Source organism: Cheilinus undulatus, linkage group 5 (genome assembly GCF_018320785.1).
Source record: "Cheilinus undulatus linkage group 5, ASM1832078v1, whole genome shotgun sequence".
Taxonomy (NCBI): Eukaryota; Metazoa; Chordata; class Actinopteri; order Labriformes; family Labridae; genus Cheilinus; species Cheilinus undulatus.
In genome coordinates, this window is record NC_054869.1 from 23,332,208 (window position 1) to 23,541,191 (window position 208,984).

Below are 208,984 nucleotides of genomic sequence, written 5' to 3' on the forward strand. Positions count from 1 at the left end.
AATTCAGACCCATTCTTTTTCAGAAATCTTATGCCTCATTGATGGGTTCTGACAGGTATTAGGTGGGGGGACTGAAGTTTGGACAAATATAAATAAATCCTAAGACAGACACACAGAAGTCTTTGGCCTACTCTGTAATCTACAATCATACCTCACGTCAACTGACTATTTTACTTTATACGTCCACTTTACTTTCCAATTTAAGCTTTATGATTGAAGAACTGTCTTCTTCTATCAATAATCAATAAGCGGTCATCCTGCTGAGAGTCGGCCTACTCGAGTCGGCCTACTTAGAGCAGCATAAGAAGAAATCCGTCATTTAGACGTCGTCTGCTGCTATGTTTTTTTCTGTGTTTAAATCACATTCATCATACCATCCGCTGCCAGCATGGATGGTTGCCGCAGCAACAGGGATTCAGCTCCAGACCCTTGTGTGGTTGCCACGGAAACAAGCATCCCCACCCCCTAAGCCCCCTTCTCTTCCGACATATGACTTATAATTATCACTTTTACCCTCGTACTGGCCTTTTCCGGCACACATGCTGAACCTGAAGAGTTGAGTGAAGAGGGTCCAGACCTGGGTCCACATGATCCAGATAGGTTTCAGACTCTGACCAACAGTCACACTGCTTCTGAATTAGCTCTTCTGCCTATTAGACATTATGAGCATCTTCTTGTTCTAAGTTGCTATCTTGTTAGCCTTTTGTTAACAATCTGTTTGCAGCTTTGTCTGTTTGTTGCTCCAAACTGTTCTTCTGTTAGTTTTTCTCTGTTAAGATCCTTTTACACACAGTCATACACATTGCAGTCCTGAAACTTTTCTGACATGGCCCAATTGGGTTTTATGAGTTTGATTGCAAACAGTCAAACTTCATGTGTACCTTTCCTGCTAGCACTGGCCCCCTTGTAAAAATTTGAAATGCTGGATAGGTCAGGGTGAGCTGACATATTAAAGTAGCAGGTCTGAAGCACCACAACTGGTGCAGGTTGGGAGGTGAGCGACATTTAAAGTTATTAGAAGTCAAGGGTTACTTTTAACATACAGTATTTAACTTTAGCCATGCAGGCCATGCAGCTATTATAAGGGCCTGTGTCCACAGCCGCAGTTTTATTTCTTTGGAGAACTCATTTTCAGTACAAAACCGATTTAGTCAAGTGTTTTCAGGGCTCAGCATCCCAAGCACAAAATATCCTCACATCAGCTGTTTTATTTATTAAGTCATTTTTGCCACAGTTCCCACAGGGCTCTCAGCTTAAAAATAATTTCACTTACTGAGCATGTCGGGGCTCGTCAATGTCACCCTCTCTCAATCAAAATCGAGAGGGAAAGGATTTCTGATATCAACTTTGTCAACAACAATGGCAAAGGAAATACCAATTCATAAGCAAAGTCTGTCAGTTACATTCATGAAATAACCACATTTCAAACATTTCAGACAAAGCAATATTTCATAAATAAGTTCGAGAAAAAGGTATGGATAGACCCATTTTAGAAGTAGTTACACGAGCAGTGGCTCGCTTTAGCTTTGTTTGCTTTAGCTAAAGCCTGCATAGCTACTTTAGCCAGGTAATAAATGTTACTACATAAGACAATGTGGCTAAGTTAGCCTTAGCAACATGAGCTTTAGCAAACGTAGGTAAATCTAACAGAGCTACATTGATAATGTAGCTATGTAGCTTGCATAATTGCCTTGTTAGCTTAGTTTAAGCTACAGTGCTTAACAAATTTATTAGACCACCACCCAAAGTGAGGTTTATGCCACAGCTGCCCTAAATTAACAACATTGTTTATGCAATGGTTAATACACCGATATGTAGAAGCTCTTTAACCCAAATGATATTTTTAATGCTAAAATATAATTATTATTGTTATCCATGAATTTTCCAATTTACTGATTTACAAAAAAACTGAAAAAATAGTAAAGCACATTAATATTTCTTGATTAATATGTCAAATTATAGTTATTTACTTGCATTTCTGAACAGAAAAATGAGTTTTAGTGGTTGAATGTTATGCTTGATTCATTTCTGACTTCTCAGAGAAGCCCAGTGAGCCGGCTCAAATTTGGGTATAAAAAGGTGAATTCAGTTTGAAATTCCTCATTCCTGTTCAAAATGGTAAAACATGGAGAGCTCACTGAAAATGAAAGAGTCCACATTAAAGCACTTTATGATGCTGGGTGGTCTCTGAGACAAATATGACAGGTGGTCTAATAAATTTGTTAAGCACTGTATGTTAGCTACATAAGCTGCGTATCAGCTAAAGGGGCCGCGTAAGCTACATTAGCTGTGTTAAAACATTTTCATGGAGGACAGGCTTTTTTCCTATAAGCAGACTGTTTACTTGGTTTCATCAAATGTTTTTAAATCAAGTTTTGCTGGTCAGGTTTTAACTTATCCTAACCCTTAGCTTAACCCTTATCCTAACCCTAAACAGAAGTTTAATACAATTTTATTTCAAAAGTTGCAGCTTTTATTTCCATGAACGGAGCTATCAGAGATGTACAAACTGCAGACCTCTCTCTGCTGTATAGCCTAGCTTCACCAAGCTGTTCTAAGGGGCAATGCTCAGTGAAATCACTGGAGGCTAATGTCATTTCTATCATCAAATACCTTATACAACCCAACTTCATAAATAACAATATATCCCTCTTAGACCTGCATCAGCATTGCCTGGTGCTAGGCTGACCACAAGTTGGTTTGGGACAGAATTTTCACTGTGATAACCACCATCAACAATCTTCAAAGTCCCCTTCAGTAACCAATTGGTGACATCACTGAGACTTCATCTGTGTTTATAGCTTGCAGTCTGTCAGTTCCAGGGGTTATTTCCAGAGTCCATGTAATGGCATTTGTCTTTTCAGCTTTTAACTCAATCCATTAGTTTCTTTTTCGTCTAAGTTTCTAAGTCTTTTAGTGACAATAACATTCTGCTTGTGTATTTCTGTTTGGCTGGGTGTACGCTGTGCAATTTCAAATAATACTAACCTCTCTAGGAAGTCCGCCCAAATTTCAGCTTGATCATGTGTCACTTGTCCAGTGTTCAGGGGCACATAACGGCCAATTGCGGCCAGGAAAAGCAGAGCCACAAGCCGATTACCTAACTTTAGGGTTCTTTTCCAGATTGCACCAATGCAAACGTTCAGAGAGCATCATACACTGCCATGGTGTAATCCATCATGTCTGTTTGATGTTTCATTCCCCTCCTATCATGCAAAAATACAACTGAGCAGTCCATACGAGTGTATTGATTGTGCCTCAGCTAACAGGGGATATTTCAATGATATGATAAATATGTTTGTGATGTTATGTGTTTGTGTGCGTGACAGTGAGATGGAAAGAGCTGTTTTATTCATTTGAATTTGAGCCACTCAAAAGAGACAACTGAAATACTTAAGTGAAACAGGCTGATGATCTGCCAGCTGGGCATTGCTGCCTGACGCACCTCCACCGGTGCCTTGTGCAGGTGTAAACCACTATGGGCCAAAAAGGGTTATCCGCTGGGGACCTCTGGTCATTAATGTTTCGCTCCTTTAACCCCAGTACATCTCACGGAGGCAGAGCGATGGCAGGGGTATTTCCCTGCCACCCCTTGCTGATGCCCTAGGTGTTATTTGGCCCCCAACTCCCATGCTTCCTCCTTAGCCACAGCCAGAAACTGCCTCTTTCTGACTCTTCTGCCAGTCCTTTGATGGCATTGCGAAGCCCCACTCCACTGCATCCCAAGTCGTGGAGGAGTCGAGCAGTTGAGGAACCTACAAAGCCCCTACACCCCACTTCGACAGGGCATGTGATAGTTCTCCAGCCAGCCTCCCTGCACTCTGCCACCAGGTCTGCGTACTTGGAGAGCTTCCGCTCATGGGCAGCCTCCAGCCCCTCCTCCCATGGGACAGTAAGCTACACGAGCAGGACTGTTTTGCGAGCTTCAGACCACAGTACCAGGTCTGGCCAGAGCCATGTTTCTGTGATCTCCCTCGGGAACTGGAGTTGTTTTCCGAGGTTGACCCTCATGGTCCACTGGCTGCCAGATGAGAGGATTCTCACCGCAACTCAAGAAGCTGGGCCTGGCTTGGGGATCCTCCACAGATCAGACCATGACAGGGGCCTGTCCGTGACTCCTGCATGTTGTCCAACCTCCTTGCCGGCTCTGAGATACCGCCTTGATGTTGAGGCATTCCTGTTCGCTTCTTGCCATTTCGGCCACCACCATGGCTTTCTGCTCTCTCTTGGAGGCCTTTGACCAGAACAGGGGTGTCCCGCCCCTCCCAAAGCCTGCTCGCCCCTCCTGGACTCTGCCGATTACCTCGCAGTGTTTCAGCCTGCTGTTTGCCATGTTGACCTCTTCCTGGGCATTCCACTTCCTTCCCAATCTTGTTTGGGTGTCAGCTGCTCTCACCAGCTGGTCAGTGGATTCTCTCAGCTCCAGCACCCTCCGGGCCTTCTCCTGCTTCAAGCCCAAGCTGATGGATTGCAGTGGTAGCTGCAGTTTGTTTCTGCTGAAGAGACCTACTTCTGAGAGGCATCTCGGTAGCCCTAGCCACTTCCTGATGAATGAGTTTGCTAGCCCATCCATCTTGCTCACCACTGAGGAGGGGATATCGCTCATTTTCAGAGGCCACATCACCCGTTGGTACAGTACAGCCTGGTAAAACCATACTTTGTCCTTGCTGGGGAGCTGGCTTTTTTTGATCCTGGCTAGGCCATCTGCAAGCTGCTTCCTCACCGTGTTCCCCATCTGCCTGTCAGAGAGCTCAGCTGTGTAGGTTCGGCCAACGCTGTGGATGGGTTGACTTGCAAGCAATGGGATCTCCTCACCTCCTGCGACAAAGATGGTCTGGTCGCTTCTGACATCTTTCCTGATGGACAGACTGCGCAATTTGATCTTCATCCTCACCCATCCCACAAGCTCGTCAATCCTCTTCAGCAGTCTTGTTGCACATGCTGCTGTCTGGAGAATGGTGGTGATGTTGTCCATGTAGCCTCTCACTGGCGGCAGCCTTTGGCCAGATGGTAACCTCACTCCTCCGACCATCTTCCTTGCCCCTATGAGGATGATCTCAAAGGCTGCAACAAACAGGATGGGAGAGATCGAGCATCCCATTGCAATGCCTACATCCAGCCGTTGCCAGCCAGTTGTGAAGTTCTGGTGGGTGCAGCACATCTGGAGGTCTTTAAAGTACCTGGCTACCAGGGCTCTGATGCAAACAGGGATGTAGAAAAAGTTGAATGCAAACTCAGTGAGCTGGTGGGGGACAAACCCGTATGTGTTGGCTAGGTCCAGCCACACAACATGCAGGTGGCCTCTTTCTCTTTTCGCCCTCTGGATCTACTCTCATATTACTGGTGATTGTTCCACACACCCTGGGAAGCATAAGTTCAGCTCACAGCGGCTACTTCATGTTCATGTTGCTAATCTGTCTGCAGTCTTCCAGGTTTCAGCTTCATTATATCCACCATCGCTGGTTTAATCAAAAGATCACCAAAGATATTTTGCATGATGTCCTCAGTCTCTTTATTAGCCATGTGCTAGCTTACCTGTCATTAGGTATTTAGCCGAATGCTAAAATATCTGCTCATACTCTGTCAGCAAATGATATCTTGAATGCAGCTTTCACAAGTGCGTTGTGGATGTTTCTGTCTCCTATGATATTTTTGAATACTTTCGCTACAAATTTGATAGTATTTCCTTCAGAATGCCCCTACTTAGACTGTTGAAAACTAAGTTGTCAGCATGACAGATGTGAAAGCTTAGCAAAGCAACAGTAACCAAGGGGGCAGGGGCTTATTGAAGGGTCAGTTGGAGCAATGGTGTGGCATGCAAATCAAGACAGACACACCACCAATAGCAGTGAGATATTACAGTGCAAAAATTATATATATTGTATATTTGACTTATGATAATAGCTTCTGTCTGAAAGGCCTTGTCCCCTTTGTATCTATTAGCCTCTGTTTTTTTCAGATTCTGTTATTTACTAGATGTTTGCTTTTGTCTGATTACTCCTGTCAGTTAGCTTATGCCTGTTAGCTTCTGTTAGGTCTGTTAGCTTCTGCCTGTTAGCTTGCCTCCCAGTTGCAGTCACCTGATGACATCACTGTCTCATCCTGATCTCAGCTGTGAACATGAAGTAGGACACAGCAGTATGACCTCACTGCTTTATTTCTCTGGTGTCATGAGTAGAAGGTTTCCTTCAGCTTCCAGGCCAGTGAATTTACACACACACACACACACACACACGAAATGATGCTCTTTTTGTTTCCAGTTGAGCGTGTTGTAAAGCGAACACAGAAATGCATGCTGGGACGCCTTTGTAGCCTGCTGAGTACCTTGGGGGGCAGTGTCAGTGTGCGTGTGATTGTGCGTACATGTGTATGTGTGGGGCTGGTTACACTGTCAGAAGTGTCGGACGGTATCACAGTCACAGCCCAGCCTGGAGCCATCATAGCAAACACACAATTTGAATGTAGAGAAGACTCTGTACCCGTTTACTGAGGAAAAACCAGATGAGACCGTGTTCCTTCTTCTTCTACGGTTGGTGCAATCCCTCAGTGGACAACTAAAGCAACACTGGTTACCCATCAGCTACATATGTGAAACCAGCTTTAAAAATGGTCCAAGAGAAGTAACACCAAGATCAAGAGATGTTAGATTAAACCCTTTGAAGATGCCACATGATGCAACTGTCAGCTCCAGCTGACCCAGACTGAGACAGATCTCTAGATCTCTAACAGTATCTCATCAGTCTTTACACATCAGACTCATCTTCTTTTCACAGACACAGTCCTGATTTATTGCATATTGTTGTCAGCGTTCAGCACAAGTTTCCTGCTCCTCCTTCTGTAAACTGATCTGCAGTCTGTTTTAACGTTCACTAAATATTACATTCTTATGCAATTATACAGTGAATCACGATTGGATGGCTCTGGTTGTTTCCCTGTGGGTTCAATGAACACACACGTCTGTTTAATCATGGTTGTCCCTGTAATTACGTAGATATGCAAGTGTGTGCCTGTGTGTGTTAATGGATGACCTGAGGCTCACTGTTGAACACAGAAACTTAGCATAATTAAAACGACACACATGCACATACACACTCAGAGTCTGAGGGTCATAAAATAAAAATGTTATCAACCTCTTATAAACCAGCATGTAGGATGCCGATGAAGCTCAGATGTTAAAGTAGATGCACACATACAGAAGCTACAGACTTCACTGTAGTAGTCACAGGTTTAAATCCTGATCCTGGTGCTATTTGGGGCATGTGTCCCCAACTATCTCCCCATATTTGATGTCTCTCTGTGGCGATTCTATCAACAAAGGCATAAGTCCCACTATCATCATAGGAAGTTTTGAGTAAAAGTGGCAAATTTTAAATAGGTTAATTTTGGTTGGTTTCTGTTTAAATAAGTTACATGTTTAGTTTATTGTCACTTTAGTTCCCCCTTGTTTGTGTTGGACTAGTCCATTTTGTGAATATAATCCCTCATGTAGTGATTGTCGGGTCTGTTTAGTTATGTCTTGTTAGGTTGAAGCTTCAGTTGTTTTTGCTTAGTTGACCTCATTTTGAGTTTGGGCCCTAGTTTGCATTTTTTTTTCCCACTTATGTCCAATTTTTGTGAACAAATTATTCCTTAATTAAAAACATTTTCTATTTTTACACCTAGTCCTTTAGCCTTGATTGCTTGGTCCCTGACAGTCCTCATAAATGTTTGTTTTTTAAAGGTGTAACAGTATTTTAAATATCAAAGTATGGCAGAGACATAAGCGCCTTGGTGTCGATGTAGACATGTGACAGTTTCAAACAGAAGGTCTCAAGGGCAAAAGTGCAGTTTTTAGGCCTCCCATCTGCTCTTGCATACCCATCATCCTTTGTGTTCCATTCGCTGGCTTGATCTAACAGTGCAAAAATATGCTGAATTTTCTGAGTGCTGCAGGAGAATCCCAGTCTATGGTGAAACCCGAGTGACCAAAGTTTTTGAGATCGGCAAGGCTCCAGCGACTTTTAAATATGACGTGTGGAAGCATGTGTCAAGAAATGAGAAAGGAGAAAAGATGACAGACAAAAACTATATGCAGACACAGTCAGACTGCAGTGACACATTTGTTGGGGAATAGCAGTAGCATGAGGAGCCACTTGGTAAATCATCAGCCCGAAAAGATTCAAGGAGAAACAAGGAGCAGAAACAGGCCCAGCCAAAAGACTCGTAGGGAAGCGTTCACAATCCCACTTCCCCACAACAGTTCAAGGGCTCAACAGATCTCAAGCTGTATCAGTGAATAAATCTCCAAATACCAACAGCTATTTTCAGTAGAGGACAACAAAGGTTTTAGAAGGTTAAACATGCTGGAGCCAAAGCATTAGTATATACACTGCTCAAAAAATAAAGGGAACACATAGTCGTTACAGTGTAACTCCAAGTCAATCACACTCCTGGGATATCAACCTGTCCTGTTAGGAAGCAACAACGTGAATCAGTTTCACCTGCTGTTTTGCAAACAGGACAGACAACAGGTGGAAAGGAGAGGCAATTAGCAAGACAACCCCTACAAAGGAATGGTTTTGCAGGTAGTGGCCATGGACCAATTCCCTCTCCTCATCCTTTCTGGATGATTTTTCGTTGCTTTTGCGTTTTTCAGTGCCCTCACCACTAGTGGTAGCAGCAGGCGGTATTTGCGTCTCACAGAAGTTGCTCAGGTAGTGCAGCTCATCAAGGATGGTACATCCATGCGCACCATGGCAAGAAGGTTTGCTGTGTCTGCCAGCAGGCTGTCAAGAGTGTGGATATCAGATATCAGGAGTCAGGGCAGATGGGCTGTAGGAGGGCAACAATCCAGCAGCAGGATCGCTATCTGCTCCTTTGTGCAAGGAGGAACAGGAGGAGGACTGCCAGTGCCCTGCAAAATGACATCCAGCAGGCCACTAATGTGCATGTTTCTGCTCAAACTGTCAGGAACAGACTCCATGAGGGTGGTAAGAGGGCCCAGCATCCACACGTGGGACCTGTTCTCACAGCCTAGCACCGTGCAGCCCGACTGGCATAGAACACCAGAGCTGGCAGATTCACCATTGGTGCCCTTTTCACAGATGAGAGCAGGTTCACACTGAGCACATGTGACAGACGTGAGAGAGTCTGGAGACGCCGTAGAGAACTCTCTGCTGCCTGAGGGCTGCATAGACCTCCATGTGCTAGCCAGAGGTACCTCAACTTCAGTTAGGTACCAGGATGTGGTCCTCAGACCATATGCTGGTGCAGTGGGCCCTGGGTTTCTTCTGATGCATGACAATTCTTGGCCTCATGCAGCTGGAGTATGTCAGCAGTTCCTGCATGATGAAGGCATTGATGCTATGGACTGGCTTTCCCCAGACCTGAATCCAATTGAGCACCTCTGGGACATCATGTCTTATTCCATCCACCGCCACCACATCGCATCACAGACCGTCGAGGAGCTGACTGATGCCCTGATCCAGGTCTGGAGAGCCCTTAGGAGACCATCCACCATCTCATCAGGAGCATACCCAGACATTGTAGGGAGTACATTCAGGCATGTGGAGGCCATACACACTACTGAGCCTCATTTTGAGTTTTCTTGAGGAATTTCAAAGAAGTTGGATCAGCTTGTGATCGGATTTTTCCACTTTTGTTTTGAGTATGATCCTGAATCCAGGCCTCTATGGGTTTCCATTGATCGTTGTTATGTTATTATCATGTTATTTTGTTCCCAACTCATTCCACTATGAAAAAAGATTTTCAACTGGACTATTTCATTCATCGAGATATGGGATGTGTTATTTAAGTGTTCCCTTTAATTTTTTGAGCAGTATATTTTGTACATAATCCACACCTACAGCACTTCATGGCCATTTTATAATTAAAGTGCAACTGTTCTTTAATAACTGCTGATGTCGCTTTTTTCTAAGTCTTTATTTATTGTTTTGTTTTTTTGTTTTTTTTATACTGCAATAAATACCTTACCATGGACCTGTTATGTAGGTATAACACACCGTATAATGTTACCGTGAGATAACATACCATTACATCCCTACTATTTTTTCATCATGTCAACTGATATTCATTGGACATGTATTTAATGAAAAGCTGCACTTACACAAATACCAACACAAACACTTGACTCTCACTGGTCACTAGTTTGCATAGTCACTTGTTAAACTATAAAACAAATCTTGTTTTCATTGTTTTTACAGGTTTAAACTCATACAATGAAATGTATCTGTCTACAGCCAGTTTGGCAAGAATGTCTGTGACAATGTAAACGATGTAGATTACTGTGGACTTGTTTTATCAGTTTGTTTTTGAAACTTTCAGCCCTTGTTTCTACTACTGTGGTGGGAGTCACACCTCCTCCGCCTCTACTCTGCCTCCACCAGTCATGCCTATACTCATAGTTCCTATTGTGGCAGAGCTAGGGGGAGCCCGGCTCCCCTGAAAGCCTAGAATGAGACGTTTAGGGGGAGCTCTAAAAGTTGTCAACATGTAGGTAATTATTTCATGTAATGTACGTTAAGTTTTCTAAAATATAAAACCAATAGTATAAATACCTCAAAGTTAACTTGTTCATTGATGAAAAATTAACATTTTTGTCAGTCATGTGTGGCAGCGCTGCATTAAATTAAGGCCCAGAATTACTTAGGTTTCTGAACTTTTCAGTGAGCTGGCATTTTTTTTTCAAGGATTTTGTGAGTATAATGTGTGTCCTGTGATTGGCTGTTTTTATGTATTCTTTGCTCTGATTTTCTCTGATTAAACTTGTTGCACAACACTTAAGTAGTTGTATTGTGCCTAAACAGCAGGTTACTGATATCATTAACTTCCTACTGCTGAATGAGTGTTACACCTGATGTTGACCAGCACTTAAATATGTACATGTGGTGCATGTAAAAAAAGGGGGGGGTTCCTGAAAGCAACTGTGCATGTACACTGCATATACTGCATCCTACGTGTTGAGGCAGTACATTCACAGCCAACATATCAAAAGAATGCAGGATACACATAGTAGCCATGATGCATATGCTTACCGTTCATTAAGAGTAAGTATCTCTCTAACCCAAAACTCCTGAGAATTTCCTGAATTAACCTTGGTGAGCGGAGAAAGTGAACGCAAACAGCTTATTAATTTTTCACTTAGACTTCACCCTGCATTCCATCCCCCAACTCTCCTTTGCCTGACATGCAAACAGCAGGAAAACTTCCTGCTGTGAGGGACAAGTGTGAAAAAGCAAATCAGAAAATGTTCAGGGTCAGTTACTAGAAAGAATCAACAGATAGAAGGTCATATGTTCGATTGTAGCGGCCTGGTTTTCATATTTACTGGGGTGGGTATTTCTATTGCTAAACGTGAAGCCTAAAGTTTCTCCTCTGACTGTTTTCCACCACTGCAGGAAATCCAACCTTGAAATGGCATCCAAACCTCATCAGTCAGTCAGATCTTTCCCAAAACATCCCTGACACAAAAATCAAATAGAAATCATACAGTAGACTGAATCAGATCTGTTGGTTTGATGGGTGTATCACTTGTAAGTGAAAATTAATCAGATTAAAACTGAAAAAAAAAAAAACAGATGGGAATTAATTCAGGATCTCTACCCAATTTACACAGCATTTTATTCAGAAAATATCTGTACATAAAGGCAACACATATCCTAATCATTTAATACATTCTTGACAATAAAAGTTGACGATTTGATTAGTATATTTCAACAAAGTTTAGGCCTCAAAGGTCTGACACAAAGATAACATCCAGAGAAGAATCAGCAGACCTTGTGAGCTTTGCTGCCCTCTGCAGAATGTTTTCTGTCACTGCTGCAGCCCTGAGGACAGATTGATCAGCTACATCATAAAACTAAACTAAGCCAAACCTAAATAAAAACGTTCATTTACGCCCCTTATTCATAATATAAACATGATAAACATATCAATAAATAATTGTGCCTTAATGGGCAGAGACCACAGTAGTGGTTTAAAGATGCTTAGAAATGGACGATCATTCAGTTTACAGTTCCAGAGCTTTTACTTTTACCTCTGCTCAGAATCTGTAGATCATGTTCACAATTTGCAGTACAATGATTGTTGCGATCACTTGTTCCTGACTGTGACATTGTGTTGCCCTGTGTATGAAATATGCTATATAAATAAAGTTTGATTTGATATATTAAATGATTAAACTAAATAAGAGAAAAAGAGATGCTGGGACTCTATGTTCTACTGAGACATTACAGGCTAATCAGCTGCTTATTTATATATATATATATATATATATATATATATATATATACATTTTTTTTTTTTTTTTTTTTTTTTTAAAGGTCTTATATGAATCAAAATGTTTTGGAACCACTTTTATAAATTGATATGGCCATAAGTTGTAAAAAGGATGCAGTGACTGCAAGATCATACCAGCAATGCATTTGAACAAAGTACGTCCATTACTAGTTACTGCAATAGAAGTTGCTGAGCCACTGAAAGGCTCTAGATGTTATTCAAAACATTTGTTAAAGAAAGGGTTACAGTAAGACCTTTGTAAAAAAAAATAAATAAATAAAAATAAAAAAGTTAAATATAAGTAGCTTCTTTAGAGCTTCATAGCCACTAGAATTTTTTTTGCAAAATCATTTAAGTTTAACTTAACCCTTTATGGGGTGAAGAATCCTCTGTTCACAGGAATTACCCACAATCCAATGTGCTGTTGTTTTCCTTCTCTTAAAATATATGTTGTCATCATTATTTCGTATCATCAAAGTAAAGCTGGATGGGTAAAAGTAGCGCCGTATATTATGATTAGATTATATAATTATATTAAATGATCAATATGATTATATGATCATATTATTATATATATTATGATTAGGGGTGTAACGGTATTTGCATTCCTCCCGTACCGTCACGGTTTGGTGCACACAGCAATACGACGAATACAGAGTATTAAAAAAAATATCGAGTTCTCACTTCAATCTAGTTGACGGCAATGAGCCTAAAAGCTGCCAGCACCCGTCATTACAGAAAAAGGAGCGGTTACAAAAACAAACGAAGAAGAGTGATGGCGCATGTGGCGTTAAAAGAGCCGCCGGCTTCATTTAAATCACCCCCATAGCAATGGTGCTCTGGCTCTGTGAATCATATTAACTTTACCTTCAGCCTGGGAGGAGTGAGACAGGAACTCTAAAGCTGTGTCATCGGTGAAGTTATCCTCCGATTTCACACGGCTTTAACCTCTTAATCCTCCAAGATGGGCTGTGAAAAGTTCTTCCAAACTTTGTAGTAGGTCCCATTGGTTAAAAAAGTAGTCCAGTGCTGAAGTCCGTGTTGAAATCGGCAGAAAAAGACGCCAATTTCCATCCTTAACAAGCTAACTTGCGGTTGTGTGATGATGCGTTCAAGTTAGCTGGGAAATGTTAGCGTTTAAGGTATGGGTATAAATATGTCAATATATCAATGAAAATAACCTAGTTATTAAAAAATGTATTTATTTATTTATTTATATTTTTAATCATTGAAGAACTTTTGGAGGGAGGTGGCAGCATTATTTATAATTTAAATGTAATTTATTCAGCCTATTTATTTTAATACCATTTAATTAAAGAATTAAAATTAAATTTCAATCACCTTACCAAAAACGTACCGAACCGTGACTTCAAAACCGAGGTACGTACCGAACCGAAATTTCTCTGTACCGTTACACCCCTAATTATGATTAATATAAATGTTATGATTATATGATGATGTGATAGCTTATTAGACGGCACAGGGTAAAACTTGTGAAAGTTGTTGTTAGTTCCCCTCCCCTTTTGATTTCTGCTGCCGCCGCTTACATAGGCACGATCCTTTCTATGACGTAATCACGCACACTCGCTAGCCTGTTCCAAATGTGTGTTCAAGAGTTGCCAGGGAGAACTCTGGCCTCACCTCTAAGGATTCTGACTTGGGAGGATCCTTCCCACAGAGGAAGGATCCTGGACTTTGAAAAAACAGCTTCTGTGATACAGTCGAACCAGGATGATTTTTCTAAGCCAACCAGGGGAGATCAGTCAATCTCACGGAAAGTGACATCACAGCATCTTACCAATCAGCAATGGCCGAGAGTGTCCCAAACATCCAGTTTTCTCCAGAACTCGAAAAATGCTGTTTAACATCTCTTTTGGTCCCAAACAAATTTCCCTTAAATCATAATTAACCTTGATAAGGTTACGCTTACACTTACACATTGTAGGAGTGAATAGTTCTGCTAAATGTCATGATAGATTTTTTTGCAACTACTGAAATTTTAGAGGGAAAAATGGAAGAACCATATTTGGACATACGTCTGTTTAGAAGTGTAAATGGAGTCTATATTAAGATGTATGGCCAACTCATCTAGCAACCATACTGAGGGTATTTTCTTGACAAATAACTCCTCATAATGTAGAAGAACAGTGCTCTATAGTGTAGTTTGATGTTACCACAGGTTTGTAAAAGACTAAAGAATGATTCAGTGGTAAATTTGACTAATTTACCAAAATTTTCAAGGTATAAATAGTAAAAGAAGCTTGATTTTTAGTCCGTTTTATAATCTATTTCAGTTTTATTATGCCTATGTTGATTATTTGAGTTATATTTACTGTGAGCATTATTTTTAATCAAATTAATTATGATATGTAAGATTTACAATGTTGCTTAAGTAAGAAAGATTCTGAAATTTTCAAATCTGCCTTTAAACCCAAGTTGCTGAAGTGCTAAAAAAATAAAACTTTTGAGAGCTGAGCAGAGGTTGTTGCAATCTGAACTATGAACTGTTTTTAAGTACAGAAGCCAGCCATGACAGTCCTGGTGCCACAGAGAGGAGACAAAAGTCTCCTTAAAATGTTCATCACTGATTATTAATGAAAGATTAAAATCATTGATCTGAACCATGCTAATTCTCTTCTATGCCATCTTTACGCTCACATTATCATAAGGTGAATCTTGTTGATTTCTTCTCTCCTCCTCCTCTTCCTCTTGTGGCTCCATCTCCTTTTCGTCTTCTTCTGTGGTGCTTTGCATGACAGGACATGCTCTCTGTGGTCTTTTGGGTACAGCATAGTCGTCCACACGGGGGTTATATGGATATTCGTGGCCTTTAGGGTCAGCAGGAGTACCCATAATTCTCCAGGCGTCTCCTCTCATTTCCTCTGGGTCGTCGTACACAGAGGTGGGAGGTTTCTGTACAGCTGGGGCGACGCAGCCTTCAGGCTCGTCATAAATGTGTTCCACCTTTCCATATGTCGCTCCCTGAGCTTCAGCCTTGCTCAGGAAGATGTTTCTGATCTTCATCTCATCGATGCTGTCATATAGCGGGTCAGCACCAGATTCAGCTCCACATGCCTGATGCGACTTCAGGATGTCACTCATGACTTTGACTGCAATGGTGTCAAAGGGGAGGGAGTACTCTGGCTCTGGGGGAATAAGAGGGGGGGTGCAGGGTTGAGCCAAACTGCCGCCTCTCTTCTCTCTCCTGGTGGCTTTGTCTGAGGATGGCAGGCTGATCTTGGAGTACATCTGGTCTGGGTTGGGACTCACTTTAGAGCTCAGTGTGGAGTTAAGGTTGGTGCTGGAGCCCTGGGCCAGGTTGGTATCAGATTCAGGGTCAACGCTAGGCAGAGGGCAGCTGGAGATCATCTTTACCTGGCTCTTTCTGTGGATGGGGAGGCCCCGATTGTCCAGAGTCAAACTCTTCACCCCAGTCAGCGTTTTGTCTACTGGAGGCTCGAGACGATTCTGCAGGCAGAACAGTAAGAAATGTAACCAGTCAGAGTCTGTTATTCTTTGGGTCATCTCTCATTGTCCCGATGAGGAAAGTAATGGTTAAAAATGTCCCACTAACAAAGGAGCTTAGTAACGGGGTTAGTCTCTTTTTGATTTGTGGTGTGAACACCCTTGATTTCTTTCTTTGTATTGTAACATATATATCCCTCCCACCATACACATAGGAGGACAGCGAGGTGAAATTGTTTCCTCCTCTCTGGAAAGTTTGTGTGTCATAAAAACTGCAGCGCACTCCCACCAGCTCTCCAAGACAGTGGACTAATTTTTACTCTATTAACGCTGTGCTGTTACCAGCCTCATCATAAGATGCTTAATGTAATAAGGACTGTTTGTATGGAAAGGGGTGTTTTTTCCCTAAACGACTGCATAATGGCTGGGATAGTGGAGCAGGTGTACAATCACATCCAGGCATGCAAAGTAAGTTTCCTTGTGGGCGTGTTTTAACAAAGTCCTATCATGAAAGTGTATCTGTGATTTTTCAGTTTGAGATTCATACCAGCAGGGTTCGATGCTGTTGTTGCTGTGGTGAAGAGGAGAAGCTGTCTTCATCTTTGTGATGATTCACCTGACGACCTGTAGGTTCAGTCACCATGCTGTACACACCATCAGCTACCTGTGGACCAAAGTCATGCAGACAGTTAGACTTATTTAATCTAAGAAGGGTTGCACCAAACGATCAGCATCATACAGGTTTCAGCAGATATGAAAATTCTGCCAATATTTACAACTAATATTTGGACATAAAAATGCCTACATTAGCTGCAAATATTAGCCATTCAAACAAATAAGTTAGTGAAGTTTTAGGCTGGACAAACAGCTGTATTTCAGCTGAAATCTTTTTCTTTATTCATCATCATTCCTTACCCTTAAAAGTCTGATTAAAGGACTGAAATTTGTTCATTTGTTCATCCTCCAACTTTAAATTGTGTTTTTCTTAAAGACTGAAGTTTTAGGCTTGAATTACATTTAAATATCTGTATCAATATCAGCCAAATTTATTTCACAAATATTAGCATTTTAGATGTCAGCAAAAATTCAATGTCCTACATCTGTAAACATAAACATATCACATTATCTACACCAGCCCTGAAATTATTGGGGAAATCAAGATTTGTATGCTATATCATATCATGTGCTTTAAAACCGGAAAATAAAAAAAGTAACTGTCAGCTTCGCTTTTAAAAAGTCTGGACATTATGCAGAAACATTTGTAAGTATGAGGGGCTTTTTCCAGAAAATGTGAATTAGTCAGAAAAATATGGACATCATTCATAAATAGTTTTTGGACTAATTCTTATTTTACTTTGAAATAACTCTCTTTATTTTGAAACCATTGACCAATCTCACTTTGGTAACAAAAAGTGGCATGCTCCAGAACAGCCTTACTAAATTTTAAAAGTCAGACTTTATTTTTAAAAGCTGTGATGTTAATTTAAATTCATATGATGATCTGTAAATTTGGGATAATTAAAATGCTTTTTTCTTCTAACCTTAGCTATATTCTGATAGCTCTGCTCTTAAATATAACCATTTTAAAAGGTTGGGGTTTTTAGATTTATATGGGGCTTTTATGTCTTTATTAGAGAGATAGGAGTGTGAATATAGCTAGAAACAGGGATGAGAGAGTGGGGAATAATATCCTGTGAAAGAACCACCACTGGAGTTGAAGCCATTCTTGAAATCCTTACTTTTTCATGAAAATTTTGACTTTCTCCTGAAATTATTACATTTTGATATTATTATTCCCCATTAAAAGTTATTCTTACTTAAATTTTAAATTTCTACCCAACCTTAAAGGTCTGATTTTATTTTGAAGCCCTGCACAGGTGGCCTGTGAGCTCACCTGAGCAGCAGGGTGCTGTGGAACATGGCTTCGAGGCTGAGGCAGTGGTGGCATCCTGCTTTGAAAGAGGGTCGGGTTGGAGGGAAGCTGGGGCAAGTTCAGGTCCTGGGGGGTCTCTGGACTCACCAGCCCCCCTCCTGAAGCCTGTCTGTGGGGGAGGGAGATCCGCTGCAGGTTGATGGCAGCTTCCACAGCCTGAAACAGGAGGTTTCCCTGTTTGGTGTCGAACTCAAAACTCCCCTCGCCAGAGTCACACCTGCGACCAGCCTCAAAGGAGAAGGTTGTCTGAAAGAGAGACATCAGACTAAGAATCAAACCAAACAAATATCCTCAGTTGACCCTGGATTAACACTGACAGTGTCTGTTAATGTGTGATTGTGTCACCTTGTCTCGTCCAAAGCGACGCAGGAATCTGTAAGGCCAGGTGTACAAAACGTCTCCTGTCTTATCCAGGAAGAGGAGAGCATCTATGTCGGCTCGCAGGACACCGTCTCCTTTTAGTCTGCAGCGATCGGACGCCTCCGTCCTCCGAACACTCACTTTGAAGTCACGCACTACCACAGACACAAAAAAGACCCATATTACACATATTTACACATTTCACAAAGAAATTATCTTATTAAACTAAATGGTGACCATCTCACTGTGTTGCATCCAGGTCTTATTTTCAAGCCCAATCATTAACAGGTGATGGCAGTTTGTATGTACTAGTAGTCTGTGAGGTAAAACCCGCATAAAGAGAAAGAACAAGGAAGAGGGTCTAAGTTCAACGTGCACATTTATGTCAAACCAGTCTTTGCCTTTTATGGTCAAAATATAAGGAAAAATGCAAACAATGTCTGTTGCTAACATTGTGGGATTATATTGTCCATCAATGCAGTATAAAAAAGTGGTTCTTAGACAGTCGGACCGGCATAAAGATGTAAGTTACTGTATATAAATATACTTCATGTTTTTACCTGTTATATACATGTCTTATCGCTGAGATTTACTCAGTGGGTTTCAATGTGTTCAACGAAACACATTCGATGTGAATGTGTTTCAAGACGTTTTGTGTGTCTTTTAAACAAGAGAGGACAGTAAAGAGAAGATGGGGAAGGAGTTTTATGCTTTTTCTATTCTTTAAGTCAGATGTGTGTCACTGAGAAAACCACACAGGAACATACACGCAAACCTGCATGCATAGACGCACAGAGTCAGACAGGTGTGTGTGACGCAGGTGTTGGAGGATGTGGGGAAACAGTAGCAGCTACAGGAGCTTAAGATCAGGACCCCAAGTACACTTAATTTACTAGCATGGTTCCACAACATCATTATGGTATAATACTAATGTCAATAAACACAATAATTATACACAACCTGGCTGTGTTTTTAAACTTATTTCATATTTGTGTCCTTTAATTTCTTTAATTTATTTACTTAGTATATATTTGACATGGACACCCAGTAACATTGATGCTGTGACATTTAATCATACACAGGTCCCAGATGCACTGCTGTAAGTTTTAATAACATTTTCTTAAGATATTTGCCCTTTTTAGTCTTTTTTTTCAATTATTTGATAAAACTGTTTGGTTGTTGTAAGGGAAATAAATAGATAAAATGATGCACATTAGAATATTTCTAACGATACTTCAGCCTGTTTAAGCGTCAGACTTTTTTAAGAATCTTTAGTGTCAGTACAAATACAGCAGCAGGTACTTTGACCTGTCAGCACTTTCTGGTGGAAACCTTGTATTAAATGATTATTTTAGCTCAGTCAGTAGTAACAGTAAACTGTAAATCTGCAATCAGAGTTGAATTACTCTGCAGTGTTTGTTTTCTCAGCACAGCAATATTAATGTGTTTGTGTCTATATTAAAGTGGGGTTTTATATAGAAGTGAGTACAGAGCTTTGGTTGACCTCAATACTTCACAGTCACCACCAGCTAAATATAAAGAAGACAGTCACAACCTGGAAACCACTGAATGGGTGCAGCAACAGAGTGTCTACGCACAGGTTGCTAAATTTTCATTAAGTTTCTGTTCATTCGAGTAATTTGGAAAATATTTTCTTCAGTTTAATTAACAAGTTTAAGAGTTAATAGAGTCGTAAGATGGGGTGAGAAAGACTGGGGAACAACAGGCAGAGAAGGAGCCACAGCCTCTGCTCATGGGGCCCCACTGGTGCTCCTATCTTACAAACTGTAAACATATTGTTGTACTAATGCGCTCCTTTTTACAAATTGTAAACATGTAAAATCTAACAAACTATCATTTCCCCTTTCCCAAACTAATAAGAAAGTGAGAGGAACATCCTGAGGGAAATGAAAATGAACTTATTCATGAATCAATAATTACAATCAAAAAGTTTAATACATAACACTAGGTTTTTTTTTTTTTTACTTCAATGGAAAATGTGGCTATTTTGGTTGAGCAGCTTCCTGCCAAGATAGAGGAAGTTTGTCCTGTGAAGATAAAAGTTGAAGTTGTTGCATCGGCTGGCCACTGCAGCTCAGCAACACCCTACGACAGAGTCTGCGATACACTCCACACACATCTACACACACCACAGCAGAAACTTAAGTTTCCACTACTCAAAGTTCACATTAACAAATGTGCTGAGTGTTAAAATGCAGAAATACACGATGTCAGCAAAAGAAAGAAACAAAGAAAGGTGACTTCAGTGGAAACATCTATCACTGAATTTTAACTGAAATCAACAGCTAAAATTTGCAAAAATAAAAAGGCAGAGATAAATCAGGTAGATTGTAAACATACAGGAGAGTCTGAGTAGGGCTGCTGCATCTTGTTATAACTCATGTAATAGTCAAACATTCATCACCCCAGGGGGCGTGAGGTTATGATGGGGTGGGGAGGGGGGTGCAGCAAGGCAAGGCTAAGCAGCACAAGCTTGGGACTTTTCCACCATGGCTTTGGCTGTGCCGAGCCAAACCAAGCCGTGCTAATTTGCTTTTCCATCACCACTTTGGCTGAGATCTTAAGTTTGTATTTTCATCAAACTGTTCATCTTCAGAGAGCTAGAATTTTAAAACTCCAAATCAGGGATGCACGATATTATCAGTCTGGTATCAGTATCGGCAGCTATTAGCTTATAAAGGTAAATATCGGCATCGGCAGTTATCAAAAATTCTGCCAATATTTACATCCAATATTTTACCTGTGTATTTCAGCATACATCATATAAATTTGTCCATATATACTAATAAATAAGTGGAGTTTTAGGCCGAACAAACAGACCTATGTCAGTTGAGGTTTGTTTCTTCATTCATCCTCATTCTTTAAACTTTGAAGTGTTTTTTAAGGACTAAAGTTTCCTTGGTCATCCTCAAACCTCTAAGTATGTCCAAAAGGACCGAAAGTTCTTGTCCAAAAAGCATATTTAACTAGAAAAGCACTCAGAGGGCGCAGACCTCCACCATTAGCCCTATCTCCCAATAGTACAGAATCCTTTAAAAAATTCCTGGATCCAGACAGTGATTTGGACATTTCCTTAAAATTTCATCAAAATCTGTCCATAACTTTTTGAGTTATGTTGCTAACAAACTAACTAAATAACTAACAAACAAACCCTCCCGATTACATAACCTCCTTGGCAGAGGTAAATATCAGTATCAATATCAGTATGAATCTGTAAATATTGGCATATCGGATATCAGCAAAAATTCAATATCGTGCAACCCTACTCCAAACATTAAGGTGTTATCTTGTGGTAAATTCTAAAAAATAATTGTATGCAAAAGTTGGGAATACTGGTGTGTTTGTTGTACATTTACTTGTTTTTACATGTTGATATGTACGGTGCGGGTTAGGCGGGCCTGAAAACATTTCCACATGCCAAAGGGGGGCCCGACAAAAAAGGTTTGGGAACCACTATGTTAGCGCCACTAGCATGGTCAGTATTCTGTAGTGAACACGTGGCGGTTTGAATGTTGAAAGAGTAAAGGCATCAAAGTACTCGTCTGTTGCTCAAATTTAAGAGTCACATTGTTTTTAGGCACAGACATTATTTTTGCAGAGACTGGGGATCTTAAATGCTCACTAACTGCCATGTTCACTGGTCTACATTTTCCCATTTGGTGCTGTCAAAACCCCTCCTATTGGTTTTTGACAGTGGTCAAATCACTGAACAACACAATTTCCATAAGACAAGACCAAATACCTGTGTTGATATGTAACATTTGGCTGAACTGTTAAACCAGGACAAGAAAAAGAGTTACTTAAAACAGACTGTGTGTTATGAACAATCTCCACCAAATGACTGAGATCACAGGAGCTAAGCCAAGTCCAACCAAACACACAGGATTTTATTCAGGGTTTGGTAAATTTGTCTGTGACTTTGAAATCCAATGAAAAGTTATTTGGTCTTAAGCAAGCATTAGAGAGATAAAGTCGGCACGTGTAAAGAAGTTTGCTTTCCAGTGATGTGGGCTGACTGTTTTGATTGGGGTGACTCAACTGCGGCAGTGACTTATGTAGGGGTGACTTGAAGTAAGCACTCACATAAAGGTATCTCCTTTATCTGATTTCACTTTTCTAATTAAAGAGCTTACACAAAAGTACAGCACCAATGAAAGTATTTACCTCCTTGGATGTTTTACCCTTTTATTTATTTCTTAAATCAATCATGGTTTCAATAATTTGCCTTTTTTGATGAAGAAAATTACAAAAAAAGGGCTAATGTAAAAGTGAAAACAGATTTCAACAAAGCATTGCCAGTTAAAAAAATGGAATGTAAAATAAGTAACTACATAAATATTCATCCTTTCTTAGTCAGTATTTAGTAGATGCTCATTTTTCTGCACAGCACTGAGTCTGTGTGGATAGGTCACAGTCAGGCTTGCACATCTGGAAACTGAAATTTGACCCTTTCAAGCCTAGCCACAAATACTTTATTGGATTGAGGTCTGGGCTTTGACTTGGTCACTGCTTGTTGCCTTTATCCATTTCTGTGTAGCTTTCGCTGTATAATTCAGGTCATTGGTTTCCTGGAAAACACATCATCTCTCAAGCCATGGTCCTCTTGCAGACCGAATAAGGTCATCCTCCAGGATTTTCCTATATTTTGCCGCATTCATGATACCCTCTACAGTATCTTTACAAGCCTTCCAGTCCCAGCTGCTGAGAAGCATTGCCACAGCATGATGATTCATGCTGTGGCAATGCTTCTCAGCATGATGCTGCCACAGCATGATGGCAGCATCATGCTGTGGCAATGCTTCTCAGCATGATGCTGCCATCACCATGCTTCCCATTGGGGATGGTGTGTTTGTGGTGATGTGCAGTGTTTGTTGTCAGACAAGCACAGGGTCTTGTTTGGTGGCCAGAAAGCACCATTTGGGTCTCATCAGACCATTCAACCATTGAGTCTCCCGTAGAGTTTAGGGGAAATCACTTTGACTGGTACGGAAGCCAGTCAACAGTTGTTGTATGCAGAGTCTCGCCCATCTCATTTGCTGAAGCTTGTAACTCCGTCAGAGTAGGAACTGGTGACTTGGTGGCCTCTCTCACTAGCCTCCTTCTTGCAAAATCACTCAGTTTTTGAGGACAGCATGATCTAGGCTGATCACACATGTGAGATATTCCTTCTATCTTTTGATGATGGATTTAACTGAACTCCAGGGGATGTTCAGTGCCTTAGAATTTTCTTTGAATGCATCTCTGGACTTACACTTTCCAATAAACTTTTCTCTGAGTTGCTTGGAGTGTTCTTTTGTCTTCACAGAGTAATGGTAGTCAGGAATACTGATGAACCAGCGACTGGACCTTCCAGACACAGATGTCTTTATAGTACAATCATTCGAGAAAGATTCACTGCACTCAGGTGATCCTCATTTCACTAATTATGAGAATACTAGTACCAACTGGCTGGACCTCTGTCGAATTAGGTCAGTCACTTTAAAGGTCTGTGTCCAAAGACTGGTCTGAAGAATTTTAAAAATCTAAAAGAATCGAGTATCTATTTTAAGCTGATTCCTAAAAAGAAACCGAGTTTCCAATATGAAACACACTGATGTTTAAAGTACTTTGTCTTAAACAAAAACTGCCGTTTTTTTCTATGTGTGTGTGTGAGTGTGTGTGTGTGTGTGTGTTGCAACATGATGCATCATTTTGGCCGCAGGCTGCTAAATTTAGCTGCGCTGGGAAAAGAGTGAGAGAGGAAGTGAAGTTTGGTCGGAGATGAGACAGGAAGCAGTGACTAAAGGTTGAAATGGCAACTGCTGCACAAACAGAACGGCACATAGCGAGTTTGGTAGAAATGTTGACAAGTTTTTAAGACCTAAGACCTAAGACCTAAACAGAAGACCTCAATTTGAATCTTTTACCCGAGTCAAGTCCACAGATATAAAAATGCAAAATTTAAATGTTACTGTTGATAAAAAATGAGAGTCTGACAGCTTGATCTTAATATGTTTGAAAAAGAAAGAAAAACAAGTCCACAAAAAAGCCACACACTTTTATTGTATTTCCAGCTAAAACCACCAGAAGTGTCTTTGCTATAGATTTGATTGCACAATCAGTATGATGACAGAGGTGGAAAGTTTTTAAGTGTACATACCGAAACTGCACAGGCCCAACTCAGGAACCTATACTTTAATTGAGTTATCTTGTTATTCTCAAGAATGTCTTTTAAATTTTAAAGGCACCATTTAATGCACTTCATTCAACAACTTTTTAACCATGGTTTGGCGATAGAAGTGGCCTATTTTTATTTAACCTTTATTTAACCAGGTTAGTCCCATTAAGATCAAAGATCTCTTTTTCAAGGGAGACCTGGCCACATAAAAAGTATACACCCTTGGATGTTTTACCTTTCATTGATTTTATAAACCAATCACGGTCAATATAATTTTTTGACAGAAAAAAACTATTTAATATCAAAGTGAGAACAGATTTCTACAAAGTAATTTCAATAAAAAAAAAATCTGCAATGTAAATAAAGTGACTGCATAAATAACTAGAAAAGCACTCGGAGAGCGCAGACCTCCACCATTAGCCCTATCTCCCAATAGTAAAGAATCCTTTAAAAAATTCCTGGATCCAGAAGGTGATCTGGATCACTCCCAAAATCTAATCAGTTCTTCTTTATGCCATTTCTGACATTTCCTGAAAATGTCATCAAAATCCGTCCATAACTTTTTGAGTTATGTTGCTAACAAACAAACTAACAAACTTACTAACAAACCCTGCCAATCACATAACCTCTTGGCGGAGGTTAATACCTCCTCTTAAGTGACTGACTTAATTTAACAGAGGTCCAGCTAGTTGGTGAAATGGGGATCACCTGGTCTGGAAGGTCCAGTCACTGGTTCATCAGTATTCCTGGCCACCATTACACCATGAAGACAAAAGAGCAGCCCAAGCAACTCAGAGAGAGGGTTATTGAAAAGTTTATGTCAGGGGATGGATACAAAAACAATTCCAAGGTACTAAATATCCCCTGGGTGAGTGGGAAAAAAACAACTGTTGAAGAAAACTCATACAAAATCTTGACTGTAGTTTCCCAAAAGGCATGTGGGTGACTCTATGACAGAAGATGTTACTCTGTGTAACATATATGCGCCTCCTGGTAGCGCCATTGCTTTTTTCAGGGAGATATTCAACCTCATTGCTGCAGAAACACAAGGGACCTGTATTTGTGCAGGGGATTTCAATATACTCCTTAACCCTAGATTAAACACGACTGATCAAGTGAGAAGAAGGAGCCTCCTAGAAAAACAAATGAATAAAATCCTGCAATCATTGGGACTAACTGATGTTTGGAGATTTCTGCATAAATCTGAGGGGAATTCACATTTTATTCAGCAAGGCACAATATTCTCTCTAGAGTTGATTACTTTTTCATGTTTAGCAGAGATCTCCATAAAGTAAAGGACAGAGAGACCTCTCTAATCACTCTGGATTAACTATGAAATTCAACCTTGATAGAAGTCCCAAAAACACCTTATGGAGGCTGAATACTGGATATTAAATAGTAATACATTTAAAACTGAAATGACCAGGGAATTAAAAATGTACAAGGAACACAATGATAATGGAACAGTTGGCACTGCAATTTTATGGGATGTAGCAAAAGTATTTCTTAGAGGCAAAATTATTGCTAAGAGTACTATGCTAAAGAAGATGAGAGCTAAAAGGCGATCAGACTTGCAGGAACAGTTAAAGAACCTAGAGCAACTTCATCCTATGAGCAACAACTCTTCCACACATGAACAAATGAGGCCTGTTAAACACGAGATTGATAAAATTCTTACACTGCTTTCCACATTATCAAGCAAATGACATTTTTCTCTTATTTTCCAAAATATTACTGCTAACGACAGTCAGAGTATTTTTCAAGTCATCAGCCGTTAGAGCATAATTCAAATGTTTTTGAACAAACTTCATAATGACAACCATTATTTTTTTTAAAAATAAAAACCTCAAAATGCACTTTTCCACATATTCCACATTATTAAGCAGGCCACAGGTTTCAGCAATATGGGAAAGAAAAAGGATCTCTGCTGCCGAGAAGTGTCAAATAGTGCAATGCCTTGGACAAGGAATTAAAACATTAAATATTTCATGAAAAATTAATCGTGATCATCATACTGTGAAGAAATTTGTGGCTGATTCAGAGCACAGATGGGTCCCTGCAGATAAAGGCATAATGAGGAAGGTTTCTGATGGACAAATTCATCAGATTAAGAGAGCAGCTACTAAAATGCCATTACAAAGCAGCAAACAGGTATTTGAAGCTGCTAGTGACCCTGGAGTACCACCAGCCTCAAGGTGTAGGATCCTCCAGAGGCTTGCAGTCATGCATAAATCAACTATTTGGCCGCCCGATCCAATGCTCACAAGCAGAAACGGTTGCAGTGGACCCAGAAATACATGAAGACTCATTTTCAAACAGTCTTGTTGACTGATGAGTGCCGTGCAACCCTGGATGGATTTTTATTTTTAAAAAAATAATGGTTGTCATTATGAAGTTTGTTCAAAAACATCTGAATTATGCTCTAAGGGCTGATGACTTGAAAAATACCCTGACTGTCATTTGCTTTAATATTTAGGAAAACAAGAGAAAAGTGTAATTTACTTAATAATGTGGAAAGCGGTGTAGTGAAGAAACTGGAAAAAAAAGCTGAGATTCACGAAACAATGATACTATGAGGCAGGGCCTAAAGCATCCAAGTTGCTTGCAACCTGGGAAACAGCAGGCTGAAAATATAATCCATAAAATGAAGGATCCAATAACAAACAAGATGACCACGAAGGAAGAGGAAATCCAGAATGCATTTGAATAAACTACACATTTTCATATACACAACCAGGAAAAGCAGACAGACTAACAATTCAAAAGTTTCTCTCTTCATTAGACCTTCCCTCTACAGGTAAAGACCAAAATGACAAACTAATCTGTGAAATCTCAACTGAAGAGATTGATCGTGAAATTTCAAATCTCATTGCCAATAAATCACCAAGCTGTGATGGATTCCCTCCAGAATGGTATAAGTGCATCAGAGAATCCCTGAGGGAAATTGTATGCAGCCATATTAGCCAAACAATTGAGTACAATAATGCCTTTCTTGATAGATGAGAATCAGACGGGTTTTATAAGCAACAGGCATGATAACATAAGAAGCGCCATCCATATAATAGATCACATTTCTAAAGAAGCATCAAGGGCAGTCCTTCTCAGCCTTGACGCTGAGAAGGGCTTTGATTGTTTTGGATGGGATTTCTTATTTCAAGTTCTGGAAAGATTTGGGTTTAGTGATGTATTTATACAATGTATAAGAATGCTCTACTCCTCTCCAACAGCGAGGATAAAAATTAATGGATGTCTTACAGACAGAATAATGCTACAATGAAGATGTAGACAGGGCTGCCCGCTGAGCCCGCTACTTTTCAATTTCTTTATTGAACCAAAGGTAGGCATGTATATATTCAAAATAATAGCACAATAAAAGAGTTTTAAAGTTGACAGAGAAACATGAAAGGAAAAGAGGAACAGACAGACTCTAAACTAAAACACTTAGGCATACTTGTCTCTCTGCCGCTGTACAGTGAGTTGTCCTCCATTCCTTCATCTTCATCCACTCTGTTTCCTCTGTGTAGGCTGCCTCTCCTCATGCTGTGCTCTGTCCAGCTCATCTGAACACACAATCACATACATATGTAAACATAGTTTAAGTGGACCTATGTTGAGTTAAATCCCTAACCTGGACAGTTCATTGCTTAAAGTGTTCCTCTGCAGGAGGAGCTAAAGCCCCATGAGGTAGACTGTCAGTCTTCACCGTTAAATGTGATGATTAACATTACAACACAGATGGAAACAAAGGGAGCAGAAGGAGTCGAATGCAGAAATGACAGAGCAACTGACCAAGTTTAGAGATTTATTCAAGCAAACATACACAAGAGACTGGAAGGTTATGGTCCAGGATTTTGTCATGTTATTGAGCTGCAAACAATCTGGCATGAACTGGCATAGCAAGCTCAGGAATTGGTCCATGAGGCAGAGGAGGGGATTATTCATAGACAGCCAGGAGGGCAGGAAAGAACCAAAAACTGCAGGGTTGAGAGAAGAAGTAGGGAGTGTGAAAAGGAGCAGGCATAGTCTCAGTAATTTCACCCATTGGTTTCTAAAGAGGCATTATAAAGCCTAACAATGGTGGTCACCAAACTGGGAATGCTAACCTAACTTTCATCAGTTTCAGTTAAACTTTATCTATATAGCACCTTTCAAACAAATTCAATTGCAGTTCAAAGTGCTTTCCAGGATTGTACAAAAGTGATTGACAAAAAGGTATCATGGTGAAAAGGTTTAGAGACTAATGCACACACAAGTAGTTTACTAAAACAATTAAAAACATGAAAGATAAGAAAAGAGACAGAGATAAAAGACAAATCAGAAAAGGGAGGAATTTATGAAATACGAAACATTAAAATTTGAATAAAAACAGTAAAGGTTGAAATAAAATAATGATAAAAGATTTAACATCCCAAATAATTCAAAGCCTATAAAACTGGAAAATAAAACATAGATGGTCACAACTAGAGTTAAATAAAAGCCTAAAACCTCTAAAATTAAGATTTAAAATTTCTATAAAAATATGATAAACAGAAACAATGATTGTAATAATCTGTATAGTTATAAAAATTATATAGTACTACATAAAAGCCAGACTGAATAAGTGTGTTTTTAGCTTGCATTTTTAAAATCTCAATATTCTCAGCTCCTCTCAGATCCTCTGGCAGGCTGTTCCACCGTCTTGGAGCAAAAAAACTGAAAGAAGAATCACCGTACTTTCTAGTTCTGCTCTGTGGAACAGCCAAGAGAGAAGTGCCAGAGGATCAGTTTAGAAACAAGAACAGCAGAGCTGAAGATTCTTATTTTCAGCTACAACATGAGTACAAGTCAGCCATCCCAGCTGTGCCACTAATTAGGCATATATAAGGATAACTCCCAGGATTCATATACTTACAAAAGATTTGATTTTTTCCAAATACAGTACTGCATAGTGTTAACTTATAAAAAATGAGGTATTTAAACCAGATGGGGTTTCTGAACCCACCTTTGGTTTCTCCAATGTAGTGGGAAAACAAGTTGGATTTTGGGCTTATCAACAAAATGGTTTAAAATTAAGTCTTACATTCCATATTGAATCACAATTTAAACCATGTAAAAAATCAGTAAGACTTTGGGATTTTGCTCAGAGACTATTTTAATCACATGCTCTGTAACTGTGACAATGCTTCACGGCTTGTTTAGATGAGACAGATGAGCCAACTGACTGACTAACTATTTTTGTTTGCATGCCTTTCACAGAAAAATAAAGAGGATGTGGTGCTACGGACTGTCAGCTGTCATTACACTTCTAATAATAACAACACAAACAGAATCTGTCTACTTCCCACTTCAACTATTACCCTTTTAGACATTCAATCTATTTGGGAATCAAGTCAGCTGATTTGTAATTCATTATACCTTAAATGTGTTTTCATGTTGTATAGATTTGTGTGAACCTAACACATGTTCATAAACTAAAGCTGACCAAGATCAATGCTATTTCTATGACAACAAACTTATTTTAAACCAGGGGCAAAAGTACAAAACATGACAAACCAGCCAGGTCTGTTGGCTGGTTTCCTCTTCTGTCATCTCACAGAGTGTAGTGTTAAAGTCACCATCCTGTTAGCACAGCACACTGTGTTACATTTCAGAGAGTGTGGGTAAAGTCCATGCAAAGCAATGAAAAGATGTATTTCAGGTTTGTTGTACAACAGAAGATAGAGTTGTTAACCTCCTGTTTAAATAGGATTTTTTTACGTCTAGGTTTATAAAAATGTTTCATATTAAGAATTTCTCTCTGCTCTTGAATGCTGAGTGGGTCTGCATACCTCTCTCATCTGTTAGAAACTGTTAATTCTTCAAACCTTGGAAATGCACTTTCAGAATCAAGGCATAGCTAGCTAGAGAATCTGTGGACTGGAATGTTAAAACTTAAAGTAACTTGCAAAGCTACAGTCATACATAGTTTTCAGATTTTTAACTGTTTTTCCAACAATGCCTTTAAAAGTTGTCACCCCCTTGGATGTTTAACAATTTTATTGATTGCATATTTTTATTCAATTGAGAATACTCACTTTGACATTTAAGGTGTTTTTTTTTTGTTGTTGTTTTTTAAACAAATTATATTTTCCATGATTAACTTATAAACTCAGTAAGAGGGTAAAACACACAAGGTGGTAAATACTTTTATAAGCACTGCAGACATATCAGTGCACTCCAAAAGATATTAAGCACATTTGTTTTTTTTACCTAAAGTATGGGCTAGGAGACATTTGCATTGTGAAGTGATGTTGTGGGATGTTTTAGGAAAGCAGGGCAACAAACATGAATGTCGTAACCTGACACCAGTTTAACCTCTTCCTGGATATGTTATTAACCCCTGCTGACCTTTCACTTCAGATCTTAAATTTTTCACAAAATGAATACTGACGGGCGCTCAGATGGCCTAGCGGTCTAAGGCACCACCCATGTAAGCGGGTGGCCCGGGTTCAAATCCAGCCTGTAATTCTTTGCCGCATATCTCTGCCCACTCTCATCCCATTTCCAACTCTATCCACTGTCCTCCTCTGTCAAAAATAAAGGCACTAAAAAGCCAAAAAAATACATCTTTAAAAAAAAGTAAATACCGATAAATAAGCTTCCTGCTGGTCTGTTGTTTAAAGTTCCTTTACGAACTAAAAGTCACATGTTTATTGTGAAAACCATGCTGACCTACATTACCACTCAAAAGTTTGGGATCACTGGCAAATTTCTTAGTTTTCCAAAGAAAAAACATTTTCATGCAGTTCACAAACAGTTACCAGCAACTGTCAGTCCTCTGCATCAAGCTCCTATTACGTCTGCTAATCCAAGTCATCATGAAAACCATTTTACTAATAAGGGAGCAAAAACACTGGACACTGGAAGACCAGAAGAAGGTGTTGTGCATGGATGAGTCCAAGTTCAAGGTCTTTGGATCAAACAGAAGAACATTTGTGAGATAGAGAACAAATGAAAAGATGCAAGAACAGTGCTTAAAACCATCAGTCAAGCAAGGTGGAGGCAGTGAGATGGTCTGGGATGCTTTGGAGGTGGTAGAACAGGAGATAGTAAAGAGTGGAAGGGACCTTGGGAAGGGCGAGCTTTCACAAGATGTTGCAACGCCATGATACCCTGTGGACAGCACTTGCTTGTGGCCAGTTTCATCCTACAACAGGATAATGACCCAAACACACCTCCAGAATGTCTACGAAATATTTACAGAATAAGCAGTAACCAGGATTCTGACTGTAATGGAGTGGCCAGCACAGTCTTTGGAGCTGTTGTGGGAGCAGCTTAACCGTATGGTACGAAGGAAGACTCCATCAAGCCAATCCATCTTGTGGGAGATGCTCCAGGAAGCATGTGGTGAAATCCCATCAGATCACCTTGAAAAATTGACAGCTAGAATGCCTAAGGTCTGTACGGCTGTAATTGCTACAAAATTTGTTTTTTTTCAATGAAGGCAAAGTTTAAAGAACATCTTTCTTCAAAATCATTATTTCTAACTCTGACAATGTCAGCAAGTCCAGTTCATTTGCTGTATTTCAGACAAATTTCATGACTTTTTCCATGGAAAACAAGAAAAATTCCAAATGATCCCAAGTAGTGCATGTTGAATAGACAGATAGCAGAAGCACTGTGACTCTACACATACAAACATGGGTATTTTCTTTCTTGACTTACACTTCATTAATTTATAGCCACTATTTCTTGCACATTGGATGGATGTTGTTTATAATATATTTCTTAGGTTTGTTAAGTTTGACAGAGGTCACATGATGATCTGAGGAAGTTATTAAACATTTAAGCAGGGAAAGGTTAATGTTATAGCTATACACATTAGATTAAAGGCAGTTTCTGCCTCCTGTACTCACTTTACTCTATCATAGGAGCATTATCTGATAAATAAAATTAGAAACAATAGCAGAAACAATAACATAGAGGTCAGCCTCTAACTATCCTGTTCTTAGATGGCAGATTTTACTAACTTTGACCCTCTGACCTGAATGAATCATTGCTAATGTTCATAGCAGTTCTTTTCTCTATTCTGTCCATTAACATTGCTTCCCCTCAAAATAATGTTAATTTAAAACTATTTAATTTGAAGATATCAACAGCATAAACAGAAATTCACATTAGCATCCCAAACTGGTATAACATCTAAAATTGCAGCTTCACTAGCTTAAAGTTATGTATCTCTGTGGAAGTTAAAAGTACTTCAATTTCTGATGAAAGCTGCAGAAATCTGTGAACTTTACAATTAGTTTTAATACAGTTTGAGGGAAAGTCTAAAAACTGCAAAGCCAACTGAATTCATTAATTCTTTCAGCTGTGATGTGCGTGTATGTGAGGACACTAGGGGTTTACATAACCACACAACGGGACTCATTTCACATCTGAGGACATAACAGAGGCTCACAATTAGTGCAAGGCATTTTTAAAGATGTGTGAGAGTATGACTGCATTTTTTTGTAGTTGTGCTGATGTTGCGAGAGCATGTACATGTTTACAAAGTCACATTTGAGGGCTTTATCTTCCAACAAAAGTTCCAACAGATAATTAGTGTAAGAACTTTTTAAGGCATGTGCATGTGTGCAAGGCTGCATTTGAGTGTACCTACAGGAAATGCTATCTCGCACAGTTTGTGTGTCCAGTCATCCAGGTGTTGTCTCTCTGAGGCAAAAATGTAGATCTTCTCTGTGGTCTCGATCAGAAAGGGTCCTGTGTCTCTGGGACAGCCGTCCATCTCCACCTCTGACACCCGAATACAGTCAGCCAGACGGATCACCTGTGAGATACAAAGATTACTGTTATTATTGTTACGCTGTGTTCTTATCAAAGATTGTAGACAACCTGCAGAAGGTAACCCCACTCCACTTTTATGAGTCTGTAAAAATACAAACTAATTCCATGCTTAACTATTTAACTCATTCTCAATTTTCTTATGAACTTATAGCCTCAAACACAAGTTTTAAGTCTTCTTCAATACAGTATGATGTTCATTTTAGTAGAATATATTCAGGCTGACTACTCCTTAAAACTCTTAACTGATTTAAAAAACATGGGAGACCACACACACAACATAGATGTGTTTACAAAGACAAACATGTGCAAACATGAATGAGATTGCAGCTGAAATAAGAAAAGCTCTGTAGAAAAAATTCTACCTTCTTGTGTTCCTGCTGTTTGCGCAGACTTTTGTCGTTCTTTTCCACACTTCCTCCATCTTTACACTCAAAGAACTCCAGCCTGGATATTGAGCAGGAGCTTTCTCTGAACAGGACACACCAGACACGCTTCCACTTCTTCACACAAAAAACAAACAAATATGCACACGTCAAGGTTGTGGTTTCTCTTGTGTTCATTTTCAAGATTGTTTTTTGTTTCCTTGGTTCCTTGTGTTTGTTTTAACCTCCCATGTCCCCATGTTCTTGTGTGTTTCCCAGTTTAGTTTCTACTTCTGTTATCTTGTTCTTTTTTTTATGTTTATTTTGGGCATTTTTGTGCCTTTATTTGATAGAGGAGGATAGTGGATAGAGTTGGAAACAGGGACAAGAGCAAGGAAGAGACATGCGGTAAAGGGCCCCAGGCCAGATTTGAACCCATGCCGTCCACATACATGGAATGCGCCTTAACCACTCGGCCACCTGCACCCCATCTTGTTCTTTCTTTACATGTTTTTCATTCTCTAGTTTACCCTTGATTGTTTCCTGTTTTATTTTGTAATTTTCCCTCTTTGTGTGTGATTTCTGGTTCTCCTCCTTCCCTTATGTTTTTCCCTCCACCTTGATTTGCCCTCACCTATTTCACCTGTCTCGTTTGGCCTCACCTGTGTCTCATTGGCCTCACCTGTCTCCCTGTGTCTAATCGGTCCCTGTCTATTTAGTTTCTGTCTTTCTATGTCTTGGCCAGTTTGTCTGTGAATCTCCAACTTGTGTGTTTTAGTCATCCCTGCCTCCTGACTCCCAGAGTCTCCAGTTATTATTTTTGGTGAGGTTTTTGTGTTGGAACTTTTTGACTTTTGAGCTCTTAAGTGTATTAGTTAAACTGTTACTTTTGCCTTTCTTGGTTTTTACATTATTTACATCTGCGCCATTGCATTTGGGTCTTCTTTTGTCTCATTTGTTACTGAAACGTCACAACATATCTTCAATTGGCAGCGTTATTATAGCTTCTACGAAATAGTAAATATTGAATACAAAAAGACAAAACAATAAGAATACTTAAAGTATGTGGAAAGTGTGAGAAATCATGCTGAATAAACTGTAGATTTTTTTTTTTCTAAGAATTTCCCCGAAGTCTGAGTGCCGTACCCCCGAGATTGTATAGGATAACAGCTTGTGTAGTGCAGAGAAGCTGAAAATTATCTACAAAAATGAACCCCTTGAACCCCTCAGCATTCATCTAATGAAGATTTAGCTTGAATTAAGTTTTGTGAACAGACATCTAAATGCCATTACTCATGATGCTCGTCTGTCTGCAAACAAAGGGAATGCATGAAAAAGGAAGCCTTTGTTACTAAACTTTAACTACACTAGAAGCCTTGAAATTCAAGCCATCAAGAAGCTATATGGACATTAGATGATACCTAAAAGGTTTTGATAATGATGTTTGGATAGACATCAGTGTTTTCCACACATGCACAACACTTGGGAGGGCCAACCAGGTATATCTGCAGAGCTTTTTTTTTTTTTTTTTTTTTTTGAAAGTTCATAAATATTCATCAGTGCATGTAAGAAACACTCTGGTACCACTGATGAAGGTGTGCTTTTTTCATGCTAAAAATAAAGCACCATATGCCTTTGATATAAAATCACTCTGCAGCCTCTTGCAGCTGATATTATCATGTACTTCTGCAGACAATGATGATGGTTGTGATACACTACCTGATCAAAAACAAGCCTTTACACTTGCAGCTCACCTGCTACGATTGCAGAATATCCATTTACATTTTTTTAAAGCAAATTATATTTGAGCATGATTATACAACATAATGCTGATGAATACTGTCAAAAACGCAGAAACAAATAAAAAAAACATATATGAAGAGCTCATTTGCAAAAACAGTTAACTCCGTTTTTATAAATTGTCATAAAATGTATTTTTTCATTGTAATATCAATCAGACTGTAGTTGATTAAGTATAATTATAATAAGTATAATTAATTAATAATTTTTTAAAGATTTTAGTTCAGATGATAGCTCAATTGAAAGTGTTAATTTTATTATTTTTTTCATTATTTACCAGAATGGCGCTTAACTGTTTTTGCAAATGAACTCTTCATATATACAGATTGAACCAACCAACTTCTTCTGTCCAAGTAAAATGTTATTTTATGGGAAACACTGAATATTGTGGTTTACTTTTTTCCGTTTTCCTACTAGGCTCCATAAGTTTATTATGTTTTGCACACAAGTGACATTTTGCACAAAACACGGAATAAAGCAATGTTGGCTTTTGTGAGACTTGACCACTAGCCTTTTTGGGTTGGTAGTGTTGTTTTGTTTGTCTGTTTGTTTGTGTTTGTTTGTTTGTTTGTTTGTTTAACTCCTTCATTGGATGTGGATATTATTTCCACCAGAAATACAATGTTTAATCTGTCGGCAATTTCAGTTGATTTCCCCTTGTCTCCTGTCTTGAATCTATAATTAAATATAATATGAATACAATACAATATTTCACAAATTATGTTAAAAAAAAAACATTAAAAATTATAATCATCTTTTAGGTTTTTCACCAGAATGCCCAAAAGGACAGAAGCATAGCACAAAAGTGTGTCTTTTTTAATGTTTTAATGCTACGGCTTCAATAGCAGGGAGCCGTCACTCAAACTTCTCACGACAACTTTTAAAGACTGTTGATCTGTTTCCTGTAGTAGTATCCCTACCAATGGCATGAAGGCCTACACTTTTGTATAGGAAAAACATATGGTGAAAGTTGTAAACAGCTGTAGGACTGCATCAAAAAATTATAGGGACAAAAATAAACTTTGGTAAAGGGGTGTTATTTTGATTATAAGTACACTAGCTATGTTTAGCGATTCCAGTGTTGCTGACATTATGTGCATTATGTACTGAATGTATGTTACAAAATAAGATTAAAATGTAATTTGGAAACCTGGAGAGAGGTACAAGGTAACAGACAGCTATGCTAGACGGCATTTTAAATATGGCATCCTCCAATGTTTGGCTTCTAAACTCCACTTCTGAATCCAATGAGTGATGATACTGAGACAATGTCCACATCTTAGACTGTTTCTGTTAACTTTATCCTTCACTTGGGAATTAAGTAGCAGCTTTCTGGTGAAAGTTTTGGCACATCTGCCTTTACCGAGTGTGCCTTCAGACTGGTAGAAACTGGTCTTGTAGTTGAGGAACTACATAAATAAGAACAGTAAGGAAGTAGTTCACATTCTTGTGTTGTGTAAAAGCTCTGATGTTTGAGTACTAAAAGTATTTTCAGTCAAACTCTCGCATGGATTAAGTTTGTAACTCCTGCGAGACAAGAACCAGAGCCCATCACCCTCCTTCTAAAGCCACTGTTGTTCTTTACGCTGCTAATGCAGTAACATTACACAGACCTGCGTGTTAAAATAGCGTCAACTTAGTGTGGGTGTTTGTACCTTTCCAAACCTCTGCTGCTGCAGGTAAAGCATCCCCTGTTTCCTGATGTCCTCCTCCATGATGACGCTACAGGCCCTCCTCTCCTCTTATCTTTCTTTCTCCTCACCGCTTCTCTCTCTGTTTCACTTTTTCGATGCCTCTTCTGTTTTTACCCTCCTCTCTGACTTTCTGCTTCCTCCGGCCTCCTCTTCGCCTTCTTGTCCACTTCTCTCCTCTTCCCTCCTCCTTCTCTTCTGTGCCCTCTCTGCTCTGCACCTCCTTGACTTCTTTGATAGTTTGACTCCTTCCGTTGCACTTGTCTTCATGAGATTTTTTGCTCACCTTTCGCTTGCTTTTGTGTTGTATCCCTCTTTCTCGTCTTTCTCAGTTTCCTCTTTCTCTTAAGTCTCGTACTGTGTGGTTCACCTCCTCTTTTCTGTCCTCTGTCTCTGGTGGTGTGAGTGTGAAGTAGAGAACAAATGAGTGTGTCATCTCTGTTTCCTGCCTCACACTCTGTTGCAACGTGTTATGAAGAACTAATCGAAATTTCCATTTCCAGTATCGTCTCTCCTTCCTCCATGTCAAACTTTTAGATTTTGTAATCACATTCCTCTTCGTTTCTACTCAGAATACACTTCAGATTTTTATTTTCATCGATGTTTGCACAAACCACCTGTTTCCCCAATACAGAAACATTATAAAACGTGAATTGGACATGTGCTGCCATCTGGTGGCCATGTTTAAGACTTGCAGATGACTGAAAATATCTTGCATTGATTCTCTGTATCTTGCCTTACAAATGCAAAATCCGTTATTCACCACTTAATTTCGGGGACTTTCTGGTAAAGCAGTTAAAAGAAAAAACATTTTGAGAGATGAAGCTCTTTTAACTAACCAAAAGGCCAATTTTCTCTTGTATTTTCAGTTGTCATTTTCTGAGCCTATTAATGGAAAAAGGATTTTCAGAGAGCATATTGTACTCGATCAAAAACAACCCCCTCAAAGGACTGCATTGCTGCCATTGCATTAGTCTGACAGTCTTCTCGCTATTTTTTCCACGGAGACTGGCAAAGCTGTCTTCTGTGGGTTTTTTAATACATTTGTTCACTTATTTATCATGAGACACCAAAATGTTGACAAATCTGACCCAGGTTAAAAATTCTGTTAATCATCATCCACAGAAGATGATATACCTTAAACTGTTCCCCCATGTAGAGATTGGTATATCATCTATAAAGAAAGAAAGTAAGAGAGAAAGAATAGAGAGTAAAGTGATGCATTTGTTTACTCAGACTGACTCTCGTTTAATTTTTCTCATGTATTTTATTCCCTCATTTTCAATAACCCTCAGTAGTTTTCCTCTTCCTTCCCTTCTCTCTTGATGGTTGGGAATGAGTTGTAGGTTTCAGTCCAGTATTTGACGTAGTATGATCTCAGGTCAAAGCTAAAGAGACGACACACAAATGTTACAATCAAAAAGTTTGAATGATGAAGGCAAAAATCAAATGGCAGGTTGAGTGACTTCATAAATCTTTGTTGTTTTTTTCTGTGGTCTACTGCATGAATTTTTGCTGCTGTGTTGGTTGGATCCAAAAATTGTCTGATCAATAGAAATAAAGCCTTCTAGCAATGCATGGCATGAAAAACACTTAAACACAGCAGTAAAAACAGCAGAAAAAATAAAAGAAAACACATTCTTCCATTTACATACAAAATGTTTCTGATGATGACTAGATTGTAAATTTTTACTTAGAAAGTAAAATTTAGGGGGGGGGCAGCTCTATGTAAAGAAGTGAGTCTATGAGCTCTGCATGGATTAAAATTTGAATATTGTCTTTTGCTCTCACTCTATCTCAAAGTCAAGAAAGGACATAGTACAACGTGTTAGTAGTCACGTAATTTAAAGACGAGATTTTAAAGTAGACGTTTCCTGAACCGTCCAGTGAGGTAAATCGCCTTGAAATGCCAAAACATTCGAAGGCCAAAGCAGGTCAAGAGGCCTTGGACTCTCCCAACCCTGAATCCCCGAAAACCACAGAGAGCTTGTCGGACACGGATGCGATAATGATGGCACTGAAGAGAATTGAACAAAATGTGGTAGCTAAGATTGATACATCGCCACATTATCATGTGAACCGCACAAGAAAATGAACAATTTTTCAAGGGACATGAGAACGGAAATTCCCGGAGTCTGAAAAGAAATAAAATCATATGCTACACAGATCGATAGCCTGGAAGAAGGAGCTAACAACTATGCTAACAGGGTCGTGGAGTTGAAAAATAAATTTACGTCTCTCACATTGGAAGTCACTCTGTTGACGGCCAAAACCAATGACCTGGAATGTCGCCAACGGAAAGACAACTGCAGAATAATTGGCGTGAAGGAAGGTTTTGGAGACACATGGCAGGGGTGGCTAATCTGCTGAAAGATATCCTGGACCTGACTTACACAACCACACTGAACCAAGTACACCAGAGCCTGCAGCCTAGACCAAATGGTGAAAATCCCCAAAGGGCTTTAATCATCAAATTTCACCACTTTAAAGAAAAAACTGATGTTCTTCGTAAGGCCGTCGGTGCAGAGCCCATGCTCCACAACAGGAAGCATTTCTACATCTACCCTGACTACTCGTCAGGAAGAAGAGGGCAGCTTTGCAGAGGTCAGAGGAATACTTCACCGGTGCCTGCGAGTTATAACCTGACACGTCAGATGGAAGTGGAAAACCTTTGATATTCAGTGTTTGGGAAAGGGCAGAGCCTTTAAAAAAAACCTTGGTGGGTGATTGGATGGACGTTCTGTCTGTCACATCTTTACAGGCCAATCAGAGCAACAAAACATGTGACGTTGTCTCCGCTACCGAGGTGTGTGTGCGCAGCAACCAAGGAATAATCTGCATAATGTGAACCATGGCGACTGTAGACATGTCAGTACACGACTTTTGTCGTTTTTGAAAAAAAAAAAAAAAAAAAAACTCAGTGCTGTTCTTTTTCTTTTAACAAAGAAATGTCGTCAAGTTCTGGTAAAACTGGCGCCTTAGCAGCATCCACGCTAGTGTCTTCTGCCATAATTGCACAGGCCTCTTGTTGCTGCTTGCTTACGTCATGACTCCGCCGTGCCCGAAAGTACTGCCCCTCATTGCTGATTGGTCCTGTCACTCTCAAACCAGGCCCAAACGGTTCAGACGAGAGCTTTGCAAGATGGTTTCGCCAGTGAGAAACACAGAAACAGGCTTTTCCATCTGCTTTGCAAGGTTACGGGAGTGAAGTATGGTGTTTTGTTCCCTGCTCCGCTCAAGATTACCACAGCAACAGGTGAGCAAAAAACCTCTGATGACCCGAACAAGGCAAAGCAATACATCGAAGCTAACCTTTGGCCTCGGTAGACGGGAGGAGAGTGAGAGTTAAATTGAATTGTAAATGAGAAGGTAGAATTTCAGAAAAAATATTGTATATTGTTACCCTTTGCCTTAGCTACCAGGAAACAAGTTAAACTTTTTCAAAGATTAAAACTTTGGACTGGAACTTCTTCCCTTTCTTTATCCTGACCAAAAATCCATTGAGAATGTACTCATCCTTAAATCGGCCTATTGTAAAGCAGTATTCTTTTAAACCAAACATTCCTCAGTACAAATGCAATCTCTTTTAAAAACACAGTACAGCCAAACTACAGTATTTTACCTTGCCATATTTTACATTAAATTGCAGGTAACCTTCAGATTCAACAATTTCTGTGTGTATTACCCAATGGAGGACTTGGTGATCTTGTTGTTGATTGTCAGGTAAGGTTGGTGGTATTTGGTGAAGGGAGGCCAGGCTACTGGGACTCTACTCTCACCCGAATTGGGATTGCTGGAAGGGAGAATAGGGAGAGTTTATTTGTTTTTTATTAATCCGAATCAATTAAGACAAGGCAGGGGATTTTAGATCAATTTACAACCATCATATTTGTTAGGAACAGATGAAATATCCTGAAAACGTGTCTGTCTATCTCTTCCTGATTCCCTTCTCTGTCCACAGTCCTACATAAATAAAGCTGCATTAGTCTGAAAAGAGATCAGTTTAAACTGCTTTAAAATTGTCAAAAGTACCTCAGACTTGTTGGATCTTTTTAAATAAAACCTGACCATGTCAACCAGACTACTTAAGCCAGGTCAGATCCAGTTTAGACAACTCCAAACCAGATCAAATATATTCCTATAATAATCTACTAAAAACAGTTCAAACTGGTCTAAAAACTGCTGAAGAAAATAAGAAAACATTATTTCATAGTTCATGTCAGGGTCACAAAGAAAGACATCTAACTGGTTTTATCATTCAAAACCTCAATAAAATGTAGACCTTGTTGTTGATATGTATGTTTGCAGTGCATGCTGGGAGTTTACCCAGTCTGTGCGAAGTTGGTCCAGTACGCGATCATGTACTCAGACAGATCTCTGTGTCGGGGGAAGTAGACCAATGGGGTGGAGAAGGGTTTACCAAACAGGTACTGTAGGTCCTCAGCATGCTCCGCCTCTACCCATTTAGGGAAACCTGGGATGCGAGTCTTCATGTTGAACAGGTAGGAGTAAGTACTGGCTCCACTGAGGGTCAAACAACACAAACCCAAAAGAGGAAACATGAATAATATACAAATAATTTCATCTTTATCTTTTCAAGTATAATATACCCCTCCACAGAGCTTTAGAGCTGACCTGGTGTTGTTGGCGTGGAGCTTAAGGGCAATCTGAGTGGGAACCAGGAACAGGAAGTCGGTCTCAATGTCAGCCACAGTCTTCTTCACCACGGCCTGCTCAGGAGCTGAACCCCAGTGAGCTGTGTAAACACTGTAGGCCGAAGAGACGGCAGCATTTCCTTTGTCCTTCGTCAGACCAGTCAGCAGACTCTTCACCTGCTGCCTGAAGAGCCCAAAGAGAGGCACACAACCACAACCCCTTTACTACATCTTTTACATCTCAAAATATCACAATTCAAACCTCTCTGTAGAAGGCCTCACAGCTGACAATTTATATCTGAGCAAAAACCAAGCCATGAGGTCAAAGGATCCTGTCTCTGAACACAGAGACAGGATCGTTGCAAGGCATGGATTTGGTGAAGGCTACATAAAAGTCTGCTGCACTCAAGGTTCTCAAGAACAAGGTGGTCTCATAATTCTCAAATGGATGAAGTTTGTCACAAATGGGACTCTTCCAAGAGCTGGTCACTAGGCCAAACTGAACAATCAGGGATAAGATCCTGAGTAAGAAAGGTGATCAAGAACCCCACAGTGACTGGCTGAGCCCCACAGATCCTGTGTGGAGATGGGACAAAGTTCCAGAAGTTTAAACATCACTGCAGCCCTCCTCTGATCTGGCCTTATGGAAAAATGGCTAGACGGAAGCCTCTCCTCAGTGCAAAGCACATCAAAGCCCACTAGATTTTCATTTGGAGTGTTTTGCAAACTCCAAGCGGGCTTTCATGTGTTTTGCACTGAGGAGAGGCTTCCGCCTTGCCACCCTGCCATAAAGCCCAGATCAGTGGAGGGCTGCAGTGATGGTTGCTCAGTTTGACCAGATGACCAGCCCTTGGTTGTGCCAAATATCCATCATTTGAGAATTATGGAGGCCACTGTACTCAGTGGTAAATCAATGGTGGAGATTTATTTTTGTAGCCTTAGCTGTGCTGTCAGTTCCTTTGACCTCATGGCTTCCTTTTTGCTCTGAAATGCCATTTCAGCTGTGAGGTCTTCTATAGAGAGCTGTGTTCCTTTCCAAATCATGTCCAGTCAATTTTATTACCACGGGTAGACTCCAGTCAAGGTGTAGAAACATCTCAGCAACGATCCAGAGAAATGGAAGGAAGCTGAGCTAAATTTCAACTGTTTTTGCAACAGGTCTGAATACTTATGTTTATACGATATTTCCATTTTTTTAATTTGAATTAATTTACAAAAACTCTTAAAATTCTGTTTCCACTTTGTCATTATGGGTTACTGAGTGTAGATGGATGAGAATATTTTTTTCAACTGTAGCATTTGGCTGCATCGTAATAAAATAGAAAAAGTGAAGGGGTTCTGGATACTTTCTGAATGTACTGTATGTAGTTGCTTACTTGCCTACGTGCCTACTTACTTACTTGATTACTTGCTTATAACATTCATACTTGCTTACTTACATACTTTCTTATTATGTATTTACTTGCTTACACATTATTTACTTGCCCACTGACTTTTTTCCTTCCACCATAACTCCTTACAATCTACTTCATTAATTACCTACTGACCGACTTTAAGAAGTTACCTTAAGAGCGTATTTAGAACTTAATGACTTTAAGAATGTAGCCTATACACTTTTACTTTAATTACTTTCTTATTATTTTCTTACTTTCTTACTTTCTTACTCCAGGAACATACTTACTTATTCACACACAATATTTTACAAAAGCAAGCATATAGCAGGCCATGATGCTCAGTACTCACACAGTGGTTTCATTTCTCATGTTAATTGAAGGAACATCGACTCCAGCAAATATGTGTCCATCCATGCTGTTGACCCCAGCTAGATAATCAAACTCAGCAGCATTGTGAAACAATTTACTGGGCTCATCTGGAATAAAGTCACCATCAACCACCGGGGCAAGTTCAAGGAGATCCATGACAGTACCTGCAAGGAGGACGGTGAGACATAGCTTGAGCACTACATCTGAATTGATAAAATTATTTGCTAGGCTCAGATGAGCCTAATGGACTCTAAATGAAATGTGCATGCCCGTAATGGAATTACAGCCAAAGATTATATTTTCAGTTAGAATATTATGGTAAAGTAGAAGTGCTACCGGCAAATTACACATCTTAGTTGGCCTATCCAGTGATGCTATTGAAGTTGCAACCGCTACTAAAGTAGCCCTGTTTAATTTGGTGTAGATGTTGGCTAAGGAGTTGAGACCTTTTCCCAGAATAAGCAGCACGTCAATTTTTCCAGCCATTGTGAGTTGAACAGGGTCACTCCTCTTCAGACATTCAATCATCTCATCTTCATTAATTTTCCAACAGCCAACTTTTCGAGCAATCTGCAAGAACATAAATGTTGATAGAGTAGAAGGGAATATTTATCACTTTGAACCACAATGATACCATCTACATGAGGCAGGATAAGAAAATAATGCAGACCTTCTTGGTGAGAGCCATGGGTTTGTTCTGTATAGCCCAGGGACTGAGTGCAACGCCACACTGTGTGATTGCTCTGCGGAATAACCCTTTACTGTAAGGAGACAGCATCTGAGGGACACACAGAGGAGATCCATGCAGCAGGGATGGTGTCTAAACTCTTCAAACCGTGTTTGGCTAACCCTCTCTCCATTTAACTTCCTGTCACCTGTAAAGTTGACTGGAAGTTGAACCTCTTACCTGGTAGCTGACACTGGCTGCTCCAGCTGACTGACCAAAGATGGTGATGTTATCAGGGTTTCCTCCGAATCCCTCAATGTTTCTGCGGACCCAGGCAATGGCAGCATGCTGATCCCACAGGCCATAGTTTCCTAACAGATAAAAGAGAGAACATGCTACTGTTTCCTGGGTAAAATTGAACTGGACATTAGCAGTTAGACTGGACTGCAAATTGGGCCAGTCCTCCCTGCAGATTACAGTCTGATGAAACTAAAAGTACCACAACTTCACCTCTTTCTGATCATCAACAGCTCTACGCTGTCTGCTATGATCATCAGTAGTACCCCTTCAGTTTAAAGAACAACAACTTTCATTAACATTAACATATTCATGTCTGGATTTAAAAAAAAAAAATTAAAAAGCCTCCAGCTCTCTGGACTCTTCTCCTGAGTGTTCTTCTTTTATAACCATGCAAAGCAGATAGATTTGCCAGACCCCATCTATCCAAATCTATTGACATTTCACAATAATGACCTTCTCCTATTAACTGTGGTATCCTTGCTGAAGTTACCTATGACTTATGATTAGGCAGTGCAGCAATAGATAGAGTGTTTCCACTCTAAAAACTATTGTTTATTCACTGGGGGAAATAAAACAGAGGGAAGATGAATGCTTCTTATTAGGTACATTTTGCCTACTTGGCGGTTTAGGTATACATTTTTTTACAGCACCTACTAGCTACTGTTTGTTTAACTACTTCTTAAACAGGTTGATACATAATTTAATCCTGGATTAGACCTCTACTTTTCTCTGTTAGATTTTACTCTGTCTGTAATGTTTGCAATGTGGTTATTTCATGAATGTAACTGCCAGACTTTGTTTTAAAAACTGGACGGCACTTCTGACAGAGAAAGCGTCTCACATGAACGGTCTGTGAGAGTGGCCATCAGAGATGTAGGGTCTGCAGCCAGACTGTCTTGGAAACATTTATAAGAGTGCAAAAAACTCACACTGATGTAAGAAACAAACTTTCCAGACTAGAAAAAGACAGGGCTGGGGAAACATGATGGTGCCACGAAACATGTGAACAGTTCATCTGCACAAGGCTGCCTATAAGGGGGGGCTTCACGGGCCCAGCCTTACAGATCATTGATGGAAGTCAGCTAAAATACATACAGTATTTTTAATAACACCCCGATATTATTTGTAACGTAGATATGATTTATTGGGGTGGCAACATGCAACTTCCGTTCATCATTGCCTCAGTGAAAATGTAGCTTGCTTCAAAATATAAACCCCATCTCCTCAAATGGTATGAGCGGCTTTATCTTTACCTCCGCCAAGGAGGTTATGTGATCCGGAGGGTTTGTTCGTTTGTTCGTTTGTTCGTTTGTTGGCAGCATCACTCAAAAAGTTATGGACAGATTTTGATGAATTTTCAGTGAATGTCAGAAATGGCATAAGGAAGAACTGATTAGATTTTGGAACTGATCCGGATCACCATCTGGATCCAGGAATTTTTTTAAGGATTCTGTACTATTGGGAGATAGGGCTAATGGCGGAGGTCTGCGCTGTTACCACTTTACACCAGGAGATGGCAGACATAAGTAACTTCAATCCTGGCAGCATTTTGGGAGTGTTTCTATTCAAAGTTTTGGAGTTTACAGACTTTGAAAGAGACGAGTCGGCGCGTAACAGAGAGAAAGACAGCGAATTGTAGCGTGAACACTCACAATACTCCAGTGAGACCATGGGTGAGACTGTCAGTGCATCTGTTGGCACCAGCAGGCAACGCTACCACCATGACAGTCCATCTGTAGTGGAGCCAATGTTTTGCCTCACTGTGTTTCCACCCTACCAGGGAGGGAGTAATCAGCAAATGCCGTGGTGGGGGGCACATGGGGTGATGATCCAGGAATATTTTAAAGGATTCTTCACTATTGGGAGATAGGGCTGATGGCGGAGGTCTGCGCTCTCTGAGTGCTTTTCTAGTCTATTAATGTTAACATAGTCAGCTGGTCCATTGAACTTGACTGTTTGGCCAGGACCTTAAGAAGGTCAGGACGCCAAAAAAGAGAAGTGAAAAAAGAAGGCAGCTGGCTTTCATTTTGACCACAACTGTCTCTTGATAACTGTTTTTCAGTCGGATCCTAAACTAAATCTAAGCCTGGCAGAAGAGCAAAATGCTAAGACTAGCACCAACTGCTGATCTGATGCACAATTATAAATAAAACTAAGTCACATCATGCTACAGTGAACCATTCAGTGGGCCTTTCAGGGGCTCAGCCATGTTTTTGGGCCCACCTGCACCTACAGCTAGCTGAGCCCCACACTCCATTGTTGCATACTTGAACTTTCCCAGCAACCCCTCCTGTCTGTAACCAAAATAATCAGAGTGAGTGAACCTGATGCAGGATTTAGGGCACTAGAACACAGAACATGAGCTTTATTTTGTTCACCCTGTCCCATTTTAGAACAGTTAGCAGCTGAGCTAAGTCACAGTTTATCTGCTAAAATACTGATAAGACCACAAAAAGATCACCAGTCCCTTCACGTGCATGCTGGGAAACAGCAGCTGGTACTATGTACACACTCCAAAATACAAGGTGAACTTTGGGATGTGAACTGAGACTGAAGGAGTATGGGGAAGGTTAACTATCAGCTCATGTAGAAACAGTATAGGTGTTTTGCTCAGACCTGGCAATCGGGAGTCTCCAGTGCTCAGGAAACCCAGTGTCCCGACTCTGTAGTTCACGGTTACAACGATGACTTTGCCTCTGTCAGCCATCTCCTTCCCATCGTACAGAGAGTCTCCAAGGATCGCCACATCATTTGACGCCCCCAAAAGGAAGGCTCCTCCAAACAGGTACACCATCACAGGGAGGCTTTTGGACACTGGTGGAGGTAGAGGGGGCAGATGGAAAGGCCAACATCCCAAATGAGATCTTGCTTTTCTGTAACTCTTTCTAACCACTAAATAAAGCTGCGATCACAAGGCATATTTTCCTTCTGGGGCTGCTGCAGTTAAAAAAACAGCACCTAGACAAAATCAGTGAAATTCTCTTTAGAGACAATGCAGAGCATGCATGTGTGTTGTTCCATACATTTTGTTCCTTGTGGGACGAAGATGTTCAGGTAAAGACAGTCTTCACTGCCCTGGGTGTTTGTCTGCAGCAGTGTGACCTGCAGGCAGCGATCCCGATATTTAGTGGCCTTCATGACCCCTGAAACCAAACATATGAACTTTTCTGTTCCTGTTGTATGAGCAAGGTTTTCTTCTTCATTATACTGACTTAACATAGTTTAAAAGATGGCATTTTTCTTCACTCTGTGTCTATGTGGTTAATAATAGGAAAGAGGAAGTTTGACATGTGACGGACACAGACCATTGTAGCTGGTGGATTGTTGCTTCTATGTAATAACCTGACTGAACCAATTTCAACCAAATGTAAACAGGTAAGAGATGTTTGGTTCAGGCCTGTATTAAAGGGATTACTAATTTAGATGTGAGATGTGGCAGTATGAATCTGTGTCTTTTACTGTAAACATAAATTACAGAGTATATTCATATCTGTGCCGTTCTATGTTATGCAGGCTTTCTCTGCAGCTGTACTAATGCCATTGACTAAAGTTTCAAACAGTGAAGTTGAAGAGTTTTGAACACAGTTTTTGACACCTTGATACAACCAGAACTGAGTGAGTTTTATTACCATCCCATCCAGGGTGAGGTTTTGGTTTCTCCCACTTGTCAGGGACAGCAGCAAAGGGAATTCCTTTGAAGACATCAACAGAACTGAACAGCCCCATCCAGTGATTCTTCCCCTGCACCTGTCCCGACTCCGTCTGCACCACACCAAGCTACACACACGTTGATTCAAACACACTAAACTTAACTCAAATAACTTGACTGAATCAATCTTGTATTAACTGAACCTAAAGTAACTTACTTAACCGACACTTGATAAAAAAAATGTAATGCTGCTTTTGACAGCCACCTGTTGCTACTTCCTGATCCAAATCCTTTTATTAGATGTACAGTGCTTAACAAATTTATTAGACCATCACCCAAAGTAAGGTTTATGCCACAGCTGCCCTAAATTAACAGCACTGGTAATAACCAAAATCATTTTTTATGTTTCTGCAATGGTTAATACACCAATATGTAGAAGCTCTTTAACCCAAATGATATCATTTCTGACTTCTCAGACAAGCCCAGTGAGCCAGCTCAAATTTGGGTATAAAAAGGTGAATTCAGTTTGAAATTCCTCATTCCTGTTCAAAATGGTAAAATGTGAGAGCTCACTGAAAATGAAAGAGTCCGGATTAAAGTTCTTCATGATGCTGGATGGTCTCTGAGACAAATATGGCAGGTGGTCTAATAAATTTGTTAAGCACTATATCTTTAGGTTTTTTTTTTTTACTCAGAGAGGAAGACAGTGGATAGAGTTGAGAACAGGGATGAGAGAATGAGGGAGAGACATGTTGGGAAGGAGCCAAGGGCCGAAGTTGAACCCGGGTCACCAGCGTGCAACCCAACCACTAGGCCATCTGTGACCCTCCTGATCCACATCCTGCAGCTTTCCTACTTCAGTTTCATGCAGTTGTAGAAAAACTAATCAGATATTTAGGCTTTAAAAAGTGCATTATGGCATTAAATTGCCCCTTTTTAAATACGAAAAATAATAAGGCATTAAAATATTCCAAAAAGTAAGTAACTGTATAAGGTATGTACAAAAACATGTGCTTAAGTATCAAAAGTAAAACCACTCATTGTTAAGATGGTTCAGAGAGTCAAATCCTTTATATATAAACATACATAAAACAAGACATAAGGTTAATGATTACATTTTTTTCAAACATTGAAAACAGAAACATAGTCACACATAAAAACAGCAATGCCTATGTTAAATTGCATGTATATACTGTGCATAATGTATTTTCTAACATATTAAAACCAAGCTATGTGTGCCTTTCTGAGAGCTATAAACAGCACTGTAACAGCCCACTGACAGACAGTGAGCTCTATAGAACACAAAAAACCAAATGAACCCTTTTAACCCTCAGAATTCCAGATGAAATCAGCCAAAAACTCCTACCCAGGTATACTCAAATTAAACTGAATGCTGTTGTTGAACCATTTGGAGTACAAGCACACAAGGAAGTGCTACCATGCAATTGCTGTAAACATATTTCAGAGTTAAAGATGCTCTGATGCTAGACTACATTGTCTATAAACACAAAGCACTTAGGACAGCTTGTAAACTACATATTGTACATGATAAAGATTTTTTTGCAGCTTTAAATAGTTATTTCTGTGTTTTTTAAGTGAGGTTGTATCACGTACTTGGCAATTTATAAATATAAAAAAGTTGGTCCTTTAAACAGGATGTAGTTGGAGAAGTTAAGCCATACAGTGTAGCAGATGGGTACAGTTTCAAGGTAAAAAAAAAAAAAAATAGGCCAAAGAACAATGCTGGCTCAATTGTAAGCTATTTTGAAGCATTTTATTTACCACCCAGGAAGCCTCAGTGTTTGTCAAAAATAGCTGTTCAGATACACTTATGTGGAAGAACACGTTGGCAGTAGGCGAAGCTTGCATTGCAAAATAGTGCCATATTTAGAAGTTTCCTGGGTGAAAAAAAAAAAAACTCCAAAAATGTTCAAATAGCACATTGTTTTTTGGCCATTTTTTTTTCTACCTGTAATTTGTTAAACAACATGGTGAAACTGTACCCATCTACCCTGTATAGTCTAGCTTTCCCAAGCACATTCTGTTTGAGGGGGCAACTACTATCGCCAAGACAGACAGCATGCAGCATACAAAGCGGCTAGTGACCAATACATAATATAGCTTCAGAAAAGAAACTATAATAAAACAAACTTACACATTAGTGATTAAATCTGAGCTGAAGAAACACTCACCTTTGCAGCTGAGGCTGAGTTCAGCCACATGCCAACCAGGAACACCAATAACATCATCATCCTCACCTGTCTGTGAGCAGTCACACACTCATTGATATTTATACCCCCCACACTTCTTATCTCCAGCACAGCTTTAAAGTAATAGTCACCTTTAGGAGGCGTTCAGCCTCAGTTCAAAATACTCTCTATGTGCTGAAGATGCATCAAAGAATCAATGACAGTGTTTTTGGATGTTTCTCAGTACCTTAATACTTTAAATCATATCAATTAAACACATGACTAATTTCCTTAAAAGGAAATATTCAATGCTACCATACAGTCAGACCTTGGTACACCTATCTAACAAAACATTTTGGGTCAGATTGGGTAAGATCACGGTTAAAGGTTCCTGATTTTAGATACAATACTGTTACTTACACTGATGTAAATAGTCAAATACTTCACATAACTTCTTTGTCTCATAGTTATAATAGGGGGCTGCATCCTGTGGAGTGTGCGTTTAAAGTCTGATTATGTCATAGCTGTGAGTCAAAGGCTGTCTTGTTTCAACAACTCCTTTAATTGCAGTGGAAAAATGTGTCCTCTTTCCCTAATGAAAGCTCCATCTGGTGCATCTCACATATCCCAGCATACCCTAAGATGTATTCCAAAGATTTATCTGAAGAGTTAAAACTTCTAAATATCTTTTAAATGGCAGGTTAAGTTACATCCGCTATGTTAGCGAGTTCCATTGCAGCTGATGAGGCTGATAGGTGACAAGATCAGTGCTTTGTAACAAAGGGGTGAATGCTGATGCAAACAGGGAATCCTTCATAGACTAAACTGCTTCAGGCTATAAAGGCTGGATATACATCAAAGGGTGCTCACCCTAAAATGAGGCAAAGCCACTATTTTTTCATACTTTTAAGTTACTAGGTTTTTAAGTGTGGGTGTTTTCCTGGTAGAAGTGGAGGGAACTTTGATGAGTGTAAGACTAAAAACAGAGCAATTGTTACAGTGACTCTGAGTTTAAGGTGAAGGTTGCTGAACAAGCGGCAGTGTGAGAACACACACAGCTGCTGCTCCAACAGCAGAGAAAAACATGCAGGAAACAGCATTAGTAAATAAATCAACACATCAAACTATAATTTTACTTTGGGGAAGAATAACAATTGCGTGAATGACCACTCTTATAGAACACAAATAGTAAAAAAATCACAAATCAGTAAAGAACATACTTTACTTAGACCTCCTTTTGAATGAAAAAAACCCAGCAACATTTGGTGACCAAAGTTATTTCCATAGATTAACGGGCAATTTATCAGATTTCTGGAACAGCCTGTGCAAATCCCATATTCTGTTTGACATCATCGCTTCAAATAAACAGGATAACTAGTCTATACAGCACCTGTAAAAAGTGTTCAGCCCCTTGGATGTTTTACCTTTTTTTGATTTCATAAATCAGTCATGGTCAATAATAATAATAATATAATGAGGCTTTTTAGACCAAAAAAGAATGACAAAAACTCATTAATATCAAACTGTAAACAGATTTCTGAATAAAAATGTGATGTAAAATGAGTGATTGCATGAATATTCACCCCCTTCAAAGTGACTGACCTAATTCAACAGAGGTCCAGTCAATTGGTGCTAGTTGTCTCACAATTAGCCTAATGGGGATCCCCTAAGTGCAGTGAATGCACCTCAGGTGATTGTAGTGTAAAGATACTTGTTTCTGACAGGTCCAGTCACCGGTTCATCAGTATTCCTGGCTACTGTTACACCATGAAAACAAAAGAACACTCCAAGCAATTCAGAGAAAAGTTTATTGAAGAGTATAATTAAGGGGACAGATTAAAAAAACAAATCCAAGGCACATAACAACTGTTGCCCTGGTTCTTCACCAGTCAAAGCTTCATAGGAAAGTGGTAAAGAGAAAGCCACTGTTGAAGAAAACTCATAAAATCTGTACTAGAATTGTCCAAAAGGCATGCGGGAGACTCAATGGTCAAGTGGAATGAGGTTCTTATGGCCATCAGACAAGGCTTTAAGTTTGGTGGACACCAAACACTGCACATCACCACAAACACACAATAGCCACTGTATAACACAGGGATGGCAGCACTTTGCTGTGGGGATGCTTCTCAGCAGCCAGCACTGGGTGGCTTGTAAAGGTAGAGGATGACATGAATGTGGCAAAATATCTGAAAATCCTGGAGGATAATCTTATTCAGCCTGCAAGAGAACTATAGCTTGGGGGAAGATTTATTTCCCAGTAAGACAATGACCTAAAGTATACAGCAAAAGCTACACAGAGAGGGTCTAAAGACAACAAGGTGAATGTTCTGGAGTGGCTGAATCAAAGCCCACACCTCAATCCAATAGAGGATTTGTGGCTGGACTAAAAAGGGCTGTTAATGCCCGATCCTCAAATAACCTGATAGAGCTTGAGCAGTTTTGCAGATTAGACTGATTGAGAGCCATCAGCGCAGACTCAGTAGTGTGATTGCAGCTAAAGGTGCATCTGCTAAATATTGACTTGAAGGGGGTGAATATTTATGCAGTCACTTATTATGTATTATATATTTTTTTATTTTATTGGCATTGTTTGGTAGAAATCTGTTTTCACTTTGACATCAAGATTTTGTTTTGGCAAGAAAGTCAAAATTTTATTCACCGTGATTGATTAATAGAATCAATAAAGGGTAGAACATCCAAATGGGTGAATACTTTTTATAGGCACTTTATACACAAAGATAGTCATTACAATGATAATAGAAATAATATTTATTACAATTATTTACAATTACATTTTACAATTATTTACAATCAATATACAATTTATTTATCTATTTTTTAAATAACAGCAACAACGACCGTGAATTCTGCATAGTGGCGATTTAATGCACATTATTTTGTTAATATGTTTACCTTCTCATGATTTGTATGCTTCAATACGGATTTTCAGGAATTCAAGGTGACCAATCATTTTGTAAATTTGGTATAACTTCTTCTGTCATAGACCCAAACGTCATCCTCCAGTGTATGTGCGATACTGGACTAAATAAATGAATAAGTAACTTTTCTGTGAACTTTCTTTGCCCTGCACATCGCGTGATGTTGATTGACAGCTGCGGGGAGTTTGGTTACGGCTGTGGGCGGGGCTTCTCGTCATTCAATATGGCTGCGCCCTACAGGGATCAACAGGTCTGAAGGTAACCGAGTTCTCTCGAGTTAAGTATATTTTCACCGTTTATTACTCCGCTCCAAACCTGGTTATGTGTTCGAAAATGAACACCGGATGTAACCATAGAGCTTCAGGCGAGATAACAACGCTGTCACCTCCTCTTTCATATTACCTGCTAAACTCAAAACCACAGAGGGGACTGACAGCTCAGCTGTTAGCAGGTTAGCATAACAGCCCGCTAGCTGTGAGCTGGTAAAAAGTTAGTCAAGAGGCAGTGCTGCTGTTTATTTACAGGAAGTGGTAACACGCCGACTGTTGTCTTTCTCTGCATATTTATATTAAATACGCAGAACTATGATGTCATTTGAGGTGTGAAGAAGCGATAGAGAGAAATTACGCAATGTGTAGTCAGCAATGTAAACTTACAGATCACGGGACATTAGTATTAAGGCAGCAAGGTAGATGTTTTACAAGTGTGCAAAGTAGCTATTTACAATTACTCAGATTACTGTTATTGAGTAGCTTTTTGAGTAGTTTTTAAAATAATTACATTTACTTTCGCTTAAGTATATTTTAAGTGAAGTATTGCACTTGATTGAATTTTAAAAAGCATTGAGTAATGAGTGAAAAAATAAACACTAAAGGCCACAACAAGGAGTTCCAAGCTTTCTGCCAACAACATGAAAATAACCAGTCGTTTGGCTTTCACAACACATGACAGTCAGTACAGGAAACTGATTCCATATTGCTTCCTAAAACAGTTGTTGCATTGTATTGTAGGTTAGGTAAAAGCATATAGTAAATAGCCTGGTTGGAGGTCCATATTTTCTTGTTGTTATTGCACATTAAGGACATTTCTTATTTCACTGTGAAAGCCTCTTGGGTATCAAAACTAGATACTCAGTACTCAATACTTTGAGTAAAATTTAAATGAATTACTCTTTACTTTTACGTGAGTAGATTAGTAGACCAATACTTTTACTCTAGTAAATTTTAACCAGAGTAACTGTACTTTTACTTGCGTAAAATAGTCTGGTACTTTTTCCACCTGAGATGTAATAGTGTTGCAGTGTAAAAGTGAGGTAGTATACATGAGTACTGAGAGCATCAATGAAAAATAAGGGGGAGACAAAGGTAACAGTCCACTTTTTAGGATCATGAAGGGATAGCTCATTTTTTAAAAGTAGGATTGTATGAAGGAGAAAACTCTAAAATGGGGGCAAAATGATTTTTTGTCACCTTTCAGACCATAGCTTCCCATCTATGGCTCTGAGTCCCCTATAGGGCTAGCTACAGATCTCAGGGGGATAGCAAGGCTCTGATTCAGATGTAGATGTCAGGATTAGGTGTTTGACCCTTGCCAAATTATTCCCTGTTTGACTTTTACCAAGTGGGATTTTCCTATATATTATGTTGAGGATGTCTGCCAGTTTGAAAATTTGGGGAGCAAATGTCTGACCTTCTCTCTAAAACACTTGGTGTTAGACTCACTTATTCTCCTGAATTTGTGCTTTGTGCATAACTGTGTATGTGTGTCTAGGTGTTCATGATGTCCAGGGAGCAGGTGAATATCAATGAGCTCCTGCTCTCATTGGACAGTTCAGAGCTGCAGGAGGCAGAGCATGTCAGAGCAGCAGTCAACCAGCAGCTGAGCACAGGTGAGTCCACCTGTCTGCGTCTGTGGCCAACACTGTCTCACAGAGAAATATGTAATGACTGTGGTCATTAAACATCATGCTACTTGTCACATCATGCATGCTGGCATGTAAGATGTGCAGAATGTGTGATTGTCAGAAACGATCATGTTTATCATTGTACCTGGTTACAGTTTAGATAAGTTAATGAAAAGATCTTTTGGGTTGCAGTGTTACCTCAGCTCTGATTATTTGACTTTGACACCATAGACAAACATTCCTGTGTTTATTTTACCCATTGATCCACCCAACCTTCACCACTTAGCTAATTCTCCCCCTCTCTTATTCCACATTTGTAAACTTGCTAAAGACCATGTGATGTTGTTAATGTGTCATTTTTTCCATTAATTATACAGGAATTTTAAAGTTGTGGTGACTGTTATGTCATAAAACAGACATATTTCTTTGAGACCAGGTGTTTGCAGCACTTGTCTTAGCCTATCCCCAAAAGTTTCTATCTGTTACATGTCTCTACATGTATTCACTGGTTCCCTAATTTCTCTTAGTCTCTACATGTGTTCATCTATCTTCTTTCATCTGCAATTGTCTGTATTTGTCCACATGTTTTGTACATGTGTGCGGTTGTCAAATCCATATTGGGGTGGATTTAAATCAGAGGATTTTCCCCCCCAAGCAGACTTTCTTTTAGCAGCAAGTTGAAGAGTCCCTTTGAGGACTTGTAGAACTGGAAAGACCTTAGTCCAGACCCTGAGGGTGACAGTGGTCTCTTCTGTCAGATAAAGGAGGTGCTGTCCTCTCCACCCTGGTGGAGTATTACCTGGACTCGTCCTCCTCTCAGGCTGTGCTTCTTCTGTCCTCCATCAGAGAGCCTCATCACAAGGTCAGCTGACTCCCACACTGACTGTCTGTTGTTGAATACACTAATACTCTGTGTATTTGTGTTCATAATATTTCTGTGTACTCACCTGTCAGCACCTGCTGGAGAAGCTCAATGAGTCTCTGAACCGACCAGGGACAAGGCTGGCAGGTCTGACTCTGCTGGGTCACCTGATCAGGAAACAGCCTCCCTGGGTTCATCACATCAGCCGCTCGACACTGCTGCCCTCCCTGCTGCGCTGCCTTAAGGTACACCTAATAATACTCATACTAATACTAATGAAGCTCATACTCATGTTAAGAGTAATGTTGATACTAATATATATGCTGAGATTTACACATACCCATACTAATATTAACATGTTAATACAAAAAACTGATATTAAGACTTATTTTAAAGTTCCTGATAGGAATTTTTAGGTTGTGTCAGTTTAAGTGGCTCTTATGGACAAAGCAATGTATTTATCCCCTTGCTTGTGTCCTGTGCATATGTAAATAGTACCTTCTGACCCGAAAATCTTCTTCTGCTTTTCTTTACTCACTCCCTGTGTATTTTTGCCATGGAAACAAAAGACAAGGTAGTCTGTTGAATTAATCTTTAGTTTGGCTTTAATCTCCTTTTGTTGGTTACATGACTAAAGAAAAAAAACATCAATGCATTTTGATCCTATATAGGTTAAATTTGTGGTCTCATAGAAACTCGTGTGCTACAGTACAAATAAAAACTTAGAGGATCATATTCATAAAGTCACCTGCTACTTGTACCGAATAAAATTCCTACGCATGTTTTTCTAACAAAATAACTTGTTTTATCATGGTTTTGGTTAATATGTGTAAATCTACATTTAGCAGGGGGTCTCCGACCACAGATTTGGAACCAATGCTCTATAGCAGTGTTTCCCAAACTTCAGTATGCTGCGGCACAGTTTAAAACCCGAAAATCTTGTGGGGCACACCAATACCCTTGTACAACCAAAACATTATACTCAAATATTTACCTTTTATTTGTTATATTCTTGTTTGATAGACAAAGAATTTCAATGCAAATGCTTTTGTTTCAGGTGCATTAACATGACTCTGTAAGTGTTTGTGGGTTCACAAAGTTTTAATGGAGCATGGCTAAAGTTACTTAAGTTTTATTTTTCTTTTTGTATCTCTGTAAACATACATTGTGGCCCAGCACACTCTTTCCAAGTAGCGTTAATGCCTTCAAAGAGACAAAGAGACTGATAAATTTTCAAAACAGAGAAGTGGAATGTTTGATGGAATGTCGCCAGTCAGTCCAATAGCAATCAAACTGTGACACCAATTGTATACATACAACAAAATAAATGATTAAAAGGTGACATAACAACATGTGATCAAGTATTTTATGACCATTTAAAATGCTATTTACATTTTTGTTTTAATTTCTTTGATTTTCAGTTATTGTGCATGACCTTTCATGACCCACCTACAGTACCTCTGAGGGCCACCAGTGGGATCAGGCTCACACTGTGAAAAGCACTGCTCTTAGCGAGGCTATTTAAGATTTATATGTAAAGTAGTTAGACCTACCTTTTAATAATTTTACAATTTTGGCTGTTGTTTTTTTTCCATGTGCTTTGTGAAAAAGACATCTCATTGCTCATCTTAACAAAATTCTATCTTATAACTGGGGACATGAATAAGAATGCCTTATCATCATCAGTTTCTGCTGTATTTTGATATAATGCAAATATTTTAATGGCTTTGTCATTAAAATCATCAAGCAATATATTATGATCTCATTTAAAAAAGCTTTCTTTACATATGATGTACAAGATATTATCTATTGTCTACTGTGGCAATAGTCAGAGTTTACCAAAAAACACACCTTTAAACACTAAGTAATGTGCATGATTAAAGTAGTCATAAAATGTAAGAGACGACGTCTCATCGTGCCGGAGACTCACACTTTTTTTTCTGTTTCTATTACCACTACTTAGACTGACACTGATGTCGTGGTCCTGATCACTGGAGTCCTGGTCCTCATCACTCTCTTACCCATGATCCCTCAGGCCGGGAAACAGCACATCTATGACTTCTTTGATGTGTTTGGACGCCTTGCCTCCTGGAGCTACAAAAACCCGGGTAACACACACACCATGAGCACACACAGACCCACTAGCTGATATGAGTCTGCGTTTGGAGATGAGTCTCTGCTCTGATTGGTTTGGGGTTTCTCCTGTAGGACATGTCCCTGTGGTCCATCTGGTCCACCTCCATGCAGGTGTTTACTCTCTGTTTCACCGTCTGTATGGGATGTTCCCCTGTAACTTCATCTCCTACCTGAGGCTGCACTACAGCATGAAAGAGAACCTGGACACCTTTCAGGAGGTCGTAAAGGTCAGTACAGTATGGATAGGTCAGTGCAAGCTTTCTGCTAACTTACAAACTCCTCATCGATATTATACTTCCTTTCCCAAGTGATCTAGGATAGAAGTAAAACAGAATAATTCTTTGAGTAAAATAAGCCTTCAATGTGAACTAACTTAACACACTTTATGAGGAGATTTGGCTACTTTGAAGACTAGTGGTCATCAGCACAGTGGTCCAGTCCAGTATCACCTGATAAACTGGTCGCTGGTGTTGTTGGCACACAGTCATAAAAACACACAGAAATAGCTGCTGTAAATAGCAGCTGCAGAGTTTCTCAGATAACATAAGCTGAAGCTGAAATACACACCAGCTGCAGATCCAGGAGCTGCTTTATTTCTGTAAATACTACAATACCCATAAGCCTCAGTTGCTGTTATCATGATGCAAAAGCTAAAAGTCAGTATTATATCTCTGCAGTGGTTATAATGGTTCTAAGAGCTAAAAGTTTATCAGTTTCCTCAAAACAATTTAAAAAACTGTTGGTAAAATGCACCTTGGGATAGTAGTTGACTTCCGGTCTTCAGTTTTCATGAACACCCCGGGTTTTTGGAGTTTTCACTGTTTAAAACACAAGTTAATAATATGAACTTGGACATGTCTCAGCCTCCTCCTTTGTACAAAGGAAAGCCAAAATACCCAGTTTTGTCAGTCCGTTTGAGGAAAACTAAATGTTATGAAAAGTTTGATCAGTCAAGTTCAATGTCTGTGTCTCCGCTTTCCATTCCTTCTCTGTTTAGCTAATCTGCTGCAAACAGGGCTGTAGGTTTTTGTCAACAGAGCATTTAGTCATGGCATTCTAGCCTTTTTCCAGCGTTGAATAAAGATTTAAAACCAAACTTCTTTAGTGAAATTACCACGCAGACATAATCACTTGGCTCAGCTATTATACATTGTATATATTTTATATTATGTTAATGGAGCAGAAGGGCCAACACTGCACTGTTAGGGATCTCCAAATGTTTCCAGCTTTTTGTACAGTGTTGACTGACAAATGAGAACCACTGAAGCTGACTTTCTGTGTCTCTCTTAGCCGATGTTGGAACATGTAAGGGTTCACCCGGAGCTAGTCACAGGGACTCAGGACTATGAACTGGACCCATCAAGGTGAGCTCCCAGTTGAAACTGAACCTGAGCTTTAAATTTGTCAAATTTGTGTTGCTAAAGCTAACTACCTGTCTGTCTCAGGTGGAGGTGTTATGAAGTCCATGACATTGTGATTGAGTGCTCTAGAGTGTCCCTGGATCCTCTGGAGTCTTCCTGTGAAGAGGATGTTTACCCCACCTTGAGAGACCCTCCCCCCTCCTCACCCAGACTTCAAACCCTCTCCTCCCCCCTCCCTCAGCTGAATCTCACACCAGAGATTGTCAGCAGCCAGGGTAAGTTACTTACAAACCCCAAATTATTGATTCATGAATTACTTTATTATATATGATTAATAGGTTCTGTTGTTTACACATTTTTTCAAGTAAAAAGTAGAAATAATTAAACTAATGAATTTTGTTCGACAGGAGGTTCAGGTGGTCGCCCAACTTTAGCTCCACTGAGTCTCAACAACTCCTATGCACAGGTATAGACGACCCTCTCTCATTTCCTTCTTTCCTTCGTCTCCTTCTTGGTATCTGCCATAAAGTCCCCTTTAAATACCATCGGCCATTGGCAAATGACATGGGCACAAGCAGACATCAGTTGCACAAGTTTAGCTGTTGTGTCCTAATAATTTTATTACACATCAAAATGCTGATTTAGAGAAATGATTTATTATTTGGCAGAAGTTGTGACCTGTTTGACAAACTCTGATCTGTTTTTATGGTCAAATGTGAGAAAATGTTGACATTACAGGAGTATTAAACCAAAAGAAGTAATTCAAAAACTCAGCTCTGAGTTTTCTACCTTACTTCCCTAGTTCTTCTTTTTCGCATCTTGTCTTTGCTTGATTTTTCAGTTTCCTCTTTGACTTCTTTTGTTTCTCCCCACTTCCCTTCTTGATTTATTCCCCCCAGTTTTTTTCTTCCTTCTTTCTCTTTATTGCATCCTATCAAGCTTTAATTCCTCCTCTATTCCCTGCTTTCTCCTCTCTTTTTTGAGCCTTAATTCTCCTTCTTAATTCCCTTCTCCCTTCCCTTCCTGAATATCGCTTTCCCTCCCTTGCATTGTCTAGGTCTCTCCCTACCTTTCACCGCCCTATTCTTTATTTCTCCTAACCACTTTCCCTTCTCTTCCTCTCTCCTTCCTTCAACTTCCTCCTCCATTTCTTGTCCCTTCTTTCCTTCCTTATCCTTTTACTTCCCCTGTTAACATTTTATGTATGCACAGGCCGATGATGTCACATGGAGCCCCTCCTCACAGTGCGGTTTGTCAACGCCCCCTCCTGAACCTGCTGCTACAGGCTCTGCACCCCCACTGAGCCGGACCCTTTCCCTCTCAGGTGATTTGCAAGCTGTTTTCACATATGTACTCCTGAAAATTCCTACAAAAAAGTCAGGAGGACTGCCCCTGAAGTGCTCCTGAGTTTGCTGTGCACATATGCACATCACAGCAGGAGACTAACCCTGTCAGAAGGGGGGCAGAAACTCTTAGGAGGCTGCACAAGACATAAAAAGATAGAGATAAAGCTATCATGATCATTTTGCCTATGTGTGAATGGTGCATGTGAATATTTCCGTTCACGCTCACACATCAGGTCACACTGACTTCCTGTGGAAACTATACTGGAGTGCTCGGGGACAAAAAGTCAGAATAAAGGCTGAGTGAAAAATTTGGTTGTTTTGGTTCACACGTGCAGCTCACCCTCTTAAAGACATTGGCAGGAGTTTTGTGCATATATGAATGGGATAATATTCTCGTGGATATACTTCTGTTAGTAAGTTAAATGATGAATAAATAAAAAACTCTTAATATCATTTGCTTGTGTGTCACCAGGCGTAAAATGTGCCTTATCAGCATCTGCCCCTTTTACACCAATGAATGAAGAGAAACAAGATGGCATTCTGACTCTGACCCCTGACAACAACAACCAGGTAAGATAAGAACTGCAGGTTGACTTCAGGCTCTGGTTTCTTTCCTGGAAGGCTTTATTGTGAAGGCCTCTTTTATGTTCACAGTCGAAGCAGGCTGCTGAGCTAGAGAAGTCCTCCATTCAGCCAATCACAGAGAAGAAAGGAAATGGGCACAGTGATGTCATAAACAACAACTGTGAAGGTAAACATGATGACAGTGTTGATACTATTGAGCCATGTTTATACAAACACTACAGTACTTATAAAAATAAAATGGTACCGTATCTCCATCTGTGTTAAGAGGCCAGATCAGAGTCACAGCAGCCTCCCCAGTCCTCCTCATCCTCTCAGCCTGTTGTCCTCACCTCCACTCCAAGCTGTGATGAGACCTCCCCAGGTTCAGCCCTCCCCATGCCTTCCAGCTCCATCTCCATGTGGTTCAGCCCTCCTCGCCCCTCCACAGAGGAGGGACGATCTGCCTTGTTTGGCTCTGGCCACATGGACCAGAGCCCTGCCCCTTCATATGAAGCCCTGTTTGAGCTGGCTCTTCCACGAGCTGCCACACTTTTTATTGAGAAGAAGACACAGGTATAATTTTTTTAAAATTCACAAATATATTGATCAAATGATTTTAAAAATCTGTTGTAGAAAAAATATTTCAAGGTTTCTGCTCAGAAGTAGTTGTGAGACAAAACACTGGATTTATGTAAATTATAGCTTTTGATGTACTTGTTTATTGTAATTTCTCCTTTAGGAGGTCCTAGAGAAAGCTGCAGGAGAGCAGGAGAAAAAGGAGGGAGGAGAGGGGGAGGAAAAGGAGGAGGAGCAGACGTCTGTGTCTCCTTTGGAAGTTCTGGACCAGCTGATCATCTACGGACATGATGCACACAACCACCTCAGAAGGTCAAAATGTTACATGAGAGAAAACTATCTCAGAATTGAAACTCCAACTTTTTCATCTTTGTCCTCTGATGTTGAGCTAAACAGTTATATATGTACATATATGACATAAGCATCCAGCTGTATGGCCATTTGAGTATAATTTGTGCTAATTCTTACTCATAGGCCTTTTTCACACATGCACCACACCTGAAAATGTACTCAGAGTTATTCAGATTGGGTTGCATGCAAAAGACAGACAGCTGCATTTTTCTGCCATGGCATTGTCTTGTCATAACCTTGCAAAGAAGATGGATGCGCCCGCTTCCTTGTGTCTCACTGGTGAATCCATCTTGCAAAGCTCCCATCCCGTTTGGGCCCAGTTAGAAAGTGACAAGACCAATCAGTGTCAAGGGGCAGTACTTCCAGGCATGATGGAGTCATGATGTAAGTGAGCAGCAACAAGAGGCTGGTGCCGTTATGGCAGAAGACATTAGCGTGGATGCTGCTAAAGTGTCAGTTTTATCAGAACTTGATGACATTTCTTTGTTAAAAGAAGAACACAGAACAGTCGTGTACGGACATGTCTGAAGTCACCATGGTCCGCGTTTTGCAGTTCTGTATGAAGTTTATTCCTCGGTAGCTGCGCATGCGCACCTCGGTAGCAGCAACAACGTCACGTGTTTTGCTGCTCTGATTTGCCCGTGACAGACAGAACATTCACCCAGTCACCCTCTGAGTTTTTTTTTCAAAGGCTCTGCCCTTTCCCAAACGCTGTATATCAAAGGTATTCCAGATGGATGTGTTTCACACATCCATCTGGCCTCTTTTCTGCAAGGAGTTAAGGGGAGCTGATGTGTGAACACAGCAAGTAACAGTCAGGAAAATCTATTTTACTGTGGTTTGTACAGCAGTGACACAATCTGATGTGATAATCACACAATCTTAACTTCTGCATAAAGTCATGTGTCTATATGTTTTTGTGCATCTTTGTTTCATTTTCAGGTTGTCAGCAGTGAATAGGTCCGTGGATCGGAGTCATTTTGGAGGTAAACAGCAGAGCATGAAAACCAAAGGTACCAGAAACTAACATGAAACTCATCCAAATATATAACCCAATTAACATAATCAAACTCTGATTGACATGTATTGATTGATATGCTGATTTCTTTTGCTAGTGAAAAATGATAATATCAATGGATTTTGTGTTTTCTTCTGTCATTTTTATTTATCACAAAGAAATTACCTTAACAGTTAATTCTATGGTTCAGATCGTGTTTGGTGCAATGAAACTGGATGTTTTGATGTGCCCCATCATCTAACTTTTGTGTTACAGATCTTGTCATATTGGGTTACAGCTCTGTTTTAACCATGAGTTTATGCAGAACAGATGTGTGCATTAAAACCAGCATGCTTGGAAATGAGACTGTCCTAACTGTTAAACCTGACATAATCGGACTAATCTGACCTGCTCGCTCATCAACATGATGTTTTTTTTTAAGTTGGAAGCTAGCAATGATGAAGAGTTAGGAATTCCTGACTGAAACAGCTCAAACTTTTTAAAACTGATTGTCATGACACCAGCAGTTCAAATCTGATTCTATGAAAGCATTAAATCTACGATTTGCAACTTGCAACCAGACTTTTGTGCATTGCCACCATTCCTATGATACAACAACCAAATGGAGAGAAGTGTCCCTGTAGGTTGTAATGGTTGTGACAGGTGCTCTGTGTTTGTGTTTGTTTTTGTCAGGCCCCACCCAGGGTGAAGAGCTTCAGTCTCTGAAGAGTCAGCTATTGCTTGTTCATGGTCAGCTGCAGTATGAACGCTTCAAACGTCAGCAGCACGCCATGAGAAACCGCCGTCTGCTTCGGAGAGTCATAAATGCCACTGCATTGGAGGAGCAAAGTGTTGCCATGGTAACATGTAAACACACACATAACCTTACTTGTGTAAACACTGTAATTTATTTGCTGTGTTGTTTTTGTGGATTTAGATAATTGTGCCTCATCTATTCTTTGGCAGATGATTCATCGACTTCTTAGTCATTTTTAAAATGAGCTGGCACCTTGTATGGTGGTGTGTGTCTTTATTTCTGTGTTGCAGAAGGGTCAACTGAGTGTGCAGGAGGAGGAGATTCGATCTCTTAAGTCAAGTCTAGAGGAAGAACAGAGACGATACACACATCTGCAGCAGGACACTCACACACAAACCAACCAGCTGCACACACATGTCCAACAACTGCTGCTGCAGCATCAGGACAGCCAAAGAGAAAATCAGAGACTGCAGGTAATTATAAATACATTATATGTAAACACACTACATTTATACCAAACACCAGAATATTTGACACATAGAAAAGACTACAACTATGTTCCTGTTGAGATTATTTTTGATCATACATAAGAAGAAAATGAATAAAGGAGCAAAACTGAAGAAGTTTTTGTCATTGTTCTCCAACATCCTACGATTGGCTGTTTCAGAGTGAACTTCAGGAGTGTGAAAGCAGGTTGAAGGACGTGGAGGCGGAGCTTCAAAAAGCCAATAATAAGGCTTACAATGCAGAACACCAACTGACCCAGCTGTCACTCAAGGTAAAAAGAGCTCCTGTTGGCTGATGTATGAATGAAAGATGCATAAAGAGAGTTCACGTGTCTGAATGCTCTGACTTTAGGGTGTCAGATCTAATCCCACTATTGACAGAAATGAGCATCAGCAGCAGTGTAGTGTTATTACAACTACTGATGATATGCCAGTATATGGTATATTTACTTTGTGTTAATTTTCCGTCTGTGTGTCATCAGCTGTGCAGCAGTGAGCAACTGCAGCAGCAGATCTTCCTTTTGAACCAGCAGCTTGTCCTTCTGAGGGAAGCAAACAGAGGTTTGACTGAACAGCTGGATGGAGGAGAGACACACAGCTGGACTGTGAGGGCACATGCATACTATACACTCATACTCATACATACTAGTAGTCAGTTAGTTACACTTAGTCCACTCAGATTTTTAAGTAGCTCAGAATAAAGAAAGCACTTGTAGATTTCATGCTTTGCTATCAGACTAGCAGGCCATACAAGCTGCATTCAAATACACTTTGTTACACTAAGTTCTCAGTGCTGTTTTGTAGTTTGACCCAGAACTGCATGTGGTTTTGTCTTTATGTGTGTGTTGGACAGGAGTTGTCTATGCTGCAGTGCAGTGTGGGTAAGGAGTACCAGTGTCTTAAAGACAGTGATGTCCAGCACAGACAGAAGCTGGAAGCAGCCAATCACAGGATAGCTGAGCTGGAGAATCAGTTGGCTAAGAAAGATCAGCTGATCCTGGATCAGAAGAAGCTTCTGGATGAAACAAAGGCCCAGAGCAGGTCAGAGTCCTGGAGTCGGTTTTATCTTGTCTGCTATTCACATTGACTGGGTTTATTTATGTCAGAGCCACAAGACGTACAAATTGAGTCAGCCAGCACAGTTTTTAACAACTTTTGAAAGGCCTGTTTTTTAATTAAGTCATAATAAGCTATTCTGATATTCCTTTGAGACACCAGGAGAAACTCTACACCGAGGGACTCTCATGTTAAACAAATATGTATGATGTAGAGGCAAAAGCAATGCTTTAAGTTCCTGGGCCGCTACACAAGGGCTTAACTAACTGATGCGCTGACAAACTTGACAAACGAGTCTAATGAAGAGAGTTCAAGACAAAATGTGTGGTTTAACACTGAGTTGATGTATTGCTCAAAAACTTCAGTGTGTCCATTGCAACGATTCAAATACGAACATTTCAGCGATTTGAACAAAAAGTTCACCCACACTGGCTTCTTCAAAAAGCTGTTACCTTCTAGACGGGACAGCTTCCTGGACCAAGATTGGTTCCTATTTAAAAGACAAGTGCTCATTGGCTCCTACATACGAGGTCTTTTTAATTTTTGGTGATAATTACATTATGTTAGGCACAGCACTTGAGACATATAATTAATAATTGAAGACAAACATACAACTTTTACAAGGAAAGAGTATAAGTAGTACCATACCAAACCAGACCATACCATATTGTAACTAAAATACTCGAGTAGAAATTAAGATCCAATCCTGAATCCTTTTTTTTCACAGATTAAAGTGGCCAAAGTTTTCAACAATCACTAAAATACATAAAATACATTATATTCCCATGTAAACACTCTGACAGGCTGCTGCTTGTGTTTTAGAGCGGAGCTGTCGGCTTGTCAGAGTCGATGTATTGCTCTCAGGAGAGTCACCCAGGCTCTGCAGACTGAGATGCTTCAGCTGTACAGTCAGGTCCACCTGGACACACACAGCCGGCCTCAGGATGTTGGCAGCAGGTAAGATAGACTGAGTGATGTCACAGGTACTCTAACTAATCTTAAAAACAGTGAAGTTTTGAATAATAATGCTCTAATAATGGGATTTTATCTTCTTCACCCTCAGGCCGAATGGTGGCAGTGCCGCCTTATCAGCTCCTCAGGGCAGCAACAAGCTCCGACCCTCCTCTTCCTCTGTTTGTATATTAAATGGAGGTGTGGAGGCCCTCTCTACCTCACCACTGCACCTTCCGTCCTGTTCTTCCTCCCCCCTCTCTCTCTCCCCCATAGAGTCCCCCCTTGCTGTAGGCTCCTTTCTGGAGCAGCGTGCACGGCAGCTGTTCAGACCGACCAGTCAAAGCCAGGAAGAGGAGGAGCAATGTGAGGATGAGCAGCAGCAGCAGCAGGAGGAGGAGGAGGAGGAGGAGGAGGAAGCAGCAGAGGAGATGGAGGATGCCCAGCCAGGGAGCCCTCCTCTAGGTAGTGCAGCAGACGAGGCCCACCTCCTCGCAGGCAGCCCTCAGACACAGCCCCCAAGCCAGGTGTCGGCTCCCAGCCACCCAGCCTCTGGACTTCCAGGGCCCCCCGCAGACTTGACACTTGCTGTCCGACAGCGGAGACATGAACTGAGCATCATGGACTATGACGAGACTCTGCCAGAGTACTGACAGAGGGATGGATTAAAGGGAGAGATAAAAAGAGGGTGATTGAGATGAAGGTGGGGAGAGAGAGATCAGCTGCTCCATGTGTTAGCAGGCCACAGCTAACTAGCTAGCTAGTTTACAGTCGCCAATCGGTATCAGATTTTTTTTTGTCACTCGATTTGGATCTTCAGTCATAATTACAAAAAATCATAAACCATATTGGAAAACAGCTTTGGCTGCCTTGCTAACAGTATTTTTATCCAGACACATGGTATGCTTCATGCTTAATGAAGAAGAATAAAACAGAAACTTTTCTCTGGCAGATCAGGATAAATTTAAGTTCAGTCCTCACTGCTAATTAGCTAACATTGTATAGTAAGTCAGCTAAACTTTTTAGAACAGCTAAATGAAGAAGATTAACACTAATGTTACAAAGCATGTAATGTTAAACAACAGTTTCTAATTCTGCACTTAATTACGCACATTCAGAATTTTGCTGCAAGTTAGCTAATGTTGGTTTAAGGTTCGTTTCACAAAACAGAAAAAAACATACTGTATTAATTGTTTATTAGCTTGCAAAAAGGCTAATAATTGCAGTGCCAATAAGAATTAAAAATGATCTTTGAATCATTTTTGTTAAGTATGTGTTTCAAACCAACACTTTGCTTAATATTAGCTTACATTTAGATTGATTTTTGAGGATAATTAAAGAGACAACATGTTAAAATTTAAGAACAGCCATAAAGTCACATTACTAAATCCAACAAAATAATTAACTAGTCAAGGTGAATTTGTATTATTTCAACAATGAGCCCTAATCAGTACTCTAAATGTACCTTTGCTTTAAGAAACAAACCAGCTTGAGGTTAAATGAAATTTAGTTTCAGGCTGGTTAACAGATTATAACCTGTGTAAATGACAGCATTTTTAATATCATGTTTTGATTATACATTAGTTGCTGTCCTCAAAGCCAATGAGATGACTGAAGGTCCTGATTGAACACATTGAATAGTTGGCTTCAACTCTAGACCGACAACAATTTTCTTTAAGAGAAAAAAAAGGAATTAGAACATACAATTTTTAATGTACTGGTAAGTAAGCTAACAGCAGCTGTGTTAATCATACAACATTAGCTTTACTAAAAACTGCCTTACTGTTGCCAATTTTTTTTAGCTTCTGCAGTTATCCATGTAGTTAATACAGCATGTGTTGCTACATCAGCTCATCAACACTAAATGATAACTGAGTTTTACAAAGCATCTCATGAATCGAATCAATTAATGATTAACCCTGCAGTTTTGATTAATTTATTGTATCGTCCACAGTTGTGTGGCAGCTCAGGCTTTGCAACAAAATCCAACACATTATCTTACAAAGCATTATGTCTAGGGGACACAGAGCAACTTGATTATCCCATTGACTATTTCTGTGATTGGTTGTTGGGTTCCTCAGGGTTGTATTGTTGGTCTTTTATATTTAAAATAAAAGCTAAAATGCCAAATTATTTATCCATCAACCGTCAGATCTCTCTTCTTTGGACTGTCAGCAATTTTTGGATTAATTTCAGCATTAATACCACACACATACACATTGTGTGTATTTTTTTTAACAGATTGTCAAATTATATTACTCATTCTGTGTCTAAATTAGTGACCTAAACACTGTATATAAACCAGAATCAGTCAATTTCTGATGGCATATTAAGCTTTCAGGTGAATTAAAGTCTCAGTATTCAGTATTTGATTAACGAATGATGTGCATGTAAACAGACAAAAATCTTCTTGGATGTTAGGAAAATATCTCCTCAGGTTCATAGCTCAGGATCGAACATTCGGGTGACAAAATGGAAATAATTTCAATTAGAGTCTATTCACATCTCTCCATTTACTTTCTGTCACTGCACTATGCAAAAACTGCCATGCTTTTGATGTGATGAAGTCTTAACTCAAAAATTCTCAAACTTTAACTTTAAGCCAAAACATATGGAGGATAGCATTCTGTCCAGGGTGTAAACTAGAGTTTACCGTGATAGCACAGACCATAACCATCCTTCTGTTTTATGGGACTGAATCAAGCTGACTGAATGAGTCTCTGATGATCTCTGGGTGATTTGTTTTTCTTTCTTCAGTTTACAGTTGACCAGCTCAACCTGGCAACTTTCCTTGTCAGAGTTGCTCTGTATTTCAGGAAACATCTGGATCAGTGCTTGTCTGTAGCAGTGTATCACAAGCCTGAAGAGACAAATGTAACACTGTGAACACTAGAAATAAAACTTCTCTGAATATCTGATTGTAATTTGTGTTATTATTTTTAAATAAGAGGCTTACTGTAATTCCTTCCGTGGTTTGACTAAAATGTGAAGAATGAAACTGACAGACATTGACAGCTGGTGTCTATAATTACTTGAGTTCATATACTTGGTAATTTGAGCCATGTTAAGAAGCCTGTGAAGCTTGAATGCTTTTATGTTTCATTTTTATAGTTTGTTTATAATCATATTAACAACAACTTAATTTATTATTTCGTTACATTCTAGAGAGGTTTGCAGGCCGAGTTGTTGGTCAACCCTGGTTGCACTGGTGCGCATGCGCGTCGATGAGGTCTGTTCCTAACAACAAACGCTTCTTGGCAACGGGGGCGTTTAAGCAGGTGAGGAGAGCTTTTCTATTTATTTTGAACCAGGTACCGTTTTGGACAGATAATTTACCTCACTTTTCTTAAAGTTAACATAAATTGACATTTTAACTTCAGCGAATAATTGAGGAATGAACAGAAAAGTCCCACATCCATAGTTGGGTTATAACAGGAAGAATCTAGCATTGATGCTAAAGTAGCCAAACTGTCATATCGATGAGTGAAAGTTTCACTACATCAGTCTGTGTTCCTACCGTTTCACTTTAACCAACAACAAAATGCATATGCATTCTACTGGTAAAGTTTCTAACGTTAAAATTATAGTGTCTCTAGGATAAACCAGTGTTGTTGACGAAAAGTAATTTTTGTTTTTTGTCAAGGAGACTAAAACTAGACTAAATTGATTGTCGCACAAATAAAGTCCATGATATTTCTCCCCTGTTGGTAAATTCTTCAAAACAACATCTGCTGCTATGTTGCCTGTCAGCTGTAGAAAACGAGGGGTCAGGTTTTGCAGGGTGGATGGAACACACAAGTGTGATTTGGCACCAGATTCAGACAAAGAGAATACATTTTTTGAATGAAAGTTTTGACTAAAATGTTACCACTTTTAATGGACTGGACTGAAATGGTTTTTAGTTTTTGTCAGCTAAAACTATAAAGAGCACATAAGGCCAAGATGTGACTACAACTAATGACAATTCCATCTGTTAGACTAAAATTAAGACTAGCATTAAAAATAACTGTCAAAATTAACAAATCTCAAATCCAGTTTTACTAGATATATACAAAGGCAAAGCTACAAGTTTTTTTCTTATCTCTAACTACCTGTTCTCCTGATGCTGTGCTGAGTGAGTTTAATTTGCTTTGTTCTTGTCTTAAGGAAGAAAAGACACTGACCTTCCTCTTTACTCTGGTGATGGATGAGACCACGAAACGTCTGAGGGTTCCTCCTCAGATGGGTTACTATGCCGACAAACATAACATCTTCCACCTGCTGCAGGTAAACCATGGCCTTCTGTTTTTTCAAAGTAATATTTATTGTGCTATTTTAGAAAGATGTATTCCAAAAAATACACAAGCATTTAAGGTCAACAAAAATTGGAAACAATAAAGGCACAAGACTCTAAACATGTAGCCTAGTGAAGATAATATCAGACACAGTTGTAAGAACTCTTCCCTTAAGTTATTTTAAGGTAAAATCACTGGAATAGTGTCTGCTTCTAGACCACATTTAGTACATTTAAATCAGGATTTTTATCATCACAGCAAGGTAGTAGGGAGGGGGGTAACATATTTTATGGTCATGATCCATTTAAATTACTGTCAGCTGCTGTAACAAGGAGACTAAAATAAATCTGTGTGTTTGTCTGACTGTTTTAGAATATGGTGTCCAGTCTGGTGATTGATCAGCCCGAGGATCCGATCAGTTACATGATCAATCTGCTGCAGAGGGACAGTGTGGACAGTAAGTTATCACTGATAATTATCACTTTCATGTCTGACTTTGGAAATCAGACTGTTTATTTACTGGGGATAAGACCACAGTGGGGATCTACTAGATGAATCCGAAAGGATGCTGATGTTCAGTGGGGGTAAGCACATTAACAACGCACTGTCTTCAACCTTTCCTTCAACAAGAAGTCTGTCAGTTAGAGTTCTTTATGACCACATAGATATGAACATAAAACCAGCCTCACTCTGTGGTCTCGCTTAACAAAATACAACTGAGGGACGAGAGCTGTTTAGAAAAAACATAGTATGCTCTCATGCTCTCTCACTTGTGTAGCCACTAGGTGGAGCTATAAATCTGCATCCTGTTTTTCCTGAGCTCTGTTCAATAAGTGTAAAAGGCCTTTGAGCGCTGCCACCTGAAACAAAATATTTCATTTGATTTAATTTATTATTATTTTCTATTCAAGCCTTATATGATAATAGTTTTATTTTACAAGAATAACTGAAGTCATTCACAGATATTGAATTAAGGACACAACAAGAATGAATGAAAATGTGTAAAAAAAAATAGGGATGAAACGTTATATTTAAGTTGACCCTTCATAAAATAGGATCAGTTGCAGGGAACAGAAAAAAACAACAACATTAGCAGTCACTATTTTTGATATGAAAAAGTAACCTCTATTTATAGAGCACATGTAAAAATTCAACCTATGAAGTATCCAGAGGTGGAAATAGTACACCAACTATTGTACTCCAGTGAAAGTTTATGTTACTTTAGTGAAAATCTACTTAACTAAAAGTAAAAAGTGCTTATCTATAAATCTACTGAAGTAAAAGTAAAAGAAAAGTAAAAACTAAGGCTGGGCAATTAATCTTACCCAGCCTTAGTTTTTTTCTATACATCATGCAAGCATTGAAGTATCTTTTTTTTTTGGAATGGTTTGTAAAAATCCTACTGTCCTTCATTTTTCACACACTTTTCTGATCAAAAATGAGAATTAAAAAAAATGATCATTCCTTTCAATGCAACAATTCATATTGAATTTGCAATATCAGTCAAAATAATTTTCATAAGATAAAATTGTTCATCACTGTTTGTTACTGACTTTCATATTGATGTTTACACCACACTTGTTTGGCAGAGCGTTTTTATGGTGTCATCATTGTTGCTTACTAGGCTACAAGTTAAACAAATCAGTCAATTAACCAATGTGACTGTAGGAGGTAAATAGAGATACGTAATGATATTGATTCATGTATCATCTAATTTCATCCAAACATATAGGCAAAGAATAGTTAATGTTTAATCTATAACATTGTGTTGGTTATAATGTAGAATTAGTTATGCTTATTTTTGTTGAAAAATACTTAATATGAGAAATTTAAAATAATTGCATATTAAATCGCAATATTGGAAAAAAATCATAATTAGATTTTTCCATGAGTAACTCAGCCCTAGTAGCTGTTGAGGAGTTGTCAAGTAAATTATGATCTTTCAATGTTGGCAATAAAAACAAGAAAATTTAGATCTCCAACTAGATTGTCCAGGTACAGTCACACCTTTTATAATAAAGTGAAACACAACTGCTGTTGTGGGATGTGATGTGGAATCATTCTCTTGCTATGTGCTACTGTGTGGTGAACAGAGGTGAAAAATAGTGTTGAGTGTTGAACTCAAGTAAAATTAGTTACTCTTAATAAAACATAATTAAGTAGAAGTAAAATGACTGATTTCAAAATGTACTCAAAAAGTATATGTACCTAAAAAAGAACTTCTCAGAGTAATTTGAGAAACTGTTACTAGTTACTTTCCACCTCTGGCAGTGCAGCACAAAGGCAGCAACATTTACTAAAAAACAAAGGCTAAAGTACAGATTCATAAATTATAGAGCTTATTTAAAAGAGCTCTATTCTTCTAATTTAATTTGAAAATGTCAGTAGTTCCCCTACAGCTAGAATTTTTTGTGCAAAACCTCTTACTGGAAAAAAAAAATCTTATGTAAAATAAGGTTTTTGCTGCGTTGTTCAAAAGTTGAAGGCAATGATGCCTTTCTTCTATTTGAGCTAAAACCTAAAAGAGATGCAAATCTGTCACATAGCCTATATTTACCTGGTAAAGAACGTATCTATCTTAGCTGCAAAATAATGCAAATAATCTAATATAGTCATAGAAATCCTTTTAAAGTATTCATATTTTTTTTATCATATTTTTTTTTATTTTAAACAACACAAAATGTTTTGATTTTCCTTTAAAAGAAAAAACCTCTCTACAGGCCCCTCTTAAATATATTGACAAGGTTCACCTCCCTGTTTTTAATGTGTCCAGAAGACAACTACATTTAATTTATGTTTACTTTAAAAAAAATATGAAAATGTTTTTTTTATATAGGTAGTTGATACCTGTTGACATTTTTGTCTCTCTGTCTGTCTGTGTAGTTCCCAAGATCATAGTTCTTGGCCCTCCTGCTGTGGGGAAGCACACAGTGGTGAGTGTTTTATTGTGGTCACTTTTCTCTGCTCAGACAATCTTTGTGTTTGGCATTTTTATTCCTCAGAAGAAACAGCTCTGACAACTCAAAATAAGGCCGACTGAAATGTGGCCACAGCACACTTCAGTGTGTCCATTCATGGCATCACTTCTTATTTTTCTTCCTCACTTCTGTGGTTTGTCATTTAGGCCAAAAAGCTGAGCACTGAGCTGGGAGCTATTCATGTGTCCATAGAAAGTTTACTGAAGGATCCATCAGCTCTGAGCGCTCAGGCGCACCAATACACACTCAAAGAGCAGGTACTCAAACAGAAACCCAATTTTGTGTTGACAAAATACAAAAAAACTTGTATTCGGCTAGAAACTTCAGTCAGCAGTACCACAAAGATAGAGGTTAGTGCACTCATCTGAGGCGCTGTCAACAGCTTGTGGTAACCTGTCAATACATGGATTCTCTGTATGTTCAGGAGCTTTCTGCTGAGCTGGTGGTCAAATTGATTCAACAGAGACTGGACACTGTGGACTGCTTCAACAAGGTAAGACCTCCAGCAGCACATCCTCCTCCCTCACTGCAGGCTGCTGTGACTAATATGTTATGGTGGGGAGGGTCATCTCCCTATCATTGCTAATTAAGACTTAAAATTTCCTCCTGAAATGAAAAATGACTGCTAAATCCTAAATTCATGATGCCTCTCGATTTTACTTGCAACATTATGTCATATTAAAGGTGTTTAACAATGGTCAGGTCAAATTAAAGGTGTGAAGTGAGCACTGTATTTTTGCTGTTTGCATGGAGATGGTGCACATGATCTAAACTTGAGTCACACAGATAAACCCTCAGGATGGACATTTTCCTGTTCAAACACCCACTAAGACTACCTGATCATCTTCCTCTCTCTCTCTCTGCCTCTCTTTGTCTCCCTCTCTGATATGCCTCTGTGATGATAATAATTAGCGCTCTGGTTGCTGCTGTGTCGTACTACGATTCCCAGCAGGCCGAGGAGCGTGTTGGCGTGTTCCCCCAGGGACCAGCTGATCAAACAGACGTGCTGCTGTCACATCACGGGTGTTATTTTCACTCGGGCTCGTCCTCTCTGCTGCTCCTCATTAGCATCACGTCCTGTTTCCTGTCAGCGTTCATCAGGACACCACAAGCTGCTTTCTGATCAGTTTAAGAGAATTAAAGAAAGTGAAGCCGCTGTCACCAACACTTGCACAAAAACAACAACAACAACACAAACTGAAGCTCACAACTGCACTTATCTGTCTGATTTAACGGCTGCCCTTTGTTCAAACACCTTTTACACTGAATGTTAGGTGGTAAATACATACACAGAGGAGTTACATTACAGGGAGGAACTTTCCCCTGGTCTTTTAGGCCATTTTAATGATCAATGCAGAGGGTCCTCAGTTCATTTAGATTGTTTGAATGTCTCTTTTGGAGAAGATTTTAGTGGACATCAAGGCCATCACAGGGGTCTTTAAGTATAGGAAACCATTGAGGAGAATCTAGGGGGGAACAAGTTAACATGCTGTTAGTTTCTGGCAGCACAGGGTTCTGGCAGTCATAGAATTGGTTGTGTATTTCTTTTAGGTTCTATAGCAGTTTTTTTACAACGTGTTATCTGTGTGGATAGGTCTCAATCAAGCTTGCACATCTGAAATGACACAGAAATGTTGCTACATTCTTCTTTGCAAAACTACTCAAACTCTGTTAGGTTGCACGGACATCAAGCGTGAACGATTGAGGTCTGGGCTTTGACTCTGCCTCTCCAGAACATTCACCTTGTTGTCTTTGAACCATTTCTGTGTAGCTTTTTCTGTATGCTCCAGGTCATTATCTTACTGGAAAATGAATCTTCTTCAAATCTGTTGTTCTCTTGCTGGCTGAATAAGATTGTCTTCCAGGATTTCTAAATATTTTGCTGCTCTCATTTTACCCCTACCTTTACAAGTCTTCCAGGGCCTGCTGCTGAAAAGCATCCCCACAGCATGATGCTGCCACCACCATGCTTCACAGCAGGGATAGTGTGTTTGTGGTGGTGTGTAGTGTTTGGAGTCTGCCAAACATAGCATCTTGTCTGATAGCCGTAAAGCACAATTTCGTCTCATTAGACCAAAGAACTTTCTTCTATTTGATGATGGAGTCTCCCACATGCCTTTTGGCAAACTGAAGTCGAGATTTAATATGATTTTTCTTCAACAGTGCCTTTCTCTTTGCCTCTCATCCATAAAGCTTTGATTGGTGAAGAACCCAGGCAACAATTGTATGCAGAATCTCTCCCATCTCAGCTGCTGAAGCTTGGAATTCCTTCAGAGTAGTCAAAGGTTTCTTGGTGGCCTCTCTCACTAGTCTTCTTCTTCCCTGGTTACTCAGTTTGCAAACTGAGTGAGTGGTTGCTGATGATGGACTTAACTGAAATCTAGGGGGATGTTCAGTGCCTTGGGAATTTTCTTTGTATCCATCCCCTTTTCAATAACTTTTTTCTCTGAGTTGCTTGGAGTGTTATTTTGGCTTCATGGTGTAATGGTAGCCAGGAATACCGATTAATCAGTGACTGGACCTTCCAGACACAGGTGTCTTTTTACTATGGTCATTTGAGACACATTCACTGCACTCAGATGATCCCCATTTCACTAGTTGTGAGACTAGTAGCACCAATTGTAGTGAGGAGAGGGACCACCAGTTGCCCACCCCCATTTTAGATGTCATCATGGAGATTCTTCTTGTCTTTCCTCAGGGGTCCAGTGGGATGCGTTTGTAAAAAGCAGTTATAGAAATTTATAGGGTAGTCCAAGTGGCCCTGTAGGAAATTCAGGTAGTTTTCCTGGGGTTCATAGGTGTAAATTAGGATAAATTTGTGGTCTTTTAAGAGGTTAGCGGTATCTGGGGAGGTTTTCATGGTCACCTAGGAGGTTCTTGTAATTGTTGGATAAGTTGTTTGCCAACAAGGTTTTAGTTCTCCATCAAGTAAATATGTCCAAGGTGTCTTGAAGAAAGTGCTTGTATTCCCAAAGAGTGTTCCAGAGATCTTTGGGATTTATGAAGGGTTATGAGGTTATTGAGGACATTCTGGTGCTAAGGGAGAAGGTTCTGGCAGAAAGGACTCAAATTCTCTTCTAATTGCTTCAGAAGTGTTTCTTGTCACAGAGGAAGTCCTAGTGGTCCTTTAGAGGTTCATTTGGTCTTTTTTGAGTTTTTGATTGACAAAATTAGTGGGATTTAGTGGATTTTCGAGCAAAAGTATTCAGAAGTGAAAGGATCTGCTAGGTGGTTCCACTGTGGCTTGATAAAGGAGGTACCCTATGACAGTCATCCATGCATTGTTGTTAGCAGATAGTTTTAAGGATGCTTATTATTTTAAAAAAGGTGCTGAAAGAAGTTTTGATTAGTTATCACAATCAGCTTCTAGGACATCACCACCTTCCTCTGGATCGTTGGAGTTCAGTGGTCAAATTCATATCACATAAAGACAGTTACAATAATTCTGACACTTCTTTGCCATCTCTGTTCTTTAGTTAATGTTCATTCAGCGTGTGTGTGTTCAGTGTTTTAGTGTGTAATAGTCCTTGTGCAGTATGTGTGTGTGGAGCAGCCTCTCAGTGATCAGCAGTAAACCAGCGTTCAGCTTTTGTCTTTTCCTCTAAACACTACAAACAGCCACTTCTTTCAGCCTTCAGCGTTTAGCTTCAGCGTTTAGCATTTAGCATCAGTATTTAGTGTGCATGTTTGTGTGTGAATGTGTGTGTGATTATCAGCTACTTTCATCTGCTAATGGCTGTTTTTGGCTGCAGGCTAAACTCATCAAACACACCTGGGACTGCGTGTTTGTGTGTGTGTGTGTGAGGTAGTGTATGAGTGTGTGATGTCTTTATTTTTCGTCTGTCAGTTTGAACGCAGGAGAGGAGAATGATTGACAGCTCCCATCTGGACCCCGCCTCCTCCTGTCAGATTAAATACTTTACCCATCTCTCTGCCTTCCTGTCTCTCTGTCTTCACTCCAGATATATTTATTATCACCACTGCTAACTAAATCTCATCCCATGGTCCACTTTTTGTTCCCCGTGTTCAGAAGAGGTCCATAATTTTTCATGTGAATGCCATCCTAGATCTTTTTCAGGCTGTCCATTGACTCGTGAACTCTTTAGTAACTGTTTCTAGTGGAAGCAACTGATCTCATGTCCAGGTATATTCAGGTCATTCAGAAAGAGAATATCCTTGTACAGTAAATAACAAATGCCAGCTTTTAGTCAGCAATATATGAACATCCCATATATTCATACAACAAATGGAGATGGTTCAGGGCTTATATTAAAAATGTCAATTCATTTATGAACACTCTCTTCACATATTTAAATATTTATAGCAAAATAGATATACACTTTTACTTGGCGCAGAAGACTCTTCTCAAAAAATGCTCCCAGGGTTAGTCAAGCAGCATGCTTTGACTTTCTAGAGAGCGCATTGCTGGAAACCCCCTTATGGATAGATACATTTATGATAATGTGTAATGAACACAATGCAGTTAGTTCAAAAGAAATTAATCCAAAGCAGCATGAGTCTGAATATGAGGGTGCAACAAGCTTTATGCTATATGGAAGGATGCTGGGGTGGAGGAGGTTAAGCTTTGCCAGTAGCAGCATGGGCAGTGTGGATTGAATGTATTTAAAGACACCGCTGTATTGAGGGAAAGAGCTGTGATTAGCTGTGGGAGCTAGGAGGTGATAGTTGGGATCAGCTGGCCATCAGTTCATTATGGCTGGGTGTATAACTACTGTGTCCTACATTAAATAATGCCAAGCTTCATTGATTAAAAATAAAATCAAGTTAAAATTATTTCTGCTAAGCAGCACCATAGCTTTTCATACACATACCTTTTTTTCTGTTTTGATTTTTACCATCTACATCAGATTTTTCAAAAAGTAAATGTTCATTTTTACCTTCTTTCAGTCCCTCTTGCTGAGTTGGAGTGATTTCTGCACATCTTTTCTGTATGTGCATGTTCTGTATTATGATGACTTTATTAATCTGATAAGATCTTGACCTTGGATGTATTGATAGATGTGGCACTGCTTTAGCTGTGCTCAGGCCAACTTTCTGCTGTCTGAAAATCAGATCTTTATTTAAGAACTGTCCTTCCTTTATTTTGCTGATAAGATAATCAATTTCTGTTTGCCTGTTAACTGATCATAGATTAACAGCCAGCTAGAACTCAATCATCTTGGAGTTAATCCAGCATCTCACCATATATGTGTTTGTGTGTTATGGGTGTGTGTGCGTGTGTGTGTTGGGGGGGTGGGTCAGGGCTGTTGTCAGTCGTCTTTATTCAGCCTGGCAGGCAGCACTGAGGGATTAACGCTCCTGAGTAGTCATATTGGGAATGAAGCAGCTCTCTGCATTAAACAGTCTGGTTTTATTTAGATTTCATGTGACTGTCAGCCAGTAGAGAGTGGTGGATACAGCTGCTGTCAGCCTCAGTCTGTCAAACTCTTCAGTTTCATACAGAGACATGACATTATCATGATTTTACACAGGAGACGGAGTTTAATGAGCAGCTTTAAGTTCAGGAACAGCTTTTAAACACTTAGCACAATGAAGTGAGCATTACAGAAACAGAGCTTGAGTTCTAAGACTTCGTTTTTATGTAGCCTGGGACTGGTATGGTATAACGTAGACAATAATGAATAATAGAATAATGTAGACAAATTCTGTCTTTTCTCCCACCTGCCACCTTACCTGGGTCTTGAAAGGTTTGAGAAGGCATTGAGGAGGTTCCTGGTTAATTTTGTGCCCTTACGTTCTTTCTATAAACCTTTCAGAGCCACACCAGGAGAGAAACTAAACTCAGCATGCTCTAAGGATGGCGCTAAAGGAAGGGGGTCATGTGTCAAAGGATAAATCCAAACTCAGATTTACTATGTCTACATATGGTCATGTTGTGTTACAGGGCTGGGTGTTGGAGGGAATTCCACAGACTCGCCTGCAGGCTCTGAGTCTTCAACAGATTGGCATCCTTCCAGAACACGTTGGTAAGAACAAAGTATTTCCCAGTGTTCACGTGGTTATACTTCATCGTGTCACTGAAAATTTTGTTCTGCGTTTTGTGTGTCCAGTGATGTTGGAGGCTCCTGATGATGTGTTATTGGAGAGGAGCCAGGGGAAACTGGTGGACCCAATATCAGGAGGTGAGTCCAGATCAGTCCAGAAACAAAATTTCTCTCAATTGAAAAGAGTACTGCACAGGATCAAAAATAAGGTCTATTTGTGTCAGCTGATATCACACATTTGATTCTTTCTATCATGTTTTGTAGAGGCTAAGGAATAAACAAATGAATAAATAGAGGTGGAAAGCATTTCCAGCAAGTTACAACTTGTTACAAGTTTAAATTTCAACAATATGATTACAAATAGCCTCACTTCCTGTCTGCAGATGTTTACCATAGGACTTATATATTGCCGGCTGAAGACAATGTTACTCAGCGCCTTGAGAAAGGACAGAGCCGGTCAGAGAAGCAACAATCAGCTGAGCTGCATCATTACCGCTGTGAGGTCACAGGTCTGAGCTCAGCCTATGAGCACGTGCTGAAGATCATCAACAGTGACCAACCGCATACTGATGTCTATCAACAAGGTACACATACTCTCACATACATTAGGACATTAATCAGTCTGACCCTCTGATGACTGTTGCATTTTTGCACTTGTATTACAGTGCCTATTAAAAGTATTCACCCTTTTGGATGTTTTACCCTTTTAATGATTTTAGACATCAAACTTGGTCAATATAATTTGGCTTTTTGACAAAAAATACAAAAATACATCCTCAATGGCAAAGTGAAAACAGATTTCTACAAAGTAATGTCAATCAAATGAAAATATATAATGTAAATAAGTGAATGCATAAAAATTCACCCCCTCAAGTCAGTAGTCAGTAGATGCACCTTTTGCTGCAATCACAGCAATGAGTCTGTGTGGATAGGTCTCAATCAGGCTTGCACATCTGGACACAAAACTGCTCAAGCTCTGTCAGGTTGCACAAGGATCAGGCATAAACAATCCTTCTCAAGTCCAGCCACAAACTCATTATTGGATTGAGGTCTGGGCTTTGACTGGGCCGCTCCAGAACATTCACCTTGTTGTCTTAACAACATTTCTGTGTAGCTTTCACTGTATGTTTTGGGTCAGACGCAACAAGATTGTCCCCCAGGATTTTCCTATGTTTTGCCACATTCATTTCCCCTTCTACCTTTACAAATCTTCCAGGGCCGGCTGCCAAGAATCATCCCCACAGCATGATACTGCCACCACTGCACCACCATTTTGGTCTCATCAGACCAAGAACTTTCTTCCACTTGACCTCAGAGTCATGCCTTTTGTCTTCATGGTGTAATAGTAGCCAGGAATACTGATGGACCAGTGACTGGACCTTCCAGACACAGGTTTCTTTAGACTAAAATCATTTGATACACATTCACTGCACTCAGGTGATCACAATTTCACTAATTGTGAGACTACTAGCAGCAGTTGGCTGGACCTCTGTCGAATTAGGTCAGTCAATTTAAGGGGGGTGAATATTTATGGCTTCACTTAATTTACGGTTTTCAATCTGAAATTAAAGACGTTTTTAAGTTTATAGAGTTGTTGTTGTGATCAAGGTGTCCAGACAGTTCATTTATTGATATTACTCACATATTCTTTGTTTTTCAATCAGTAATCTCCATAACGTGTTCTCCTGCGTATGTACCGAATGTGTGTTTATTTGTTTGTGTCTTAGTGTTGGCATTTGTGCGCACTCGTCATCGCCCCAGAACTCCCAGAGTCCTTCTGTTGGGTCCACCTGGGTCAGGGAAGAGTCATCAGGCCAGGCTGCTGTCAGAGACATACAAGATGGTGGATGGTACTCTCACACTCAATCACACACACACACACTCACAGAGATACAGAAATACACACATTGTTTCATAAACATACCACCAGAAACATTCACACAGAATGATAAACCCAAACATCTGCTGCCATTGCAAATATTCAACAGCAATGGCAGAGGGTGAGAAACACCAGTAGCGGAGGGTTCAGAGGTTTTAAAAAAGACATGCTTCTGCTAATTACAATTCTTCAGTAGCTAAATATCAGCAGCTATAACCTTACATTATTCCCAACCAAGCATCAAATATCATTAAGACAACTCAAGTCAAATAGATTTGCATTGATCTTTTAAGTTCCTACATTCAGGGAAAGACTTTATTTTTACATGTTTTTTTTTCTTTTTGATATTGTGATCTCTCAAACTGCTTTGGGTTAGATGCTCGTTTCATAATTGTTCAGATAATGATCAGACCAAGCAGGTTTGTATGTGAAAAAATGTGAGAAATTTATGATTTAAGCTGTTTTTACAATACTATTCTCGTCTCATCTGTCTATTTTCTGTCTTCCAGTGTGCTGTGGTCATCTATTGAGGTCTGTAGCAGCTGAAGGTTCACCACTGAGTGAAAAAATTAAACCTTACCTGGATCATGAGACGCCAGGTAACAACACACACACTTGATAGCTTAAAGTGGAAGCTATCTCAGTTTTTTTTCTACATTGTGCAATTTCCTCCCCCACCCCCAACGCACACAGGCACACACATACTCCTCCCCCACCTCTTTTATTCTTCATCATACAGACTCACATATTCTTGTGTGTGTGCTAAATCACAGCTGGATCACAGCAGCTGTGATTAATAATCAGCAGCTGTCAGAACAGAGTAGACAGAGTACATGTTCATGTAGATGTTCTCCACTTATTATCAGATCAGCATACAGATCCACATTTTTGATCAACCTGGACTGATCAAAGGTCAATCTTTTACATGACCTATGCTTTCAACCTATCAGGTTTCTTTATATGAGACATGTTACTAATAACACACGACTATTTAAGTCAACATGATGTTTACATTATTGGCAGGTACATCAGTGTTTGCCGCAGATATTAACCTACCAAATAGGAACTGATTATTGATTAACCTGTTGGTGTAGTTCCAGACTCCCTGGTGCTGCAGGTTTTGGAGGAGCGTCTGAGCCAGTTGGACTGTAGCTGCAGAGGATGGATCCTTCATGGCTTCCCCAGTGACCTGCAACAAGCCAAGAGTCTGAGGGAGTCCCAGCATCAGCCAAACAGGTACTATAGACAGCTACCACTACTACACACTTCTACTATGTTTACTAATAGGAATGTCACTACCCAGATAGCAAAAGACATTAATTCAATGTTGGATTTTGGTCAGATTGGTTATTTTTGGTTGAGGTTGAAAAATCTATGGTGTTTCAATGTTTAATTATAGTTACCATTTCAACGTTTGAAAAACTGTTGTTGAATCAGTGTAGTATAGATGATGATTTTTCAATGTTGAAATGCCCTACAATGAATTGACATCGTTTCAATGGTGCTGTACTTTTCTCACAGTTGAAAAGTGTTGAAATGGTCCTTTAGTATTATATTTCGGGGCGGCAGTAGCTCAGTCTGAAAGGAGTTTGGCTGGAAGGAATTGGGCTGTAGAGCAGAAGGTCGCTGGTTGGAGTCCTGGTGGGAGCAGAGCTGGAACTTGGCCTGGTAGTTGGAGAGGTTCCATCTCGTCTTGAGCACAGTCGTACTTTTCAAAGTTGACTTTACTTTACTTTACTTTACTTAGTAATAACATTGTTTCAATGTATAATGCAGTGCATATATATAGTTGAATCAATGTTGATACAATTCTACATTCTTTCAATGTCGATTATATCATAGTTGAATCAAGGTTGATTCATTGTCAGAATTGATTGGAAATTCAACGTTATTTCCATGTTGATCATAGCACTTTCAATGTTTTTTTCAATGTCTAACATCAATGTTGATTGCAATCTTCAGCCTGACTGCATTTCGTTACCTTGTACTGCACTTGAGTAATGTCAATAAAGTTGAATCTAATCTAATCTAAAAATCTGACAGTATCACAATGTATACTCAACTCACAGCATGGTAGCTGTCACAATAGGCTCACTATGTGGTTTAGCATATTTTTTCTTATTCTTATAAAGAGATGAGATCTACAGTTTTACTCTATTTAAAAGGGACAGTGTGTAGCCCTCAGGATTTTTTAGGTTGAACTGCAAAATTTAACCTAAATGATGCGTAAGTTTGTTTGCATTTTAAATGTAAATTCGTATTTCAAATCACATAAAAATAGTGCATACAGCTGCCCGATATGCAAAACATTCCTGAAGAAGCGGCCCCCTGGACCATCCTGTTTGGATTTTGCCCTTAATATTTGACACATCTGACTCCTCCCCTGGTCTTAAGTCAAATATGGTTAAACAAGGAATCCTGAATTCCAATGTGAGATTGCAGGAATTGTGCACCAAATATTTAATTGTCCAAAGTCTGACACTAGTTATGTAGGACAAGCCGCATAAATTTACATGAAACAAACGTTTTCATGGACAAACTGGTCGAAAATACGGTTCAAGTAGAGCAACAGTATGCATCATTGGTGCATAAACTTCCTCTTAATCTACGGAGCTTGACTAAGAAAAAAAATCTTGAACTATACTTCAATACTCAATGCTAATAAAAAATATAATAATTCTTAATTTTCAAATTATACCTTATCTTATTATGCTACTTGATAAGAAAAAAAGCAGCTGGTGAAAATTATGAGTGGCTAGTAGATCTTTGAATCCACAAGCCAAAGATGAATAGGTTTATTTCCAACCCTAGCTTATGTATCTCCAGCTTTGGAACACTTTTTTGTCTGCTGCAGCATCTATATGTTTTATTATTATTATTATTATAATTATTTCAATGTCCATCAGTCACTTACATTCTTTGCACACTTTTTTAAATCCTGCTTGTTTTTCCCTTGCCTTAAAACAAGACCTCAATATTTTCACTTGCTTTCACATAGTCTGCGCAGCTCTCCTCTTCATCAATTGATGTCAACAATTGAGCCCAAAACCAGATAGCACCCTCTGCTGGTTCAAAAAAACATTGTGGTTATATTTTGTCACATAGATTAAATCGTCCATTTTTCAAATTATTTTTGATAGTTTTGCGAGGGATTGATACATCTCTAACTACTTCAACCACTGCTACTACTAATACTTCTGCAAAGGGCCTAAAGTCTTTAGAGTTCCCAGGATCACCCAAACAGGTACCTAATACTACAACTACTATAAAAACACACTGCTACTACAAATAGTGTTACTTCTTGCCTCTAATACTTCTCTTATGATGGCTAATAGTATACCACACCACTAAACAACTACTACTGCCACTTTTAGGAGTAATATAGTCCTACTTATGCTACATTTTGAGAACAGCAGGAGGCCCAGAAACACAGACACAGACAGTGTATTGAGTGCTGATGAATATTTGATGTTGCTGTATAAATATTCACCCTAATGGATTTGCTGCTACACATTAACTGTTTAAAATACAAAAGCTCTTTAAATATTAAGGTAGCTCTTTGTCTGTGAAACAGTTAAACAGCTTATTTATGATGCGATTTACTGACCAGATGATGAACTTTGATTGACCTCTAAGTGACCTCTGCTTTCTCTCCCCTCAGAGTTTTCCTCCTAGAGTTAACAGATGATGTTTGTTTGGAGAGACTCACCCTCAGAGCCACAGATCCAGTCAGTGGAGAGAGGTATGGAGAACCAGATCAACCAGTTAACTGACCATATCTGTACAAAAAGCTCAGATTCCACTGAACTTGTCCCAGTTAAGGGGTCAGACACTACTTCATACAAAGCATCATGCTGTATAATCTGTCTGTGACATTATTACTGACTCAGTACATATAAGAATTAAGGATGATAATCAAATGAGACCCCTGTTCCTAATATCATCAACTCTATCCCAAACACTGTTTTGTGAAATGGAAAATTTTGAACAATGAATCCAAAAATGCCATGTTCAGAGTCCCCATTTTAAAAGCTTTTTCTTGGAGTTGCGGGCAGGGGGTTTCTGGTGTCTATCACTGACGTATCCAAAGGAAAACCAAAGATAGCAATGTGGGAAATGGGAGAAAATAAAGAGTACATACCCCATGGGTAACCAGGACAGGTAAGAACACAGATCAAAACTAGAAAAGCACTCAGAGAGTGCAGACCTCCGCCATCAGCCCTGTCTCCCAATAGTGAAGAATCCTTTAAAAACATTCCTGGATCCAGACGGTGGTCCAGATCACTCCCAAAATCTAATTCGCCGGTGAGACACGGTGAGGTAAAGCATTGGCTTTGCTACGTGTGGAAGTCTTGGCAGAGGGTGAATGTTCCTCTATTCCTCCCTACATTGTGAGTATTCTCGCTACAGTTCGCTGTCTTTCTCTCTGTTACACTCCGACTCATCTCCTTGACCGGGCGTGCATCTTTCAAACTCTCTAAACTCCAAAACTTTGAATAAGTTACTCATGTCCGCCATCTCCTGGTGTAAAGTGGTAACAGTGCAGACCTCCGCCATTAGCTCTATCTCCCAATAGTACAGAATCCTTAAAAAAAATTCCTGGATCCAGACAGTGATCCAGATCAGTCCCAAAATCTAATCAGTTCTTCCTTATGCCATTTCTGACATTTCCTGAAAATTTCCTGAAAATCCGTCCATGACTTTTTGAGTTATGTTGCTAACAAATGAACAAATGAACAAACAAATGAACAAACCCACCCGATCACACAACCTCCTTGGCGGAGGTAACAATAAGTGTCCAGACTTTTACTAAGCTACCTGCTATAGCTTAACAAACTCCCCTCTGGAAGGGTTATCAGAACAAGTACGGCGGATACAACTCAGGTCTCTCCTTTTACGTTTATTGCACACACATACAACAAACGTCCGCGCATTTGCTTGATGGTTACAAAAGTAGTTAGACCTTAGTTAAGTTTTAAACCTACAATGTAAACACAAACAAAACCGAAAATTAACCAAGGTAAGTTTACAATTGCTCATGTGGCATTAATCCCTGTTTGAGACACTAGCAATACTAGCATATAGTCACTCACCGACAAGGCGTACCAGTCCTGGTGAACAATAAAGTGAAAATGAAACCTAAGGATTAAATTTACTTTTGTAGCAAACCCTGTCCACTTCACACACAGTTGGGAGATTGGCAAACTCTAATCAAAACAAACCTCAAAGTAAATGAGAAATAATATAATGACCTTCGTTCTGGTTTGATAAACATATATAAAATAAAATACACCTACCACTTAAGGTAATGTAAACAGAACAACAACTTTAACTGCTGGAAAGTTATACAATAAGGCCAGGGCAATGATAAAGGAACGCTAAAACAAAGTGAACACAGCCGAACAAGGGATGAAGTGTGCTGGTCCAGGGGTCTCCTGAGACAACAAACATCTACCAGGAGGGCTGCAACTGCATTTACAATGGGCACAGCCCTAATAGCCGGTTGTTGGAGGAGTTCATAGAGGATGTAAAGAGGGAAATACACTGAGATTAAAGGAAATTCTTTCAAACCATTTGAAACTCAGGTAATCAGGACTTGACTCTGGCTGTACCTGGCAAGGTACCTCTCACATACCCCTGGCAAGAATCACTGATAGTCAAGCAGCTTTGTGGGGGCTCAGTAGCTGTGGATGGGATGCCGAAAGCTCTGATCATAGTTTTCCAACCAAGACTTTTCAGTTCATGGTGGCAAAAGTAGTCCTTTATACACAGCAGTTCCCCGGCAGCACCATAGCCAAGCAGCATTCTCTCAGTGCCTTTGTAATTTTACACTGAACTCCACAAAGGTGTGATTTGGTGTCTGATACAGTAAGAGGTTACAACAGCAAACATATATACTCACCTTCAAACTGAAAGCATATTCACAGTGGGAAATCTGTACTGTGCCAGAGCACAACTGACTCCCAAAGTACAGTTTGTTTGACTGGTTTGAATTCTTTGTACCATAAGGGTACAATTCCTTGTTGTCTCCTGTGATGTCATTTCCTGCAGGTTTCATGCTTTGACTCGACCGGCTCCAACTGCCGAGGTCCAAGACAGACTGAAGACCAGAAAAGAGGACAGCACAAATACTGTAACACACAAACGGAGACAGTACAAGAGGAACATCGCTGATATTCAGGTACACACATGCAGTCACACAGAGGCTCCAAAAAGACACTCACAAAATGTACACGCCAATACGAACAGTCCCAACACGAGCATCATTTCTTACTGTTTGATGTTTGTAGACATCATCTTGGCTTTGTTTTATGTGTGCATGTGTGTGTCTGTAGACTATATTTCCAGGTGCAGTTTGTATTGATGCTAATCAGGATCCTCACTCAGTGTTTGAAGCTCTGGAGAGCAGACTGATGACGGACTGACCGACCCCTGGATACACCTGGATGCAGAACCAGAAGGATAATAACTGCTTGACTCACATACTAAACTTTCCTTAACCATCTCAAAAAATCAAAATGTATGTTTTGTTAGAAGAAAATTGAATGCATCAGTATTTATTTTCATCTGTTTTGTATCTTTACAGTTTTATTTGAGTCCACTACATAAGACTTCTGTAATACTGGCCAGTTCTCCATTAGTGTTTTAATAAATTATCCAAATTGATGCAGCAGAACCAGAGATATTTTCTTCCACACCTTCCTCATCTGGGAAGAGATGCTCAACTTTACATGACTTCAGATATTTCTTAAATATCAGGCTGTTCTGACACCTGACAGACATAAACCCTTTTTTCTTAAAGTTCAGGCTGTCCTGAACAAGAAGATGTTTAGAGCTTGACCGTGAATCACTGGATTGATGTTTTACTAGTTTTTTTAAAACAAAACGTCCAGGCAAGACAGAATGGTTAAAAAACAGCATAGGGCTCAGAGGGTTAACAATATGTGTGCTGTAGTAATGTCACTTGAATTTTGAAAACATTATGGGACTATAAAGACGAAAGAAAATACTAAATGTAAATTAAAACCTAAAGCTTTTTATGTATTACACACTGGCACAAACTCTTTCTCCTGTCACTGGGGTACAGAAAGTGAAAAAATAATCATTCTGTTACAAAAAGTCTTCAAAATATTGCAAAAAGGGCTTTTGGGAATTTAAGTCATGATTTAAAGCAGTTCCTGTCTGCAGTGATACAGAGGGACACATCACGTCCTCTCTGTGTCTCTCTCCATTATAAACTCCTCGGACTGCCTAATCTCATTTGAAAGTGTTAACACATGTTTGGCAGTTTGGCAAAGCATGACGTGATGACGGATCCTTTAGATGCTGCATAAAGTCACCCAAGTTCTAGGCTTGCTCGAAAAGCCTCCCTCAGGGTTACAAAGGCGTGGATGGCGTCATTAGAACAGCAAAACGGAGGGCTTCCAGAGGAAAAAAAGTAGGTGGCTACAATTTATGGTTTAAAAGTTATTTAACTTTAAATGTGCCTGTGCCTCTTCTTGTATATGACACATCAAAAAAGAGTCATGAAATCTCCCCCTGTTAAAGCAATCGGACATCACCTCAGCAGCAACATTATTCTTTACAAATTTAAGGAGTTTCTAATCTACTGCTGACTTTATTAATTAGCCTGTTTGTGTTGTATATGTCGCTTTTGCTGTTCTTTCTGTGACATTATTGTAAAAATAATCTTAGTATGTGGGGTGGGTGTTAACCAACAGCTAGCTCATGCAAAGCTATAATAAGGCAGATTCGTATTTGGATGCATCTAATGCAGTTGTGTTCAGGCCTTCAAGCTGATTATGCAGGGTTTACCCTGACAGTTTCACAATGTCCTTTTATGTTTTGTTTTGTTTTGTTTTTACTTAAAATCAGCAGTTCCAATGTTGTCGATTAAATACTTGAAAAAAAAAAAGTTTGGAAGTTTGAGTAGCAGTCATGCACCATAATCTGTAATGTTGTCATCAGTATCTTGTAAAGGCCATGAACACCTGTGTACACAGCTGAATAGTGTGGTGCAGTTACAAAGGTATATTTAAAGAGGTGTGTGTTTCCTTTTGTGTTGTTGTTTTGTAAGAAAAGAAAGTTGCGAGCTTGATTGAATTGCGACATTTAATACACATCCAGTCACTGATGATGTAACAGGTTAATAACATACTGACCTCACTGTTGTGCTCACACAGGGCTTTTGGGGATTGAAGACACAGTGAGACCCTGCAGCCTGAACCTCCGACCTTCACACACAGTATTCATGTGTTTGTGTCTGAAATAAAACATCAGGACTGTCGCCTCAGGCAAGCATAATCTTTAGAAACAATTCATGTCTCAAAGTTCAGAAGTTTTTCAGCCTTTCACACGTGAATTAAAACAAACAAAAACAGAGAAATATTTTTAATAGTTTTACAAAATAATCCAGAAACCTCTCTGACAGACGTCAGTTTCAGAGAGGTTGTGTTAAAATTAGGACATTTCTTTTATTTGTAGGCATACAACAATTTTAGACTGGGTTGATACCCATAAAACTCTTCCTGTTTGACAAAAGAAAAATCAACAGTTTTTCTATGTACCTCCATTTATGTAGTTTATTATAATTTTAAGTAGGTCATTATGTCCCCTGTCTCCTCTCTTTATCAGATTAAGAGTCATTAAAAGTAATATGAGCATAATCAACAAGTTAACGTACTTATTATTAAAGTAAATTAACCATTTTCTTCTTGTTTCACTGTTTAAACTAAGATATTTCTTAGGAAGTAATATTTTGATGCAGGACATTGACGTCTAACAGATTGTTTTTCCTGTGTGGTTTCAGCATTTAAACAGTGGTAGAGAACGGTCTCTGTTTGGCCCAGCTCAGATTATTGGTATTCAGACAGTCATATCAAAAACTGTTTTTGTATGTTAAATTTACACATAAAGGAAAACTGCTTTGGTTTGTTTATGAAAACAACACAGAGAGAGAATGATATTTGAATGCAAGTTCACTGCAGTTCTTCTACCATCAAAAATCTTCAGTGAAAATCACAAACATTGGGCAACTTAATTAAGAAAGCTCCTTTCATACATTAACCAATGCTTGCTTGAACCCGGAAAAGCATTAATAGACAAAACTATTATAAAAATAAGTCATTAAAATAATATAAATATAAAAAACAAAACAAATATGGCATTTAGAAAAAATGTAACATTAACCTCCTGAGCTTTTGTTAGAAATGTGTTTTTGGTTTCTCATACTTCTTCAGAATCAGCGGGACCTGATGAGTCTAAAAGCTCAGTCTTGTCTTTGAACAGGAATCAGATTTTACCAAAAATGTGTTCACAGATCTCCTGAAGGTCCTGTTTCTGCAGAAAATACAGACCTGGATCAGTTTTTATGTAGCTGTGTTGGCCAGTTAGTAACGGTGTCAGTCATTTAGAGGGTGTAGAGGAGTTCGTTTTTAATGATGGACCACAAGGACAGGTTAAGGCCAAGCATCAACTAAATTTCCACTGCAAGCTCTGAATTTCTTGGAAATTTTCCTTCCTCAAATCTAAGCAAATTCCATAAAATTTCAAAGAAATTACCTAAAATTTCTGTAAAAATTCTCAAACATATTTTAAAAATATTCCAAAAAGTGGCCAAAATTTCTTCAAATATTTCCCAAATTATTAATTGAATGGAGCTTAAACATTCCAATAAATGATCACTGAAACTCAATGTAAATACCTGAAATATTTCATGCAAATTTCCTCAAGATTACTTAATCAATTGAGAAACTCCTCCACATTCCCCAAACTTCAATGAAAAAGATTCCCCCAAACATCCAAATATATTCCCCCAATTTCCAATCAAAATCCCAAACGTGTAAGTATAGCTCCCAAGTATAGCTTCCTTTTGGACTGGTTATCATTATGAAGTTTGTTTTAAAACATCTGAATTATGCTCTAACGGCTGATGACTTGAAAAACATTCTGACTGTCATTTGCATTAATATTAAGGAGAATAAGAGAAAAATGTCATTTGCTTAATAATGTGGAAAATGATGTAAAATAAGTCAAAACAGGGCTGCCACGTGAAGGCTCAGTACTGCTGAATGAAGGAGTTAGGATATTTTAAGGGCTCCCACATCAAGCAATTTTAAGGACTTCCTGCCCATCTTGGACACCATCTTGAAAATTACACCTTTCTAGTGGTCAAACTTTGGTAAACTTTTAGTATGTTATTAAGGACACCTAATACTACAAAAAACAGCTGAGAAAACTTTTGTTAGAACTTTTTTAGGGTTAGGTGTGTTTTTTTTTTCATATATGCAGCGGCCTAGTCATTAATTCTTTTGATGAAACCCTCCCATTTTGCCAAGTTTTCATGTATGATCATAGAAACACATCCAAGTTTCTTCTACTTGGTAGTATATCTCTTCTCTAAATCAGCTGTTAGCTGTGTTGAATGCCAGCAGAAATTTGTTAGGACACAACAGATCATCTGCAAGGGACAACAGCTTATGCCAACATTATTTGTCGATTGCAGATGTTTGTCAAAAGGGCTAATATTGGCCAATACCAATGTTAAACTGATGCATTTGTGCATCCCTTTTATATACTGATATGTACATTTAATGCAATGGAAGAGCTGCTCTAAAGTACAGCTGTGTTTAAAATCATGTGACAATAATTCACAATCTGTGAATACAACATGAAGTCAGATTAACATTAATTATATGAAGTGACTATGAGGTCTTTATTGGAACCCATCAGCTATCATCTGGCCGTGATATTTAACCTTTTAGGGTGTTGGCCTACTTATTGGGACCTTTTTGGGACTTCCTTAAACCAACAGTTAGCAATGAAGGACCTCCTCCTCTGTCCATTACCTTTGTATACAGTCTGAACTCTGCCCACTTGAATTTATTTTCATAGAGATGAATTTTTGTTTGATCTGTGTTTATAACTGTTATATTTCATGTCTGTAACTATGTTCATTGTGCTGCTGCCTTTCTTGGACACGACACCCTTGTAAATGAGATTATTGATCTCAGTGAGGTTTTCCTGGTTAAATAAAAATAAATACATAAATTAGGTGAAATTATCAACAGATGCCAATGATGTGTTCTGGGATTTCAGTACAGCTGAATTCAACACTAAAGGAAAGCAGAACACATCTCATCCCACAGGCTTGAAGCAGATGGAGAGAGAAACTGTCAATGACATGACATTTTGGTCCTGATGAACAATGAAGAGGGTCTGAACAAGTCTTCATCCAGGTTGGGAGGGTTGGCCTTAATATTATGAGGTCCAGGAGGGGCACAGGTCCTCTAGGCAGATTGTAGCCAATCATCTTCTTTGCAGTCAGGCATAGAGACAGTAGAGTAAGACAGATAGGCTCAAAGTCAGTAATATTATAAATGAGTTGTGTGTGTATGTGTGTGTGAGTGACAGCCGCTGATGTCTCTCTCCTCTGATCTAAAAGCAGTTATCACAGTTTAGGACGTTTACTTCAAACCTTCATGTTAAAATATCTCCGTTTATTCACAACTCTTCGTCCTGCGGCGCCGACGAGCTGCCCATGATTGAAAACTCGTTTTCACAACTCGCTCAATCACACAAACACTCTGTCGACGTTTCAAAGTGCTGATTTTGGTAAATGACTATAATTAATCCTCCTGAGCGCCAGTTAGAGTCCCAGCGGTGCCGGGCCTGCAGTATGATTGACAGCTCTATTTTTAAGCCTTCCTGTCGACAACAGGAAGCGGAGCAGGAAGGGAATGGAACGTGACGGCTGCTGATGTGATGACGGACAGTTTGTCCTCGTCTCCTGTAGAGACTGAAAACACTGTCCGTCCTGCTGAGAAGCCTCTGAGCAAGGCACCAAAGCATAAAATGATACTTATCCTGGGGTTTGTTAAAATGGAGCGGTCTCTACCTGGGCTGCTAAAAACTAAATCCTGGACTCTGATTGGACAGCACCAAATGACACCACATGGATCTGGTCCCTTTGTGTTAGAGCAAGCTGGTCTGTTTTCAGATCTTTCTGACTATTCTTTGGTCTGTTCTGACCAGTTATTGAGCCGTTTCAGGTGTTTTTTCTCAGATCTTTGAACATGTCAAAGCTTCAACAATTGGCAAAGACAGGGAACCAAATTACAAACAAACAAAATGTGTCAACAAAAAACCAAAAGGGCAACAAAAAGCTAAGGTTAATAATCAGAGCCATGGTATGAGAAATGATACAGAACAGGGGGGGGTGAATCCATCAAATATACAAACACACATAGGCATGGCAGAGGAGGTCTAACTCTTTGGTATGATGTCTGAGTCCCAGGATCTAACTTAGATAAGGTTCTTAATAAACCAGGTCCAGTGTGAGTCTAAATTCCCCCTGGCAGTATATACCTCTGCTTTTCCTCAGATTTATCTTAAGGCTAACGTGGTTTCAGTTTCAACTCCTACTTCAAACCCTTGACAGGGCTTAAGGTCTCCACAGGTCTACATGTAGATACAGAGACATGACCCATGACACAAACTGGGATCAGTTAAATTACATTCAAGTGCCTGCTTCTGTTGTTTTGAAATTACAATAGTGAGTCAGATATTCAGGGTCTCTTTAGACTTTATGATTGACCTGAACTCCTTTCAGACTTCTCTTGATTCTGCTTGGGTACCTCTGAGATCAGGTCAAATTCTTTACAGTGTATAGCAAGATTTACTTACTGCCTGGCTCATTCTATTCTGTCTGACTCATTTAATTCTGTCTAGCTGGTTTTTCTTTTCTGCCTGTTTGGGTCATTCTATTTTGTCTGTGTGGATCATTCAATTCTGTCTCTCTGGCTGATTCTATTCTGTCTGTAAAACACCAGTTCATTGCTCCATCTATTTATATATGTATTTGTTTGTTTTACTTTTATCTCATTCATTTTAGTCAAAGAAATTTTACAGCAAACATATATATCAAGCCTTTTATATCTATGGGGTCATGAGAACAGAAGTCATGGGAATATAAGGCTTGTATCCTCAAATTTTCTTCTTCTTCTTCTTCTTATAGTTATTATTGTGTTGCTATTGTTATTTCTTTTTGTCTGTTAGTTTGAATATTTTTCCTTTTGACAATAATTTCACAATGTTTTAAACGAGTTCTGATTGAATCGTACATTTTTCACGGTAAATGAAGATAGAAATCTTGTTTTCATGATCAAAATACTTTGAAATAAGGAGTTAAACTACTGCGCATGTCCAACAAAAACAGCTGTGAAGGAGGCGGGGCGTCAGTGACGTATCAGGAAGCTTTCCCCATGCGTGTTGTGGATCCCAGAGATAAAACGTGAGTTAATCCTGTTTTCATATTTAAAACGTTACGTCTTTTCTCCTGTCGTTTATGGGTTATTGTTAGCATGACTGCTGCAGTGTAATGGGGTTGGAGCGACACAAACATTCACACGTGTTTCTCTGTGGGTAGCCTAAATGGAGGGTCTGATTCTGGTGAAGTCTCGTTATAACTGATGGCTCGTTCATAGCACATTTTTGAATGTGATGTGATCCGTAACTACGGTTTAGATCGGACGTAACGCTGCTAAACAGACTAAAATACGCTAACGACCATCCGACAGGACATCATACCGAGCTCCAGTCATGAAAATGTAAATTTTACGTTTTCTCTCATGGCAGACGGCGATACAACGGCGACAACGTTTAATTTGAACCTACAGCAACACTGACAGGACCCCTCTTTTGTTCGGCAGTTTATTTAAGGAGATAATTATCCTTAAATCTAATACACATGTTTCCTTTTATATTGACTGCATGCTGCAAATGTACCTTCTGTACTTAAAAACTTCTATTCCATTCCTTCCGGCGGATGGATGGATGGGTGGAAAATCTGAATATTGTGGTATAGCCAGTTATCAAACAAGTAAAGCTGCAAAAGAATAACGACACTCTAAGTAAACACTAAAAAAATATGGATAAAAAAGTAGTTTAGCTCCACATTACAAATAAAGTGTTACATAATAAATCAATATTAATGTAAAATTACTTTTAAAATCTATAAACACAGGGTCTATTACTGTAGGTAGATTGTAAAGATGCATTTTTTCAGGTAGAGGTGTAAATGTGCAGACGTAAAAATACTCATCACTACTGTTGTGTACATTGCAGTGATTAGGCCTGTAGAGTGCTAGTGCAGTGTGCAGAGATGTTGTTATTGAATTTTAACTAATACAAACTACTGACACAATAATAAAGTGATATAATATGAATGTGCAAAGATAAAAATGTAAAACTTCACAGCAGAGGGAAGCAGCAGGGCTGAAACAAAGATGGTGAGAATGGCAGTTCACAGAGGTGAACTGTTATGAAGAGTTATTAGGTTGGGCAGGACATTTTTCCCTAGTCTTTCCTTGTGACAGCAGAGCTGCACCAGTCTATTGGAGAAAGTGGTCCAATGTCTGTCCATCAGGTGGTGCAGAGGCTGGCCAGGGTTATCCATGATGGAAGACAGTGACAGACCTAGCCTTTTAAAATCAATTTGTCAAAACAAAAGAAAGTCTCTTCATCAGTATTCTTAAATATCCTACTTCAATGTATGCAAATACCGATACAACAGTGAAGACTGCTAAATATGTTTTAATCACTGGATTGACATTAAAGTTTTAGTTTCTCACTGATAAGTGACTTGTAAGTTCTATTCTTTGATTGTGTGTCTTTTAAATATTTAAATGCAGCTAAAGCAGGTGAACTGACTGTGTCTGAAACAGAACTTTTACCTGTCTGCCCATCAGGTGTATTAATGATGTCATCAGGAGACGAGCAGCTGTGTCTGAACATCTGCAGCAGTTTTTCCCCCTCATCACTGTCCAGGAAGAAACATCTGAGTTCTCAGCAGAGATGGGCCATAGTGAGTATTACTCTTCAACTGTCAGAGACATACCTCATTTTATTGCATTTTAATCATTTTGCTGGCATTGTTGCTGTTAAAGCCAATGTTGTTATGACAGTGAAATCAAGAACGGTGGTCACTATAAGTTAATGACAGTTTAACAGCAATAAGAAACTTCTGTTGTTGTTTTTTTAAAAGATCATTTTTTAAGGTGGGGAGTTGTGCCTGTATTATAGAGACAGGACTTTAAATTTATTTGAAAATTTGGAAGAGAGAGTGGGGAATGTTATGTGGGAAAAGGGTGATGGGTTAGTTTCAAACCAGGACTGTCTGCTGTAAGGACTATAGCCTCTGTACTTCAGGTATGGGACATGCTAGAAAGCTTTTGCCACACATTGGAAACAAAAAAGATAAGCAAAGACCAGATTGCCCAGAGTCTTGCTTAATAGTACTGGAAAATTAAATGAACAGAACAAGAACAGCAGTTAATGCTACGCCATTTGTTGAGATAACTGTCTGACTACAGGGATGCTCCCACTGATGAAGCTTCAGCTCTGAAATTTTTCAATGTCTCTTTGAATGTAAAAAAACATCTCATCCTACAGCAGCTTAGTGCCAGTAAGTTGTTCTGTAATTAGGTTCATCAGATCACAGTAACAACAGGATATATGATACTATACAATTTTTAACATTTTATTGCCCCTTTAAGCAAATTTCTCTCTATATACAATTAACTGTTTGCAGATTTAAGAGAGTAATGATATAAAAAATACATTAAAAAAGAGATAAATGTACAAAACTATCATCATATTAATAGAGGTCTGTTTGTCTTTCTGTCTGAATCTCCAGAAGAAGCAGAAAGCAGAGAAGAGGAGGTTCAGCTCCCCAGAGAAGGAGCATGCAAAGATGAAGGGAGGCTCCTTTAAAAAGAGGAGACTCCAGCACACTGACACAGCAGAGGATGAGCATGAGGAGGCTCAGTCTGCAGGCACTCAGGTAAACACTGGTCACACCTGTAGCACCAGAAACAGGGCCTGAAGTCTGAAGAGATGTTTTATCAAAGCTATTTGAGTAATTATCTCTGTATGTTTAAGTCTCCACTCACAGAGGAAACAGACAGGAAAGAACCACAGAAGAAGAAAAGAGAGAATGAGAAGAAGAAGGATGGAGTCAAAGAAACAGGAAGGAGCAACATTAAGACTTCCTCTTTATTTAAACATAATCCAGATATCCCAGAGATCCAAAGGTATGTATCTCCTGCTCTGATTGGCTTAACTGATCAACCCCTGACCTGATTGGTCTATAGTTACCTGCCAGTATTGTTTCTGTTACTATTGGATGTGTTTGATTATTATCCACTCTGATATATAATTACATGCTTTTCTCCCTCTCCCTCTTCTTTAAACTTCCACTCTTTTCCCCTTTACCTCATTTTCATTCATTCATCTTCCTCTTTATCCTCCTCTCCCTCTGGTCTTTGTCCCTCTTTCTCTCCCTCTTTCGCTCTCTTCCTTTGATCCTTCTCCTTCTTTCCATCCCACCTTTAGACCTTCCGTCTCTCAGGTAAAGGAGAAGATTTTCACCAGTGACTCATTTTCAGACCTGGACCTTCACCCACACCTGGTAACACACAATTTACACAAACATAGATATATTTACATGTTTGGTCATGTTAAATCACTTATTGTTGCTCTGTTTGGTTTATTTGCTACATTATTTGTTTATTATTTTACTTGATCAGCTGTTTAAGATGTGAGATCTTTGTAGGTGAATCTTCTTAACTGGAAAATAATCATAGAAAAAAACATGAATTTTCTATTTTCTGATTGGCTGGTTTCTGTTACCAGGTGGCAACACTGAACAAAGTCCTGAATGTTTCCACAGTTACTAGGTGAGTTTTTAAGCACGCACAAACACAGAGAAACACAATCATGGACTCTCATCATTTAAAGAGACACTGAATTACATTAATTTACTTAGATACTGATTTTGGCTCACGTTTGAGCTCATGTCAAGCAGTCATTATTATATGGTTCTTAAGGGATGTAAGGTCACAAATACAAATGCTGTTGTATTTAAACCAGCTTCTTTTTTCTACGCTCGTGTGTTTAGTGTTCAGAAACAGACAATTCCAGTTCTTCTGTCAGGACGAGACGCTGTTGTCCGGTCTCAGACAGGATCAGGTGAGACACACTGGATGCTCTGGTTCTGGTCCTCTAACAGCACGTAACACTCAACACTGTCACTCTGAATTAAAACCAGTAGCTTTCTCTAGTAAAGGATATCAACTGTGGAGTGACTGAAATAAAATTAAACTGAGTAATATTCCACAAAGATACAGTTCTTGCTAAAAGATAAAGCAAGATCATTTTATTGTCCCACAGAGTGAGAAATTTGTTTTGGGCTCTTCACCCATGCCTTAGCCATAGACAACACTCAACGACATACACATTACACATGAAAACACTTTGACATAAGACATTGACTATAGATAAATACGTCCTCTAAAAAAGCAAGTGCCAAGATGCAAGATAAATCACAGTCCAGTTCATTGCCATTGCTACCTTATTTGCTGCTATTTAAGAGCTTAATAGACACAGGAATAAATGCAATTTTAAACCTGTTCAGCCTTCAGCAGGAAACTCTGAACCTACTACCAGAGGGCAGCAGTTCATGCTCTGGATGTAAAACATGAAATTGATCATTTACAATCATAGAGGCATGACTGAAAACAGCCTGTTTAAAAACAGTCTGCAGGGATTTTTACCTCCTATTATTTTTTTCATGCAGTGTGAATCAGTTGCATCAGTTTAGATTTTAACTGCACAGACAGGTCACCAAACCGTACCTGATTAGGCTCTCTAAGACAGCCTGATAAAAAATAAACATAAACTTCTGGTCAACACCATGAACTTTTAGCCGACGTAGGAAATGTAACTGTTTTTGTTATCTACTAAACAAACTACATGTGTGTTCAGGTAAGTACATTATTAATAAAAACACCAAGATATTAAATAATGCATTAATTGTGAGCAGTTAATCACAGAAAATAGCAATTAATTAATCACATTAAAAATTAGATGCAAATTAATCACACTGACAACATACACCACTCTGTTCAACAGCCATCAACTTAATGAGAAAAAGACTTTTTGAGGTCTTGTGATTTTTATGATTTTATGCATCCAAAAGATATGCACCATCCAGGATCTCCCCTCCCTGCCTGTGTCAGGGTGACCCTCCAGAGCGTGTGCACAAACACACAGAGAGTCGAGCAATCTCACTTCAATGCAGAGATGTGCTGCAGTGCTACATCCATAAATGCTAAATACATCTACTGATGCACAGACTTCCCTGTTGAAAATTTGACTCTCGTCATCGCTGCTGTAAAACCTCTTCAAAAGGTCAGATGCTGCTCAAAAGCACGTTCTTTGTTATGAACTATTGTGATGTCACCAACTAGATGCTTCCCAAGTGCACTTGCATTTAATGAAAAATTGTTCATTAGGAAACACCAATGTAGAGGAAAAGAGCCTTGTGCAGACTGAGAGCAGAGGTGGATGGATGAGAGCATGTCAAGTATCAATAGAGTAACAGATCAAAAACGGTAAATTGTGAATTCAATCAATAATGAAAAAGTGCAAATATTGACAACAATGTATTTATATATAATGTTTTTATATAACCAATTACAAACAGGCTGACACAGTAAATGTACCTGTAATGCAGTCCTACTTATAACATCCATATGTTATTAATTGCTATTAATTAATCAAAAAAACTGTAATACATTTTTTTTTAAATTGCTTACAGCACTAATGTAGACCAGTGGAATAAGAAAGGACTAAATGTGAGCACAGTAGTTCAGATGTTCCACACTGTGTAATAAAAGAAGCCATCTCTGATAGTGGACTCTTATCATTCCAGGTAAAACCCTGTCCTACGCCGTCCCTGTTGTCCAGAGTCTACAGGCGGTCCAGCCCAAGGTTAGCAGGTCTGATGGTCCTCTGGCTGTCGTCATTGTCCCAACCAGAGAGGTTCGGTCCGATCACTTTGGTCATTTGATAATTTCATTATGTCAGCCTGAGTTTTAGTAGTCTGATCAGTCTGCTTTTAAATCTGTGCCATCAGAGTCACTTCACTTTACTGCCATCACAACAAAAATTCTGAGACACAGAATTATCAACATATGTGGACTGATAAATTTATCACTAACAATGTATAGTGAGTCAGTAGTCAGCTCTCAGTTGATTGATTCAGCTATTTAAATCTTGGTGTCATAAAATGTAACCACAACCCATTTACAGTTCAGTTTGTGTTTATACCAAATAAACCACTTTGAAAATGCTAATCTGAGATTCTGGAGAAAGATACTGAAGTTTAAAAAGAGGCAGACTAGCAGTTTCCCAGGCGTTACCCTAAACTAAGCAAACCTCAGAAGATAAGCTAGTGATCAACTAGTAGCTAGCTAGTGCAAATACTATGAGCTCCAACTGTAAACAGTGAATGATTCTGTGACATTCCTGCAGGAAAACATCGAGACACATACGTGATAACGCAGCTAATAATGTGTGGTCAAATATGTCTCAGACCACTCAGCTACTGGCTCTGGTGATGAACTCCTGATGTGTTTTGCTGCTCTAAACTTTTAGCTAGAACTGGCCTCTTTGGATCTAGTCATAAAGGGTTAATTACCTCAGACTGATAGAGAAGGTTTAGGAGCAGATAACCTGTTTGGATACTGATTAATTAACTCTCTCATCTGTCTGTCTGTCCATCAGCTTGCCCAGCAGACATTTCAGACCTTCCAGAAGCTCTTAAAGGTACCACACAAATAAAGACACAACTCTTCATTTATCCAATCACGCCTGTTATAACCAGAGAATGTACAGATGATGGGACTCATGAGCATGCGTCTTGTACATTTTTCCATGAATGGGTTTATTTTAGATTGTATCATGCACGTTTATCTCAAAGTTTTCATTTCTCTTAGAATTGAAGTTTTTTTGGCACAGTTAAAAGGGGTGTGGCCTCACAATTGACAGCTACTGCAATATTGTGTCAACAGCCTGATTAGCAGCATAAGCAGAGGAGCGCTATCTATGAATGTAAAGAACAATAACACAAAAGTCATGGAGCTTTCCACAAATGTTAATGTGCTTCAATCAACACATAGATCTATTCTGCTGTAGATTTTTCTGCCCTGTGGCATCCTTGATGTTTTATCAGTAATAATATGATGTAATATTATTGCAGTAACAATAATGATGTTGAAAGAGGGGCAGGGCGTTGACTGTGAGTTTGGATGCCCTGACTCCAAATCCACAGTCTGTCAGCGCCCATCGTAGATTAACTTTGGTCCCACTTTGGTTTGGAGAATGAATCAGAGAGGTGTAACCCATCTATTACTGTTTTGTTCCTACTCAGATTTATCAGTAAAACTGACTTTAGCTTAAGCTTTATCCTACTACTGAATCACTGAACCTAAGTACGCCTGTTTTTTACATTTGCACCAATCAGAGCTGAGCTCCATACCCTGCTGTTTTACTCCTATAATATCTTGGCTGTACGGTGTACATGATGTGTTAGAAAGAACTGCTCAGCTTTTACTGTGAAGGTCAAACAGACTTAAACTGTGAAACTGCTGCAGGAAGTTGTGTGCTGATATCAACAGCTGCTTATTCTTGTGTTTTTTCTCTCCTTCTTCTCTGTAGCCTTTCACATGGATTGTCCCAGGCGTTCTGATGGGAGGAGAGAAGAGAAAAGCTGAAAAAGCCAGGTGCTGACATCTGTATTTACCAGCTCATATTAACTGCTTCACTTGAAGATCAGGAAACATTAACATTACAGAGTGTTGAGAATTGTTGCTGTCGAGCAAACTGTTGAACCGGCTGACTTGCATCTTTCCAGGCTACGAAAAGGCATCAACATTCTGGTTTCAACTCCTGGACGTCTAGTGGATCATATCAAAAACACCCTGAGCATCGCCTTCAGTGCTGTCCGCTGGCTGATTTTAGATGAGGCTGACCGGTAATTTACAGCTCTTTGACTGTCAAATATGCTCACTTATTACAAGCAAAACTCAAAGGTTATTCTAAATAGTGGACTATTTGTGAGTCTTAGTTACTCATAGGTAATAGAAAACTGGAAGTGCCACAGAACAACTTTTCTAGCTGCTGGAAACAGGCTGTAGTTAATGTGCCGTAAACCTTGATAACAAACAGAGAAAGACCTATAAAAATCCTGTTTTGCTCGTCCACCGTTGCACAGATTTGTACGTTTATGTGAGTTGTGAAATGCTGGCTAAAGAGATCACCTTTAGACACCCCCGGAATTATTTCAAACGAGCTCAGTGACTTCTTCAATGAGACACATCTGTCTGTTAAAATGGTGACATTAAAGATATGAAAAGAGTTTTATTTTACTGATTCTTTAATGTTTTAGCTTTAATACATGCAGTAGTTGAATCATGGAGGACCAAATAAAGAGCTTTAAGGAACTCCGAATCATTTTTTTTCTTTCAAAATTAAGTTCAAGAAACAGAGTTCTGTTTTTATGTAAGTTATGTGAAACTACCAAACAAGACTATTAATTATTATCTGTCATGACCATATTTCTACCTGTGTGTGTTTAATTCTTATCAGGACGTTGGACTTGGGTTTTGAGAAGGACCTGACAGTCATTTTAAACAGCCTGAACTCCACAGGACCAAGCAGACAGAACGTCCTCCTGTCTGCTACAATGACAAGTGGTGAGTGAATATATAAAAGACAAAAACATAAGTGGTGTCAGCAGAACAGATTTAACATTGAAAACTCCTGCTGTGTTTCAGGTGTGACTCGATTAGCAGATATCTGTCTGTCTGATCCAGTCAGCATCCACGTGTCTGGTTCTGCCTCCACTGACTTCACAGGCACTACCTCTGACCTAAGCACAGCCAGCCAATCAGAGAGCTTTGCTGTACCAGAGGCTCTAAAGCAGTTTGTGGTGGTGGTTCCCAGTAAGATCAGACTGGTTTGTTTGGCTGCCTTCATACTGGACAAATGCAAGGTAAATAACAAAGAAACAGAATAATAACACAATAAAAGTCAACATGGTAATGTCCAGACAGACACTGATTTTCACATGGAAATTAAACTAAAGATATAGCTGTGTTATGTTTGCATACTGGTGATAAGAAACTCCGTTCTGTGAACTGAATCAAAGTGAAATCCTGCATAGAGAAAAGAGGAGAACCAAAGATTGAACCCCGGGGTGCAGTCGGGAAAATAATGAGAAATAAGTTGCATGTAGTCTGTCATCACTTTTACCATATTGTTTGATTTGCTAATCTTATACGCTGAAACTAAAACCAGCTTGCAACATATTAATGGCCTGAGCCCTGAGCTTTACTTTGGAATGCATTTTTAGTTTCTCTCACTTATTTGGGATCAGAAGGACAACATTGGATAAGTTTTAGAGCAGATGTTTTGGTTCTGTGTCAGCCAGTTAATCAGAAGTTTGGGGTCAGAAATGTTATCTGTCATTGAAGGAGGGATAGGGGAGTCATTTTGATGATGGACCACAAGGACTCATTAAGGCAAAGCATTAACAATGTTTCCAATACAAGGTCTGAATTTCTTGGGAATTTTCCTTTTTAAAATTCTCACAAATTTCCTGAAATTGCTAAGAAATTACATGAAATTTATGTGAAAATTCTTAAACATATTTTCAAATATTCCATAGAAAGTACCCGAAAATTCCTTCAAACATCCCCCCAAACGTTTCAGTGAAACTTTTTCATAAAGCCTAAATATTCCAATGAAAATTTCCTAAAAAATTCAAGCAAATTCCCCCTTAAACTTCTAAATAAAATACGCAGAAGTTAGAACTAAATAACCCCAAAGTTCCATGAAAATGATGCTTGAAGATTCCCCCAAATATCTTTACTTATTACCTTAAACTCCCCCTTACCTTAAACTTCCAGTGAAACTCTGCAAAATATACAAACATATCCCCAAAATTTCCATGAAAATTCCATTGCAAATTCTCCCTCTTCAAGCAAATTACTTAAACTTTAATGGACATTCTGGACAATTATTTCTCGAATTGTAATAGCAGAAAATATTACTGTGTTGTAAAACAGCCAAAATGTAGTTTGTACAACCAGGGTCTTATGGGGTTAACGGAGTGGCCTGTAAAGTTCCGTTTTTAAACTGCCTCATTTGTCTTCCATTTCCAGTATACAGCTTCATGTCCTCGTCACTTTATTAAAGATGATGTCGAGCTCCTACCTTCTCCTCTCTTAGTTAAACAAAGACCAGCGGGATAAAAGATTCTCATTGACCATTAGTCAGCCACATTTTAATAAGGATTTTGTCCCTGAACCAATTTCCTGTATATTAATGCTGATTGATGATGATGATTTTAGGGGCTGTTTCTCTTTTTATTGCCATCCTTTGTTCCCTGATTTTACATTCGTGTTTTTTATGTTTTTTTAATACATCTGAGTCACCTATGTTTTCATTTTTTTTCTTGGCTGCAAAACACATTTGTCCCTCCCAGGGACAATAAAGTTGGAGTTGATTCTTAGTTGTAGCCGTCTAAACGGTAAAAAAAATTACCTTTATACTTTCAGCATTAACACACATTATTTTGTCCTCCAGTTTTCACAGAACAACAAACTCATCATCTTTGTATCAAGCTGCGAGGCCGTCGAGTTCATACACTCGCTCTTCACCTCCATCCTCTCAGGCCCCTCATCAAACAATAAGCCCAAACTCAGCTTTATGCGTCTTCATGGCAACATGAAGCAGGAAGTAAGGCTGCTCTCTGCATGTGTGATGTAAAATGTTTCTATGGGGTTTATTACTCCATGTTTGAGTATTTTTGTTTGATGTCTGTTGTCAACGTTTGATGTGTTTCTTATCTCCTCCAGGAGCGCTTAGAGGTCTTTCAGGAGTTTTCAGTATCTAAGTCTGGAGTCTTGTTCTGCACGGTCAGTATTTCTGTTTTAAAACATACGGTCTGTGTTACATTCTGTGTTGGGATTATTTGACTTTAATGATAGTGTGTGTGATACAGGATGTGGCAGCCAGAGGTCTGGACCTTCCTCAAGTTACCTGGATCATTCAGGTGACTTTCATAATCAGTGATTTTGTTTGATTATTTGGATTGAAATGAGCTTCTCCCTCTGCTCCAGTGGCCATGTTTTATGTTACACTAGTTTATCAGTGATGAAAAATGGTAGCAGGGATTCAGCTAAAGACTGTGCAGTTCAAACAGTGCTGCATACGACCACAGTGGGGACTTCTGAATGTATATTGTGTGTCTGCAGTACACTCCTCCAACTGCAGCAGCAGAATACGTCCACCGTGTCGGTCGGACAGCTCGGATCGGAGGACAAGGAAGCAGCCTCCTGTTCCTCACACCTGCCGAGACCGCCTTCATCACTGAGCTGGCCAGTTACAATATCAGGTGTGTTGTCTGATAATTGAGCTTCTTCTGACACCGCTAACATATACCTGTACATATCATTGATGTCAGTCAAAACCTCCTATCTCCAAATTTGCCACCTTTCAGAGAATTAAAAAAAAAAGCTGTTTTTAAAATGGTATTATACTAAATGGTCATAGTCAGCATATTTTGACCCTTTTTATTGCTTTGAAAATTTGTTAAAACTAGGGGTGCACGATAACTATCGGGCTGATAATTATTGGGCCGATAACAGGAAATTATTACGTCATTCCGATAAGTCCGATATCATGACAATGAGCCCTGATAACATATACAGTATTAAATAGTTTTGTCAGTGCTGGCGTTTGTTTTTTTTCTCACTAGACTACTGATTCCAAAACAGCAGGTGGCACCGCAGTACACGACCTGCTGTTAAGCACCAGAGAAGAAGAGGAAGCAGCCCCCTGTGCTAAAATGCTAACAACACGGTGGCGTTATTCAGTATTTATGGGGAGGAAAACAAGACTGTGTGTGTAGAATTTGCCTTGCAAAGGTCGCAAAGAGTAGAAAGAAGTATATCGGTTATTACCAGTTATCGGCCATCAGGAGTCGGAAGTTATCGGTTATCGGTATCTGTTCAAAAAAATGCTTATCGTACATCACTAGTTAAAACCCACTGACAGATGTAAAGGGTGACCAGTAGCACTGATTTATGAAAAAAAATAGAAGATTTTGGCCCAATGCTGGCAGTATACATATACATATACATATATACTTTATACAGTTACTTATAAGTCAGGACACAGAGTAGTACCACACTTTGTACAGTATTATGCTGTTATTCCTCCTGGTTTGACCGTGTGGGTGGGTCTTTTTGTATTCAGTCTATCAGAGATGAAGCTGTTGGACATTCTCTCAAGTCTGATGATGGACGACATGTATAAGGGACGGGGGAAATACCACAGCAAGGTAAGACAATGACATTCTTACATCTCTGTCTCTGAAACCAAGTTACATTACATTTTGTGAATGATAAAATTTAAAGTAACAAAATTAGATGTTGTTAAAAATGTATTAAATAATTACTGGATTATCATTTTTATTTTTACTTCACCAACATTTTTTGTCTCTTAATGTTTTAATTCAAGTGCATTTATTATGCTTTTATTCTTTCGTTACTTGAGGCCTCTTTTCGTCAATGATTTTAATCTAAAATTAAAGTGTTTGCACTGTTAATGACTGATGAATGAAAAACAATCAAAACGATAGAATTTTCCACTTTTTCCATCAAATTGCAACAATTTTCATCAAATTGACTTCATCTTAATGAAATCAATTTATAATTAATGACTTCATTTTTCAATTCAAGTAAATTTTTATGTATTTTTTATCATCTCTGTTTTTTCCATTAAATTTTTGTTACTTTCACCCTTCATACAATTCGTCGAATGAAAGAAACATTGTATTTTTTCAAATAATTCAAACTAAAAGGTGGTAGTCAACACAATTTTGACACTTTTTATGGCTTTAAGATTTGTTAAAACTCACATGCAGATGTAAAGTGTTACGAATGGCACTGATTTATGAAAAAAATTAAAATAGAAGATACAAGGTTTTGGTTTTAATTTCAGTCTTTTTAGTAACTGATTAAAAACTCATCACTGAAGCTTTAAACATTTGTTTTTCACCAATAAGGATTCATTAAACACTGACAAATCTCTATAACAGTTGAAGGAGGCCCCTTAACTATTGGTAGAGTTGGATCTTTCTCTTGTTTGTATTGGTTTGTATTGGTTTGCAGCTGTCCTTGTAGGGGATTCTAAGGGTCTTTCCATGCTTTTTACAGTCACTTCACTAGGTTTCAGGGTCAAGTTATGCCATTAACCATGTTTCAGTGGGAGGATTAGAGTTTGTTCAATTTTTTTATTTTAGGGAAAATAGTTGGTGTAACTGGAGATTCCATCTGTGTTTTTGCTGTATTGTGAAAGCCTTTGACGTGTTTTTTGGCTGTTTTTAAGAGGTTTTGAGGAATCTGCAAAAAAATGTGTTGTATTTGGTGTGTTGTTGATTAGTTGAAGATGTCAGCTGTCTTTCCTCTGTTTTAGAGGGTTGTGAGGGTCCTGGGGGTCTCAGGGTCGTCCAGGATTGTGCTCAATGGTGCTGATAGTCTGAGACTCTGTGAAACCACCTGCTGTTCCTGTGAAGATGATAAGAATAATTTTTTTATCACTTGTTTCTTTTCCTTTTAAAAACCCCAAACGTGACGGTGTCAGACTGAAGAGCACCAACAAAGGCGGAGTAAAAAGAGTGGTGGTGACAGTGAAACCAGCGGGGGGAAGTGTTTGTGAAGGATCGCTTCAGACAGTTTTATTGAAGCGCTTTCTAAAGAAACCTGATGTGAATCCTGCTGCAGGTTCAAACAGGAAAAACTGCAGCTTCAGATTTCAGTTTGTATTTGTGATGATCTGATGTTTGTGAGCTGCTGGTTCCCTGACACCATCACAGTGATTTATATTAACCTTTATTTAAACACATCCATCTGTTGAACATTAAACCAACATTTAAACACACGAAGATCACATCAGTGTGATCAGCGGGAGGGACAGGAGGGTTTACTGCCTCACTCAGTGGCACCTCAGTGGTCAGATATACTTCAGTTCTCAGTATGGCCTCAGTCAGAGCAGTGTTGTGTATCTTTTAGTCCATTTTTCTGTATCATTGGACTAGAGGTCCATTTAAACTACTTAATGGAAGGTACTTTAATTATTGATGAGCAACAATTAATTCTTTATTCAATCAAAATACCTAAAACAGACCAAACAAAAGTCAAAGAAAAGACTAAAACACACTTTGGTTACGTAAGGGTAACCTGAAGGTTACCCTTACGTCAGTCCAGACCATCCTTGAATATGACTTCTCAAGAATACCTAGAGGGATCCTTCTCTGACTGACTCAAGAATGAGCTGATTAGATTTTGGAGGCTGAAGTTCAAAGCTCAAGGTCATAGAGCTCATGTGCATTCCCTGCTTAATGATGTGATATTTCACTTTTGCGGATTTTCTTCAAACTTTGTACAAATGTTCACTCTGATTCAAGAACAATTGATTAGATTTTGGAGGTCAAAGGTCAAGGTCATTAGGCCGCATTGTCAGCCATCGCTTATTTATTTATATACCACTGTATATTCACTGTCCAGTGATTAAAAACCTCATGAGGCATATAACCACCAGGTGATTATAGGCTTGAAAACTGCCGTAAAAGCCTAGAGGTCCCCTGTGTCTTCAGGAATATTTTATTTGTATTTATAGTTGGGGTACACCGCTTATTGGCCTGGCTGACTGTTGATGCAGATATTTGGCATTAAGCCGATTATCAATATCAGCATTTTATTTTACCAATTTTTGATGAAATTAATAAAAAGGTGGGCTACTCCACTGTAAGCAGGGTTTCTGCAGGCATTAATCTGATCAGTTTGTCTTCAGTAACAGCTCATGTTTGTCTCTGTGTGTCAGAGTTCCTCCAAGGCTCTGGAGCAGGAGACCAGAGAGAGAGCGACGGTTCTGCAGACCGAGTTTGAAAACTTTGTTCACGCAGATGCTCAGTCCGTGCAGAATGCCAAGAAAGGTATGTTAGCTTGAATGTTTGACAGGTAGTCTTTAGTGATCTACAAGGTTCCCCTGCTGACTGTGATGTCAATCAACTGTCATTAGCACTGCAGTCCTTCCTGCGAGCGTACACCACCTACCCCGCAAACCTCAAGCACATCTTCCACATCCGCTCCCTCCACCTGGGACACACTGCCAAGAGCTTCGGACTCCGAGACGCCCCACGGGGCCTGAGTGCTGTCACTGAGCATGCAAAGGGCCCAAATAAAGGCCGTGGGGCTAAAACCCACAACCAGAACAAGAACCAGAACAGGAGTCCAGTGAAGAAGCAGAACAAGTCAAGCAGTGGTCAGACTGCAGGACAGAGAAGAACCGGAGAGAAGAGGTGAGACTCGGGGTATCCCATTGTTTTTATAATTATCAATGATTGAATGTAACATGTAAAACTGCCAGATCTTTAAATCTTTTCATAGACAGGATTCTGTATTGGTTGCATTAGAGGTTATATAGAGGTAAGTTAACAATATGTGGTAAAAGAAAATGAAATCACTGCAGTACTCAGGAGATTTTTTTCCTAAAAAACATTTTAAATTGGGCAAAACTGAAAAATCTTTCACAGCCTTAGGTTTGTAGCAATTTTAAGGATATTGTGCCTCCAAAGACTCCAGAACATGACATTAAATAAGCAGCAAACACAGTTGACCCTTAACAGACAGTTAAGGTTTAGATAGTTTTTCTTTGAAAGTCATAATCTCTCATTGCTTCAACAGAACACACAAAACCGTGTCTCCTGCACTAGCTAAAAAATATTATTCAGTCACGATCAATCTCAGGATTTCTGTAGTTAATGGCAAATAATCTCCATCTTTTTGTCGCATTTTGAAAGTCCATTATTTTGCATTTAAAAGGTTTTGTTTCATTTTGGATTAATTTACTGTCTTAAACCAAGGACAGCTGACTATTTACTTATACCCACTTTTATTTTGAAAGAAAGCAAGGAACTCTGGGTCACAACATATTTTGTGTGGCCTCCTTTGGCCTTGATAGCAGCTTGCATTCTTGCTGGCATTGTTTTTATGTACTTTTCCACAGTCTCTTTTGTTATTGAGTTCCAAATAGTTTCTAGCTGTTCCCACAGACTTGCTTTAGATGAAACTTTTGTGCAATCAATCTTTGAATCTACTAAATCCCAAATTTGTTCAATAGGATTCAAATCCAGACTTTAACATAGCCATTCCATCAGTTCCAGTACTCCAGAGTCCTTTTTCTTGCTCAAATAGTCTCTGCTCAGCTTTGAAGTATGCTTGGGGTCATTGTCTTGTTGGTATATGAACCCACGACCAATCAAATTCAGTCCAGAAGGGATTCCATGATGCACTAAGATGTTGTGGTAGACATTCTTGTTCATGATACTGTCCATTTTCACTCATTTGCCCACACTGTATCCACAAATGGAACCCCATACCATAATGGAATCTCCACCGTGTTTCACTGTGGGTGCAATACATCTGGCATCAAAACGTTCTCCAGATTTTCTGCAGACATAAACACGACCATATTGACCCAAGAGTTCAAACTTGGACTCGTCCGTCCAGAGTACCTTCTTCCAGTCATCAACAGTCCAGTGTTTGTGCTCCCTGGCAAATCTGAGGTGTTTCTAGATGTTTGCAGGCCTCAATAATGGCTTCTTAGCAGCTATTCTTCCCTTTAAGCCTTGTTCCATCAGTCGTCTGCTTATGGTCATTCTGGAGACTTTCTCAGACTCTGATCTAGAAGCATTCATCTCTGCCTGAAGATCAGCAGTGGTCTGCGTTCTGTCTCTAGTACTTCAGATCTTGAAGTGTCTGACATCTGCTTCAGTTAACTTTCCTCTCCTGCCTCTTCCTTGGTGTATTTCGTGAGTACCAGTCTCGGCAATTGACTCCAAAGCATACTTGACCACACCGTGAGAACACTTTATGTCTTTCCCTATTTGTCTCAGAGACCATCCAGCATCATGAAGTGCTTTAATGTGGACTCTTTCATTTTCAGTGAGCTCTCCACGTTTTACCATTTTGAACAGGAATGAGGAATTTCAAACTGAATTCACCTTTTTATACCCAAATTTGAGCCGGCTCACTGGGCTTCTCTGAGAAGTCAGAAATGAATAAAGCATAACATTCAACCACTAAAACTCATTTTTCTGTTCAGAAATGCAAGTAAATAACTATAATTTGACATATTAATCAAGAAATAATAATGTGCTTTACTATTTTTGCAGTTTTTTTGTAAATCAGTAAATTTGAAAATTCATGGATAACAATAATACTTATATTTGAGCATTAAAAATATCATTTGGGTTAAAGAGCTTCTACATATTGGTGTATTAACCATTGCAGCAACATAAAAAATGATTTTGGTAATTACCAATGCTGTTAATTTAGGGCAGCTGCGGCATAAACCTTACTTTGGTTAGGGTTAGGGTGGTCTGATAAATTTGTTAAGCACTGTATATATGTGTATATATTGCGTGTGTTTGGGTGTGTGTGTGTGTGGGGGGGGTGTATATATGTAATCAAGCTCATTTAGAAACCTCCTTAAAAGTGCCTTATATTTTAAATGCATATAGATGTTTGAATGTAAATGCATTTAAGTATGTACACAGTCTGCTGTTTGTCTGACACGTGTGCTCATTATCACACGCCTCCTGTTGAGATGTCTCACAGTAACAGGCACATTAAACACACACTCCTATATACAATTAAAGCTGCCACTCCCTTCAGTCACAGATCATGTTTACTGTGTATGTTTGTGTGTTTGTTGTTGTTAACAGCTGCTCTTCACAGCAGGCTTGTCTGGACTTGGTTCAACCACACACATTCACTCCTCACACATTGTACAGGCTGCCAGTGTACACGGTCAGTAGAGACATAATTACAGGTGTATGTGTGCTGGTTCATGTTTGACCTTCTAAGTATCCCACAGTCCTTTGGGTGCTGGTCTGTCATGTGATGGTGTGTTTGATAAATAATTCTTTATTATTTTGATTAGTATTTAAAGAAGGGTAGAAAAAAGATTTAAAAAACATGACATCTGCATGAATCTGAGACCTTGCTGAAATTAAGACCCAGTCCCAATACACCCCTTTCCCTAACCACTTAGCCCTACCCCTGTGCTTTGCATGTTCACATGGGGTAGAGTGCCAGGGTTACATGGCCCTTCAAACAGAGATTTTCCAGACGCACACTCTCCAAACTGAGCAATATGGGAGATCTCCCATTGTTACGGCCTCTCTAAACAAAATCAAAATAACCATGGCTCCAACACAAAGAGACCAGTGACATATAACACCAACACAAGATTTAAGATTCAACAAAAATCCAACAGTACCTTGAATGCTTAGTGGGTAGAGCAGGTGCCCATAAGCAGAGGCTGTAGTCCTCAGTGCACTGGTCATGGGATTGAATCCCCATCAGGGTGCATGTTTGATGCATGTCTTCCCCCGTTCTCTCTCCCTGTATTTCTTGTCTCTCTTCAGCTGTCCCATCAAACAAAGGCAAAGTGCCCAGAAATTAATCTTTAAAAAACATCCAAACCTTGTGATAGTAATTCAGTGAAAATGCATTTAATTAATAATTCAAACTCAACAAACCAAAAAGACTGTAGGAGCCTGTGAAAAAGGACAAAAGAAGGAAGGTGGGCCTGGCTAACCAGTCACCCCACCGCCCAACAAGGCTGCCTAACGAAAACACTACCAAGTAAAAAGTGAAAAAAAAAACCTGCAGTAAATAGGACTACCAGCAAACTACAGCACAAACTAAAACAACAAAACCTAGTAATCTAAACATGCGTGGGGGCGTGAACAGAAGGGAAAGAAAAACTGCTTGGAAGTCATCAGGAAATCGTAAAACAAAACAAGGAGTGAGAAAAAAACAAACCAACCTCCTCATATGGTTATTGTCATTAATTGTGTTCCAGCCACCTGCTCCTCTAGACACTCCCCTCCTCAGCTGAGTGCAGATCGCACTCAGGTGGGCTGCAGGTGGAGCAAGGAGGGAGACTAGAGAGCCAGGGAGAGAGCGCTTTCATACCAGAAGCTGATCCAGCAGCATGCCTAGGCGTTGATGTTGTCTTCTTGGATTTCTCTGAGCTGCTGCTGAGAAACACAACATGATGCCATTAGCCCACACAGGAGAAATTTCCATGGCTGCAGACAGGAAATGCCTGATAACATTGTCTGTTCAGTCTGTTACCCTTAATGCAGCAGATGACTACTGATGACGTGTCAGGAACTTGAAGGGTCGTCCCATTTCATGTAGGGGAAGATTTCACAGCTACAGCTTGTAACTTTTTTTCTAGGTGCATGAGAGCCTTGTATTTATCGTATTTCCCCTGATTTGAGCATTGGCTAAAGCAATTTAATTACCTCTTTTATGCTTCAGGGGATTAATGGCACTAACCAGTGAGTCGGCTGTTACTGAGGTTTATCTAAATTTACCAAAGATTCTGCTGTTTGATCTTGACGTTGTGATTGTGTCTTCTCCTCAGGTTTTCTCCTGGTCAGAGGGAGCTCAATCTGTTCCGCTCAGAGTTTTCCAGTGGAATGGAGGGAGGAGATGCCAAGAAGAAGAAGAAGAAAAAGAAGAAGTTTGGTCAGTCAGGAGAAGAGGATGACGTTGAAAAATAAGAAGGTGCAGCAACTGACTGACACATCACTGTGGAATAAGACATGACTGACTATAAGCTCTGAGGCTAGAGCACAGGGAGGCACAGACATATTTACAGGATGATTAGAAGTCCTTGAGAATCCTGGAAAGGTCTGATTTGTGTTAAGGACCTGTAGCTGTTCTCAAGATGATTTGAGCACATGTCGTTCATCATGATAATGCAAACTGAGCCAAAGATGACAGAACTGTTTTTGTAGACAGCTTCAACAGAAACATTTTAAAGGATGATTTTGTTTTTCTGTGACTCAGTTTAACTGCAGGATAAACTTTATCCCTCTGTGTTCAGGTTGCTTTGGCAACTCACGCTGGACATCTGTGTACAAAGTTGTGTGAAACATTTTCTAACAGGACTTCCGCTTTGACATTGAAAAAAAATTTATTGCTTAATTCCTCTCAAAATTTAGAAAAATTATGCAAAATGTTTAAATATGAATAACTTGTTTTTTTTGGAGCTGAATGAATTTAATGAAGATGTAGAAATAAAAAAGAAATTCTTATTTACTCAAGCAGCTGTCTCAGAACAAGGTGGCTAATGTCTACTAACAGTATAGTGTCTGGGAGTGACTGCCAACTTTAGTGTTTAAGATGTACAAAGCAGTTTGAGATAAAGGACTTTCTCTTTTTTGCATCACCAGTTTTTACAATCCTTGCAAAGCCAATGGATTGGCTATATTTCATACTCGCCATCAGGCAAATCCATCTTGCAAAGCTCCAATCTACAATGTTTATGCCAGGGCTTGAAAAAAGGAAGAAAAAGGTCAAAACACGATTTCAGCATAGTAGTTGAAATGTTGGGAACAAAGTCAGCTCCTTAACCTACACAGATGTTACTGACAGCAGTGGGAGCTGTTAGAGCCTTAACAACACCACTCAGACATCTGCTGTTGGTTATAGTCTAATAAGGTTTGACTTTATTCTCGCCATTTCAACTTTACTCTCAAAGTGCACTGCATTATTTTTACCTCACTCCTGGCCCTAGCCCTCTTTGTGGGCCGTTCACAGTTTATAAACTTCATCACCCTCCCCATCTTGTAGTGCTGAAATGTTCCTGAATATTTCCTGCTGGATTCTCCCATCATTGCCACAAAATTTACTTGGAAGCTGACAGGAAAATTTTGGGTTTAAGTCTGTGATAAAAAGTCACCTGTTTGTGTTCACACATGCTGATGACTTTGAAAATTTCAGGAAGTTTTCAGATGTTTGGTGCATGTGTAGAAGCATCAAAACAGTCTGCGTTTCTTTGTGCAGGTAAAGCTTGGACTTACTTTGAAATCACCAAACTCGAGATGCCAAAATTCCAGTCCTTCTCTTTCAGATTCTGCTTTTCAATGCAGCATCCCTGAATGACTCTGATGGCATCTTTGCTCAACTTATCAGGACACCACTGCAATCTTAGTAGCAATACTTTGGAAGCCGTGCATTGATACCACAGCATAATACTGCAGCTGGGCACTGCATCTCAGAGTCTTTGAACCGATTCTCGTTTATTTCAGTCTCTTATGAGACAGACTGAATCCAAGTTCTGATCTTGTTCTTTTCACTGCAGCTGAATGTGATGCAGATGAGGTGTGACAGTCAGATCAAAAATTAATGTAATGTTTACCTCTGTCACATGTCAGTGTTTGCTGATCTGAACTGACGACATTTAACAACATTAACACAAAGATAAGACAATTCATTACTTTTAAAGACATTTGTCAGCAGTAATGAGTCCACTTTCAGGTTCATATCAGTGTTTCTGGCCCAAATGTGAACTGACACATTCTGTTTCACTTGTGTGTTTGCCTGTGAAGGCCTTCGACACATATTCTTAAAAATATCCAAAGCCTTTTGTCCCCACTGGACCCCCATCTTAAAAATACTTCCACTTTACAGAGCGGTGCTGCCAAACCTATCAAAAATTTAAAAATAAGCAAATAAATAAATAATCAATAAATATAAAAGTTAAGTGGAACTTTAAAAGTAGATGTTTCAGAAATAAAAGCCTGTTTGTTCCTGCAGCACTTATTCAGAGTGTTCTGGTCAGTCTGATGTGTAATCGCTGCCTTTTAACTGCATCAATATTTCACCCACTGCTTAATATTTCATCAGCTGATTGCTCTTATTCTATATTAAACGTTCAGCCATCTGATTGGACCAGTGACTGAAACGATCAGCCGACGGACAAAAAGTTAACCTCCGAACAAGTCTGTTAATCGATGAATTGTTAATAAGACTTCATTCATGATTTATCTGTAAAACCACAGAGTTCTCTACCTGCTGATTCTGTAATGTGAGAAATGCTGTTATTGGTATGAAAATTGCAAATTGATGTCTGATAATTTATCACAGTATGTCTTATTCCTGTCCCTCTAGGAATACAATCTAAGACATTTCATACTTGTGAATGAGCAAAAAATAACCCAATGATTATGCCCAAACAGAATAAAATTCAAGACTGATTGCAACTCAAAACTCAAACAAGAGAAAGTCCATGGAAAATCAGGACAGGACCTACGTAAGTCCTCAAAAACATCTCCGGATTTAAGCTACTAATCCTTTAGTTTTGAATTTGATTTAGTTGCTTTAAGAAGTTTCATTTATCTGTCATTCACTATCAAAATAAAAATACCAGGGCAAAAATATGAACACTTATTTGCATATTTATTCAAAAGTTAAAAAACTGAAAAATTCAACAGACTTTTAAAACATTGAAAAAGGCCCAAATGCAGTGTGTGTGATTCAGAGACTTTGTATAAGAAGTGGATATAGCCAGAATGATATTACCAGTTGGTTTATGAGCTGTAGTGAAGCCCTGAAGTTTGGTATTTTTGCATTTCTGTGTCTTGTTTTTGGAGGCAGAAGTGAGCATGTACAAGAGCACTGGAGAAGAGGGAGTGTCCAAGGGAATGCTGAAGTTATCAGCTAATGCTAGTGCTAACCAGCTAGCCAAATGCATCCATGGTTCAAAGTAACTAAAACTCTTCTGTGATTTCTTTGTATGTCCAAATGCTGATAAGGGGTAACAATCTGGTTAACAATTTGTAACAATTTCATAAGTATCCACACTCTAAAAAATATACAGCTGTTTAACTCTGAATGAAACCATTATTTACTATGAGCATCACGCTGTTTTGAGAAAGATGTAAAGCTGGGGATGGAGGCCATTAACACTAGAGGAAAGCTTTTACAGAGGTAAAAAGAAAAAAAAAATTAAAGATTATAGCATTAGTTTAGGCAGACCACGGTGTCAGGGACTGCCATAACTGAGATCAGCTGATCTCACACAAGCCCTCCTCAGCTGACACCCAGCAGATTTTTCTCTAAGCACCCTATTGGCTAATTGCACTCATTCTGCCTTACTTAAACATCTCTTGCCTGGCTGCGTTCTACAGCTTTATTGTAAGCTGCTCTTGCAAACCTCTTCCACCCCAGCTCCTCCTTTAGCAGCAAGCAAACGTGGAGTCAGTCATCAGTTAAAGGACCCATGCTGTTGCCTAGCATCCTCAACTGCTGCACCAGATCTGGCTAACATAATTAACATCATGTAACTTAAACCATAATTTTAGAGAGAACATAATGTTTGAAGGCACCTTCAATTCCATTCTCTTACATAAATATTTTTGTTGTTTAATCAAATTTAAACCAATCATCAAATATAAAATTGTATTACCCTGCTCTCATTAAAAATGGAGCTCACGACTGTTGATAATGAAGGGCCACAAAGTCTACTCTGTATCAGTCTTTTGTTGGCCAGGGAGGAAGAGTAAACTTGTCATCTGCATTTAGAGGAGTATTTGAAATGGGACTCTTCAAATGTGCCATCTGAAGAATGCAGCTCCTGAATTGGGACACAGTTATACACACATCATAACACTTCAGTTAATAGCCAAAGGTTCTGTGTACTTAAGTCTGTGAAATGACCCTGCCTTTTTCTGGGGTAGGCAGATCAACCTCTTGTTTTCAAACAAAATGTATGCAAAGATTGGAAAGAGTATAAAAAAAGTAAATTTATACCAGAGAGCATATTTAACTGTATGGATAACAAATAAAATCAGTGACTTTATTAGTGCTTGCTTTTTCAGAATGCCCCTCTCTGTCGACCTGCTGCTCTCTGGATCACAGAGAAAGAAACCCCTGTTAATATAATCACTAAAGGGTGCTCTGCTGACCCATGGGCCTCTAATTGAGACCTGCCTTTATTGGTCAAAATGTGTGGCAACACCAGGTTGGTAAAATGGACTGTGCTGTAAATTGGGACGTGCTCTCAATTTGAAGAATTAAGAATAATGTTATCAGAGAATCAATTATTGTGAGAGAGCAGGTTACAGGCACTGGCTTCACAGTCATACACAGATTCTACCTCCACTTCTTATACAGTCCATCTACACTTATTGACTGTTCACATTTCTGTAGCCTTTGTGTCACTGATATATAACAGTTACTATTAATGAAAGAAACTGACATATGTTAAACGTTCTCCCTGTTTGTTTAGCTGTGTGCTGCAGAAATCTTCAGCTTCTGGTCTCATTTTGTCCAACAATATGTTTTTCCTTTTTTAAAGCTGTCCAACATTTGGTCGCTGTTACATCTTGTCGATGGAAATCATTGCCTCCTTATCTTGGGCTTAGTCACTTCCTGAGCAGAACTCATGACCAACAATAAGATGTTTCATACAGTTCCTGTAGTCAGTAATTGTAAATCTACCAGAAGGAACCAGTCCTCTCAGCTGTCAGCGGGTATGTGGCTCAGTGTGGGACACGTGGCAGCAGCGGCGGAGCCAAGGGGTGTTGGTGAGTGTGGTTTCTGTACAGGTACATGTCCATTGCTGGTGGGGCAGGAGGGTACAGGAAGTGAGGGGGCAGAAACATCCTGCCAGCTTCAGCCAGAAGCTCCAAACCAACCGCTGACTGACGCTTCCACTTTGTTCTGACAAAAGAAACACAAATTATTTATTTTTCTTAATGAACATCAACCTTAAACTATCAACTTTATTGATAAGGCAGTATTTCTTTAGAAATTATTTGCTGTCAGCTTCCTTTTACGTCATTATTGTAGACCTCCCTGATAATTACTCTGACCACAAGCCAATCACAGAGCAGGACTTTTCAGTAGTCATGGAGCAATAAAAATAAATCAATAAATAAAAAATTAGCGTCTCTCCTGCTCTCCATCCTCTCAGAGATTCTGCACTAAAAGCTCCAGATTTGTTTCTCCATTAAATATTGATCATTAATTACAGCACACACTGTTGAATTATTGATCATGCCGTGTTTATTATTAATCGGGAAATGTCTCACATATGTCTGTCTGCAGTGATACTGAGCTCAGACAAAGAGACAGGCAGGTTCACAGACACCTAAACATGTCTCATATTTGGATTTGATCTTATTCTTCCCACATTTGTTGTCAAAATATGTTTTTAAATGTTTCACAATATTTCATTTTTTGTATTTATATTTGTTTATTTAAGTATTTAAGTAGATATCAACAGTTATGTTGACAAAACGACTGCAGAAAGCCATTTTACAACTTAGAAGAGACAATGAAATTGTGACAGAGATGCAAAGATCATCTTCAGAGACACATAATGATGAGAAAGTGATATAACCACAAAAGTACCAAAGATGTCTCTTAGCGGAAAGCAGGTCTGTCCCCTTAAGAGAGGTGACAGTGTTATGCTTTAACAAGAAACCATGTTAACTGGTGCCTTTCAGCCGAATGCATGCATAGTTGTTGTTACAGATGTTGATAACTACAGTTCCCACATGTGCCTCTTTATTTCATTTTTCCTCAAATATGATTGAAAAGTAAATTATTTTACTTTATAATGAAATTAGAATGGAAAACTGCTTTTTGTATTCAAAACAGAGACCTATTTATGTCTATTTTAGGCTTTTATTGTCATTGCAGTACATTTGATTGCTGCCCTTAGATGACATAAAAAGAGACAGGGATAAATAAGTAAAACTATGCTAAAAACCCACACAATAATTATACTAGTACTAAAAACAAAATACTGCACCTCCCCACACTTTGCATAGTGCACAGAACCCTTTGTATTTGTGCCACAGTTGATCTTTGTTTTGTTATTCTCTGTGTTGGCTCATAGTTGGTTTAAGGGGGACATTTTATGCAAAAAAATCACTTTTTTAGGGTTTTCTAACAAATATATGCCCCTGGCCTGTCCACAACCCCCCTCAAATACCAGAAAAATTCATTCCCTTCTCCCCTCTCTTTCTCCACCTTTCAGAAAATGTGTGCTGAAACTAGTCGCTCTCAGATTTTCCCCTCATGACTCCTATGGGGAGTGAGCGCCTGCCCCTGGTTTGGTTGGCCCTCCCCGCTTGGAAGAAAGTTCCCCCCTCGTCTCCTGATCTTCCTCTCAGCTGCTAACTAAGATGCTGGATAGCTCAGTGGGCTACCCTGCTGACTTTAATCTGGGAGATTAATGGTTCAATTCCAAGTTGGGGCCCTAATTTTTGATAAAAGTGTCTGTGACATTGTAACATCAGGAGTGCTACATCCATTTCCTGAGAGGGGTGTGGTCAGGGGTGGAGTCAGACACCTCCTTAACATTTGAAGCTACAGACACAGAAACAGCTCGTTCTGAGAAGGGCTGAAACAGAGGGGTTTTTAGACATGCAAAAATACTATACTAGATGGTTTTTTTCAGAAACAAACTTCACAGGCATGTTTTGGGGACCTCTGAGACCAGCATAAACATGTCTTAAAAGGGTACAATTTGTCCCCTTTAACCATTTAGGCAAAAGTGGGCAGTGCAAGATATAGTCAGTAGATCTGCATCAAGTATGAGGTATGTGTATAGAATTACTTTCACTGAATAAGAAGTGTATTTTGTGTAGGTAAATAAGGGTTCAAGAGTGAATAAAATATAGCACCAAAATATTCAGATTATCCAAAAAATTCCAGAAGTCCCAAATGTCTTCATATTAAGTTAATGTAGATCTATGGACCCTAAACTGGTAGATAACAGTGTGGTAAAACAGCATGCAATAAATAGAGAAATTAATGGGTTTTTGGCAGAGGTACTGATCTTGCCCCAGTAGCATGTTTTTTAAAGTTGCGCCTGGCCTAGAGATGTGTAAAAAATGTTATGATGGGGGAAGTTATGATGCCCCTTTAAGAGCTGATAAAGTATTCCTGGGTAGGCTATATTTCAGATTTTGGTGCGTTCTGTAGTTTTGTGGCTTTTTTCCTAAAAGAGATGCTTTAAAATATTTAACTCACTTGCTACAACTGCTTTCAGCTACATGGGTTAGGGCCTCATACTGCTCTTTTCCCGGGCCTTGAATTTTCTAAAACCGCCCCTGCGTTCTGTTCTGGTCTTTTGTGTTACCGAGACAACCTGTAGGCTTCGTTGTGTTACCTCCTGTTCTGGTACCAGGTCTTGACCTGCGTGTCGCTCAGCTGTAGTGACGCAGCCAGCTCCATACGGTCCTGGACGCTCAGGTATTTCTGTTTCTGGAAGCTTCTCTCCAGTCGGGACAGCTGCTGGTCGCTGAACGCAGTCCGAGCCTTACGGGGTTTCTTAAGACGACACGCCGCAAGGTCCGAGGTCCCGCCCTGTGCTGGATGATTGACAGGTAGAAATGACATGACGTAAAACCTGAAAATCTTGGTGTTTTGCTATCGAATTTCAGACCTTGACTAAGAAACATATAAAGAAACTTTTTACTTAACAAAAAGCTACGACTGGACACATTTAAAATTCATCATCGGGTCCAAACTGCACTCATAAGTCGTAATCATCAGACTTGGTTATAGCCTACTTGAATTATGTCATCAGTTTCAGTTTATTTTACACAAAATGATAATGATCAAAAAGAAATTCCCTTCTTCCTTCTCAGTAACTGTGAAATAAAATTAAAACAAATAAATGACCAAATACAATTCATCCGGAATCTGAATCTGGCCCTTTTTGTAAGAAAAAAAAGATTTAAATGTTTTTTTTTATTATTATTATTAATATTATTATTATTATTATGGTTTTGTTCTGTGTTTTATGTGACACGTTTAGTAGTAATTTGACAAGTGGACTCTGATGTAATCCATAAAATAACGGCTCTCGATGTTGACATTTTCCGTTGAATAATTAATGAGCATCCCACATTAAAACCATCAAAGGCAAAGCTTAATGATTAAAAATCCGTCTATTTTATTGCATTTACGTACAGTTATTGGCAAAACAAAAAAGCTCGCTGATGGAGAGGCCTAATTAGAGACTTTTTCTTCCAGAGCGTTATTTTCATATTAAATATATTTAAATCTGAAATGAAAACATTATACAACTGTGTGACCAAATAGAAGTGTTCATTATTATCATCATCATTATTATAAATATTATTATTTAAAACTAATACTCAAGAGGCTGTAAATATCACAAAATCTTTATGACGCAGATAGAATTTAAATATAAATGAATGTCCTCACGTGGCTGTCCAGCGTTTCTTCCTGTATGTAAATAAATTGTGTACAAATAAATATTTTAAAGCAGGCTGTCATAGTTTTTTTTTTAATTAGCAGCTAAAGAATTAAACAAAATTATATAAGTCCGCTGTGTTTTTATTTTAGTTTGTTGCATGAAGCAATGGTTGCGACATTTTTCTTAAACAGTGCGGAATTCTTGCTTAATTTACGTCAGTATGATTTTTTCTTTGCTTATTTCGTCAGCATCTTATGACGTGTTAGCGATCAAGATAAGCAAAAATTGTTTGTTCAAAATCAGTGTTTTACTTAACATAAGTTTTGTTGCGAACTTAATAGACTATTTTTTGTACAGACATAGTTTTCTTTTCTCTTACCTCTGCACTCACTGTCAGAAGACGAGCTGCTGTGACTTTTATCCTGAAAGTCTTCTTCCGGCCCGGACTGAAACGGTTCGGGTTCTAGCTCAGACTGTCCAGGGTCTGCATATAGCTGTCCTGTCTCAGAGTACACCTGCACCGTGTCAGAATAGGTCTGACAGTCCGCTAAAATATCCCGAATCAGAAAAGAAGAGTTGACGCTACGAGGCTGCAGATGGCCGGGCTGCAGAGCAGACTCCAGCCGAGGGACGGACTCTCTACGCGGGGAAGGAGGTGCAGAGCAGCCGCTGCTGCTACCTGGGCTGAGCTCTGGAGGGTCCGTCTGGGTGTGGAGCGACCTGGGCGGCCTGAGGGAAAGCAGGGAGTCGATGTGGAACCTGGAGGCTGCTCCAAAGGTAGAGACCTCCATCTCCTTCCGATCTCAGGTAAGCTTTTTCAGTCAGATGATGTGTAGAAACATCACAACAGAAATTAGGCAATATATCTCCCTCTGTCGAAAATATCACAAAAAAAATGTCAACTGTCTGTAAGGCAGGTTTGATTTTGAGGTCTGTTACCTCTGTAAAAAGTGAGTTTTTTATATTAAAAAGTATAAAACAAAACCAACACCTTTATGTCTTCCGGAAAATTAGTATTTATCAAGATTTAAAAAAATGAACTGATGGATCAGCTGATTACAGCTCCACAGAGAGAGGTTCGTTGTGTTAATATCAAGGCATATAAATTTATTCAACAGCTCCTCCTCCACTGATAGCACGCCTGTGTGTATATGTGGGAGAGACAGAGAGAGAGAGTTAAAAAAAATCAGAAAGCAGTCCTCTGTCTCCTCCTTCCTATAATATTTTTATAGGAAAAAGAAAGTTATGTTGAAGTCAAAATGCTTCTGTAAGAAACAAACAAACAAAAAAAAAAAACAGGCTCAGCTAACATATTTTCATAAATGAGACAGAAAGAAAGCAATAAGGCTGTAAATCTACCAGCCAGTGAAGTTAGATGTCTTTGTCTCATCAATCAAACTGTCAACTTTATAAGAAATGGACATAGCATAGAGGTCTGACATATATTTATATATAAAAATGTTTTTATATGTCTTATCATAAACACACTCCCCCTAAAGTCACATTGTCCATCTTGACAAAGAAAGTAACAAAGTCACAATCATTGATTAACAACACAATTCTTTATTTCTTGTAGGAAAAAAAATGCAGTTAGTAAATTTAAATCAAAGGTAGAAACTGACAGAATACACAGTTAAAAGTTCAATTCTGATCATAAAGTCACAATTCTCAACTAACATGATTCATATCCCTCTTTTGCAGTTTTTGTGCAAAGTAATTTTGGGTGTAATTATAATCATCATAAAATGAAAATACATAAATGAACACCTGCTTATCAACAAGAAAATATGATAAAAGAACCATCAGCATAAAATTCTACATTCAATAGTCAAAAGGTTTAATCACAGGTTCAAGAAGAGTTGAGGTCTTAGTTCAAAGCCCTGGGGGTCCTCCTTTGTTTGGGAATCTCTCTCTAATCACAGTATGTCATTCAGACTGATGTCTTAAAGTGTTTAAGTAGAAATATTTGAATCAGAGGTGAATGCAAGAAATACATACAGTGAAGAAATGTTTACTCATTTTTATTTGTAGTGTTGTTGACTTGTTCTGAAGTGGTCTGGTCTGTTTCCTCTTCAAGTAAGTCCAGATTTTTTGGACCCTGAGATCCTCTCCTGGACACAGAGTATGACTGATGAGCCCTGAGCGCTCGGAGACGTGCCCCCTGGTCCCTGAAGGTGTTCAGAGCAGGAGCGACCTGAGGGAGGGGAGGAAAGAGGGGTTTTATGGCTGTGGTTCTTCTGATGAAAGCTCTCAGATATTCACATGAATTTTTCCTCAGGTAATTCTAAACAAACATCTTCAGCCATGCTGCATGTGCAGAGTGAATCACTGCCGTTTTCTTTATAATGCTGCAGGGACTGATTCTGTCCTTTTTTTTCAACAGCAGCCTTTGATGTTATGGAGGTGTCCTACAGGTACTTGTTACAGCTTGTTTGATGAATAAAAGTTGAGACTAAAACTGGCAGGAAAATAATTGATGGCTGATGAGGGCAAAAATGCTACAACACCTGAAAAAATCAATTTAAAATTACTCAAAAATACATAGAAAACACAAGAGATGCAGAAGGACAATCAGGACAAAGATGGCATTAACTGCGATGTTTTCATCTTTGACAGAAGTTTTTGAAAACTGGTGGCTAATTTTGAAGGCGCTGTCATTTTGACTGAATTGAATACAGAGTGTGATCCTGTGCGACACCAACCCCACACATACTGAGGTGCAGACCTTTTCTGTTTTGTGCACATGGTGCATTTAACATAAAAATATCCTCTTTGGAGCATGTGGGCAATATCACTCACCTCAGATAACCTGTTCTTTCTAATCTTTTTTGTTTATGATAAAAGGTGATTTTTGGGGGAGTTTTGATGACTTTTTATAGCAGATAGGAAAATGGATAGTGCAGGAAACATGGATGAGAAAGGGGTGAAGTGCCATGGGTTGGAGTTTTATGGGAGAATGGCTAAGAGAAAGCTATTGTTGGAGGATATGGGAGACTCCATGGTCAACTTGGAGAAGATTCTTTGGTCTGATGAGACCAGAATGATGCTTTTTGGCCATCAGACAATACGCGATATTTGGTGGACACCAAACACTGAACATCTCTGTAAACACATCATCCCCATCGTGAGGCACGTTGGTGGTAGCATCCTGCCTGGGGGATGCTTCTTGGCAGTCAGCCCTGGAAGGCTTGTAAAGGTAGAGGGTAAAATGAATGCAGCAAAATATAGGAAAATCCTGGAGGACAATCTTATTCAGTCTGCAAGAGAACTATGGCTTGGGAGAGGATTTCTTTTCCAGGAAGACGTGACCCAAACAATCCAGCCAAAGCTACACAGAAAGCTACATATTTTTATTTAATTTGAATTACTTTGTGGAACTCTGTTTTCACTTTGACATTAAGAGGGTTTTTGTCAAAAAAGCCAAACTATATTTACCATGATTGGTTTATTAAATCAATAAAAGGGTAAAACATCCACAGGGATGAATACTTTTTATAGGCACTGTACATCCTCTGTATATGAGGTGCCTGGTACAACCACTGGGCTGTCCAGTGCTCCAACATTGCAACATTTACTTTCATGATTTGAGTTCCAGTATCACATCTTCCCTTGTCAGCCAACATAGAAATGTTTACAAAAAAACAACAAATAGAGAGCAAAAAAATGCTTTAAATGTTTCATCCACAGCTCACAGAGAAAGTTTAGCATCACCCACAGTCAGACGTCTTTACCTGAGTAAAGCGAGGCAGCTTGAATGGAGTCTGAGTGACAGGCAGAGGTCTGCTCCTCCTCAGCAGGCTGGTCCTGTTGTCCTGAACACAACCTGATTTTATCTACAAACATTAACACACAAACACACTTACAAACACATGTTTTTTATACGGACATTTTGCAGATTTTCATTCATTCCCTACACTGATCATCGCCTTAACCCGATCTATGTCCAAATGAAAGATTACAGACATGTTATTGGTTACTCAGTGCTCAAATACAACCTGTTGTCCTGTTTTGAATGTCGCACTGACAGAAACACAAACAAAATAGAACATAAGTGTTTTTATGTGTATAGACTCAATGTCTAGTTTATTAGGCAAAGTAAGCTGAAGTGACTTTATTCTTTATTCTGGTGTTACTAAAACTTGGTTCTTTTAATCTGCCTCACCTATTTATATCAGTGAGCGTAGACTCTTTAAAAGAAAAACTTTTTTAGACAAACTAAACATATTGTCTTCTGTCTGCAGCTAGGCATCATTTGAAGCATTAGTGTATAACTGCAATCCAACAATCAGATGTGCTAACTTGTGAGGTGCTGCATTTCTATTGCCCTAATGTAACCTTATCTGCAGACTTTAAACAACTTATAGGAACCCACACAGATCCTTGTTGCGACCTTTATCGTTCCCCCAAAGAGGTTGAGTCCCCATAATGTGACCTTATCAAACAGAAGGGACCTACATGCTTGTAGGGTCTTGTTTTGTTTCATTCTCACATTAAAGTTTCTCTCTCTCCCTCTCTCTCTCTCTCTCCCTCTCTCTCTCTCTCTCTTTCTCTCTCTCCCTCTCTCTCTCTCTCTCTCTTTCTCTCTCTCTCTCTCTCTCTCTCTCTCACCCTTTGCAGCTTCTGCTCATTTGTGCTGATTTGACTCCTGGCAAGCTGCTGGTTGAACCAGCGGTCGCCATACTGATGAGACAGAAGGTCTGACAGGGGGGATGATGGCCTGAAGGAGAAAGTGATCAGACAATTATTAGTCACATTCATTTAATAATCAATAATCAGCTCTGTGGATGACTGTCTGACCTGTTTGGGACTCCAAATGTGATGTCAGGCACCACTGGGCGCCTTGAAGCCAAGCTCTCCTTTGGTTTTGGGGCGTGGTTTTGGCTATTAGCTCCGCCCCTCTGAGCTCGGTACTGACTCAGCTCTCTGGACGTCACCACACCAGACTTAACTGCTTCCCGGTTCAGAAACACAAAGTTTGGGGCGAAGGGTTTATGAGAAGCAGAGTCTCCACGACTGGGCTGAACCGTCCAACCAGACAGAACTGATAAAACACAGGCACAATGTTGAAAGACTACAACTCCCAGCAGGCCTCACAAGAATATTTTAGCTGTGTTTTGCTTTTTACTCCATTAAAATATTTCTGAATTAAATTTAATTGTAGTAACACTTAAATGAGTGATTTAAATATTTAAAAGATTAATTTAAAAAACCCATTTAGATACAATGAACTCATCTACAGTGCCCATTTGAAGAAAAACATGGTCAAACTAAGATGAAAGGCTGCACATAATTTTGTCCTCAAACTACATAATTTATTTAAAAAGATAAAAAAACCTCCCTTTATTATATCAGGCAGTTAATGACCAGATCAATGTTCAGTCCCTCAAACAGAAGATAAAACATACAGCAGCTTTAACAGTAGAACAAAAATAACAGTGCAGTGAGATAGGATGGAACAAAGTTTTAAAAGCAACTTTTAGTAAATATCTGACAAAGTCTGAAGCTTTGATTTTAAAATAACTTCAGAGGAAGTTAAGTTTGTCTCAGATCTGTGGATCATAAAAACTAAAGACCTGATCTCAGACCATCAGAGAGCGAGGATGCTTCAGAGCTGAGCAGCAGATCACAATAGTGTTTTACAACCAAGTCAGGTGTTTGAAATAAAATCTAATTTAAAACATAGAACCCATCAGACCTGAGAGTGTGTGTGTCGTGGTGTGTGTGTAAGAGAGTGACAGCAGTGATTGTTGCCTGGAGGCATGTTTATTTCATGGAAACACTCTCTGACAGCTGACCGCTGCTAAACCTCATGCAGACACCCAAACACACACACACACACCCCCACACACACCCACACCCACACCCCCCCACACACACACACACACACACACACACACTTACAAACATGCTCAGGTCTGATGGTTTGTTATAAAGGAGATTATACACCTAACTTGGCTTGTACAACACTTTTGTGATCTGCTACTCAGCTCTGAATCCTCATGAGTCATGTTTTGTGTTACCTTATAAATAAAGCTAACCATGTAGTGCTTATAAAAGCATTCACCCCCTTTGATGTTTTAACCTTTATTGATTTTATTAATTATTTTGGCATTTTTAGCAAAGAAAAACCGCTTTATCAAAGTGAAAATAGATTTCCACAAAGTTATGTCAATTGAATAAAAATATGTAATGTAAAATAAATATCTGCATAAAAATTCACCCTCTCAGGTCAGTATATAGTAGATGCATCTTTGGCTGCAATCACAGTACTGAGTCTGTGTGGATAGGTCTTAATCAGGCTTGCACATCTGGACACTGCAATTTTACTCCATTCGTCTTTGCAAAACTGCTCAAACTCTGTCTTCTTGCACAGGGAACAGGTGTGAACAGGTGTGAACAGTGTTTGGTATCCACCAAACATAGCATCTTGTCTGATGGCCAAAAAGCTCATTTTGGTCTCATCAGACCAAAGAACTTTATTCCACTTGACTGTGGAGTCTCCCGCATTCTTTTTGGAAACTCAAGTCGAGATTTAATATGAGTTATCTTTAACAGTAGCTTTCTCGTTGCCACTCTCCCATAAAGCTTTGACTGGAGAAGAACCCAGGCAACAGTTGTATGCAGAGTCTCTCTCATCTGAGCTGCTGGTGCTCATAATTCCTTTAAAGTAGTCATAGGTGTCTTGGGGTCCTCTCTCACTAGTCTCCTTCTTGCACAGTCACTCAGTTTGTGAGGACGGTCTAGGCTGATTTTAACGTGCCAGATTCCTTCCATTTTTTTGCTGATGGTTTGATTAACTGAACTCCAGGAGATGTTAAGTGACTTTGAATTTTTTTGTATCCATCCTCTGACTTTTACGTTCCAATAATCTTTTCTCTGAGTTGCTTGGAGTGCTCTTTTGTCTTCATGGTGTAATGGTAGCCAAGAATACTGATTAACCAGTGACTGGACCTTCCATACACAGGTGTCTTTTACTACAATCACTTAAGACACATTCACTGCACTCAGGTGATCCCCATTTCACTAATTGCGAGACTACTAGCACTAACTGGCTGAACCTCTGTTGAATTAGGTCAGTCATTTCAAAAGGAGTGAATATAAATGCATTCCTTTTTTAAACATTACATATTTTTATTTAATTGACATTACTCTGTAGAAATCTGTTTTCACTCTGACATCAAATAGTTTTTTTGTATTTTTTCCAAAAAGCCAAATTATATTGACCATGATTGATTCAAAAAATCAATAGAAGGGTCCAAGGGGGTGAATACTTTCATAGGCACAGTAATATTTGCAGCTCAAGTAAACTGTGATGTGACAAAATGTTTCATTCTTAAAAGTTAGTATCACTATGGTCCCACTTGCTGTCCTTGAATACAAATCTTCATGTTAAATTACAGACTTTTGGAACAATTACCATGGTTGAGTATATAATTGTTTTTATTTTTATTTTTGTATATTTTGTGCTACTTTGTCTAAGAAGATACTAGTAACCATCATGTTTGAAAACATGCTTTATTTTTACAAAAAAAATTGACTATTTTTATACATCTTGTGAATACAAAATAATGCATAGTTCTGTTTATGTAAATGTTATATGATTCAAACCTGCTTATGTTGCACTCTAACAAATGTTACAAACAGTTGTGACACACTTCTTGCTTGCGTGGTTATCACACATAAAAATAGCTAAAGTTACATTCTTCATTGTTGTTCTTGTTGAAAGTGAGTAGGACTTACCCTCTGCCACGCCTCCATCTCTGGATGAGCTGCTGGTGCCATAAGTGAAATCTGGATCAGGAATTGGCAAACCTCTGGACCTGGACTGACCCAGAGGTGGCTGCACACAGAAACAACAAAATATCCTTCAATATCCTTCGTATGTTCAGACATAGTGCAAGATTTAAATTTCAGTTTGTGGCTTTTCATGTGAAATGAGTGATTCCCCAAAAGAAAAAGAATCTTCTAAGATATGACTCTCAAAGATCAGTCTTTATTATCCTATATACTGTGCCTTGATGTTAAGGGGATCCTGATATAAATATTTTATTATTTCAGCAGATACAGAGCTCACATGGTGTCTACTCCTCAATTAATTTTGATTATTTGAAGAAACCCATAGCAAACCTTGGGCTTCATATATGGTAATATGGGGTGGGAGGGATGGGGTGTGTCACTAGGGGTTTGGTACCCCTGTGTTTGCCCCAGGGTGCTTCAGCAAATCAACCCCCCACCCCAATGTCTCTTTAAACCTGTGCTGCCATCCTGTGTTCATAGCAAGGGCTTACACAAAGCAGGGGACGAGCGCTTTACTCACTCACAGTTTATGATGAGACAAAACTGTGTGATGAAAAGGTCCCAGAGACATCTGTTTGTTGATCATTAATCAACCAGATATTTATTTAATACTGATACTACATGCCTAAAGAACTCAAAAGAAGTAAAATACTGTCAGCCCCTTCACTAAAGCCCTCTTACCACCTGTTTTTAACAACAGTCACTAGAAGTGATTCTGGATGTTGAGGAGTAAGTGTGAGTGTGTTTTCACCTTTATTATCCGTGGATTGGTCAGCATGGAGTCTCTGACAATACCCAGTCTTGGTGAGGACATGTTTTTTTTTTCTTTGTGGTCATAAAATCAAACAATATCAAGCAGAGTGATAGCTACAAGAGATAAGAGAAAAAAAAGATAAAAATCTGGCCAAATTGACCCCCTTATTTCACCATTTGAACAACAAAAATATCTAGTTGATTTTTACCTGCAGATGCCTGTTGATTTGAAAGAAATGCTATTGTTAAGGGACTATATGAGGCTTAATCCTCACATTAATCAAAAAATATTTTACTTTTCACACAGAAACAAAATTATTTACAAAAGCAAAAAAACTACCAGGGTCAAAATTATTACCCCCCTTTAGAGCTGACCTTATTGTTAAGCCATAGCACAAACCACTGTTGTTCAGTGATGGGCTTTAACTTTACAATGCTCAAAGCTTGTAAATTAAAATTAAAACTGAGAATTATCTTTCAGTTCACACTGTAAAAATTTCAGTAAGGTTTTGAGCTGTCACTTAGAAAGCATCATGGCAAAAACCAAAGAAATCAATTTAGACCTGAGAAAAAGAATTGTTGATGCTCAAAAAAGCAGGAGAAAGCTATACAAATTTATCACAGCATTTCCAACTGTCATCCAGTATCATCAAGAAATTCAAAGAGAGCTGCGCAGAACAAGCCTGGCAGAGGTAGAAGAGAAGGATTTCAAAGACTCTGGAAAGAAAACTAGTAGGAGATGTGTCCAAAGACCCCAGAACAACTGCCAAATGAATGACTTAGCCAAGAAAGGAATATTAGTCTCAAAGAAAACAGTCACTAGAGCCCTGCATAGGAATGGACTGAGAGGTTGCAGACCAAGAAAAACTCCACTCCTGTAGAAGAGACACCTTCAAGCCTGACTGAAGTATGCTAAGGACAACCTGGAGAAAGATTATGCATACTGGAAACCTAGAGAGGCACTATTATGTTGTGGGAATGCCTCAGTGTGTCTAGAACTGGGAATCTCATAACAGTGGAAGCAATCTTGATGAAGGAAGGATACGTGAAGATTTTGAAAGAAAACCTAAAGCAGTCAACAGTGACCCTGGGTCTGGGTTGTCATTTTTGTCCTCCAACATGACAACAACCAAAACATCTGTTGCTCCCTGGTGAAGAACTACCTCCAGAAGACCAAAGGGAACATAACTGACTGGTCTGCACAAAGCCTTGACTTGAATCCCTGAATTGAAAATCTGTGGGGTCAACAGAAGACCAAGGTCCTTGTCAGAAGAGTATCAACTCTGGAGGAGCTTGAGAGAGTGGCCAAAGAAGAATGGGCTGGGATTCCTCAGGAGACATGTCTGAGACTTGTTAAAATTACAACAAATGACTGCAGGATGTTACCCAGCAAAAAGTTTACACAAATGACTGCTAGCATCAGAGGGGTTAATTATCTTGACCCTGACAGGTTTTTTTTTTTGTTTGTTTGTTTGTTTGTTTTTTGTGAAATTATTTTGTTTCTGTGTGCAAAGCAATATAATGTAACAATGCAAAATAAAACTAGAATGTTTGTAAAAGCTGTGGTAAAAAAAAAAAATCCTTGGTCTGATTAACAGCGCTAGGAAAATACTTCTTAAAAAAATAGGTTTTCATAGTGGGGCTAATAATTTAATTTATTCAAGTATGCAGAAACCCTACAGGAAGACTCATTTAAATAAATATGAAATAATTTGTTCAAATCAAAGTTTTTAATACACACAATACAGAATATTATATTTAAGGCCTCAAAATAAGTAACTTGTTATTTTTTGTTTGTGGGACAAAATCTGGATTTTTTTTTTCTAATAACACCAGAGAGTTTTTAAATGATGCTACAAACAAAACTCAGAAATGTAGGTTTATCAATATAAGCAGTGTGTTTTATGAATTCTTGTGGCTAAAAATTGCTTTAGAGTAACTGGATATTTGTATTAAACGCAGTTAAAACCAAAGTTAACCACTGACATATTATCTTAAAGACAGAATTTTTAAAATACACCAAAGCACCTCAGTTTTCTATGAGCTGTCGTGATATTAAAACTACTTAGATAACTGGTCAAAAAGAGGTTATTTGTTTATTCAACAACGATTTAATCAGGCTTACCTCTTTTAGTTGACTTCTGCCTTCGAGCTGCTCCGTTGCTATAGCAACAGGACGCGAATTGTCAGCCTTACTGCAGCGTGAAAAAACAAATACATAAATAATTTTTAAAAATAATAAATTTTCAACAAGAAATTTTAAGAATGAATATTTTCTACGCACTCACTATCGACTGATATAGTGTTACTCTTATTTGAAAAAGAACTTACTAAAGTAAAAGGAAACCCAGGAGAAAATGCATGCAGGGGGCGGTAGAGAGCAATGCTTCATTTGCGGCCGAACAGAAACAGAAATACTGCAAATGATTTTCACTCCTCCAAGTGATGACGTGACTTTATACTGCTTACTTAAGATATGTATGTTATAAATTAAGTCTTTCAATATCAAAATGTGTTTGGCTATTTTAATGATGCCGTGTCCGTGAGGATACTTGAATGTCTTTCAGTGTTGCATTTTCTTGCTAGTGTGGCTGTATTGGAAGCTGAGATATTCGAGAACAATGAATGCAGCACAGTCATTACGTTGTTTCTGCGTCAAGCTCTTTTCACAGAGATCGTCTATTGTAGCAATAAGTCTATCTACGTTTAAAACAACAGCTTTCCCCAGTGCAGATATTCAGTGTTGCTATGGCAAAATAACTTTATATTTTTTAACTGCTCTTTTTTCGCCATGATTCTTAGCGTTTCCCTTTTATTATATTATTTTTCTGAAAGGTGGTCGGGTTTATTGTCACATGCAAACCTTTTCTGGAGTGAGACGTTTGTCCTTCCTGACGCTGTCCTCTGTAAACACACGTAGCTGTTAGCTGAGCAGCTGCTCCCATGTCTCACCGGATCCCTGTGCTTGTTTTCGGACGAAACTCTCTTCATCTCTGACAGCCTGCACTCGGTGTGTCTCTCCACAGAGGTCAGGGATGCTCCGGCTGTGGTTTAAAGCGGCGTTCATCCTCTGGCTGGCCCCCGGGTGCCTAGGAACCGCAGCCCGGTTGTACACGGAGGGGGACCCGTTAATGATCCTAAGCAGCAGCAGCCTGAAGTCCACAGTCAGTAACTCCTCCTCGGCCTGGCTGGTCCAGTTCTTCTCCTCCTGGTGTGGACACTGTATCCAGTACTCAAGCACATGGAAGGCCTTGGCCCGGGACGTCAAAGGTACCGACCCAGAAACATTTGGTTCCTTTGTTAACAACAATACCAGGCTCCTTTCAAAACGTGCCTACTTCCTGCGGTTCTGATAGATCAGTAAAGCAATGATAAGTTCCAAGTGTCTTTCAATATGTTATCTAAACCTGTCATCATCCACATTAATTCGGCAATAACACAATCCATAAATAGGCTGTTGATAACGGTCAACTCTCAGCTCTGTGTCATGTGACTCCATAGTGGTCGAGATATTTCAGTTTCTGAAGCTATTAAAAATGGGTGATTTTTTAATCAAGTTCTCTGGTTGACACCGTAGATGATTAGACAAATGTGGCCTAGAACGTGTTATTTTCTACAATACATGTTTTTTTGTCACTTAAAGTGGGTGTTATTGAGAGAAAGATTTGCTGTTTTACTTCCCCATTGAATCAAATCACCGTCTTTAACTGACGCCCATCACTCCGAGCTGCTCACCCAGCCATTAGCGCTGTTTAGCTTTATTAAGCTAACAGGTGGTTACTGGCACGAGACTTAACTGGTGATGCTTTTAGCGCTAGCTAGCAAACAACAGGTAAGTGGGCTAGCTCAGTTAGCTTTCCAGGACAGACTGAGCCCTAGAGCTTTGCAGACCACTTTTAATTGAAATCGATTTCTCTCACAGTTTCTATTGATGCATTACAGCCCAAACCTTCCCACCCATTTAGTTTGTGCAAATTAATAAGCGTTCAGCACCATGTGACGAGTGTATAACCAACAAAGGGTGTGTTAGTTTTTATTTTCATGTTAACCTGTGAACTCCAGGAAAAACCATTACTAATGTTTATTTAAGGTTTAGTCGGCAGGTGAGTTTAAGAATTGATCTAACAGATGGTTGAAAATCATTGGAGTGAAAGCATGAAGAGAAGATTATTGTCTCAAAGTCATTAAGAGTCACTGACAGCAAGTAATGGCAGGAAGTGTATGTTCTTTACGTTGCTAAATGAGGGTTTGATGTTTTTTCTCTTTAAATTTCCTATAATTGACAGTTTTTAACCACGACCCATTCACACTTTTTAACCAATCACAAGTCAGTGAGGCTCTAATATTATTTTATCCATTCATTCTTCATTTTTCCTCGAGTTTGTTAAGACAATTGAACGTGAACATGTGCAGGACACCTTCCTAAAAGAAGCTGAGCTGAAGAAAAAAACAGGAATACCATCTTGTCTCACAAGCCTTAGGTATTTTACCATTATGAATACTCTTTACCGTTTATTTTTTAATGTACCAGCTTTTACAGTGTCTCTACTACATAGGCTTTTCACTGTACTTTGAGAAACCCAAAGTAACAAACAGCTGCAACATCCAATCAGCTTGTGATAACAGTCTGTACAAATCGATCTGGTTTGGACTGGCTGCAACATTTAAATTAGAGTTTCTATCATTTGTTTATATTTCCATCAATATGCAAAAACCTGATCAGACAGACAGAATGACCTGTGGGAACCAGTCTGCTGTGTTTAGTCTCCATCTGCCCCTTAACTCTCAGGGGAATCTTTTCAACTGAGACCAGCTGCCTCTTTAACACACACACACACACACAGCGAGGACCTGCCGTCGGAGTCAAAGGACATCAGGGACAAAAAAACCCATCACCCCCCTGAGATAGACAGCTGGGGGGCAAAACACATACACACACATGCCTATACACACATTTGGTATCCAAAGTAAACATTTGAGCAAAACAATATTACTTGAAAAAATTGAAAAATTTATATTGAGGGCAGTGAAGTTATATTTTTTATGTTTCTTAAGTTTTCATACAGACAAGGACAAAATTATTAGCCCCACTGTGAAAACGTCAATTTTTCTAAAGTATTTCCCAATTGCTGTTGAACAGAGTAAGGACTTTTACCACAGTGTTTCCAAACATCCTAGTGTTATTTTGGGTTCTTAAATTATTTTACTTTGCACACGGAAACAAAATTATTAACCCTTACCCTAACTACAAGAGTCAAAATGATTAACTCCCCTGATGCTAATAGTCAGTTGCATCTCTTTTTCATAGACAACAGCCTTCAGTCATTTGTTGTAGTTTTAAACAAGTGTTAGACTCGTCACCTGAGGAAACCCAACCTCTTCTTTGGCTGATCTCTCAAGCTCCTCGAGTGTTGACAGTCTTTTGGCATGGGTCTTGATCTTCAGTTCACCTCACAGAATTTCAGTGGGATTCAAGTCAGGGTTTTGTGCAGGCCAGTTAGTTACATTCACTTTAGTTGTTCACTAGGAGCCATGTACTGTATGGTTGTTGTCATGTTGGAAGAAAAATCTATGATCCACTTTTGCTGCTGACTGCTTGAAACTTTCTTTCATAATCTTCACATATCCTTCTTTCTTCGTGATTTCTTCCACCTTTATGAGATTCCCAGTTTCAGACACACCGACGCATCCCCACAGCGTAATACTTTCACCGCTATGTTTCACTGTGGGGACGGTGTTCTTTGGATTATATGCCTCTTCCTTCTTTCTCCAATCAAAAGCCATGCCTCCATGGCAAGAGACTTCTGGTTTGGTCTCATCTGACCAAAGGACATGTTTCCGGTATGCATAATCTTTCTCCAGGCTGTCATTAGCATACTTCAGTCTGGCTTGAACGCGTCTCTTCTGCAGAAGTGGAGTTTTTCTTGGTCCATTCCTGTGCAGGGCTCTAGTGATGGTCTTCTTTGAGACTATAATTCCTGACTTGGCTAAGTCCTTCACTAGTGTCTAGGCAGTTGTTCTGGGGTCTTTAATCACATCTCTTACTAGTTCTCTTTCCAGAGTCTTTGAAATCTTTCTCTTCCTACCTCTGCTAGGCTTGGTCTGTACTGTGTGGCTCTCTGAATTTCTTGATTATACTTCTCGCTCCAGTTCTTGAGCATCTCTTTTATTGCATCAGTGATTTAATAATTGTATCACACAAGTCAGACATGAGACAATACATCACTGTATGAACATTTGTCCCACCTCTAGTATTGATCCACCTGTTTGATTTATATTTAAGATGTAGATTCCTGCTGTTGCTAAAAGTGAGTATGCAAATTTAAATGACAGCATGCTATTTTACCCAGTCTACATACATCAGTGAGACTGGACTAAATCCCAGACCATCACCCAAATGGCAGCATGATTTCTCTCTGTTTACTCGTCAGTTTAGACAGGGAGTTTCTTTTTTCTTCCTCTTCTGCTTGACTGTATCAACCCTGAAGGCTCACCTGTTGTGACATCTGTGGTAACCTGAGATGCTCTTCTGCTGTTGTAACCCATGGTTACAGAAAGTTCCTGTTAATCAATGAGTCACAGGATGTTAGGTCTGAGAGCAGCAGATGTACCCTCTTTAACTTCATACAAGCAGCTGCTGCCTCCTGACAGTAGATGTAGAGGTGTACCAAATGAAGTGGCCACTGAGTGTTTGTACTGTTTATAAAGAAAGAGATGAGTAATCTATGCATTTTTTCTTTTCTTCTCAGACTGGCAGCAGGCAATCAGTGTGGCTGTGCTGGACTGTGCTCAGGAGGAAAACTTTGATGTTTGTAAAGAGTATAGCATCAAGTTCTACCCAACATTCAAAGTATGTGGCATCACTTCTATCTGCTCACCACCTGAACTGTACACTGAGTGTATAACAGAACCACAGCAGTTCACAGACAAACAGCATGTGCTAAATTGTAATAACTTTATGGATCTGTTTTTCTACAGTACTTTCACGCTCACAGCTCAGAGACGGATAGAGGGACAATCTACAGAGGTAAGACTCACTGCCTCTATCACACCTCTGTTTTACAAAGTAACACTAAAACGCTATATTTCCAAACCTCTGTCTTACATGCACCTGTCTCATGTGCCACAAGTTTCCTCCCCTTTGTTTCACACCGTACCCGTCTCCCACACCAATTATCTCACATTCTCTGTCTAATGCCGCCTGTATCACATCACTGTTCTCATCTCAACTGTCTCACACTCCCTATCCAATACCACCTTTTGGAGATTATTTGCCTTACACACTCTTACAATCTCTGCATCCCACATGATCTGTATTACACCAAGTGCCTCAAACCAGCTCTCTCACATGCTGCCTGTCTCTTTCCACCTGTCTAGCACTAACACAGTACCTTTCTAACACCCATAGGCAAATTTACCATTAGGCCCTGGGCCTCATACACTGAAGGGCCTCAATGCAAAGACAAAGGTTAGCATCAAATGTGTGGTATTTATTACATTGTTTCAATAACAAGAGGAGTATTTAAGATATAAGTAAGGCGTCCAAAGTTCATGAAAAAACATTAAGATAGAATTTTATCGTCCAAAAATGACGTGGGAAGTACCCCTGGATCCCCTACTGCCCCTCACAACATCTCATTATGTCTGCGTATCAATTAAATTATGCCCTGGTAGGTTTATAAAGGCACATCAAATCCAGAAAATATAGTTGATTACTGTGTGGTAAAATGGCATAAAATTCATTTTGAAAATAAAAGCAGTTGATGTTGTACTTGTAGTGTGCAAGTATTGTATATTTCTCTAAGTCACATCTTGTTAGAGAGTTGTTCTGAGGCCTTGGGTTTTATTGTATTTATGTTAAAAGGTGAGGAGCAAGTACTGCATGCTCACATTTGGCTTTGTGCTGTGGTTGTGTAGTTCTGTATCTTTGTGACTTGAAAAGAAATGCCATTGATTATCATCAATGGCTTATCAAGTTCACCAGGGTCCTTCAAAATATTTGTCATCAATATGATCGCTGTAAGAAAAATGGAGATCTTCATATTGCTCTTAGCCTGAGAACATCCAAAATGTTGAAACCGCCCCAGCTTACACCACCAGTCTCACACTGCATGCAACAAAAACCTACATCACCTGTCTCAAGAATCTTGTCTCAGTACACCTGTCTCACACTCTTGTTTTGCTCTCCATGTTTCACATCACCATGCTTTATCCAGCTGTCTCACATAACCTGTTTTACATACCAGCTGTTGTACACACCTCCTTTCTCACATTGTCCGCCTTACACTCCCTGTCATATGCATAATACAACTTGTCCCATAATTCTTCCTTTGTACTAACTGGTCAGTGCCAGCTCTTTCAGACACCTTGTCTCAAATCATTAGTCCAACACTACCTGTCTCAACACCTAACTTGTCTTTAATGTTGCCTGTCTAATACACCAGCTTGCTAGAGAGAGGCTCATTCATGCAAATGCAGAACTAATGTTGCAGTACCACTAGGAGTCATGGGGGGCAGTGTTGAGCAGGGAAGCCAACAGTTAAATCAAGACCAGCAAAACCCAACAAAGAGGAATACTTTGGATAATGGAAAACTTTTTGAATTAAGATTGTGCAGGTTGGTTGGAAACTATAAACATGTACAGTATGTAATGTCAGCTTGAACCGGCAGAAAATTACAGTAGACCACAACTGAATGTCAGCTGTACGTCAGCAAAGGAGACGAGGAGGTTTGTGTGAGACTACGCCATCCAGTGGATGATTTTTAATGTCCACCCAAAAGTAAAGGATATGCGAGTGTGTGGATATTGCTGGCTGTATTGTTTAAAACAGTTGTTCTCAACTGGTGGGTCGCGAAGCTCTTTCCAATGTGTGCCAGGAAAAAAATTAGGCAGAAATTCAATATACAGAAGCCCTAAGTAGACATAGGGTAGACTTATATATGTACTCTTTTGGTTTTCCTTTGATTACGAGTAAATTTCAGTATTTGTTTCAAGCATTCTTCTCATTTATCTACTTTTCTTTGGGTAACACCTCTTGTTTCCCAGGATAACAAGGAACTTCTTCAGGAAATTACAAAATTTCTATGCTGTCTTGGAAAATTGAGTAAAATAAGGTGTATTCATCTGTTTTTTTCTGTAATGATGTGCTTTTAAACCTGTTTATTTTGTCTTGTCTCATTATTCAGTATGTGTTTTTCCATGTCGTGTCCAAAAATGTATTAGATAAATGTGAGTGGTTAAGTGTTTTTATAAACCTGGGTCACAATTTCACTTAAGGTGGTTGCAGTGGGCCTTGATGCCTAACCAGTTGAGAAACATCGGTTTAAAACATACATTTCTATTATTATATCGCTGGTGTCAGGCCAAAACCTCCTATCTCCAGAATCACCACTTTTCAGGGAATGAAAAAACTGCTGTATTAAAAAAAACAATGAAAGGTGATAGTCAGCATCTTTTGACCCCTTTTTTTTTGTTTAAAATTTGTAATACCCACTAACAGATGGAAAGGGCAACCAATGAAAAAAAAAAAAAAAAATCATCCAAATGGATATATGAGGTTTTGGCCAAATGCCAGCGATATCTAAAGGGAACATAAACGAGCCTGAACACATCATCCATGTTGAGCTTCCTGACCACCACTGCCACTCTATCTGCCATTCACATCACCTATCTAATATCTTGTCTCACACACCTCTTGTCACCCAAAATCTCTCTAACTAATTGTCTTACACCATCTTGCTTCCTGTCTCATGTAGCATCTGCCTCAGTTACACTTCCTGTTGCGCACCATACCTGTCCAAAAATCTTGTGTCACACATCATTTTTACATGTAATCAGTGATGTAAGAAAGAAGCTATGCCTCTCTGTTCAGGTGCAGACAGAGAGATCCAGTCAGTGAGACAGCTGATGGTGAACATCCTGCAGAATCACACCAAACTGAACTGGCCTGACCGCTGTCCTCCACTGAAACCATACAGGTACCACATAAACAACTACACCTCTACATAATGGTACTGTGACTGCTGCATTAACTTAAGATAAACAAACAAGATGAAAAATAAAATTGGAAAGTGGAAAAACAAACCCTTTGTGAAGTTATAAACTTTGAACTTGTGTTGGATAAATTGTAAGTATTAATGAATTTGTTAGTTGATGTTTTCTGTGACCCTGTTTTTCTGTGTCATTAGACTGAAGCAACAATCTGTCTCCAGAAAATCAATCTGCATTACTTTGAATAATTAATCTCTGAAATTATTTTTAAGATCAAAAACCAAATGTTCAAGCTTAAAAAAACAACACTAAAAAATAGATATTAAGACTAATTTTCGGGCAGCAGTCTGAAAATCAGTTTTGTAGCTGAGAGATGCCAGTTCGCATCCTAAATACTGCTGATGTGCTTTTTAGCACAGCTCCATTAGTAGCATGTTCAATAACAGAATATAAAACTTTGAATTTCCCCCAATTAATAATATTTCTTCTTTTTCCTATTTGCTAGACATGCATGATTCATTGAGTTATATTTGTAATTGTTATTTTTGGACTGTTGCTTGTATAGAAAAAGACATACAGAGAACTCACCTCAGGATCAGAGAAACTGACATAAATCAATACCTAGTAGATTAATGTCCGCCTTTCTGTCTCTAGCTCTGTGGAGCTGCTGCCTCTCTTAGGACAAAGGTCGGATCACTACACTGCCATCATTATTGAGGAACCGGACTCCTATGTGGGACGAGAGGTAGGATGAAGTCACTGGTCAGCTTTTATTAAATGTTAAGTCATTCATAGTGTGTACACAATAAAGGTGGTTATATCTTTAACTGGAATCTTTATACAGTTAAAGACCAACAACCTCCCAGTTTAGAAGTGGCCAGGTAATTATTAGCAAGCTGACTGAGCAACAGTTGCTGCAGGTAGCTGTTACTTTATCAACAAATAAAGTTTTCATCTGTCGCTTTTGAACACTCTACTTTGGAGGTGTTTAATGATAAATTCATCAAATTTATTGCCTGAAATTGTATTTTTAGAGTTAAAGCCACTGCTACACCATTTAAAGCCTATGTGGCATGGCTGTCACAGGGATACAGAAGTGAACATCACACCTGTGTATCGATGCAAAGAAGTGAAATATGGAGTTTAAGCAAAAAAGAACAAGGCAAAAAACCTAATCATAAAGATACAGAGCCAGGTTTTTAGGTCCACCTTTTTTATGATATGATTTGAAATCAGAAATTATTTTTCAATATGTAAAGAGAGGGCAAATTGATTTTATACAAGGAAAACAACACAGTGCAATACAAGAGTGTCAGACACAATGGCTTGGTTTATGTATCCAGAAAGGAGTGAGAGGAAGTGCACACATATTTAATAGCACCCGTTCTCCATAGTCATTGATCATTACTATCAAGCTTCCTCATAGGTAGATATAAACCTCACAGTATCATAACACATTAGCTTGAAAGCAAGGACTGGTACTGTCTGTCTCTTAAACTTCCTCCCCTCCTCTCTGTTAAAAAGTTCATGTTTTATGTGTGCTCTAAGGGCTACAATAACTATGTTAATCACACTGACCAAATCACAGTCACCCAGTTGCATACGGTGTCTCAAAGTGTCAAAAGCTAACACTGATCAAACGTAAGAAACTCTGAACTCATAACCACAAGACTAAATGACTATAACTTCTGAACTTTATTGAAAAGATAGAGACAAGATTTAGACAGCAGTTTCCTCCACATGCTTCTCCTCTCTGCCCAGGGTAGTCCTGACACAAACATAAATACACAGCATGATCAATGATGTGAGACATGAGGATTGCATGCAACATTAAAGGCAATAGTTGGGATGCTCGAATTGGTCTGTCAGCAACAGTCCATGTCATGTCAGGAGAGTCAAATATATTAACCCTTAGCTTGCATTCCCTCTGGAGGCCATTTCATCTGGACACTGACCATGTGAGGTCCCATGTCTGTTCCCATCAGCTATCTAAGCAGTTCAGAACTGTTCAGTTGATACTTGATAGATGTGTGCAAGATCTTAAAATATGCATCCTATCAGTCTCTGTCTCTGTGTTTACCATTTTGTCCCTCAGGTGATCCTGGACCTACTGCAGTTTTCAGGTGTGGAGGTAAAGAGGGCTTTAAGCTCAGATCTACCCCTGCTGGACGCCCTGAAGATCTCCACCTTCCCCTCTGTCTACCTGCTGCACCCGAACGGGACACACTCGCAGCTGCCTGTGTGAGTGAACACTCACATAAAGAATATAAAAACACACATAAAAATACATACTGATAGTCAAGGAAGTCTATACCTGTGAAGACTCTTAGTGAAACAGTTAAGAGCCTCTCCGGATGAGAGCAGACTGGATCCAAGTTGTTATGTTAGTATTGAGATGACAGGTGCTGTTTACTTACAGTCAGTAAATGAGATGGTTAATATTTAAATAAATGCTGTCCTACAAAAGTAAATATTTGCACCTGGTATCTTAATTCTTTTATACAAATATTTATATAGGAGCCCACAGCTTCAAGCTTTATCTTAAGCATTGAATCAAATTAGAAAACAGATGACAGTAAGACTTTTGTCCTTGTTTTTCTTTTAAAACTCTTGATCTCCACAAGAAAACTCAAACAGGATTACACACACAAACATAAGTACAGTATACATCCTTTATTAAATAAGAAGGTGTCCAAAGAGTCACAACGGAGAAGTAAGACGATACAATTAAAAATTCAGTTGTTTAGCATCAAATCTTTTGTTTAATAGCCTGTACTAACTATTATGCCCTTTTTCTTCTCCATATCACCCTCCTTTTACTCTTTCCGTCTCTCCTCTTCCTCCTCACCCTTTTCTTCTTCTCTTTCAGTCAGAAGCAGTTGCGTTTCTTCTTCTCCTCCTTGCTGAGGACATTACCAGGAGTTCAGCGACAGTTGAACTCAGGCAGCAGTTCCAGTGGTGGCCTGATAGGGGCGCTGTCTGACAAACAGAGCAGCGAGCCCTGGAGAGACTTTGACAGGTCAGAGACAAGTTCAGATCAGCTCGGCCCAGTTAGTCAGTGGATCATCAGTTAACCTGTTTGTGTCCCTCTGCAGGTCAAAGGTGTACACAGCTGATCTGGAATCAGCCCTCCATTACCTGCTGAGAGTCGAACTGGCTACCCATAATTCTCTGGAGGGGGAGGAGCTTAAGATCTTCAAGGACTTTGTTGTTTTGGTGGCAAAGGTAAGAATTATGATATTATTGTTATTAGTGTTATTATTATTAGTAGTAGTAATTGTAGTATAATTAGTTATGGAAAATGGAAATTTACCTTAAAAATGAAAGTAACAGAGAGCTGTTGGCAGGGACATACAATAATTATGAGGAAACTTGTTAGACAGAGAAATCACCATCACTATGGGGTGCAAAACTTGTATTAATTTCTCTTGAGTAGCATTTGCACAGGATTAGCATCATCTGTGGACCTCTGATTATTTGTGAATTTCCCCCAGATGTCAGTGTTTGGTACAGCGCATTCACACGGGATAAGTGAAGTCTGTAATGTACCAATATTTGCTGACATTTCTGGAGGGAAACATGAAGATGCGGTATGGCTTCAGCGATGAAAACAAACACAGAAATAATTTTTATTTCTGAAAGCATCTGCAGCTAATCAGGCAGAGCTGAAGAGGGAGAGGAGCAAAGTCAGGCATACTCATTTATCTGTAGGGGAGCGAGACATCTTGTGAACTTCTCCTGTCATTTTAATAGTTTTTATGCAGTTGATGCCGTGGATTTTACTCTGCACTCTATTAATTTTGGCTCATTACACACCAACAACAACCCTCCTTGGGTAAATCAGCTGTTGAAGCCTAATCAATGAATGTTGAGGGGCACATTTCAAATTGTAAATTGTGTCATGCATTAAAGGTATATGCAAATAATTCCAACATCAGATCAGGCACTTGTAAAGGGAGGCATAGGAGGAAAAGCAGAGGTGCTGTGCATAAGAGAGCAGCGGTGCACACACGTCGATTTAGACAGCAGAGTTTAAATGAATTAGTAAATAAAAAAGTTAAATAAAATGAAGTCATGTTTTGAACATAAGCTGGAATTAATAGAAAGCAAAGCACAGGGATACAGAAGTAATCTAAATGAGTCAGAACCTTCTTGACAGTGTCCTAAGCGGCCTGTTTTTTTTTTTTTTTTATTGTATTTTATTTTGTCAGATAAAGCTGCACAGACCTTTAAAAAATACAATTACCACCCTTAAAAACAGATGTAGATACACACTGGATTTGCACACGTCCTGCGCAATTATTTAAAAAAGGTCGATAGGTAATACTATTTACGAATAGGGTTTTTGGTTGGTTATTAAAAATGTCTTGAAAAGTCTTACATTTGGTTTTAAATGTGTGCAGTACCACTGGACAAAACTACATTATAAAACTCAGTAAGTCCCCCTGCAGTTATTTTTTTATTATTTGTAAGTTATTTGGTGTCTTTATTTTTATATTACCCAAATTGTTGCTGAGCTTTTTTCTTTTTGCATTGTCAGTGCTCTGCAGCAAAGGTAAAGTTTGTTTAATTAAGGAATCCCTTACATGGATTGATGGATGGATGGATGGATGGTGGATGGATAGATGGATAGCTAGATGGATGGATGGATGGATGGATAGATTCTTTATTAATCCCGAGGGAAATTCAAGGTAATGCTTATTCCACATTTTCAGTGATATTTAGTATCAAGGGATTCACAAAGACTTAAAGTGATTAAGAATCAGGGAATATGACACTCTAATAATAATAATAACAATAATATCTTGAATTTATATAGCGCCTTCCAAGAAACCCAAGGACGTGTAAACTCTGTGTTTTATCATTAATTTGATGTTTAACTGACAGTCGACTCATTTCAGTTTTCTGTCATTTGATCATCTAGTCATTTCTGTGTGCAACGTAGATAGTATATATAACTAAAGCTTTCAGTGTCCTGAATTTATTTTTTACTTCAAACTATAAATGAACCTTCTTTATTGTAATTGGACATGTGTAATATCATTTTAAGATCATCATTATTCACCTCAATTCAAAAAAGAGTATGTGTATGAGTGAGAAAAGGATGGATCAGTCCTATTACAGACTAAATTATTATTCCAAGCCTAGAAGACAAACAATCTGAAACAAACTGCAAATATGGATCAATGAGAGCAAAAACAGAAAAATAATCAGTCAACTATCGGTAACATCTCACTAATCAGAAATGATTATGTAGATCCTCAGCCAAGGACACCCCTTGTGTTTTTCATGTTAACTGATTTGTGTGTATTTAAATGGTTTGAAAATATGCTCGAAGAACCAATTAGGCTACATGCTATGCAGTGTCCCATCTAAATGTTTCTGTCATCTGTCTCTCCCTCTGTCTTTACTTGTTCAGCTGTATCCAGGAGGGGGTTCTGTGGTGAAGCTCATGGAGACTCTCTCTGATTGGCTGCTCAGCATGCCACTGAAGCGAATTCCTTACCAGGCTGTACTGGACCTGGTGGACAACAAGATGAGGGTGAGGCGCACATGCCATTGTTAATTTTGTTGACTGAAAATATGACTAACAATGTTAGTTGACAGCTTTTTCCATGAAGAAGACAGGGAATTAAGTTTAGTTTTTGTCAAGGATATTTAACAAGGCTACAGTGTTAGTGCTGCTCTGTTGGACATTCAAAATCTATGAAATTTCTCCATTGTATATAATATGTGAAACCACATGCAGCAATAAGGAGGAGCACATTTGTTACTGTTAAGTAGGATTATTCTGTAACTCTGCTGTTTATATTGAGGCTAATATTTGCATCAAATTAAACCTAAATGTGACAGCTACTCGAAAGAACTGAGCTCTGCTGCTGGTAGTAGAATTCACGCTTGTGATATTAGCTACAGCCAAAAGTAAAAGTAAAATATTAAAATTGAATGACTTCTTTTGACTAAAGAGTCTAGACTTAATCTAGACTAAAACTATAAATATGGCTAGCAGCCAAGAGAGTATCAATATTGTGTTTTTTTCCTTTATTTGAAAAGTAACGGTTTGTGGTAAATGGATTCACAATATCGTCAGATATCGATCGCAGGCCTCTAAATCGAATCAAAACGAAATCGAATCATGGCAGACTTTGCGATATCGACAAATATCGAATCGTTGGTCTGAGAATCGATATTATATCGTATCGTGATGAAACTGGTGGTTTATACCCCTAATTTACACATAGGTACACCTACACTGAAAACACAGAACAGCAGCTGACTTCCTGTTTTCCATCCCAGATTTCAGGTGTATTTCTGGGGTCAGAGCTTCGCTGGGTTGGTTGCCAAGGCAGTAGACCAGGTCTGCGAGGTTACCCATGTTCCCTGTGGACCCTGTTCCATGTCCTGACTGTACAACATGACGCCAAACCCACCGCACTGGATAACACAGGTTGACACATACACAGATGCCTATACTAAAAAGTCTACCTGTCATACTGTATGTCTCCTGTGACTGAGCCGTTCTCCTGTGCAGGTCTGGAGCATGAGGCGGCCCCGGTGCTGCAGGTGATGCGTCAGTACATCCGTACGTTCTTTGGCTGTGAGCAGTGTGGCCGACACTTTGAGGAGGCAGCAGAAGAGAGCATGAACAAAGTGACTAACAAAGAGGAGCAGATCCTGTGGCTGTGGAACCAACACAACATGGTCAACTACAGGCTGGCTGGTAAATGCACACACAAAACATAGGATTATGAGAAATGTAGTACCAAGTTAAGACAAAGGAATAAGTGAAAAGATGTTTTAATAAGAACTTTTTTATGATGCTTCTCTCCCTCCATCTCTCCTCCTTTTCCTCCAGGCTCTCTGAGTGATGACCCCCTCTTTCCCAAAGCTCCCTGGCCGAGCCCCTCCCTCTGCTCCTCCTGCCATGAGGAGAAAAACGGCGTCCACGTCTGGAACCAAGAGAACGTCCTCCTCTTCCTCCGACAGCACTATGGTGCCTCCAACCTGTCCCCGAAATACTCTGTGACTCCCCCACAACTCCCTGCACCTCCACAAAATCCTGAACCTGATGCTGCAAAACAAGCCAGCTGGCCTCAGGAGAAGCACAGAGGAGAAGCAGAAGGAGAGGAGAAGGAACTTGAGAAGAAAGCTAAAGAGAAACCAGACCCTCCACCTGTTGACAAGGCTGTGGAGGGGGGGGGGAGAGGGAAGGTTCTGGACCTGGGGGTAAAAGTTAGTAGAGAAGATGGAAAAGGAGGAGCTGTAGGAGGTGTTTGGATTCTGGGTCTAGGGTTTAACAGCGTGGACATGAGTCTTTGTGTGGTCCTGTACGTCTGCTCTTGCCTCTTCCTCATGCTTCTTTTCTTCTTCTTTAAAGTCAGATCTCGGAGGTGGAAACTCAGATACTCCCGACTCCATGTCTGACCATAACCAGACTGGCTCAACCAGGACCAGACTGTTGTAAGACAGGCCCAAACCAGGGTGAGCCAGCTCTGTATAGGAGGTCTTGCTCATTTTAAAGGACCAGTCCAACAGATAACAAGCAGCCACTTTTGGATCTTTGACTTTTTGGCTCAAACGTGGAACCTCATCTGGATTTTTTCTGTTTAAACTTAATTTCAAATGCTTTCTGTCTGGATTTATTTATTTTACATTTCAAAATTTTGACTTGATCATTTTACCAGGTGTGTCTTTAGAACTGTGTATTACATCTGCACTGAACCAGCTGGAGGCTAAGCTGGACTGAACTGGACTGGTTCTGCTGTGTTCACTTTGTGCCATGTGTTCCAACCTGCTGACAGGTGACTACCCTGTTCTCACAGGCCCCGCCCCCTTATACACAGTGATCTGCGTGTGTTTTTTGCATATGTGTGTGAGCGTGTTTCTCTTAACTGTGAATCAAAGAGCCGTCCTGATGATGGTTCTCTGCAGAAAGACACTGACTGATTGACTAATGTTATGTAATATTGATCAGTGAATTTTGTGTTTTGCCGCCCTCTGGTGTTGCATATTGACAAAAACTGTAATTGACTTTTAGAAAAACTGTTTGAAATATAAGAGTTCAGATTTGTGAAAATGTATAAACTATTTTTTTAAACTGACCAAAAACAACTCAAAACAAGTGCAGTAATTTCCCACTGTATGGTTAAGAAAATGTCAATGTTAGATGATAAAGTCTGCACATTTACAGAAAAAAACTGAAATCAAAGTCTGTGTTTTGGTGACGCACACTGAAATCTTTGTTTGATCATTTAAGATAAGATAATCATACTATATATTTGAAAAAATGTTGCCTGTGAAAATTCATTTTGTTGGATTTCATTCAGATCAAAACAATTTAACTGCTAAGAAGAAGCCAAAACAAGCAGACATCTAAATGTTATGAAGACTGACATAGATGAAGGTAATTGTGTTCGGTGGGTCAGTATTATTATAATTATTAAATCTATTTTTGATCATGAATTATCCTGTCATCTGTTTCAGTGCCTGTCTGCTTAGACCTTACATTTAGTATTTTAAGAGGTCCAAGGCTTTCATACTCAGTTTTTACAATAAGCAGGTTAAAGATTGTTAAAGATGATTTTTTAATACAAGCACAATATCTGAGTCACATCAGTGATGTCATGATGCACCAGCTAATGATTTAAAGTTGCATTTAACTGTTTTACTACTGAGCTCAAACATGTTGATTTTTTTTTAATATGTTTGGAATTTGATCAAAAAGTAAAATTTAATTAGTCAGACCATAATTTGATATAAATGTGTATTTGAAAACAGAGTTTTGATTCACTCAAATTAACGAAGGAACCCCAAGCATTTTTAAAATTTAAGTGTATGAATATTTGATCAATTCTGAACAGAAACACCTAAAAGAAATATTTGGAAATGTTAAACAAAAACCCCAGAACTATAGCTTCTAGAAATCTAAATTTACAGATTGAGAATCTTGGTTTTTTTGGAGTTTGTGTATTTTAATGAAAATGTGTACTATTTATATTCTTTACATTCTTTCTTCATCTGTTGTAACTAGTTGGATTATTTTGGGATTTTATAGTTTATCTGAGTTTTTTGGTTGGGTTTTATTTCACCTGGTAAACCACTATGTAGCATCAGTGTCTTTCTTATTTATTTAAGAGCAGTTTGTGTTTTTCTGGAGGAGATATTTGTTATTCCAGTTTCATGGTGACAGATAGAAGAGTCTGGAGCTGCTGAAGTGGATTCCCTGGAGGATCTTCCTAATAAAAATCGTTCAGTCTCTGGGGATGAAAACCTGAAATGTGATGGATATTTTTTTTCTTTGCTGGTGCCTGAACATCGACTGGCTCACAGCTTCAGTGCAGAACAAAACTAACATATTAAGGACTGTTTGAGCAGACTGCTCTCTCCTGCTCTAAAGCTCCCTCATATTTTGTTAATTATGCTAATAATATGTAAATAGTCTGATGGAATAAATCATGTTGCTGCAGCTCACACTGACTGTTTATTGCAGGTTACTGGCTCAAGATGAGAAACATTGTCTTGAGATGCTGAGCAAGGCAGCGGGCTGAAGATGAAACGGTTTCAACTTGATCTTAAACCAGCTTTGTCAAAGGAGCTGCAGAGGATGATGAACACTTTGAACTTTTACCTCTTCTGGTTGGTTTTGGGCCTGGAGTGCTAAGAAAGAGTTAATAGACAATCCGACTTTTCAGTGGTGTATTGAAAATGTCAGCTTTACAATACAGCTGTGTAGGTTACTGTTGACTGCTAAAATAAAAAAAATCTAGGAGAAAATCAATCAGGAAAAATTCTCTCTAAAAATCATGAAATGGCCATAAGCTGCCCACATTTTCAGAGTAGTTTTACCTTTTGCTTGCTGTAAGCAGGGTTGCCAGGTCCACTGTTTTCCAGCAGAATTGGGCTACTTTTTACGCACTGATTTTCTTTTCTTTTTTAGATTTTCTTGTCCCTGGGCTTTATGGACCCGTTTTTGTTGTTCTGTGTATGTGTATTTAATATCCAAAGTGGAAGAAAATACTTAATTTACACTCAAATACAACTAAATCAACCAACAGAGAAGCAGGAAGACAGAAAATTACACACAACCAAAGATCCTCTGTGCCACACTCTCATATAGATACATACACACAACACACAGAAGCAGCATACCTGCAGACACACAAGCAATATACACTATATTGCCAAAAGTATTCACTCACCCATCCAAATAATTGAAATCAGGTGTTCCAATCACTTCCATGACCACAGGTGTATAAAATCATGCACCTAGGCATGCAGACTGTTTCTTCAAACATATGTGAAATGGGTCGCTCTCAGGAGCTCAGTGAATTCCAGCGTAGTACTGTGATGGGATGTCACCTGTGCACAAGTCCAGTCGTGAAATTTCCTTGCTCCTAAATATTCCACAGTCAACTGTCAGTGGTATTATAACAAAGTGGAAGCGATTGGGAACGACAGCAACTTAGCCATGAAGTGGTGGGCCACGTGAAATGATGGAGCAGGGTCAGTGGATGCCGATACGTATAGTGCGCAAAGTTGCCAACTTTCTGCCGAGTCACTCGCTACAGACCTCTAAACTTCATGTGACCTTCAGGTTAGCTCAAGAACAGTGTGTAGAGAGCTTCATGGAATGGGTTTCCATGGCCGAGCATCTGCATCCAAGCCATACATCACCAAGTGCAACACAACGTGTCAGATGCAGTGGTGTAAAGCATGCCGCCACTGGACTCTAGAGCAGTGGTGATGCATTCTCTGGAGTGACAGATCGCCCTTCTCCATCTGGCAATCTGATGGATGAGTCTGGGTTTGGCAGTTGCCAGGAGAACGGTACTTGTCTGACTGCTAGGTGCCAAGTGTAAAGTTTGGTGGAGGGGGGATTATGGTGTGGGTTGTTTTTTTCCGGAGCTGGGTTTGGCCCCTTAGTTCCAGTCAAAGGAACAAATGCTTCCGCATAGCAAGAGATTTTGGACAATTCCATGCTCTCAACTTTGTGGGAACAGTTTGGGGATGGCCCCTTCCTGTTCCAACATGACTGTGCACCAGTCATAAAGCAAGGTCTATAACAACATGGATGAGAGAGCTTGGTGTGGATGAACTTGACTGGCCTGCACAGAGTCCTGACCTCAACCCGATAGAACACCTTTGGGATGAATTAGAGCGGAGACTGAGAGCCAGGCCTTCTCGTCCAACATCAGTGTGTGAACTCACAAATGCACTTCTGGAAGAATGGTCAAAAATTCCCATAAACACACTCCTAAACCTTGTGGAAAGCCTTCCCAGAAGAGTTGAAGCTGTTACAGCTGCAAAGGGTGGACCAACGTCATATTAAACCCTATGGATTAAGAATGGGATGTCACTGAAGTTCATATGCAAGTTACGGCAGGTGAGCGAATACTGGCGATACTGGCAGACTATAATTGGCAATATAGTGTATGTGGTATGGTAATGGGTTTACTGGCTCCTGTTGATTTCAGCGTTGGGCTTGGTTTTGGGCAAGTTTTGATCGGCAGTTGGGCTAGATTTGTTACTGAGACCTGGCAACCCTGGCTGTAAGTATAAACATTTGATATATGGATCATCACTAAATAGGAATACTGACAACTCAATAACTATTACAAGGGGAATGCTAATATTTAAATTTTCAGTTGGCTAAGCTTACAATTAGGCAATCATTAGCATAGTGGGAGCCTACTGTTAGCCTATTATTTGGAGATATGCTCTTACTAACAGAGACAGGGCTTAGATGCGAACGTTTAGCATGCTTGCTAGCACGCTAGCATTGATTAACTAGAGATATGATTGTCAGTGGAGGGATAAAGATATATTTATGCTTAACAAGTATATTTGGCGTGTAAACACACAGATGTTTGCATTCAGTTGAGTTTATTTTAAAACTCAAAAACAGAAAGCTAAAACTGACAGACAATGCTAATGCTGCGTTCCAGGCAACCCATAACTCGGAAATTTCCCGGTTGAAATCTCCGAGTTCCGACCTGAAAGCCTTCCAGGCAAATTTGGACTTCAGTTTGATCGCAAGGAATTCTGGTGTGAAAACAAACCAAGATGGCAGACATTATAAGATTTATGCTTAATCATTTCAATCACCAAAGGAGCCTGCAAGGGAGAGGAGGGGAAACGGCGCATAAGGTAACAGAAGCTTATACTTTATATTTTATGTTATTTGTCGTTATTTTGAAACGCTGCCATATTGTTTAGGCAGTGATGTGACGTCACAAGTCCTAACTCGGAGTACATCGAGTTCACGGGTGGGAAGTTACGAGTTCGATTGCCGTTCCAGTGCACTTTCACGAGTTACAGGTGGGAAAACCACGAGTTACGGTTTGCCTGGAACGCAGCATAAGGTGTGACGAGCAATTGGCATTACTTAAACTCGTTTCACATTAATATAATACAAGAAGACGGCTCACTAAGGAAAATGAATTAATCAAAGTGAATGTGCTTTGACAATCAATTTTTAGAAAATGAACTGTTAACATAAAGCTGGAAATCTGTTAAACAGCACATTGAACAAACTACTCCCCTCATAGTAGTCTTTAACAACAAGGTAAATAACACCTCAATTTTATTAACGGTGGTTAAAATCTCAGTGCACCAAAGCAGAAGCTCCACAAAAGGTACCTATTCAAGGTAGCTCTTTTTTTGCCTTATGCCACTTGTCCCATGTATCTTTTGGATTAATGGGAAATTCCGTTTAATTAAAATGAATAGATCCTGGGATATAGTCAATTTAATTCATACTTGGAGAAAAGGGGCTTTAAACATACAGAACAGTTAATTTATAAAATGACCTTGACTCAGGAGTGTCTCTCTATGAACAACTGAATGCCTAAATTAACATTTATTCTTGTCTGCTGAGCTTAGTTGAAATTCCTTCTAATGTAGCCATTTCTCATACATACCCTGCTTTTCTAACTATAGCATTCTTAATGGGTCTATCATTTACAAAATGAACATCAATATGCCTGAAAAAAGACTTAAAACCAGCAATAAAGACTCATAAACTCAAAAGGGATGCTTTTTCTAACTTGAGTCGGCCCCTTCTGGCCATTGGAAAGAATACAGTTTTAAGACACTTAAGCACTGGATTCACTTTTTAGACCCCACCCAAGTTATTTGAATTTTAAGATCTAGTTTAACAGTAGAAATGTGGAGATAATGAGAAAATGTAAGATCATGAAAAAAGAAACTGTGATCTGATGACACAGTGACACCAGGTGTAGCTGATGGGGATCTGCAGACTGACAACACAAACACACACAGCAGCTACTGTATAAGTCCTTATTTAGCCTCACCCCCCTTCCCCTCCACCCATACTCCCACTCGTTTCTCTCCCTCTCTTTAATATTGGATGGAGAACTTTAAATACAGACACAAAACCTGTCTGTCTCTCTGCCTGACTGTTTAGACACAGTGAGAGACAGACAGGCATGCGGGCAGAGACAGCCTGTCTGTCTTTCTATACAGTACCAGCCTGTCTGTCTTTAACTGCCTCTCTTTCATGTTTGAAACTACTCTGAGCCGTGATGATGGAAGCTGAGGCTGCAAAAAGCTGCTGCTACGTCTATGTGTATGTGTGCGTGTATGAGTGAGTGTGTGTGTGTCTCTCAGCCTGGCACACAGTCGCAGTATGCACGCTATGTACTCGGCATGCCAACTCAGCCTCGGCACTGCAATGCAGCGCTGTGCATTTGGCCAAGTCATGCCACACAAACTCACGCACACATACACAAACAGGCACACATATACACATGCACACACATCCCAGGAGTGTGTATTTATAGCTGTGTCTGTGTGTGTTTTTACAGTTAACATGTGCTGTTAGTTTGTATTCTGTCTTAAATCTTCAACTTTGCAGTGTGTTCCACTCTTTAGCAGATGAGCAGTTTAATGTATGCCTGCTTGCCCCTCTCTCTCCACACTCTGCCAGTGTGTCTCTCTCCCTCTCTCTCACTCTCCCTCTCTCGTCCTCTGCAGGGCAGTTAGCCGCATTAGCTCCCTCGCTGTCCTCAGATGACTCCTCCTCTTCCTCCCTCCTCCTCCTCCTCGGCTGTCTGCTGTGTCTCTGTCTCCCCCCTCCTCCTCCTTTTCCTCCCCCGTCCTCCCCCCACCTCACCAACCCCCCCCCCCTCCTGTGACACACCAGACGATGCGTTGACTGAGCGGAGGAGAAGAAGAAAACCTCTCCCAGCCAGCCGTCCTGCCTGCTGCATGGAGGAGAAGCACAGGAGGAAGAGGAGCAGAGAAGAGGTAAAGAGCTGTAGCTGTCTGTCTCTCTGTCCACCTGTCTGTCTGCCTGTCTAACATCTATCATCTACCTAACTGTAACTGTACTGTCTGCTTTTCAGTCTTTCTGTCTGGAGTCTCAAACTGTTTGTTTCTCTTGAAACCAGCTGTTTGTCTCTTTGTCCACCTGTCTGTGCATCTCTCTGTTTATCTCTTATCTGTCTGTGGACTTATTTCCCTGCTACCTGTCTGTGTCTGTGTCTGTCTGTCTGTATGTCTGCTCGGACTGTCTGTCTCTCTGCTGCAGTCGCACTGTAAACAATAATAAAGCTGAACTCTGAAACAAACCAAAGGCACCTGGATGCAACTCTGCTGTACTCTTCTGTGCCAAACTGGACTTGACTGTACTGGACTTTACTGGACTCTACTGTACAAGGCTGAGGTAGACTAGACCAGAGTCTACTGTACTGAACTAACCTGGGCTACACTGAACAAGACCATAATGCATCAAGACCTGACTACAGTGTGTTATACCAGACAGGAATCTACTGTACAAGACCAGAATAAAAAGAAGAAGGCTTGAAAGTACTCATCTGAACAGGTCTCTAATGTAACAGCTTAGACTGGACTGGAGTTAACTCTACAGAACTCCTTTGTTCTGGACATGTGTCTACTGTAAGTTATACTTAAGCTATAGGGTGGACAAGGCTGAATTTAACTGTGATAGAAGGGTCCAGACTGTATTAGACTCTACTGGACTCTACTGTACAAGACAAAAGTATATTCTATTCTACTAGATCTGATGAGACTCTGCTGGTCTAGTAATACTCTGAAATCCAGGCTTCTAGACTAGACTAGACAAGACAAATGGTCTTAGCTGCATTGGATTGTAATCTGTGAGAGTCAACTGGACTAGACTTATCTGTGCCACAATGGACTGGACCCTGCTGTAGTTGATTGTACTGAACTGGGTATGTCTCTGCTTGACTCTACTGCATTTGACGGAACTCAACTAACCTGACAAAACGGATAGACTGATTCACATATCCAGTGCCTGGGATATATTTTACATCTCACGGAAAGGGCAGACCTTTCCCCAAAAATAAAACTAGAATGATTAGATGAATGTTCTGTCAGTCACAATCATTATGGGCCAATCAGAATAGCCAAACATATTACCTAGTATACAAGGCCTCAGCACGAAGCAGGTTACGAGAGGAGCAAAAACATCTTTTTCATGTTCGCCAGTTCTGATAAAGCTGCCGCTATAGCTACGTTGGAGCTAACTGCTTCAGCGGTTGCCATTGTTTACAGTAAAACTAAACCCTGCCCATAGCTACCACCTCAAATGACACTGATTGGTCCATTTATTCTCACACCAGGTAAAAAGTATAAAATATGCAAGGATGTAGGCAGATTTACACGAGGTAGATAAGATGATTTAAGAAAGTTGATTAGTGCAAAAGTGAAATGATGTGAGCCATTTTACCACAGTGAGCCTTCTAACAGTATTTGAGATACAGTAAAGCAATAACAGACAGCATGAAGGTATTTAACAATGAGCAGAGCTAAGGTGCTTGTTAAAAGGTTTCTGCTTTTCTATTTTTTGGCTCTCTGACTTGCTAGGTCATCAGAGTAACTCTGTGACTGGTAACTATTCATCAGATCGACTCTGTGACTGTTGAGTGGCCATCAAAGCAATGCTTTGACTGTTGAATGGTCACCAGAGTAGCTCTGTGGCTGTTGAGTGGTGACCAAAGTATCTCTGTGACTGTTGCTTAGTCATCAGAATCACTTTGTGACTGTTAAGTGTCCATCAAAGGAACTCTGTGACTGTTGAAGCCATCAGAGCAACTCTGTGACTGCTGAGTGGTGATCAAAGTATCTCTGACTGTTGTGTAGTCATGAGAATCACTTTGAGACTGTTAAGTATCCGTCAGAGGAACTCTGTGACTGTTGAGCATTTATCGTATTGAGACCCTGAAGGAAGAAATGTAATTTTTTTTGCATGCACTGCCTTGTAACGCCAACCAGAAGGGAAGAGATTAATCAGTTTGGTTATGGGGTGTGTGGGTCTGCAGCCATGTTACCTGTTCAAGTCTGTTTGTGTCTTCTTTCCCGCATGTCTCTCCCCCACTCTTTCATCTCTGTTTCTGATTCTATCTACTGTCCTCTTTCCATCTCTGAGAAACAAAGAGAGAATGCACTGTGTGGATCATTTGTTGGCTTGGAAGGACCAATTTGTCGACCACATTTAAAGGAGCAGTTCAGTTGTGACAGCCCCTAACACAATGGTAAAGTGTAGTTTAAATTCTGTATGATACAATACTGGACTGGTCTCTATTGTTTTTGACCCCTTTGGACTGTGCTCTTAAACATTAGATTGTAAATGTCTCCGTAACACAAATGAGTGTATGGGACTTACTGTTCTGTTCTCCAGTTCTTATTTGAGGAGTCATCGTTTTATGCCTGGCTCATAGAGGTGGCAGCCCTGCAGGTTCTCTAGGCATGTGTCATGTGTTTGTAGCAGGAAGTAGGCAGCTGCCATCACTGTGCCTTTATAAATAATGAATATTTTAAGAATGAATAAATGACTGTATCTATTAGGGACAACAGCACAGTTTGGTAACACACATTATGACTGTAAGACACTTAAACATACAGATTTTCAGCTCACTCTGTGAGGTGTAACTGGAAATATTTCAGTCCCAGTTCTGACTTAATATAAAGATATCAGAAAGTCAACTTGTCATGCTTGGACTGGTACTGACACCGACTGCACTACAGTTTTCTTGCAACTGACTGGGTACTCACTTGGATCAGTGAGTATTATTGATGCCACAGACAAAAAATAAATGTATTTTGGTTGGCTTTATGAGCTTTACTGACAAGTATGGATCTGCTGATTATGGTATATTTTCGTGATTACTTCTTTGAGCACTGGTCGGTTGTGACAAATTGTAATGACTCTAAGCATAATAATGCAATGAGTTCATTATATGAGAGATGCTTTATGTTTAAAAAGAGAAACAAGTAAATAATAATGTCAATTAAAGTAATGATAATTACTTATTTATTCAATTAGCTTTCTTAAAAACAAGGTAGTAGAGTACTCGACCAAAACACCAGGGAATCAAAAACTTTGAGTAATCGGATGTGCTGGAATTGATGAAGGTACTTCTAAATACTTTTGTTTGTAAGAGCTGATCACAGTCATTTGACTTTTAAGTAGTTAAAGGACTTATGTTCTAAAGATTTAAGCTCGGCATTTTAGTTCTAGCCGTCTTGAGGGTTTTTTGGAGTCAGAAATTAACCTAAAAGGTTAATCAGATTCTATGCCCATTGTAGCATTTTTTAAACAGTGAGATTATAATATTCAGTAATTTTAATATCAGTCAGGCTATTAAGTAGTAACATGTTTTGAACCAAATTCTGTACAAAAAAACAAAAGTGAACAGCCATCTCCTCTGAGTGTCTTTCAGTTCAGTTGCACAATAAACAATATATTTCAAGTTACCATGGTAGCAGTCTGATAATTACTCAAACGTAAGGCCCATTAGCGCCTGAAAAGTTTTAAAAAATCAATTCCAAATATAACTTTTCACCAGTGTAGGAGTGTGCGGATGAGAAGAATTGGCAAACCAAACAAAATCTGCTATCTTACCACATTACTCATCATTTTGTTCTGCATTTATTAAATTCTTGATAAGAAATCGCTTTTCTCCTTTAGAGTTAAAAAAAAATCAATTCAGATTAATGAAAACCTGGATTTTTTTTCTGCGGTAAGCCTGGTGGGTGTACTGTGAAGCATCTGGTGCACAGGATGTTGTCATCTGCATAGAAACAGAAATGAAAACACTCTGTAAAAGCCAGGGGAATATACATTGATTATGGGACATCTTTATCACTTAACAATCTGATGAAGCAAAATTATCAAGGCCTTCGAAAACAGCTTACTTAAAATATACCAAAGAAACAGATGATAGTTAGGAATAGCCTAAGTGTTGAACATTGTTCAATTGTTATTTAAATATTTTTTTTATATTTAAAAACAGTGAAATGCTCATTTTAACTAAGGTATGTTATTATGATAAAATTAGCACAAAAAGTAAGGAAATTTGTATTTGGTAGATTATTTCTTTTTTGTAACAATGCTTCTTAGCAATAAATCTTATACCATTTGAAAGCCTGTTTATTTCCCTTTTAAATGGTGCCACATTTGTAAGGAACATGCATTTGTGGTATGAGCAGCAGAGCTGAGTATGTGTGTTGCGCCCATGATAAATTTGCCAAATCTTCTCTGCCAATGCCAAACAGTTTATTTTGCTGTTGCTATTGACTGAGCTTCTGGTACCCCAAGGCACCTGATTGGCAGCACCTGTGAGCATGGGCCCTGCTACAGTGGTCAGTAGGTGTCTGCTCCAAGAATTGGCATGCCACGTTTGACTGATGTGGATAGAGGCCCGTGTGATAGGGCAACTTCAAGCTGGTGTTCCACAAAAAAAAAAACAACAAGTTGCAGCATTGTTTGGAGTTAGCCCTAGCACCATCCCCAAACTTTAGACCAAGTTCCATATAACAGGCAATGTCAGAGACAGGACGTGAATTGGCTGTCCCAAGAAGACGACACCCCAAGAAGATCGTTTCCTCCCCCGTCAGCACTTAGGTACTGGCTTCTACAGATATGCAGTCAAGGTTTGCAGGACGATATGGCTGACGGCTCTCTGCCCAGACGATCCGGAACAGACTGCACGCAGCCAATCTCTGGTCTCATAGCGCTGCCAGAAAGCCTGCCATGACTGCCCTTCACTGTCAGGCCCGTTTGCGGTTGTCTTGGCAGCACATGCACTGGAACCTGAACATGTGGAGGAATGTTATGTTCAGCGATGAGTCCAGATTCTGCCTATGGCAGTTGGATCATAGGGTCAAAGTGTGGAGAAGACACAGAGAACGCTATGCTGATTGCTGCACCAATAGAATAACATGTTTTGGTGGAGGCAGAGTGATGGTGTGGGGCGGCATCTCCCTCACTGGAAAGATGAGGCTTGACATCACTGGAGGCAATCTCAATGCAGAGAGATATCGAGATGAAATTCTGCAACCAGTGGCATTCCCATATCTCCACAGTCTGGGACCGAACTCTATCCTCCAAGATGACAATGCTCGCTCCCACAGAGCGGGGTTTATCAGAGACTACCAACAGAATTTGGGATTGGAGAGGATAGAATGGCCTGCCAGCAGTCCTGACCTCAACCCCATTGAACACTTGTGGGATCGGCTTGAGCGTGCTGTTCCTGCCAGAGTGACCAACACTACCACGTTGACTGACTTGCGATAAATGCTGGTTGAAGAATGGGATGCCATCCCACAGCAGTGTGTGACCAGGCTGGTGACCAGCATGAGGAGGAGGTGCCAGGCTGTTGTGGCTGTGTATGGTTCTTCCACATATACTCAGCTCTGCTGCTCATCCCACAAATGCATGTTCCTTACAAATGTGTCACCATTTAAAAGGGAAATAAATAGACTTTCCAACAGTATAAGATTTATTGCCAAGAAGCATTGTTACAACGAAGAAATAATCTACCAAATACAAATTTCCTTACTTTTTGTGCTAAGTTTACATATCTAAACTCATTGTTTAGATGTTGCAAGGTGTCTTGCATATTATTGTTGCACATCCAGTACAATATGTAAAATAAAATAATTTTCAGTAAGCATAATTGGAAAGTCTGAGCTTTTTTGCAAATGTACTACTGATACCATTGCTTGATATGGTAACATGTTTAAGACTTTTCACTAAAGGCTTTTCATGGGCAGAATTAAAGTTTCAGCGTTTGTAAGAATCGCTTCTCTTACTGCAGCATTGAAGTGAAAAAAAAAAAACAGCGAGGCAGAGGTGTTTAAGTTGATGGCAGTGGACAGATAAAGGTCATGTGGGTTAACACTTTTAGTCTGCATGTTACGGTGCGGCATCAGATCCAATCTTACTTTACATTATACCCATCAATAGGACATAAATTTTAGATTTAAGGTATCAGATTTTATTGCTCTGAAAATCCTAATCTGAACACAAATCACAGGTTTGCAGATAACAAGACTGCAGTGCAGAAGGTCTTTCTTCTATCTGCAGACCTTGATGCATCTGTGGGAAACCACATACTGAATTTGAATCCAAAACCTGGAGCAGCAATGAAAAGATTTACGTTAAGTCAGTGGTTCCAGACCATATTTCTTTGATCCCTCTCTTAGAAAAGCTTAGCCCCCACAGGACCAACACAAAAGTGATGCATTGCTGTAAAATTTTAGCATCCGTTTTGTTTGCTTTCATTGACAAAATCCTATCATAATTTACTAGTTCTTGCTGAAAGGCCTTTATATAAACCATTCAGTTAGTGTGTTATCTTGAATTATATCTGCTAATCTTACTTTGACAGAGCAGGTAAAGCTTTGCCCTCTCTCCCCAGGATCATTGGTGCCCCCCTAAGGGTCCCAGACCCCTCAAGGGGACTAATAGGAAAGGCATAGACGTATGATGGTCTAAAGCTGACACAGATTCTGCTTTTTCCAGGTAGACAAAGATTTGTCCCGTAGAAGAAGAAATAAATATTCAGTGATTAAAATGAGCACTTGAGTCAGCAAGCAGTGATGTCATTAGGGAATGGGTAAAAAAAGGACCACAGAGAGGGGGAAGTTTGTGTGATTAATAATTTTTTGGTAGATTTACGTTTATAAAAGCAATCACATTTTTTCTAAATTTTAATATGTAGTATGTGATAATATACTGTACAGTCTATGAACAGTACGTATTATTTTACATTTTTGTAAAAGTGTTAAGAGAGAAGCAAAAAAATGAGAGGTGTCAGTTTGTTGCTGCAAGTAGACAAGAAGGTGTGAAGCTGCCGTGTTAAACTCCCCCCTCCTCCCCTTCTTCTCTCCTCCCTCCTCCTTATTTTAAAAACTGTCCCTCTTTTAAGAGCTTACCTCTCATCCTGATAATCTACAGTCTCTGCTTCCTCTTTGTCTACCCCAGGCTTGACATCTGACCTCTGTCTTCTCTACAACAAAATGGGTCTACATCATTCTGGTGCTGATATCTTTGGGATCCCTGACACCTAAACACTCTTACCTCTAGCTGAGCAGGACCATCTCCACCTTGCCACCAGCTAGTCTGAACCCTAAGTTACTTCCCATCCCGTCCTTCTCTCCACCATCCACCATGTCAGAGGGGCTACTGCAGGTGGAGATCCCAGACTTTGGCAGCAGTGTGCTGGGCAGCCTGAACGAGCAGAGGCTGATGGGTCACTACTGCGACGTCTCCATCCTGGTGCAGGGTCAGGCCTTCAAGGCGCACCGGGCTGTCCTTGCTGCCTCCTCTCTCTACTTCAGAGACCTGTTCAGCTCTGCAGCTGACTCCTCTTCCTCGTCCTCTTCATCCTCCTCCTCCTCATCCCAGGCCGTGTTCGAGCTGCCGTCTTCAGTCACGCCGACATGTTTCCAGCAGATTCTGTCGTTCTGCTACACTGGGCGACTTAGTATGGCTGCAAGTGAGCAGCTGGTGCTCATGTACACTGCCGGGTACCTGCAGATCCAGAACATCGTTGAGCGAGGCATGGAACTGATGATGATGAAGGCCTCCTCCTCCTCCTCACCTCTCTGCTGTGACTCACAGGTGGGTCAGACCACACCCACATAGATTTATAGTTACTCAAAGTAAACCAAGTATGGAATCTATAGGCAAGCAGATCTGCTCTTTAACACCATCATGCACATGCATTACAGACAACCTCAGCAGACGAGCTCGGGGGCTTCGACACCCAGATGGTTCAGCAGCAGAACAGCGCCCCCCAGCTGCAGGAGGCCAGTCCAGACCAGCCAGCTCTGAGCCCAGAGGAGCTGCTGCTGGCTGTCAGCAGGATCAAACAGGAGAGAGCCGACACTCCTCCTGCTGAGGAGAACGGAGGAGGAGCTGCAGCAGGAGGAGAGGAGGGCAGGTGAGGATAAGCTGGAGGTTAGGTCAGGTTCGTTAAGTTCCTGGGTCATTACTATAACTGTCAGCAAAGCAATGTGAAATGGAAATAAATTACTGTGTTTTAATACAGGGTACAACATTGTCTAATTGAAGTCTAATTGTGCTGTCCTCAGAGTTGACATGGCTGGGGAACTCCAGTCCTCTAGGAGCAGTGCTCTGTGTTACCTGGGTGCAGGTGGAGGTTTGGTTCCAGGGCTGCAGTCTTACCTGCTGGCAGGAGGGGGACGCTCCAGTCCAGGAGGCTCCAGTCTTCCCACAGACTCCCCACCCTCTCACCCGGCCACTGAAGAGGAGCTGGAGGAGGATTACTATGGGAGCAGCATCCACCCTGGACTCTATCAGCACATCTATGGGCATCCTGGAAACCCCTACAGTAAGTTACAACACAGTGCAATCCAGTCAATAATGTGCCATTGAAATGAGATTTAATTAAACTCAAACTATGGAGTGATAAAAAAATGTTATGCAATTGAAAATAAATCAGGTAAAATTCAGGAAGAATTCATATGTTTAGAGAAACTACAAGGACATTATTTTCTCCCACTGAGCTTTTTTGAACCAATAATTTAAGGAAACTTGGAAATAGATGAGCTAAAATTTAATCCATTACAGGCATAAACATTTCTCAAACCAGGAAGATATGATAAGTCAAATTTTGTGTTTAAAGACCACATAAGAGCAAGAAGAACTTCAGCCTGTTGTTTTTTTTTTTCATGAAAAATATGTTTAGGGGAGAGTGGGGTAAGATGAGCCAGTGGGTAAGTTACTCCACCCCCTGTATCTAGGCAAGTTTGCATAGGTTTTGTCATGTGACCATGAACTGAGGAAGAACTTATTTTTATTGTGTTGGAAAGAAGCACATGGGAGAAGTGGTAAGTACTTTTTACACAAAAAACAGCTTTTTGTCTTTAAAAGTTATTTTTTTTAATGTCAGGAATAAAACGTTTATGTCAAAGCAAATTCACCCAGGTCTTAAAGAATAAATCGTACATGTTGGTGATTTACTACCACAGGAAACCATGTGAATCACTTTGCTAAAGATTAGGCTGAACTGCTAAAATAGCCATTGTTTTCCAAAATGGTGGCTGTGGGTCAAGTTGAGCATCATAAGGCATTTCAGATCAGTCAAGTCTCTGGAGTTTGAAAAGGTATCAACCAGATTTTAAATTATTCACCTTGGAACATTGCTAATTTCAATACCCTGAACAAGTAAATGTTTTTGTTGCTACATTTGCAGCTATTTTGTTACTTATTATGAGCAAACAGGCCTTACTTTTTCCTTTATATCTTGAAATGAGACACTTGTCTAAAATTTTCCAGTGAATGTGTTACCTTTCAATAAGACAAATACACTTCTAAGATTTGAGATTTTGTCTTGTTTTTGCCCAAGCAAATCTAAGACAAATTTCTGCTTTGCATGCAAGAGTAGATGATAAAGTGTTTTTCGATCTTCCAGCAAGACAAAAGGAACTTCTGCTTTCTGTGCCAAGGATTTTTTTTGTTGTGACTTGTTGACTACAAAGCAGAATAAATGTCTGACCTCTACCCTCTTGTTTTTGGCTACATAATCTGTCCTTTAATCGGAAGTGAATCAGACATCCTGGATCTGTCAGTTGCTGACGTTGTCATTGTAAACCAGGGTTGTCCAAACTTTTTCCACTGGGGACCACATATGAAAATATATAAGGATGGTGGGGCCACTTTCATATGCCTCATCCTGAGGATTGTAAAGTTATTAAAACAAATCTTATGATGGTTAAGATATGCTTAGTCATTGGGTATGCTTAAATGGCTAGTTAATAGCCATTTAAGGCAAATAGCCAGTCATCTTAAGGATTTTAGAGAGGCCAGTCAGATTTCAGGAGGTCCTGGTCGGCCCTGGCTACTACTGGTTCTACCCCTAAAACACCATTGTTACTGCTATAGGCCTTCATAATCTATCAGGGCATTATAAATCAAGATGTTGATATTAAGTTGGTTGCCAATATGTTTTCCATTTACAGTGTTGTCGTCAGTCACAAAAAACTCAAATCAGTAAAGACTTCTTGTCAAAATATTTGTTTACAGAAATAGCACTTCCTTGTGCTGAAATGAAGAAGTACGATAGAGTCAAGCTTCATGTTCAAATGCGGGTCGTATTTCATTTAATGTTTAGAATTTGCTGAGGGCCAATCAAAAATGGACCACGGGCCACATTTGGCCCCCGAGCCATAGTTTGGACACCCCTGTTGTAAACTTCACGTCCAAGTCACCTTGAGGAGGGCATAAGTAAAGACTGGCTCTCTTACCCTGTTACTGTAAGTCATTTCAAGACCAGTACACATTCTGTCTGTTAGAATTGATCTCACCGTGCAGTTCAAGCAGAAACTCTGGCTTCATGAATGATATATGTGGTTAGGCATTAGTACTCATGACTTACCAGAAACTTTCTTGAAAAGTCTGTGGCTGCAGAGATCTGTCAGCGGGTGTGTGGAAGTCAGGTTTTCTTGGACCAGCAAATGATCAGCATCAACAATCTATAGAATCACACTAGCTAGAATAAATCTGTAATAATCATTGCCATCTGGTGATGCTAATCTTTGTCTTTTTTCATTGATAAATCAGTCCAAGAGAAGATGGAGACGCTGTCCCTCCCGCTGGCTAATGAACGTCGACCCTGCGTACTGGTTGGTCGGGACAACATGGCTCTCCCTGCTAGTTTGATTAGTCAGATTGGGTATCGCTGTCACCCATCGCTCTACACCGAGGGAGACCCTGGGGAGAAGGTGGAGCTGGTGGCTGGTAAGACACCTGAAAACCAATTAGAAATACTGGATATTACATATGGCACTAAATGTGCCATTGATTTAAATAAAAAAGTGAACAGATTGCAAAAAGTAGAGGAAAATAATGGTCAGTGATATAGCCATTCACCACATTCACATAGTGGCCATTTCCCAGACTTCATGCTAAGGGTTAGAAGTTCAAAGTTGTTATCAATTATGCTGTATTCCCTGATTTAAGTCATAAAAATGTGAGAGTCTGACAATAGCAATCACTGCTTTATTATATAGCAACATGAGGGACTATTTATAGAGACATCTGGAGCATTATGGGTCCATATTTCAATGTACAAAAAAACAAACATTTCATAGTTCATTAGCGAGAGTCAGACAACTGCTAATGAGAACTTAGCTACTTAACAGCCAACATTTAGTTAGCTAGGAAACAGCCTCTTAGATGGCATAACCATGAGTTTGCATCTTTCTTGTTGTATTGTTTAACATTATGAAACTTAATTGTATTTAATTTGTATTTATACGATCAGTTATAGTTTTAGAATTACATCAATGTAGAGAAAGTGGTGAAACAATGATTTTTCATACCATAAATTTCTAACTAGAGCACAATGATCAACATCATAGCAGCATTAGTGCCCTACTCTGACTAAATATTGGGGAAATATCACTGACAAATGTCTCAATTTCGTGTTTCTCAATTTCTGAATGTGTTCTCATATCATAGTCCAAGACCCTTAACTCAAAAATAGAGGCAGCCTTACTGAAGCGATCTAGATCATAGTGGTGCTATGGAAGCTGATATTGGTGCATCTGTGTTTGTGTGTTAAGGTTCAGGTGTGTTTATGACTCGAGGTCAGCTGATGAATTGTCACCTGTGTGCCGGAGTCAAACACAAGGTGCTGCTCAGGAGACTGCTGGCTACCTTCTTTGACAGGTGAGCTGTAAAACTCTGCTGAAACATCTTAAACTACCTCTATCTCCCTATTTTTTGATTCTACAAAGATATAACCTTGGACATGGTTAACATAGCTTAGCAGAACAATTTCAGGCTGGGGGAACTACCAGCCTTTCTCTTTTGAAGATAAACTAACAACCTACCAACACCTCTGATACTTTTGAGCATATTTACCAGTTTTTGCAAATCCTTAAAACAGGATTTTTTGTTGTTGTTATTTTTAGTTTTTGTATACTTTTTTGTTGAAAGGTTTCCGTTAAAATACCTCCAAAATGGATTGGAGTCAACTGCCTAATACACTTTCAGTATACATTATGTCACTAGAAAGCATACTGAATACACAAAAAGAATACCACTGAAAATAGTATATCAGTTGTAAATACTTCGAAAAGATATGTACTTTTTGAAAAAAAAAAAACTTCCTACTTTATAAGTTACTAAGTTTTTTTTGTACTTATAACACATATTTACAACAGTTTTTGTAACAGCAAGATAAGTATATTTTGTTACCTCTGTAACAGTACTTGGCAACTAGTCCATTTTTAGAAGCGACTAAAAAAATGAGATGTCTCACTTTTTATGTGCCTCTGATAAACACAATACATCAGCTTGTAAAAAACTAATTAAAATGTTCAATGCCAGTTTTTGTATAAAGGATTTTCAGCATTTATTCAAAAGGATGTAGTTCTGATATTCAAAAATGTACATATATTAGTTTCTATGCATCTCTTAAAAAGGTAAGAATCCATTTCTGATAGCTTCATTATCCCTACCCCTTGCTGAAGTAAACATCAGTGTCATCTGTTTCTCAAATAATATATAATATAAGCTTTTTTTCAATTAAGAATGACAAAAAGAATAGTTTTTTTACTGTCTTAAACTAGGGGTAATTGACATGCGGTTTTGATACAGACCTCATTTTATTTTGAAAGAAAATAAGGCGCATAGGTGTATCTTATGGTACATCACTGAGGCTGCAGGGAGATGTTGCAGAGGCTTAACCAAAATGTGATAGAAGGAACAATAAAGTGTGAGTTTCCAAGAAATATGACTTTAGTTTACCCTTGAAAAAGTATAACTGGTTTAGTAATCCTTTCAGATGTGTGAGTTTTGATCAATATACCTCCAAAACTCATAGGGGTACAGTATATCAAATTCATCAGTAAAGCGCATTCAGAAAGTAATCAGACCCCCTTCACTTTCTTTAATTTTATTATGCTGCGGCCTGATCTTACAGTCGAAAACATTTCATTGTTATTCTCATTAATCTGCACTTAATACACTATCATGAAAAAGTAAAAACAGAAATTTATGAAAAATAAAAAACTGAAATATCACATCGACATAAGTATACAGAGCCTTTGCAACATTTGAAATTTAGCTTAGAAGAAGTTATGCCCAACCAGATCTCTTCCAAGAGCTGGTCACCCTGCCAAACTGAGCAGTAAGGGGAGAAGGACATTTGTAGGAGCAGTGACCAAAAACTGGATGGTCACTCTGACCGAACTCCAGGGACACATGAATACTCTTTTGGCCTTCATTTGAAGTTTTTTTTTGCAAACTCCAAGAGGGCTTTCATTTGTTTTGCACTGAGGAGAGGCTTCTATCTACCCACTCTGCCATAAGGCCCAGATCAGTGGAGGGCTGCAGTGATGGTTGTCCTTCTGGGACTTTGCCCCATCTCCACAGAGGATCTCTGGAGCTCAGTCAGCTCAGTCCCCGCATTGCTCAGTTTGACTGGGTGACCAGCTCTTGGAAGAGTCTTGGTTGTGCCAAACTACTTCCAGGTGAGAATTATGGAGGTCACTGTGCTCTTGGGAAACTTCAGTTCAGCAGAATTTTTTGTAGCCTTTCCCAGATTAGAGATTTAGGAAAATATGAGGAACTGGAGATAAATTTCAAGTGTTTTAAAGGGTTTGAAAACTTATGTCAAGCTGATATTTCTGTTTTGTATTTTTTATAAATTTGTAAAAATTAAAAGATTCCATTTGTACTTTGTTATGATAGGGTGCTAAGTAAAGAATAATGAAATGAAAAATGCATTTTTTCAACTGTAGTGTCAGGCTGCAACATAACAAAATTGAAATAAGTGAAGTGATTGAATACTTTCCATAGGCACTATACAGAGTTCTATTGTTTTAGCAACTTAAATTTCCAGGTAAACACACTAAAATTTTGTGAACATGTGTAATGGACTGCTTATTGTCCAAGAGGTACGCTTTTCCCGGACCCTCGTGGATCTTAACATCAAAGGTATCATTTGGGTTAAGGAAACCTTTAACCTGATTGCAGTTGAGATAAATCCATCTGTGTATTCTGAGCACACGCAGTGACTCATCAATAATCTGATCTCTGAATGCAGCTAAGGTCTAAGTTTTGACATCAAATGATTTTTACCTGAATGTTTCTAACCATGTTTTATACTTCTCAAACTAAACCAGACTAGCTGACATCCTTAGCAGCGTGTTATACTCAGACAGTTCAACATCACCAGACATCATGTGACATCATCAGACTGTTTGAAATTTCTGAACATTCTGACACTGAGCCTCCTTCAGGATCCAGCTGCTGCTTTACATAACAGCTCTGTCACATTGTCTCAGAGAGGGGGGGGGGGGGTGAGCGAGGTAATCTAAAGCTTGGTATAGGTGCTGATTGGGTTGTTATGGTATCCATAGAAACACTCTGGCCAATAGCTGTGGGACAGGAATCCGCTCCTCCACCAATGATCCAAGCCGAAAGCCCCTGGACAACCGAGTGTTAAACACCGTCAAACGTGAGCCACACACATAAACCCATATAGACACACATACATATATATAGTCACACACTCAGAGTCTGACTCACTGATTTATGTCTTTCTACTGTATTTTGGAAATACTGAAACATTTTTTCTCTCATTGTTCTTCTTCCTCCTCCTCTTTGTCCTCCTACTCCTTTTCCTTGTTTTCTTCTCACTCCTACTTCTGCTCTTCCTCTCTTTCATCCTCCTCTTCTCTGTTTTTCTCCTCTTCCTCCCTTCCCTCTCCTACATTTTCTTACTCTTCCTCCTCTCTTCCATACTCCCCTCCGTTCCTTCATTCTCCCTCACTTCCACTTGTCTTCTCCTTCTTTATCCTCATCTTTTGCCTAATCTTTTTTCATTTACCTCCATCCCCATCTCTTCTTCTACCTCCTCCTGCCTTTTGTGTCCTGACCTTTAATTTACCTGTACCTCCCTTTTCTCCTCTGATTCCTCCTCCTCCCTCCTCAGTCTACTGTCAGAACTTTGCTCCTAACTTTAAGGAGAGCGAGATGAACGTCATCGCAGCCGACATGTGCACCAACGCCCGCAGAGTCCGTAAACGCTGGCTCCCAAAGATCCAATCCCTCCTCCCCGACAGCCTCCCTGCCACCAACTCCTCACACCCCCGCAAAGCTAAAAGGGGCGGAGGAGGAGGTCAGGGAGGAGAAGCAGCAGTGCAGCCCAGCAACAGCCCCTTCGAGCTGGATCTGCGGCAGCTCAGCGCCTCCTACCTCGGCCTGGAGGCTCCACTGTATGCTGAGCAGCGTGAGAGGGAGGCAGCGAGGGAGAGAGAGAGGGAGAAGGAGGCCCCAGCCGCCCTCCTGCCTCACCTGCAGTTTGCTGGGTCCCGCGGGGGAGGAAGCGGAGGAGGAGGCGCAGGTGGAGCGCAGGCAGAGGAGGGGCTTATGGGGGGAGAAGTAGATGGGGGAGGAAGATCACAGACTGAACAACCTCCAGAACTCCCCCTTTCTCTGTCCTCCTCCGCCTCTTCCTCATCCTCCTCCTCACATCCCTCCCCTCAACCTGCAGAGCCCGCCCCTCCACAAAGGGGATCGGCTGAAACAGATGAGAGAGGGGCGGAGCCTCTGGAAGACAGCCAATAAGCTTTCTATCGCATCTGCCTACCTGTATGTAAATAACACAAAAGCTACCTGTCTCCAACCTACCTGTCTGTCCTCCTGTCTTTATCCATCTGTCCTCTTGTCCAGCCTCCTGTCCTTCTTTATCTGCCAGTCAGTGCACCTGTCTATCAAACACCCACCTGTCTATCCTCTGCTTATTTGTCTTTCCTCCTGTCTGTCTCTCTCATCTACCTGCCTTGTCAGTCCTGTCCCTACTTTTTGCTTGTCTTTCTATCTGTCTGTCACTCTTTATCCGTCTCCACATCTTTCTTATTGTCTTCTTCCCTGTCCCATCCTGTCTGTCCAGCTTTCCTCCTCCATGTCTGTCTCTCACCTGTCTGTCTCTACCTGTCTCTCTGTCTTTTCCCCTACCTCACTACCTAACCACTCGTCTACCTCTACCCCTCAGCCTGTCTACCTTTCTGTCCGACCTACCTCTGTCTGTCTGTCTGTCTGTCTGTCTGTCTGTCTCTCTGTCTGTCTACTCCTCTACCTGTCTGTCCTCCAATCTGTCTGTCTGCTCGGCTCTGCTGCATGTTAACAGCCTACTGCAGTCCAGCACACAGGCCCATAGCAACAGGACAAATGATGATGATGATAATACTCACTCTGATAACAACAATAAAGCTTCTTGATAATCATACTGATGTTTCTGTCTTTCCTATCTGATCAAACTTAAAACATTAAAAAGTTTTTCCCCACTGCAATCTTTTCTGTTCTCTGTAGGTCAAGCTCTGCAGTTTGACTTCTTGTTTTCAGATCAAAAAGGAAGATTCTTTTAGCAGTTGTCCTTATCTATGTTGGATTAACAAAACCTTTCTTAACCCCACTGGCAAAGTCTGGGCCATTAGAGCCAATTATCTGGCCTGCACTGAGTCATGTGAGAACTTTGAAATAAGTGAAGAAATGTACCAACATTTTCAACAAAATAAAAATGTGTAAATAAAGTGGTCTCAGTTTGTAGGTACTGCAGGCTGCTGTGAATATATTAAATAGTTCATAAGTAACCATAAAATCCACAGGGGTTAAGTTTACTTTAAACACCAGATTAAGCACCAGGAGTAAACCAACTCTATTACCACCAATAAAAACTAAAGTACTTGTAAAAAATCAACAGCAACAAAAAAACTTAAAATCATCAGATTTTGCTGATTTAATTGAAAAAAATGCCTTTCAAGATGCCTGATCAACATCATGATACAGATTCATAAGAAGTTGTAACTTGTACTTTTTCAGATCCACAAACAAACACAAATTCCAACAACTAAACATATTTCTTGCTTTTTTTTTGATTATTTTTTTTCTACCAAAAGTACCAGGTTCCTGATATTTGAATTCATCAGGTCATGGTACCCTGAAAACTGACCCCAAGCTTGATGTTTTTAAGGGACTCTCCAATAGTTATTTTTGTTTGTTTTTTAGATCTGTCAAAACGATTAAAATGTTTGTTGCTTTTTGTCCCATTTTGGAATTCCATCACTCTCCATTTAAAACTTTTTGTTTCATTTTGTCTTATATACTTCCTGTTTGGATACTGACCTGCTTTTATTTTGAAATACAGCAGGAAAATTTTGGGTTGATCAATGATTAAAACATGACTTCTGCCCTTTCAGCTGAGCTGCCGACAGGCATCTGGCTGCAGAACTCTATGGCGGGGCGCTTTGGGCTCATCTGTTGCGGGCTTCTACAATGGGGCGACCTCAACCATGAGGAGGGACATGACGTACTAACCCTTGTTGTTTTTTTGTCTTAGTTTGTGGTGTGTTATTTTTTATTGAATTCCCCTAACCCTAACCCCTAGGTTTCGGAAGCCTAACCCTAACCCTCTTTGGGTTTTCCTTAGTTTGTGGTGTGTTGAAAGTAAATATATTCCCCTCAGTAAATTTTCAGTTTTTATTCATAAAATTCCATTAATGAAAATTAGCTTACTGTAACCACTGACAGTGAGAGGAAATTTTATTCTGGTTCCAGCTTTGGTAATGTACAACACTTCTGCCTAACGATCAAGGTCCACCCAATTGTAAAGCCCTGCAGCAGAACATCCCACCATAGAGGTCTGCAGCGAGATCATCATGGGGCTGCCTGTGAGTTTTTAGGACTTAAACTAGACAATGTAGTGCAGTTGTGTCCTTATTTTACATCCCTATGGCTGCAAGGAGATGTGGCTTGACCAAATTCTGCTGAGCAGAGCAATAAAGCAAGTGATAATTCACAGTTTTAAAAATGAACACATTAATCGTGGAGCTTAATTTATTGCGATTCATGCATTGATGCCAACAGCCCTCATTTTTTAAATTGATTTCAGTTTATTTATATTTGTAGTATTTTTTTATGTATCACACTGTATTTATTTATTTCTTGTTAAGCCTTTTTTGGTTTTATCTACTCTTGTTTTATTCTCTATCTATTTGTTCCTTATTGGATCACTGTGTACTGCATGTATGAAAAATGCCATGTAAAAAAAAGTAAGGCTGAGAGTTTTGCCCTTTTATCCATACTACAAATTACCAGCTCTGCTTGATTTGAACTGCTGTAACTGGGAAGAAACTTTTTTAGGCTCTGTTCAAGGTAGGTGGGGATATATCTTGGCAAAACAACATATAGATTCTCATGGTGTGTCAATTTGTTGTCTTTTTTGTACCTTAAATGTCACACAACAGGAGAACTATCTATGCTGCAAAGATATTTGACAATTGGTGGGTGGAGGTAAGGGAGAGGCCCTGTCCCATGTTGTTGTGAAGTAGAAATACACAATATTGAATTTTTACAGATATCCAATATTTTCAGTCTTTTTTGGCTGATACCAGTAAATACACTGCTGTATTTATGGTAAAGGAAACCATGTTTCTCCTGTAAACTGACCTGATTTGTTTATTGTGACAGTTTGTGTTTCAGAAACAGTTAACAAGACGTTTGATTTTACAATCATTGAATTTTGCATCCTTTTTCAAATACAGACATTCAGTAATGACAAAGAATTTCATTGGATTACATGTAAAATATGTGCGAAATGTATTTTTAACAAGAGTTATTGCTTTTTTGAGAGATACAAACGTGGATCTTATACTTTCAGGTTAAAATTAGTTATCCTGATTTAACAGCAGGTTGCTGGTTGGATCACGTAGAAAATAATCTTCACATTATTTGGTGGAGAAAAAAAAGCTGTACTTCAGAGTTAAAATTTCATTCCCTACCCACTTTAAAGTTTATGGAATAAAAATAAGAAAAAAATCAGCTGAGGTTGGTCTGTTAGTTCTGCTGTAAACTCTACAAACACAATACCTTGCCTTCACGTAAAGCATTAGCATACTAATCTACTAATATGAATGGCTGATACATTTCCTGTAACTATTGTCAGATAATAAACTTTTTAAGCTAGTCTGCTGATTCTGATATTGTGCAGATAATTTCTGCTTCCCATACATAGAAGAGTATTTTTTCAAACCAGAGGATCTGTCAGCTCGTTTAAAAAGTGACACTAAAAGAAGTACCAGTGGTTATCCACAACTTCTGACAAAAGAAAAACCATCAAGTGAGTGAAGACAAGCATGCAGTACAAATAAATACACTGGAGAGGGACGAAACACTGGAGATAGCTGTTAAATCAGAGTCATCTGCAGAACTGACACAAGACATAATGAAGTAACCCTACAGGCAAAGCCACTACGGTGAGTGATTCTTACCAGTGCAGCATATAGAATAAAATCATAGTATGCTGACAATTTATGTATTTATTTTTGTTATATTGAACATGATCTCCATGCTTTGGCTTCACTAAAACAAAGAAAAGCTAAGAATCTTCCATCTTAACATCAGTGGATATCAATTTTCGTTTTGAAGGGAAATAGACTATGTTGTCCAAAAAGATATTACACACATGAATTAATTGCTAATTAACATCAAGGACAGACCCGATGAGCAAAGACGTATCTCGCCCACCCAAGTATGCAACCTGATTCGTGAATAGTTCATATGAAATGTACGTCCATTTCTTGGTGAGTAAATGGACACTTCAGTAAAAATAAACACAAAATATTTACAATTTTGACATAATATCGTGAATTGGGTCAAGTTAGAAGTCCAGAATTAGCGGTTTTAATATGACAAAGAGTTTATGTTTGATCAATGTCTCTTATAAAGCTTAATTCAGTCCAATGAATCAATATATCAATGGGGCAGTTTTTCCTTTAAATGAGTTAATTAATCAAAAATCAAACGTCCAGATCACAGCGGGCCTTTTGCGCTCTGTTTTGCTGTGCATGCTGGGTAACGTAGTTCAAATTACTGCGCCATTCCGTAACCGGTAAGCCTCTTTAGCCAATCACAGCAACCTGTTCGTTACATTGGCCAATCACTTCACTTTATCTAACCGACCGGCAAATCCCAGCGGCTCATATCCCCCAGCAACAAATCATAGCCACGCAAATATCACACCGCCAATCACAACGCCCTGGCCACCTGGACAACCAATCCCATCACAACAACATCCATGATGCCGCTCGCTACTGCGCCTGCGCCTAAGGTAGACAGCTGATAACTCATCTATTATGCTACTTCGCTAAATAAAAATCTTCCTGAAAACTGAGCAGAGCCCGTCGTTGGAGGCATCGGAGGACCGAAAACCAAAGTAAACACTTTTTACTGCTCGGTAGCGTTAGGATAAGCGGGTTAACGGAGCTAAGTGTTTCCCTGTGCAGAATGTGTCGGTGTGTCGGAGCCTGGCTGGCCGCTCGGCGCCTTCAGACAAAGCTCAGCTAACAGGCTAACGGCTTATTAGCTAGCCAAACACCGAGCGGTAACATCTGTAAAGATTGGTTTTGTAACCGCGTTAGTTTCATTGTTGTTTATGTCACTGGTGAACATGTGTGACCATATCAGTTCAAACATATGCCCAAATATCCCCACAACCGACATTAGCCATATTAATTATACTTTACGTCCTCGGTAAGTAGCCTAGCTCGGTTAGCTAGCAACCTAGCTCATATTTTGCATTTGCTTGCCCGCCATCTTTTTAAAGCAAGATAAATGGGATGTTTCGTTAGTCTGCAAAACACTCACACCTGAGCTGCAACAGTAGTTAGCGCATATTTTAGGCATTATTTTAGAAGTTAATAATGTACTCTCTGTGCCTCTCTTTTGATGCCGATGCTGCTTATTGTATTTGTGTAGTTTGATGGTTGCAGCAATTTGTGTTAAGTGTTAGCTTGCTTGTTAGCCGCCGAACCGCAGCAGCATGCATGCACCGCGAGTAGCCACCGGACTCCCAACATCTGTTGATCCGAGTGGGACTTGACTGTGATCCGGACTGTATAAAGAGGGATTAAAGTGTGTTTGCTGTTTGACAGTGAGGTAACGAGGCTCAGTTATTTGTTACTGTAGAAGGGCTGTAAGTAAACACTGAACTGAGCTGTTTCTTTGGAGAAGATGAACGTCCAGTTTTCATTTGGTAATTTGTCGTATTTATATAAAGCACTGGAGGACTGTAGCAAATATTCACCTGCTTTAATGTAAGGTGTTAATTAAGAGAATAATTTCATTTGAAGAAGGTCTTGTGTTTGGTGAAAATAAGCAGAAAGGCTGTAATGTAGGTGTTGCCAGTTCACTTAAGGTAGTTCCGTCGGTCTTGAGCATTTGACAGGATTTTAACAAATAATCAGAAGACTGCATTCTGTAGTAACTTAATATATATATATTATTATTTCTAGACATTTATTAATATATAACTTGAAGTCCCAGGCACAGATTTGTTTTTAAAACTGTCTAGTTTACCCTTTATGGGAGCTGTGCTTTCACTGAGTATCAACTGTATCTGTGATGTGTAACAAGTACTTGTTGAACGTAGAGCTGAATGATGAAGTGGATCAGTCACTAAAATGAATAGCTTCACCTGTGATGTTCAGTGTATAACTTGATACCGATTTGATGCTTGGTGTTGTGAAACAAAACAAATTTGGAAATGGCCACGGTTTGATCTAACGAAAAGTGTAGGCCATTAAAAAATGTGATCTGATCTTTATTTTTAGTTTTTAACCTCCCGCATATTTAAAAAATAGTGTAGGTTAAAATCTCAAAAACTTGTAGACAGTTTTTGCTTTATAGAGTTGTGTTAGTATGTTCTTATTATAATCATTGAATAATTTCAGTCTACAGCTTCAAACATTCTGTCAAAAATGAATTGATTTGGGTTTGCAAAGTAATTGGATAATTTTCTTTTAAAGACAACTGAGAAAAAAAACGAACGCTGTGAAGGCCATCAGGTAATTCTTGGAATACCATGTTGATATAAATTCATTAATCAAAATAATTTTGGTTTACAGTTCAACCGTAGGATTGAGTATCATTTCTTAATAACTTAATTTCGAACCAGGACCACAGTGACTGACAGACACACACCAAGGGCAGTATTTAGATAAAGGTAGAATATTACTAGTCATGCCTTTGCTGTAATTAAGTGTATTTGAGATCTGATGACGTCCTTTGACAGATTATATATGTTACCAGGGTTATGATTGAGATGTCAAAATTAAATGCTTTCACACTTTGGTTGTAAAATATGCTCTGTTATTTTAGAACGGATACAAAAAGTACTGAAGTTTAAAAACTGAAGACCCTCCATCATGCTTTGCTTTTAAACAAAGCTACCATGATGGGAAGATAAACCATTGCCCAAATTGCATAAATACATGTGTGTCTGCACTAAAAATGTTTTCTGTAGGCAATGTAGAAATTGTGAAATTTAGACTTGTGCATTTTTTGATGGTAAAACCCAAGCTTGTTTAACTATGACTTACATTTCTATTTATGTGATGTCAAAACAGGTTTTCATATCTTTTAATTTGTTGAAGACTCATATAGAGATTTAGAAAACTTGTATTGCGACTAGGCCTGCAGTAATCAATTCTTTTTGTAATCGATTACTCTAGGGATTCTTCTGTCAATTGAGTATGCTTAGAAGAAATACTGCATCTTTGAATCAGTCACTTTTGCTTTTTTCAACAATAATAGTACTAGACTAATGAGAAAAGAAGACAGATCCCTTAAATGAACTACTTCTATATGAAAAATGGTATTCATGGAAAATACATTTTACAACGTGCAATACAGTTCTGTTGACAATTTACATTTTTGGTACATTCTTGTTTGGTGTGATGCATGACACTTCTAGTTTATGTTCCCTTTGAAAGAACTGATGTATGTTTTTAACACCAGTCTTATGTTAAAATGATGTTACGTCACAGAGCCTGTGAGACTCGACAGCAGTATCAATAAGCTAAAACATAATTGATTTCGGGTATTTCAAAAACACAGACCCGGGTCCAAGGACCCGGGTTTTGATCCCCATCCCTAACATTGATATGACTTAACCCAGTTACTATTTACCTTTACTTTGGCGTACAGTGCCGAGTGGTTGTCCCGCAGGTGCAGAAGTATTGCCTGAATTCACAGCAACTTTTTTGTGGCATGTTTTACATTTAGGCTGGCCGTCTTCCACAGTGACACACTGGTCATTTTTTTTGTATCTAAAAAAATCCCACACGGCTGACTTCAACCATTTATTCGGAGGGAACAGCTCTTCCTCTTCAATGCTGTAGCGTGTTTGGGACTGTGACACACCTCTGCCTGCAACTGCACGAAGCAACAGGAGGCGGTGACATGCAGATGTTGTGTAACTTTGTTTTCGTTCCGGGTGAGTTGTGCTGTCGTACCAATATGGTTCCCGGCATAATCTTTCCTGGAAATTGATGGTATTTAGGAAACATTACGATTAACTAATTGTAAAGTCTAATACCGCAATTAATCGTGAAAACAGGTAATTGTGCCATCCCTATTCCTGTGTGATCTTTTGTCAACACTCCTACTTTTATAAAGGTTGAAGAGTTTCTGTCATAATCTGCATGTGGACGAGGTTTATTTAAGAGCGTAAGTAACGATCATAAATATTGCGAAAAGCATCAGGCACTATGAGAAGCATGCACACGAGGGATAAAAAGACAAAAGGGACCCCTCACCAGTTTATTGATCCCTGATGAAAGAATGATAAAATGACCTTCAGGTGACCTGTGGATTGGCCGCTCAGTCAGTCTTCAAAGGAACTGATCCCCTACGATATTCACGGCACACCTGCCCCCACACACCTGTGAGGGGCCGTGCGTATTTCTGCTTGCCTTGTTAAGAAGACCAGGAGGGAGCTGGTGCGGACATGAACCCAACTGTCGCTGATTTTAACCATGTTTCCCACCAGTTTGTCAGTTTGCAGCGTGATATACGGGGGAGTGCAGGATATTCTCACATTTCAAGTGTCAGACTTGTTGCGAGAATTTAATAAATTTGCGCAATTGCTGCAATCTCGCACCATGTTTCGGCACTCATTTAACTATCTCAGATGTAAAACAAGAAGGACATCAGTTCATACACAACTTTAGTGGATAAACAAGCTGCACTGGAGATCTCTCTCTCTCATGATACCGAGTCAAAGCATCCCAGCACACGTGAACCAGGCTCTGACACAGGGAGGAGGCGGGACTCCGGTGCATCAGTGAGCGTGTGGAATTTTCAGCTCTGCTCATGAAGTCAGAAGGAACAAGCAGAAAACCAGGACTCAGAAATTACCTACATCCCTGTAAACAAGATAAATAACATAAGGCTATTTAGTTTATTTAATAATAAGGTATAGACCTGCTCTATAGGGAAGGTATCCTTTAATGACTTCTATTGTGATCTGGTGCTTTATAGAAAATACAATTCAATAAAATTAACTCAACCTTCAAGGGGGGTGGGCACCCCCCCAATGTAATGGTAGGGGAAACACTGCTGTCATTTTTTGGGCGTTAGTGTTTGTGCAGGGCTGTAATCAGCCTGTAGCTTGGGATGTAAAGGAAAACTTTTAGAAACCAGGAGACATTGCAGTTTCTCTCCTCTGCTCTCTCTCTTTGTTCGTAACAGACACTAATAATAACGCAAGTCTTTAAGAGAAACTAGAGTCTTAATAAACATCTTCTGATTGGAGAATTAAACAGCTAGCGAAGATGGAAGTTTTGATGGAGAGCAGGGAGAAAGATGCATGTCTTCAGCATCAATCAAACAAAATCCTGAATCTTCCTTCATGTCCCTGCAGATGTTTTGTAGTATTTATTTTTTCTGCGTTACTGCTGTGAAATAATCAAGAAATAACATCATCCTGTTCCATATGACCACTCTGTCTTAGAAACAGCACTCAAACGCCAACTCTCATTTGATTATCCAATGCTGCACACTTTGTCTCTCTTCACTTTATATCCACTCATGGCAGCTTTTGTGTGGAGTATTGATTGTGTGTAGTGTATCTGTTTTTTCTCCCAAACTTCAGTTGTTTCGGTACTATTGAATGTTAAGGTATCATGAATCTGCTTGCTTGGTCTAAAGTCTAATAGTAGCAGTAATGTGAACTGAGAGGCTTTTCTGCTGGTATGTATTTTTAAGCTTTCAAGTACTACTTAATATGAATACAATTGCAGCCTTTTATTTAACATGTAAGGGCACAGCGTGACATCATGATTGTGATTAGATTGTGCAGCACAAGTCAAGATAACAGATTTTCTATAGTTTAAAGTAGGGCTGGGCAATTAATTGGAAATTAGATTAAATCGCATTATGCCCTGCTGCAATTTTCAAATTGCAGAGGGTGCAGTATTTCTTTAACCTGAAATATATGTCAAAATACCAGTTTAGAACTTTTTTTGCAGTAGAGACGTTTTGTATTATGTATCATCTAGTGGCATATTTTTAGAATAGTGTACAAAAAATCCTATTTTCTTCATTTTTGTACTTCTTTTTCTTGTTAAATATTAGAATTATATTAAAATGATCATTCCCTTTAACACAACAGTTCATATCCAAATAGAAAAATGAATCAAAATCATCACAATTGGATATTTTTCAAAATTGCCCAGCCCTACTTTATATTGTGTTGGCTATAGTATAAAATTAATTAATTATTGGCAGGTGGTATTAAGAAAAGTAGCTGTCCAAGTGCATCTGCTGACGCTTTTGGACACATCTTTAGTGATGTTAAGTATAAAGAAATTGACAACCTCTATGCACACACTCAATTTATTATTGTGACACTTGAAAATATCCTCAGTGGATTTTTTCATCGACGCACCACCTTTGCTTGTGGATCCCAAACTTAAATCCAGGAGTTTGCCTAGTTGTGACTAGGGCTGGGTATTGTTAAGAACCTCGCGGTTAAATTCGATTTCGATTCTTTAGGTTGCGATTTGATTTGATATAGATTCATTTCAATATTGATTTAAATGCTTCAATATCAATTCAGTAAGAAGTAGAAATACACAAATAACCTGTTGACGTTTTTTAAATAATTATTTTCATGCCCATGTGAACATATTTGGTAAGCCCTTACACATTTTTGAGCAATAAAACATCTGAAAATAAAAATTTGCACAATAATAACTTATTTGTGCATATGGAGTACAAAAGTAAAAAACATGACAGTTCTGTAAACACTGAAAAGGTAAAGTGCAAGTAAACTTAAATAATATTTCTGTCCTCTTGAAAATTGTGATAAACGTCACATAACATGGTTATGGTTGGTTGTTTGGTTGAGTGTGCGGCCTCCGTCCGTACAATGCAAATCACATGCACAGCGACCCCCACTGGCCAGGAAGTGAATCGATTCAGAGGATTTGCTGAATCTATATTGAATGGGGGGAGGGGGATTGCGATGCATCGATTAATCAATATTTTTACCCACCCCTAGTTGTGACAGTACAGAAAAGTCAGATAAACAAAAAAGGCATTATAGATTTAGATAGATTGGATTAGGTGTGTCTAGTCCTGATCTGTAAAAATGATTGACAAGTTGTCCTCTGGGAGCTGACCATCTATGTGACTGAAAAGACAAGTAAACCCTCCAACAGTCAACATAGGACAATTTTTCGGAAAACAAAAATTACAGAGGGAGGAATAATATTTAGTGTTTCAAGACCAAAACAACTAATGCATCAAATTTGTATCAGCATAAGGTTTTAGTCATTGAGTTTTTTGTTAAACTGCCTCGGTTTACAGCTCCATCGAAGTTGTACTACTAACTACTAACATGCCTGATCTGCCAGCACATTTAACCTCATTCTTATTTAAAGACCAAGCCTGTCTTTAGGGCTACAGCTCAGTTAAGCTCAGCTCAGAAGGGCAACTTCTCCCTGTTCATAAGATATAGTCGTGACAAGTGACCCTGAGATGTTGGTACTAAGTCAGAATTTTTACCTCCGCCAAGGAGGTAGTGTGATAGGGTGGGTTGGTTTGTTAGTGAGTTAGTTACTTTGTTTGTTTGTTAGCAACATAACTCAAAAAGTTGTGGACAGATTTTGATGAAATTTTCAGGAAACCTCACAAATGGCATAAGGAAGAACTGATTAGATTTTGGGAGTGATCCAGATCACCGTCTGGATCCAGGAATTTTTTGAAGGATTCTGTACTACTGGTTGATAGGGCTAATGGCGAAGGTCTGCGCTCTCCGACTGCTTTTCTAGTTAATGAAGGGGATTTTTTTTTCAGGTGTTGCTTTTAAATAAATTAATGAATTATACCGAGGTATCCGGGCAACATCATGCCAGCAGCTGAATTTGATTAGCATGCTGCCAATTGAAATCTTTCCAATATGTTGGCCTACTGCACAAGAAATATGCACTGTAGGAAGTGTTGGTAGTCAAATGCTGGCATCGCATGCAGGTGATTCTTCATTTTTCTGAGTCATGAAATGAAAAATGGTAGTTTTTTTGTTACAAATAGGGATATATCAGTGCATGAGTTTAACATTGGTATCAACCGATAACCAGGTGATGTTGACAGACATCAGCCACCTGCAAATCATGTAACCTTGCAAAGCAGATGGATATGCCCGATTCCATGTTTCTCACTGGCGAATCCATCTCGCAAAGCTTCCACCTGAACCATTTGGACCCGGTTAGAAAGTGATAGGACCAATCGGCGTTGAGGGGCAGTAGTTTAGGGCGTGGAGGACTTGTGATGTAAGCAAGCAGCAAGTGTTATGGCGGAAGACATTAATGTGGATGCTGCTAAAGCGCCAGTTTTATCAGAACTTGACGACATTTAGAGAAGAACAAAGAACAGCATTGAGTTGTTTTCTTTTCAAAAACAAAAGTCGTGTACTGACGTCTACAGTTGCCATGGTTCGTGTTATGCAGTTCTATATGGAGTTTACTCCTTTGGTAGGGGTGCAGCTTGATAGCGGCTATGTCACGTGTTTTGTTGCTCTGATTGGCCCGTAAAGATGTGACATACAGAACATTCATCCAGTCACCCACTGGGTTTTTTTTTTTTTTTTCAAAGACTCTGCCCTTTCCCAAACGCTATCTATGAGTGGTTTTCCAGATGGATGTGTAAAACACATCCATCTGGCGTGTCAGGTTAGAAATTGTGTGGCTTAACCTGAAATCAGCAGCCAGTGTTTATTGGTTGTGTCCAATCAGTTTAATGCTGGTACCTTGTTATCCTAACTGCTAAATCAAAGAAGATATTTTTTACTCGGGCAATGTCCCCCGCTAGACAAAGAATGGTCGGTTTCATAGTCAAACACCATAGAAAATATTGGCATTGATAAGGGTAGTGCAATGCCACTTCCTGCTTTCCAGCGTGACCGTGCCCCCATTTGGATGAAAACAAGCACTTAGATTGAATGGAAGTAGATTAGAAAACAGCAGTAGCAATGAAATCAGGAACTATTTTTTGTGTTGTGTGCCTTCAACAATTAAAAATCTGTAATTGAAGGCACATTTTGTTACTCTCAAATGATGAAAGAGTGTCAAAGAAGAGTTCAGTGTCTTTTAACTGAAACTAGAGAGGAGTAAAATGGGCAAATGTTGGACCAGTGCGGTGTTCTTAATGACTTTAAGCTAGCAATCGCTAGCTGTCAGCTAGCATGACAGCAGAGGCTGTAGTCTTAAGGAGTGTATTTCTAGTCCCAAAGAGGAACGTCATGGTGTCTTCCTCCAGAAAATTGATATAGTGCCAAAAAAAAAGCTTGTCATTGTTTCAACCAAGTTATGAAATTAGGAACAGTGTTGGACAAAGGAAAAACTTAAGTTTAAATTTGCCACCAGATTTCAAATTTGTTTGGCTAATTGGCCTGTAGATATAAGAGTTTACGTTTGCTTGAGTTTAAAACTAGACCTTTTTATTGGGGGGGGATTTAGATGGTTCAAAATTAGTTATGTTAAAGTGTGAGGATAAAGGTTGAGAAATTTCAGCTTCATGAAAATATAGCAATTGTGATGCCACAAATAAACCAACAATGTACAATAGAACCAGGGGGGTGTGAAAGATAATGTGAGCACACTTTGTTTTTGCTTTCGTTTGTTGTGATGCTGTATTAGTTGTCAAAGGCAATTGTAATATTAATTGAAGGTTTGTCAGATTCAATTTTGTCACGGATCGAGGTCAAAGCTGATGAAAGCAACATTATGGTGTGTTACATAAAGTAGGAATGATGTTTACAGGACAGGGACTGTGATAAATTCTTAGGTTTCAATAACAACGTACCTGAAGCTGCTTTAGAGTACATTTCTACTAGGGGTGCCACATCTTGTGCCACAAGATCTCGCAAGATCAAAACTCTGCGAGATTTCTCGTTGAGGTGGAAACCATCCTGTGAGATCAATATAGCGTATACACCAGGAGCAGCTGCTCTCCTGACAGGAAACAATACCAAAATGGAAATTATAAAAAGATTACAAAGATGCCATGGACACTTTGAAATTGTTGGTGGGTAACGAAGAAACGGAGCTGAGATCACACCACCGCCCCTCCTCCGCGTGCGCTACTTGGTGCTGCACATGATCCACAAATAGTTAATAAGTTAATCATAATGGTGCAAAATGATTCTTATCTAAAAGGATAAGATGTATTGATTGATGGAAGACTAGTTTGTCGTAGCTTGAACAGCCACATTAAAACGTTCCATATTTTGAGAAGGATCAGAGTTTGCTGTGGAAAGACAATGATGCTAAACCTATTTTACTGTGTGTGTTTCTTTCTCAGGTCGTGCGATGGGAGTTTGTCTCCTCTGGGGGAACACTCAGCTGCAGAATCAACATCTTCTACACCTGAACTGAACACACTCTAACACACACCTGTGTAGCCTCTCACACGCGCACACACTCACACCCTCAGACCACAGGGGGAATTGTTTTTTCACCTTAGGGTCAGACACTGCCGTTCCACAGTGCATTGCTGCGCCACCGTCGTCCACCATGTCGGACGCCCCCGAGGCTGCGCCCCCCAGCCCCCCTCCCCTCACCAACCCGCCCCCACCTGAGGTCACGAATCCCAACAAACCTGGCAGGTAGGAACGCCTGGAGTGATGGCAAAACTGTTAATAATCAAATGACCCTCACCTTATGCCCTGTTTTTGGGCATTTTATGCATTTCTTACATTGTTTAAACCTTTGATACCCTCTCTTACATTTTCTACTCACTACACCCTCTAAATCTGTAACCCTCAGTCATGTTTTATGACTCCTTAATATTTCACATTTTTGTCATAACCTATTTACACTCCTTAAAGCTAACTAACCTCTTGACCTTGTGCTCCCTCAAAAACTTCCTTTACTCCAGCCTACTAAACTCAACAAATCTGCTACAACACCTTCATATTCCATATCCTCTACAACTTTCACACTTATACATCCTTTACACCTACTTGTTCCTCTACACCTCCTACGTGCTGTTAATCCTTTACACCCTCTACATTTTCTACATCTTCTATGCCCTCTACACCCCTTACATCCTTTGCAATCTCCTTAACCCATTTAGACCTAAAGCTGCATAAAACAACACCCTCTATAAAACCTAGATATTGTCTAAAAACAACAAACACTATAAACCATATGTTTTTTTTTAACTGAACAGGATTTCAGCATTAAAGAAATCTATTCTCAGTGGCAGATAGAGACATGATATCAAGATATGTGGATGCTTGGACCCTTTGTTTTAACTGTTAATAATTGCCTGTGCCATAAAGTTCTAAACTTTTTTTGAAACTCCTTATTAAATAGAAATCAAAATCCTCATTATTCTTCTCTGTAAACATGTTCCTCTTCCACTGCTCAACTTTAAAAACCTTGTCATCCTTCAGCTTTTCTCAATGGACATAAGACCAAGATATTTATGATCCCATCTGCCGAAATTTTCTCGAAAATTTCAGGACAGCTAGAAACCTCTACACCCTCTACGCTACCAAAATGTCCTAATTCCTCCACTCTCAAAGAGTTACTACACTTCCTTTATTACCGTCATACTAACAAAATAATCTTAAATGGTCATATTATAAGTTAGAAGTTTTGATGTTAATATTGTGTCATACATACAATCATTTGCCCTGCCTACATGTGCTAACATGTCAACAAGAATTTAAACAAACCAGGATCAGGGTGCATAGTAGTTCTTTCGTCATTATAGAACATAAAGGAGGATGAAGACGAACTAAAGATCAGTTAAATGGTTAAATCAACCATCTCCTCTTCTTTTCCAGGCTTTTGAGACAAAATTAGCAAGTTTGAACACATCAAACTTAAACAGCCATTCCAGTTTTTGCTCATCGGGCAACTGCAGAATTTCAGGATTTTGACAAGTCATCTCATGAAGCAGGACTTCTTAGATCTGGCTCATAATGTAAAGAAGGAGGACAATAAAAATTATATCTGTAATCTGCAGAATTTTATTATAAAAGTGCTAATGTACAGTGCTTAACAAACAAACAGCTGCCCTAAACTAAGAGCATTGGTAATTACCAAAATCATTTTTTATGTTTCTGCAATGGCTAATACACTAATATGTAGAAGCTCTTTAATCGGAATGATATTTTTAATGCTAAAATATAATTATTATTGTTATCCATGATTTACAAAAAACTGAAGCACATTATTATTTCTTGATTAATATATCAAATTATAGTTACTTACTTGCATTCCTCAACAGAAAATTGAGTTTTAGTGGTTGAATGTTATGCTTGATTCATTTCGGTACTTTCAGAGAAGCCCAGTGAGCCGGCTCAAATTTGGGTATAAAAAGGTGAATTCAGTTTGAAATTCCTCATTCCTGTTCAAAATGGTAAAAGAGTCCACATTAAAGCACTTCATAATGCTGGATGGTCTCTGAGACAAATATGACAGGTGGTCTATTAAATTTGTTAAGCACTGTGTATGTCTTTGTGTTTGTGTCCATCAGGAAGACCAATCAGTTGCAGTACATGCAGAATGTGGTGGTGAAGACTTTGTGGAAGCATCAATTTGCCTGGCCTTTCTATCAACCTGTTGATGCCATCAAACTCTGCCTGTCGGTGAGTCACCCCAACCTTCTACTGTGTTTTGAAACCCAGTAATTATATGCAACCAAGATGGATTTGGCTTCAAGCTAAGCTTACTTTGTCCATGTTTTCAGGACTACCACAAGGTCATCAAGAACCCGATGGACATGGGAACCATTAAGAAACGTCTGGAGAACAATTATTACTGGAGTGCCAGTGAGGCCATGCAGGACTTCAACACCATGTTCACCAACTGTTACATCTACAACAAGGTCAACACACTTTACCACAGTTACTTGAGTTTTGGTTTGGAGGGGATGTCAGTTGGATTTGACTGATATTATGCAGTTTAACCAGGTTTGATTGCCTGTGTACTAGGGCTGGACGAAATCTCGAGATTTTAATCTAAATCAATAAATTTCTATACGACATATGACACAGGACAATATCGTTATGTTGATATAGTTTTATGTTAAAATACTTAAAAGCGAGTCGCCTTTTCGCCTACTTCTCTTGACTCTGTGTCGTTCTTTGTCTTTCCCCGCCTCCCCTGCCCTCCGAAAGTTCACGAAACTCAAAAGCCCACTCCCTCCCCCACCAAGACCTCACGAAACTCAAGGACCCACCCCCTCCCCCTCTCACCACAACAACACAAACAACATGGAGACCGCTAACAAAACGGGTGTAGTTGAAGAGTTAGTTGGTAAGAAGAAAAATAGTGGCTCTATCATTTGGAAATGTTTTTTTTTTTTTTTTTTTTTTTAGAGAGAAGCTTTTTTGTAGAGAGTGCCGAAAACCAGTCACAACTAAAGACTCGAGCACGAAGAATCTCTATCATCATTTGCAGCAGCGGCACAGGGTGCAGTATGAAGAGTGTGGACCAACTTGTGAGCCAAAGGCAGGAAGAGGCATAAAGCATAATGATATACGGATTTATATGTGATTAAATACACTCAAAGACATCAGTACCTCGCTTTGCGTCTGTGTACCCATAGCAACATGTCGTAGTCTGTGCTGATTTATTCGTATCGTGTAAAGAACGACACACTGGACAGCTCACTGCCTCGCTGGCTGCTTACAATGCCCCTGTGCAAAAGCAGAAACCCCAAGACAGTGTAAATTAGGTGTTTTTTTCATTGTTTATGTGGAAAAAAAGACTGGCGGAAGAAGCTGAATTTCTGGTTTTGTCTTCCTTTACGTCTTTTCTTCCTGGTTGCCGTTTGTGACAACAGCGCCCCTAACTGCTAGAGTTTGTAGGTGTTCAGACGGTTTGGTCCGTTTGAGCCCAGAGCAATGTGAATGCGAGCCAAACCAAAGGAAAGTGCAGCAATGTTGCAATGAGCCCTATGAAAGAAAAGGTAAAAAGTAGATATATTATAAAAGCTGTGGCATATCAAATTGCTAAAGACATGGTGCCAGAGTTTTTAGTTGTAGTGGGAACATTGTAACCTGCCATAGAGCATCCTTGAAGCCTGATTCTGTTGACAGGCTGGTATTCCTAGCACAGAATCTGTGAGGTGTTGAACAGCGGGGCCTGGCCTGCCTAAGTTTTTGTTCTCACTTATTTCCCGTTTTGTGAGCTTAACACAGAAAGCAATATTTGTTACATTGCCCATGTCAGTTTGCTTTGTTTATTAAAACAAAATATTTGAATGTTCAGGACTCAGGGGCTGTTCACAAGAGAAGGCACTTTTAATAGAAAGAACTACCAATCTCAGAGAAAAGCTACTTTGTCAGATATAGTAAATGTCATTTGTGTTTTGTATTATCTCTTTTTATATTTTGCTTATTTGCATAGCTATATGTATTTTGTTTTGCAGAGAAGAAATTTACTTTATATAACTACCTATTACTTTGCTTACTTTACTTATTACTTTAATAATTTACTTTTTTTCTTGATTTGATTTATTTAATTCTTTATTAATTTATATACAGGTAGTTTCTTTTCATGTAATAAATATACATGTCAACCTATGCAACTGGTTCAGTAAAAGACAGTATTCAGTTCATGTGGATTTGACTCAAAACTGAATCTGTTTTTATTTCTTCTTCACGGACAAATATATCAAGATATATATCGAATATCGAGATATAGCTGAATTATATCGAGATATACATTTTGGTCCATATCGCCCAGCCCTACTGTGTACACGTGTTTAACTCTAGTACACTTGTGGGAGATGTGTCATGGCTGAAACTTGGTTTTTGTGTCTGCAGCCGACAGATGACATTGTCCTGATGGCACAAGCTCTGGAGAAAATCTTTCTGCAGAAAGTTGCTCAGATGCCTCAAGAAGAAGTAGCTCTGCTGCCTCCCGCTCCCAAAGGAAAGAACAAGAGCAAACAGCCTGCTGCTGCCACAACAGGTACTTAACTGCTAACAAGATCTAATTCAGCTACCTGTGGAGGTGCAGTACAGACGCCATGTAAGGTCAAGTCACTAAAAACTTCTGTTTTATGGGGAAACTTTTAAAACTGACTGCATTACCAATGTAACTGTCTTGGGTCAGCGAGGGAAGGTCTATGAATGATGCCTCTTTGCATCACTAAAGCTAACAATAATTACATTTTGTGTATAATAGCACTCTCTCAATGTCTCTGTTGCAGTGAGTCAGCAGGCAGAGTCTTCAGCCTCCTCTCCTCCCTCCTACCCGTCTCCGTCTCCCTCTCAGACACCTGTCATCTCGACCACACCCACACCTGTCCAGACGACACCCCCTGTTTCTGCTCCACAGCCCCCGGCAACCTTGATGCCGTCTGCACAGCCTGTTGTCAAGGTAACAGTGTGTTCAGCGCTGGACAGCTTCACATGGCTTATTATATACCAGAAAATGCTGACTCGTCTAAAATTCAATCCATCTCCTCTCTTTGTCTTTTCCTCTCTGTTTCTGGTAATCTCTCTTCCGTTCACTGTCTCCCTCTTTTCCCCTACATTTCTGTCATTCTTCCACTTATCCGTTGCTCAAACAGAAGAAAGGTGTGAAGAGGAAAGCCGACACCACCACTCCCACCACGTCAGCCATCTCTGCCGGCCGTGCAGACTCTCCGTCCGCTCAGGACAATAAACCAGCCAAACTTGGCTCATCGAGGCGTGAGGCCTCTGCTCGCCCTGCAAAGACCCGCAGGGAGACTGTTGAGGAGCTGGCAGGGGCTGAGGTGGGAGCTGGTGGAGGTGCAGTAGGAGGGAGGAAAAGCGGTAAGCTGGGTGAGCAGATGAAGCACTGCGACGCCATCCTCAAGGAGATGCTCTCTAAGAAACACGCAGCCTATGCCTGGCCTTTCTACAAGCCAGTGGATGCTGAAGCGTTGGAGCTGCACGACTACCATGACATCATCAAACACCCAATGGACCTCAGCACTGTCCGGGTAACTAATGCATGAATTCATTTCATAATGACACGAATTCTTACCAAACTATTAACCCCGAAGATAAGTCACTCAATCAGGAGTAGTAAAGAGGTGTGAGCTGTAATCTCTCATCTTTTAAATGAGGAAAATTCAAGAGAGTGCAGATAAAAAATAAGCAGGGCCAAGGAATTTAACCTTGTTGAACTCAGTACAGTGTGAGTTAAGAGAGGGCATAATAGTTGACATAGTACACTTGGTAAAATTTAAAACTGTTGAATTTTGCCATCCATATTAGTTTTTTTGAGTATTTTCCCTTTCATTATTTGCAGAGCTAGGTTTTAAAATACTCAAATCATTTACAGCAATTCGTTCTTATTGCCTTTACTTAGGCTGTAGTATTGTTTGGTGTATGACTATAGAAAACTTGTAAAAACTAGAGGTTTTGAGTAAGAGCAAAAATATATATGATGTACAACTGGAGTAACATCTATAAAGGAAACTGCTCAGAAAACACAGCACAAAACAATTTCACTAAAATCTTATACACTGGAGGAACTTAGACTTTCCTTCATAAATTGCCTATACATGAAAATGTTTTAACTGTGGTTTTTCAGACAATGCATTATATGGGAATAATGGCTACTATGCAAACAACAGCCCATGCATTATTTCTTGGGCTCTCTTACTTTGGCTTGGTATCCTTGCAGATTTTGTGCTGGGAGGCTGCTGGAGCTATAAATGCATGGGGTGAATTATCCAAGAACCAAGAAGCTAGCAGTGCCTCTTTAGCAGCTTTTCCCCCTTGTCCTTTTATGTTTTTTAAGACACAAAGATGCATTTTGTCAAATAAAAATCCTGAGGGACAGCTTTTTTTTGTTGTTGTTGTTTTAAAGGCAAAATGGTACCAGATGAAGACCTGTTTGAGAGCTGAAGGACTAGTAATTAGATAAGATTAGACTAGGATTAGATTTGGATAGTATGATTTTTACCTCCGCCAAGGAGGTTATGTGATCGGCAGGTTTTGTTAGTAAGTTTGTTAATTTGTTTGTTTGTTTGTTAGCAACATAACTCCAAAAGTTGTGGACAGATTTTGATGAAATTTTCAGGAAGTGTCGGAAATGGCATAAGGAAGAACTGATTCGATTTTTTGGAATGATTCAGATCACTGTCTGGATCCAGGAATTTTTTTGAAGGATTCTGTACTATTGGGAGATAGGGCTAATGGCAGAGGTCTGCGCTCTCAAAGTGCTTTTCTTGTTTTAATACTGTTAAACTTTCCCGAAAGTTTACCTGTGTATATGGTATTACCACCCTGTTTTTAAATATCACATTATACAAGGAAACGGGTCTGACCAAGCACATGCAATAAAAGTGCATTAAAGCGGGGCTGGAAAAATCCAGGTGTTTTTAAACTTATATTGGCAAGATTCATATAACAGGAAGTGGTGCAGATTTAACAGTTATACTTTATAAAAGATGCATAAAGAGCTGTGCCATGACGCATGTCTTAAGAGCAAGTCCCTTGAATTACGGGTTCTTTGACATCATTAACAGCAGTTCAGTAACAGGACGTGGTGCTGCTGCTGAAATAAACTGGTGTTCATCACACAGTGCTGTCTTCATGGTGGTTAATAAAGTAACACGGCCACTATCTTTAATATCCTCAAATACTGTATTAAAGCCCATTCCAATTACAGATCTTTAAAAGGAGCCACAATTCCCATCACTCAGAGTGAGACTGAAAATAGCTAATCTTTCAAAGCCGATGGATTGGACAGACTTCGGCCCCGTCCACATGGAGACGAATTCAGGAGTATATGCAAAAGGTTTTTTTTGTCGTATCAGCGTTTTAACCACACGGAAACTGCATTTTGGGTGACTGAAGAAAGGGTCCCAGAGTGCACAAATCCGTAAACGACTACCATTTCGTCTCCTTGTGGAAGGCCAACTGCATCTTTCTTGAAATGATTACGTCACACATAGCGTAGCTCTCTTAAGACGCCTGCGCGGGTCCGGCCAAACAACAATGGCTGACCACAGGGTTGTGTTCGTGCTGCAGAAGCTACTGAGCTTGTTAGGGCTTTTACAGCAAAATCTGACGCTCCTTTACCACCACCGCAAAATGCATACACCAGATGTTCTTAAATCCAACGCAGAGAACAACCAGAAGGGCAACTAGAAGAAAGTTTGTGTCAGTTTTCTGTGATCTTCTTCTTTCTTTTGGTGCATTTCCATGGCAGCGTTACAGCGCCACATACAGGCTTGGCATATGCATTTCATTACAGCATTTTCAGTTGTTTCAGTGGTTCTGTGCTTATGTGGATATTTTCTGAAACGGTCACATCTTTGCGGAAAACTTTTTCAAAACGGAACGGCAATATATCGTTTCCATCTCCGTGTGGAATGGGCCTTCATGTCTGTCATAAGGCAAATGTATCTTAAAAAGCTCCAGTCTGGAACAATCAACGTCATCTGAGGAGATGGAGGCGGTAGCTATGGGAGGGGTTTATTTGTACTGGAATCTGATTGCAACAGCCGCCCCTGCTGTAGAAGTTAGCTCAGATGTACACATAGCAGCAGTTTATTGTAGTTTGGCCTTAACAGTTTTATCCAACAACAAACAAACTACAAACGCCGCTGATCGTAACCTGTGACTTGCTAGGTACCGCTTCATTATGTCTTGTTGATCTGATTGGCCTGTAATAAATGACAGAATGTGTGTCCACTCACCTTCAGAGATTTTTTTTTTTGGAAACGTCTTGCCCTGTGACGCTTTGTATGGGAAGTTTCCCAGATGAATGTGAATAAATTCCATGTACTGGAACAAGGAAATGGTCCGTCTGGTTAGGAAATAGCTCTACAAGTGGAATATTGCAAATCATGTCAGTTCACAGAGCTGACAGCTGATACAGTCCTCATGAAGGCGTCTCAGACCAACGAGTTTGCAGACTGAGCTATCGAGCATCTAACAGTTTTCAGTACACATGGAGGTGTGTCCGCACAGAGCATTAAGGATTACTACTTGGTATCTTAGTGCCCTAAATGGATATAAATCATTGTCGATGTAAAAATGAGTTTAAAAAATTGTTTTCTGAGTCGGCACGTGTCCGATAGTTCATCCTTAACATGGCTTTCCGATTGCATATTTGAGGAAATTCTGGAAACCGCACAAAACAGTATGTTTTTTTAATCCAGCAGGCTTTTTCACATAATATTCACATTGCTGCAGGGAACATTTCTCAGATATTGTTGAATTGGTAATGAAACCTTTCCAGATTTGAGTCAATTTGTAAAATTTCTCCTTCAACAGAAAAAAATGGACAAAGGAGAGTACAGTGATCCTCAGAGTTTTGCAACTGACGTCAGGTTAATGTTCTCCAACTGCTACAAGTACAACCCCCCAGATCATGAAGTGGTTGCAATGGCCCGAAAGCTACAGGTATGTGTTACTTCAAGAACTTTCCAAAACTTTTCAGAACCTATTAAAAAAATTTACTCCTCATTGATAACTTGTGTCCAGTCATAACAAGTTTCTTACTTACTCCGCAGGACGTGTTTGAGATGCGTTTCGCTAAGATCCCAGATGAAGGCTTGGAGGCATCAGTCCCATCTACAACCCCATTGGTCAGTAAAAGCACCGCCTCCTCTGACAGCAGCAACAACTCCTCCTCAGACGAATCATCTGACTCAGAGGAGGAGAGAGCCACTCGATTGGCTGAGCTACAGGAGCAGGTTGGTGCTGCCGACCAATCACAGGTCAAGAACATCCTAGTTTTCTTCCTTTTTAATATGATTTTAGATTCACTTAAGTTAAAAAATTCTGTTCATATATTGATTTTTATGTAAAGGGTATTGTTGGTACAATATATTGATCCTACATGTTTGATTTTTAGATTTACATTTTTAGCATAACTCTTGCTGAAGGAGTTTCCAGATATTTTGAAGAAGTTTAGGTGTTGATAATTAGTATATTTCACCAGTTGAAGGCAGTGCACGAGCAGCTGGCCGTCCTGTCCCAGGCTCCAGTCAGCAAGCCAAAGAAGAAGAAAGAGAAGAAAGACAAGGAGAAGAAGAAGGAGAAGGAAAAAGACAAAGGGAACAAAGGCAAGATGGAGGAAGAGAAGAAGCCCAAGGCTGCCGCTCAGCAGCCTAAACCAGCCAATCAGAAAAAAGCGCCAGCCAGGAAAGCCAACAGCACGGTGACTGCCACCAGGTACAAATACGTCGAGTAGTTCCCTTCTTATATATCTTAAGATTAGAAAAATAACATTAATAAGATTTTCAAACTGTTTGGAGTGAATTTGGAGTAAAAGTTTGGCTAATCAGAGCAACTCACTGTGTTTCCAGGCAACCTAAGAAAGGCAGTAAAGCCTCAGGCTCAGCCAATGGAGACGATGGAGAGGAGTCATCCCTGCCAATGTCCTATGACGAGAAGCGCCAACTGAGTCTGGATATAAACAGGTTGCCAGGAGAGAAGCTGGGCCGTGTTGTCCACATCATCCAGTCAAGAGAGCCATCGCTGAGGGACTCCAACCCCGACGAGATCGAGATTGACTTTGAAACCCTAAAACCCTCCACACTCAGAGAGCTAGAGCGCTATGTCAAATCCTGCCTGCAGAAGAAGCAGAGGAAGCTAATGCGTAAGTATTAATTTACTTCTACATTGAAACCCATGTTATATGAATTTTAGAAACCACTGACAATGACTCCTCCATACAGCCATCTTTTTAAGCTCTTGAATTGACTGACTATATTTTGGTGATGGCCCTGTCTGGTTAGGTTATGATCTTGGCTGCACTGTTAAGGTGATGGTTGGTTACCGGTCAGCCTTTGTAGCTTGAAGCATGTGGAAGTGAAAAGGAGCCAAAATCTGAAATTGACTGGAGACGAGAAGAATGTGTCAGAATGTGCTTCTGCTGCAAATTTGTGTGACATCTGTGGGATATTCTGTGCACATTCAGTATATCCTCAGCACTGTTTGGGTATAGCCCTGCCAGAGTATAATGATATTTTCCTGGTCATACTCAGGTTTATTCCTGAATTGATTTGAGTAAATTCTGGAGACTAACTGGATCATCTCTGGCACTGCTTGGATAAGTTTGAGGTTCAATATGAAGCCCAGCATTGATCAATCTCAACATGAGCAGAGAATACGCTCAAATCCCACACCAGGTCTCAGCTCATGAATGCACATTCTCAAGTCTGTGTGGACTTGCAGTGTAGCGTAGTAAATCTGACTGCCTTAGAGAATTATCAGGCCATACTAGTGCAGTGTCTGTTCAGACAGACAGAGGTCCACAGATTTATAGTGAAATTAGAAATGGCTTCCATCCCTGGAAGTTATGAATTACATTGAACAGCGTAAGCTTTCAGGTGATTTCCTTAAGTATTACCTATCTTCCTCTCTTGTTGCGGTGTCCACCTCTATATATATATATATATATATATATATATATATATATATATATATATATATATATATATATATATATATATATATATATATATAATTTCTGTAAATCTGCATTGGTTTCTCCATTAGACTGATGGATGAGGCCCAGTGTATTTGCTTTAGCATTGCCACAAACATGTAATTCAGAGTGCTTACACTGAAGCTTACTGTTGCTAGGTTATGATAGTTGGCTTCTGGCACTTCTGCTTCCTTCTGTAGTGACTATTACATCTGTTTAAACTTACTTTGCGTTCTTGATGTTTTCTTTTATGTAAGAAAATATCACAGAAACTAAAACAATAGAAAGGAATTGTGTCATGTCATAAGAAGTAGCTTTAAGCCTGGAAACTTTACCTTTGAAAAGATGAGACAGATTTGCATCTCTGTCTACCATTGCTGTTGACAATTAAGTTAATGTTGGGGTTTCCCCTAATCTTGGTTTGTTTTGTTGGGGAGGGAGAAGTGATATTGACAAGGGAAGCAGTGTTTTCAAAAAATGTACATTCCCAACTAAGAGTTCTGTGAGCATAGTGGCAAATGTTAGCTGCTGCTGAGGGCATTTTCATGCTTAGGATGCTGACACTGCTCAATTGTGAGGGTTTGCCTTGAAAATGGTCATTGCCAGCATATATGGCAGTACTTCATAGTGAACACAAGCCTTTATTCAGGGATGGACTCAGGTATGTCCCAGGCACTCCTAAGCACAGATTGACTACTGCTCTGGTTAGAGATACATGATACTAGATTTTTGCCAGTATCTCATCTGCTGATATTTACAAACTCATTTTAGCCAATATTTATCGATATACAGGTGCATCTAAAAATGCCTAGAATAACGTATAAAAGGTAATTATTTCTGTGACTTAATTCAAGAAGTGAAACTGCCATATATTCTAGATTCATCTCATACAAAGTGAAGTATTTCAAGACTTTTTTGTTTTAATGTTGATAATTACAACATGCATACAAGGGGTGTCAAGGTTCACAGAGGTCATGGTTCAGTTTGTACCTTGGTTTTGGGGTCAGTACGGGTTCAGTTCATCAACAAAAAGGAACATTAATTCCCAGATTTCTAATTCTAGGAGTCCTTAATTTACCTTTTTTAACTAAAATTGGTGCAGTTTATAGTTTGGTTATATAGAACTATCTGTGGTAGTTGGTACAGGCTGTGTTGTAATAAGTATGATGCAAAAAAAGAAATTAAGAAAGTAACACAGAAATAAAAAGTCTAATGTCTCCTGATTTGAAATGATAAAATAAATACTTTGTAAAATTGTGACATTGTGACATATTTACTATTGATGACGTATGCTGTGACACCATTGTTAGTGAATTGCCGATTCAGTGGATGCTCTAAACACAGCTCATGTTTGTCAGTGAAGGACTACAGACGAGCAAACGTAACACAAGATGAGATGTTGCAATGGAGCCAGAGTAGAGCGCTTGAATACACGCTTGTAGTCGCTGTTCTCTATTTCTAAAGGCCTGTGTATAGTAGAGATTAATAAACATCGGCCAATATATTAACCGATATATTAACTTTTGCTGCGTGGGGATTCTGTCGCTCTGCTCCTGTGTGTCCCTGCTGAACTCAGCCCAAGTGCCTGGCCCCTCCCCCTCACACACAGGAGTGCAGCAGCAGCTCCCCCCAACTCAGTGTTTCCAACTTAGCGACTTTGTCACTATATTTAGCGAGTTTTCAGACCCCTCTGGCGACTCTTTCAAAAACGACTCGCGACAAATCTAGCGAGTTTTTCTGGTGTTACTGGAGAGTTTTGGAGACTCTGACGTGAAAGCACGTATCATTGATGCTTGTCTCAGTAAGCAGCGGGTGCTGCTGTGGGCCCCTCCTTGTCCCTAAGCACTCACAGGCAGCCCAGTCCTTGTGCAGCAGTCCCTCTCAGCTGCAGTCAGACTCACTCGGCTGCAGCAGAGAAGAGAAGTAAGACCAGAGGGACAGTGAGAGAAACTGCTTTTTTTTTTTTTACTCCATGGTAAGCTGTGACTTTATAAAACAATATAAAACTACACTTTAGTGTCCCATGACAATAACGTACTCGTGGAAACACGCTGTGAGGGCACGTCAAGGAGAGCATGCTAGTTTTTTTCAAGTAAGTTTTAGAGAGCATATTACATTGTTTTAACATCGTCTAAGTTGCATCTTTGTGAAATAAATGATGATAAATGCAACTGTTAATTCCCATGTCCACCATTATCTAATACAGGACTATTATACAGCGTTTTAATGTCGTCTAAGTTGCATCTTTGTGAAATAAACAATGATAAATGCAACTGTTAATTCACATGTCCACATTTGTGCTCATATACAGTATATCTTCTGTGTATATCAGTGTTCTTATTTCATATATCGGCCAATATATCAGATATCATCTTTTTTAGCCCCTAATATTGGTATCGGCCCCAAAAATCCCCTATCGGTCATGCTCTAGTGTATAGTCTTTAAAATGTGTTCCCATCAGTTGTATCTTCAGCCCTATGCGCTTTTGCATCAGGAGCCTTTTTTAAAAATAGCAAGATAAGGAGAGGGAGATAAGCCTGCCTGGTCGACCTTGTTGCTTTGGAGATCTGTCTGTGGGAACAAACTTTTCTTCTTTGTGTATTTTATATAATTATTATTATTTTATTTATTTTTTATTTTTTGTTAATAGTTGGGACATATTCGTGTGACTGCATGCTCGAACCCTGACTCGTGAACTGTCATGTAAGCTTTTCCCAGGGAAATGGGATGGAATTTGACACCCAGCAGGACAATTTACATATTTTTCAGTTTAGCAAGATTAAAAAAGAACAGACTGTAGCTTATGTTCCAGATTTTAAGATCTGTACATACATCTGATATTTACAGCCATAGCCCTTGCTGTGTTGAGAATTGTTTGGTCTATCATGGGCATCTACTCATGGAGCCTAACATCTATTATTGTATTTTAAATGAGCCTACGAGAAAGAGCTGATATACCCAACTAATATTTTAACAGTTTACTAAAACTAGCCATCGACTTCTCAAACTGTGACATGGTTTTGTAACTGTACACCTGCACATGGGTCACTTGTATCCTTTCATGGCACCTTTGGTTAAGCACAACACCGAGGGGACTCAGCAGCACATTCTGCAGACACTGTCAGGTAGCAGGAAAGTTCTGGCTCTCATCCTCAGACCTCACTGTGAAGGATGAACATGAATGGCTGGTAAATGTTTTTACAAACCTCCCATCTGATCGCCTGTATTTCTCTTTTTTTCCCTCTTTCCAGAGAAAGCAGCAGGAGGTGGGGCCTCAGGAGGCGGGGCTAGTCGTTTGAGTGGCAGCTCCTCTTCCTCCTCTGATGACAGCTCCTCAACGGGAACCTCCTCTTCCTCTGACACAGACTGAGCACACATAAATGCACAGTGCATCTCCACACACAGACATGTTACTGAACACACACACAGAGGTTTATCCACTCGACACACACACACACATACACAAACAAAACTCATCTCTACAGTTAGCACATGCAGATACAGACTAACACACATCTATGTAAACTTCCATCCTGAACAAACACCCACACAAGCAAAGACAGAGATACACACTCTGAACTTCTGATTACACACCTCCATACACATATCTATAAATATATAAACCCCACACACACAGAAACACACATACCCAGACTTGAGACTGTATGTAAATAGGCTGACCTGTTTTTTTAGCTCCTAGTGTTTTTTTTTTTTTTGTTCTTTTCTGGAGAAATGCAAAAAGACAGAAGAGAAGAAGAAGAAGAAAGCAACAATTCTCCCCAGGACTGAAGAAGATGGAAGGAAGATGTGTGGTAGAGAGACAGGCATCCTGTCTGTCTAGAAGACGCATTGATCTTTTCTGAACACGTGTTGCTGTAGTGAAGGCTTTCTTCTTCTCCTTTTTGTTGGATGGCCGGCTGTGACCCCAGACCTCTGAAAACATTCCAGAAGCATCTATAGAGCAACATAAAAGAGGAGGAGGAGGAGGAGGAGGTGATCTCACTGGGTTTAATTCTCTTTCATACTGATTGAAGAGAAGTCTATCTCAAAGAAGCTAATCCAGCTTTTTCCACTAATTGTAACTCTCATTGGGTCTGTAATGAGCAGAAGTGTAAAACATCAGGCTAGAAATAATCCAGTAAAATTCTGCAACTTCACACAGTCTTAAACATCCAGACTAACACCAAAAAATACAGTTTGGGACCTGAAACTTGCTGTAGTGAAAATCTTCAACAGAGTTTTTTCATCATTGTGGCTTAGTAAAAGTTTTTCATATTTGCAGGACATAACTTCCAAATTCAAAACAAAGATACAAATTTTGTGGGCTATACAAATAAGTTAGGATTGATATGTAACATAACTGTGTTGAAATTCTCTAGTTTTAAGTCTGTGGTCTTTATCGTCGGATGAAAATCTTTGAGATTATTTTGTTATAAGATCAGTTGAGGGAGCAATCATGTAGGAAAAATGAGAAATAACCAGTTTGGATTCAGTTTAGATCGAAACCTCTCTGAGAGCAGCCCTGTCCTCTGCTGGTCCCCAGAACACAAACCCACAATCTACGGTCTATCCCTGGGGTCAACAGTGAGTGAGGGAGCCATAACATCCCCTCACGCCCACCACCACAACCAAGCGCCGGCTCTGTAGCTTAGAGCGAGAATCTTTTTTTTTTAACACTACATTTCCTTTATTTTTCAGTTTTATAATTTTTCAGTTTGTGTGCTGAACTTGTGTCTTATAAGGTTCTCTATATTAAATTGTCTTTGTACCGCTGTCCTGCCCCCCACCCCAAAAACAAAACCACTCATACTGTGCATCCCCCATCCGCCTCAACTCATCACACGTGGACTGATCAGATATAAGTTTTCTGTCATTAAAATTCTTTATACTTTTAATTAAATTATTTCTAGCTGAATTTTTGGAAGAGAGTTAAGGTAAAAAACTTCAAAAAGTAGAACAAAAATAAAAGCTTTCTGAAGTCTTCCAAAGAAGTTACAGCACTGTAAAGTATCATAAATCCACCACTGTCATATTCTGTGACTGACACAGCTACTTTATTTCTATAGCAATTCTTTGCTTTGTAAAATAAAGACAAACGCATTATGTTGAGGAAAGTATCACATAAAGTCTTTTACTAATCTGATCAGAAGATGAATAATTCATTTTACTTAACCAAAACAAAATGCTGTGGCAAGATTACATTTTCAATGAGAAAGATCATGCATATGAATGAGGGAACTTTTTAATGATCGGAATGTTTATTACTGTTGATTATTTTAGCACCAGTTTGAATTTCAGATTCAATATTTTAGCCTTTTTAAATGAAGCAGAGAAATGTCAACTGTGATTTAATCAAGTAACGCTTTCGAAACTGCACCTGTAAAGAAGCCAATGTGAGGTTCAGAACCGTGTTTCCATCATGATTGGTTTGTTGAAACTGTTTTGGAGTCTTCTGGAAGTCTCCTCATGTTTGTGACCTGGTTTATTCTGATGGTGTGAGAGCAGCGCAGCGTGTTTGATATCTGAGAATGCTTTGTCTTGTGTTGGGGTTCATTTGAGTTAAAAAAAAGCTGTGGATAAAACCAAAATCTACAACATGCTGTGCTTGGATTGGTATACGTTCAGAAAGGCTGTGAAATCAACTTTGTAAACCTTTGTTATTGTGACAGGAAGCTGAGGGATTTGTTTAGTATGGCCCTTTAAAGTTTCCTCTGACAGACATCATGATCGGACAACCAGGGTGGGGGTGCTATTGTGTTTCTTTTCTTTCTGACCTCGATTTAGTTCTGTGTCGATCTGGTTTCACTGCAGTGCTGCTGATCAGATCAATCAATCCGATCAAACCAATCAGATTAAATCATGTGACTTTTCTTGAACACACCTGTCGACCTGTCTGTCCCTCTGTCTGTCTGTTTCCTAGTGTTTCAATGGCAGCATGTGTGTATAAATCCAAACTTCCCTGTTGATGTTCACCTTCGTGTTGATGTCTATCCCTGCATACAATGAAGTTAGCAGAGAGGTGCTGAATAACAGGACCCTCATAAAAACCTCACTTGTCAAATATACAATCAAAGATTCTGGGGACTTTGGCTTTGTGGGTTTTGTTTTGCATTTCAAGCTTCTTTTAGATCCTGCCTCCTCCTCTGGGATTATCCAAACTTTACCTGTGTGCTGATAATTTAGGTCAGAGATTCAGAATAATCCCATCATTGGTAAGAAGTCCATTCAAAAAAGAGAACTTTAAAGTTGAAACTCATAAATTGATAGTATTATTAATTTAAAAATTCTTGACATCAGTCTTTGTTCTGTAAAAACTGTATTTTCTCATTTTCTAATCTTCACTGACTAAATCTTTTTTTTTCCCAAAGCTTTCAACCAAATGTCACAGCCTTCCTCAGTTGAAAGAGCCTCTAAGTTGTCATAGACATGGTTGTATTTGTTGAATATTGTTTACGACTAAACTAAAAAGTGATTTTTTTTGTGTGTGTGTGTGTGCGCGTGATTTTTAAAATGTTGTCATACTCAAGAAACATTAAGGAAAACAATGGGGAACTTTAATCTGATAACGGTGACAAAATCATAAATGAATGAAAAACATATTTCCTCCAGGTGTGACGGACTGATGGACAGACAGACAGTCGGACAGCTTGTTGCCACAGTAACCCTCCTCTGTTTGTTTTTAGTTGATGGTCGAGCTTTGATGCTAATAGTTAATTTTTGTATTTTAATAAGAAAAAGGAAAAAAGTGATTTTATGTATTTGCATGCACTCCGGCCGTATGTTCTTTCTTCCGTATGTTTGAGCACTGTATAGTAGCTGTATAGTAGCTGTCTGAGGTTTAGACCGAACTCCGCTCATTAGAGTAGAGGCAGAGAGAGAGAGAGAGAGAGGACGAACCAACGAAAAACCAACAAGTGAATTATTTGATGTAATTACTGATATGGGATCCTTATTTTCTGAGTTCCTTTGTTTTCATAAATAAACACATAAACTGAAAAGCTGAATGGACTCTTATTCTCACACCAAAACCTGTGATATAGGTGGCACCAGTGTTCATTTTGACAGCTATTTTTAAATTAGTCTTAGTCTGAGTCTTTAGATGACAACACCTTTGAGTTCTAGTCACACTTTAGTAACTTCTACTTTCTATAGTTTTTATCTATTTTGAGACATGAAAACTAAAAATCATTTCAGTCCAGTTAAAGTCTGAAAAAACTGCATTTTTATCAAAACATTTGTTCTCTTTGCCTGAATCTGGTGAAAATCATACCTGTCTTCTATGCACCTCACAAAACCTGGTATCCCTGACAGAAGAGCCTACCTAACATCTTGTGCTCTCTCAAATGGGTTTTGAATATCTGGCAAAAAGATTACATTTTAAACTCCTTGACAAAAAGTAAATTTACCTTTAGTTAGAATTTCTGTCATCAAAGATCTATTTTTAGCAAGTCTTAGTCTTGGCTTTCTCGTGGAAAAAAGTCGACAAACATTTTTAGACAGAGTTAATTTTAGTTTTAGTCACATAATCAATACTCAAGATCTAGCAACTTCCTAATGCTTGAAGTTCCACAGGCAAACTATTTGGAAGAACTGCTTTCAAACCCCTCTGCTGCATTTACATAGAATGTTACAACAAACTTTTAAACTGCCAGCGCTTGCTCCTATTGGTCAGTTTAAAACTACATTGGTATTCTGAGTTTGACTGTTTTAATTGTGCTGTTGATATCCTTTGTATCACTTTGATGCAAGCTATTGGTCATACTCTTGACATCACTGAAAATGAGGGAATGCCCTCAATGATTTTTTTGAGATTAAATAAAGGTTGAATGAATGAATAATAAACACTTGGTAGAAACCATCTGATTGGCTAATAGCTGATCATGTGATTGATTATTGGCTTTAATGATAGACAACTTAAAGTCCCTGTAAAGTACACAAAAAAGAATTGCCTCAACACTGTTTTTCTAGTAGTCAATATAGGCCTAATTCTCTAGGCCTTGGGTTTGGCCTATAGCTTTTGCTGTATACCTTTGTATAGTACCATCATATTCTGTCTCTGAAATCAATCAAGTCCTACAGTTAAAGAGACTTAAACCTGAAACAATACAAAAAATACTAACCATTTAACAATTTAAGCTCTTGAAACAATACAGGGCAGAACAACACCCCAGCACTCATTCTTGAATTTCTTTGTTATCAGCAACACTCAAAAGACTTGACTACTCAAGACTTAGAAGTAATGAAATCAGATTTGCTCTAAAACATGTCTCACAAAAAAGATGTTTATTGATGCAGTTAACAAAAGACTCTGGAATCAAACCATAACACTGCTGTTTGCATCAAAAATACTTAAAAAGGAACCTTTTACAGCTCCTACATTGCCCACAATGCCCATAAGCCATACTCCCCCAGCTGTGACTAGAACTGGAGTTAAAATAAGTTTGAACTACCATATAATAGCTGTTCACAAAACACGAAGCCCACTTATTTTGTGTTTCCCTCAAAGAACAATCTAAAAATACATTTTTGCTTAAACTTAGAAAACATAGAGTAGAATATAACATTTTTCTGTAAAAATATAAAGTTTAAAAATATATATATACAAGATGGCATTGCTTTGGTGGGCTCTGTGAATTATTATATGATTGACTTTGAAACTGCTTTTTCTTTGAAGTAGTGAAAATACTCAGAAATGAAGACATCTGAGTTTAGAGAGGAAAATACCTTTAGCTCCAAGATACTCACACTGCAGGGAAAGCTTCACTTTTACTTTTAAAAACGTCTGGATTACATGTATCAAGAGCCAAATAATGCTGCTTTTTATGAAATCTGTTGGAAAAGGTTGACCTCTTAATGGGATGCTGCTGGAGCATTAAAATCTCAGAGTGGAGTTCAGTCACAGTTTCCAGTCCTTTCAGGTTGATGCTTTTTTGATCACATGACGCTGCAGATCCTGGAACGTCCCTCTGTATCCTCCAGGTCCCTCTTGTTCCGAACCACCACGGCCTGATTACCGAAGCTGCTGTACCAGGCTGATTGGCTGCGGCTCAGGTAGTTGGATGGAGGGGCGGTCAGCAGGTCCTGCTGCTGCTGCTGCCAGATGAGCAGGGAGGTGTCACGGTACCTCAGCCGGGCAAAGGCCTCTGACAGGGCCTTCTCTGCCAGGGGCGGACGGGCAGGACCAGGACACCTCCCTGCAGCTGTCCTTTCCTCTACTGCAGCTGGGTCAGGGTCTGACATGTTGGAGGTTTCTGGGCTCCTTGAGCAAGCATGCTGGAGGGAGAAATCTCAAAAGGAAGACCTAAATTATGTCTGGACCTGCTCAGATCCAGGTCCATCTCAGCCGTGATCATGCACCGAAGAGTTCAGGTGGTCATCTGGTCTTGAGGCAACACCTGGGGAAACAAAAGTTCAGATGTTATCCAGTCTTAACAGTATTTTGAAGCTTTTTCTAGCAAGCATGTTATAACTAGCCAGCATGCCAACATTAGCTTGCAGACCAAATGCAGATCTTTCATTGAATCAAAGAGTAAAATTCTTTGTGCTTATGATTGCAATCGGTGGTGTGGTTGATGCCAGCTTACTGTAGCTGATGCTGAGCTGACTCTGTGTTGTAAGAGCTTACATTAGCAGTCAAAATGCGTCTATCAGTCTTTGTGACATCTAGCCAATCAAATAAAAGGGAAGGTCGCCGTGAATGACAACATTTAAAATTTTTTAAATTTTATATTTTGACAATAGTTGTGCTCCAGGAATTCATTTCCACAACTAAAACATTTATGTAATCAGTTCTGACAAATATTTGAGTATTTTCAACTTATTCAGTTTTACAGTGTACAACTGTAAAATGCTCATTTTCCATTAATGTTTGAGTAATATCTGCCAATGACCTGTTGTTCTCTAAGACGAAATAAAATGCGTTTGTTCAGGTTGAAAATGGTCATGGAAGCTGATGTGTTCAGCAATGCTCTGAAACATTTTCTTTTTCTCTAAAACATGATGTGCAGGCACAGACCAGATGTTCCAAAACTGCCAAGCCGAAAACCCCCATATGGCAGTAGACTCTGGCAGGGACCCCCTTCTAAGACAAAAAGTACTGAGGATTAAAAATACAACTGCTTGATGAATTTTTATTTTTTAACATTTTATAAGCAGACTTTTACCGTGTCTGTTTTAGGATTAATCAACATTATCAGTACCTGTAATATTTTTTTGTTGATGATGTTTAAGAATTCCATTTAATTAATCGCTACTCTGAGCTCTGTTCATTGTGGTTGTCTGTTCGTCATTTCTTCTGAAAAAATGTTGTTATTGTCGCTTCCATCCCTTCCCGGTGATGAGGACGCCTGCTTTGAAAACTCCTGATATGGATTTGCGCAAATATATACGTAACGGCTTCCGTAGATTGAATTGATTGACTGTTGAGTCGTCAAAACCATCAGACTCTTCGTTAACACCGACGGACAAGCTAACTGTAGTTAGCCGCCTGGCAGCTGTCTGCTCAGACTGCTGACCACCGCTCAATTTTAAGACCCTACAGCTTATCCTACTGCTACCTCAGTGAGTCCAACAAGGAGAAAAGCGTCACTTATATTTACCTCTGTGACGACGTAACTGCGCTAATTCACCAAAAACGTCATTAACTTTGGTCCCTGCATGTTGGTTAAACCTTATAAATTATCCACTCTTTATTTTACCTTTTTAGCTGCTGTGAGTTTCGTTCACAGGCAAAGAAGCTGCAGCTGCATCCAATGGCAACGGTTGGTTGGCAAAGCGGTCCGGGTAGGAACACATGATGTAATTGCAAAGGTTCCTATGAGGTAGTTTTACTCTTTTAACTGACCGGGGCACGTGAACGGATCCTTGTCTACTGAACTAGATTATTTTGGGTTCACATACAGTCTGTAATCATACTCTGCCAGAGATGGAGAGTAACTAATTACATTTACTCAAGCTACTGTAATTGAGTAGCTTTTTGCGTACTTGTACTTTTTTGAGTAGTTTTTAAAATGACAACTTTTACTTAAGTACAATTTGAAGGAAGTATTGTACTTCACTACATTTTAAAAGCATTGAGTAGGCCTACTGAGTAAAAATTTAACACTTAAAGTCAAAACAAGGAGGTTCTAGCCTTCTGCCAACAAGAAAATAGCCAGAAATTTGACTTTCACAGTACATGATGGTCAGTAGCGAGAGAATGATTCAACATTTCATCCTAAACAGTTGTTGCATTTGACTTTAGGTCAAGTCTAACCTTATAAAAAACAACCTGGTTTTAGATTCATATTCTCTTTTAGTTAATTCACATTAGGAAAAGATAATATTTTACTGTATAACCCCCTCAAGTATCAAAAGTAGCTGCTCAGCACTTTAAGTAACTTTTAAATGACTTACTTTTACTTGAGTAGATTTACAGGTAACTACTTTACTTCTACTTAAGTATATTTTATTCAAAGTAACTTTACTTTTATTTGAGAACAATAGTCTAGTACTTTTTCCACCCCTGCTTACACATGTGCTTACTATGTTTCTGAGTTAACTGTAGAGTCTTTGTTGTCGATAAGTTAGGTGAAACATTTATCAGATGACTGTATCAACTTCCTGTTGTATTTTTCTGAATGTAGCACAGTTGTGTTATTATTCACTTGCTGTGTCGAGAAATAAAACATAAACTTTTAAAACTTCCTTATCCAAGAAAAGAATACATTCCATCAATTTTTTACGTTTGATGTTAAGTCAAACATTTTTGCAGAGGGAAAGGCTACGGGAGGTCCTGGGTTGTTCCTTATTTAGCCTGGACTGGGTCCAGTCTGGTCCAGTTAAACAGCCAGATGATATTCTATATGACACTGAACCAGCAGACTCTCTCTGGACTGATGGTAGCAGAAAATATCTGCAGAGATTTAGAGACAAACTAGAGCCAGAAACAGATGTGACAAGATTTGTAACAGACGTTAAAGGGGAAGGACATTTAAAGAACTGTGTTCCTGATAAATTATTTCTTTAATGTTCTTTATTGCTTGACTACAGTCTTTCTTGTTGCTTCTTCCAACTTTCCTTACAAGTCAGATGTACAGGGTATTTCATTTCAACAATAAACTGCATATACACACATGGACAAAATTGTGGGTACCCTTCTGTTGAAGAAAGAAAAACCCCTCAATGGTTACTGAAATAATTTAAAACTGACAAAAGTAATAATAGATTTAAAAATCAATGAAAATGTAACGTAAGCAAATCAGACATTGCTTTTGGCTTTTGGTTCATCATCATCATTAAAAAACTCAATGAAACTGGCCTAGACAAAAATGATGGTACCCTTAACTCAATATTTTGTTGCACAACCTTTCTGATGCAATTACTGTAACTCTCAATGAGACTTCTTCACCCTTCCACATTTATTTTGGCCTACTTCTTGTGAGCAAACTGCTCCAGTTGTCTCAGGTTTAAAGGGTGCTTTCTCCAGACTGCATGTTTCAGCTCCATCCACTGATGTGCATTAGGATTTATATCAGGGCTCGCAGAAGGCCGCTTCAGAATAGTCCAATGTTTTGTTCTCAGCCATTCTTGGGTGCTTTCAGCTGTGTGTTTTGAGTCATTTTCTTGTTGGAGGACCCATGACCTGCGACTGAGTCCAAGCTTTGTGACACTGGGTAGTCAAATTTTGCTCCAGAATGCCTTGATAGTCTTCAGACTTCATTGTACCTTGCACAGATTGAAGACACCCTGTGCCAGATGCAGCAGAGCAGGCCCAGAACATTACCGAGCCTCCTCCATGTTTTACAGTAGGTACAGTGTTTTCTTTGTCTGCTTCATTTTTGCGCATGTGAACATAGAGCT

General features: G+C 39.4%; 11 protein-coding genes across 18 annotated transcripts; 6 read left to right on the forward strand and 5 right to left on the reverse strand.

Annotated features, from left to right (window-relative positions):
- Nucleotides 1-13,577: 13,577 nt before the first annotated feature.
- On the reverse strand, nt 13,578-37,247 carry dok2 (docking protein 2). 2 transcript variants are annotated; one of them, XM_041788490.1, is made up of 8 exons: nt 36,835-37,247; nt 33,380-33,517; nt 32,833-33,000; nt 27,664-27,772; nt 18,020-18,189; nt 17,762-17,920; nt 16,289-16,405; nt 13,578-15,744 (listed from the first exon to the last, which is right to left on the reverse strand). In XM_041788490.1, the coding sequence occupies exons 1-8, from the start codon at nt 36,892-36,894 to the stop codon at nt 14,914-14,916; spliced, it is 1,752 nt and encodes a 583-aa protein (XP_041644424.1). In that variant the 5' UTR covers nt 36,895-37,247; the 3' UTR covers nt 13,578-14,913. The 2 variants fall into 2 exon arrangements, with proteins under 2 accessions (XP_041644424.1, XP_041644423.1); XM_041788489.1 differs by having other exon boundaries at nt 17,636-17,920.
- An 855-nt stretch (nt 37,248-38,102) lies between these two features.
- On the reverse strand, nt 38,103-50,193 carry LOC121510447 (bile salt-activated lipase-like). The gene is made up of 12 exons (XM_041788491.1): nt 50,097-50,193; nt 47,885-48,032; nt 47,279-47,398; nt 46,872-47,069; nt 44,196-44,326; nt 43,959-44,066; nt 43,735-43,858; nt 43,269-43,452; nt 41,506-41,709; nt 41,197-41,394; nt 40,556-40,663; nt 38,103-38,258 (listed from the first exon to the last, which is right to left on the reverse strand). Exons 1-12 carry the CDS (start codon nt 50,154-50,156, stop codon nt 38,162-38,164), a joined length of 1,680 nt encoding a protein of 559 aa, XP_041644425.1. The 5' UTR covers nt 50,157-50,193; the 3' UTR covers nt 38,103-38,161.
- Nucleotides 50,194-53,245: 3,052 nt separating this feature from the next.
- On the forward strand, nt 53,246-69,311 carry tsc1a (TSC complex subunit 1a). Of its 3 annotated transcripts, none has more exons than XM_041787193.1 (22): nt 53,246-53,290; nt 54,803-54,920; nt 55,694-55,797; nt 55,890-56,042; nt 57,761-57,905; nt 58,006-58,160; nt 59,224-59,297; nt 59,379-59,569; nt 59,702-59,760; nt 60,507-60,618; nt 61,113-61,210; nt 61,295-61,391; nt 61,491-61,777; nt 61,944-62,092; nt 63,074-63,144; nt 63,822-63,988; nt 64,176-64,358; nt 64,553-64,663; nt 64,874-64,996; nt 65,245-65,432; nt 66,270-66,404; nt 66,511-69,311. In XM_041787193.1, the coding sequence occupies exons 2-22, from the start codon at nt 54,809-54,811 to the stop codon at nt 67,049-67,051; spliced, it is 3,255 nt and encodes a 1,084-aa protein (XP_041643127.1). In that variant the 5' UTR covers nt 53,246-53,290; nt 54,803-54,808; the 3' UTR covers nt 67,052-69,311. The 3 variants fall into 3 exon arrangements, with proteins under 3 accessions (XP_041643127.1, XP_041643129.1, XP_041643128.1); XM_041787195.1 differs by having other exon boundaries at nt 63,074-63,117; XM_041787194.1 differs by having other exon boundaries at nt 53,287-53,308.
- A 312-nt stretch (nt 69,312-69,623) lies between these two features.
- On the forward strand, nt 69,624-88,145 carry ak8 (adenylate kinase 8). Of its 2 annotated transcripts, none has more exons than XM_041788125.1 (15): nt 69,624-69,676; nt 70,545-70,664; nt 71,045-71,129; nt 73,556-73,605; nt 73,797-73,907; nt 74,075-74,143; nt 79,556-79,637; nt 79,722-79,793; nt 80,039-80,239; nt 81,383-81,505; nt 82,044-82,133; nt 82,629-82,770; nt 85,196-85,276; nt 87,586-87,715; nt 87,870-88,145. In XM_041788125.1, exons 2-15 carry the CDS (start codon nt 70,581-70,583, stop codon nt 87,957-87,959), a joined length of 1,410 nt encoding a protein of 469 aa, XP_041644059.1. In that variant the 5' UTR covers nt 69,624-69,676; nt 70,545-70,580; the 3' UTR covers nt 87,960-88,145. The 2 variants fall into 2 exon arrangements, with proteins under 2 accessions (XP_041644059.1, XP_041644058.1); XM_041788124.1 differs by having other exon boundaries at nt 69,650-69,676; nt 70,549-70,664.
- Nucleotides 88,146-94,719: 6,574 nt separating this feature from the next.
- Nucleotides 94,720-114,631, forward strand: ddx31 (DEAD (Asp-Glu-Ala-Asp) box polypeptide 31). Its single transcript, XM_041786428.1, has 21 exons — nt 94,720-94,825; nt 96,282-96,397; nt 97,229-97,375; nt 97,474-97,625; nt 97,927-98,002; nt 98,227-98,270; nt 98,492-98,562; nt 100,307-100,416; nt 101,161-101,202; nt 102,094-102,158; nt 102,290-102,409; nt 103,024-103,130; nt 103,212-103,429; nt 105,025-105,177; nt 105,297-105,356; nt 105,443-105,493; nt 105,696-105,835; nt 106,699-106,783; nt 109,327-109,438; nt 109,525-109,804; nt 113,947-114,631. The coding sequence occupies exons 2-21, from the start codon at nt 96,290-96,292 to the stop codon at nt 114,083-114,085; spliced, it is 2,280 nt and encodes a 759-aa protein (XP_041642362.1). The 5' UTR covers nt 94,720-94,825; nt 96,282-96,289; the 3' UTR covers nt 114,086-114,631.
- Nucleotides 114,632-118,197: 3,566 nt separating this feature from the next.
- Nucleotides 118,198-123,341, reverse strand: barhl1a (BarH-like homeobox 1a). Its single transcript, XM_041788481.1, has 3 exons — nt 122,966-123,341; nt 121,495-121,696; nt 118,198-119,033 (listed from the first exon to the last, which is right to left on the reverse strand). The coding sequence occupies exons 1-3, from the start codon at nt 123,339-123,341 to the stop codon at nt 118,853-118,855; spliced, it is 759 nt and encodes a 252-aa protein (XP_041644415.1). The 3' UTR covers nt 118,198-118,852.
- Nucleotides 123,342-124,237: 896 nt separating this feature from the next.
- On the reverse strand, nt 124,238-134,032 carry cfap77 (cilia and flagella associated protein 77). The gene is made up of 8 exons (XM_041788340.1): nt 133,964-134,032; nt 133,226-133,295; nt 131,099-131,214; nt 130,291-130,390; nt 127,348-127,591; nt 127,159-127,267; nt 126,282-126,383; nt 124,238-124,744 (listed from the first exon to the last, which is right to left on the reverse strand). Exons 3-8 carry the CDS (start codon nt 131,159-131,161, stop codon nt 124,562-124,564), a joined length of 801 nt encoding a protein of 266 aa, XP_041644274.1. The 5' UTR covers nt 131,162-131,214; nt 133,226-133,295; nt 133,964-134,032; the 3' UTR covers nt 124,238-124,561.
- Nucleotides 133,997-149,554, forward strand: qsox2 (quiescin Q6 sulfhydryl oxidase 2). Its single transcript, XM_041788339.1, has 12 exons — nt 133,997-134,370; nt 137,850-137,950; nt 138,079-138,127; nt 140,973-141,078; nt 141,746-141,836; nt 143,187-143,332; nt 143,961-144,110; nt 144,187-144,316; nt 146,511-146,633; nt 147,389-147,539; nt 147,624-147,812; nt 147,948-149,554. Exons 1-12 carry the CDS (start codon nt 134,136-134,138, stop codon nt 148,514-148,516), a joined length of 2,040 nt encoding a protein of 679 aa, XP_041644273.1. The 5' UTR covers nt 133,997-134,135; the 3' UTR covers nt 148,517-149,554.
- Nucleotides 149,555-155,254: 5,700 nt separating this feature from the next.
- On the forward strand, nt 155,255-171,613 carry LOC121510012 (nucleus accumbens-associated protein 2-like). The gene is made up of 8 exons (XM_041787873.1): nt 155,255-155,359; nt 162,366-163,004; nt 163,115-163,326; nt 163,478-163,737; nt 165,969-166,145; nt 166,973-167,078; nt 169,778-169,875; nt 170,353-171,613. The coding sequence occupies exons 2-8, from the start codon at nt 162,552-162,554 to the stop codon at nt 170,985-170,987; spliced, it is 1,941 nt and encodes a 646-aa protein (XP_041643807.1). The 5' UTR covers nt 155,255-155,359; nt 162,366-162,551; the 3' UTR covers nt 170,988-171,613.
- A 3,889-nt stretch (nt 171,614-175,502) lies between these two features.
- LOC121509579 (bromodomain-containing protein 3-like) lies at nt 175,503-199,879 on the forward strand. Of its 2 annotated transcripts, none has more exons than XM_041787042.1 (12): nt 175,503-175,632; nt 185,061-185,364; nt 187,248-187,359; nt 187,461-187,598; nt 189,544-189,691; nt 189,933-190,102; nt 190,296-190,691; nt 193,984-194,112; nt 194,223-194,429; nt 194,654-194,886; nt 195,021-195,313; nt 199,396-199,879. In XM_041787042.1, exons 2-12 carry the CDS (start codon nt 185,273-185,275, stop codon nt 199,512-199,514), a joined length of 2,037 nt encoding a protein of 678 aa, XP_041642976.1. In that variant the 5' UTR covers nt 175,503-175,632; nt 185,061-185,272; the 3' UTR covers nt 199,515-199,879. The 2 variants fall into 2 exon arrangements, with proteins under 2 accessions (XP_041642976.1, XP_041642977.1); XM_041787043.1 differs by having other exon boundaries at nt 194,223-194,405.
- A 4,528-nt stretch (nt 199,880-204,407) lies between these two features.
- On the reverse strand, nt 204,408-206,923 carry LOC121510087 (putative uncharacterized protein BRD3OS). Of its 3 annotated transcripts, none has more exons than XM_041787981.1 (2): nt 206,842-206,923; nt 204,408-205,539 (listed from the first exon to the last, which is right to left on the reverse strand). In XM_041787981.1, exon 2 carries the CDS (start codon nt 205,382-205,384, stop codon nt 205,079-205,081), a length of 306 nt encoding a protein of 101 aa, XP_041643915.1. In that variant the 5' UTR covers nt 205,385-205,539; nt 206,842-206,923; the 3' UTR covers nt 204,408-205,078. The 3 variants fall into 3 exon arrangements, with proteins under 3 accessions (XP_041643915.1, XP_041643916.1, XP_041643917.1); XM_041787982.1 differs by having other exon boundaries at nt 206,743-206,863; XM_041787983.1 differs by lacking the exon at nt 206,842-206,923 and adding an exon at nt 206,160-206,192.
- Between the last annotated feature and the right edge of the window lie 2,061 nt (nt 206,924-208,984).

What these genes read in the sequence shown, in the direction of transcription:
- ak8 (XM_041788125.1), top strand. Translation starts at nt 70,581, where the DNA reads ATGGATGAGACCACGAAACGTCTGAGGGTTCCTCCTCAGATGGGTTAC. An exon ending in CATCCTTCCAGAACACGTTG is followed by an intron (nt 79,638 to 79,721) that starts GTAAGAACAAAG and finishes TTGTGTGTCCAG; the next exon opens with TGATGTTGGAGGCTCCTGAT. An exon ending in TACTGATGTCTATCAACAAG is followed by an intron (nt 80,240 to 81,382) that starts GTACACATACTC and finishes TTTGTGTCTTAG; the next exon opens with TGTTGGCATTTGTGCGCACT.
- LOC121510447 (XM_041788491.1), bottom strand. Translation starts at nt 50,156, where the DNA reads ATGATGATGTTATTGGTGTTCCTGGTTGGCATGTGGCTGAACTCAGCC. An exon ending in CGTCCCACAAGGAACAAAAT is followed by an intron (nt 47,070 to 47,278) that starts GTATGGAACAAC and finishes TACCTCCACCAG; the next exon opens with TGTCCAAAAGCCTCCCTGTG. An exon ending in CCATGGCTCTCACCAAGAAG is followed by an intron (nt 43,859 to 43,958) that starts GTCTGCATTATT and finishes ATGTTCTTGCAG; the next exon opens with ATTGCTCGAAAAGTTGGCTG.
- qsox2 (XM_041788339.1), top strand. Translation starts at nt 134,136, where the DNA reads ATGCTCCGGCTGTGGTTTAAAGCGGCGTTCATCCTCTGGCTGGCCCCC. An exon ending in TTGTTGTTTTGGTGGCAAAG is followed by an intron (nt 144,317 to 146,510) that starts GTAAGAATTATG and finishes TTACTTGTTCAG; the next exon opens with CTGTATCCAGGAGGGGGTTC. An exon ending in TGGTGGACAACAAGATGAGG is followed by an intron (nt 146,634 to 147,388) that starts GTGAGGCGCACA and finishes TTTCCATCCCAG; the next exon opens with ATTTCAGGTGTATTTCTGGG.
- LOC121510087 (XM_041787981.1), bottom strand. Translation starts at nt 205,384, where the DNA reads ATGTCAGACCCTGACCCAGCTGCAGTAGAGGAAAGGACAGCTGCAGGG.
- dok2 (XM_041788489.1), bottom strand. Translation starts at nt 36,894, where the DNA reads ATGGAGGAGGACATCAGGAAACAGGGGATGCTTTACCTGCAGCAGCAG. An exon ending in TGTGCGAGATAGCATTTCCT is followed by an intron (nt 27,773 to 32,832) that starts GTAGGTACACTC and finishes TTGTGTGTTCAG; the next exon opens with ATGAGCTGGACAGAGCACAG. An exon ending in GTACAGCGGCAGAGAGACAA is followed by an intron (nt 18,190 to 27,663) that starts GTATGCCTAAGT and finishes TGTCTGTGGTAG; the next exon opens with TGCGTGACTTCAAAGTGAGT.
- LOC121509579 (XM_041787042.1), top strand. Translation starts at nt 185,273, where the DNA reads ATGTCGGACGCCCCCGAGGCTGCGCCCCCCAGCCCCCCTCCCCTCACC. An exon ending in ACTGTTACATCTACAACAAG is followed by an intron (nt 187,599 to 189,543) that starts GTCAACACACTT and finishes TTGTGTCTGCAG; the next exon opens with CCGACAGATGACATTGTCCT. An exon ending in CAATGGCCCGAAAGCTACAG is followed by an intron (nt 194,113 to 194,222) that starts GTATGTGTTACT and finishes CTTACTCCGCAG; the next exon opens with GACGTGTTTGAGATGCGTTT.
- LOC121510012 (XM_041787873.1), top strand. Translation starts at nt 162,552, where the DNA reads ATGTCAGAGGGGCTACTGCAGGTGGAGATCCCAGACTTTGGCAGCAGT. An exon ending in GCAGGAGGAGAGGAGGGCAG is followed by an intron (nt 163,327 to 163,477) that starts GTGAGGATAAGC and finishes TGCTGTCCTCAG; the next exon opens with AGTTGACATGGCTGGGGAAC. An exon ending in AGTGTTAAACACCGTCAAAC is followed by an intron (nt 169,876 to 170,352) that starts GTGAGCCACACA and finishes CTCCCTCCTCAG; the next exon opens with TCTACTGTCAGAACTTTGCT.
- tsc1a (XM_041787193.1), top strand. Translation starts at nt 54,809, where the DNA reads ATGATGTCCAGGGAGCAGGTGAATATCAATGAGCTCCTGCTCTCATTG. An exon ending in GCAGAGCATGAAAACCAAAG is followed by an intron (nt 63,145 to 63,821) that starts GTACCAGAAACT and finishes TGTTTTTGTCAG; the next exon opens with GCCCCACCCAGGGTGAAGAG. An exon ending in GAGAAAATCAGAGACTGCAG is followed by an intron (nt 64,359 to 64,552) that starts GTAATTATAAAT and finishes TGGCTGTTTCAG; the next exon opens with AGTGAACTTCAGGAGTGTGA.
- ddx31 (XM_041786428.1), top strand. Translation starts at nt 96,290, where the DNA reads ATGATGTCATCAGGAGACGAGCAGCTGTGTCTGAACATCTGCAGCAGT. An exon ending in GATATCCCAGAGATCCAAAG is followed by an intron (nt 97,626 to 97,926) that starts GTATGTATCTCC and finishes TCCCACCTTTAG; the next exon opens with ACCTTCCGTCTCTCAGGTAA. An exon ending in TCATACTGGACAAATGCAAG is followed by an intron (nt 103,430 to 105,024) that starts GTAAATAACAAA and finishes TTTGTCCTCCAG; the next exon opens with TTTTCACAGAACAACAAACT.
- cfap77 (XM_041788340.1), bottom strand. Translation starts at nt 131,161, where the DNA reads ATGTCCTCACCAAGACTGGGTATTGTCAGAGACTCCATGCTGACCAAT. An exon ending in ACATTTGGAGTCCCAAACAG is followed by an intron (nt 127,268 to 127,347) that starts GTCAGACAGTCA and finishes TTTCTCCTTCAG; the next exon opens with GCCATCATCCCCCCTGTCAG. An exon ending in ATGAGCAGAAGCTGCAAAGG is followed by an intron (nt 126,384 to 127,158) that starts GTGAGAGAGAGA and finishes TAATGTTTGTAG; the next exon opens with ATAAAATCAGGTTGTGTTCA.
- barhl1a (XM_041788481.1), bottom strand. Translation starts at nt 123,341, where the DNA reads ATGGAGGTCTCTACCTTTGGAGCAGCCTCCAGGTTCCACATCGACTCC. An exon ending in AGAAGACTTTCAGGATAAAA is followed by an intron (nt 121,697 to 122,965) that starts GTCACAGCAGCT and finishes TCAATCATCCAG; the next exon opens with CACAGGGCGGGACCTCGGAC. An exon ending in ACCTGGTACCAGAACAGGAG is followed by an intron (nt 119,034 to 121,494) that starts GTAACACAACGA and finishes TTCTTTTGTCAG; the next exon opens with AACAAAGTGGAAGCGTCAGT.